The 288,358-nt window shown below is 40.2% G+C and overlaps 1 protein-coding gene across 1 annotated transcript; it reads left to right on the top strand.

Annotated features, from left to right (window-relative positions):
• Positions 1–157,328: 157,328 nt before the first annotated feature.
• LOC149258205 (pentatricopeptide repeat-containing protein At5g39350-like) lies at positions 157,329–286,463 on the top strand. Its single transcript, XM_089414908.1, has 2 exons — positions 157,329–159,264; positions 281,591–286,463. The coding sequence occupies exons 1-2, from the start codon at positions 157,727–157,729 to the stop codon at positions 283,221–283,223; spliced, it is 3,171 nt and encodes a 1,056-aa protein (XP_089271034.1). The 5' UTR covers positions 157,329–157,726; the 3' UTR covers positions 283,224–286,463.
• The last annotated feature ends 1,895 nt before the right edge of the window (positions 286,464–288,358 follow it).

The following is a 288,358-nucleotide window of genomic DNA, read 5'->3' as shown; positions in this document are numbered from 1 at the left end:
TGTATCCCAATCCATGCTATTTTTGTTCGATGAGATTTATTCCCAAGGTCTGATAACCATCTTGGAATACCATTTTCTTGTTCTTTTTATTCTTATTGCTTCTTATATTACGTGCTTGATTCATTGATTCCATTAAGTCTTATGTAATGCACTGATCATCAATCACCTATATTAATTCTTGGGTATCACAAGTTACATTAAATTTTGCCATTATTTAAAATGTATCACATATTGCATCAAAATTTTGGATTAGGTCTTCATTACAACTTGTTGCATCAATTTCCTCTAGTAGTTCCATTGTGTCACAACTTTCATCAACTTTCTTGATGAGTTCATCTATTTCATGAATTGTATTCATAGTTTGAGTGAGATATTTAGTGTCATGGATTGCGTCTATATTTTCTATAGATCTTGCATTAATCATTTCATCAAGTAGATCTTGCTTTTGACTCAATTTTATGTTGAGTGCATCAATCAATTTTTATTTCATATCTATTTCCTTTTGAAGATATTTTGCAACTGCTAGTGTGCCATCCATTTGATAAATTATGGTTTGATTTTGATTTAATTTCCACTCAAGTACTTTGATTTTATTGTGTAGTTCATGGTTTCACTGTTACAAATCTTTAATTTCTTGAGATGCAGTTTATAGATATTTTTCACCTTTACCATTTTTTTAATTCACTTGCTCATGTTGGGTGTGTTATATTCTTTACATGAGTAGCATCAAACGTTGTTACATTGTGCCCTACACAAGGTTCGGGGCAGCACCCTGATTTTTTTTTTAGGCGGATGCAAGGATGGTTGGGTGGACCCAAGGTTGGGGGGGGAGACCTAAGGATGGTGTGCGGACCTACCCATGGTTTGTGCATGGTTTTGGGCACAATGTTTTTTCCCATGGTATTTTGTAGATCTGGTCAAGAGAGCTATGGTTATGTTCTAACCCAAGGTTAATGGATTGGGGGTTTATGAATTCTTCAACATGTATATAATGTATTATAAAATTGAAAGGAATATAATGAAAAATCAATTTTAATATCAACAAAGAATAATTGACTTACCATTGTATGTATATATATATATATATATATATATGAATATATTTTAAGAAGTAGTTTGTAGTTAATTTCTATATAGGGTTACTAGACTTTTGATTATGGGGAGATCTGTCGGAAACAATTTTTGGAGATCTGTCGGAACAATTTTTGTTGTGAAAAGATGGTGAACAATGGAAAGATAGAGATCGAGAAATTCAATAGACAAAGTTTTAAGTTGTGGAAGCTCAAGATGGAGGATTTGTTGGTGGATAAAGATCAATTTTTCATTATGGATCCAAGTACTAAACCAACAACAATATTGACAAAGGACTAGACCAAGTTGGATCAAAAGGAAAAGAACCAATATGATTGTGTATCTCAGATTCAATATTATTGAATGTTTCAGGTGAAGCTACAATGAAGGCTTTGTGGGATAAGTTAGGGGCTTTGTATCAATCTAAGTCCCCGGTGAACAAATTGATATTGTGGAAAAAGTTGTATAACTTGAGGATGAGGGATGGAGACTCAGTGATAGAGCATCTGAATACATTCAATACTATGGTAAGTTAATTATTATTTGTTGATATTAAAATTTCAAATAAAGATAAGTGCATTAGTTTGTTGCCATATGTAGCAATAAAAATACCTTGAAATTTGATGAAATAGTCTCATCCTTTTTGTCAGAGCAGATGAGATAGAAAAATATGGAGAACCAGAATGGAGATGCTTTATTTGTAAGAGGGTGGTCCTAGAATATAAATAGAAATAAGTCCTCAAGTGGGAGATATAAATCTAGAGGGAGATATAAATACCTAGGAAAATTTGTAAAGGTATGTTGGAAATGTGAAAAATGAGGGCACTACAAGGAAGACTATAGATTTAAAACTCCTCAGAAAGTAAAATGATTTGATGAAGCTCCTTCTACAGAAATGAAAACCACCTTAGATGAAGGAATGAATGTGTACTTGGCTTCTTCTTTAAGTGCACATGTAGATCATGAGGCGTGGTTGATTGACTCAGGTGCATCCTTTCATACGACTCCCCATATGGAGTGGTTTTATGAATATGAGAAATATGAATGTGGTGATGTCTAAGGTGATGCCAAGAAGACCAAAATCATAGGATGAAGGAAGTTCAAGCTAAATCTAATAGGTAGAAGGATTAGAACACTACCCGGGGTTCTACACATTCCTAGATTGGTCAGAAATCTAATTTTTGTAAGCAAGATGGATGATGCAGGTGTAAGACAATGTTCGAGAAAGATACTTACAAGATGGTTTGAGGGTAAATGGTATTGATGAGGGGAGTTTAGATCAAAACTATGTACAATATTTTAGGTAGTATTGTTATCGATGGGTGCAATAGTTTCATTCTTGAAAGTGGAGCAAAAAAACTTGTAGTCTCTGGTGGAAATACTATGTTGTGAAATCAAAGGTTGGGACATATTGGAGAGAAGGTATGTCTAATTTCTCACTGTATTTTGATTTCTCTAAACATTCTGTATATGGGAAGCAGAATCGGGTGAGTTTTCTTTCGGGTGCTAAGAGGGCACATGGATGTGTTTGAACCTATGTTGGTTCCATCACTAGGTAAATATGTGTACTATGTCTAGTTTATAGATGACTTCTCAAGGAATAAATGGATATATCTCCTCAAGAAGAAATATGAAGTCTTTGATAGGTTTAAATAATTTAAGGCTCTGGTGGAAAATTAGACAGAGAAGAAGATTAAAGTGTTGAGGACAAATAATGGTGCAAAGTTCTGCAAGAAGGAATTTGAAGAGCTTTGTAAGAAGTGTGGTATGGCACGATAAAATACCACTCCATACACACCTTGGAAAATGGAGTTGTAGAAAGGATGAACAAGATGTTGATGGAAAAGGCGAAAAAATGCTTAGTGGCCCTAGATTAGGGCAGGAATTCTAGGTAGAGGAAGTGGATACTGCATGTTACCTATGTAACAAATCACCTTCATCAACGTTGGAGGATAAGACTCCATATGACATATGTATTGGTAAGAAACCCTCTCTCCCCCTTATCTACCTATTTGGTTGTGATGCATATGTACATGTTCCAAAGGAGAAAAGAACCAAGTTGGATAGTAAATATGAAAGGTGCATATTTATTAGGTATAAATATGGTTTAAAAGGTCGCAAGATTTGGAACCCATAAACAAAAAAGGTAGTGTATAGTCAAGATGTGGTATCTAGAGAAGTGAAAGGTGTCACGAAACAGGAAGTTTTACCAAGGGAAAAGGAACAAGAGAAGACCAAGTTTGATATGAAGGGTGAAGAATCATATTCCATAGAAGACTATAAGGAATAAGAAGAAGAAGAACCACACACTTCGGTTTTGAAGAGATCAATTCGGGAAAGAAGGCATCTAGAGAGGTATATTCCATCTTATTTTTATTCAAATTTTTCTTTATCTATTACTGATGATGATCCAAAAACTTTCAGGGAGGCAGTGGATTTAGAGGATGACAAATTCTGGAAAAAGGCCATGATTGAAGAAATAGTTACCTTGGATAAAAATGAGGCTTGGGATATGGTGTAGTTTCCAGTTGGAAGGAAACCCATTGGAACCAAATGGGTGTTTAACAAGAAGATGAATGCAAAAGGCAAAGTGGATAAATACAAAATTTGGTTAGTAGAGAAAGGTTATTCCTAGGTGCCGAAAATTTATTTTGGTGATATTTTTCTCCTCTTTCCAAGTTAGCTTCTATTATATTATTTTATCTGTTGCTACTGCTTTTGATTTTGAGGTAGAACATATGGATGTGATGACAAAATTCCTACATGGGGATTTGGAAGAAGAGATCTACATGAAGCACCTGAAAGTCTTTGCAGTGAAGGGTAAGAGAGAAATGGTATGTAGGTTAAAAAAATCTCGGTATGGGTTAAAACAATCACTAAGGATGTGGTATCACAAATTTGATACATATATGCAGGAACTTTGCTTCACAAGGAGAAAATTGGATCACTATGTGTACATCAAATTAATTGGTGATCGTATTATTTATTTAGTCTTGTATGTGGATGATATGCCCTTCATTGGAAATGACAGAGAAATTATCGAAGATGTGAAGACCTAATTGTCCTCTAAATTCGACATCAAGGATCTTGGTGCTGCAAACTTTATTTTGGGCATGGAAATTAAACAAGATTAGGCAATGAGGAAGCTCTTATTAAACCAAAGGAACTATGTCGAGACAATATCGCAGAGGTTCCTATTTAGGATAATAAATCCGTGAAGGTTCCTATTCCTGTAGGTGTAAAGTTATCTACAGAACAATGTCCCAAGACACAGGAAGAGGAAGAGAACATGTCCCATTTTCCATATGCAAGTGCAGTTGGTAGTTTGATGCATGAAGAAGTATGTATGAGACCAACAGATGCAGTGGGAGTATTGAGAAAGTTTATGTCAAAACTAGGGAAGGAGCATTGGACAACAATAAAGTGAGTTTTCAAGTATTTATGTGGCACTAGTGATTATGGTTTTTGCTACCAAGGAATACCAATATTGGACAGAGTGTTGGGCATACATGCTTTGTTGATGCAGACTGGGCTGGAGATCTGGATCAGAGAATATCTAGAAGTGGGTATGTGTTTAACCTATTTTGAGGAGGAGCTAGTTGGATGAGCAAGAGACAATTTATAGTGAAACTTTCAACTACAAAGGTTGAATACATGGCATCCACTCATGCAAGCAAGGAAGTAGTTTGGTTGCAGAGATTATGTTTAGGTACGGGGTTGGTACAATGAGCTATAAGGATAGATTGTGACAGCCAAAGTACAATTTTATTTGCAAAAAAACATACCTATCATTCAAAGACAAAGCGTATTGATGTTCAATATCACTTTGTGAGGGATATGGTTGAAGACATAAAGGTGTTGTTGGTAAAGGTTGACACTTAGAAAAATTTTGTAGATGCATTGAAAAAGTATGTGAGCACACAGAATTTTCTTGGCGTAGAGAAAAAATGGGTGTTGTAGCATTGGACCAATGATTGTATACTCTTGTGCCCCCCTATGTGCAAAGAAAACAAGTGGGAGAATGTTGGGTATGTGTTATATTCTTTGCATGAATAGTAGTAGGGGTTATTACATTATGTCAGGCACAACAGGGGGCGCAATGCCCAAAAAAAATAAAATTAGGTAGACCAAGGATGGTTGGGAAAAACGAAGGTTGGGGGGTAGAACTATCCATGGTTTTGCACATCGTTTTGGGCATGATGGTTTTTCCCATGGTATTTTGTAGATCTAGTCAAGGGAACTATGATTATTTTCTAATCCAGGGTTAATGGATTGGGGGTTTATGAAGGCTTTGGCATGTATGTAATGTATTGTAACATTGAAAGGAATATAATGAAAAATCAGTTTGGGTTTCATGGTTTTGGGTTCTAGTAGAAAAATCTTTGTGTAAATTTTTTGTTCTCATGATTGTATTTTTTTTGTTTTTTTTTAAGAATGTGTTTGCAAGTAATTTCTATAAAGGGTTAGAACCTTCATCTCGCCTACCATGCTTGCGTGATTTTATGCTTATTTTCCACATTTACTTGAATTTATGTCACCTTATGGTGTCTGGTACAACTGATCATGCACCCTGAAGTATTATTACAATAATTGACTTTGATGACTTAATCGACACCCTTATTCAATTTCAGGTAGGGAAACTTTCATAATACAATTCAATGATTAATTGATAAAGTAAATAAAATTTCAAGTAGACTTCTTGTTGCTTTTTTATGAGACACTTCTTTGGCTTCTAACTAGCAAATTGAGTGAAAAAATTATAAAATATTGTCCCACCAAAAAAATAAAACTTCTAAAGACCCTTATAACTCCAACCTTCTAATACTTAAATAATAAAAAAATACTTTTATATATCCCTTTTTCTTGTATAATTTAGAATAATTCAAAACCCAAAAATCAATATTAGGTTTCCACTACTTGAAATCAGGCTCTTTGTTTGATTTGAACATGAAGCAATACATTTGTGCAACATTGTCCTATGAACCCTAATCTCCCCCACTCGCATCCAGATCCCTAACTGCGTCTGTCAATCCTAGAAGAACATAGTGGCTCCTTTACATGGTATTGATTATATTATTTGAAATAATTGTCTTTCTAATGAGGTCTCACAAATGTAACATCCTCAAGTAACCCTTTTAAACAAAGTACCAATCCATAGAGAAAAAGCATGATGGAAATCAAATGAACGACATCTTCTACCTTAAACCTAGGTTGCTTATTTAGGTAATCATCTGTTGATTCCTTATGGAAAGTGAATCAATGGTTAGCATGCTATAACTATTTTGATAAAAGATCCTTTAAATGGAGATGACAACACAAATGTTGTTAGTGAAGCAATGGAGAATTCGTCCAATGATCAACTCACTATTGATTGAAGTAGCTTGGGAGGTGCTCCAAAACCATGGGTGTTGGGTTTGTGTGAGATGGCACAACAAACGAAATTTGTGGGAAAAGTACCGAAGTAGTGGGTTTTGCACCCAAAGTGGTGGGTGTGAAACCAAACATGCTTTCTGGAGGTTTGACCATTATTGCATGTGTGGCACCCTTAATGGATCAAGGGGAAACTAAAGAATCCATGGAAGATGTGATCAAATTAGAATTTTATTTATTTATTATATGAGTGGGGAAAATTAATAATATGACAAGTGGGATAGGTTTGTCGAGGTGCCCCTTAAGGACAAGTCATTGCACCCTTAGAAGCATATAAATAGAAGAGGATGGAGACCTCATTTGAATAACATCACAAGTGCAACACATCGAAGGAAAAGGAGATCTGAACTAGCTGCAACCTCAAGTAGTCTAGCCGAAGTGGAGAAGAAGTTTCTTTGGTCTCTCTTCTTGTAACAAGTATAGATCAAGTTGGGTAAAGGGCTGAAGGACGAAGTCTAGGTAGTTTTATCATATAATTCTCTGCCTAAATAGGTTGTAGGTTTTTGTGTCCCTTGGGAAGGAGGGTTGAGCTAATATATCTTAGATTTGAAGGGTCATAAGGCCTAAAATGGAGCTAGAAGAAAGGGGTGAGTAGTCTCAAAGGATAGTGTAGGAGGAGGGCTTGTTAGAAGAGGAAGAGCACAATTTTGGGAGTGGTTTGAGGCCAAGTAGTACCAGTCCTATAGTTGCCATAGTTAGCCCTAATCATGGCCAAAAATCACAGATCTGGTGCATGCACAGAGCCAAGGAATTGAGGACATAATTTGACATCCTAAGGTATGGTAAATATCCTTCCAAGTTTGATGTTTGAGAGGTTTATGTAGGTCCAATTGGACATATTTGGTTGGTAGCTTGATTATAGATTTGAGGTTTACTAGAAGTTGTCTTTTGTGCCCTAGGGATAATCACTTTTGAAGGATCAAGAGAGACTTTTAGTGGGTAGTTGGTTTGTCCCTAAGGATTGGCTCTTTGAAGGACTAAAGAAGCAGTCAAGTGGGATCTTTGTAAATCCCTAGTTCATTGATAGATAGAGGTTGTATCAAAGATAAGAGGGGAAATATCCAAGCCCTATGGTTTGTCTTCATTGGAGAAACAAAGAGGCAGAAGTGGGCAAAAATTTGAAGACCCTATATGTTGGAATCCTTGAAGGAAGAAGGAGAAGCTAAAGGGCATATTGTTTGGGCCTAAGTTTAGTGACCTAAAGGAGTTGTGATCATTGATAGCGATAGATTGTGGAGCTAAATATTGGAAGGTAAAGGACTACTAGAAGTGTGTGGGGTATGTGGAATAAAAGGATTGTGGATGCACACCAACAAAAGTAGGCAAGTTGTATGTTGTTTAGGGTAGATTGGTCATCATATTTATTGTTGATACAAAGCCCTAGTTGTCTTGTGTTAGGGATGATTGTAAGGGCCATGATCCCTAATACAAGAGCCCTAGACTATTGTACTAAATATTTGTAATATAATGAAGTTGGGTTGAAAAATTATGTCTTGTTTACTGGTTGATTCACTGTTGTGTTTATTCCGTTGTACAAAGTAGAAGTGTTGTGGCATTTGAATGTGTTGGTGTTTGATATTGTAAGACCCAAACTAGATTCTTGAGTGCCATGGAAAATCAACATGGTATTAGAGTACTTTGAAATGCCAACGAATCACAGTGTGCACACAACAACGTACAAATCAAGAGGGATTTGGTTCCATTGTTGTTGAAGTAATAATAGCAATGACGAAGTTTTCCATTGGTCTATGATATGAGAATACGTTGGATGGGTTGTATAACTATAGTCCGTGGAATTAAAGGATCGAGTTGGCCTTGATGGTCAACAAGATATATCATTTTTCCAACAAGGAGATCAAGAAACTAATTGACCCTAAGGATTTAGAAGTATATTAGGAGCTAGATATGAAGGTCAAGCTAATCATACAAGATGGTGTCAAGGATCATTTGATACCTCAGCTATTGGGAAAGAGTAGTGTCGATGAGATGTGGAAATCTCTTTAGGATATGTTCTAGAATAAGAGCTAGAATCAATTGTTGGTATTGAAGGAAAATTTGAAGAGCACCAAGATGTTGGATGGAGAATAAATGACATCGTATTTGATAATATTGTCTTAGGTTTGAGATGAGCTTGCTCCGTCGGTGGGACTATTACAAATTTTGAGATGGTGAGGATTGCTTTGAAAGGGTTCACCAAGGAATGGAAGCCCTTGATCAAAGGGATTATCGCTCAATAGAAGCTTCCATACTGGAACAAATTGTGGGGTGACTTCATTTAGGAGGAACTATGAGACAAGGAACTTCATATGAAGAAGAAGACTTCATCTGATAGCATGGATCTTGTAGGGAGAATGAAGGGAAAACCAAAGAAGGACTTGAGCAAGCTAAAGTGTTTCAGTTGTGATGAGTATGTTCATTATTTGACTAAGTGTTTGAAGAAGAATAAATGAGATAATGAGAAGAAGAAAGGGAAGGAGGTAGTAGGTGTCAACACTTTTTCTTAGCTGGAAGAACTCTCAAGAAGATTAGAGAGTGAATATTTTTCTTTGGTATCTCATTTCTCTAAGGGTACCATCAACAAGACTGCATGTTATGTGGACAGCGGTGCGTTGAAGCATATGACAAGGTTGCATGATGTGTTTGAGACTCTATCTAAGTGGGACTCGAAGTTTCACATGATGGTGAGCAAAAAGAGGTAGAAAGAGATCAGACGATATGGTGTCTTGCCATTCAGGAAGGAGTCCGGTCAAATGATGTGACTTTAGGAAATATTGTTTGTACGAGAGCTCAAATATAATGTATTGTCTATCTCAGGGATCAATCATAATGGGTTTAAGATCATTTTATAGGATGGGAAAGAAAGACTCATACCCAAAGGACATAACTTTATTGGAGTTGTCATCAGAGTTAGGGAGCATGGTCTATATCGGCTGACGGGAAAGCCCATAGATCATGAGTATAAGTAGGTGCAGGTTGCTGAGGCTCAGAGGGAGCCAAGTTCTAGTGAGAGTATGTAGCTTCAAAGGGAGAATGTTCAACCTAAGAAAAGTGCGTGGTCTATGGAGAGTAAGGGTACTTCTACATCTGACAAGAAGGGACCATGGCATGGCCTCAAAGCATCTTAGGAGAAGAAGATGTAGGAAAATTCTCGTGGCAAAGACACTACCAAGACAAGTGTGGTTCATTCTTTAGGGTGTGCAGGAGTGGTGAGAACCAGGAGTTAGGCTAGTGTCGAAAACAATGATAATGACGATGAGATACTTCCTAGTGGTGGAAGTACCTCCCTATCTAAGAGGTAGTGTTGATTTATGTATATTGGAAGGTACTCTGCAATCTTGGGCATTGGATATGTGTGAGTTGGCACCACAAAAGCACTTTGTGGGAAAAGTACTGAAGTAGTGGGTTTTGCACCCAAAGTGGTGGGCGCAAAACCAAGCATGTTTTCTAGAGGTTTGATAATTGTTGCATGTGTGGCACCCTTAATGGAGCAAGGGGAAACTAAGGAAACCAAGGAAGGTGTGATCGAATGAGAGAAAATATTTTTTATTTATATGAGTGGGGAAAATTGATAAGATGACAAGTTGGCTAGGCTTGTAGAGGTTCCCTTTGAGGACACGTCGTTGCACCCTTAGAAGCATATAAATAGAAGAGGATGGAGACCTCATTCAGACAACATCACAAGTGCTACACATCCAAGGAAAAGGATATTTGAACCAGACACAACCTCAAGGAGTTTATTCAAAGTGGAGAAGAAGTATGTTTGGTGTCTCTTCTTGTTACAAGTATAGGCTGAGTTGGGCAGAGGGTTGGAGGATAAAGTCTAGGCAGTTTTATGCATAGTTTTATGGTGTAATTATCTTCCTAGATAGGTCACAAGTTTTTGTGTCTCTTGGAAAGGAGGGTTGAGCTCCTGTAGCTCAGATTTGGAGGGTTGTAAGGCCTAAGAGGGAGATGGAAGTAGGGGCTGAGTAGTCTTAAAGGATAATGCAAGAGGAGGGCTTGTTAGAAGAGGAAGGAGAACACTTTTTGGGAGAAATTTGAGGCCAAGTAGGTGTTGGCATTATGATACAGGTTTTGTCCTTGATGGAAACTCACTCAGATGGAAGATCACACTACAGCATGTCAACAACAAAGAATTACATATCAAACTACAAAGAATGAAGAAAGAGAGGTATATGCAGGTTCACCTTGACCAAGCTGCGTATACATGCAGGTTCACTGTATACAAGTTGTGTATACGTACACACGCACTTTCGCAGAAGGAAAAGCGCGTATATGTTGGAAAACTAAACTTTTGGTCTATGGTATTTGGTCCAAGGTATTTTGATCCATGGTATTGGTCCAAGGTATTTGGACCGAGGTATTGATCCTATGTATTTGGTCCAAGGTATTGGTCCTAAGTGGTTTTGATCCATGGTATTGAGAAAAGGCCTAAAACTATATAAGGAGGAGAAGATCATTAGGCTAAGGTGTGCAAGTATCGAATATTTGATGAAGTGTGATATCTAGTATGCAGGTTATCGGCTTATGGTGCTTTGCTTGATCTGAACCAAGGATGAACCTTAGCGGTTGATGAGGGATAAGATCTAATGATGGATCGTGATCTTAAGGCTTGAAATGAGTTATCATTATATGATTTTATCATGGATAGTCTAGATCTGAATACTGGCGCATGTGTTATTCTGTAAATGTTATAATCTAGGTATAACTGAAGTATGGAATAGCTGGAAAATTATGAATTAATATTTGCAGATGTATACGTTGGTTAGCTTTGGTAAAAGCACGTATACACGCTGGTTCGGTTCATCAGAGTAGTGTATACATTATGAGATATGATATTTGAAGTTACAGTTGGATCTGGCTGTTGTTGCAGAATTCTGGGTTCTACTCTGTGTTCTGGTGACTGTGTTGATGACAGTATTCTAAATGTTCAGATTGATTGATTGTGATTTGCTTTAGTGACGATGGGTTTTCAGTGATTCAGTTGTGGGTGATTCAGAGATTTATGTTTGAGTTTCAATGATTGGTTAACGCATATGTATTTGATGGTTGTATTGTAGTGGTGATTAATTTTGAGCTTCAATGTTGTTGATGGGTCCAGTGTGAAAACTGGATGAAACGTGGCCTTCATATTATGGTATTGTGTTCCAGGAGTATCCAGTCTGAAAATTTATGAAACGTGGTCATTGGAGGAAGAGAGGAGATTGTAGCCTTCTGTAGGTCGGTGCCTACATATTAGTAAACATATCGGCTAGTACAAGAGCTAGGGAGTTGTAGCTCCCTTCCAATAGAAGCTGGAGAACGAGAGAAGGTTGTAGCCTTCTACAGGTGGGTGCCTGCATACTGGTATGAGTTTGCACAAGTACAAGATTGTAAATAGGTTTTTCTTATATTAAAAGAAGACAGCAATAGGTGATTTTTGTCCCGCATTGGGTTTCCACCTTAAATCTTGGTGTTCATGTGTGTTTCTCATGTGTGATGGTTTGTTCTGTTATTAGTGCTCCTGGTTACTGTTTATATGGTTAATTAAGTATTGATGCATTGATTAAAGATCAACATATGATGAATTAACTGAATCATAAGTTTGTTGGATATACGTTGGTTGCCTTAAATATAGTTGTGTATACACGCGAGTTACCTTCATTGAAGTAGCGTATATATTTTTGAGTATGAAAGGAAAAAGATTATTGATTTGACTAATACTGATTCACCCCCCCCAGTATTATTTCCAACAATTGGTATCAGAGCAGGTCCTTCAGAAGAAGCTTGATCGCTTGAAGGGAGATCCATCAACATGAATAATCAAGAAAGAATGGGATCCATCAGACCACCAATCTTCGATGAGAGCAATTTTGTTTAATGGAAAATAAGAACCACAACCTATCTACAATCGCTTGGAACGGATGTTTGGGATATTGTGGAAAGAGGATATACATTTCCAACAACGATTCCTATAGATACGGAAAGTAAAAATGATTATGAAACCAATACCAAAGTTGTCATTATTTTATTGGGAAGTTTGTGAAAATCAGAGTTTGTCAAAGTCATGCAGCTAAAATCAACCAAAGAAATATAGGACAAAATCGTTCTAAGCTACGAAGGAGACTCTCAGGTAAAGCATGCTAAGCTTCAAGCTCTCAGAATTCAGTATGAAACTCTTAAGATGCATAGTGATGAAAGCATAGCTAGTTACTTCCTACGTATAGATGAGGTTGTCAATTGTATGAAGAATCTAGGTGAAGAAATTAAGGAAGTTGCCTTAGTTGAGAAAGTTTTGAGATCCTTGTCTGCTAAATTTGAACCCAAAGTGTCTGCCATAGAAGAAAAACAGGATCTGCAGAATATCACTATGACACAGCTTCACAGAATCTTAACTGCCTTTGAGATGAGAAAAGGAGGACCATCAGATATGAGAGAAGCCACATTTAAAGCATCAACAAAGGGAAAAGAAAAACTCAATGAATCAGGACACATTTAAGAAGAAGAAGAAGATGAGGTAAATTTTTTCAAGAAGCTTCAATGGGGTTCTAGAAGGTTCAAACATAAGCTACCTTTCAAATGTTTTTCTTGTGGTAGAGTTGGTCATTACGCTGCTAGATGCCCTCATGACAAAGGAAAGATGTCTGAAGAAGGTAATAGAAGTTATTATACTCATGATGATAGTGATGGCTTGTCCAATAGTGATGAAGATGATCAAGAAATTAAACTACTCATGGCATATGAAAATAATGCCTTAGAAAAGGAAGATTTCCTTAAAGAAATCAGTCAACTTAAAATCAATTTGGCAGAAAAGGATACAGTCATAAACACAGTGACACATCAACTCACTGAAAAGGACAAACACAATGAAGTGTTAGAATGTGAAGTAGTAAGTCTAAGAAAAGAACTTGAAAAGACAAAGACTCTGAATCTTAGATTTGCTAAAGGATCAGAAACGTTAGATGAAATCCTCAAAGTTCAGTGTTCGCCCATTATAAAGACTAGTCTTGGTTTTCATGAAGGTGAATCTAGCTCATAAGGTAAGGTAAGAAACTCCAATGAAAAATTTGAGATGCTCAATAAGGAAATAAAAAGTCAACCCCATCAACAACCAAGGAAAGAAATTCTTCAAAGAAAATCTTTTACTCCTAACAGTGGAAGTGATAGTCGTTTATTTCCTTCGATGAATGATGTTGAATGTTTTATATGTCATAATTTTGGACATGTTGCAGCCAGATGCAAAAGTAGAATGGTTCAAGACCATCACACAGAAAGATCATCACGTTCCAGGTACTTTAAGGGATATTGTTTTGCTTGCAATATGTTTGGTCACAAAGCTATTGATTGCAATAAAAGGAATATGAAACATGTAAGATGTTATGCGTGTAACAAGTTTGTACATAAAGTAAAGGAATGCAGGAGAAAATTTCGGACACCAAACCAAAAGGAGCATACATCATTACAATCCAATGTATTGAAGAAGACATAATTATTGTCAGAAAGATGTGGCATAGCTCAGTTTGCAGACATAACAGACCCAGGGGAAGCTGAAGGTGTAAAACTTTAGTATTCCAATTTTCATACGCAACTATTATGAAGAAAAGTCACGTATATATGTGATTTAGAAGTTGCACAGTCGTGTATATGGTGTTTTGAGGAAAAAGCAGCAGGACAAACTCAGGAAAAGGAGTCTGATATGGTTCAGTCACTTATCTGCTCTGTTTGATATGGTTACAATTTGCTGATGATATGTAGAAATGTGTTGGTACTCATAAGTTTACACAAGTTCAGGGGGAGCATATGGTTCTAATAATGCATTATTGGCATTATCTTAGAAGATCTTGGTACATATCCACATAGTTGTTTTGATCCAGTTGACTCCTTTGATGGTGGAAATATACAGGCTGTTGTTCCTAATGCTGTTGATGGTGTAGATCATATGATATTTGCTGAAGACTATCATGGTCTTGTTTAGATATTTGGTCTCTGTTATAAATATCATGTATATCATTCGATGTAAAGGGCATATAAAGACCCATGATGTAATAATTTGTCTCTATCTGTCGTAATCCTTTTTGGTCATATGATGTAATTTGTATCCCCACTTTGCATGGGAAGGATGATGTAATAATTGCTACATTTCAGTCATGTATAAATTGGTATATCCCCACTTGGTTGGGAGGATGAGTCAAATTCGGTATATCCCCACTTGGTTGGGAGATGGATGTATGTATGAGTCATTTGTGATAGGAAAGTCATACTCACTTAGTTGAGTTATAGAGTCATGTTATTCTTTTAGAAAATATTTTTGCAGACTCTGCATATGCTCAGGGGGAGCATGGATGATATAGTGCATCTCAGCATGTACAAAGGGGGAGCTCAATCAAATAATTCAGCATGTACTCAGGGGGAGCATGGACAGCATAATGTATATCAAAAGGGGAGAATATCTTGGTCCACCCTTTGCCCTTGATGTCAAAGGGGGAGAGTGACTTGGTGTTGTTGTTGCCATCAAGTCCAAAGGGGGAGATTGTTGGCATTATGATACAGGTGTAGTCCATGATGGAAACTCACTTAGATGGAAGATCACGCCGCAACATGTCAACAACAAAGAATTACAGATCAGACTACAAAGAATGATGATCGAGATTTAAACAGGAACGCAACAAATTACAGAGATAATCATAAACACAAAGATGTAGCGGAAATAATACTTCATTTCATTAATGTAAAATACTGAGATATGCTTACAAACAAAAAATGGAAATACACAGCTAGGGCAATGGTAGCTTATCTTTGAGAAGAGATGTGGTGGCTACATGCCTCTGAACTGTGTTACAATGAGGCTCGAAGGCCTATTTATTGTTGAGAAACAATGGAAAACCCTTCACATCCCAAAACCTAACCCTAGAAGATGAAACGCCAAATTGTGGGCCTCGTTTGGGTAAATTGGTACATCAATTTCCTGGGGTCGTAACTTTGGCACCCGATCTCCGTTTGACGCGTACAGTAGCTCATTAGAAAGATCTAGCCGAGAACTATGACTTTGGTAATGGACCCATGTTGCCCCCAGATTTCCCAAAAAACGTCGTTTAGGGCTCCAGAAGTTCAGGACCCGAAAAACTGCTAAAAATAGTAAACTGTGCTACAATTTAGGAAACTAAAAAAAACCTGAAAGAGACAATTGTGGGGGTCCAAATGGGATAGGTGAGTGGCCACCAACATCCACCTGGATCATTCCTTCCCCCTTAGGAAGCAATGGTCCCCATTGCGTTGAGTTCCTCCCTGAGATGAGGAAGCTTCTGCTGAGCTTAGTCTCTGGTGAGTTGTTCTGCAATCTCTGATGTGTCTAGAAATGGTGGGAAGCATGGTCGACGACAGTCCACATTGAGCACTCGATGCAAGCAAAGGAATGGAGGAATGTTGTGATTCAAAGTATGGTTTCCCATAGCCTTGGTACTGGTGTAAATACCATGTCGGAGTGGTCTGAGTTTCTAATGGGCTATTGTAAGGCGTTCTTTCTGCATATGTAACCAAACCTTATTTCCCACCTGAAGCTTGTGTGCTACCCCTGTAGGTGAGGAGAAGTTGTTCCTGTGTTCTTTCATGACCGTATCCCTCTGTTGTTGCTGTTGCGTGGAGGAACCCTTCGCGGGGGTCATGGATGTGGTGACGATCTTCCCCTTACTTTGGGAGCGAACCAAACAGATGAATTTCCTAGTCTGGGAGATGAGCTTGCCGCCTTTCTTAGCAATGATCAAAGAGGTGGCGGTAGGTGGGGCTACCTCTGGTATCCTACATAATGAATCACCCAAAGAAATAATGACAGCACGAGGCCTTGACTCATACACAACATGTCGTCTCCACAGGTATGGCTAGCCTAATAGTAAATCACAAACATCCAGAGGTGTAACATCACACAATACCTCATCTGTGAAGGGCATGATGCTGTAGGGAAGGCGACACTGCTGGCGAATTTTGAGATCTCGTCCTTCATGAAGCCACCCGATACTATACGGTTGCGGGTGTGGTGTAGTTGGTAGGCCCAACTGCTTCACGGCCTCTGCTGAAACGAGGTTCTTTTGGCTACCACTATCGACAATGAATTGCAGTGGAAAACCCTTCACCCACATCTGTGAGTGGAAAAGACGTTCCCCCTCCTCTAGATCTTCGGGCTCATTTTTCTGGATCTTAGTGGTGGCAACAGTGGTGCTAGGATCCGCATCCTTGATCTGCGTCCCTTTGCTATTCCCCTTATCGGTTTCTGGCTCAAGGTCGGAACATGCATCTAATTCGAAAGCCTTCAACTCGGCCACCAGTGACTACTTGGTCCGACACTCACTTGTGTTGTGAGTGGGACTCTTGTGGAACTCACACCACTTTCCTGTGTCCTTCTTCGACTTCGTGGTGTTGTTCTTTTCTTGCGGCTTCGACGGGTTGTCTTGGGTCACCCTGCCTTGGCTTTGTCCTTTGGTCTTCGGATTTGCAGATCCAAAGTCTCGCTTCTTCTGTTTGAACTTCTGCTCGATTTTGACAGCGTATCGATACGCCGTGCCGAGCGAGGAGATGTTCAGGAACTCCATCTCTTCTTGCATGTATCTGTTTAGGCACCCACGGTATTTGAGTACCAGATGCAGATCAGAATCTTTGAAACCCAACTGTGTGCGAAGGGTATGAAAAATGATTGTGAACTCTGGCACATCTTGGTCTCGTCCCTGCCGCAGTGTCGTCCATTTGATGTATTTGTTCTCATAGCTTTTGACAGGGTAGTACTGCTCCTTGATGGCATCTTAAAAGTCATTCCAAGTGGATGCGGCTGAAAATAGTGAGCCTGTACTTTCATCCTTCTGCTCGCAGTAGGTTTCCCACCAGTCCTTGACGTGGGGCGCTGCTTTGAGAAGAGCGAAAACAATATTTTCCCGACTTGAAAATTCATGAATAGAAAAATACCCATCTAGTAGATTTAACCATTTATCTACGGCATCTGCATCTATTTGACCCTCAAATATGGGGATTTCAAAATTAACTTGTACCTTAAAGGGTGTGGCGTTTCCAAAGTAGCTGTTGGAAGCAGATGCGTCACCTCTGGGTAGCCGCTAAAGGATCTGTGCAAAGCTATCCATCATCACATTCCTTTGCCGCTCGAGCACTTCTTCGAGCAATATTTTGATAGGATCTCTTGCCCCCTCGTCTTTCTTCTCATCCGCCATGGGAGGTCGTCAGGATTTGCGAGGCTGGTCTTGCAAAGGTTCAACCAATTCAAGCCCTAACTCCTTATATCCCTACCTCATTGGGGACATGCAAACAAAAATAGAGAAAAAGCAGACCGCTCTGATTCCACTGATCCAGATTTAAACAGGAACGCAACAAATTACAAAGATAACCATAAACACAAAGATGCAGTGGAAATAATGCTTCATTTCATTAATGTAAAATACTGAGATATGCTTACAAACAGAAAATGGAAATACACAACTAGGGCGATGGTAGCTTATTTCTGAGAAGAGATGTGGTGGCTACATGCCTCTGAACTGTATTACAATGAGGCTCAAAGGCCTATTTATTGTTGAGAAATAATGGAAAACCCTTCACATCCCAAAACCTAACCCTAGAAGATGAAACGCCAAATTGTGGGCCCCGTTTGGGTAAATTGGTACATCAATTTCCCGGGGTCGTAACTTTGGCACCTGATCTCCGTTTGACCCGTATAATAGCTCCTTAGAAAGATCTATTCGAGAACTATAACTTTGGGAATGGAAACATAGGTCCATGGACCCATGTTGCCCCCAGATTTCCCCAAAAACGTCATTTATGGCCTCAAAACGGCTCCGGAAGTTCGGGACCCAAAAATTGTTAAAAATAGTAAACTGTGCTACAATTTAGGAAACTAAAAAAAAACTGAAAGAGACAGTTGTAGGGGTCCAAATGGGATAGGTGAGTGGCCACCAACATCCACCTGGATCAAATGAAGAAATAGAGGTATACGCAGTTTCACCTTAACCAAGCTGCGTATACACGCAGGTTCACTGTATACAAGTCGCATATATGTACACATGCACTTTCAAAGAAGGAAAATCGCGTATATGTTGGAAAACTAAGCTTTTGGTCTATGGTATTTGGTCCAAGGTATTTTGATCCATGGTATTGGTCCAAGGTATTGATCCTATGTATTTGTTCCAAGGTATTGGTCCTATGTGGTTTTGATCCATGGTATTGAGAAAAGGCCTAAAACTATATAAGAAGGAGAAGATCATTAGGCCAAGGTGTGCAAGCATCAAATATCTAATGAAGTGTGAGATCTAGTATGCAAGTTATCGGTTTATGGTGCTTTTCTTGATCTAAACCAAGGATGAACCTTAGCGGTTGATGAGGGATAAGATATAATGATGGATCATGATCTTAAGGCTTGAAATGAATTATCATTATATGATTTGATCATGGATAGTCTAGATCTAAATTCAGACGCATGTGTTATTTTGTAAATGTTATGATCTGGGTATAACTGAAGTCTGGAATAGCTGCAAAATTATGAATTAATATTTGCAGATGTATATGTTGGTTGGCTTTGGTAAAAGCGCATATACATGCTGGTTCGATTCATCAGGGTAGCATATACATTATGAGATATGATATTTGAAGTTGCAGTTGGATCTAGCTGTTGTTGTAGAATTTGGGTTCTGCTCTATGTTCTGGTGATTATGTTGATGACAGTATTCTGAATGTTCATTGATTGTGATTTGCTTCAGTGGCGATGGGTTTTCAATGATTCAGTTGTGGGTGATTCAGAGATTTATGTTTGAGTTTCAATGATTGGTTAATGCAGATGTATGCGATGGTTGTATTGCAGTGGTGATTGATTTTGAGCTTCAATGTTGTTGATGGGTCCAATATGAAAATTGGATGAAACATGGCCTTCATATTATGGTGTTGTGTTTTAGGAGTATCCAGTCTGAAAATTTATGAAATGTGGTCCCTGGAGGAAGAGAGAAGGTTGTAGCCTTTTGTAGGTCGGCGCCTACGTACTAGTAAACATATCAGCTAGTACAAGAGCTAGGGGGTTGTAGCTCCCTTCCAGTAGAAGCTGGAGAACGAGAGAAGGTTGTAGCCTTCTGCATGTGGGTGCCTGCATACTAGTATGAGTCTGCACCAGTACAAGATTGTAAACAGGTTTTTCTTATATTAAAAGAAGACAGCAGCAGGTGGTTTTTGTCCCACATTGGGTTTCCACCTTAAATCTTGATGTTCATGTGTGTTTCTCATGTCTGATGGTTTGTTCTGTTACTATTGCACCTGGTTAGTGTTTATATGGTTAATTAAGTACTGATGCACTGATTAAATATCAACATATGATGAATTCACTGAATCATAAGTTTGTTGGATATACGTTGGTTGCCTTAAATATAGTTGTGTATACACGCGAGTTACCTTCATTGAAGTAGCGTATATATTTTTGAGTATGAAAGGAAAAATATTATTGATTTGACTAATATTGATTCAACACCCCTACCCCCCCCGCCCACCCACCCCTTCTCAGTATTATTTCCAACAGTAGGATTTGTCTTGTAGTTTCCATAGTCAACCCTAGCTAGGGTTGAAAATTGAAAATATGGTGAATGCATAGGTCCAGGGAATTGAGGACAAAAATCTACGTCCCAAGGTATGGTAAATATCCTTTCAAGTTTGATGTTTGCTAGGTTGATCTAGGTCCTATTGGATGGATTTGGTTGGCAACTTAAGTACAAATTGGAGGGCTATTAGAAGTTGTCTTTTGTGCCTTAAGGACAATCAATTTTGAAGGATAAAGAGAGCTTTTTAGTGGGTAGTTGGTTTGTCCCTAAAGATTGAATCTTTGAAGGAGTAAAGAAGCAGTTAAGTGGGCTCCTTATCAAACTGTAGTTCACTGGTAGACAGATGGTTTTATAAGAGATAAGAGGGAAACCTCCAAGGCCTAAGGTATATCTTCATTGGAGTAGAAGAGAGGCAAAAGTGGGAAACAATGTGAAGACCCTATGTGTTGGAATCCTTGAAGGAAGAAGGAGCAACTAAAGAGAAGATTGTTTGGGCCTAAGTTCAGTGATCTAAAGGAGTTTTGATCATTAATAATGGCAGATTGTGGAGCTGGATATTGGAAGGCAAAGGACTACCAAAAGTGTTCGACGTGTAGAAATTTGATAGAAATTGCAATTGCTCAAGATTTTGAACTAAAAACAAGAGACATAAATTCTACTCTATTGATCTGCAGAATAGAAACATAATTTAGAAAAACATGCAACAAGCAAAAGTGCAAGTAAATAGTGACTTGTAGGGGAAACAACTAGGAAAACCCCTCAAGCCTCTTTGCATTAAACAATTGAATAGACAAACTATTACAATTACATGCCCCAGCTCTGAGCACAACCTACAAAGGCAAAGCTATTCTCTCTGCTGAATGAGAACCTTTAGCCAACACTTAGCCAATTTCTGCCTCCTATTTCCTTGCGCAAATATGAGAAAATTTGTGCTCCTAAACAATAGGGAAGTCCCTACTCCCTTGCGTAATTCCCAAGGAATTGATCTCCTAACTGCAAGCAACAATTGTACACTCAACTAGTATACAACTCATGTTACATTAGCCTTGTCTCCTCCACTCCAACTGAGAAATTCGAATTCCATGCATTCATGAGCTATTTTGGGCTGAATGATCAGTTAACTGATAGATCTCTGAGTAAGAATGTTGTCCCATTGTACAATTGACCTTCAACTGACACTATCAATAGTAAGAGGTCAATTAACTAAGTACAACTGAAAATAACTTAACTAGATTGCTAAAATTTATCAATCAACACATGCATGACTGAACTATAAGCCCAGTAACTCGAATTTACTGAGCTAACTGAGGGACAAGAGCCATGCCACACTAGTTAACTGCCTCCAAGTTTTCCTCCTGATGTGGAAATTCGATTTACTCGATTTGACTAAGGTTAAAGTCAAATTGAGCCTTTCTTGCTACATTTTCTAACACGACATATGTTGACCGAAAAATTAGGTTAATTGTATTTTTTCAAGGTAGATTGGTCATCATTGTTGTTGTTTATACTAAGATTTACTTTCCTTATATCAAGGTTGATTATAAGGGCCATGATCCCTGGTACGAGAGTTGTAGACTGTTGTATTAAAGATTTGTAATATAACGAAGTTGGGTTGAAAATTTGTATCTTGTGTACTAGTTGATTCACTATTATGTTTATTTTATTGTGCAAGTAGAAGCGTTATGTCATTTGAGTGTGTTTGTGTTTAAGATTGTAATACCCAAGCTAGACTTTGGAGTGTTGTGGCAAATAAACATTCACGTTACCATATCTATGGATTCCAAAACCCTATAATAAGTTCTCCTCCAAAAAAATTCAAAGAAAATTTAATACATCCTAATATCCTCTGCTCCAACTCACAAATGCAATGTATTTTAAGATTATTTCATACGCCAACAACCACAAATGTAGATCAATCCTCATATAAGCTACATCGGTCTTAGAATCAATTCGACTATACTAGTGCAGACATATCTATGACTCAAGTATACCTCAAATGTGTTGAGAAATCAACATATTGTAGATTAATATATATTTCTATATCATGATTATTACTTATGAATGGTTGTTGGTTTCTTTTTTAATTTATTATGTTCTTCTTCATCAAGCAATTACCAAAAATACAAAATATGAAGATCACAAGAGAGAAAAAACACAAAAAATTAGGCTTCAAGCTAGGGAAAAACCCCACAAGGGGGAAACCCAAACAACTTCTCTTCTTATAGAATCATATCAAAGTGAGATATAAAATACTCACAAACCAAGATCAAGACCGCCACAAAGATCCCAAGTCAATCATCCTTTATGCCCTCATAATAGGTCAGAGTCAACAAAAGTTAACGTTGGCTAAACTACTAAAATATGGTCAACTCTTGAAATTTCGGCTCCTACTTTTTTGGCCCCTTGAAATTTCGGAACTATAATACCTTAGAAAATTTCGCAGAACAACTACACCTGTTCCCCAACCTAAAACTCCTTAAACATCTTGCTCCGATCTGCATAAATTTTCTGTCTGTCCTGTGCTATCTTCATATTCTTCTTGATTACCTGCATTTCCTGTTCCATCTCTACCAACATATATGGTCCAATCAACACTCTATTAACTGGATCACTCCAACTGATGGGAGTATTGAAACTCCACCCGTAGAGTGCCTCAAATAGACTCATCCTCAAAGACTCTTGATAACCATTATTTTAAGAAAACTCGACCAACAGAAGATACACCTCCCATCTCCTTTGCTGGTGCATCACATACATCCTCAACAAGTCCTCCAGTATCTAATCAACCCTCTCTATTTGTCCATCTGTCTACGAACGATAAGTTGTGCTGAAGGCAAACTCTGTATCCGAACCTGCAAACAACTCTTTCCAAAGTCTAGAAGTGAGCTTAGCATCCTTGTCTGACACAATCCTCTTCGGAACACCATGCAATCTAACCACATCTCTGATGAAGATCTGTGTTACATCATTGGCTGAATAAGTGGACTTCACTGGAATGAAGTGTACTACCTTTGTCAACATGTCCACCACAACCATAATGGAATCATGATGTCTATATGTCCTAAGCAAACATGTGTTGAAATCCATGGAAATGACCTCCCATTTCCACTCTGGGATCGCAATTGGTTGTAGTAATCCACCTAGGTGCTTACACTCTGCCTTCACCTGTTGAAAATCCAAGCATCTAGCCACAAACTCTGCTACATCCTTCTTCAGATTTGGCCAATAATAGAACTTCTTCATTGCATTCAATGTCTTCTAATACCCCGGGTGACCTACATAAGATTTCGCATGAAACTCCCTCAAGATAATCTTCTTGATCTCACTACTATCTAGCACATATATCTTGTCCCTATATTTTGATCAAGCCATCTACTGAGAAATGATAGTACACATCCTGTGCACCTGTACCACTACATGTACCTATACATGTACACTGTTGTAACCTATGCATGAGTTCCGTGTCCCTGTTATCCTGCTAACCTGCTTGTAAGATCCGGTCATGTAAGTCTATCCCATAAGGACTCATAGCTACAATGTGATTTACCTATACCTGCCTGATAAGAGCATCTGCAACCTTGTTCTCTTTACCCTTGATGTACCTGATCTCAAAGTGAAACTCCCTAATCATGGCTAACCATCTAGCTTGCCTGGCATTCATATTTGGGTGGTCAAACAAATATTTCAACCCATTGTGATCACTCATCAATATTGATAGCGGGTAACCCCGCCAACCCAGAATCTCAGTCTTCATGCATATAAAAATGCAATCTCAGCATCTCCCCAAATCAAAATCTCAATGTCTGGTGAATTCCACACACTACCGTTTACATGCGGAAGCCTTTCAACATATGGTTCGAATCGTTCAACATTTATGTCTGAATTGACACAACGTATACAACCACTCCAAATCGCAACTGTAAAACACCTTTCTTCGGTATTTCAACGCATCCACATTGCCTCTGCACAACACACTGTCACACTACATAAATCTCAACTTTGAGAAAACCCAATAGCCCAATTCCATGAAGTTAGCACATAGTTCATATAATACCCAATCATGCTCTCATAAAGCCCCTTTATATGAATCAGAATCAAGACTTTTAATAATCCGGAAGATTTATATTCTCTTAGTTAGAAAAATGCAGATCTGACATAAAACCTTCAAAACAATGTTGAACACCGTTAATCAATAGATATTATATATATCGCTACCACAGGTCTGGTTCTGCCAACTAAATTTATTCACACCTGGAGATACAATATGCACCCAAGTTTATGTTTTTAACTATTCCAATGCAATATCACACAAACTCGATATACACTCCCTTCAATCTGTGTTGATATGGTGTCAATCATCGATTTTCCCAAATGGCTATTTCCAAAACATAACACTATGGGTAGTCACCAGATCTGGTTGTCCAATATCGAATCAACCATTTAACTCGATATGCCACAATAATTTGGCGTTTTCTATGCTCCAATGCGAAACTGCCCGAATTGCTAATCGCAAAACTAGTGAATATCCAATCTCATCTGTTACCACAGATCTGTTGTGTTCTCAACTGCAGTTGGAATCGCCTTATTGATATTACAACTGACAATTGACAATATCCAAAACTTTGATGCGAGATTTTAGGAATCAGAAATTTCCATAATTCGGTGTTGTCCCTAATAATCCGCGCAGTCTATCCTAAGTTGTTCTCTGTGGGAAGAGATTTCACTCACAAAATGTAACACGTACAATTTTTCATAACACAGATATTTTAACAATTTTAAATAAAAACCACAGTTCGAACCACTTCAGGCAATTGTCAACGCATTAAGTTTCATACAATTAACACATGCCACATCTATTCCATTAATTACACAGATCAACAAGATCGAATTGCCAGGTCTGTCCCTCGATTGTACACAAACCACAGTTGTAGATTTTTTTATTATATAAAATCATTAATAAAACCAAAATTCTTCATTAATAAAACCAAATGTAAGCAATTTCAAAACCTCTTAGTGCATGGCCAGATTTTCAAGATCTGTGGCCCCTTTACAATCGTCGAAGGCTCCCAAAAGAAAACCCTCTCACTACTCACACTCACACTCTCTCTGCGATTCTTCCAGTCTCTTTTTCCTCACAAAAACCACTCATATTTCTACACAAATAATACATTTAATTTACTCCAAAAGTCTCTCCACCCAATCCTCAACTAAATCTATATTTTAGGTGTGGACTCAACAAAGTCCCATACATAGTATTCCTAATCCCAAATTTGCCTCCTAATCTATTTCTCTCATATCCTTTTAATCAATAAAAGAATATTTACAAAATTCTCACTTATATAATTTATCTAACAATTTAATTAATAAAATAATAAAAATGTCACACCCCCTTTATTTACATCATTAAAATAAAAATTGGCCTTGATGCTTCTGCATCAGACTCCAAAGGTTGAAATTTAACATGATCGCCTGATCATGTGTTCGGATCTGTGTATGCCTGGATCCCATATTTTGTGCTACAACTTTCCACTTGTCGTTGCTTCTCTTTGTTGTGCTTCTCCAGGTTTCCTCACTTTATGTTGCATCGCTCCACTGACTAGGCTTTCAAAATCTTCTGTTGTCTTTCTTTTGTTGGTTCTCCTTTGTTTTACTGTTGTTGGCCTCTTCCAAGATACTTTCATCATCAGCCTTTTGATGCTTTCAATATCTCGGTCCAATAAAACTCCTGACTGTTGATTTCTTGCTATCTGCTGAGCTAAGACGGCTCGCTCATTTTTTACTCTCTCTATCTGTACTGTCACTAGCTGACTTCTTGCTTCTATGCTTATTTCTGACTTGACTGCCACTCGATCATCCATGCCCTCTTGTCTTTTGGAACAGAAAACTTCTTCTCCCTTCATTTGACTGCTCGACTGAGTCAAATATTCACCAGTACCTGCAACAATACCTGCATTCAAAAAACACTTGTTAGAATAAAAATCATAAGGCCTTAGTGCCTTACTTCCCACTGCCAGCACTTCAGTATGTTGATCCCAATCATTCTTGAGACTCTCAGTTAGTCTCTCCTCGACATCATCTTCTTCGAGAATACCTCTGTGTTCTGGAACCTCTTTATTTCCATTCATCTCTGTTTTTATACTCTGAACACTTATCCTCTGTGCTTCTAGTCTCTGCTCCAGAACCCTTAACTCATGCCATAAACCTGTCATCTCCTTTGAGAAACTTTATGTGCAATCTTCAATACTTTCACAAGCCAAGCTTTCTGTTGTCACCATCTCATCATCTGTTATCAGAACATAATTCTGATTCTCAACTCCTGCAATAAACTCAGTTATCTGTCCATCACTTAATAAAAACAATTGATCATCATCATGTATCATCCCTGCATTCATACACAACTTGTCAGTTTGAAAACTACAAGTTTCAACAACTTTAGCCGTCGGTTCATATACCAACTCTTCCAACTAAATCTCCTTTTCATTCATATGAACTTCCTCCTATACTGTAACAGTAAAAGCATCACTGATTTCTTCTTCAGAGTACTTATCTCCTGAAATACTCCTTTCCACACTTGTGACAGCTTCACAAGATTGCGCATCCTCTCAGCCCCTGTAACCACATCAAAATTATTAGCTATAAAAATACAAGAGTTCACATTATCCAGCTGGTCTAGATCTACCCAATAACTCAAGAAATCATCAATGATCTCCTCCTCCGTTTCATCAATGGAAACCTCCTCTTCCAACTCAGCTGCTCTGAGTTGCATACATCTCAACTGTACATCTATCATCTGCTCGAACTTTCTCTGGCAATACTTCACACAATTTTCCATAGCTTCACCAGCTCTTGACCAATCATCAGCTAGTCCTTCTCTTTCTTCACCAATATTTCGATTAGACTCCTCTGTCTTCATTTCCTCCTGAGATCTTGCTATCTCAGCTAAATCTTCTTGAAAAAGCTCTAAAGCTTGCTCATCTCCTTATATTGTACCTGCAAACATACACAACTCATTAGTTTTAGAACTACAAGACTTTCCAGTCTTGACTGCTCCCTCCAGCACTTCCCTTTGAACAAATCTGTGTGTGGAATTTTCAAATTCCAACTCTGGCTCAAGAACTCTAAGTCCTTTCTTTAATAAGGCAATCACACTTTGCCTCAACTTCACCTGCAATTGTCGCCAAATCACTCTCTTTCCCTTCAGTGGAAAGATCCATTTTCTATTCTGGTTTTCCTGCTCTTGCAGCCATTCTTCCAGTACCTGCAATTGTACCTTTATTACTGCAATCTCTCTTTCTCGGACCTCATCAGTCATCTCACCTCTGTGGCATTCCTCTGAACCTCTTCTCTGATCCTCCATGATCATCTTCTCCATGAGTTTCTCACTCACCATGAGTTGCACTAGCCTCTACGACAGCAATCTCCCTTGCTGCCCCTTACCTCACCAAGCTCTCCTCACTCAGTCTTTTGGTAAGTACTGGTTCACTGCCTCTGGAACCTCTTGAGCACTCCTCTGCTCTCTCTAGGCTATCTCTTCAACTCACTTCCTCTTCAGGAAACTGCAATTGTCCTCCTTATCCAGCCTTCAACTGAATCTCACGTTCACTGCCATCATCTTGTCTGCAACCATAAACTTCAATCATAAATTTCAAATCAGAAAATCATCTCACCTTTAAGATCTTGCACGATCTTGTCTCCATTCACTTCTGCCATCCTGTTCACTGCATTTGTGTAGCTTGCATATCAAATTTAAAACTCTGATCTTCCTTTCAATCATTCGTATACATGCTGTGGAGCACTGGAAAGGTATGTTTTTGACGAATAATTTAGTGACTTTTCAGTAACAATTGTCACCCTTTCTGCATAATGAGCTTAAAGAAATAAAGAATTCTAATAGAATGTGTGAGAATTAGTATGGAAAGCTTAATCGCTGATAATTGTTATTTTTCCATGCAGGAAAGGGTGGAAACGAAGGATCGACATTCGAAAGGAAAAGACAAAGAAGCAATAACTGCTGTCCCTTTAGGAGGGAACCGGATGCGAACAAGATCGGATAGATCGAAGCAAGACGACCCTGGAAAGAAAGAAGGATTATCGACTCGGCGGAGCAGGGGAAGAAAAGTAAAGGATTAACGGCTTGGCGAATCCCTCAGGATATTTGATCCTGAGGGATCGTTGTTTTGCTTATTTTTGTTACCTAAATACCTCCGTCGTTACTCTTATAAAAAGGGACAGCAGTGTTAAGCAAAAGGACTTTTTTTGTTCATATATGTAACTGGGATTCCAGATTCAACTTTGATCATCGACTCTCATTAAGACTTGTTTTGCTGTACATTTGTTGATGTATTAATACAAAAGACCTGGTGTTTATTTCATCTCTGCGTCTGGAGTAACTTAAGGCAGTGTGCCGTTGGAAGCTAAGGGCCCGGCTCCGAAGGACACTTGCTTTTGTATCATTATAATTTGGTTTCTGTGTGGTTTGTTATCTTTACAGTTCGGTAATCTGACATGTTTTTCATATGTTATTCCATGCTCTGTTACAATTAATTCATTAATGGTTTCTTTCGAGAAGATTTATACAGTCTAAGCCAACTGTTTCTGTTACAGAGCCTTCATACCAAATATTTTTGTATTGGATTCATTTGAAATCTCAGTTATTGGAATCCGGAAGTAATATTATTCTATTTGGAAACATAGTCATATTCTCTTTAATCATCAGATTGCTATAGTGAGCGTGTTGTGTATATATGTTTGATGATTGTTGTTCCATAATTCATTTGTGAATATTGTTCCATAAAGCATAATTCATTGAAGTTGCTTTAGAGAGAAGATTGCTATTTGATTGTAGGATGTGAGTTTAATTCAATAGAGCAAGCTTAGTCTGACTCGCGAGATTTAGTTTATTGGATTGCTGTTCCATTTATTGTTGTTCCATTTCAGAATTGTTGTTCCATTTTCTGTTTGTTGTTCCATTTTACTTTCTGTTGTTCCAGTTACTTGCATTTACTGTTTTGGTGTGAGAGAAGGTCTAAGGTTGTAGTGAGCCTCAGTAAGTCGCTGCTTAGCTCCCAGACCTGTGGTCCATGCTCTAATTTCCTTTCCATCAGTTTCTAGAGGGATGGGTTATCGCTTCCGTACCCTTGACTGATAAACCGCGTTGTGTGATTTTATTCTTTTTAAAAGCAATTTAGTCATAGGTTTAGCAGCCGTTTACTCTTGTATTTTCTAGACACTGTACTACTAAACATTACTCTGACGAATAGCCTCGGATTGAGTTACTCTTTGCAATAACAAAGCGTTCCCGGATTGACTTATTAATGTGGCATAACTAGAGGTGAAAGAGACCCTTGTTACAGCTCTACATTTTGGCGCCGTTGCCGGGGAAAGAGTATAGCCATTTGTCTTTTACAGAGTAGTGTACGAGTCTGCTAGGGGAGAGTTGGATTTTAAAAACGGAAGGTAAGAACTTGCGTACGGAGCATGTAAAAGCCCTGCTCCACCGTCCGCTTTCCTGGCAGAATTGTGGTTTGAATATAATTTGGTAAGTTTATAGAGTGCATGACTAAGCAGAAAAATCCAGAAAAAATTATCAAACCTCCGTTCAAACCCGAAAAAGCCAAAGGGACGGTGACCCTTGGCCGAACAACCTTCATAGACGAAATCTATAAGAAAACTGAATCTCAGCCATCAGTAGGGTTTAGGAAAACCAATTCTAAACAACCTACTATCTCCCTTCAGGCCGCAGGATCACCATCTGTAGCCTTCGCTGAGGTGCATAGTCAGACTGATGAACATGACTTTCAAGAAATTGAAAATTCTATTCCAGAACGACTGCAGGAAGGGAATCTAAGCAATCTTTGTGAAGGAGAAGGGGAAACAGGAAAAGTTGAGGAGCCAAGATCTCCTCCTAGGATAATTCATCCATTAAAAAGCCCAGATAAAGGAAGCGCTGTAAAAATCATTGTTGAAGGGATTCAATCTCCTCAAGCAACAGGGACTCTCGTTATTCCAGATAAAGGAAGTACTATTAAAACAATCCCTGTTAAGACCGTTCCTTCTCCGCCTAGGAATACCCTCTTAGAAATCCCAGAAGGTTACTGGCACATATTCGATCCCATGGCGCAGAATCAGCCAAACACTCAAACTTCTACATTACAATATCCTATAGTGGATTCTGCAGCAAATGCTCCTATGAAAGCAATTCCCCTTCAACACATTCCTACATTTCATGGACTCACATCAGAGGATCCTGATGCATTCTTATTTGAATTTGATGTATTATGCAGGGGATATGATTACACCACTGACCCCCAGAAATTAAAGTTGTTCCCCTCCACTTTGAAAGGAGCAACTTTAAGATGGTTTATGGGTTTAGGTGGTGGGGTTATAAATAACTGGGAGCAGATGAAAGAATCTTTCCTAAAGAAATATCAAGATTATTGTAGGTCTAGAGAACTGAAAGATGAAATATTTCAGATGACAGCTAGACCAAACAAAACACTAGAAGAATATGTAGAATGTTTTCAGTATAATTTGCAGAGATCTCCATATGCATCACTACCTCTGCCTGATAATGTGTTAAAAACAGCATTGATTAGAGGCATGAAAGAACAATGGATTGAAACATTAAATATCATGGGAAAATGGGATATTTATCAAGAAAATTTTGCTGACATCATTGATTTATGTATCAGGAGCTCGAGAGGTAGCACGAGAATAAAGCCAGCAGAATATGATCGATTTGTCAGAGATAACAAAATACCAATAGAAGGAGTAACACGCGTAGAACTTGGGAATTTATTAGAAAATTTTAAAACTGATATCCTGGGGACATTGACTACACAACTTGATATTGTGCAGGCTAAACAGAAGCAGATAGAGGTAGAACAGAATTTGGCGATCTTCTGCCCCCGATGTAGAAGAAAACATAGCCACAAGTAATGTCCGCTGGATGCAGTTCAAACATGTGCTATCTATACAAAAGATCATCTTACTGAAAGTTGCCCCTCACTTCCTGGATTGAAAGCAGTATATAAGGAAGCAGAAGAAGAGCCAGAATCAGCATACTTCGTTAACCAGCGTCGCCAATGGCAACCAAGGCAATCAGGTATGTTTTCAGATCCAACTTCTTCTTTTCAGCCTCCACAATATAACGCTCAGCAATATAGTATGTGGCAAAACCAATCTCAACCCCCATTTCCGAACTGGTCATCACAACCATTTCCTTCTCCAAATCCATGGATGAATCAGCCAAGCCAATTTGGTTGGCCGAATTTTCCTTACGCCCCACCATATTGGCAGAATAACTCATACCCTCCACAATGGACCCCCCCTACTTCACAAAGTTCACCCTGGCAGACAAATTGGCCAAGATCGACATATCAGCCAACAGGAACTATTCCGCTCCCTCAACCGACTCTGCCAGCTTTGCAACAAAATCCCCAGTCTAATCTGAGACCGCAACTCCCAGCCCAACCCAATCCTAATCCTAATAACAGGCCAGTCCAATCCCTCCAAATTATAGAATCAGCAGAAATTGGACCCGAACTGAGGGAGTGCAATGATCTTCAGTTAAGATCTGGACGTATAATAGAAACAGAGGGAGATAAAACAGTTCACATTGAAGATCAGTTACCAATAGAACAGTCGTTACAACAAGAGGGTACAAATAAGGAGCAGACTCATCATCAAGCAAATATGCCCTCTCCTCCCTTCCCAGAACAATTAGTCATACCACGACCTGTACAACATCCAGACTTTGACATTCTGGGAGAGCTACAAAACCTGTACATATGAATTCCTTTCCTCCAAGCCATTCAAGACATCCCTATATATGCAAAAACTATAAAAGCATTGTGCATAAAAAAACCAAGGAGGAATGTAACCACTAACCCAAGAGTCCAAGTAGTCGGTACTTTATCTGACCTGTTATCAGTAGCACCCATTAAATATGAAGATCCAGGAAATCCAATTGTAACTGTCCAAATCTATTGCCAGACCCTGACTAATGCTTTAGTTGATTTAGGAGCTGCAATCAATATTTTGACAACTTCTACTTGTCAAAAGCTCGGTATTACATCGGTAGAGCCCACCTCTACTTTGTTAGAATTTCCTGACCGATCTGTAGTTCGACCAGAAGGAACTCTATATGATGTCATGGTCTCTATAGATTCTTGGGAATACCCAACTGATTTCCTAGTAATTAATCCAAAAACCCGACTGGATGGACACCCGCTAATTTTAGGTAGACCTTGGCTTGCTACCGTCGATGCTTACATTGGTTGCCGGCAGGGGAATATGACCATAACCAGAGGACCAGATATTAAAAACCTAGTCCTATACCCTCCAGCACAGCCAAGTCTTACAATGATAAAAACTAACCAACACCCTGTATCATACCTTACTGACAATATCAGATCACCATTGACTATACAGAGGGCCCTAGACTTTAAAGACCAAACAGAAGATGATGCCATCAATAACTTTGTTAGTCAAACTGAATCTAGACCTCATGCACAGTGTTTTATGATAGAAGCTGCATTCGAGAACGAACTAGAAGAAGATCCCTTGAAAGATACACATGACCAAACGATACCTGTAACTTCTGTTGCCAATAGTAAAGTAGTGAAAATTGAACCGGGAAAAATGTTAAACATCAATGCCAACCTTACACCGGATCAAGAAATAAAACTCATCCACCTGTTACGGAAACATCAAGAAGCATTTGCGTGGGATTACCCCGATATGAAAGGGATTGACCCCCAATTGTGCACCCACCATATTTATATAGAAAAAGATGCAAGACCTGTCCGTCAACCGCAAAGAAGACTCAACCCTCACCTAAAAGATGTTGTAAAAGTAGAACTTCAGAAGCTTTTAGATGTTCATTTTATCTATCCTATTTCTGATAGTAAGTGGGTCTATCCACTTGTGGTTGTACCTAAGAAGAATGGGAAATAGAGGATTTGCGTGGATTATAGAGAGTTAAACAAAGCCACACAAAAAGACCATTTTCCCCTCCCATTCATAGACCAAGTATTGGACACGTTAGCAGGAAAGAAATTCTTTTCTTTCCTCGATGGCTTCAGTGGATACAATCAGATTCAGATTGCCCCTGAAGACCAGGATAAAACTACCTTTACTTGTCCTTGGGGAACGTTCGCCTATAGAGTTCTACCCTTTGGCCTATGTAATGCTCCTGCCACATTCCAAAGGGCCATTCTTAGCATCTTTGCAGATTTAATAAATGATGGGCTTGAAGTATACATGGATGACTTTACACCATACGGAGATGACTTTGATCCAGCTCTGGACACCTTAGAAAAAGTCCTACAGCGTTGCATTGATACCAGGCTTTGTTTAAGCCACGAAAAATGTTATATGATGATGACTGAAGGACTCATTCTCGGACATTTCGTCTCAGCAGCTGGAATTCAGGTAGATCCAGCCAAAATTCAAATTATGTTGCTTATTCCCACCCCCACTACTCAGACAGAGGTACGCAGCTTTCTTGGATTTTCTGGGTATTACAGACGATTTATAGAACATTATTCACACATTGCTGCACCTTTATATGCATTAACTGGTAATGTTGATTTCATGTGGACAGAAAAATGTGACCGCGCTTTCCAGGATTTAAAGAAGCTTGTATCAACAGCTCCAGTCCTTCGAGGACCAAACTGGAATTTACCGTTCCAAATCTCATCTGATGCCTCAGACACAGCAATCGGTGCAGTCCTAGGGCAGGAGGAGGATAAAAAACCATACGCTATTTATTATATCAGCAAAAATTTATCCCCTGCTGAATTAAATTACACTGTCAGTGAAAAGGAATTCCTTGTTGTAATACATGCTGTCAATAAATTTAGACATTATATTACAGGCTATCCCGTTGTTTTATATACAGATCATTCTGCTATCAAATATTTAGCAAATAAGCCTGTTACAAATGCTAGAATAACGAGATGGTTGATCTTATTGCAGGAGTTTGATATCACAATCAAAGATAGACCCGGCAAGGAAAACCTTGTAGCTGATTTTCTCTCACGAATACCAAAATTAATTGAGGCAGCAGCAGTGGAAGACCAATTTCCGGATGAGCACCTGTTTGTTGTTGCTGTTCAAACACCTTGGTATGCTGATGTTGCCAACTACCTTGCAGTAGGTAAGCTACCAAAACACTTAACCCCTAATGAACGTAAGCATATTTTTCAGAAGAGTACTCGGTTTTCGTGGATTGGGGGTTATTTGTTCCACACAGGGGCAGACATGCAAATTAGAAGGTGTATCCGAGAAGATGAAATTTTCGACATCTTAAAAGCCTGTCATAATGGACAATGTGGGGGACACTTTGCCGAGAAACGAACAGCACATAAAGTATTGCAGATGGGATACTACTAGCCTACAATCTTTAAGGATTCAAAGAAATTTGTTCAAGCCTGTGACAGCTGTCGGCGAGCTGGACGACCTGATCAAGCCGACGAAATGCCTCTGAGGCCACAATTAGTCATTGAACCATTTGAATGATGGGCTCTTGACTTCGTTGGACCCATCAACCCATCATCAAATCAGAGAACATATATTTTGGTAGCCACAGAATATGTTACCAAATGGGTTGAGGTCGAAGCGTTGCCTAGAGCTACAGAAGATTCGGTAATACAGTTCCTGTTCCATTTGTTTGTACGATATGGCCTTCCGAGAGAAATAATCACAAATGGAGGACCACAATTTGTCGGAAACAAATTAGCTGCAACACTTGACAATTATCACGTCCAGCACAAAATTACTACCCCATATCACCCGCAGGCGAATGGGCAAGTAGAAAGTAGCAATAAGGTAATAGAATCAATCTTAACAAAAACCATTGCTTCACATAGGCGTGATTGGGCCGCCCGACTACCTGAAGCACTCTGGGCCTATAGAACCACCTGGAGAAGCACCACTGGTTATTCACCCTATCAATTAGTGTTTGGGAAACAACCTATTTTCCCCATAGAATTCGAAATCCAAACACTACGAACTGCACAGGAAGTTGGCCTAGATTTAAGTGAGGCACAAATCAATCGACTACAGCAGATTAATGAACTGGACGAAATAAGGCTCTCTGCATTACAAAACACAGCACTTATTCAGCAGCAGCGAGCTAAATGGCATGATGCACTTATCAAAAATAAAGTCTTTCATGAAGGATACTGGGCTCTGTTATATGACTCTCGGTTTCAGGATTTCCCGGGAAAACTGCAGACTCGTTGGTTGGGGCCATACGAAATCCAGAAAGTACATGATAATGGGACCCTTACCCTCATCACAATCGATGGTTCTGGATATGCATTCAAGGTAAATGGCCACCGAGTTCGTCTCTATCGCAGGCCACTCACTCGGGAATCCTTCTGTGAACAGCTACGTCAAGACACTGACATGGAAATTTTAGGAGAGGAAGTAAAATCTTCCTCACCTATAGTTCAGTAAGGAACACATTTTTTTTTTACCTGTACATAAGTTCTTGTATATACGTTGATCTTTCTTTTTTTAAGATTGCTTTTTACAGTCAGCGTGTTTTTGCTGTTCCTTTTCCAAAAGGAACAGCAGCTGCTTGTTTCCGTATTTTTGCTGTTCCTTTTCCAAAAGGAACAGCAGTTGCTTGTTTTCGTGATTTTGTTGTTCCTTTTCAAAAGGAACAACACTTGAGAGTTTTTGCTGTTCCTTTTCCAAAAGGAATAGCAGTTGCTTGTTTCCGTGTTTTTGTTGTTCCTTTCTCAAAAGGAACAGCATTTCTGTGTTTTTGCTGTCCCTTTTTCAAAAGGAACAGCATTTCTGGGTTTTCGCTGTTCCTTTTCCAAAAGGAACAACAGTTGCTTCATTTCATGTTTTTGTTGTTCCTTTTTCAAAAAGGAACAGCAGGTGTTAGTTTTTGTTGTTCCTGTTCCAAAGGAACAACATTTTTGGGGTTTTGATGTTCCTTTTCAAAAGGAACAGCAGTTGAGAGTTATTGCTGTTCCTTTTCCAAAAGGAACAGCAGTTGCTTATTTTTCATGTTTTTGCTGTTCCTTTCTCAAAAGGAACAGCATTTCGTGTTTTTGTTGTTCCTTTTTCAAAAGGAACAACATTTCGTGTTTTTGTTGTTCCTTTTCAAAAGGAACAGCATTTGCGAGTTATTGTTGTTCCTTTTCAAAAGGAACAGCAGTGGAGAGCTTTGGCAGACAACACTCATGATCTTAGGCTGTTTCTCCTCAAAGAACGGCATCCCAACTATTTGTTTGCATGGATTCTTCTCTTTCAAAAGGAATACCATAGCTATATCTTTGCTCTCAGTGATGATTCATATTGAGGATCCTTCTCGCCCATGATCTCTCCAGTCTTTAAGATACAGTTATACACTTATGCAATGAACATCAAATTACAACATGCCGAAGTCAGCAGATCATAAAACCGCTATCTTTATGGAGCCTAGTATTGATAAGAGGACAAAAGGAGGGACATACTTACTTCTAATCACCGTTGTCATTGACTTATTCCCATTGTCCTGGTTGGTTATCTTTATCATGGCGATTTCCTTAAAAATCTTTCTCTGATTATTACATAGGAATAAGAACAGAGGATTTATATCTTCTTGTTGGGATGATAAGACTTCTTCCACCATTCCCACTCTTAAGGAGTGTTGAACCACCCTTATGTGTAAATAAATAAGAAAAAAAATGCTTTGAAAAGAAAGAAATGATAATGAATATGGATTATTAATTGTCAAATGCAGGATAGGGGGTCTCATCACGAGCCAGCCTACCATCATCATCAGGTTGGAAGCGAAGTGGCATTCCCAACATGGCCACCACACCAGGGATATGGTCCAAAAGGTACACTAAATAAACAGACCTTGGAACAGGGGGTCTCATCACGAGCCGGCCTGCCCACGATTCGCACCCTCCTTGTGAATGGCATTATGGCTACCTGGTTACCAAGCCAGCATAATGGCCTGCGTTTTGACAAAATACTTTTTATACACATACAGGATCATGGTTCCACGGGTGAAATAAACAACTCTGCCAAGGTTATGAACACCTGTCAGCAGCAGAGCTCTATTAATGGTATCGAAGTCATAATAGTTACACCAACAGGGATGATATTAATACCTCTTTGTCTCTTCTATCCTATGAATAATTCATATTTTATTTCCCGATGAACATATCGCACGAACACTCATTACTACCAATCATGGCAAGGGAACTGACAATGACTTCTGGGGATTTCGTACGATTGACAGACGTCCCATCCCCCGGCCTCGCATCATATTACGCAGGCTCTTATGTAAAACGCGATCCACCTTTTTGCCTCGATTTCGGTATTTCGTTGTCCATCTAAAACATGGCGTAATTCTATATGCTGTTCCTTTATGACTGGTTACACGATGGCTGCTGCTCCTCTATTTGACGGCTGAGGCAGCCTATCACATCGCGGGGGGGAAGGTAACCTCATTACTCCACGAGTTACGTGTCAGCACATCATTCGGGGTAGATAGTGTACAAAAGTATGGCATGGTTTAACGGTATGATAATTCTATTTTACGCAAAGTTGCCATCCACAATCCATTTTTGCTGCATACTCTGTTTTTTTTCCGCGACGATCATCTTCTCTGCATCCCAAAACAGCACAGGTAGTTTTTGTTCCATTGAAAATCCTTAGTAGAATCATGGGAGGAAAGGCAGTCCGAAGCGAACCGCAAGAATTGACAGTCTCTGCTGCTGCCCGGGAGATCCTGGAAAAGGCTGGATGGCTGAATTATTTCAGTCGCCTACAAGAATCAAACGAGACAGTGGCATTGGAATTTCTGCAAAACTTGCAGGAGGACCACTCCATAGTAAGAGAAAGGCGGATAGCGGTCACTGACGATGTAATTGCAGAAGTCTCAGGCCTACCAGCCACCGGATCTGTATGGACGCTGAAGAAAGAAATACTGCAGAAGATTATGGATATTTTTCAGGACGAAGGCCAAAGCTTGACAGTAAAAGGGAAGGGAGTTCTGTCAGCAATGTTAGGAGAACCTTGGACCGAACTAGCAAGGATAGTACAGAGCTACATTACGTGCGAAGGAAGGAGGGACGTGGTAAGACCACGCCATCTTAAACTTTTAGCTATTTTGAAAGAGAAATGTTCTGTAAATATGCCTGCACTTTTAAATTCACTATTGCATGATGCGGCCCGAAGCCTGAAAACGGCACAGCACGTAGAAGCAGTCGTTAGCCACCATAGACTGATTCGATTGATAGTGAGCCATAGTCTCACTCAACAGCAGAGCAGCTGGAAGGAGCTCGTTGCATTGATTGAAGGGAAATTGGCTGCACCATCCCCAAAACCTAAAACTTCCTCTAGCACACCGGAACGATCAGAGAAATGCAGAGAAGTGGCAGCAGGAAAACGTGTTGCTCCAAAATGAAAGCATTCTTCAAGTACACCGGAGCGACCAGAAAAACGCAGAGAAGTGATAGCAGAAAAACCTGTCGCTTGTACACCTGAACAACCAGAGAAACCAAGAAAATCAGTCCGGCTAGCTCGAATTCGAGGGAGGCTGGAAAAGATTCAAGAAAGCACCAGCCAACCAATTGAGATCATAGACGAACCTCCAGAACCAGAAGGAGTACCTTCCGAAGAAAATGTTGGGCAATCTGGGGGCGAAGCTGAGCAAGCCAGAGGAGGAGGTGAGGAGAGAGAAGTGCACTCTGAAACAGAAATGGAAGCTGAACGCTCTAAGGCAGTCACTGAACAGGACAATCGGGAGGAGGACGTAATACAGCCAGAAAGCAGCCCGCTGCGAGACCCTGTGGGCGAAGAAGAATTGGCCGCAATCCTGGCCAGTTTGGGGGAATATGGCCAACCCTCCAGCCCAGCAGGTCCTCCCGATGAACCTCCAGAGGAAGACATACCTGAGGGTTCACAAGCAGCAAAGGAAGGAGAAGAAAACCCGCCCATTCATGAGGAAGAAATAAGGGACACCAACCAAGAACAATCTGTTCCCAAGGCACCAGAAGAAACTCTAGATAGAGTAGGAGCAGATTTAAGGGCCAGTCGCAAACCCTCTGCTGAAGCAAGGGAAATCAAGAAATTAAGGACTAAACAGCAGAGGCTGCTGAACACTATAGCCTGGCTCCGACAGCAAATTCGGATTTTGAAAGCCAGTCTGAGGATACAAAGGACCACAAGGAAAAGAAAGAGGACCACTGCAGCAAACTCCAGCAGAACAAGAAGACGAAGGACTTACAGTCGCACTGTTGGTCGAAACCCGATTGGAAGATCTGCTGCTGTTCCAAATGACACTGAGGAACAAACTATTGTTCCAATTGTCACAGAAGAACAGACTGTTGTTCCAAATGACGCTGAGGGACAGACTGCTGTTCCAATTGACGATGAGGAACAGACTGCTGTTCCAATTGATAATGAAGAACAGACTGCCGTTCCATTTGGGGCAGAGGGACAGGATGATGTTCCATTAACAGAGGAACCACAGCAACCTTTCATTCGGGTTAAGAAAGAAAAGGAGAATAAGGAGATCCAAATAGAGGCACCACCCTCAGGGGTGATCCGGGTTCTGAACTCCAAACAGCATAATAAAAAGGTTCAGGTAAAACTCCCGGCCTCTACGGCCCTATGGAAAAAGGATCCAAAAACACGAACCTTGCACAAGATGATGAAGCAAGCTCAGCAAGAAGTTGAACAGTTGAAGGAACAAACAGTCCCCCAGGAGAAATATGAAGAGTTGCAACAACAACTTCGGGATATTAGTCAGTCCGAGAGCCAGGCCTTCGAAGGCTGGCAAAAGGAGCAAGAAAAGGTTGCAAAGGTAACTCGTCGATTAGATATTGTTGTTAGACAGATGGACACTGTGTGTTCTTTGTATAATGACGTTCTGGCCTGTAGGGCCCCTGCTAAAAACTATGCTTTATTTTTTCTTGAACGATATTTACGATTAAAGATAAAAGCTGTCAGGGCAGGTGCCCCTATACAAATCAATACTGTTAATGATTTCATAGATTGTTGCAAGCATTATGGAGTTAAGGTTCAAAGGTTATTATGTGAATTTTACTTGCATAACCTCGTGCTAGACCAAGAAACTGATTTAAATCCTGGCCCTTTTGTTGGGGACATCCAATTGCAAGCCTTCGTTTCCTTCGGGGTTAATCAGCTAAAATGGCTCAGGGCTTATAACACTTTTCAGAGACAGGAAAATAGCCTAGACTTGTGGGTAAGAGCCGAGCCTAGAGACCCAGTACTGTTATGGAGAGCACATAGGAACCTTATGAGAACCCCGGGTGTTATGGAGACATTAGGACCCATGCACGAGGACCTAATCCGACAAAATCTGGAATATTTTCTGACTATTAAAGACCTTGCCATCGATGCTGCAAAATTTCGATACCAGACTTTGAACCCAAACATCCAGCTAAGGGAACCATTCAGATATGAAAATTTTGAGCTAGCTGCCAGCCGATTGAACCTTTATGGTGAGCGTATTTTGCAAGCAGGGCCATCCTGGTTAGGGTATCGATTTCGTAGTCCAATTATTTGGCACCCTTCACCCGGATATCAGGCCTTGTATGAAATGCCTGAAGGTCAAACAAATCAATTCTTTGATGATCTAGTTGCTCATCACGGCTGTAGGCCTCCACACAAGGTTCCCTCTCTAGCCTATTCTCTTACCGCCTTGCATGTCAACTATAATGTTTTCATGAGGGCATGAAACAGGGTAAGCAGGGGGGTGTGTGGAGCACTGGAAAGGTATGTTTTTGACGAATAATTTAGTGACTTTTCAGTAACAATTGTCACCCTTTCTGCATAATGAGCTTAAAGAAATAAAGAATTCTAATAGAATGTGTGAGAATTAGTATGGAAAGCTTAATCGCTGATAATTGTTATTTTTCCATGCAGGAAAGGGTGGAAACGAAGGATCGCCATTCGAAAGGAAAAGACAAAGAAGCAATAACTGCTGTCCCTTTAGGAGGGAACCAGATGCGAACAAGATCGGATAGATCGAAGCAAGACGACCCTGGAAAGAAAGAAGGATTATCGACTCGGCGGAGCAGGGGAAGAAAAGTAAAGGATTAACGGCTTGGCGAATCCCTCAGGATCTTTGATCCTGAGGGATCGCTGTTTTGCTTATTTTTGTTATCTAAATACCTCCGCCGTTACTCTTATAAAAAGGGACAGCAGTGTTAAGCAAAAGGACTTTTTTTGTTCATATATGTAACTGGGATTCCAGATTCAACTTTGATCATCGACTCTCATTAAGACTTGTTTTGTTGTACATTTTTTGATGTATTAATACAAAAGACCTGGTGTTTATTTCGTCTCTGCGTCTGGAGTAACTTAAGGCAGTGTGCTGTTGGAAGCTAAGGGCCCTGCTCCGAAGGACACTTGCTTTTGTATCATTATAATTTGGTTTCTGTGTGGTTTGTTTATCTTTACAGTTCGGTAATCTGACATGTTTTTCATATGCTATTCCATGCTCTGTTACAATTAATTCATTAATGGTTTCTTTCGAGAAGATTTATACAGTCTAAGCCAACTGTTTCTGTTACAGAGTCTTCATACTGAATATTGCTATATTGGATTCATTTGAAATCTCAGTTATTGGAATCCGGAAGTAATATTATTCTATTTGGAAACATAGTCATATTCTCTTTAATCATCAGATTGCTATAGTGAGCGTGTTGTGTATATATGTTTGATGATTGTTGTTCCATAATTCATTTGTGAATACTGTTCCATAAAGCATAATTCATTGAAGTTGCTTTAGAGAGAAGATTGCTATTTGATTGCAGGATGTGAGTTTAATTCAATAGAGCAAGCTTAGTCTGACTCGCGAGATTTAGTTTATTGGATTGTTGTTCCATTTATTGCTGTTCCATTTTCTGTTTGTTGTTCCATTTTACTTTCTGCTGTTCCAGTTACTTGCATTTATTGTTTTGGTGTGAGAGAAGGTCTAAGGCTGTAGTGAGCCTCAGCAAGTCACTGCTTAGCTCTCAGACCTGTGGTCCATGCTCTAATTTCCTTTCCATCAGTTTCTAGAGGGATGGGTTATCGCTTCCGTACCCTTGACTGATAAACCGTGTTGTGTGATTTTATTCTTTTTAAAAGCAATTTAGTCATAGGTTTAGCAGCCGTTTACTCTTGTATTTTCTAGACACTGTACTACTAAACATTACTCTGACGAATAGCCTCGGATTGAGTTACTTTTTGCAATAACAAAGCGTTCCCGGATTGACTTATTAATGTGGCATAACTAGAGGTGAAAGAGACCCTTGTTACAGCTCTACACATGCAAAGAAACACACTTTAGTTTTCAGCAAAACGTTCTGTCTTCATTCAGAAAACAAACATTCTTCAATCTCAACAGAGCCAAGCTCTGATACCAAAAATGATAGCGGGTAACCCCGCCAACCCAGAATCTCAGTCTTCATGCATATAAAAATGCAATCTCAGCATCTCCCCAAATCAAAATCTCAATGTCTGGCGAATTCCACACACTACCGTTTACATGCGGAAGCCTTTCAACATATGGTTCGAATCATTCACCATTTATGTCTGAATTGATGCAACGTATACAACCACTCCAAATCGCAACTGTAAAACACCTTTCTTCGGCATTTCAACGCATCCACATCGCCTCTGCACAACACACTGTCACACTACATAAATCTCAACTTTGAGAAAACCCAATAGCCCAATTCCATGAAGTTAGCACATAGTCCATATAACACCCAATCATGCTCTCATAAAGCCCCTTTATATGAATCAGAATCAAGACTTTTAATAATCCGGGAAGATTTCTATTCTCTTAGTTAGAAAAAAGCAGATCTGACATAAAACCTTCAAAACAATGTTGAACACTGTTAATCAATAGATATTATATATATCGCTACCACAGGTATGGTTCTGCCAACTAAATTTATTCACACCTGGAGATACAGTATGCGCCTAAGTTTATGTTTTTAACTATTCCAATGCAATATCACACAAACTCGATATACACTCCCTTCAATCTGCGCTAATATGGTGTCAATCATCGATTTTCCCAAATTGCTATTTCCAAAACATAACACTATGGGTAGTCACCATATCTGGTTGTCCAATATCGAATCAACCATTTAACTCGATATGCCACAATAATTTGGCGTTTTCTATGCTCCAATGCGAAACTGCCGAAATTGCTAATCGCAAAACTAGTGAATATCCAATCTCATCTGTTACCACAGATCTGTTGTGTTCTCAACTACAGTTGGAATCGCCTTATTGATATTACAACTGACAATTGACAATATCCAAAACTTTGATGCGAGATTTTAGGAATCAGCAATTTCCATAATTCGGTGTTGTCCCTAATAATTCGCGCAGTCTATCCTAAGCTGTTCTCTGTGGGAAGATATTTCACTCACAAAATGTAACACGTACAATTTGTCATAACACGGATATTTTAACAATTTTAAATAAAAACCACAGTTCGAACCACTTTAGGTAATTGTCAACGCATTAAGTTGCATACAATTAACACAGGCCACATCTATTCCATTAATTACACAAATCAACCAGATCGAATTGCCAGGTCTGTCCCTCGATTGTACACAAACCACAGTTGTAGATTTTTTTTTATATAAAATCATTAATAAAACCAAAATTCTTCATTAATAAAACCAAATGTAAGCAATTTCAAAACATCTTAGTGCATGGCCATATTTTCAAGATCTGTGGCCCCTTTACAATCGCCGAAGGCTCCCAAAAGAAAACCCTCTCACTACTCACACTCACACTCTCTCTCCGATTCTTCCAGTCTCTTTTTCCTCAAAAAAACCACTCATATTTCTACACAAATAATACATTTAATTTACTCCAAAAGTCTCTCCACCCAATCCTCAACTAAATCTATATTTTAGGTGTGGACTCAACAAAGTCCCATACATAGTATTCCTAATCCCAAATTTGCCTCCTAATCTATTGCTCTCATATCCTTTTAATTAATAAAAGAATATTTAAAAAATCCTCACTTATATAATTTATCTAACAATTTAATTAATAAAATAATAAAAATGTCACACCCCCTTTATTTACATCATTAAAATAAAAATTGGCCTTGATGCTCATGCATCAAATATAAACCTCCTTCCAAGAATATTGTGCCTCCACATCTTCAACGCATGAATGATCGCTACAAACTATCATGAGTCAGATAGTTCTACTCGTTCTTATTCAGATTTCGTGACTTGTAACACACTACATGTCCCTCTTTCATAAGGACTCCACCAAGTCCTCTCTTCCAAGCATCTATACATACCAAAAACTCTTTTCCCATATATGCAATCTTTAACACTGGAGCATTTGTCAGTAACTGCTAAAAACTTACTGCACATTCCTCTGTCCATTCAAATTTCTTACCGTGCCTATGTAGTGACATAATAGGATATGCAATCTAGGATAAGTTCCTGATCGACCTCCTATAATAACGTACTCATCCTATAAATGATCTTACCTCTTCCACATTTCAAGGAGTTTTCCACTCCATGATAGCCCTTATCTTATCTGGATCCACTATTATGCCTTCCTTGGAAACAACATGTCCCAAGTAATGCACCTTTGTCTGAAATAAATTTCATTTATTGAGCTTAGCGTACAATTGATGCTATCTCAAGAATATCATTATTGTTGCTAAATGCTCGACATTTCTCTTCCTCATTCTTAGAATATATCAAGATGTCATCAATGAATACAATAACAAACTTGTCCAGATAAGGACGTAACACACTATTCATCAAACACATAAAGGTATATGGAGAATTAGTCAAACCAAATGGAACTAGAACAAACTCATAATGTCCATACCTGCTCCAAAAATTTGTTTTGTAAATGTCCTCTTCCTTGATGTGTACCTGATGATATTCTGATCTTAGATCATTCTTCGAGAACAATGGTGCTCCCTTCAACTGATCAAATAATTCATCAATCCTTAGCAATGTGTACTTATTCTTGATGGTCACCTTGTTCAACTAGTTGTAATCAATGCATAACCTAAGAGTACCATCTTCCTTTTTCACAAATAATATTGGTGCACCCCAAGGCAATACACTTGGCCTAATGTATCCCTTGTCAAGAATTTCCTTCAATTGCAAATTCAACTCTACTAACTTTGGAGTGCTCATCCTCTGAGGTGCCTTTGATGTTGGTACTGCACCTAGTACCAACTCAATAGAAAATTCCACATCTTTGTGAGGCAGAAACTCTGAAATCTCTGTTGGAAACACATCTTGAAACTATTGAAAAACCAGGTACCTGCTCAATACCTCTATGTCCTCATCCTCCTTACCTTTGTCACTAGAGATATGTACAACAAATAATACACACCCATTTTTATGATTGCCTTTGCCTGCATAGCTATCGCCATCCTAACTGTTGTTGCCTTCTTCTTACTCTGTAAGATTATTTGCTCTCTATTATCATCCAGGCACTCAATGGCTTTGTTGTAACAATCCACCTTGGTCCTATGTAGATACAACCAGTCCATACCCAACAATATATTATATGATCCCAATGATAATACATTCAAATGTGTTGATGTAGGCATACCATTAAGTTAAAATGCACAAGCTCTTACCCAATGATGAACTCTCTTCTTTGTTCTTGTAGCCAACTGTACTAACCAAGATTCTGCATCCACTTCTTTATTCAAACCACACTTATCCACCAATCCAGGACTAATATAACTATAATTAGATCCAGGTTCAATCAAAATAGAAACAACTTGATCACAAAGCTTACCATCCATCTCAATGATATATGCCTGGTGATTTTCCTACTTGTTATCCAATACTGCATAGATACAAGGAATGCTCTGTCTGAAATCCCCAATAGTCTGTGCCTCTTGTGCACTGTAGATCTAAGGCCTACCACCCTAATACTACGGACAATATTTCTTGAGATGCTCTTTACCACATATCCAACACTCCAACCATCCAGTACCATCACCTCTATTCTCCTGATATGACCCATGTCCCTGTATAGCTACGTTGAACTTCTTATATGGTGCAACATTCTCTTTTTCTTTTGAATTCTAAGGCCTTATTTTTTTCGGCTACCATTTACCTTTACTTTCATATTTCCCTTTCCATCTTTGCTGAGATTTTGTTTTATGCTTTGACTGTTCACAACAATGCTTCAATTTTCCAATAAATTCCTCCAATGACCGAGGCTCATCATACTCAATCTGATCCTTAAATTCTAATGGAAATTCACTGACAAATCTATGAATTTTAGCTTTTTCATCTTTAAGATATGGTACATGCCTCAATATTACACATCATTTTGTCACTATACCTGTACTCCCCGTTCCTTGATCCTGGAGGACCTCTATAGTGAACCCTACTGCTTTGCCTTCATGAAGAAACTCCCATTGTGTCCCTCTTCATGAGCAGAATAATTCCCTTTTGCACCATTTCCCAAAAATCTTCTGTTTTCCCAGTTTACAAGACTGGCGCTAATGACCCTGGTCCTCCTCATGCTGATACGCAAGGATTAAAGCTATCCCTAGTGACGACCGGATCGACTAGCTTTGTTTTAGTCGCGTCGATCAGCTTTTGGAAAGTTTTTAAATAAGGAGTCGAAGCTTCCATCTCTAGAAGCTTCGTAACGAAAGTCTGGTAAATGGTTGAGCTGGATGGAGTCGAGGATGCTAGTTTGGGCTCCTTTCCCCTATAAGGATGGAACTAACTCAAGAGATAAGACCTTCTCCCATGATAAGAGGAACCATCTCCCATCCATTCATGCTATATAAACCTCCATATTTCCCAAACACAAGCTAGTGTTGAAGTGTTAATGTTGATGTGCTAGTGCTAATCAAGTTTGGAGTAAATAGCAAGTTATGCATAGTTTCATCTCTCTAGTTGTGTGTGAGGGAGGAGTGTGAATTTGGTTTAGTGTGAAGCCTAAAGGGAAGACCTTAAAACTATCATTATTGAGGCCATCATGAAATGCTAACAGAAGTGTGTGGGAACCTGGTTTTGTCGGAGGAGAACAACAACGTCAAGACAATGGTTGTAATCTCTTCTTGATTTAATATATATGCAACTATCAATTGATTTCCTACATAATGTGTCATCTCACATGTTTATGCTTAATGTTTCTTGACTTGTTAAGTAGGTTGAATTACAATTTTTCTATTATCACGGTTGTTGTTTGTTGTTGTTTACTTGTTTCAGGTGTTCGAAGAAGGAAACTGGAAATAGCTGGAGCAAGCAAGCAAGGGCATCACGAAACAGGATAAGTGTACTAAGAGGTATGCCCTCTTAATTGGTTCTAACCTAAAGAAATCTTCCATAGAATGTCTTATTAGTGGCTAGACCCGCTATCAAGCTAGAGGAATTGTTTGTTTCCACACTTATAATTTTACTTCACCACACTCAGTAGCTCCATGAAGTTAGTCATATACTCCTCATCTGTCATCGATCCCATTTTGAGCTCATAAATTTCCTTGGCTTTGTTATCGTAGTACCTGTCCGATAAGTACTTCTTCCTGAAAAGACTCTTGAATTCATGCCAACTCAACTCTTATGTCCTGATGTCTCTAACCCACTTCACATCTTCCCATTATATGTCTGCTTTACCTTTCAAGTTGAAGATAGATACTTTGGCCTTCATATTATATGTGTAATTATTCAACTCAAAGAACTTCTTCATCCCAAGTATCAAGCCTCTGCATCCTCTAGATTCTTCAAATCTCCATCAAAAGTATGTGGCTCAAATTTCTTAAACTAATCTGGAAAATATCCCCTATCACTCCTCTTGTAAGGATGATAATGATGAAGATCATAATTTTTGTCGGAACTAGAACTAGAATAGTACATGTGTCCATCACTTCTCTGATCTGGATTACCCAAGAACCTGGCATATCTAACTGTGTCATCCCTATCTGACCTGTGTCCACCATGAGATCTACTTCCATATGCCCTCTTATTCCTATTCTCCTATCCATGGCTGATCCGAAGTAGTCCTTGTCTCTACAGGTCTAACAAACTCTGAAGGATTACTGCATTGACTTTTGTTTGTTTCTCCTATGACTACATGATTTTGTTATTATCTACCTTGCAAATCCTTAATTCTTAATTCAAGCTTCTCAATGTGTTTTTTATGTCAAAAGAGTGCCAAACACCACGTTGCCCTTCTGATCCATAGGGAGAACCTCATGAACTGTAGTCTACCATCTTGCTAGTCATATTGATCTCTTTCCTACAAAGCATACCATGTCATCTAAACCAAAATATAAATATAATCAACATACCTTTGTATAGTTCGGGGAGGATATCTCATCTTCAAGATTAACCAGATCAGCGTAATACATGTATAAACATACTCATAACAACATATAGATACCATCCTAACCATATCCAGTCATTAATTCATGACCATATCAACCACACATCATGACCTCATGCATGACAACTACACCCATATCAATGTATGCATAATCAACATATGGACAACATGCATGCACACATTATACCTACAAACATTTACATGCATAACCAGTGCATAATCGTCCTATACTCATGATAAACACATCTAACAACACACCATCCACTCTCACATGGCGACATCACTGCAACCATGACCGACACCATGCATATGCAACGAGTACATAGACCACAAGTATAAGTAACACATATGAACCTGACATGAATACATGACTAGCACACACCGCCCATCCAGTCCAAGGGGTGAACTATGCTATGATACCACTCTGTAACACCCTCCTCCCACATTTATCCAAGTTAAGTCATCCATTGGGGTAAACATGTGATGAGAAGCTACTACAATCTTATTCAACCTCGTAGGTCACCTTAAGGAAGTGGAACTGACACAACACAACCAGTCTGAACTTCTGCACACACCACAAAACCTACAGGAGCCAACCAGTCCTTCCAGATGATCAACCCCTGGAACAACTTGACATTTCAATGCCTTAGAGCCTCAGCCACTCCCATGACATGGGCATGCATGCAATTGGGGCACTCTAGTTGCTCTCATAAAATGGGCATGCAAGCGACAAGAGTCTTTTTCAGCTAGTTTTGAGCCTGCGACCCCAATTTTGTGCCACTTTTTCAGGGCCAGAACTCAGGCCACTGCCCAGAACACCTGAAACTTTCAGGAATGAGAAGTAACATCAAAATAATGATACAAATACAAATAGTTGAACAAGGACTTGACTGGACCCCTACTAGCCATGATATGTATTTCGTCAAACATGTCACAAATATGCATTCTACAGGTCATAACAACATATTTGAGCATAGGACTCTCATACTTATATGAAAATTGCTAAGAAAAATTGATGCCTTATCACATTAGCTGCATGATTATCTATTACATCATATATCCATTGTACATTCATTTACAAATCAAAACATGATGAGAGCCATACATTATCACTATCATAAAACATGCTCATAACCAACATAAATAACAAGGATACATCATCCATAAATGCCTCATATGAATCATTACATTTGCTCATAAAATACCAAGGAGAAATAGTTCTTATTAATGAATGTAAAAGCCAACCAGGTATGGGACTACCATGTTCCACTTGACCGTAGATTGGTTGAGCCAAGTCTCTCTTCTGCCAATCACCCCCATGCCATATTCCAAGCATGAATTTGGGACTTATAACCAAAACCAACCAAGGATTCCTGAGGCTACACCACCTCACCCTCAACAATAGAACTAGGCTTTACCACAATCCCCACTAGATCACTAGGTCATAAACAATAAACATACAATACCAGGCTTTACCATAATCCTCACTGGATCACTAGGCCAAAAACAAGCATGGATGTGACCGGATCTCTCCAGCTACACCATGAGGAATTTGTCCGTCCCAACCTCTTGGCTTTACCATGTATCCCACCATTACCAGTCAGGGATTCCTAAGCTCAATCAAGGTGTTCACATCTAGGCTTTACCATGTATCCCATCACAAGATTCCTAGGCCTTGTGAATAATCTTGTGACCACCCCATAGCTTCAAGTCCATTTGGCAATCCAGCTCAACCACATACAAAAGAACCCACACACCATGGCTATCCGGAAATGGCAAGGCTAGGCTGAAAAACATTATCACACCTGGCAAAACCCATGCCCGTGACAATAAGAGAACCAAGAACACACATGCATATCCATAAATGCCAAATCTAGCAAGGAAATCACACATACAAATCGATACCTGCAAAGAATCTTGTTGTAGCTACTTGAACCTAATCCTGCTCTTCCTTGCTTGATATTTGCTTCCTCTTGCCTTCTTTTCCTTTCTTAATCCAATGCGGAAGTGCTCTAAGAAAACTCTAAGTGTCCAAGAGTGAGAGAGAGTGAATAGAGAGAGAGCTCCAAATCTGAACTGGCCAAAACCCATGAACCGATCCTCAGAAGCCTTTTTATTAATGTGTCCTCTATTTTCTCCATTTTCCATTATTTTTCTTCATTTTCCTCCTCACATGCAACCTGTGACCTTTCACCTTTCTTTTCTCCTAATTTCCTTTATTTTCATAAATAAAATGCCATTTTTCCTTTCAAATCCTTTGCCATTGCCTTTGCCAATTTTCGTAGCCATATTAAACCAAATGAACACCCACACTAGGATGTATTGCCCAACATTCAACTTGGAATAAGTGTCCCATAACCATGGTTATTATTTTACCTTTACTAACTTTTATTACATGGAATTTTCACCAGGCTTGTTACAGGAAACATACTTCCATCCCGAAGGGACACTAAATCACCCAGGTGACTGACAACAACCATCGATGATCAATCCTTGAGCTGGAACTTTCATTTCTTAGACTTTATACCCCAACCACAGGCATGGCACATTGTGCATTCGGTTGGAAAGCTCCAACCTTACGCATAAGCCTTCTTGCATGTGGTTATGACTGAAATTATCCAGTTCAGAGGGTGCAGTGGCGAGATCAGTGCCACTTTTTCAGGGTTAGCCTATAGGCCACTACCCAGAAAAACCCCAAACTTTCTAGAATCATATTTAGGATAATCACAAATCTAATTAATCAACACTAAATCTAGACCAAGACATTCCTAATACATGATAGACATTTCATCAAATATATCGTAAACATAGTAGCTACAGGTCATGAATGCATATCTAATCATGATCTTCTTAACTCGATCAAAGAATCATCAAGAAGTCTCAAAGCCCTCTCAAGCTAGCTTCCACAACACTTTTTAGCCCTTACATACATTAGCCATTCAATAATTTCTCAACTCTTGAACAAGATCCATACTAAGAACACATCATTCAACCATGCTTATAGCCAACATATAACTAGAATAGAATCCATCACAAATCAGCCATAAGATCAACATAATAACAAATACATGTGTTCATCAATCACAATAATAAAATGGATCATATTAATCATATGTAAAAGCCAACCAAGTCAAGGACTTCCACGTACCACCCAACCATAGATTGGGCTGAACCAAATATCTCTATCAGCTAATCACCCCCTGCCATATCCCAAGATTGAATGTGGGTTCATATGGGTTAAACTAAAATACAACCAATCGAGGTGCCAACTTGGCACATGATACAATCCTTAAGGAGCTCCTTGAGGATTGATATGCAAGTACACATGCTCCCCAAACTAAAACTCCTTGAATGCTCTGTGTTGATCTGCATAACTCTTCTTCTTGTCCTATGATGCATTAAAATTCTTTTTAATAACCTGCACTTCCTACTCTATCTCAACCAACATATTTGGTCCAATCAGAACCTTTTTCATTGGATCACTCCAACTGATGGGAGTATTACAACTTTTCCCATAGAGAGCCTCAAAAGGACTCATCTTCAAGGATTCTTGATACTCATTTTTATAAGCGAACTCCACCAATGGAAGATAACCCTCCCACTTCCCGTGCTGATGCATGACATATATCCTCAACATGTCATAAACATATCCTCAAGAATGTTGTTAATCCTCTATGTCTATCCATTTTTCTGTAGATGATAAGATGTGTTAAAGGCTAACTCTGTCCCCAAGCCTACAAATGATTCCTTCCAAAACTTGGAAGTGAACTCGGCATATTTGTCTGATACAATCTTCTCAGGAACTCCATGTAATCTCACTATATCCCTGATGAAGATATGAGCTACCTAACTAGTTGAATTAATATACTTCACTGCAATGAAGTGAGCTACCTTGCTCAGCCTATCAACCACAACCATGTTGGAATCATGTTGTCTCAATGTCCCTAGTAATCATGTAATGAATTTCATGGAAATGACCTCCCATTTCCATTATGGAATCAGAACAATCTACGATAGACCAAGTGGATGCTTGCATTCAACTTTCACCTGCTCACAGTCCAAACACTTCACAACAAACTCAACCACCTCTTTCTTCAAATTCAGCCAATAGTAGAACTTCTTAATAGTTGTCAAAGTCTTTTGGTATCCGATCAAAGTCAATGTTATGAAACCAGCTCAAGAAAAGATAGAAAAGAAAGATCAACGCCTTAGAATTCAGCCTCTTCGAGGGGGCAACCTCCTTTACATTACATAAATGAACAATTCTTGGCTGATACAAATGACAAAACCTCCTTTCTATATATAGGAGTCTAAGGAGTCACAATATAATCCAGCCGACCTAACAATAATAATATAAAGCCACAAAAATAATAATAGAGGGATTCTATGGGGCACAGAAATAACAATATGTGGGTAATAGGGGCACAACAATATAAATAAGGGGTATAACTACAATAGTAATGGGGTAATCACCAGTATTATAGGGACCCAACATGCCCCTCTCCTTCAAAAAAGTGTTGTCCTCAACGCTTGAGCAGTTCTGGATACTTCTGCATAAAATTCTCATCCTCCCATGTGGAATCTTCAGCGGATAAGTTCTTCCACTTGATAAGATACTCTGAAATTGATCGATTTCGTAGCTGTCGAGTTCTTGTTTCTGTGACTGCTTCCGGTTCCAATATAATTTTTCTTTCCTCGTCAAGTTCTGGCAATATTGTTTGAACTGGGAGCTTGTCGCCTATAACCTTCTTTAAACATGAAACATGGAAAACTGGGTGCAATCGAGAAGCTGCAGGAAGCTCCAATTTGTATGCCATAGTACCAATCTTTTCCAACACCTTGTACGGACCATAATACTTTGGTGATAATTTATTATCCTTCTTAGCTTGCTTTAGGGACATTTGCTTATATGGTTGTAGCCGTAGGAATACCCAATCACCTACATCAAAACTTCTTTCACTGCGATGTTGATCTGCCTGTTGTTTCATTCTATTTTGTGCCAACACGAGGTTATCCTTTAAGAGTTGGAGGACTTGTTGTTGATGTTCGATGTGATGTTCCACTGCCTGAACCTTAGAATTTTCTCTTAAATATGATGTGATTGATGGTGGTTGGTACCCATAAAGTGCCATAAATGGGGTCATTTTTGTTGTTGTATGGAAGGAAGTGTTATACCACCATTCAGCCAGAGGCAACCATTTGACCCATTGTGTCTGTTTATCAGATACAAAGCAACGAAGATATCCTTCCAAACATTTGTTTACTATCTCAGTTTGCCCATCAGATTGAGGATGATAAGATGAGCTATGAGCTAACTGAGTACCAAGACAAGAAAATAATTCTGTCCAAAAATTTCCAGTGAAAATGGGATCTCTGTCACTTACAATAATCTTTGGGTTTCCATGTAGCTTTTGAACTGTTTCCATAAATGCAGTAGAAACTGTACTGGCTTTAAATGGATGTGATAATGCACAAAAGTGTGCATACTTGGTAAGTCTGTCAACTACCACCATGATGACACTCTTTCCCTCAGACTTGGGTAAACCTGTGATAAAATCCATTGAAACCTCCTCCCAACGTTGGCTTGGAATGGATAAAGGTTGTAATAGACCCGGTGTCTTAATTGTTTCAACTTTATTTTGTTGGCAAACCAAACATTCCGCCACAAACTTTTGAATATCTGATTTAAGGCCATCCCAAAAAAATTCCTTCTTAACCCTGTGGTAAGTTTTTAAAAATCCTGAGTGCCCTCCTAAGGGAGAAGTGTGCAATTCCATAAGAATCTTTTGTTTTAGCTGGGAATTCTTACAGAGGTATAAGCGATCTTTGTACCATAACGAATCATTTTGCCAGCTAAATGTATCAGAAGTACTGAATCTTGTTGTAGCTTTCGAATAAGTGCCCACACTTCTTCGTCATTCTTCCATTCCTCCTTGCTTCATTTATCCAATCTGGTTGGATAATAGAAATGGCACACAACAATGCTTCCACATCCTCATCCTTTCTTGAGAGTGCATCTGCCACCACATTTTGCTTCCCTTTTTTGTAGATGATTTCAAAGTCATAACCCAACATCTTTGTGACCCACTTTTGTTGCTCTTCAGAGGATAATCTTTGTTCTAAAAAGTATTTAAGGCTATCATGATCCGTTTTTACCTTGAAGTGTCTTCCCATTAGGTAGGGTCGCCATTTCTTAAGTGCATGGAGTATTGCCAACATTTCCTTCTCATAAATAGCTTTGCTTAAAAACTTTCCCTTGATTGGACGACTTTCAAAAGCAATGGGTCTTTCATCTTGCATTAGAACAGCACCAATTCCATTTCCTGAAGCATCACATTCCACAATAAAGGTTTTTGTGAAGTCCGGTGTAGCTAAGACTGGTGCTTGGCACATTGCCTCTTTAAGATGTTTAAAGGCCTTTGTTGCTTCCGGAGTCCATGAAAATGAATCTTTCTTCAATAATGTTGTTAGAGGTGCTGCTATTCTCCCATAATTCTTAACAAACTTGCGATAATACCCTGTCAACCCAAGAAATCCTCGCAGATGCTTTATGGATGTGGGGATTTTCCATTCCTTAATGGCTTTAATTTTGCTAGGGTCTACCTTAACTCCTTCATGAGATACAATATGACCCAAATATTCCACCTCCTGGACTCCAAAGAAACATTTGGATCTTTTTGCATATAATTGTTTCTCCTCCAATAGTTGTAGCACCTTGTCAACATGTTCAACATGATCCTTCCAAGACTTGCTGTAGATTAGTATATCATCAAAAAATACTAACACAAATTTTCTAAGGAATGGTTTGAAAATTGAATTCATCAAACCTTGAAATGTTGAAGGTGCATTGGTAAGGCCAAAAGGCATGACCAAAAATTCATAATGACCCTCATGAGTTCTAAATGTCGTTTTCGGAATGTCTTCAATCTTCATTCTGATTTGATGATATCCCGAACGAAGATCCAACTTGGTGAAGTAAATTGATCCATGCAATTCATCCAGTAATTCATCAATGACAGGAATGGGGAACTTATCTTTAATAGTGAGCTTGTTGAGCTCCCTATAATCTGGACACATGCGCCATGATCCATCCTTCTTGTGCACCAATACTACTGGAGCTGAGAAAGAACTTTGACTCGGTTGAATTATACCAGCCTCTAGCATTTCTGCAACCATACGTTCAATTTCACTTTTTTGGACATATGGATATCTGTACGGCCTGATGTTTGGAGGAACACTTCCTGGAATCAGATGAATAGCATGATCATGATCACGCATAGGTGGGAGACCTTTGGGAGTCTCAAATACCTTGGAATGATTGTCCAGGACTTTTTGGAGATCTGGAGAAATAGATGATTCCAATGTGGAAACATCTAGCGAACATAATTGTGCAATTACACCTCTTTGCTCCTTTTTTAGAAGCTTTGTCATGCCATTAGAGCTGATTATCTTTCCTGGTTTCCCTGCAATACCCCTTAATTCAACTTCCTTTCCTTCCACAGAAAATTTCATGAAAAGTTCTTGAAAATTAAAAGCTATTGTACCCAAGGATTGTAGCCATTGGACTCCTAGTACAACATCAGCACCTCCCATTGGAATGGAAAGCATTGGGCTAGTCAATACATATTCTCCCATGGATAGCTTGATATTATGGCACTTTCCAGAACAATTTATTGTTCCTCCATTTGCAATCATCACTTGACACTCTGGTGCTGGATATAGGAAGCAATTCAATTCTTTTGCTACCCTACAATGAATAAAATTGTGGGTGCTTCCTGAATCAATCAACACTATTACCTTTTTCTTCTTGATTTGTCCTTCTATCTTGATGGTTTGAGGAGTGGTAATTCCCGCCAATGCATTACAAGATATGGTCGGATTTATTTGTTCTTCATCTAGGCTTTGTTCCTGGAATATATCCTCTTCTTTTGACCTTTCTTGCTCCTTTTCTTCTTCCTCTTCACAATCTATGTAGAATAATTTCTTCTCAGCACACTTATGACCTTTTGTGTATTTGCTATCACAATTGTAACAAAGCCCTTTTGCTCTTTTTTCTTCCAATTGTTGTGGTGTCAACCTTGTAGGTTGTGGAAGACTATGGGCAACAACACTTCCGTCTTTATAGTTGTGAATGGTATGCTTCCTAGTTGCCATAATTTTGCTTTCCATTTTTCTTGCTAACCTGAATGCCTTCTCTAATGAATCAGGTTCCCAAAGGCGCACATCATGTTGGATATTATCCTTTAAAGACCCTATGAACACATCAATCCTATGCTCCTCTGGAATATCTTTTACCCTTATGTTCAATTTTTGGAACTCCTCAATGTGCTCCATTATTGAACCCTTTTGTTTGAGACTTATCAATTGGCTAAAAAAAGTGTTGCTTTTTGTATCCTCATAATGTGCTATCAATTCTTCCGTAAAAATTGCCCAAGTGATAAATTGTTTACGAGAACAAAGCCATTGATACCATACAAACTGATTTGGTTCCAAATATAAAGTTGCCATACGTACCTTTTGTGTGTTTTGCACATTATTGAGATCGAAGAATTGCTCCATCTGTAATATCCATGTGGCGGGATCCTTGCCATCAAACTTCCTCATATCGATTTTTGGAACATGGTGAGTCTTCGATCCAACATTAGAGTCTATGGAATCATGATTAACATTTCTTTTGTTCTCATCATGAGTTTCCTTTAGTACTCTTTCACCCTTAGTGACTATTTCTTGTAGCAACTTATCCATCTTATCATCCATGCCATCAATTTTAGCGTCCATGCCATTCACCTTAGCTTCCATGCCATCCATCTTAGCTTCTACACCTTTCTTTAAACCATCCATCTTAGCTTCTACATCTTTCCTTAAACCATCCATTTTAGATTCTGTTGCTTTTTGTGCAAGTGACACTTGTTGCACTTGTTCTTGTAATTTTGATATATCATGTAGCATTTCTTCTTCTTCTTCATGAGTCATGCTAGAGCTTTCAGGTTCCTTACTAGGTGTTTGCATTTTCTTTCCTCGGGGCATCAGTTACCGATAATAATTCTCTACTATGCCCTTTGAATTCCTTCAAAATAAATTTTCAAACCAAGCTTAAGCAAAAATTAAAGAAAATCTACACACCTTTTTTCACTTTGTAGGAGCTCGATATTGCCTCTGATGTATCTCTGTACTTTCTGATCATCTAGTTTTGAATTTGTGACCTGTAGTAGCCCTCTATGTCCTCTTTCCAATGCCACAAGTCTGACCCAAATTGGATTCTCCAAGGAAGAGTTATGCGAAATCTCCCACAGTGACTTGATTATAGACTAGTTCAGTAGAGTGAACTTGTACGACGTGCCACGTGTCACTGTTTCAACCATTGACTCTGAAAAATATATAAAATAAAACTACACTCCGTCCTCTTTCTGTACCTTCTTATGAAATTTCAATCCTATGCTCAGAAAGAAAGTTATGATGATTTTCCCCAGGTCACCTGTTTTGAGTGTAATTCAGGAGTCTGCAAAAAGACCAACTTCCTCAGATCATATCTCCGAAAATATCGCGCGAAAAATCTGAAATTCGGACCCAAGGTTCAGCGTGATTTCTTCTCAAATGGGTTTTTTTTGTGACTTCTGAAACGTCACAGAAAAAAAGTTATAGCGAAAATTCCACGATGACCTGTTTGGAGCAGCGAAACCCTAGAATCCAAAGCTCTGATACCAAATGTTATGAAACCAGCTCAAGAAAAGATAGAAAAGAAAGATCAACGCCTTAGAATTCAGCCTCTTCGAGGGGGAAACCTCCTTTACATTACATAAATGAACAATTCTTGGATGATACAAATGACAAAACCTCCTTTCTATATATAGGAGTCTAAGGAGTCACAATATAATCCAGCCGACCTAACAATAATAATATAAAGCCACAAAAATAATAATAGAGGGATTCTATGGGGCACAGAAATAACAATATGGGGTAATAGGGGCACAACAATATAAATAAGGGGTATAACTACAATAGTAATGGGGTAATCACTAGTATTATAGGGACCCAACAGTCAAAGTAAGAAACTATCTTAAGATAAGCTTCTATTCCTCACCACTGTTAGGAACATAGACCATCCTCTTAAATCTAACCAAGCCATCTTTTTTGAGGTGATACTCCTGATCCATATCACCTTCACCTTGTTGCTACAATCTCTGCTGCAACTACTAGTACTTCTCATCTTGCTGCCCTACATGCAAGATCTGCTCCTTCAAACCTATCCCATGAGAGCTCACAACTGAAATATGGTTCACCCGCACTCTCCTACTGAGAGCATCTGCAAATTTGTTCTCTTTACCCCTAATGTACTTGATCTCAAAGTCAAACTCACTAAGGGTAGCCAACCATCTAGATTTCCTAGCATTCATATTGGGTTGGTCAAATAGATACCTAAGTCCACTGTGATCAATCATTAGAAAAAACCTCCTGCTAAAGAGATAATGTCTCCAAATCTTCAATGTTATGAGACCAGCTCACAAAAAAGAGAGAAAAGAAAGATCAACGCCTTAGAAATCAGCCTCTTCAAGGGGGCAACCTCCTTTACATTACACAAATGAACAATTCTTGGATGATACAAATGACAAAACCTCCTTTCTATATATAGGAGTCTAAGAGGTCACAATATAATAAAATCCGACATAAAAAAGAATAATATAAGGGCACAAGACTAACAATAGTGGGCTTCTATGGGGGCACAATAATAACAAAATGGGGACAATAGGGGCACAACAATAACAATAAGGGATGAAATGACAATAGTAATGGGGGAATCATTAGTATTATAGGGACCTAACATGCCCCTCTCCTTCAAAAAATTGTTGTCCTCAACGCTTGAGTAGTTCTGGATGCTTCTATATAAAATTATCATCTTCCCATGTGGAATCTTTAGTGGGTAAGTTCTTCCAATTGCAAGATTCTCTGAAATTGATCGATTTTGTAGCTGTTGAGTTCTTGTTTCTGTGACTGCTTCAGGTTCCAATATGATTTTTCCTTCTTTTTCAAGTTCTGGAAATATTGTTTGAACTTGGAGCTTGTCACCAATAACCTTCTTAAGCATGAAACATAGAAAATTGGGTGCACTAAGGAAGTTGCAGGAATCTCCAATTTGTATGCCATAGTACCAATATTTTTCAACACCTTGTACGGACCATAATACTTTCGTGATAATTTATTATTTTTCTTAGCTTGCTTGAGGGACATTTGTTTTTATGGTTGTAGCCGTAGAAATACCTAGTCACCTATATCAAAACTTCTTTCGCTATGATTTTGTTTTGCCTGTTGTTTCATTCTATTCTATGCCGAAGTTAGGTTATCCTTTAAGAGTTGGAGAACTTGTTGTTGATGCTCGATGTGATCTTCCACTACTTGAACCATAGAATTTTCTCTTATATTGATGTGATGGACGGTGGGTTATATCCATAAAGTTCCATAAATGGGGTCATTTTTGCTGCAGTATGGAAGGAAGTGCTATACCACCATTCAACAAAAGGTGACCATTTTACCCATTGTGTATGTTTATCAGATACAAAGCAACAAAGATATCCTTCCAAAAATTTGTTTACTATCTCAGTTTGCCCATCATATTGAGGATGATAAGATGAGCTATGAGCTAACTGAGTTCCAAGACAAGAAAATAATTTTGTCCAAAAATTTCTAGTGAAAATGGGATCTCTGTCACTTACAATATTCTTTGGGTTTCCATGTAGCTTTTGAATTGTTTCCATAATTGCAATATAAACTGTACTAGATTTAAATGGATGAGATAAAGCACAAAAGTGTGCATACTTGGTAAGTTTGTCAACTACCACCATGATGACACTCTTTCCTTCGAACATGGGTGAACCTATGATAAAATCCATTGAAAATTCCTCCCAACGTTGACTTGGAATGGATAAAGGTTGTAATAGACCCGGGTCTTAATTGCTTCAACTTTATTTTGTTGGCAAACCAAACAGTCCACCACAAACTTTTGAATATCAGATTTAAGGCCATCCCGAAAAAATTCCTTCTTAACCCTGTGGTAAGTTTTTAAAAATCCTGAGTGCCCTCCTAAGGGAGAGGCATGCAATTCCATAAGAATCTTTTGTTTGAGTTGGGAATTTTGACATATGTATAAGCGGTCTTTGTACCATAACGAATCATTTTTCCAACTAAATGCATCATATCTACTGGGATCTTGTTGTACCTTTTGAATGAGTGCCCACACGTCTTCGTCATTCTTCCATTCATCCCTTAGTTCATTTATCCAATTTGGTTGGATAATAGAAATGGCACAAAGCAACGCTTCCACATCCTCATCCTTTCTTGAGAGTGCATCTGCCACAACATTTTGCTTCCCTTTTTTGTATATGATTTGAAAGTCATAACCCAACATCTTTGTGACCCATTTTTGCTGCTCTTCTGAAGATAATCTTTATTCTAAAAAGTATTTAAGACTATCATGATCCGTTTTTACCTTGAAGTGTCTTCCCATTTGGTAGGGTCGCCATTTCTTAAGTGCACGTAGTATTGCCAACATTTCCTTCTCATAAATATCATTGTGTAAATATTTTCCTTTGATTGGATGACTTTTGAAAGCAATGGGTCTATCTTCTTACATTAAAACATCACCAATTCCATTTCCTAAGGCATCACATTCCACAATAAAGGTTTCTATGAAGTCCGACGTAGCTAAGACTGGTGCTTGGAAAATTGCCTCTTTAAGATGTTCAAAGGTCTTCGTTGCTTCTGGAGTCCATAAAAATGCATCTTTCTTCAATAATGTTGTTAGAGGTGTTGTTATTCTCCAATAATTCTTGACAGACTTGTGATAATACCCTTTCAACCCGAGAAATCCTCGCAGATGCTTTATGGATGTGGGGATTTTCCATTCCTTAAAAGCTTTAATTTTTCTAGGGTCTACCTTAACACCTTCATGAGATACAATATAATCCAAATATTCCACCTCTTGTACTCCAAAGAAATATTTGGAGCTTTTTGCATATAATTGTTTCTCCTCCAATAGTTTGAGCACCTTGTCAACATGTTGAACATGATCATTCCAAGACTTGCTATAGATTAGTATATCATCAAAAAATACTAACAAAACTTTTCTAAGGAAGGGTTTGAAAATGGAATTCATCAAACCTTGAAATGTAGAAGGTGCATTGGTAGGGCCAAAAGGCATGACCAAAAATTCATAATGACCCTCATGAGTTCTAAATGTTGTTTTCAAAATGTCTTTTGTCTTCATTCTTATTTGATGATATCTTGAATGAAGATCCAACTTGGTGAAGTAATTTGATTCGTGAAATTCATCCAATAGTTCATCAATGACAACAATGGGAAATTTATCTTTTAGTGATCTTGTTGAGCTCCCTATAATCTGGACACATGCGCCATGATCCATCCTTATTGTGCACTAATACTACTGGAGCAGAGAAAGAACTTTGACTAGGTTGAATTATACTAACCTCTAGCATTTCTACAACCATACGTTCAATTTCACTATTTTGGGCTTAGGGATATCTGTAAGGCCTAATGTTTGGAGGAACACTTCCTGGAATCAAATGAATAGCATGATCATGATCACAAATAGGTGGGAGACCTTTGGGAGTCTCAAATACCTTGGAATGATTGTCTAATACTTTTTGGAGATATAGATAAATAGATGATTTCCATGTGGGAACCTCTAGCGAATATAATTGTGAAATTATGCCTCGTTGTTCTTTCTTTAGAAGAGTTGTCATGCCATTAGAGCTGATTATCTTTCCTGGTTTCCCTGTGATACCTCTTAATTCAACTTCCTTTCCTTCCAAAGAAAATTTCATGAAGAGTTCTTGAAAATTAAAAACTATTGTACCCAAGGATTGTAGCCATTAGACTCCTAGTACAACATCAACACCACCGATTGGAATGGAAAGCATTGGGCTATTCAATACATATTCTCCCATGGATAGCTTTATATTATGGAACTTTCCAGAGAAATTTATGTTTCCTTCACTTGCAACCATCACTTGACACTCTGGTGCTGGATATAGGAAGCAATTCAATTCCTTGGCTATCTTACAATGAATAAAATTATGGGTACTGCCTGAATCAATCAACACTATTACCTTTTTCTTCTTGATATGTCCTTCTATCTTAATAGCTTGAGGAGTGGTAATTCTGGCCAATGCATTACAAGATATGGTCGGATTCACTTCTTCTTTCTCTAGGGTTTGTTCCTGGTGTATATCTTTCTTTTTTTACGTTTCTTGTTCCTTTTATTCCTCCTCTTCACAATCTATGTAAAATAAATTCTTCTTAGCACACTTATGATCTTTAGTGTATTTTCTATCATAATTGTAACAAAGCCCTTTTGCTCTTTTTTCTTCCAATTGTTGGGGTGTCAACCTTGTAGGTTGTGGAAGGCTAGGGGAAACAACACTTCCATCCTTATAGTTGTGAGTGGTAGGCTTCCTTGTTGCCATAACTTTTCTTTCCATTTTTCTTGCCAACCTAAATGCCTTCTCCAATGAGTCAGGTTCCCAAAGGCAAACCTCATGTTAGATGTTATCCTTTAAAGTTCCTATGAACACATCAATCATATGCTCCTGTGGAATATATTTTACCCTTATATTCAATTTTTGGAATTCCTCAATGTGCTCCATCATTAAACCCTTTTGTTTGAGGTTTATCAATTGGCTAAAACAAGTCTTACTTTTTGTATCCTCGTAATGTGCTATCATTTCTTCTGTAAAATTTTCCCAAGAGAAAATTTGTTTACGAGAGCAAAGGCATCGATACCATACAAACTGATTTGGTTCCAAATATAAAGTTGCAATGTGTACCTTTTGTGTGTTTTGCACATTATGGAGATCAAAATATTGCTCCATCTGTAGTATCCATGTTACAGGATCCTTGCCATAAAACTTCCTCATATCGATCTTTGGAACATTGTGGGTCTTCAACCCAATGTTAGAGTCTATGAAATCATGATTAACATTTCTTTTGTTCTCATCATGAGTTTCCTTTACTACCCTTTCACCATTAGTAAGCATTTCTTGTAGCAACTTAGTAAATCTATCTTCAAAATCTTCCATGTCGCCTTTCAGTTTTCCTTTTGTACCATCCATCTTAGCATCCATGCCATTCATCTTAGCTTCCATGCCATCCATATTAACTTGCACGCCATTCATATTGGTTTCCACGCCATTCATCTTAGCTTCCACGCCTTTCTTTAAACCATCAATCTTAGCTTCTGTTACCTTTTGTGAGAGTGAAATTTGCTACACTTGGTCTCATAATTTTGATATATCATGTTGCATTTATTCCTCTTCTTCATGAGCCATGCTAGAGCTTTCAGGGTTCTTACTAGGTGTTTCCATTTTCTTTCTTCGGGGCATCAGCCAATGCTAATTATGTTTCACTATTCCCTTTGAACTTCAAACTAATATTTCAAACCCAACATATGAAAAATTTTAAAAAGACTACACACCTATTTTCTCTATGTAGAATCTTGATATTTAATTTGTTGTATCTTTATAAGATCTCCAAGGTCTGAAATTGCCTCCTACAGTAGCCCTCTGAGTCCTCTTTCCAATACCACCATTTTGATCAAAATTGGATTCTCCAAGAAAATGTTATGCCCAATCTCCCAAGATGACTTGATTATATAATTTTTCAGTAGTACGATGTGTCATGTGTCACTGTTTCGACCTTTAGATCTGAAAAATATACACAGAAAACTACAATTCGTCCTCTTTTTGTAACTTCTTATGAAATTTCAATCTAATGCTTAGAGAGAAAGTTATGACAATTTTCCCAAGGTCACCTGTTTGGAATGTAATTCGGGAGTCTACAAAAACCCTAACTTCCTCAAATCATATCTCTGAAAATATAGCAAGACAAGATCTGAAATTCAGACCCGAGGTTCAGAATGATTTTGGCTCAAATGGATTTTTGTTTTAGCTTCTGAAATGTAGTAGAAAAAAAGTTATAGCAAAAATTCCACGATAACCTATTTGGAGTAGCGAAACTCCAAAATCCAAAGCTCTGGTACCAAATGTTATGAAACCAGCTCACAAAAATATAGAAAAGAAATATCAATGCCTTAGAAATCAGCCTCTTCAAGGGGGAAACCTCCTTTACTTTACACAAATGAACAATTCTTGGATGATATAAATGACAAAACCTCCTTTCTATATATAGGAGTTTAAGGGGTCATAATATAATCAAAGTCGACATAACAAGAATAATATAAGGGCACAACAATAACAATAGTGGTCTTCTATGGGGCACAATAATAACAATATGGGGACAATAGGGGCACAATAATAACAATAAGGGAAACAATGAAAATAGTAATGGGGGGAGTCACTAGTATTATAGGGACCTAACATTCAATGCATGAATGATGGCTACGAACTCAAGATCATGAGTCACATAGTTCTGCTCATGCTCATTCAACTTCCTTGATTCATAGAAGCCCACCTGTCCTTCATACATCAAGACTCCACCAAGTCCTCCTTTGCAAGCATATGTACAAACCATAAACTCCTTATCAGGATCCACAATCTTCAAGGTTGGAGCATTTGTAAGCAAATGCTTCAATTTCTCAAAACTAGCTACACAATCAATAGTCCATTCAAACTTCCTCCCTTTCCTCTGCAAAGATGTGATAGGATAACCAATCTTAGAGAAGTTCTTGATGAACCTCCTATAATAAACTGCTAGTCCCATGAATGATATGACCTCATCCACATTCCTAGGAGTTGGCCACTCCATGATAGCTTTAATCTTTTCTGGATCCACTGCTATCCCTTCCTTGGAAACAACATGTCCCAAGTAATGAATCTAAGTCTAAAAGAAACTACAATTGTTAAGCTTCGGATGCAACTGATGATCTCTCAACAACCTCAACACTGCTTCCAGGTGCTTTTCATGCTCCTCCTTATTCTTGAATATACTAATATGTCATCAACAAAGACTATCACAAACTTATCCATATAAGGGCATAACACATTACGGTGGTTGGAGCATTGGTAAGACCAAAAGGAACCACCACAAACTCATAATGCCCATACCTTGTACGAAATTCAACCTTGTAGTTCTTCCTTGATGAACACCTAATGATATCCCGTTCTCAGATCAATCTTCGAAAATGTTGAAACTCCCTTCAACTAATAAAAAAAATCATCAGTATGCGTAAATGAATACTTGTTCTTGATAGTCACCTTGTTCAACTACCTGTAACCAATGCATAATCTAAGAGTACCACCATTCTTCTTTACAAACAACACTGGTATACCCCAAGGAGATACACTTGTCCTATTGTATCCCTTATGAAGTATTTATTTAAGTTGCAACTTCAATTCCACCAACTTCGAAGTACTCATCCTATACAATGTCTTAGATGCTAGTGTTTCTCCTGAGATCAACTCAATAGAAAATTCCACCTCTCTATGAGGAGGCAACTCTGGAATCTCTATAGGAAACACATCATGAAACTGTTGCAAGACATGATACCTCCTCAAGGCTTCATCATCCTCATCCTATTTCCCTTTGTCACTATAAATATGAATTGAAAATAATACAAATTCCTTCCTGCGACTACACTTTCCCTACATAATAGTAACCATTCTTACTAATGTAAGCTTCTTCTTTCCCCACAAGATTTTCCTTTCCCCATTATTATTCAGACACTCAATGGCCTTGATTATATTAGTCTACCTTAGTCTTGTGAATTAACATCCAATCCATGCCCAAAAGCATGTTATATATGAACCCAAAGGAAGCACATTTAGATGTGTTGATCTAGGCATACCATTAAGCTCAAATGCACAAGATCTCACCCAGTGATGGACTCTTATCTTGGTCCCTATAGCCAACTGCACAAACCAAGATTCTTCATGCACTTTTTATTCAACCAACACTGATCCACCAGGTCAGGACTAATATAATTATAATTAGAACGAGGATCAATTAAAGTAGAAACAACTTGATCACAAAGCTTCCCTTCCATCTTGATAATAGATACATGATGATCAACCATCCTATTATCCATTGCTGCATAAATCCAGGGAAATCTCTACCCTATATATCCAACTACCTGCACCTCTTGGGCACTGTAAATCTGAGTTCTATCACCCTAATGTGATGGACAATCCCTCCTGTGATGCTCTCCACCACAAGTCCAACACCTCAAAGGTTTCTTGCCATCACCTTTATTTTGTTTCTCCTCAGGCTAAGACCCATGTCCTCTCTCAGCTGCATTGAACTTCTTATGAGGTCCCACATTTTCCTTGTCACCTACATCCTAAGATCTTCCTTGCTTCTTAGGCCATTTTCCTTTAGTATTCTCATTACCTTTCCAATCATGATTGAACTTAGGCTTGTTCTTAGACTGCTCATAACAATGCTTCAACTTCCAATGACTTCCTCCAATGAACAAGGCTCGTCATACTCAATCCGATATTTGAATACTAATGGCAGTCCATTGATGAACCTTTGTACCTTTTTCTTCTCATCCTTGAGGTAGGGAACATACCTCAACAACTCCAGGAAGTTGGTCATGTACTCTTCATCTGTCATGGAACCCATCTTAGGTTCATAGAATTCCTTGTCCTTCCTGTCACAATATCTTTCAGATAGCTACTTATTCCTGAAGAGTATTTTAAATTCATGCCAACTCAGCTCCTCTTCCCTAATGCTTCTTACCCATTTAACAATTTCCCATCAAATATATGTTGTTCCCTTGAGTATGAAGAAAACTATCTTGGCTTTCATATTCTCTAAATAGTCATGCAATCTGAAGAACTTCTTCATCCCAAGCAACCATCCTTCTACATCTTTTGATTTCTTCACTTCTCCATCAAGAGTAGGAGGCTTGGCTTTCCTGAGCTCATCTGGAAAGTACCCTCACTCACTCCTCCTATAAGGATGTTGTCAGTAATGACGATGATGTCTCTCGGAACCAGGCTAGAATAAAATCCATGAGTGCTAGCCCTCCTGTCAAGTGTATCCAAGGATCTTCCACCTTTTACTGTATCATCTTTTCCATTGTGTGTCTTCTCTGAAACCAATTACCATATGACCTATTTGTCTTTTCTTCCTATTCCTAATTGATCCCTAGTTGTCCCTGCTTCTGTAAATCTGAAAGGCTTTGAAGAATCACTGCATTGACTTCTGCTTGCTTTTCCTGAGCCCTTGCAAGTATTTCCTATGCCTCAATCAACCTATGATTATATGCCTTGAAACTTCGAATATCTTCCCTCAAACTCCTTAATGTACCTGCTAGATCAGGAGAATACTGTTCTCCTCGCTGCTCAATTGAATTTTTCCATTCCACGGATTTCACATTAGGTCTGTAAGGGGAGTCATGTGAACTATAGTCCACCATTCTACTCTTCATCTATGATCTTATATTTCCTACAAACATAACATGTTAGATAAACCAAATAGAAGACATAATGAAAATCACACCTCAACATATTTCAAGGGAAGCTATCACATCCACACAACTCAATCCAGATTAGCACAATATATATATATATATAACAACAACACATATCAACATCATGATGCATGTATGATAATAATACAAAAGTGTAACAATAATTGATAACCATAACCATTTGCATGTACCCCAAGGTCCAGTGTTGCAACTTCACTCTGATGCCACCCTATACCACAAATACCCACTTTTACAAGCTCTCATGGGTAAACATGAGCTAAGTGTTACTATGGTGTGACCTAAATTCCAAGTTCTAGTTATGGAAGTGGGGTCTACTAACCGGAAACGTACTGCCATCCCTCAGGGACACAAGAAAACCCAGGTGGCCGACAACAATCACTGATGATCAATCCTTGAGTTGGAAATTTCATTTCTCATACTTTACACCCCAACCGCAAGCATGACAAACTGTGCATGCAATTAGAAGGCTCCAACCGCACTCATAAGCCTTCCTACATGCAGTTATGACAGAAATTATCCAGTTCAGAGGGTGCAGTTGCGAAACCAGTGCCACTTTTATAGGGCTGGCCTACAGGCCACTTTCCAGAATAATCCAAAACTTTCCAGAATCAGATTTAGGATAATCACAAGTCTAATCAATCAATATTAAATCTAGGTCTTGTCCAAGACATGCCTAATACATTACAAACATTTCATCAAATATATGGTAAATAGAGTAGCTACAAGTCATGAATGCATATATGATCATGATATTCTTAACTTCATCAGATAAACATCAAGAAGGCTCAGAGCCCTCTCAAGTTCACTACCACAACACTTTTTAGCCCTTACATACATTAAACATTCAATAACTTCTCAAATCATGAACAAAATCCATAGTAAGAACACATCATTCAACCATGCTTATAACCAACATATAACCATAATAGAATCCATGACAAATTATCCATAATATCAACATAATAACCTGTACATGTGCTCATCAATCACAATAATAAAATAGCTCATATTACCACCCAACCATAGATTGGGCTAAACCAAATCTCTCTTTCAGCCAATCATCCCCGTGCCAAATTCCAAGCGTGGATGTGGGATCATATGGGTTAAACCAAAATAGAATCAACCAGGGCTTCCAGAGGCAAAACCACCTCAACCCTCAACCACATCGATTTCACCTAAACAGGTCCATAAATCACTAACATCAAAACAAGCTTGGATGCATTCCACTTCCTTCACCAGCTTCAGTGGAATTTTCCTACCTCCACTCGTTCCTCAAGAGTTTCAGGAGAAATCCCATCTCCACCCTCTACCCTTGGGGAATTTTTTGGGACCAACTCAACTGGGATCTAAGCTTACCGACCATCCAAAGCTTAATGAAAATAGAGATCTCGCTACATCATGGCTATCTAGGAAAGGTAAAGGTAAGGCTGAAACCACTTTCTAGGCAAATCCCATGCTGATGATAACAAAATAATCGAAGAACCACATGCATGTACCGTGCATCCAAATACCAGCAAGGAAATCACACATGCAACATGTTACCTGGAATGTACACCTATTGTAGTTGTTGTTCCAAACTTTTCCTTACACTCCCTTGCTTTTCTTTGCTTTCTTTCTTGTCCAAGTGCTTCCTCTTCCTTCCCTTAGAGCTAGCTCTATTTCTGAAAGTGATCCCAAGCTAGAATTGACAAAAGTTGTGAACTGTTTCTCTGATTCCTTTTCATCATTGATGTCTAGTCTCTTCCTTTCCTTTTTCCTTTTTCTTTCATTTTCCTTCATTTTCTCTATAATTTCCATAGCGTGCATATATGTGTCTCTTCTCCTTTTTTTCTCCTATTTTCCTTTATTTCCTTAATTAAATGTCAATTATTGCCTCTTTGCTTTTGCCAATTTCCATAGCCATTAATAAACCGCAAGTGATGCCCACTACAATGTTTACCCACCATTCAACTTTGAATACATGTCCCATGACCTTGGTTTTTATTTTATTTACATGAAAAATCAACCTGGGGCTATTACACCAACCAGGGGTTGTTACACCAACAACTTGTGATCTTCTAGTTGCCTTCCCTTAACCTTAGCTCTAAAACCACATTAAGAAATCAGTGTATTGTAGATTAACATAGATTTCTCTATCATGATAATTAAATGTGAATGGTTGTTGGCCTTATATTTAATTTTTTATGTTCTTCTTCATCAAGTAGTTACATAAAAAACAAAATATGAAGATCGCAAGAGACAAACAATGCATAAAATCATGTTTCAAGCCAGAGAAAAACCCCACAAGGGGGAAAACCTAAACAACTTCTCTTCTTATAGAATCAGATCAAAGTGAGATATCCAAGACCCAAAAACCAAGACCAATATTTCCACAATGATCCCAAGTCAACCCTAATTTATGCATTCATAATATGTCAGAGTCAACAAAAGTCAACATTGGTCAAACAACTAAAATCTAGTCAACTCTTGAAATTTGGGCTCCTACTTTTTCGTCCCCTTGAAATTTCAAGCCAGCAATACCTAAGAAAAATTCGCAAAATTGGGGCATAAGTTTCTTCATATTCTCTCTCCTTTGACCTCCTTCTTTCTCTTTTAATTTCACTGGTTTTCCTTCTTATCTTTGCATAAAAATAGATGTACATGATGAGTGAATGAATGGTCTCCAAAATGGTCAAGTTTCTCTCTATATATACACATCCAAGAGGTCGAATAGGTGGCTCTTGGAGCCCAGGCTGACTTGTTCCTAAGGAGGGTGTTAAGAAACCAACTCACAAAAAGATAGAAAAGATAGATCAATGACTTCAGAATCAGCCTCTTCAAGGGGACAACCTCCTTTGTATTACACAAATGAACAATCTTGGATGATACAAATGACAAAACCTCCTTTCTATATATAGGAGTCTAAGGGGTCACAATATAATCAAAACCGACACAACAATAATAATATAAGGGCACAACAATAACAATAGTGGGCTTCTATGGGGCACAATAATAACAATATGGGGACAATAGGGGCACAACAATAACAATAAGGGCTACAATGACAATAGTAATGGGGGAATCACTAGTATTATAGGGACCTAACATGGCCCTCTCCTTCAAAAAATTGTTGTCCTCAACACTTGAGTTGTTTTGGATGCTTATGTATAAAATTCTCATCCTCCCATGTGGAATCTTTAGTGGATAAGTTCTTCCACTTGACGAGCTACTCCGAAATTGATCGATTTTGTAGTTGTCGAGTTCTTATTTCTGTGACTGCTTCAGGTTCCAATATGATTTTTCCTTCCTTGTCAAGTTCTAGAAATATTTTTTGAACTGGGAGCTTGTCACCAATAACCTTCTTTAAGCATAAAACAAGGAAAACTTGGTGCACTCGGGAAGTTGCAGGAAACTCCAATTTGTATGCCATAGTACCAATCTTTTGCAACACCTTGTATGAACAATAATACTTTGGTGATAATTTACTATCCTTCTTAGCTTGCTTGAGGGACATTTATTTATATGGTTGTAGCCGTAGAAATACCTAGTCACCTACATCAAAACTTCTTTCGTTGTGATGTTGATTTGCGTGTTGTTTCATCCTATTCTATGCCAAAATTAGGTTATCCTTTAAGAGTTGGAGAACTTGTTGTTGATGCTCGATATGATCTTCCACTGCTTGAACCTTAGAATTTTCTCTTAAATATGATGTGATGGGCGATGGGTGATATCCATAAAGTTCCATAAATGAGGTCATTTTTGTTGAGGTATGGAAGGAAGTGTTATACCACTATTCAGCTAGAGGCAACCATTTGACCTATTGTGTCTATTATTAGATACAAAGAAACGAAGATATCCTTCCAAACATTTGTTTACTATCTCATTTTTCCCATCAGATTGAGGATGATAAGATGAGGTATGAGCTAAATGAGTACCAAGACAAGAAAATAATTATGTCCAAAAATTTCCAATGAAAATGGGATCTCTGTCGCTTACAATAATCTTTGGGTTTCCATGTAGCTTTTGAATTGTTTCCATAATTGCAGTAGAAATTGTACTCTTTGTTGAAAATAGCAAAAAGAAATGCTAAAAATAGCACTGCTATAAATAGCAGTTCAGGTACCAGTGTTGGACATAGAAACAAGGAATGAAAAATGGAAGTGCTAAAAGTAGCATTGCTATAAATAGCATTTCGGGATGGATTCCAATTTTAGTTAGTCCTTGAACTAAAATTGAGAAGTAAAATTCGAATTTGATCTTAGCAGTTGTTTGTAAAATAATTAATTAATTCATCTTGAGTTAATTAGTTGTAGAAAATTAAACATGAAGTCTATGTGAAGACATGCAACAGTTTCTCCATTGATTGAGGAATTTATCCCTCAGTTAAAGAGATAAGGATGAGTTGTAATTAGTTGGCTCAATTAACTGAGTCAAGTCCAGTTAGATTAATTCAAACAGTTTGTTGAATTAATTGTGAGTTCAGTTAGTTAATAATTGCATGCATGTAACTGTTGCTCTCCAAATAACTGAATATTCTCTCATAAATAACTCATGCATGTCAATTCAGACAGAGACCTAGTTGAGATCAAATGGAGGGACAGTGTACTATTAGTTAGAGGATTTTTCCTATAAAGGAAACTCATCCATGTAGAAGGAATTATCTCCTTCAGGTTTGTGCAGTTATTTCTAAGCCAAGTGAGCAGTGTGAGGTGGGAATTCACACAATTGGAAGCACTGGACCCCAGGAAAAACTGCGCAAGGAAATAGGAGGCTTGGAGGGCAAAGGAGAAGGTTTGTGAGGAGTCTTTGACTGTCTATGAGTAGCAGTTGGATTGCAGAGAGATCGGGATAGCTTGAGAGCTGATTCTTTTTGTAATCTAAACATATTTCTACTTGTATGATAATAAAAAGATTGGGGTTTTAGGTTGAGGCTTTCCCAAGGTTATTTCTTCTGTGTTATGTGTGATTGATTTCTCATTCTCAGTTATATGTGTGCTCATTGATCTTGCTCAATTCGATTAAGCTTCCGCAAAGTTTGTTGTAGAAGTAGATCTTGTATTTTGCTTTAGTCTATTGCATAATCTATTGATCTACAGTGGGAATTTCTACATGGTATCAGAGCAAAGGTGATCAAAGGAGAAGAATAGTATACAAGAAGGGAGAAGTTCAAAGTTTGAGGTTCCTGAATATAGAAATCAAGTTCTTATCACATCTCAATTTCAGCAATGGTGTTCAATGGTTTAAGGCTCGAGTATGCCCTTGATGGCAGCTCGAATTATATAGTCTGGAAGGATTGCATGGAAGCAGTATTAGAGGATAACGGTCTAAAGGATTTCATTGATCAAGAAGTCCCCAAGCCGACTGATGCTACTCAATTGGCAGAATGAAAGAAATGTGTGGCTTGAGCAAGGAGAATCCTTCTGGAGGGAGTTCAAGACCACATATTCTCAAGTCTCCATGGGAAGGAGACATCATTTTCGATGTGGAAAATATTGAAAGATCTATATCAGAATAGTAGTGATCAGAGGAAGCTAGCGCTGAAAGACAAGCTTCTAAAAATCAAGTGTGAAAAGGGCGACGCGATCTCTACATATCTGAACAAGCTCACCACCTGCAAGGATGAGCTTGGAAGTGTAGGGATCATGACAGCTGATGATGACATGGTGAGTCTTGCTCTCCTCGATCTTTCTAAGAGTTGGCATAGCTACCAAGACTCGGTAAATGGAAGAGAGAAACTGCCAGATTGGGAACGAATTTGGTCGGATCTGATGTAGGAGGAGATAAGAAGAAGCACCAGAGATGGTTCTTCATCCAAGGAGGATGAGGAAAATTGCACCTTAGTGAGTAAGGTGAAGAAAGGGAAGGAGAAGGATTCTCATCCCAAATCGAGTCCTTCCTATGGTGGGAAGAAGTTTGACAAATCGAAAGTGCGATGCTTTCGTTGTCATGAGTTGGGCCATTTTGCTACAAATTGTCCACTAAAGAAATCCAAGAAGGGATCCTCGGAAGGATCAGAAGGTGAGGCACTGACCTTACAGTTCGAGTTGGATTTCACCCTCTTCACATGCATGGTTTCATCCATGGTGGGATGTGGTTGGTTTCTTGACAGTGGAGCTTCTTTCCACATGACCAGCGACAAGATTTTGTTCAGTACCTTGGAGGAGAAAGATCTCCAGATACTTATAACAATGGGTAATGATCAAAAGTATAGTGTCTCAGGTGTAGGCACAACGGTTTTTCAGAGGGAGCATGGAGCTCGCATTACCTTGACCGATATCAAGCATGTACCAGGACTGAAGAAAAATTTGGTTTCGATCACAATGCTTGAAGACAAAGGCTATGATGTAGTCTTCATTAAGGGAAAAATTTTCCTTCGACACATCACCACGAGACAGGTGAAGCAGACTGGTTCACGAGTCAAGAACCTATATGCTATTGAGGTTCAAGATGCATGCAAAGCCTTGAGGAGCAAGGAAACTGTTGGAGACTTGGTGGTTGAGAGGGAGAATACATTACCTCTCAACATGCAGCGCCAAAAGAAGTCTCAGACAATTATGGAGGAGCCACAATTTGTGAAGCAGCTTCAGGAGGTTGTGGAGTAGCCACAACTAGAGAAGTTGAGAGGAGATCAAATAGAGACATCTACTCATGTAGAGACCACCAGTAGGGGGAAATTTCGAGCCAAGTGGGCAGAGGGATCATATGCATCCATACCTCCAGGTCGGAGGTGGGGCAATGTGGAGTGACAATCCCAAGAAGGCTGGAATAGGGGCAGGATCATTGAGGTACCCAACCTCTTTGATTAGACCTTGCTACGGGAGCCCCGATGAGGAGTAGGAAGACTGGTTGAGTGGGTAGAGACAGATGCAGATGGAGCGGCAGAAAGAGCTACAATGTAGGAATCCCAAGACAATGCAGAGCTAGCAGGCTGCAACAATGCGAGAGGCATAGGAGTGTTGCACCAGTGCAGGATGGCACAGAGAGGTGTGCAATGGTGCATGGAGTGTTGTAGTAGTTCCGAGGTCATAGAGGGAGCACTTGTCAGCGGTAAAGGAAGCTTCAGCATCAAAGGATGTTTCTAGCCCAACAGGGGGGTCAGTTGGGAGTTTTTGTTTCTAGAGTTGCTGGAGCAATAACACTTGGGATAAGTGTTGCATGCAAAACATTCCAAAGGTTCAGGATCAGGTTAAAGTTGAATGTCTTTCTTGTTGAGAGGAAGTGTTGAAAATAGCAACAAGAAATGCTAAAAATAACACTGCTATAAATAACAGTTCAGGTTCCAGTGTTGGACATAGCAACAAGGAATGAAAAATGGAAGTGCTAAAAATAGCATTGCTATAATTAGCATTTCGGGATGGATTCCAATTTTAGTTAGGCCTTGAACTAAAATTGAGAAGTAAAATTCGAATTTGATCTTAGCAACTGTTTGTAAAATAATTAATTAATTCATCTTGAGTTAATTAGTTGTAGAAAATCAAACATGAAGTCTATGTGAAGACATGCAACAGTTTCTCCATTGATTGAGGAATTTATCCCTCAGTTAAAGAGATAAGGATGAGTTGTAATATTTGGTTGTAATTAGTTGGCTCAGTTAACTGAGTCAAGTCCAGTTAGATTAATTCAAACAGTTTGTTGAATTAATTGTGAGTTCAGTTAGTTAATGCTTGCATGCATGTAACTGCTGCTCTCCAGATAACTGAATATTCTCTCATAAATAACTCATGCATATCAGTTCAAACAGAGACCCAGTTGAGATCAGATGGAGGGACAGTGTACTATCAGTTTGAGGATTTTTCCTATAAATCAAATTCATCCATGCAGAAGGAATTATCTCCTTCAGGTTTGTGCAATTATTTCTGAGCCATGTGAATAGTGTGAGGTGGGAATTCAGACAAGTGGAAGCACTAGACCCCAGGAAAAATTGCGCAAGGAAATAGGAGGCTTGGAGGGCAGAAGAGAAGGTTTGTGAGAAGCCTTTGACTGTCTATGAGCAGCAGTTGGATTGCAGAGAGATCAGGATAGCTTGTGAGTTGATTCTTTTTGTAATCTAAACATATTTCCACTTGTATGATAATATAGAGATTGGAGTTTTAGGTTGAGGCTTTCCCTGGGTTATTTCTTTTGTGTTATGTGTGATTGATTTCTCATTTTCAGTTATATGTGTTCTCATTGATCTTGCTCAATTCGATTAAGCTTCCGCAAAGTTTGTTGTAGAAGTATATCTTGTATTTTTCCTTAGTCTATTGCATAATCTATTGATCTACAGTGGGAATTTCTACACTCGCTTTAAATGGATGAGATAATGCACAAAAGTGTGCATACTTGGTAAGTTTGTCAACTACCACCATGATGACATTCTTTCCTTGGACTTGGGTAAACCTGTGATAAAATCCATTGAAACCTCCTCCCAACGTTGACTTGGAATGGATAAAGGTTGTAATAGACCTGGGGTCCTAATTGTTTCAACTTTATTTTGTTGGCAAACCAAACATTCCACCACAAAATTTTGAATATCAGATTTAACTAGGATCTTGTTGTAACTTTTGAATGAGTGCCCACACATCTTCGTCATTATTACATTCATCCATTGCTTCGTTTATCGAATCTAGTTGGATAATAAAAATGGCACAAAGTAATGCTTCCACATCCTCATCCTTTCTTGAAAGTGCATCTGCCACAACATTTTGCTTCCCTTTTTTGTAGATGATTTCAAAGTCATAACCCAACATCTTTGTGACCCATTTTTGTTGCTCTTCTGAAGATAATATTTGTTCTAAAAAGTATTTAAGACTATCATGATCCATTTTTACCTTGAAGTGTGTTCCAATTAGGTAGGGTCGCCATTTCTTAAGTGCATGTAGTATTGCCAACATTTCCTTCTCATATATAGCTTTGTGTAAATACTTTCATTTGATTGGACGACTTTCGAAAGAAATGGGTCTCCATTTCTTGAGGCATCACATTCCACAATAAAGGTTTTTGTGAAGTCCGACGTAGCTAAGACTGGTGCTTGGCACATTGCCTCTTTAAGATGCTCAAAGGCCTTTGTTGCTTCTGGAGTCCATAAAAATGCATCTTTCTTCAATAATTTTGTTAGAGGTGCTGCTATTCTCCCATAATTCTTAACAAACTTGTGATAATACCCAGTCAACCTGAGAAATCCTCACATATGCTTTGTGGATGTGGGGATTTTCCATTCCTTAATGGTTTTAATTTTGCTAGGGTCTACCTTAACACCTTCATGAAATACAATATGACCCAGATATTCCACCTCTTGTACTTCAAAGAAACATTTGGAGCTTTTTGCATATAATTGTTTCTCCTCCAATAGTTTGAGCACCCTGGCAACATGTTGAACATGATCCTTCCACGACTTGCTATAGATTAGTATATCATCAAAAAATACTAACACATTTTTTCTAAGGAAGGGTTTGAAAATGGAATTCATCAAACCTTGAAATGTAGAAGGTGCATTGGTAAGGCCAAAAGGCATGACCAAAAATTCATAATGACCCTCGTGAGTTCTAAATGTTGTTTTCAAAATGTCTTCTGTCTTCATTCTGATTTGATGATATCCTGAATGAAGATCCAACTTGGTGAAGTAATTTGATCCGTGAAATTCATCCAATAGTTCATCAATGACAACAATGAGAACTTTATCTTTAATAGTGATCTTGTTGAGCTCCCTATAATATGGACACATGCACCATGATCCATCCTTATTGCACACTAATACTGTTGGAGTAGAGAAAGAACTTTGACTAGGTTGAATTATACCAACCTCGAGCATTTCTACAACCATACGTTCAATTTCACTATTTTGAGCTTAGGGATATCTGTAAGGCCTAATGTTTGGAGGAACACTTCCTGGAATCAAATGAATAGCATGATCATGATCACAAATAGGTGGGAGACCTTTGGGAGTCTCAGATACCTTGGAATGATTGTCTAATACTTTTTGGAGATATAGATAAATAGATGATTTCCATGTGGGAGCCTCTAGCGAATATAATTGTGAAATTATGCCTCATTGTTCTTTCTTTAGAAGAGTTGTCATGCCATTAGAGCTGATTATCTTTCCTGGTTTCCCTGTAATACCTCTTAATTCAACTTCCTTTCCTTCCAAAGAAAATTTCATGAAGAGTTCTTGAAAATTAAAAACTATTGTACCTAAGGATTGTAGCCATTAGACTCCTAGTACAACATCAACACCACCGATTGGAATGGAAAGCATTGGGCTATTCAATACATATTCTCCCATGGATAGCTTTATATTATGGAACTTTCCAGAGCAATTTATGTTTCCTTCACTTGCAACCATCACTTGACACTCTGGTGCTGGATATAGGAAGCAATTCAATTCCTTGGCTATCTTACAATGAATAAAATTATGGGTACTGCCTGAATCAATCAACACTATTACCTTTTTCTTCTTGATATGTCCTTCTATCTTAATAGCTTGAGGAGTGGTAATTCTGGCCAGTGCATTACAAGATATGGTCGGATTCACTTCTTCTTTCTCTAGGGTTTGTTCCTGGTGTATATCTTTCTTTTTTTACGTTTCTTGTTCCTTTTATTCCTCCTCTTCACAATCTATGTAAAATAAATTCTTCTTAGCACACTTATGATCTTTAGTGTATTTTCTATCACAATTGTAACAAAGCCCTTTTGCTCTTTTTTCTTCCAATTGTTGGGGTGTCAACCTTGTAGGTTGTGGAAGGCTAGGGGAAACAACACTTCCATCCTTATAGTTGTGAGTGGTAGGCTTCCTTGTTGCCATAATTCATCCAATAGTTCATCAATGACAGGAATGGGAAATTCATCTTTAATAGTGAGTGTTTGGTCAATTTACTATGAAAATTAACACAGGTATTTAATTATCAATCGGGGCTTGTAAGCTTGTAAGCATGTCCAAAGTATATGGATTTTAGTTGTAGTAAATTTTAGAAGATGAAATATAAATATTGGAGGAAATGCATATTACAAATATAAAATCTAATTAAGTAATTTTTTATTCACTTTATGTAATATGTGCGGGATGAGGCTCCTAACTTAGGAGAACCAGGTTGTCCTTCCCTACAATATTACTTCCATGAAGAGAAATCTCAAATGACTAATTAACAACAGTTTATGATATAGAAGATGTAAGAGAAGAGGCTCCTAACTAAGGATATCCAAGTTTTCCTTTTTCACACTTCTATTCTATCATTGTCACCATTGCTTTAAAACTAGAAATTTAGAAATAACTTTAAACAAGGAAAAGAGGATGAATTTCAATTATAGTTCCTAATCAAATAGAAGGAGAATTTAACTTAAATTCTTGTTTGTCCCTTCATATGCAGATTATAATTAAACCAATATTCATCCAACAATCATAATAAATCTTCACACATCTAAATACATTTGAAGCAAAAAATAGTTTATGAAAATTTATGCTAAATTAACCAAGAAGTGCACTTAGCTTGGTGTGGGGGGCCTCCACCCTTTCCTTGCACACTTGAAAAAATCTCAGCTATAACAACTTCAGTCAATCACCAAGCATGAACAACAAATGAAAATGAAATAGGTTCTTCAGTTAACTTTCAATCTTCAAAGAATCTCAATATCAGATTACACAAAGTCTCCCTTCTCAACCCTTCAATGGTCTTGGCTTAAATAGAGAAATAATAAACAAACTTGACCAAAATGTCTCTAATAGCCATATCTATTCTAATCCTATCTATCTTGGTCGAATCCATCCATTCAGTTACACAAATTCTGGAAAATCCAAAAAAATGCTAAATTTGACCTATTTCCTAGGGATTTCCTGAAAGACAGGACATGTTTGACCAATGTTGACTGGGCATGTTTTAGCTCGGTTTGACCAAACCAATAGGTACACGTCCATCCTTGGTTCCCAAAATTTCCATATCTATGCTCAACTCGTGCCCAGGTGTCCTGCAAGTATGACTTCAATGGAGCCATTACGAGAATTTTTGGTTCTGTCTAAAATTAATTTTAAAACCCAATTTTTACAAAAATTTATAAAAATTGAAAAACTTAATTTAATTACCTAAATATGAAAAATAAGGGTAAAATGGAGCATATGTGAGTGGAATAGGGTGGAATATGATGGTAAATAAGTGGGTTTATGATATAAAAAAAATGACCAAAATTGAGGGCCAACAGTGAACTTGTTGAGCTCCCTATAATCTGGACACATACGCCATGATCCATTTTTCTTGTGCACCAAAACTACTGGAGTAGAGAAAGAAATTTGACTAGGTTGAATTATACCAGCCTCTAGCATTTCTGCAACCATACGTTCAATTTCACTCTTTTGAGCATAGGGATATTTGTAAGGCTTGATGTTTGGAGGAACACTTCCTGGAATCAAATGAATAGCATGATCATGATCATGAATAGGTGGGAGAGCTTTGGGAGTCTCAAATACCTTGGAATGATTCTCCAAGACTTTTTGGGGATCTAGAGAAATAGATGATTTCGATGTGGGAACCTCTAGTGAACATAATTGTGCAATTACGCCTCGTTGATCTTTCTTTAGAAGCTTTGTCATGCCATTAAGTTGATTATCTTTCCAGGTTTCCCTGTGATACCTATTAATTCAACTTCCTTTCCTTCCGAAGAAAATTTCATGAAAATTTCTTGAAAATTAAAATCTATTGTACAGGATTGTAGGCATTGGACTCCTAGTACAACATCAACACCACCCATTGGAATGGAAAGCATTGGGCTATTCAATACATATTCTCCCATGTATAGCTTGATATTATGGCACTTTCCAGAGAAATTTATGGTTCCTCCACTTGCAACCATCACTTGACACTCTGGTGCTGGATATAGGAAGCAATGCAATTCCTTAGCTATCTTACAATGAATAAAATTATGGGCACTACCTGAATCAATCAACACTATTACCTTTTTCTTCTTGATATGTCCTTCTATCTTGATAGTTTGAGGAGTGATAATTCCCGCCAATGCATTACAAGATATGGTCGGATTTATTTTTTCTTTCTCTAGGGTTTGTTCCTGGTGTATATCTTCTTCTTTTGACGTTTCTTGTTCCTTTTATTCCTCCTCTTCATAATCTATGTAAAATAATTTCTTCTCAGCACACTTATGCCCTTTAGTGTATTTTCTATCATAACTATAACAAAGGCCTTTTGCTCTTTTTTCTTCCAATTGTTGGGGTGTGAACATTGTAGGTTGTGGAAGGCTAGGGGAAACAACACTTCCATCCTTATAGTTGTGAGTTGTAGGCTTTCTTGTAGCCATAATTTTGCTTTCCATTTTTCTTGCCAACTTGAATGCCTTCTCCAATGAGTTAGAGTCTGGTTCCTAAAGGCAAACCTTGTGTTGGATGTTATCCTTTAAAGTCCCTATGAACACATCAATCCTATGCTCATCAGGAATATCTTTTACCCTTATATTCAATTTTTGGAAGTCCTCAATGTGCTCCATCATTGAACCCTTATGCTTGATATTTATCAATTGGCTAAAAAAAAGTGTTGCTTTTTGTATCCTCGTAATGAGCCATCATTTCTTCCGTAAAAATTTCCCAAGTGACAATTTTTTTACAAGAGCAAAGCCATCGATACCATACAAACTGATTTGGTTCCAAATATAAAGTTGCAATGCGTACCTTTTGTGTGTTTTGCGCATTATGGAGATCGAAATATTGCTCCATCTGTAGTATTCATGTCATGGGATCCTTGCCATAAAACTTCCTCATATCAATCTTTGGAACATGGTGGGCCTTCAATCCAATGTTAGAGTCTATTAAATCATGATTAGCATTTCTTTTGTTCTCATCATGAGTTTCCTTTACTACCCTTTCACCATTAGTAAGCATTTCTTGTAGCAACTTAGTCAAATCTATCTTCAAATCTTCCATGTCACCTTTCAGTTTTTATTCTATACCATCCATCTTAGCGTCCATGCCATTCATCTTAGCTTCCATCCCATCCATCTTAGCTTCCACGCCATTCATCTTAGCTTCCATGCCTTTCTTTAAACCATCAATCTTAGCTTTTGTTACATTTTGTGAGAGTGAAATTTGTTGCACTTGGTCTCGTAATTTTGATATATCATGTTGCATTTCTTCCTCTTTGTCATGATTCATGCTAGATATTTCTAGTTGTTTACTAGGTGTTTCCATTTTCTTTCTTCGGGGCATCAATTAATGATAATTATACTTCAATATGCCCTTTGAAGTTCAAACTAATTTTTCAGCCTAAACTTATGCAAAATTTAACAAAGAATACACACCCTTTTTCACTTTGTAGAAGCTTAATATTTTATCTATTTTATCTCTGTAATTGTGGATCTTCAAGGTCTGAAATTGCTTCCTGCGATATCCCTATGAGTCCTCTTCCCAATGCCACCCGTCTAATCAAAATTGGATTCTCCAAGAAAGAGTTATGCCCAATCTCCTAAGATGGTCTAATTATATAATTTTTCAGTAGAGCGAACTTGTACGATATGCCACTTGTCATTGTTTCAACCTTAGGATCTGAAAACGTTGCGTAAAAAACTATAGTCCGTCCTCTTTCTGGAACTTCTTACGAAATTTTAATCTGATGCTCAGAGATAAAGTTATGATGATTTTCCGAAGGTCACCGATTTGGAATGTAATTCGGGAGTCTGCCAAAACCTTAACTTCCTCATATCATATCTCTAAAAATATAGCGACACAAGATCTGATATTCGGACCCATAGTTCAAAACGATTTTGGCTCAAATGGGTTTTTTTTTAGCTTCTGAAACTTCGTAGAGAAAAAATTATAGCGAAATGCACGATGAACTGTTTGGAGTAGCAAAACCCTAGAATCCAAAGCTCTGATACCAAATGTTAAGACACCAGCTCACAAAAAGATAGAAAAGATAGATCAACGACTTTAGAATTTTCCTCTTTGAGGGGACAACCTCTTTAGATTACACAAATGAACAATTCTTGGATGATACAAACGAAAAAACCTCCTTTCTATATAGGAGTCTAAGGGGTCACAATATAATCAAAGCCGACATAACAATAATAATATAAGAGCACAACAATAACAATAAGGGCTACAATGACAATAGTAATGGGGGAATCACTAGTATTATAGGGACCTAAAAAAGGGCAAACTTGGTCTTGTGGTTAAATTTTAGACTCTTTTGACAATTTTTTTTCCTTTTCTTACAACAAGTCTAAATGGGACTTTAACTCAAATACATTTGCTTGACTCATGATAATTTTTCTTTTGACTCAAATAACCCTACAAGCATGAAATACATGCTTTGACTAGTCAAAATAATTATAGTAATAAATTCATTTTCTTCTTTTTGCTTTTACATGATATACAAATTGATACAAGTAGAATGATACTTATGAAGACTGAACCTAGTTACTTTTCCAACAAGATTAATAATATATCACATACCTTGAATTAGATAAATCAATCATAATTCCCAACTAGCAGTTATAGACCTGCTTGGTTAAGTTGTTATCAACAATAACAAACAATGGAAATGTAGATTTTTTTGTAGATTCAACAACTTACGTGATTTGCTAAAACACAAGACAAGAATCTACTCTACTCTTCTCAGTGGAAAATAAAAATGAGAAAATAATAAGCAGAAAGAGGAAGAATATAAATCATACATAGCACAATATTTCTCTTGGGAAAGTAATTGCTAAAAACCTCCACTATCTATATTGCATTAACCAGGAAATCTGAGAAGAAAATACAATGCTTGTTCGTCCTGAACAATTCATGCCCTAGTACAATCTAAATCTCTGCCTCACAAGCTAGCTCAAGCCAACACTTAGCCAATTCTGTTGCCTGCCAAGCCCCTACTTCCTTACGCAATTCCTAGAGGAATCAACACATATTTAATTGGGAAATCCACTCTCCATAACTATGCAATCCAGACATAGGTCCTCAACTGATTGCATGCACCATTTGTACAACTCAAAAAATTATACAATTGATAGTACATTGTCCCTGGACTCTAATATCAACTGGGTCTTCATCTGAACTGGCATGCATGAATTATTTGTGAGTGAATCTTCAATTAACTGGTGTGGTACGAGTGATGCACTGGTGCACTACTCCACTATTAGAGCTCGACTAGTTCCTCCAACAGTTAGAACTAGTTTAACTGACTCTAACTCAGTTAGACTGAGTTATCTAATTACAAGTCCAAAGAACTCAATCTGGGGCCCTAAAATTTAGGGATTACTCTACATGACTCTAGATAGACTTCCAACTCGAATTTTTTAAGTCAATTAAGTCAATTTAACTTAATTAACTATTACAAGTTGCTATGAGAATATAATTACAATTTTAATTCACAATTTAATTCAAGGACAAATTAAATTGGAATTTCTTGTTGCTATTTTTAACACTCACTCTTAACAAGAAAGGGATTATTAGCTACCTCGATCCTGAATTTGTGAAACTTGAATTTTCATCTTGACAATGCCTTTGTCAAAATATTTGCATCATGCTCCTCTGTGGGAATGTAATCCAACAACATAATTCTCCTCCGCACACAACCTCGAAGATGATGATATCGGATATCAATATGCTTGGTGTTGGGTTGTGTTATATTCTTTCCACGACTAGCCCACGTAGTTAATCGGGGGTTAGATGGGGGGGGGGGGGGTCACATGGGGTTTGAGGTGTACCCATAACCCCACTTTATGGGGTTCGGGGCAGCACCCCAGAAAATTTTGGTTTTGGACCCTATGTTAGGTTGGGCGGACCCACCTATGGTTTTGTGCATGATTTTCGCACATGTTTTTTGGATGCGATGGTTTTCTATCCATGGTATTGGATGCTTTGGCATGTATAAATATGTATTATAACATTGAAAGGAACATAATTAAAAATCAAGCTGGTAGTCTCGGTTTTGGGATCCAGGGGAAAATCTTTGTGTATATGTGTTTTATGTGTTATGCTCTCGCATTATTTATTTTATGTGTTTTAGAATTCGTATGTAGGTAATTTCTGTATGGGGTTAAAACCTACGTTTGGTATAAGAGCTGTTTTGGCTTCAAGGGGACGCCTTTGTTGTTGAGGAGTTTCGCTCGGGCCTGTGGTAGACCCTGTTCAGTGGGAGATCTGCGAGATCGATTCTGGTGGTGAAAGAAGATGGCGAGCAGTGGAAAGATAGAGATCGAGAAATTTAATGGTCAAAGTTTTGAGTTATGGAAACTCAAGATGGAGGATCTGTTGGTGGATAAAGATCAGTGGATCGCGGTATCCAAGTACTAAACCAATGGGAGTGTCCATTGAAGAATGAAAGAAGTTGGATCAAAAGGCAAAGAGCACAATACGATTATGTGTCTCAGATTCAATATTGCTGAATGTATCAGGGAAAGCTATGACGAAGGCTTTGTGGGACAAGTTAGGGACTTTGTACCAATCTAAGTCTCTGGTGAATAAACTGTTCCTACGGAAAAAGCTGTATAAACTAAGGATGAAAGATGGAGACTCAGTGACAGAGCATCTGAACGCATTTAATACTGTGGTAAGTCAGTTAGCATCTGTTGATATTAAAATTTTAGATGAAGATAAGTGCATCAGTTTGTTGTGTTCTCTACCAGATTCGTGGGATAGTTTGGTTATTGCAATAGGTAGCAATGCAACTACCTTGCAGTTTGATGAAATAGTCTCATCCTTGCTGACGGAGGAGATGAGATAGAAAAATATGGAGAGCCAGAATGGTGATGCCTTGTCTGTACGAGGACGGTCCCAGAACAGAAACAAAAATAAGTCATCGAGTGGGAGATCTAAATCTCCAGGAAAACCTATAAAGGTGGTGTGCTGGAAATGCGGAAAGGAAGGGCACTACAAAAGGGACTGTAAATCTAAAGCTCCTGATAAAGGAAAGGGATATGATGATGCTCCTTCTGCAAAGGTGAAAACCACCTCAGATGAAGGTGGGGATGTGTACTTGGCTTCTTCAAGTACACATGTAGATCATGAGGCATGGTTGATTGACTCAGGTGCATCCTTTCACTTCATTCCCCATAGAGAGTGGTTCTATGAGTATGATAAATATGATGGTGGTGATGTCTTCTTAGGGTATGATAGGAAGGCTAGAATCATTGTCGCGGAAAAGTAAAGTTGAAGTTGCAAGGTGGAAGGGTTAGAACACTTCCGGGTGTTCTGCATATTCCTACATTAGCCAAAAATCTGATTTTTGTAAGAAAGTTGGATGATGCAAGTGTAAAAACAGTGTTCGAGAAGGATACCTACGAAATGGTTCAGGGAGCACTGGTATTGATGCAGGGAGTTCAAATTGGAACTTTGTACAAGCTACAAGGTAGCACTATTATTGATGGGTGCAACTGTTATGTGGTACCTGAAAGTGGAACAAAAAATCTAGTGGTCTCTGGAGAGAAGACCATGTTGTCGCATCAAAGGCTTGGACATATTGGAGAGAAGGGCCTTCGAATACTTCATGGTAAAGGTATGAGTAATAGTTCTCTGAATTTTGATTTCTATGAAAATTGTGTATATCGGAAGCAGAATCGGGTGAGTTTCCCCTCTGGTAGTAAGAGGGCAAAACAGATATTAGAACTTGTGCACAGTGATGTGTTTGGACCTGTGAAGGTTCCATCACTGGGTAAGTCGATGTACTATGTATCATTTATAGATGACTTCTCAAGGAATACATGGATATATTTCCTTAAGAAGAAATCTGAAGCCTTTGACAGGTTTAAAGAATTTAAGGCTCTCGTGGAAAATCAGACAAAGAAGAAGATAAAGGTGTTGAGGACAGATAATGGTGGAGAGTTTTGCAGAAGGAATTTGAAGAATTCTGTAAGAAGTGTGGTATAGCACGACAAAATACTACTCCATATACACCTCAGCAAAATGGAGTTGCAGAAAGAATGAATAAGACGTTGATGGAAAGAGCAAGAAGCATGCTCAGTGGGGCTGGGTTAGGACAGGAATTTTGGGCAGAGGCGGTGGATACTGCATGTTACCTGGTCAACAGGTCACCTTCATCAGCGTTGGAGGATAAGACTCCACAAGAGGTATGGACTGGTAAGAAACCCTCTCTTCCACATCTGAGGGTATTTGGATGTGATGCATATGTACATGTTCCAAAGGAGAAACAAACCAAGTTGGATAGTAAATCTGAAAAGTGCATCTTTATTGGGTATAAGGATGGTTTAAAGGGTTAGAAGCTTTGGAACCCAGTCACATGGAAGGTTGTGTACAACAAAGATGTGGTGTTCAGAAAGGTAAAGGATGTTATTAAACATGAAGTCCAACCAAAGGAACCTGAGAAGATAGAGTTTGAGCCTAAGGAGGAAGAATCAAACTCTACAGTAAAGGAGGAATTAGAAGATGAAGAGCCACAAACTCCGGGTGTGAGAAGGTCAGTTTGAGAAAGAAGGCAGCCAAAAAGGTATAGCCCATCTGCTTTCTGTTCAAATTTTTCTTTCTCTGTTACTAATGATGATCCCAGAACTATGAAGGAGGCCGTAGATTCATAGGATGGAAAACTCTGGAAAGAGGCCATGATTGATGAAATGGCATCTTTGCACAAAAATGAGGCTTGGGATCTAGTGGAGTTGCCGACCAGAAGGAAACCCATTGGTAGCAAATGGGTGTTCAAGAAGAAGACAAATGCAGAAGGAAAGGTGGATAAATACAAAGCTCGGTTGGTAGCAAAAGGCTATTCCCAGGTGCCGGGAATTGATTTTGGTGATATTTTTTCTCCTATTGCCAAGGTAACTTCTATTAGGTTACTTTTATCTGTTGCTACTACTTTTGATTTTGAGGTAGAACAGATGGATGTGAAGATATCATTTCTTCATGGGGATCTGGAAGAGGAGATCTACATGAAGCAACCTAAAGGCTTTGCAGTGAAGGGTAAGAAAGAACTAGTAGGCAAGTTAAAGAAGTCTATGTATGGGTTAAAACAGTCACCAAGGATGTGGTATCAAAAATTTGATACATTTATACGGGGACTTGGCTTCACCAGAAGCAAAGAAGATCACTGTGTGTATTTTAAATTAATTGATGACTGTGTTATTTATATGGTATTGTATGTGGATGATATGTTGTTGGTTGGAAATGACAAAGAAATTATCCAGGATTTGAAGACCCAATTGTCCTACAAATTCGACATGAAAGATCTTGGTGCTGCAAACTATATTTTGGGCATGGAAATTAAAAGAGATCGGGAAAAGAGGAAGCTCTGGTTAAACCAGAGGAAGTATGACGAGACAATACTGCAGAGGTTTAATATGTAGGATAGTAAACCAGTGAAGGTTCCTATTCTCGTAGGTGTAAAATTATCTGCTGAACAGTGTCCCAAGACACAAGAAGAGGAAGAGGATATGTCGCATGTTCCATATGCAAGTGCAGTCGATAGCCTAATGTATGTAGTGGTATGTACTAGACCATACATTGCACATGCAGTGGGAGTATTGAGTAGGTTTATGTCAAAACCAGGGAAGGAGCACTGGACAACAGTGAAGCGGGTTTTCAGGTATTTGCGTGGCACTAGTGATTATGGTTTGTGCTACCAAGGAAGACCAGGATTGGACAAAATGTTGGATATTCGTGGCTTTGTTGATGTAGATTGGGCTGGAGATCTGGATCAGAGAAGATCTACAAGTGGGTATGTGTTTAACCTATTTGGAGGTGTAGTTAGTTGGATGAGTAAGAAACAATCTATAGTGGCAGTATCAACTACAGAGGCAGAATACATGGCAGCCACTCATGCAAGAAAGGAAGCAGTTTGGTTGCAAAGATTGTGTTCAAGTATGGGGTTAGTACAGGGAACTATAAGGATAGACTGTGACAGCCAAAGTGCAATTTTCTTGGCAGAGAACCCCGCATATCATTCAAAGACATTGATGTTCAGTATCACTTTGTGAGGGATATGATAGAAGACAAAAAGATGTTGCTGGTAAAGGTGGACACTTTGAAGAATACTGCAGATGCATTGAAAAAATTTGTGAGCTCTGAGAATTTCTTTTGGTGTAGACAAACAATGGACATTTCAGGGCTGAAAAAATGACTAAGCTCTCTTGTGGCCCCTTGTGGAAAGAAAAAAACAAGTGGGAGAATGTTGAGTTGTGTTATATTCTTTCCATGACTAGCCCACGTAGTTAATCACGGGTTAGGAGGAGGGGGGGGGGTCACTTGGGGTTTGAGGTGTACCTGTAACCCCACTTTATGGGGTCAAAAAAATTTGGTTTTGGACCCTATGTTAGCTTGGGTGGACCCACCTATGGTTTGTGCATGATTTTTGCACATGTTTTTTGGACGCGATGGTTTTCAGTCCATGGTTTTGGATGCGATGGTTTTCGGTCCATGGTTTTGGACGTAATGGTTTTTGGTCCATGGTTTGGATGCGATGGTTTTCGGTCCATGGTTTTGGATGCGTCAGCATGTATAAATATGTATTGTAACATTGAAAGGAACATAATGAAAAATCAAGCTGGTAGTCCCCGTTTTGGGATCCAGGGGAAAATCTCTGCGTATATGTGTTTTATGTGTTATGCTCTTGCATTGTTTATTTTATGCATTTTAGAATTCATATGCAGGTAATTTCTATACGAGGTTAAAACCTACACTTGGACCGATCATGAAAAATTGGATTTTCAAAGAGTTTGATACAACTCTGATTGTCACAATGAATCACAGTTGGATCCATCTACCGACCAAAGAAACCAACCAGAAACTTCCTCATCCAGATAGCCTCACAAGCTACTTAACTAGCAACCATGTACTCTGCCTCTATTGAACAGAGTGCAACTAATCTTTGTTTCATGTTGTACCAAGAAACAACTATTGACCCAATCTTGAATATCCCTCTTGATGTGCTCTTCCTGTTGGATGGACTCCCTGCCCAATCTGCATTGGTGAAGCCTTGAAGCTTCTGTCCGTTTGTACCATAAACCATACTGAGCAATGTCAGTGAGATATCTCAACACATGCTTGGGTGCCTTCCAATACAACTTGGTAGGCTTAAACATTTCTTGACTAAGTTGGTTAACTGCATAGCACATGTCCGGTCGCGTGTTCATCAAATACATGAGTGAACCCACAAGCTGCCTGTAAATAGTAGCTTCCACTACTTCACCGGAAGTAGCATCCTCCTTCCTCCAGTTACCTGTTAGAGGAGTCTCCATGGGTTTACTACCCTCCATGTGGAACCTTTTCAGTATCTCGTTGGCATACTTTTCCTAAGAGACAAAAAGTTCCTCATCACCTTGCCATACTTCCATGCCCATAAAGTAGTGCATGAGCCCTAAGTCCTTCATTTCGAACTCTCTTGCAAGATCCTCTTTGAAAGACTTGATCAACTTATCATTACTTCTCAGAATCAAATTGTTGACATATAAAACAATAATCAACAATTTACCTTCAACGACAATATGGTAAACGTTCGCATTTGCTTCACTTTTGGTTAAGCCCAACACAGTGAAGTAGCTATCGATCCTGGTGTACCAAGCACAGGGCGATTGCTTCAGCCCATACAATGCTCGCTTAAGTCATCACCCATGCGACTCTCGATTGAAGGTCTCAAAACATTCAGGCTACTCAATATACACCTCTTCCTCAATCATGCCATTAAGGAAGGTCGACTTTACATCCATCTAATGTATCTTCCATCCCATTTGCGCTAATAGTGACAAAATTAATCTATTGATGAGTACCTTGCAACATGAGCAAAGGTCTCATCGTAATCAATCCCCTCCACCTGAGAAAATCCTCAGGCCACAAACTTGGCCTTATGTTTCTCCACACTACCATCCGCTACTTGCTTTACCTTGTAAATCCATCAGAAACTCACCACTGACTTGTCCGCTAGTCTTGGGACCACATCCCAAACACTGTTCCTGATAATGGAGTCATACTCCTCAACCATGGCATCAACCCAAACCAATTGCTGCACTACCTCCTCAAAAGAAGATGGCTCTGTCTCAACACATCCGCTCATAAGAGCCATGTATCCAATGTACCTCTCTAGTGACCTCCTCTACCTGTGTTATGATGTGGGTGCTCCCACATTCTCTCTCGCATCATGCAATAACCTGTCAGCATCTCTAGTACACTTTCTCCCATCTCCAGAAGACTCTACTTAAGTGGGTGTATCCACTCCCTGATCCCCTGCATGTGGATGCTCAACATCAACCCGAGGTTCCTCCTTAGGAGCTAAAAGCTCCTTAACTGCATGTAGTTGAAACTCCCTCTCAAGGGAACATCTCATGGCCTTCTCTTCTTCAAATTTTACATCCCCGCGAACCACTATCATCCTGTTGGTCGGCAGGTACACCAGATATTTGTGAGGTGTATCAGTGTACCCCAAAAATATCCCCAACTTTGTTGCTGGCTCAAGCTTCTTTCGTGCATCTTTGGTTACATGGAAGTAGACCGATGAACCAAAAATATTGAAGTGACCCACATCTGGTCTCTTCCCTGAGAAAGCCTTCTCCGACGTACTCATCCCAAGAATTTGATGAGGGCTTTTGTTATGAAAATAAACAATTGTGTTGCATGCCTCAATGCACAAGTGTAGTGGTAGGCCTTGATCATGCAACATCGCTCATGTTGCCCCTACTATGCTTCTATTCTTCCTTTCAGGCACCCCATTCTGTTGTGGTTTATGAGGTGTTGTCAACTCTTGTCGAGTTCCTTTTGCCACACATAAATTTTTAAACTCATTCGAAACATACTCACCACCGTTATCACTCCTGAGAGATTTAACCTTCCTGCAAGTATCTTTCTCAACCAATTCTTTAAATTCAAAAAACTTTGCAAAAGTATGATCTTTCTTTTGCATGAAGAAGATCGAACATTTATGAGGAAAATCATCAAAAAACATAACATAATACGTGTTCTTGGTCGTGGATGTTGTCAAGAACGGTCCACACACATCTGAATGGACTCGATCGAGGATCACTTGTGCTCGAATGTCTTTGTCATGAAAGGAAGCTTTGGTGTATTTTCCCAAAGTACATCCTTTTCATGTGTCAACTTGCTCTAGTGTACCTTTGTGAAGACCGTTAGAAATTTGCTGCATGATTTTCAAAGTGCCATGATGCAAGTGACCCAACTGCCTATACCATAACTCACTGATGTCTTGGCTCTACACCCTCTCTGCTTTCGTTCTCAAGGCAGCACAGTCTTCTACTTCCAACTTGTAGAGATTCTTCACCCGAACCCCTATTCTCTTTACTTGTCCCGTGGCTATGTGATGAAGGAATGCCTTTCCCTTACTAAATATCACATCATAACCTCTATCCTCCAACATGGCAATAGATACCAAGTTCTTCTTCAAACCAGGAGCATACATAACATCTCGCAAAGTGAGGGGAGCACTCGACTCCCTTTGAAAGGTAACTGTACGAAGCTCAGTAACACTATACCTCCCGTCATCACCCATCTCGACATGCATCTAGTGATCCTTCTCCTCCAAGTTATTGAAGAGCTCCTTGTTACCAGTCATGTGGAAAGAAGCTCCACTGTTTAGGTACTATACACTACCCATCATCTATGACACCATACATGCAATGAGGGTAAAGTCTAGTTCGAATTGTGAGGCAAGAGCCTCACCTATTGCTCCTCCCGAGGGCTTCTTACCGACCTTCTTGAGTGGACACTTTGTGGCAAAATGTCCAAGCTCATGACAATGAAATCACTTGACTTTCAAAATGTCCTTCTTCTTGCCTCCATGACAAGAATCTAAATTGAATGGGATGCATTCCCCTTCCCTTTATTTCCCTTACCCGTTGTGGCACAATTTTCCTCATCATTAGTCTTTGATTCTTTGATGAGGATCTGTCTCTAGAATTCCTCTAAATCTCTTCCTGTGCCAAATCCGACCATAGTCGTTCCCAATTTGGTAGCTTTTCCCTCCCATTGACAGAGTCTTGATAACTTTCCAACACTTGGGAAGTCCTAGAAGAGCTAGGATCACCATATCGTCCTCGACAATAGTGATCCTGACACTTCCAAGCTCATCCCGACAATGGGTGAACTTGGTAAAGTACTTCGGAATAGAGTCGCCCTTCTCCACTGTTATAGACATTTTTGTGCCTTACAGCTCTAAGCATGAAATGTCCATAAACCAAGGGCTCCTAAGTCCCTAAAAGTGTTGTTCTAACTCCTAAAGGAACAAGGTCAACAAATTACAGCTTCTCCCAGAAGTTCTCCACCAGAAACTGCTCAGAATAAGTCAAATCAGGATCATTTCAGCTGCTCCACTAGCCAAGTGCGTTGCATAGCACCTAAGTCCACTAGCTAGGTGCGTTGCAACGCACCTAAATGCACTACCAGGGTGCGTTGAGCGGGAAATGACAAGTGGCAGAGTCATTCCACGTGGAGAGACAATGGAAGCTTCCAGAATCTTCTCCAATGACACTTGCCTCACTGAATTCGACCAAGGATCCCTCATCCCAGAGATCCAGAGGCTGGAATTTTGCACATTGTAAGGAATTGCTGTTGGTTTTGAGATACATATCAGAGAATTGGGTGATCTATGCTTTGTTGGGGTTGAAGAAGGGATTTCTTTGCTGGGAGGTTGATGCTGGGTCAGGAATCATCGGTTGTAACTCCTCCTGGATCTTCTTGTATATCAATAAAACTATTTGAGTTTCTTCTCCATGCTTGTGTTTCATTGATGCTTGTTACATTTGTATGGTTAACTTAAATCTGATCCTAAGTTATTTATGAATATAAACCCATTTCTTTGTATAGTTTCCTTCTTCTGTGATCTTACAGGTACTTGGTGAAGCTGGGCAAGTGAGAGAGCAGGTAGCTGGGAGCTGTCAAAGAGAAGAGAGATTGGATCAAAGGACTAGCGCAAGACACAGGTTGGTTCATCCTATTCCTCTTCGTTTATAGTTCATAGAGAAGAATACAAAAGTAGTTTTCTCTGTTTGTTTCTAGGGTAGCTGTCACACCCTAGTGGGATAAAGCAGATCTAGATAGACACTTTTTCCTATAACAAAATGGCGACTCCGCTGGGGATCGTGTCTAGTTAGTTTGTTTGTGTTTCTCTTGTTGTTTGTTTCATAAACTTAGAAGTAGAAATCGAACTACATTTGCCATTAACAAATGCAAAGTAGACATCTGCTGCTTCAATCCACTCACTAGATCTGTTTATGATTTGAACAGCTGATTCATAGACCAACTGATTGCCCTTGTGATAGCTCTTAGAACCCCCCTTAGATCTACTTCTGATTGTGTATTACTGATTGCTTTTACTCGGCCAAAAACCATAGATTAAACTACAAACTGTGACCCAGAACCCGGATAGAATTCTCGTTTCTGCCCCAGCGCAGGCTCTGTGAAGAGGTTCTGCATTTCAACGCACTTCCCGAAAGGGCTACCTGCGCTGCAATGCAGTTTCTCTGTGTAACAGGTGTGCTGATCAGCCTAGCCTTGTGCAGCTAAGGTTCTTTGCTTCATTTTTTCCAGTTTTGTCTCTGATTTTTGCAGCCTGTGATCAGTATTTCACTGTTTCAAACCCCTTTTCCTTACTGATATTCCGCCTCAGTTGTACAAAAGAAACTGTAGATGTTTTTTATGTGTTTGTTACATCGTTTACAATTTTCCATTGCAAAAGTAGAATAGTCGTACTGTTGTCCTTTGATTTAGATCTGTCGCAAGTGTCGATTTTGATCATAGGAGAAAGTTTATTTGCTGTTGATAGTCGATTATGCTTTTACTTTTGCCTTTGGCTTGAATTTGTGACTTTCTAGTGTCGAAACGAGTATTTATTTCAAAATCATAAAGTGTCATAATCATCTCTACCTTTTGATTTCGAAAAGAAGCTTGTTTGTGTTTGTCACTTGAAAGCAAATTCAGATTTGTACAACAACTTTCTTTTTAGGCATCAATATTAAGAAAGTGAAAAACAAAACACATGCATGTGCATTTGCATATTGGCAGTCTGTTTGGCTTGATTTAGGAAAAGTGCATTTACAGTGTGCTCTTTCCTCTTTGCGAAAAGATTGTGTCTTTCTTTTCCCTTAGTAGCTAGGATTTTCATTGCTGAAAAGAGATAAAAGTTTGTTTATCATCTTTAGATTGCATTTTAGGAATTAAATCTACATCTCGTGGTGATCCCAAAAGGAAAACTTCATAAGAAATATCAACTTAAAATAAATTCAATGAACTTAACAATGCTTTGGAACTTAACGCACAACATTTAGAGGTCTAGGCTAGAGACGTATTCCGGCGTCGTAAAACCTGGTAACTGTTGTCCTCACTGATGGTTGGGTGATTCCTCCACTTTGAGACGATAAGTGCTAGTACGGACTTGTGCTCCCACGTACCGTCGTGTATATATTGGGAGACCCCTATAGGCTTAAATCCTTTATCCATAGGAAGCCGTGTCGGCCGCCCTACTGATCGCAATGCACCGAACACAGCATTCGGGAAGATCGATTGCCGTACCGTAAAAAGTATTCTGCAGTTTTGTGATTGGTTTGGTACTCCCTCTACCTAGACCTCTAGAGCAGTCCCTTTCGTTCCTTTTCAGACTCCTTAACGGAAAAGGTCCATCTGAGCACTTGTCACTTCAGGTTCATTAAAAATCGAAGGAGACTAGAGTCATCTTTTGTTTTTTCTCGACTCTTAAAAACTGAAAAAAAAAGTTGTGTCAAAGCGTGTTAAAATTTATTTTAAACGGAATATTCATACCCTTTTCCTACATTGATCTTAGGTTGAGAAAATGGAGCCTACCTACCTACCAAGCAACCTAGTTGTCTCCTTCGACTGGAATCAACTAGGCAGACCCCGTTTACCAGCAAGTATACCATTCCGAATTATCGTTCAAATATATAGAATGGTCATGGCTGGTACCATCATAGATGTGGGGGCTTCTGTGAGTATCCTTTCCTCTACTGCTTGGAAAGTGCTTGGTTCGCCATCGCTTTTGCCTGAGATGAGAAATCTGACAGGCTTTGATAAAGGAACCAGTCGACCTTTAGGGATCCTTCCCGATGTGCCCATAACATTGAGAGGGAAGACAGTTCGCATGAACGTCATGGTAGTTCAATGACCCTTGGATTATAACCTACTCCTTGGACGAGACTATATTTATTGCATGGGAGTCATTGTCTCCTCACTCTTTAGAGTAATGTGTTTTCCGCACGAAGGAAGAGTGGTCATGCTCGTGGACCAGCTTTCATTTCCCGGATCACGCATAGAAAATAGTCATATACCGTCCCTAAATGGTCTCTTCACGCAAGAAATGTCTCAATCCCCAGTCCGTCCTCCCGATGAGTTCGAGTAATTCGGAGGGATATGACTGAAACCCAGGGGGCATGCGTCATGGTCTGCTTCGACAGGAAAACTTCGGGTATAGGGTAGGTTTCCGCGGGAGAATATGACTAGTCTGTACCCCGTCCGTCCGTGGAAGAGGGATTATTCTAGAATAAGATTCTCTTGTCAAAGTTATGTGAGTTGGCGGGCATCGTCACTCACCTTTTTTTATTTCGAGCAACATCGCCGAAGAAGTGTTTTGTTTACACCGTAAATAGAACAATCTTTGGGTAACCTGTAAGAGGTAGGCCTCTCCTGATAGAAAAAATGTTTTGTCTGCAAATTGAGGGGTAACCTTGAAACTCTGTTTTATACCTGGGGGCATGCAAACCTTTTGGAATGCAAGCGAAGAGCGACTATTTATTTTTTAAATTTATAGGACCTCTAACCCTTTAAACTCGTAGGATTGGTCGTTTCCTAACTTCCATAAAGAAAGGATGTGGGGCAACACTCGAAAGTTACCGTTTTTATATGAGACATTCTTATCATATGACTGGATTAATCGAGCAGTTTTAGCACATAGTTCAAGCTCGTTAAAAAATAAACATAAGACATGAGCAAATGTTTCCACCCGCGTTTAAGCTCGTTAAAAAATGAAATATTCCCCGGTAAATAACCGCCGTGAATGTAGCATTTCAGCCATTAAAGCCTTGGTCGTGTTTGCACCGTCACCTCCAATTTTCCATTGGCCGATCATTCACCTCCATTTGATTGTTTACCCATTTTGAGGAACAGCTGCGAAGAGTGATTTCACTAGCCATCCTTGTGACACTGCCATGATTGGAAAATTCCAAACCTTACCTGGAATCAGCTGCTACCCATTTTATCACTCGTTCCTCAAAAGACGAGTCTTCTTTAAGCTCTTTTCAACTGACTCGTAAAATATGAAAAGATTGCCGAGTTTTGGCCTTCCAGCTCGTTAAAGCGACGGGAAGTGCTATCCCTCCTCTAGATTTTAATCTTTTTGGACCTGAGGGATTATTGCACAAAAAGATCGAGCGCTTGTCTTGTTCGACTCGTTAAAACGATCGAAAATTCATCCCTTCTGTATTGTTTTATACTTTTTCGGACTTAAGGGATTAGATGACGAAAAAGGAATTTTGGAGTTACCTTTACGTACCTTTTCAGACTCTCTAAAAATGAGAAGGACCGAGTTGTCTTTGTCGTTAGACTCGTTAAAAAGATTAACAGTGACAAACTTGTCTTTAGACGAGAACGAGTTTCACTATCGCTAGGCTCGTTAAAACATAGCGATGGGTTTGCCCGAAGGGCAAATTATAGAACAAGCATATGTTATCCTCCTCAAGCTTGACAAAAATAAAGAGGTACTGGTCAGCAATGACTGGGGAAAAATTGGGAAGAAAACTCAAAGAATCTTTATTGGTAGCAAGTCGCTCTTGAACATGACACTTCCACTCCGTGCCCGAGTCGGGTTGGGTTGTTTCATTCACCGGTCACATCGCCATGGTCTCGCCATACCATCCACATTTGGGGTTAATGCTACCAATCCATCACATAAGTGTCGCCTACATGTTCAAGAGAAGTCATCCAGAAAGGCCACCTGTGTCCCGCCCACTACCATACATTATACTCCATTCTTTCATGACCGCCACCCTGAACCATATATCATCATATCGTTTTCACCTCCATCAAAATCATTTGCCCCGTTTCGTGTCATTGATGTGGGATTCATTAAGGCCCTCCTATGACGGATCACTTCTTGTCGACATCAGCTCATTATCCAAGAAGTTGATCTAGGAACACCCCATTCAGTACTTTGAAGCTTGCATGCCTCAATGGCAAGTTTCTCACTTCCGGCGACAGGTATACATCAATGACCTTCGACCGAAAGATTTTGCGTGGTGTTCGACGCCAAGTCCTTTATTCACACCATGTGAATTGTACTGCAGTACCTTGAGGGTCATTATCATTATCGGTGATTCCTCTCGCGCTTGTTAACAGTTTACATCATTGACTGGTAATCAAGCGATGTCTTTCCATGTTCGACTTCAAAACATTTCTCACATGGATCGACTTGTACTTCGAGTGAAGATCGGACGAGATTGAAGACCCCGGATCTAGTTTCATCCATCCGGGCTGCGATATATATTCAGGAAAATAAAGACATTGAAATGTACAGCGTTGCAGCACAGATAATCATCCTACCAAAAGGATGATGGCTCTATCAGAATCATCAGTCTACCATCAGACGATTTTCTGTCCTATGTACATGAAAATGAATTTATAAAGCTGAGCATGGGAATGCCCGCCTCAGCTAGATCATGAAAACAGTATGAAGATAATGTATTGTATTTATTACAGGTCTCCTCCCAGCATTGAAAGAACTTCGGATCCTCCTAATAAATCATTTCACCCGATAAACGACCTCATACTTTAGGGGGCAACTGTTATAGAAATTTTTGTGCCTTACAGCTCTAAGCATGAAATGTCCATAAACCAAGGGCTCCTAAGTCCCTAAAAGTGTTGTTCTAACTCCTAAAAGAACAAGGTCAACAAATTACAGCTTCTCCCAGAATTTCTCCACCAGAAACTGCTCAGAATAAGTCAAATCAGGATCATTTCAGCTGCTCCACTAGCCAAGTGCGTTGCATAGCACCTAAGTCCACTAGCTAGGTGCGTTGCAATGCACCTAAATGCACTACCAGGGTGCATTGAGCGGGAAATGACAAGTGGCAGAGTCATTCCACGTGGAGAGACAATGGAAGCTTCCAGAATCTTCTCCAATGACACTTGCCTCACTGAATTCGACCAAGGATGAATAAGAGGCTCTCAGTCTCCAAGTGGAAGCAAGAACTGACAGAGAGAAGCCACTAATCAATTCATGAGCTGACTCATCCTACTTGCATACATCTATATATGGATCCCTCATCCCAGAGATCCAGAGGCTGGAATTTTGCACATTGTAAGGAATTGTTGTTGGTTTTGAGATACATATTAGAGAATTGGGTGATCTATGCTTTGTTGGGGTTGAAGAAGGGATTTCTTTGCTGGGAGGTTGATGCTGGGTCAGGAATCATCGGTTGTAACTCCTCCTGGATCTTCTTGTATATCAATAAAACTATTTGAGTTTCTTCTCCATGCTTGTGTTTCATTGATGCTTGTTACATTTGTATGGTTAACTTAAATCTGATCCTAAGTTATTTATGAATATAAACCCATGTCTTTGTATAGTTTCCTTCTTCTGTGATCTTACAGGTACTTGGTGAAGCTGGGCAAGTGAGAGAGCAGGTAGCTGGGAGCTGTCAAAGAGAAGAGAGATTGGATCAAAGGACTAGCGCAAGACACAGGTTGGTTCATCCTATTCCTCTTCGTTTATAGTTCATAAAGAAGAATACAAAAGTAGTTTTCTCTGTTTGTTTCTAGGGTAGCTGTCACACCCTAGTGGGATAGAGCAGATCTAGATAGACACTTTTCCCTATAACATCCACCTTGATATTTTTGAGTTTTTCCTTCAGTGCCAATTTCCTATGGTCAATGCTATTTTGAAACAGGTCTGTCAATGCCTTCCACATTGAGTATGGAGTATCCTTGCCATGGAGACTTGAGACAATGTGGACTCGAACTCCCTTTAGGATAAGCCTTCTCGTTTTGGCCACACACTTTCTCCATTCAGCCAGATCTTTAGCATCCGATGCTGTAGGATTAAGAATGTCATGATCTATGAATTCCTTGAGGCCATTGTCTTCCAACACTGCATCCATCCTATCCTTCCAAGTTATGTAATTCGAGCTGCCCTCCAAGGCATACTCAAGTTGTAACCTGTAGAAATACATATTGATGCTATGAAGTATGAACTTGCAAATTCAATTTTCACTTGCACACCAAAATTGAAATGTCCTCTTCTATACTATCTTAAGCTCCAATACCATGTAGATTTTTCTATCAATTCAACAACTTATGTGATTCACTAAAACACAAGACAAGAATCTACTCTACTCTTCTCAATGGAAACTAAAAATGATCGATGAAAACAATAAGCAGAAAGAGGAAGAGTATCAATTGCACATAACAAAATATTTCTCTGGGGAAAGAAACTACTAGAAACCCTGACTATCTATATTGCATTAACCAGAAGATCTCAGAGAAAATACAATGCTTGTTCATCCTGAAAAATTCATGCAGTAGTACATCTAACTCTCTACCTCACAAGCCAACTCAAGCCAACACTTAGCCAATTCTACTGCCTGCCAAGCCCCTACTTCCTTGCACAATTCCTAGAGGAATAAACCCATATTTAATTTGGAAATCAACTCTCCATAACTATGCAATACAGACATAGGTCCTTAACTGATTGCATGCACCATCTGTACAACTCAAAAAAATTATACAACTGATAGTACATTGTCCCTTAACTCTAATATCAACTCAGTCTTCATCCGAACTCACATGCATGAATCATTTGTGAGTGAATCTTTAGTTAACTGGTGTGGTACTCATGATGCGCTGGTGCACTACTCCACTACTAGACCTCTACTAGTTCCTCCAACAGTTAGAACTAGTTTAACTGATTATAACTCAATTAGACGAAATTATCTAATTACAACTCCAAAGAACTCAACCTGGGCCCCTAAAATTTAGGGATCACTCTACATGACTCTAGATAGACTTCCAACTTGAATTTCCTAAATCAAATAAGTCGATTTAACTTAATTAACTATTACAGGTTAAATTGGAATTTCTTGTTGCTATTTTTAACAGGAAATATATCTCGTTATCTTCAATGAATATGAGAAAAATATTACATTCATATGATCTGCTACTTATACAAAATAAAGCATAATGAATTCAAATAAAAAAGAAATATAATTAGTTATGACCTTGTATGCAACAATCTTCTCTTATCATGATTATTAATTCCTTGCCACTTCTTGTGGTTGCACAGATTTGTATTTGTAACTAGTTGAATCAATGAGAAATCTCGTTACACTTCACCTTCCATGGATCACTACCATTTTTTTCTTCTACCTTTAAGCTTTGATACCATGCTAAGAATTAACATGGGTGAGATGAGACAAGTAAGATGGCGGAAAAGGCTTAAAGCCCATGTGTTGTATTTTGTGTAGATCTGAAAATCTGAATTTTCAATACAACAATGATCATTCTAGATCTTCTAGATCTAGATCACACTGAATACTCATTAGTGGATCATCATGGCATGTCATTAAGATACAAATGATTATTGTATTCTCGGACTTTGTGATTATCTAGGGACTCACAATCTAACATGAGACAAGAGACCATTTCACTCAAATCCTTTGGTGACTCCCAAAAATGACAAGGGAACTTTTAACAAGATGTCATTTCGGAGGTTTGACACCCTTCAAGGTAAGATTTAATTTGCATTTCAAACTATTTGAAGTCAATATTAGGAAACAACTTTAAATAGATGGGTAAATAAGATGAAATGTCATTTTTTTGTTCACAACTTTTCCAAATATGAGTAGGTTAATTTTGCACTCTTAGAAGCCCTTCCCGTTGTCAAATATTAGTGGGATACAAATTGTGTTCAATATGTTGTAGAAGATTTTAATATAAATCTATATAACTTGTTTTAATGCCCCCAATTAGGATTATTTTCCTATTGGAAACTATGGAAACCCATACACAAGACAAACAACCTTAGGGAAAACATATAAACTAGTGTATTTTAGAGTGAACATATGCTTCTCCTACCCTATAGATAAATATACATCCAAATGGAATTGGAGTTTCTAGACATCTATTTAACTAGGAGATGCTCAATATTATATTGTCAAGATTGAGTAAAAAAATTGCAAAAGGGAAAGAAAGAGTTTGGGGTTAGAAATAAATTGTGACAAAAGAAGGTAAAGGAAACCCTAACTCTCATAACAAAGGATAGAGTTACAAAATAGCCAGTCTCAAGAAAATTTGTAAAAATCACATGCAAACAATCCAACAGGAAGTTAAAGCACATAGGAGAGTGGTGTGATCACCACAAAAATACTTAATGAAAATTGACAAATTTCACACCACATACTCATATTGGTCAAGTTGAAGGTTATAAACTCTAATTTAGTGCTAATGTCTAGATATTGCATGAATAAGGGAAAATGAATCATTGAATAAAACACAATGTTACCCTCACCTCCACAATGGTTAAGTTAGAGGAGCTTGATGAAGGTGAACACCCTTTCCACTCAAAATGCAGGGGAAGGGAGTACCACTACATTTCATTGTTAACAATGACAACTAAAATTCCTTGATCTCAATAGAGATCATCGAGAACATGAAGTTGCAAACACCATTGCTTGGTTGATTCAAAGACATGACATCCATAACAACCAACAACGTCCTCTAGAATATGATGCCAAGCCCTTCTAAGGTGAGACAATGTGTGGGATTAACACACTTGAAGTTTGTGATGTTGTTTTAGGAGAACCATATGAGTTGAAATGTCATGTTTCTTACTAGTCTATTCCCTTTAGTATCATTATCACCTTGAGAGACCAACTCTAAAATATACTAGAGGTAGCATTGACTACCATAGTCTCCATGATAATTATTAAGCAACATGGGAAGATAATTTCTCAAATTGGGAGATTTGTCCTCTTCATAGTGTGGTTAAAAGGAGGAAATAAAATCATCGTCGCCACTAAGGCTCCTATAAGGGGTCTCTCTATAGAACAAAGACAAGTAGATAAGTGGGTGTAAGGATATAAATACATCTTCTCCTCACCTACATGAGTATATTTGCATATTAAGTAAAGCATGCAATTGGTTTGACATCAGGTGCCCATTTTCTCGACAACCTTGTCTAAAAATGCTCTCTTCTAGAGAATGAGGAGATCAAACATCCAATTCAAGAGTTAATACAAAAGGCCACATTTTACCAAACTCCTCACTTTGTTGGGGCCTTATTATGTTGTTTCAAAAGAAGAACATAACATAGAAACTCTGTATAGACTCAAGCCTTGAACAAATCATAGAGAAAAATTGGCACACCATCCCCTTGAATGATGATTTCATCGATTAGATCAAAGGTGAAAAGTTTTTCAACAATATTGAGGCTTATGTCATACTGTCACCATGTTTCATTCATGCATTATTGGTATGTGGAAGATAACCTTAAAGTATAATGAAGCTCTTCGATGGTTGGTCATGCCCTTTAACTTGACTAATGTGCCAATGGAATCCATGAGGATGACCAATGATATAATGATACCATTCACCAATCCTTTCATGATAATATACCTAAAAAAAATCCCATCTTTAGAATTTCTACAAGATCATGTTAAGTTTTGACATTTTTTGAAAGAGCTCCAAGGCCTCATTTCCATGCCTAACTTACCCATAATTTGTGTTCATTACTATTGAAGAGACAACATTTCATTGGTGTAATTTGTCAAACATCTCATGGACATTCTTTAACCTTCCACATTTGGTGTACATGTCATAGAGGCACTACACAGCATCATGCATAAAACCACATTTAGTTATCTCTTTGTAAATATCCATACTGTTGTTCCAGTACCTCCAAAAATGCTTGAAGAATATTGGTAAATGTTTTCAAGTTAGACTTCACATACATCACCTTCTTTTACCAATTAAATTTGAGGGTTTCATCCCCATATCCATTTTTGGAAAATCCTACAATCATGGTGGTCCATGAAACTATGTCTCTCTCTAGGATTTTTGGAAAAATATAAAGGGCCTCATCAACACAACCAATTTGCATACATCATTCAATCATTGTATTAGTTAAAGGGAAGGAGTTTAACCCTTTTATTGATAATTTAAACTTTACATTAAGCCTCATATCTCTTTCTAATGTAAATATGTTCTTGTTCTCATTGAACTCTTCCCTCATTATTATTTTACTACGTTAGAAGTGATGTATAGTTTTCATGCCGAGGTATTAATCTAAATTGTACATAAAAGAAATTCAAAATTTTTGATTTTTTACATAGTTGAACTTTGGCTTTTGGTGGTTTCCTAGGCTGACGTCCCCCTGCTACCACCACCAGGGCTCTATAGCCCAACGCATGGTGCCAATGACGGGTAACTTACGGACATGTACCATGTACCATATTTGTAGCAAGTAGATGCCCAGTTGGGGATCCTCCTCAAACTATAGGGGGCGACAATTGACGGTGAAGAGATTACACGACCAACAATGAATTTTTCGGGGTGGTTTTTTAGCACTCGCTTGATGCTAACTGGTGCTAAAAACTCATCCAACTGAATGTTAAGGTGGACAATCCTAACAACGTAGGGACTTACCATGGTTGTCCTCTGGGAGAATGAAGCCATTGTTCCCATAATTCTTCTTCTTGTTACATGACCATACACACAATAACTTTCATAATAAAAGGTGCCTTCCCCAAACATAATACCAATCTCATAATATCAAATGGGATTTTAATCATTACCAGATGGACATTGTGCTTCACACTAGCTTTAGTTACGTTGTATTTATGGAAGTTGTTGAGCCTCCTAATTGCTTCTTTTTTACACCCTTTTTCACCTATTTTATTCTTCTTTGAGAATCATAATCACTCAATGGGCATCAAATCACAATATTTATGGCATGGCAGGTGTATAATTGTCTTGTATTTCATAAGTTGATAATGTTCTTTATTATTAGTCTAATATTTTCTTTAGCTACCTAATTGCGATGATTCTACAGCTAATGACTGAATCTGCAGCCAAGTCCATGGTTTAATAGGTTCCAAGGTGCCAACTGGAGAGAGAAATATATCAAAAGGTGGCGATCAATGCACTAAATGATTCCCTCCTACCTTCATGAACCAGACTGATAAAAGAATCTTCCAGTTACGTGGTCAAGGATAAAGTCAACTTTGTCAGCTATAACAAGCGAGCGAGGAATATGATATACGCCTCACGATTTGCTTTATTAATAACAAATAGTGAGTGAATTTTGTTATGTTATCTTTTCCTAGTTAATTTTAGCATTCTGTTAGCAAGGATAGGCATAGAGTTCTGAACATTTAATGATACGAGCCTTACAAAAGTCCTCACAACAGAGATAAACACAGTGATATTTTTATGCGACAATGAAGACTTAAAACTTTGTTTTTAATATACAGTTATGAAGAATATTTCCATTTCCATTAGTGGTTGAATGCTTGATTGATAACCTTACCTATTTCTCGTGGAGGGCCCCCTCGAGCAGTAAGTATTCTTGTTCGTTTTCAATAGATATAATTTATGTATAATTTCATAAGCTTTCTGTTCTGTTCAATCGAGTAGATTCATTTTTAATTTCTTTCAGATTCAATTTATGATTGTTTTACTAATCATCTCTTTTGTTTATAGATGCACATGAATTAAGCTCAACAACAGTGATAGCAACGATACAATTTATACTTAGGCAATACTTTATTTGCCTTATAGAACATAAGATTTGTTTGCAAGTTATATTTCAAGCATGAGTGATTTATAAGCAATGAGCAAATGTGAAAATATTTAAGCAGAGGTTCAATTTATTTTGGTTTTTCATGCAAGAGTTTTATTTTATTTTTTCGAAAAATCTGGGCAAATCAACCCCGAAGGGAATATTGAATCTTTTAGATCCCGTCAGCCAAACTACAGGGCCTAACCCCAAGGGCTTCAAGGAGAATTAACCTTGTGACCTCCTGATCGGCGAGGTACTTAGCAACAAGGACTCGACTAGTTGAGCTAACCCTTGGAGCTATGCAAGAGTATGTTATATTGATAAATGAATTGATTCTTACCAAGCATATTTTAGATATATAGCATAGTGTGTGTGTTTTATGAATTGAATTTCATTTTACAAGTGTGAGATTGATTTATAAGTCTAAGATTTTTATTGGTTGTGTGGATTTCATAATTAGATACAATTTTTATAAGAGTGCACTTAATTTTCATTTACAATAAGTGTGAGATTGATTTATTTATATGCAAAGTTGTGAGATTTTCTTTTAAAGCAGAGTGTGAAATTTTCCATAAGTAGCCTTCGGTAAAAGAGTGTGACTATTTTTATTTTCTATGAATAATTGCTTTGCTCATGTGCATTTCAATAACTTAATTTAGAATTTATATTTCGATAACTCAACTTAATTTAGAATTGGTGTGAATAACTAAAGACTTCTAGTATATACAGTACACTTACACTTCATCAGCTTACTAGCCCTGGATGATAATTTATGCAAGTAATTTAAGGTTAATTAAATGACCAAAAATTTTGGCGTTGTTGCTGGGGAAGTGTAAATAGGAGTCTTTTCTTTTTACTTTAAAAAAAAAAAAAAAAACAAAACAAAAAAACAAACAAACAAACAAAATGATACGCATAGGAAAAGAGTTTCTAGAGGTAGAATTGTAGGTAGAGGTAGAAGTTTAATTCCAACATAAACACTCACCCCACCACAACCTCATAGTACCACACCGCCCACTCAAACTCATATTCCATCATTTTCAAGCAAACATAAACTTCCTGAGGTACTTAGGTCCAAAATCCAACCTAGAGATTCACCAACCTCATCAACCGAAGCTGTAATAGAAGAAGAAGATAACTAAAGACTTCTACTATATACAGTACACTTACACTTCATCAGCTTACTAGCCCTGGATGATAATTTATGCAAGTAATTTAAGGTTAATTAAATGACCAAACATGTTTGGCGTTGTTGTTGGGGAAGTGTAAATAGGAGTCTTTTCTTTTTACTTAAAAAAAAAAAATGATACGCATAGGGAAAGAGTTTCTAGAGGTAGATTTGTAGGTAGAGGTAGAAGTTTAATTCCAACATCAACACTCACCCCACCACAACCTCGTAGTACCACACGCCCACTCAAACTCATATTCCATCATTTTCAAGCAAACATAAACTTCCTGAGGTACTTAGATCCGAAATCCAACCTAGAGATTCACCAACCTCATCAACCGAAGCTGTAATAGAAGAAGAAGATAACTAAAGACTTCTAGTATATACAGTGCACTTACACTTCATCAGCTTACTAGCCTTGGATGATAATTTATGCAAGTAATTTAAGGTTAATTAAATGACCAAACATTTTGGCACTGTTGCCGAGGAAGTGTAAATAGGAGTCTTTTCTTTTTACTTAAAAAAAACAAAATGATACGCATAGGGAAAGAGTTTCTAGAGGTAGATTTGTAGGTAGAGGTAGAATTTTAATTCCAACATCAACACTCACCCCACCACAACCTCGTAGTACCACACCGCTCACTCAAACTCATATTCCATCATTTTCAAGCAAACATAAACTTCCTGAGGTACTTAGATCTGAAATCCAACCTAGAGATTCACCAACCTCATCAACCGAAGCAGTAATAGAAGAAGAAGATCCTACATCCCCAATAGAAGTAGTAGTTTTCCTATCTTCAACTGGAGAAAGACTTCTACGACAAGAGCTAGAGATACCTAGTGAAGAAGAGGAAAAAACTTATTTTAACTTACCATTGATAGAAGAACCAAAACTAGAAGAGCTAGAAGAAGAATTAGAAAACCCAATTTTGGAACCCTATATTAGTTCTGAAGAATCTACAATGGCTGGAGAAGGGGAAGGAGAGGTACATAATGTTAATGGTGAACAACCTAGGATTGGAGGAGGAAGAGGAGGAAATAGAGGAGGAAGAGGTGGAAGAGGTGGAGGAAGAGGGAGAGGAGGAGGTAGAGGAGATCCAAAACCCTTTGGATTTCCTATCCTCGATGAAGATACAACAACTACAATGAAAAACATCTCACCCTCCATCCTTCCAAATTTTCATGGATTAAGAAGTGAGGATCCTAAAACATTTCTCTTTGAGTTTGAAGTTTTGTGTAGATCTTATGATTACTTGCTTGACACTCAAAAGTTGAAATTGTTTCCAGCAACTCTTAAGGATGCAACATTAAAATGGTTCATGGGCTTAGGAGTACATTCTATAAGAACATGGGAAGAAATGAAAACTACATTCTTAGAGAAATATAAGGATTATTGTATGCCCCATAATCTTAAGGATGAAGTCTTTAAAATGATGCAGAAAGAAGATGAAAATCTTGAATATTTCATTGAAATATTTGCTTATAATGTTTAAAGGGCTAAAATGCAAGAATTAAATGAAAAAAACTTTGAAAGCTCTCTTATTAAAATCCACCAGAGATGAGTGGATTGATCTTCTCAATTCGATGGGTAAGGGAGATATTTCTCCGTTATCATTTAGAGAAATTTGTGAGTTATGCATACACATTTCAAGAGGTAAGGCAAGAAATGGGGAAAATCCAAGAGATCCTCTCATGTCTAGGATTAATAAATTTGCAGCTGGGACTGTAAATAGGGTTGAATTAGGCAATTTGATTGACAATTTTAAAACAGACATTTTGGGAAGTATTAGTGAACAAATAGATACCCTTAAAGTGCAAAACAAGCAAAATGTTGCATTGTCAATATTTTGTCCCAAATGTAGAAAGAAACATGCTATGAGAGAATGCCCTCTTGACTTAAAAAGTGTAGAAACATGTGTTATATGTGAAAAAAATCATGATACAAAAGAATGTTCTTCAATACCAGGTTTTAAAGTTGTTTATCAAGAGGAAATAATACCAAGTCAAGTAGATCCTCTTTGTTTTATTGCTAAGAGACCATGGTAAAATTCACAACCAAATATGACTCAGGGATTTAACACTCAAGCATTTGCACAACCATCACAAAAAAATTGAACTGCACCCATGTCTTGGAAATCTTGGCCTCAACCTTGGGCACAAGGATGACAAAATCCTTAAGGCAGATATCCTCAATATCCTTAATATCAACAACCTTACCCTGTTTTTCCACCACAATATTTTCCTCAACATGTTCAACCCACTCAACCTCAGAATCTGAATCCACAACTTTCATTACCATTTCCCTAAAGATCAAATCAATGGCCTACTCAACCACTTCCAAATCCAAATAATAATAAAAATTCACAACCTTTTTACAATATGGAAGGACGAAATTTCCTAACCTACATGATAACTCCACTAGATCTAAACAATGTCCAACTTAGATCTGGTAGAGTATTGGAAAAGAAGTCTCAATTAGTTGTTATTCAAGAATTCGAAAAGGAGAATCTCTCTGTAAAAGAGAAGTATCTTAGTCAAGAAGAAAAATATCAAAAACAAACCACTCCTGTACATTATGATGATATTCCAATAAACTCAACTCCTATCATAGAACAACCTTCAGTATCTGTCCAAACACCACCTTTTCCTGAGAGATTAAAAATTGATAAAGGGGTAGAAAAATAATTTTCATTGCCTGATTATGATATGTTAGATGAACTAAAGGATGTTTGCATAAAAATCCCTTTGCTACAAGCCATTAAGGAAATACCAATATTTTTAAACACAATCAAGGAATTGAGTATTAAAAAGGCAAGAAGAAAAATAAAAGAAATCAAACGAATTCAGTTAGTTCGAAAAATGGCAAATATCATGATGGGTAAAACAACAATTTAGAAATATCTTGATCCAGGAAGTCTCATTGTGAAAACACACATCAATGGTATCGAAATACCAAATACATTGATTGATTTAGGAGCAGCTATAAGCATCATGAGTAAACAAACTATGAACCAATTGAAACTTCCTAATCTTTAATATACACCTACATTGTTGCAATTAGTAGATAGATTTGTTATTAAACCTGATGGTGTATTATAAGACATATTTGTAACCTTAGATTCTTGGGAGTATCCTGTTGCTTTTATGATTCTAACACCTAAGAGTAATTTAGGAGGACATCCATTGATTCTAGGAAGACCATGGTTAGCTACAGTTGATTCTTTTATAAGTTGTATATCTGGTGATATGTTTATTTCTGATGGAAGTTCAACAAAGAAATTCACATTATATCCTCCTATAAAAACAACAATAGAAGTAGAAAGTGAAGAATGGAGAGATGATGATATTGATATACGACCAATCTTCGTTACTTCACAAATAGATGAAGAAGATCAGATTTTGAATTTAATAGAAAATAACGAGTCTTCCTCATATTGTGGGTCTAATCAAAATTTTTAAGAACAATGCAATATTGAATATTTAACATCTCATCAATTATCTTCACATTCTATGGAAAAATTTTGCAATTCTCTAATAGAAATATTCCCAAAAAAACCTTGAATATCAATAATAATCTAGAATAATTTCAAAAGAAAGACTTGATAAAGATGTTACAAGAACATTCCTCTGCTTATGCATGGCAATACACTAGCATGAAAGGAATTGATCCTAATACTTGTATACATCATATTTACATTGAAGAAAATGCTAAACCAATCCACCAACCTCAGAGAAGAATGAATCCAAATTTGAGAGAAATAGTTAAAGAGGGATTACAAAAATTGTTAAATGTGAATTTCATTTATCCAATATCAAATAGCCAATGGGTTTCACCATTATTAATTGTTCCTAAAAAGAATGGAAAATGGAGAGTATGCATTGGCTATAGGGAATTTAATAAAGCTACCTTAAAAGATCATTTTCCACTTCCTTCATAGATCAAGTTTTAGACACATTGGCAGGAAAGAAATATTTCTCATTTCTAAATGGTTTTAGTGGATATAACCAGATCTAGATAGCTCTAGAAGATCAAGATAAAACCATTTTTACATGTCCATGGGGAACCTATGCCTACCGAGTACTTCCTTTTGGGTTGTGTAATGCACCTGCAACATTCCAAAGGGCAATCTTAGGATTTTTTCTTTTGATGATCTGATTCATGATTCTGTGGAAGTTTACATGGATGATTTTATGTTTTATGGTGATTCTTTTAAAGAAGCTCTTAAAAATTTGGAAAAAGTTCTCATTAGATGTAAGGAAGAAAATCTCTCATTAAGCCATGAAAAATGTTTTATGATGTTTACTAAGGGGATTGTTTTAGGACACCATATTTCAGGAAATGGAATTAGAGTGGACACATCTAAAGTAGAAGTTATTTCTAAATTATCAATTCCAACTTGTCAATGAGATGTTAGAAGTTTTCTTGGTTTTATTGGTTACTATAGAAGATTCATAGAAAACTTTACAAAAATTGCTTCTCCACTTTTCAAATTGCTCACAAAAGATTGTGAATTCAATTGGAATTCTGATTGCCAAAAAGATTTTGAAACATTGAAAGAAAAGATTTCTGAAGCACCCATTCTAAGAGGGCCAAACTAGAAATTACCTTTTCACATTTCAACCGATGCTTCAGATACAACATTAGGAGCTGTATTAGGACAAAAATATTTAACTCCTTAAGCCATTTACTATACCAGTAAAAATTTGACTCCCGCAGAGTTAGATTACAATGTAACAGAAAACGATTTTTTGGTTGTTGTCCATGCCATTAATAAATTCAAACATTACATCATTGGTTATGAAACCTTTGTACATACAGATCATTCTGCAATTAGGTACTTAATGAATAAACCAATTACTAATGGTAGAATTACAAGATGGTTATTGTTGTTACAAGAATTCAATATTACTATTTTGGATTGACCTGGGAAACAAAATACAGTTACTGACTTTCTATCTAGGATTCAAAATGATAATAATGATGTACATGTAGAAGATTATTTTCTTGATGAATATCTTTTTGCAATATCTATTAAATCTCCTTGGTTTACAAATATTTCTATTTATTTGGCTACAAGAAAGTTACCATTGTATTTGTCTCATCGAGAGAAAAGAAAGGTAATTCAAATTAGTGCATTTTACTCATGGATAAACGGAGAATTGTACAAAACTGGGTCATATATGATTATTCGAAAATGTGTCATAGAAGATGAAGTACCAGAGATATTAAAGGCTTATCATGATGAACCATGTGGAGGACACTTCGCTAATAAAATAATTGCTTACAAAATCCTTCTCTTAGGATATTATTGGCCTTCCATTTTCAAGGATGCCAAAGAATATGCAAAGAGATGTGATAGTTGTCCAAGAATGGGGAACCTGTTCCTTCAGATGAAATGCCTCTGCAACCTCAGGTACTCATTGAATCTTTTGAGAGATGGGCTCTGGATTTTGTTGGTCCAATTAATCCATCATCAAGACAAAAAAGGTACATTATTGTTTGCATTGATTATGTTACAAAATGGGTAGAAGCTAAAGCACTTTCTTTTGCTATTGAAAATGTTGTAGTTTCATTTCTTTTCAAGGATATTTTACTCGTTTTGGTGTCCCAAGGGAAATTGTGACAAATCAAGGTACTCAATTTAAATCCAAGTTGATACAAAATATAATGGAGGAATATAAAATCAAACACTGGAAGTCCACTCCATATCATCCATAGGCAAATGGACAGGTGGAATCCGTCAATAAAGTAATTGAAGCAATTCTTACCAAGACTGTACATCTGCATAGAAGAAACTGGGTAGAAAAAATTCCATAAGCTTTATGGGCATACCGTACCACATGGAGAAACACTACATGAAATACTCCCCATGAACTTGTTTATAGGAAGCAAATCTTGTTTCCTATTGAGTTTCAAATAAAGACTTTCAAGACAACAGTCAAATTGGGTCTTGATCTATCTGAAGCACAAAAACAAAGAATGGAGCCACTGAATGAACTAGATGAGATAAGACATGATGATATTCAAAGAATAAACATAGTTGAACAACAAATATTTAGGTGGCATGACAAGTACATAAAGGAATTAAAATTTCAGCTAGGAGATTGGGCATTACTTTTTGACTCAAAGTTTAAAGATTTTCAAGGAAAATTTCAAACTCATTGGCTTGGGCCTTATGAGATTGAAATTGTCTTTGATAATGGTGCAGTCAGGATCAGAACCATTGATGAAGAAAGAGTGACCTTCCTTGTAAATGGTCATCGATTGAGAATTTATCACAAGCCATTGACAAAGGAATAATTTATTAAAAACTTGCAAGACAATATTGATTTGAAGATTATTAGGAAGGATTTTCCTTCCTCTCCAACTTGATTTGTAAAGATTTTTGTTTTCTATATATATATATATATATATATATATAAAATAAAAATTGTATAAACATTAAAACCAACTCTATTGGCATGTTTATAAATAAAATTTATGATGAAAACCAGGAATTTTTGGCACCCTAGATTTTCTTTTTCAATCCTATTTTAATCCCCATTTTCTTTATATCCCTCTTTTTCTTTTCAAAATAAGTGGCTACAAAATTGTTGAGAATCTGCAGCTTTGACAAAATTCTGCAACTGATATTGACAGGAATCACTAACTGGGATAATCGAAGATTTTATCAGAAGGGAAAGATCAAGCCTATAATGAAAGCACCCAAGGAAAATTCAAAAAGAACAATGAAGTATTAGAATAAAAACTTGAAGGTATGTAAATATTGGATTTAATAACAAAGGTAAAAATATTAGATTATGAAATAATATAGACGTTGTACCGCCATTCGAAATAATGATTACTAACTTCGGACTGAGTTATAAATATCATGTCATATCAATGAAGTTAGTCGGAAAAGCCCATTTGCCATTCATCATTACACAAACACTTCATTTTTGAAACCTTGTTTCATTGATAATTCCACTCACTCATATCCATTCATACTCTGTTTTCTCAAGAGCCGTTTTACTCATTTCCATTTACCATTTCACTCTCGTCCATACTCATATTTCCAAAACTGATATCATTCCAAAACCCTGTCAAAGAAGCAATTGTGGAGTAAAACTTCACCAACATGGGAATCATTGTTAGAACATAGTTGAATGGAAAGAAGTTTATGGAAGGGTACCCACAGGTCAAGCAGATGCTACAACAAGCACAGTGGTTGGATTTTATAGAAAATTTCGATGGCTATGACAAAGAGGTAACCAAGTCTTTTTCCCGAGCCTTTGATGGAATTGAAGCAGAAATCGGGGACATCAAAATAGTGGTGACAAAATCCTTCATGGCCGAGGTAACTGGACTACCCAGGGTTGGCGAGAGGTGGTTCAAAAACAGGGGAATTGAAGGGAATGAATGGAAGGCATTTCTAAAGAACCCAGGTATGGATACTACTATCTTTAAAAAGGGTATTCCAAGCACAACTCTCAAAAGTAAATGGAGGAATTTACTGTTATTTATTCGGAAGTCCATTACTTGTGAGCGCAGATTCAGTAGCATGTTTTTCTACCATGTTCATTTAATGATGCACTTTCTTGAAGGAAATGAAATCAATTTACCCTATTTTATACTTAATAGCTTGAAGAAGATGCCTGGTAATACTCAAAGAAAATACAATCCATTGAAAATAATATGTATCATGATGGTCTTGTAAAAATTCTTATTGAAGCCCATCTTGGGAATTTAGGAGATAAATGGGAGAGTTTGCTAATTAGAAATCATTTTAAGGAAATAGAGCAAGAAGAACCTATTAGCAATAAGGTAAAGAGAAGCAGAAGAAAATTGTCTAAAAACCCTACTGATAACCCACTTCTACAACTAGAGCAGCATTCAGAAGATGAAATTCCCCTTGTAAATTTTTTAGAAAACATAAAGAAGAAAGGTGTTAGAAGAAATAAAGTTAGTGAAAAAGAAGAAAATACACCCAAAAAGAAATCAGAGGAAATGGAACAGGCAAAGACTGAACAAGAAAAAGTTCAAAAGAAAACTCCTCTTACTAAAACTTCATCTACTATTAGGAGAAGTGCCAGACTCAACAAATCAATAAAGGAATCATCTCAAAAATCTATAGAGTTTGTCAATTTGGAGGAAGATGAAGAACTGAAGATTCCATCGCCTATAGTTCCATCACCAGCTTTATCACCAGTTTCATCACCAATTGCTAATACAGTGAGAAGAACACTTGAAATTGACCCAGTTCAACAAGAGATATATGATTACATAGAGTCTTTGGAGAAGAAAGCTACAGACAAGGTTACTGCATCCTCAGTTCAAGGAATTCAGTCTAATAGTCTGCAAGAACCTCCAATTGTAAATACTCTCAAATAAGAAATTTTTGAATTGGAGACACTAAAGAGACACTTAAAACGGGGACATGAAACATTGAAAGTGTAGAATGAAATACAAAGGACTCAGAATGACAACATTCTCTTACATCTTTCTTTATGGTATGATAAGAATAAAATGTTAAAAATAAAAGAACAAGTCTCTCAAGGGGAAGGTCATAAGTTTGAAATAAAAAAATTTGATGAAGAAGCCCAAGATGGCAATTGCTATGAAGAAGGTAAAGAAAACAAAATTGGATGTTCTGGCTCAATTTCTGAAGGAGTGCAGTAACAGAGAAAGGCTATCAGTTTTGAATTGTTGACACCCTTTTTCACCTATTTTATTCTTCTTTGACCATCATAATCACTCAATGGGCATCAAATCACAAGATTTATGGCATGGCAGGTATATAATTGTCTTGTATTTCATAAGTTGATAATGTTCTTTATTATTAGTCTAATATTTGCTTTAGCTACCGAATTGGGATGATTCTATAGCTAATGTTTGAATCTGCAGCCAAGTCCATGGTTTGATAGGTTCCAAGGTGCCAGCTGGAGAGAGAAATATATGGAAAGGTGGCGATCAATGCACTCAATGATTCCCTCCTACCTTCATGAACCAGATTGATAAAAGAAGCTTCCAGTTACGTGGTCAAGGATAAAGTCAACTTTGTCATCTATAACAGGCGAGCGAGGAACGAGATATATGCCTCACGATTTGCTTTATTAATAGAAAATTGTGAGCGAATTTTGTTACGTTATCTTTCGTAGTTAATTTTAGCATTTTGTTAGCAAGGATACGCATAGAGCTCTGAACATTTAATGATACGAGCTTTATAAAGTCCTCGCAACAGACATAAACACAGTGATCTTTTGATGCGACAGTGAAGACTTAAACTTTGCTTTTAATATTTAGTTTATGAAGAATCTTTCCATTTCCATGCATGGTTGACTGTTTGATTGATAACGTGATGGCCAGTTTCTCATGGAGGACCCCCTCGAGAAGTAAGAATTCTTATGTAGAGATTTCACTATAGATTAAATTGATTATGCAATGTACTAAAGCAAAATACTTAATCTACTTCTACAATCAAACTTGTGGAAGCTTAATCGATTTTGAGCAAGATCAAATAGAACACATATAACAGAGAAGAAGATTCAATCACACATGAAACACAGAAGAATACTCTCGGGAAAGCCTTAGCTAAAAACCCCGCTATCTGTATTATCATACAAGTGGAAATATCTCAGGATTACACAAAGCTTTAGCTCACAAGCTATCCAACTCTCAGTACAATCCCTCACTGCTGCTTATAGACAGAATAGACAACACATATGCCTTCCTTCAGTCCTCCAAGCCTCCTATTTTCTTGCACAGTTTCTCCTGGGTCCTCCAGTTGCAACTTGTGTGATTCTCACCTCATACACAACACTGACCTTTGAAATAACTGCGCAATCCTGAAGGAGTTAATTCCTTCTGCATGGATGAGTTTCCTTTATAGGAAAATTCCTCCAGCTGATAGTATAATGTCCTTGTCTTTAATCTCAACAGGTTCTTTCTCTGAACTAACATGCATTGGTTATTTATGAGAGAATATTCAGTTATCTGGAGTACACTAGTTGCATGCATGCATGCATTAACTGACTGAACTCACAATTAATTCCTCCAACTGTTTGGAACTAATTTAACTGGACTTAACTCAGTTAACTGAGCTAACTAATTACAACTCAAATACAACTCATCCTTATCTCCTTAATTAAGGGATAACTTCCTCAATCAAAGGGATAACTGTTGCATATCTTCACATAGACTTCATGTTTGATTTTCTCCAACTAATTAACTCAAGTTGAATTAATTAATTATTTTTCAAACAGCGAGTGAGACTAAATTCGAATTTTAATTCAAGGACAAATTAAAATTGGAATATATCCTGAAATGCTATTTATAGCAATGTTATTTTTAGCATTTCTATTTTTTGCTATTTCCAACAGAGTTGGAGTATATCCTGGAATGATATTTATAGCAATGCTATTTTTAGCATTTCTTGTTGCTATTTTCAACACTCCCTCTCAACAACAAAGGCATTCAACTCGAACCTGATCCTGAACCTTTGGAATGTTTTGCATGCAACACTTCTCTCAAGTGTTGTTGCTCCAGCAACTCTAGAAACACAAAAAAATATCCAACCTGAATTAGAATGATGCCTCTATCATCAAAGTCTCTAACTGTTATTACCTCTGTCGACTGAAAACTCTACACCTTTGTGCTCTTAAGTATCTGACTCCTCTAGCCTCTGTCACTTTGATCTCTGAATGCATCAATCACACTGATTCCTCCTATTGCATCTGTGTTGTTGCTGGTCCTATCTCCCAACACTGCATCTGCACTGCACCTCCTCTCATCATGTTGCATCGTGCTACCCACTGCTGCACTGCAACTCAGTTACTGAGAAGTAAGTAACTGATCTCCCAATTGACCTCCTTGTTGGGCTAGAAACATCCTCTGATGCTTAAGCTTCCTCTACTACTCCATCTGCATCTGTCTCTACCCACTTAGCCAATCCTGCTACTCCTCGTCGGGGCTCCCGTAGCAAGGTCTAATCAAAGAGGTTGGGTACCTCAATGATCCTACCCCTCTTTCAGCCTTCTTGGGACTATCACTTCACATCGCCCCACCTCACACTTGGAGGTATGGCTGCATGTGATCCCTCTTCCCACTTGACTGAAATTTCCCCCTACTGGAGGTCTCTACATGAGTGGATGCCTCCACTCGGTCTCCTCTCGGCTTCTCCAGTTGTGGCTACTCCACAACTTCCTGAAGCTGCTTCACCAATTGTGGCTCCTCCATAATTGTCTGAGACTTCTTTTAGCGCTGCATGTTGAGAGGTAATGTACTCTCCCTCTCAACCACCAAGTCTCTAACAGTTGTCTTGCTCCTCAAGGCTTTTCATGCATCTTTAACCTCAAGAGCATACAAGTTCTTGACTCATGAACCGATCTGCTTCACTTGTCTCGGGGTGATGTGTTTAAGGAAAACCTTTCCCTTACTGAAGACTACATCATAGCCTTTGTCCTCCAACATCGCGATCGATACCAAGTTCTTCTTCAGTCCTGGCACATACTTCACATCTGTCAAGGTGATGCGAGCTCCATTCTCCCTCTGAAAAGTAACGTGCCCACTCCTAAAACACTGTACTTTTCTTCATTACCCATCTCTATGTGCATCTGGAGGTCTTTCTCCTCCAAGGTACTGAACAAACTCTTATCACCAGTCATGTGGAATGAGGCTCCACTGTCAAGAAAACAACCACAACCCATCATCGATGAAACCATGCATGCGATGAGGGTAAAATCCAATTCGAACTAAGAGGCCAATGCCTCACCTTCAGATCCTTTTGAGGATCCCTTCTTGGATTTCTTCAATGGAAAATTAGTTGCATAATGGCCCACCTCATGACAATTAAAGCATCTCACTTTAGATTTGTTAATCTTCTTCCCACCATGAGAAGAACTCGATTTGGGATGAGAATCCTTCTCCTTCCCTTTACTTGCCTTACTTACTAAGGCGAAATTTTCTTCATCCTCCTTAGATGAAGAACCATCTCTGGTGCTTCTCCTGATCTCCTCCTGCATTAGATCCAACCACAGTCGTTCCCAATCTGGCAGTTTCTCTCTTCCATTAACTGAGTCCTGGTAGCTATGCCAACTCTTAGGAAGACCGAGGAGAGCAAGACTCACCATATCATCATTGGCTATCGTGATTCCTACACTTCCAAGCTCATCTCTGTAGGTGGTGAGTTTGTTCAGATATGTAGAGATCGTGTCGCCCTTTTCACACTTGATTTTTCGAAGCTTGTCCTTCAGCGCCAGCTACCTTTTGGTCGCTATTGTTTTGATATAGATCCTTCAATGTCTTCCACATTGAAAATGGAGTCTCCTTCCCATGGAGACTCGAGAGAATATGGTCTCGAACTCCCTCCAGAAGAATCCTCCTCGCTCTCGCCACACATTTCTTCCATTCCACCAATCCTTGGGCATTAGTTGTTGCTGGCTTGGGGACTTCTTGATCAATGAAGTCCTTCAAACCATTGTCCTCTAATACCGCTTCCATGCGATCCTTCCATGCTATTTAATTCGAGCTGCCATCTAGGGCATACTCGAGTCTCAAGCCATTGCCCGCCATTGGTTAACTTTGAGATGTGATAAGAAATCGATTTTGTATCTACAATCAAGAACTTCAAACTTTGAACTTATCCCTTCTTTGTATATTGTTCACCGCTTTGATCACCTTTGCTTTGATACCATGTAGAAATTTCACCATATATTATACTGATTATGCAATGTACTAAAGCAAAATACTTAATCTACTTCTCCAATCAAACTTACGGAAGCTTAACCGATTTTGAGAAAGATTAAAATAGAACACATATAACAGAGAAGAAGATTCAATCACACATGAAACACAGAAGAATACTCTCGGGAAAGCCTTAGCTAAAAACCCTGCTATCTGTATTATCATACAAGTGGAAATATCTCAAGATTACACAAAGCTTTAGCTCGCGAGCTATCCAGCTCTCAGTACAACCCCTCACTGCTACTCATAGACAGAATAGACAACACATATGCCTTCCTTCAATCCTCCAAGCCTCCTATTTCCTTGTGCAGTTTCTCCTGGGTCCTCTAGCTGCAACCTGTGTGATTCTCACCTCACAGACAACGCTGACCTCTGAAATAACTACGCAATCCTTAAGGAGTTAATTCCTTCTACATGGATGAGTTTCCTTTATAGGAAAATTTCTCCAACTGATAGTACAATGTCCCTGTCTTTAATCTCAACTAGGTCTTTCTCTGAACTAACATGCATTGGTTAATTATGAGAGAATATTCAGTTATCTGGAGTACACTAGTTGCATGCATGCATGCATTAACTGACTAAACTCACAATTAGTTCCTCAAACTGTTTGAAACTAATTTAATTGGACTTAACTAAGTTAACTGAGCTAACTAATTACAACTCATCCTTATCTCCTTAATTAAGGGATAACTTCCTCAATCAAAGGGATAATTGTTGCATGTCTTCACATAGACTTCATGTTTGATTCTCTCAAACTAATTAACTCAAGATGAATTAATTAATTATTTTTCAAACAACTAGTGAGGCTAAATTCGAATTTTAATTCAAGAACAAATTAAAATTGGAATATATCCCGAAATGTTATTTATAGCAATGCTATTTTTAGAATTTCTATTTTTTTGCTATTTCCAACAAAGTTGGAGTATATCCTAAAAGGCTATTTATAGCAATGCTATTTTTATCATTTCTTGTTGCTATTTTCAACATCTTGTTTGTTTTCTTTTTTTTTTTGCTTAAGCAAGTGTCGGTCCTTCTATTTCATTAAGCCAAAATTAGTTTACAATATTTACACACGTCAATCCGACGCCGAAGAAACAGGAGATAGATAAAAGAGCTAACTCCCAAAGGTTAAATATCTGACCTTATAAGGAAAACCTCATAACTCCAGGACAACAAACCCTATTTTTATCCTGATTTTGGAGGGAAAAGAAAACCCTTGGGATCTTTCGCCCCCCGGTCCCACAAAAAACCCCAAGAATTTGCGTCGTCCATCTCTGCACCTAATCCAATGACCAAGGAGTAGATCATCCAGCAAAGTTGACCAGTGTATAACGTTCCCGCCCTACAAAACAGCTCAAACAGTCATGACCGTTGATCCTCGCTGCGAGATCCAGCGGATGATAATGATTTCGCATCGACCAAGAGGACCGAATGATAGACTGCGATGGAGGACGGTATACGAAACCACATCCCTACCAAGTGTTGAACACCGTATGGGATCGCTCCAAAATCACAGAAACCAGTTTTCTTTTGAGGGCAGTGCGATCAGCCAAAAACTGCCCAAGAAGCGGTTTTACTTCCCGGAGCCCAAAGTTCTGTGTAAACCTGCTACCGAAAAATTTGTAGTCATGTTCCATATTCATTTTGCCTTTGCCTGAACCTGGAACCCCCCTAATTGACCATCCGAGAACCATCCGATAACCAGTGATGTCCATTCCACTTATCGTTGGATTTTGCTCGACCCACAGTGGTTTGTCCCCCACCCAGAAACAGTTTGCTTGAAACCTTAGATGCATACAGAGGATAAACGCTTCGAGCTCGCGTCCATGGCTTTGTTTTTAAACACAACCCTGTCTTCTTCCACTTGCTCAAAACAAAGTGCTCTCAGTTTGCTCTGTCTCAGCTCCTGCCACTCCATCAAAACCCTGTCTTCAGTGCAGTTGACACCTTGATTGGCAAGAAGATCTGCCAGCTTGTTGGCCTATCTTCAAACATGGTAGAAGCTGATAGTGCGAAGACTTTGGAGGTGACCCTGAATTCTTTGGAAAACTCGGATGAGTTTCCAGTGTTTGGAGACTTTATACAGAGTTGTTCCACTACTAATTCTTTTCACTGAGTTGATGGTAAATTCAGAGTCCACTTCTATTATTACATTCTGGCAGTTTTGTTGACTCACCAATTCTAAGCAATGCTCCAAAGCCATTAGCTTTGCCATATTATTGGTAGCTGTACCTAAGTGACAGTGGAAGATGCAGATGATACTTCCCTCTGCATCCCTTAAAACTCCTCCATACCCAGCAGTTCCCAGGTTTCCTTTTGAAGCCCCATCAATGTTGTACTTCAAATATCCTTCCGGGGGAGGATGCCAGAAGTCCTTCTCCTTGTCCTTTGAGATAACCTTTTTGTCTATGCCTTGAAGAGTGAGTCCCTGCATACCCAACTGCCTGAGGATTTTTATATCTGTATCTAAGGGAGGATTTTTAGGGTAGTTGTGAACAGAGGAACTCATTGTCTCCCTCAACTGTTTCAGGATCAGCTCCAACAGTCGTTGTGGAGGATCCTTTTCATCCTTAAAGATCCTTTTGTTCCTTTCTTTCCAAACATTCCATATGATGAAGCTTAGTGTCAGGGCCCAAGCTGAATTGAGAAAATCATGATTCAAAAAATTTCTCCTCCAATTATTGAGGGTATTACTGATACTCCCTCTGTCCCTGTCGATTTGTTGAAAGATGGAAGAAAATATGTCCCATAACCAGGAGGTAAACATGCAGCTATTAAGTATATGCTCAATTGTTTCCTCTTGAGCTTCACATAGCTAGCATCTTGAAGGCCCCAGAACCCCCCTTTTCTTGATATTATCCCAAATTAAGATTTTCTTGTGGTGCACCAACCACATGAAGAGTTTGATTTTCATCCACCCTTGATGTCTCCAAAGATTCTGCCATTTTTTGTCTTGAACCTGGGGGTCCCTCGCTTGGAGAATACCTTTAGCTTCCTTAAGATTGAAGGTTCCCTCTTTATTATTGCCCCATCTTAGTTGGTCTTGCCCCCCTGAAACTAAGATCTTCCTTTGTTCCACCATTTTCATGAGTTCCTCTGCTTTTGTTTTCAGGGGATTATTATTTCTGCAATCAATGTGTCTCCAGATTCTCCATTTTTCTGTATGATGAGTATGATCCCAGTAGTCCTTTACCTTAATTAATTCTTGGGTATCTGTCTCTTGCTTAAGGTCAAGGAAGCTCTCTTTTAATAGAATTGGTTCTTGTTGCCACTTGTCTTCCTAGAAAAGAGCTAGATCTCCTTCTCTGAGTTCCCAGAAACTATTTTCTTGAACTAGACTTCTATTCTCCCAAGATTTGTTCCAGATATGTGAGCCCTTTATAATTCCTGACATTCTTATGAGATAACTGTTTTTCTAGGAGCTGGCATATTTTTCTTTCCATATATTTTCCCATTGGGCCTTTGGATTCTGAACCCAACGCCACCAAAGTTTGGCCCCTAAAACGTTGCTGAGAATTTCCTGATCATCCAAGCCTAGCCCTCCGTGGTTTTTGTGTTTACAAATTTTCTCCCCAGAAACTAAGGCCCATTTTTTTCCTATTCTCCTCCTTTCCCAAAGAAAGTTTCTTTGGATATTTCTGAATTGCTATAAGATTCCTTTTGGAGTTGGGAGGGTTGATAGCATAAATATAGGGATTGCTTATAGAACTGATTTTGTAAGCACCAACCTGCCAGCGATCTGTTGGTCCATTTACTAACCTTATCCTGCAACTTATTGATCAAAGGTTCCCAAATGATCTTGAGCATTAGTTTAGCAGTGAGAGGGACCCCTAAATATTTAGATGGCAGAAAATCCCTTTGAAAACCTAGAATTCTGGAAATATTTTTCTAAATAGCAATATTGGTATTGAACAAAAAGATTTTTGATTTGGAGAGATTAACTTCCATACCTGAAGCCAAGGCAAAGAGATTCAGGATTTTTTTGTAGGCTGAAGCTTCTTTGACTGTTGGAATACCCTGTAACATGGTGTCATCTACAAATTGTTGGTGGGTCAGAGCCTGACCATTATCAGTTAGTTGCAGGCCCTTGATCTTTCCTGTAACTTTGGCATGCCTGATTGACCGTCCTAGTCCTTCCATCATGAGGATGAAGAGAAAGGGAGAGATCGGGTCTCCTTGTCTGAGTCCTCTTGAAGGATTTAAAATCTTAGAGGGAGAGCCATTTACCAAAATTGAAAAGATGGGAGAAGTCACTGGAGCCATTACCCATTTGACCCAGTTATGATCAAATCCAAAAGCAATAAGAATTCTTTTGATATAGAGCCAGTTCACTTTATCATAAGCTTTGGCTATATCCAATTGCATAATCATGCCCGCCTGCTTCTTGCTTGATAAAGAGTGAACCACCTCATGAGCTTGAATGATGTTGTCAAGAATTTGTCTGCCTTCCACATAACTGGATTGTTCCCCTGAAACCAGAACAAGGAGCAGAGGTTTGGGTCTATTGGCCACTACCTTGGATATTATCTTATAAACCACATTGCATAAAGCTATGGGTCTATACTTCTCCGGTGTTTGAGCGTTATCCTGTTTAGGTATCAGGGTGATGAAGGAGGTATTGAGCGCTCTCAAAATGGTTCTATTCGCCCTGGAATCCTCCACAACCTGCAAAATATCCTGTTTAACTATACTCCAACAAGCTTTAAAAAAATCCACATTGAAGCCATCCGGGCTTGGTGCTTTGCCATTCTGCATATCTTTGAGGACTTCACTGATCTCTTCTTCCGTTACTGGCCTGTTAAGGTTGAAATTATCCTCTCTGGATACCAGCTTCGGTATATGACAGGTTACCTCCCTGATGAAATGCTCTCTGTCTGAACTGTTCTCCTGCAGTATGTCTTGGAAGTGCTCGACTAACACCGCTTCTATGGCCAGATGGGATTTCTGAAGCTCCCCCTCCTCATTCTTTATCGAAAAGATTTTGTTGTAAGCTCTATTGGCAATGGTGGATTTGTGAAAAAAAATTATGTTACGTTCTCCTTCTTTTAGCCATTGAACTCTAGACTTTTGTCTCCAGAAAATTTCCTCTTGTTTACATAGATTTTCCCAATCTTGATGATGCTTATCAACTTGCTCACTTTTGACTTTATCAAAGCCTTCCGTGATCAGAGCTTGGTTGAGAACCTGCATTTTGTCTTCCATAGTTTTTTTTTTCCTCAAAAATATTACCAAAATCCTTCTTGTTCCACTCTTTGAGCTGTAGCTTGATGTGATTAAGTCTTTTATGAAGTAGGAACATGCTTGTCCCCTGGATCTGCAAATCTTCTAACCACCATTTTTCAATATTGCTTATGAAATCTGGGTGGGTCAGCTAGATGTTTTCAAATCTGAAAGGTCTATTCCTGGGAATACCAATGCCCTTGATCTCCAATTGAACCAGCCAGTGATCTGAGCCTCCAAATGGAAGAACTCTCGCTATAACTTCTTGATCTGTTAGCATAAGGTCCTCTGAGATAATAAATCTATCTAACTTGGATGCTACGTGGGCTTCTCCTCCTCTTTTGTTGTTCCAGGTAAAGAGGCCCTTATTCATATCTGTATCTACTAGTTTCATATTATTTATGAAGGTACGAAACTGTAAGGAGTCTTTGCTAAGAGTTATGGTTCCCCGCTTTTTCTCCGAAAGTGAGTGGATCATGTTGAAGTCCCCTCCCATGATCCAGGGAATTCTTATGTGTCTCTCCCTGAGGTCCACAAGAGAATCTAGGAACCTGAATTTGTCATCCATTTTTTGAGGGCCATACACATTCGTGACTAGATAGGTATTCCTCTCTCCTACAGGTTGAATAACTACTGATAAATAATTCCTTGATGCCTCCACATCTATTATGTCAATTTTAAGGGGATTCCAAAGGGTGAGAATGCCCCCCGTTTTGTGCTCTGCTTTAACTTCTAAAAACTCAAATCTACTGAGCCATTTGCTATGGAGTTGTCTTAATTTCTAAATGGAACACTTCGTTTCTTGGATGAAGATAATATCCGGCATTGCTTGTTTCATTCTATTACTAAGCAATCTTTGCTTTCTTTTACTTCCTAGACCCCTAATATTCCAAGATGTGAACTTCATAATTAAATATTTGTGAAGGAATAACTGGCTAGGTCTTTCATCTTACCTAAGTCTATCATTAGCTTTCCGCACTCCATCAAGAGTTCATTCTGCTTTTTTCTACCTCTTTTTTTTCCTGGGTTTCTAGTAGCTAGACCAGGAGTTGTTTTCATCGTTTTCACACCTCTGTTGTCCTGCTTGTCAATGTTTTCCCCTTCTCCAGACCTTTGGCCTGAGTTTTCCATAAGAACAGTTGTTGTATTCTATTGAGCTCTTCTTGTGGCAACGAGTCTACCCCTCCCGTGGTTCCCTGAAATAAGAAACCTTCTAGATCTAGGTGTTCTTTATCAAGAATCTCCTGAAGATCACGATCCTCCTGCTCCATTTCACTCTGGGTCATTTCCTGATCCATCTCCAGTTTTGTATCACTAATCATGGTTGCTTTCTGAAACTCAATATCCTCCATATGTTCGCCCTTTTCTTCTACCTTCTTTTCCTCAAGACTTCCTTCCATTACTGGATCTTATTTTATGGTCTCTTCTTCTTCTTCGAGAATGTGGAATTTGTTCTAACTGACCTATTGCCCTTCATTTTGATGTACCTTTGTCCCTCTCTTGCCACTTTTTCCTCTATTAGTCACATCGATTAGTCACTTTGTGAAAGCTTTCCGTATCCTTCATTGTGCTAGCTTTTCTTTTGTTTACTGCTTTACTAAGAGGGTGTTGGAAATAATACTGAGAGGGGGGTGAATCAGTATTATCAAATTCTTTTCAATATTCCCTCTAGATTTATAATTTAATTTATTCTTCAGATGTTGACCATTAATTTGAATGTCGGTACCATATAATAATGAACAGGAACAAGAAAAACAAACAGTCACACCAAAGAAGACCAGATATAAGGTGGAAACCCAATGTGGGTGAAAACCGCCTGCTGCAATGTGTCTCTATCTTCTTTCAATTAGAAACTTCTTTTACAATGATTCTGTATTGGTGCAGTCCTTTACCAGTACACAAGCTACAACTTGCAGAGAGCTACAACCCTCTCTCGTTTTCAGACTCTCATGGAAGGGAGCTACAACCCCCTTAGCTCTTGTACTAGCTGAGCTACTAGTACGTAGGAGCTGACCTACTTCTTTTCTTCCAGGGACCACGTTTCATCAATTTTCAGACTGGATCTATGAACATCAAATAATCATCAAGTACATGTGAATCAACCAATCTCCTTTTACAATCAACTAATAAATCAACCAATAGCCTCTCATAATGCAATAACTAGACAAGCAATACCAGTAATCTAAACCCAGAACTCTGCAACAATAGACAAAAGGCAGCCAACAAATATTTCAAGAAAAGTCTGCAACTTCACCAATAGAAACCTGCGAATATCCGCACTTCTGCTGTGTCTAGCCTGCGCAGCTCCGCACCTGATCTGTCTACTTGACAGCGCACCTCCACACCTGATCCGTCTACTGGACTGCGCACCTCCACCCTTGATCTGTCTACTGGACTGTGCACCTCCACACCTGATCCGTCTACTGGACTGCGCACCTCCGCACCTGATCCATCTACTGGACTGCGCACCTCCGCACCTGCGCCGTCTACTGGACTGCGGACCTCCGCACCTGCACCGTCTACTGGATTGCGGACCTCCACACCTGCGCCGTCTACTGGACTGCGGACCTCCGCACCTGCGTCGTATCTCGCCTGCGGACCTCCGGATATAAACACTTTATCAGTCCTCAATTGTACCCTAGTCTATCGAATTCACAGATCTGAACATGCGCCAAAGAGACCTCGACTTATCAGTAGATCCATCTTATAATTCACGGTTTTCTCCTTGATTCAGATCTAGCTTCACAAACTGATCACCAAAATTTCACGTCTTAAGATATTCAATATTCACAAGTGTCTGGGCCAAATGATCTCCTTCCTTTTTTATAGTTTAGGCCTTTCTCAAACCATGGACCAAAACCATTGAGAAACAATACCAAGGACTCAATACTTGGGTTCAACTCTTTTGAATGCAATACCACAGACCAAAACCATAGGATCAAAAACTGCGGACTAAATACCATGGATCAATCATAAAATTTCCCACGTGTGTGTGCTTTTCTACATTGAAGTGAGTGAATTTGACGTTCGCACCTTTTGTTCGAAGAACCTGCGGGTATGTCCGCACTTCTTGTTCGGGGCACTTGCGGGTCCGCAGCTTTTGTTAGGCGCACCTGCAGGTATCTCATTTTCTATTATTTTGAGAGCCTGAACAGTGATTTGCCACTTGAGTGAGTTGCCATCAAGGACAACACCTGTGCCATAGCGCCAAACCTGAGTCATAATGCCAACAATCTCCCCCTTTGGACTTGATGGCAACCCCAAGATCCTCAAAGTCATTCTCCCCCTTTGTCATCAAGGGCAAAGGGTTATGCTCCCCCTGAGAACATGTTGAAAACTCTGCTCTGTTGTGCTGATCGTGCTCCCCCTGACTATAGGCCAGATCTGCAAAAGAAATTTTCTTCAAGAAGAACCATAATCCACCATACACCATAAATGACCTTCCTATCACCAAAAGACTCTATACATACATTCATCACCCAACCAAGTGGGGATCATCCTCCCAACCAAGTGGGGTTACATCATAAATTTACATATGACAACCAAGTACATTATATCATTCATCCCAGACATAGGCCGTTACATGACCTTGACAAAAGAAATATAAGACATAGAGACAAAACATTAGCAGCAATATTCAGATCAACATCCATGTTCTCCTTCTGTACTTGCTCCTCCAAGATCTTCTACAATAATGCCAACAATGCATTATTAGAAGAATATATGCTCCCCCTGAACCTGTGCCATTTGGTCTTTGACCAATCCATAAACCAGCGAATGTACACGTATACCCTATATGAAACTCGCGTACAACCAAAAATCTCTGAAACATACAAGATTCAACAACAAGATTATGCATCAACTACCCCCAGCTTTTGCCTGAGGTATTCAAAGGTCTCCCTGGATAGTGGTTTGGTGAGTATATTAGCAACTTGTTCCTTAGAGGGAACATACTCCAACTTGACCTTTTGTTCTAGCACTTGTTCCCGAAGAAAATGATATTTGATAGGTATATGCTTGGTCTTTGAGTGCATGACTGGGTTCTTTGAAATACTGATTGCACTTGTATTATCACAGAAGATGGAGATAGGTGGAGTACAAGTGATTTGCATGTCTTGCAATGTTTGCATCATCCAAAGGAGTTGTGTGCAGCAAGATGCAGCAGCTACATATTCTGCTTCAGCTGTAGATAATGCAATAGAGCTTTGTTTCTTGCTGAACCAAGATACTAATCTAGGACCCATGAAGAATGCACCACCACTAGTGCTTTTCCTGTCATCCACGCTCCCTGCCCAATCCGCATCTGTGTATGCATGAAGTGTGAGGTATGTACCATTAGGATACCATAAGCCATAGTTTTGAGTTCCTTGAAGATACTTGAAGATTCTCTTAACTGCCTGAAGATGAGTTTCCTTTGGATTTGCCTGAAACCTTCCAACTATTCCCACTGCATGCATAATGTCTGGTCGGGTACCTGTTAGATAGAGAAGACTACCAATCATGGATCTATAGGTTGGTTGATGTATTGCTGCCGACTCATCATTCGCGTTGAGGCTGCATCCTGTCACCATAGGGGTACATACTGGTTTCGAATCCTCCATCCCATATTTCTTCAAGATCTGCTTGAGATACTTGGTTTGTGATAGAAAAATACCGTCTTTGTTTTGTTGGACTTGCAAACCAAGGAAATATGTGAGCTCACCAAGCATGGACATTTCAAACTCCTTTTGCATCACCAAGGCAAACTTTTGACTCATGTCTTCTTCATTGCTGCCAAAGATGATATCATCTACATACACAACAAGTATTAGCAACTTTTCATTATCAACCTTTATATATAGATTGTTGTCAGTTGATCCTTTTATAGAACCTTGTTGATGAAGATATTTATCCAACCGATAATACCACGCCCTAGGATCCTGTTTAAGACCATAGAGAGCCTTTTCGAGCCTGCATACAAGATTTGGATCATTTCCAAGGATGAACCCATCTGGTTGTTCAATGTACACTTCTTCATTCAAGTCTCCCTTCAGAAAGGCAGATTTTACATCCATTTGAAATACTTTGAACTTCTGAAAGCTAGAGAGAGCAAGGAACATTCTTATAGCCTCAAGTCTAGCAACTAGTGCAAAGGTTTCTTCAAAGTTTATGCCATCTTGTTGCGCATATCCTTTACAAACAAGTCTTGCCTTGTTTCTAACCACACCTCCATTTTCATTTAGTTTATTTTTGAATACCCACTTTGTCCCTATGACATTCTTATCTTTTGGTCTAGGAACCAATTCCCAAGTGTTATTCCTTTCAATCTGTTCAAGTTCTTCATCCATTGCCTTGACCCAACATTCATCTTTGCATGCCTCTCTTACATTTTGTGGTTCAGTGGAGGAAAGTAATGCCAAATAGCTTGAAGCTTCTGCAATTGTTCTTCTTGTTTGTATGCCTGCCTCCTTTTGCCCCAAAATTTGAGATTCTGGATGATTCTTTTGAACATACCTGGATGGAGACTTTTCTTCTATCCTTATCTTTTCCTTTGGTGCCTCATGGGTTTCTTCTTCATCATGAATCTGATTTGATGTTGATGGATAGTCCTCATCATCTTCGAAGTCTTCAGATCTTACCTGCCTGGGAGTGTTTTCTTTTTCATCCACCACTACATCAATGCTGTCGACAATTCTTCCAAGCCTTTTATTGTAACATTTGTATGCTTTGCTGTGAGGAGAATAACCAAGGAGAATGCCTTCATCTGCTCTAGGTTCAAAGTTGCCAAGATTTTCATCATTGTTTTTAATATAGCATTTGCTTCCAAAAATTTTGAAATGTTTTACCGAAGGAGTCTCACCATACCAGAGCTCATGAGGAGTTTGAGTGCTGTTCACCCGGATATTTGTCTTGTTGAGAATAACAACTGCAGAAAATGCGGCTTCACCCCAGAAGGTTGCGGGAGTTCTAGACTCATCAAGCATAGTACGAGCCATTTGTTGAACCGTTCTGTTCATCCTTTCCACTACTCCATTTTGCTGAGGAGTCCTAGCTGTAGAGAATTCCCTTCTTATTCCATGTTCTTCACAAAAGTCGAAAAATTCATTCAAGGTAAACTCCCCACCTCTATCAGACCTGAGGCATTTGATTTTGTGATCTGATTCTTTCTCCAACAAGGCTTTGAATGATTTGAACTTTTCAAAGGCTTCGTCTTTGTGCTTCATAAGTCCTATCCAACACATCTTGGAAAAGTCGTCAATGAATAATATGAAATATTCTTCTCCTCAAGGTGACCTTTTCCTAGATGGGCCACATACATCAGTATGGACAAGTTCAAGTGGCCTGCTAGCTGATCCTTCCTTCTCAGGGAAGTTAGTTCTGGTTTGCTTACCAAACTGACACGATTTGCAAATTGTATTGTCTGGAATTCTGATGTCTGGAAGACCACGAAATGCCTGGTATTTACATGCTTTCCTTATCTGTGAGAAGCTAAGATGCCCCAATCTTCTGTGCCATAACCAGTGTTCATCGTTCTTGCTTAGATAGCATTGATGTTGTCCTTCTTTGAATATGTATAAATTATTTGGAGTCCTTATGCCTTTGATCACTGTTTTTCCTGTATCAATATCACGAACACTACATCCATTTGATCGAAATATTACCTCCATTCCTTGATCACACATCTGACTGACACTCAATAAATTATGCTTTAACCCATCAACATACATAACATTTCCAGCTTTGACCTTTTCTTTCAACTGAACAGAACCTTTACCTTTTATGAGCGCAGGGGTGTCATTTCCAAAAGAGACCTTCTTCTCCTTCTCTAAGGCACTATATGACTGAAGTTTTTCCTTATCACCCGTCATGTGTTTCAAACAGCCATTGTCGATGTACCATTGATTTTCTTGCCCTTTCGCATATAAATCTATACCACATCTTTCTGGTTGTGGTTCCTTCATTCTCCATGTTTTGACACTTAAGGCTTGCTCCTTCTAAGTTGTCTGCCGAAACCTTCTCCTGCATTCAGAATCTTCATGACCGAAGTAGTTACAAATAGAGCATTCTATTTCATTTTCAAGAGCAGAAAAGTTATTGTAGGTTCTTTTCACGATCCCAAGCATACTCCTTTGTTTTTTAGCTTCTCTAGTCATGATTGTCTTATAGGCAACACATTGAGCTGCTTTGTGGCCAAAGTTATGACAAGAGAAACATTGGCCATTGAAGAAACTCCTGTGATTATCAAATCTACCAGCCAAATGATTGTAGTTTCTATTGACATCCATTCTTGAGGCAAATTGAGAAGGTTTTACCTGAGGCTGGTTGTAGCTTATGTTTGTCCTTAAAGTAGATTGCCCCCGATTTACCTCATAGTCTTTGTTCATTCTTGAGGTAAATTGTCCCTGATTTACCTGATGATTTCTATTAGGCCTTTGCTCACTCCTCCTTGCTACATCAAGATAACTTTTGGAGGTGGATGCTTGAGATGCTTCTTCATTATACCCCAGACCTGTCTTGATTAGTGGAGAATGCTACACATTGATAATCTCATCCAGAGTTTCAGATCCTTTAACAAATATAAGATTAAGAGCTTTTGTTTTCTCAATCTCTTTTCTAAGACCAACAATTTCACATTCTAACTTTTCATGAAGTTTTTCCTTTTCAGCCAGTTGGAATTGCAGAGTATCAATAATCATATTTTTCCCTTCTAAACCAATTTTGAGTTTAGAAATCTCTTCATACAGACCTTCTTTATCTATAGCATCCATGAAATCATCATCTTCAAAATCCATTAAAAGTCTATAATTGTTACCTTGTTCATCTTCATCACTATTTGAAAGTCCATCACTGTCTTCATGAGTGTAATAGCTTTTCTTATTTACATTCTGTTTCTTGTTCCATCTGACAGGTTCCTTACCTTTATCAAGCTTATCTTTATGAGGACACTTTGCAGCATAGTGACCGACTCTTCCACAAGCAAAGCATTTGAAAGGTAACTTACCTCTGAATCTTCCAGCACCTCGTTGAAGGTTCTTGACAAAATTTGATTCTTCTTCTTCTTCTGATAGATGTCCTGACTCATAGTAATCTCCTTTGCCTGAAGCCTTGAATGTAGCTTCTCTCCTGTCTGATGGTCCTCCTTTCCTCATTTTGTAAGCAGTTAGAATTCCGTGCAGCTGTGACATGGTAAGGTTCCATAGATTCTCCTTTTCTTCTATTGCAGAAACTTTTGATTCAAACTTAGGGGACAAAGATCTTAGAACTTTTTCAACCACAACAACCTCTTTTATTTCTTCACCCAAGTTTTTCATACAATTAACAATCTCATCTACACGAAGGAAATAGTTAGCCACACTTTCATCATTGTGCATTCTGAGATTTTCATACTGAATTCTGAGGGTTTGAAGTTTTGCTCATTTTACCTGTTCATCTCCTTCATAGCTCAAAACAATCTTGTCCCATATTTCTTTTGCGGATTTATACTACATAACCTTGACGAATTCTAATTGAGATAGACATCTTAATATAGTATTGACAGCCTTTGCATTTGTTTCATATTGCTTCTTACCAGCCGGATCTGTAGGTGTTGCTGACAGAAAAGTGTACCCTGTATCAATGATATCCCAAACTTCTGTACCAAGAGATTGAAGATAGGCAGTGACTCTTACCTTCCAATATACGAAGTTTGTCCCATCAAAAATTGGTGGCCTGATCGATGCCTCTCTCTCGTAGTTGCTCATGATGATAGATCTTCCTTCAAGCGATCAAGCTTCTTCTGAAGGACCTGCTCTTATACCAATTGTTGGAAATAATACTGAGAGGGGGGGTGAATCAGTGTTATCAAATTCTTTTCAATATTCCCTCTAGATTTATAGTTTAATTTATTCTTCAGATGTTGACCATTAATTTGAATGTCAGTACCATATAATAATGAACAGGAACAATAAAAACAGACAATCACACCAAAGAACACCAGATATAAGGTGGAAACCCAATGTGGGTGAAAACCACCTGCTGCAATGTGTCTCTATCTTCTTTCAATTAGAAACTTCTTTTACAATGATTCTGTACTGGTGCAGTCCTTTACCAGTACGCAGGCTGCAACCTGCAGAGAGCTACAAACCTCTCTCGTTTTCAGACTCTCCTGGAAGGGAGCTACAACCCCCTTAGCTCTTGTGTTAGCTGAGCTACTAGTACGTAGGTGCTGACCTACTTCTTTTCTTCCAGGGACCACGTTTCATCAATTTTCAGACTGGATCCATGAACATCAAATAATCATCAAGTACATGTGAATCAACCAATCTCATTTTACAATAAACTAATGAATCAACCAATAGCCTCTCAGAATGCAGTAACCAAACAAGCAATACCAGTAATATAAACCCATAACTCTGCAGCAATAGACAAAAGGCAGCCAACAAATATTTCAAGAAAAGTCTGCAACTTCACCAATAGAAACCTGCAAATATCCGCACTTCTGTTGTGTCTAGCCTGCGCAGCTCCGCACCTGATCTGTTTACTCGACAACGCACCTCCGCACCTGATCCGTCTACTGGACTGCGCACCTCCACACCTGATCCGTCTACTGGACTGCGCACCTCCGCACCTGATCCATCCACTGTACTGCGCACCTCCGCACATGCGCCGTCTACTGGATTGCGGACCTCTGCACCTGTGCCATCTACTGGACTGCGGACCTTTGCACCTGCGCCATCTACTGGACTGCGGAACTTCGCACCTGTGCTGTATCTCGCCTGCGGACCTCTGGATATAAACACTTTATCAGTCCTCAATTGTACCCCAGTCTGTTGAATTCACAGATTTGAACATGCGCCAAAGAGACCTCGACTTATCAGTAGATCCGTCTTATAATTCACGGTTTTCTCCTTGATTCAGATCTAGCTTCACAAACCGATCACCAAAATTTTAGGTCTTAAGATATTCAATATTCACAAGTGTCTGGGCCAAATGATCTCCTTCCCTTTTTATAGTTTAGGCCTTTCTCAAACCATGGACCAAAACCATTGAGAAACAATACTAAGGACTCAATACTTGGGTTCAACTCTTTTGAATGCAATACCACGGGCCAAAACCATAGGATCAAAAAATGCGGACTAAATACCATGGATCAATCATAAAATTTCCCACATGTGTGCGCTTTTCTGCATTGAAGTGAGTGAATTTGATGTCCGCACCTTTTGTTCGGAGAACCTGTGGGTATGTCCGCACTTCTTGTTCGGGGCACCTGTGGGTCCGCAGCTTTTGTTAGGCGCACCTGCGGGTATCTCATTTTCTATTATTTTGAGAGCATGAATAGTGATTTGCCACTTGAGTGAGTTGCCATCAAGGACAACACCTGTGCCATAGCGCCAAACCTGAGTCATAATGCCAACAGAGGGCAGTCTCTGATTAGATGCCCATGTTCATGACATCTGCGGCATCTGAATGGAATATGCTCATAGTCTATTGTTTGTATCCATTCTTCATCATAAACTTCCAGGATCACCTCATCCGGAAGAGCTCCTGATAGGTCCATTTCCACACAAATCCTAGCAAAGGACGTATATTTTCCTCTTCTGGTAGCTTCGGAAGCTTTGACAAAACATCCTAATTTATTGCCTATGGCAGCTAGCGATTCATTTTGCCAATAATCAAGAGGTAGAGAGTAGAGCCTTACCCATACCAGTACCGAAGTGAAAGTCTCCCATTCTGGGACAAAATTCATCATCCAAGGCCACATATAGAGGCCTGCTGCAGCATAAAAGTAGGGCCCTCCTTCAAACACTATGTCTTTGTCTTCAATATTTGTAAACACCACCGTGAAGAAACCCTTTGACCCAAGATGTAGGTCTATGCTCCCTTTAGGTTTCCAGTGGTATTTGATCCATGTCTGTAAAGCTTTTTCAGTGGGCCATACTCCCATGAACTTGCAGATGATAGCATAAGTCCTCATGTGCTCTCTGTGTGCCTGCAGAGCTGGATCATTTAAGACTACTCTAGGTGTGAACTCAGCTTTGGGTTTGCAGGGTCCCTTTTGTTTTTTATCTTGAGATCCTTGTTTTTTGTCTTCTTCCTCCTTGTCTTTAGTATTGACCTTTTCCTTATTTTTGGTTCCTGTTGTCTCTTCTTCCACATTCCTTTTCCCTTTCGCATCAGTACCTCTGGCATTCTCAAGAGGTTTCTTGCCTCTGCTTGCTACTACCTCCTTATAGGAAGGAGTGGGGCTACCTCCTTATAGGAGGGAGTGGGGCTCCCTCCTCCGCAGCTCTCCATGGAGTTTGATCTCTGAAACTTATCTGAAACCCTTGTTTATCTCCTTGCGTTTCGCTTTGTCGGCTCCTCCTTCATATATTCAGATGAACTTTGAATAACCATCAATAACTCTCTTGTTTGTTTTCAATAGATATAATTTATGTATAATTTCATAAGCTTTATGTTATGTTCAATTGAGTAAATGCATTTTAATTTCTTTCAGATTCAATTTACGATTGTTTTACTAATCATCTCTTTTGTTTATAGATGCACATGAATTAAGCTCAACAACGGTGATAGCAATGATACAATTTATACTTAGACAATACTTTATTTGCCTTATAGAACATAAGATTTGTTTGCAGGCTATATCTCAAGCATGAGTGATTTATAAGTAATGAGCAAGTGTGGACATATTTAAATAGAGATTCAATTTATTTTGGTTTTTCATGCAAGAGTATGTTATATTGATAAATGAATTGATTCTTACAAAGCATATTTTAAGATATATAGCAGAGTGTGTGTGTTTTATGAATTGAATTTCATTTTACAAGTGTGAGATTGATTTATAAGTCTGAGATTTTTACTAGTTGTGTGGATTTCATAATTAGATGCGATTTTTATAAGAGTGCAATTAATTTTCATTTACAATAAGTGTGGGATTGATTTATTTATATGCAGAGTTGTGAGATTTTCTTTTAAAGCAGAGTGTGAAATTTTCCATAAGTAGCCTTTGGTAAAAAAGTGTGATCATTTTTATTTTCTATGAATAATTGCTTTTCTCATATGCATTTCAATAACTTAATTTAGAATTTATATTTCGATAACTCAACTTAATTTAGAATTGGTGTGAATAACTAAAGGCTTCTAGTATATACAGTACACTTACACTTCATCAACTTACTAGCCTTGGACGATAATTTATGCAAGTAATTTAAGGTTAATTAAACTACCAAACAGAAGCCAACTCTAATTTGACACCTATCCACGATATGACCCCTCCAAATGTGAGGACATACAACTTGGAATTGGGATGTGGGGAACACACAAGCTTCAACTTTAATGTGGCACATATATCCAATGATGTCCCTAAGAATGTAACACGTCATCTCCCTATCATGACAACTTGCAAGTTGCGCCTAGGGACAACGTTGAGTGCGGTACCGGAAATGGATATGGCTCATAATCAACTTAAAAGAAATGACATGCCCTTCTCTAAGGGGTTTTTTTTCTTTTTTGAAGATTATATATATATATATATATATAATGATTTGTGAATAATAAACATAAATTTTTAAAAGTAAAGTTATATCATTAAAATGGAATTATGATTTTTAACAAGTTTTTATTAAATTTAAGAAGACTTTTTAATTTTTATTTTTATAAAGAGACACTATAATTGTCCTATGTCAATGGCTATGCTCCATCCATGAGGTATACCATCCCATCCCTTATTCAAAATCATATGATAATTTAAAGATAAAGAGATATGATATTAATAAGTCGCTAATATCATAAGGTATGTTCTATCCATGAGGTATATCGTCCCATTCCTTACTAGAAGCCATATGAGAATTTAAAGATAAGGGGATAAGATATTAATAGGTTACTAATATCATAGTTTAAAAATAAGAGTGTTTTTTTGGGAACATAATATTATTAAGTCATTTTCATGGAAATTAAACCTTTTATGATATAAAAGATAGGAAACAATACAATTAATAACCAATTTATATAATTTTATATCAGATGAAATAATTGAAATAATTAAAAAAGATTAAACCAAATATGTAGAAATTAAATAGTAAAATTTAAATAACACTTTCTCCTTATTACACAACATGCTCACCAATAATAAAAATGTAAAATTAATACATTGAATATAAAAAATTAACATTTAAAAAAAAAACAATAAAAATTACAATAAAATTAGTTGAAAAAAATTATATCAACAAAACATAAATCATAAAGATTAAAACCAATGAAATAATAAATCTTTATGAGTAATTAAATGCAATAAATCAATTTAAATATTTAAATATTACCTTTATATTATCAATTTAATTAATATAATTATTCATTTTATCTTTTAAATAATATTATTTTAAGTTTAAATTATAATTTTATATAATTATTTAATATTTTAAATATACTTAATTAATTTATAATAACCAATACAAAACAATTTTGAATTTAATTTATTTATAATAAACCATACAAAACAATTTTTATATTCAAAATTATGATTTCTCGAATTGCTTTGAGGGTCGAAGACGGAGCGATGGTCGAGCGATGCTCCTGCTAGGGTTCCTGCGTAAACCCTACCGCCCTTCTCCGCTGTGCACACTACATCCTTGAATCCGCTTCATTGCTGACTCTTTCTCCATGAAACCGCCCTCCGGAGGGGTGGGCACGGCCCCCCTCCCCCCATCAGTACCTCTCCTGACAACTCTGCAAGCGCAAATATGAATGCCAGTCCTGGCTCCACCCATGCTACCGATCCTGCCATTGACAACGCTGGTAACTCTGCTACAGGCTCCACAGCCGCTAAAGACAAGGGCATAGACTAGACTGCCTCAACGTCACAGCCAAAGGCGTCCTTAGCTACATGCATCCCCAAAGCTTCAGAAAGAACCAAAATAGATCTCCCCAGTCAACGAATCAACAACCAAATCCAATATATGAGGGATCATGCACTCATAGGCAAGTTCTTAGGACTCTGGCCTACTTAAAAGGCCTTGCAAGGATGGGTCGCTTCCAAATGGAAGCCCAAAGTACAAGTTACCTTGCAGCTTGGTCCCAAAGGCTTCTTCACTACTATTTTCAACTGTTTGGAGGACAGAACTCGTATCTTTGAGGGAGGCCCGTACTTCTTCAACTCTGCAGGCATGTACCTTTGTGGCTGGATAGAGCGATTCAATCCAGACAAAGAATATTTCAACTGGGATCCAGTATGGATCCGAATGTACTCTCTTCCCCTGGAATACTGGGACGAGGAGACCCTAAAGTACATAGGCAATGGCCTAGGGGTTTTTATCAAGGTCGCTAAGGAAACTAAACATCGAAGATACACCTCCTATGCTAGGATATGTGTACACATGCATCTGGCCAAAGCATTCACGGACTCGGTAAGTCTATTTCATGACGATTTTGAATGGGTTCAAATAATAGACTATGAGCATGTTCCTTTTCGTTGCAGGAACTGCCATGAACATGGCCACCTTTTCAGGGATTACCCACTGAATCTTCAGCCTAAAGCCCTTGTCACTGAGACTAGTAAAGATGCTGAGGGATTCACAAAGGTCACCAGTCGAAGAAAGCATGCCAAGAAATCTCCAGTCGCCCTAGATAATCTCAAGAAACCTGAAACACGGAACAAATTCAAAATCCTGACCTCTCAAAATATCTTGGAGGATCACCTTTCTATCCCTCCTTCTTCAGATCCACCTCCTACTTCACCCCCTCCTCTTCCAAAATCTTCAGCTCTGCTCTCAGCCTCCGATCTCACCATCATCCCCGTCTCTACCTCCTCTGATAATAAAGATCAAGATACAACCCTTCAAACTTCCAACATGGAGATAGATGCAGCTCTAGCTCTCAGTATCCATCAAAAGCCAAACAAGGAAGAATAGAACATACCGATACACATGGATGAGGAACCATAGAGTGTAGATTTGGGAGGTCTGGACATTCTCAGCCTGGAAACAGCGTGTCGATAAAAAGAATTCAGTGTTATACCCTCCCGGCAAATCGAAAGACTTGAAGTAGTTTTAGCCAGAGCACAACATAACAAATGTCTTGGTATTCAGGCAGGCAGTCCTTGGGATGGAAAAAAAATACTGAAAGACATGAAGAAACACAGGTGTAAAACGGATCTACAAAGGACCATTATTATTGGAGAAATGCTGGTGGAGTCTGGTAGATTCCCTAAGCTGAACGAGTTTTTCAAATCTCTTCCCCACTTTTCCTCATGAAGCTCATCTCATGGAACGTGAGAGGGCTTAACAGCCTTGCAAAACACAGAATGTTAAAAAATATGTGTCTAGTCAATTTAATGTCTTAAATTGCTCTACATAAATTATCAATCCGGGTATCGTAAACTGATGAAGTGTGGTGCACTATATGTGTTTAGTTAACCTTTCTCTTACTTCGTTGTTTTATAGTTTATGTTGTTTTTGGGGTTTTGTTCTTGTTGGTTTTCTAAAGTGTTTAATGCAAATGGAAATCCTATTCTAAGGTCTTAAGAATAATTTTAAAGGACAAGTATGGATAAAGATTTCAAGACAAGGCCTATGTCCCTAATGGTAACTTCCAAAACTTAGCACTTCAAAAGAACTTAAAACATGTTATTGATGGAGTTAGTATTTAAACAAAAGTGTAAATATACAACTAGTTCAATCAAAATAAAATGCAATAACCAAACAATGAGCTAATGACTGTGAGACCCAGTATCCTTGCTGCTTCAGCAAAGGACAAGATGATTCTATCATGTCATTAGTTCAATCAAAATAAAATGCAATAACCAAACAATGAGCTAGTGACTATGAGACCCAGTGTCCTTGCTGCTTCAGAAAAAGGACAAGATGATTCTATCATGTCATTAGTCATTAAAAGGCTATGTGCATCACTAATCTACAATCAACTTGAAAGCAATTTATGTACAGCTAATATACATAAGCACAACAAAATTAAATGCAAAATTAAATGACAACTATACAAGGCAGGGGCCCTCTGCCACCTATGAAATCAAAGCAAAATTGAACACACTTGCATGAATGAAAAATCTAATCTATCAAACTTGAAAGCAATCAAATCAAATCAAAGCAATATTTACAAAATGAAATCTACTCTACCTTACATCCTAATATGTTCCATGACATCTACTTCACATCTCCTTCCATGTTGAGAACATCAAAGCTTTATTCAAATTCTTCAAAAGTACAAAGTACAACAAAGTTCTCCAAAGCTTTCAAAAGCCATCAAGGAAGAACTACAAACTTAAGAACTAGGGACTAAAGACTAACAAATGAAGGAGAGAGATCTCCTATTTATACAAAAAGATGAGAGCCATCTCATTAATAAGAATCCATGAATCTCTCCCTCTACCTCTAGAGTCCTAATCAAAATAGGAACTGATAAGACACATGTCTTCTTAGAGTTACAATACAATTAGGAGATGTGACACATATCCTCATGATACCATGATTCTTTCCACTCAAATTCGAATTTGGCCTTGGGGTGCCACATAAGGGTCTTCTAGAAGTCTCCTTTCAACCTACACATGTCAACAACCTCAACCCATTTGTTAGGTATAAGCATATGCACATTATTTTCTAATGTTTAACCACAAATTCACTTAAAAGGCTTAGAAATAATAAAGATTGGAAAAACATAAAGGTGGCCCAATGATAATGAAAGTGGGATGAATGTGGTGACATAGTAGTGAAATGGAGGTGAAATGGAGGTGAAATGGAGGTGATATAATGGACATAATAGTGAAAGTGTAATGGAAATGAATGACATTTTCAAGACTCAACAATATGATCCAGCAAGATAAGCCTTCATTAGTCTTTCTACAAGAAACAAAATGCAATAGCACTGCACTGGAAAATATTATAAATAAAGCTTGGTCGAGATGTCGTTCAGTCTCAATGGATGCTTCAGGGGCTTCAGGAGGGCTAGCAATCATGTGGAACCCTCAAGTTCTATCCCTTCATGATTTTCACGCCTCACACTACTTTATTCAGACAACTTTCCACCTAATCGGGACCAATATCCATGGTCATCTCTCTAATGTGTATTTCCCACAAGATTTACAAAAAAAGTTGGATCTGCTGGACACTCTCACAGCTCTCAACTCTGTCAGGAGCTTTCCCCTTTGGATCTGTGGTGGTGACTTCAACATCATCACAGCTTTGGAGGAAAAATCAAGAGGAAGATCGAGGCTGGAAGGTGACAGCATCGGCTTCAAAGACTTCATCCACAGAAATCAGTTAATGGACCTATAGACTTCTAATGGTATGTATACATGGACCAATAAAAGAAGGGGACCACAGCATATAGCTTCCAGGCTGGATCGATTCCTTATGTCGCATAATGCCATTCACCTGGGTGGGGACTTTCATGCCTCCATCATGCCTCAAGTGGGCTCTGATCATTGGCCCATAATGTTATAGTGGTCGCGTCCGGGCTCTAAGTGCAATATACCTTTCCACTTCGAATCATTTTGGTTTTCTCATCCTAACTTCAAAGAAGTAGTTAACGATGCCTGGAAATCCTTCACTCCCCCTGAAGGAGCCAAGATGTTCCAGTTTCAACAAAAGTTAAAACACCTCAAACAAGTTCTCAAATCATGGAATCACACTCAGTTTGGTAACATTTTTGACCATCGGAAAGTGCTGGAGCAGCAAATGAACACAATGCAACAGTGTATTATCTCTAAGGGAAGAACGGAAGACTATGCGCAACAGGAGCAGGCCCTCTTGACCAAGATTGAAGCACGAAGGAAACAAGAAGAGACCCTGTGGCATCAAAAATCCAGGATCAGATGGCTTAAGGATGGGGAGAAAAATACCAAATTCTTTCACAGGTCTACCATTCAAAGGAAAATGCACAATAACATCACCTTCATTAATAATCGGCAAGGGGAGCGTCTGGAGGTGCATGAAGAAGTGGAACAGGAATTCATAGAATACTTTCAGGACATTCTTCGGGAGCCCCCAGGTTGCAGAAATCAAGCTATTCGATCTATTATGCAGCACATTCCTAAAATCATCACCGCGGACCACAACAATATGCTTCTCCAGCCTATCTCTATGCAGGAAGTGGAGGACGCAATGGCCCAACTCAAGGATGGCAAAGCGCCTGGCCCTGATGGCTTCACAGCCAACTTCTTTCATGCTTTCTGGGAGCATATCAAAACAGAGGTCTGGGAGCTCGTGGAAGAATCACGATCGATGCATTGGATCCTTCCTTCCCTAAACACGACCTTCATAGCGCTCGTTCCTAAAGTGGAAGAATCCAATACACCTGATAAATATAGGCCTATCACACTCTGCAATGTAATCTACAAACTCATATCTAAAGTCTTGGCGAACAGGCTCAAACCTCTTCTCCCTCTCCTCATTTCGTCAGAGCAAACAAGCTATGTAGAAGGGTGCCAGATTCTGGACGGTATCATTCTCTCACATGAAGTGATCCACTCACTCAAGATTCTAAAAAAGCCAGGTATGATTCTCAAATTAGATCTTTCTAAAGCTTTCGATAAACTCAGCTGGACCTATATTAATCATATGTTACTTGCATTCGGCTTCAATGCTACCTGGACTCGTTGGATTATGAATCTTATTTCCTCCCCTTGTTTCTCCATCCTTCTTAATGGTTCTCCTTCCTCGCCCTTTCATCCCTCCCGGGGTATTTGTTAAGGCGATCCTCTCTCCCCGTTCCTTTTTGTTCTCATGGCCGAAGGACTTAGTCGCCTTCTTCATTCTGCTATCAATTCACACTCCTTAAAGGGCATTTCTCTGCATGGTCAACCCCCCATCTCTCACCAACAGTTTGTCGATGATAATATGCTTTTCGGCCATCCGTCAGTCCAAGAGGCCTCTGCCTTCAAGTCCCTACTCAATCTCTTCTCAGAAGCTTTTGGCACCACTATCAATGCCTCCAAATCCCAACTCTTCTTCTTCCATACTCCTATTCTCACTCAGAGAAATATAGCCATGATTTTGGGCTTCCTGATAGCTATGCTTCCTTCGAAATACCTTGGAGCTCCCCTGTTTGATTCAGCCATCAAACATGCTTCCTGGAGAACGCTCCTTGACAATTTAGAAACCAGGCTCTCCTCTTGGACCTACCGCTCGCTCAATATTGCTAGCAGGCTTATCCTAATCAAATCAGTTCTCCAAGCCATGCATCTGCACTTATTTTCTGTATTGGCAGCCCCTAAATGGGTTCTTTAAAAATCTTCCATCTTCAAAGAAACTTTCTTTGGGGTTCCTCTAGCCACAACAGAAAATGGGCTCTGGTCAAATGGACTGAGGTTTGTCTTCCAAAGTCAGCTGGCGGGCTTGGTCTAAGGGATCCCCTCGACAGTAATAACACCATGGGCACCTACATCTGGTGGAACTGGATCTCCAAACCGCACATTCCCTGGGCACGTCTCTGGCAGGCCAAATATGCTCCAGGTAGTCCAATGGAGGATCTCATCTGCATCAACACGACCACCCCTGGCTCGCTGATTTGGAATGTGGCCAAGCAACATAGTGCCTTTAGTCAAGCACACAGCTTCTAGGAAATCCACTCGGGTACCACAACAAGATTTTGGGAGGACTCTTGGCAACAACTTCCCAAACTCACCTCTCTCTTCCACAAACCTAAGTGGCAAGCAACTATGCAGCACAATGATCAAATCCATGTCCATCAATTTTGGCAGCAGCAATCCCCTCAAGGTTTTCAACTTTGGAGAACAACTAACACCTGGCAGGCTAACTGGCAGGAGGAAACTTATGAAGAGATCGATCAAGAGCTCAAACTCAGGAAAATTAAACTCTCTGATCAGAAGGACAAAGTGCGATGGGGATATACACCCAAAGGTATGTTCACTACCAAGGAAGCATACCAACTTCTCTATCAACCCACACAGATCATAAAGGATCAGCTATGGGATCAGGTTTGGCAACCAAGTATTTGGCCTAAGGTCTCTACTTTCCTTTGGCTACTAAGAAAACAACGGATCCTCACTTGGGAAAATCTACAAAAGCGAGGATTTACTGGGCCTTCTAGATGTCCCAATTGCAATCTTCACACAGAGACCATCTTGCATCTCTTGGACACCTGCCCATTAGCAGCTCAACTTTGGGAGAGAACAACACAGTGCAACAGAAGAACGGGCAGACGTGTGGGAGATATTTTAAACGCCATCAGGAATTGGCCTCGACATCCTTTCCAAAGTCTACTACTCAATTCCATGTGGAACCTCTTACCGGGCTTTATCTATTGGATCATCTGGAAGGAAAGGATCTTTAAAAATCACAGCACGCCCCTTGACACACTTTGGCTACTTCTCAAACAAAACCTTCAAGAAAATCTAGCTCTAAGACAGTGGCAAGACTCAGATTTTCCAGCTTCACCCCAGGAATGCCTCATTCTGGACAATTGGAACCTGGACCTCACTTTTTTAGCTCAAATCAAGCCCAGCTCCTCCATCCACACTAAGTCTCCCCAATTCTGGTCTCCTCCTGCCATCCACTCTTACAAACTGAACTTTGACGGAGCTGCTAAGGGAAATCTTGGGCTTGCTGGATATGGTGGTATCTTCAGAGATGCTGAAGGCTCTGTTCTGCACATATATCATCGTTCGCTTGGAAGAGACACCAACAACGCTGTCGAACTTGAAGGCTTATGGAAGGGCATTTGTATAGCATAAATAGAAATTTTTTTCCCTCTAGAGGTAGAAGGGGATTCTCAAATCTTAATAGAGGCTGCTATTCAGATTCACTCAGGAACTTCAGCAGCAAAGATCACTTCGAGCTGGCGGCTCCTAAGCAGATTGGAACAAATTGAAGAATGGCTCAGGGCACCACGCAGCATCACCTTCAAGCACATTTGGCAAACAGCTAATAAGGTAGCCGATAGACTGGCTAATCAAGGCGCTGATCAGCAGCTCCCATTCTTCTCTGGTCCATTGAGCAGTTCTAATGACATACAACTCAAACAAGACTGCACTCTTCTGGTGCAACAAGATCTATCTCTCCCGGATCTGGGTGTTTAACAATGTGATCGGTACGTGGGCAGCTTGGTGGGTTGGCGCGTGGCTTATTACCACCGCCACTCGGCCTCGCGCAATGACAATCATTAATTCCTCTGCTTTCAATTTCAATGTTGCGTTAATGCAGCTCGTCCCTCCACACCAACCTGTTAATTCTTCGATCATGGCGCCCCTCCCTGGACTCATTCACGCTCCTCCCCTGCGCTCGCGTTATTCCCTTGCTGTCGCAGAGCCGCGCTCTCGGACCAGCCCAGGGAAACGTTGGGCTCTGGATCGCTGTGTGGATTTATCGCTAGGCCTTCATGTTTCTCACAGCCCTTTCTGCAATTTCAATAGTAGCTCGTCCTCTGTCCTTCCCAGTGCCCCTCTGTGTGCTGAAGCTAAGCCCCTTTCAGTCCCCCTCTACCTCCACAGTATTGCAGCCCGTTCAAAACCTCCTGTTCTTCTCACTATGCCCAGATTGCGCCAGAGAATGAGTTGCAGGAGGGGAAGCTCCCGGGGGCGAGTTATCCACCAACCCTCCTCCTCCACAATGGACTCCTCGTCATACTCCTCGGACTTCTGCTCTGACCGCTATCCTGTTACCAGAAGTGGTCGTGGACGGGGTCGTGGGCAGCTTAATTCAGCAGCGCGCTCTCTCAATTCTCCATCTCATACCGCTCGTTTTCAGTTCCCCTGTACTCTCAGTAATTTCTCCTTCTTAGCTTCAGTCACCATTGAGCTTCGAGAGGTTACTTCTGGTCAGGTTGTTGTGACCCCTGGGGTGACTCTGGAGACGAGGGCGGAAGATAGGCATGGCACTTCTCAGATTGACAACAAGCAGAGTAAGGATCCTGGTCCGAGTAAGGGCACTGCAACCCAGGTCATGAATAATCAAGCTGGTCCGAGCGTCCCTACTGGTGGCGGTTCTTCAGGCAAAGAGGGCCATCCCTCTGAGGACGAAGACCCCTACAATTATGGGTGCTGCATCATTGAAGAGCAACCTTCCACCTCTCATGAAGCTTAATCAGGTCTGCGTTCAATGGTTTTTGTTTCTCCGTTGCTCGAAGGTGCTCAATTCCCTCCTATTTTATCGCCATTATATGCTATACAGTTCTCACACTCAGTCCTTTGTTCCAAAGTCAAATTTTTGGTTTCCACTACATGGGCGGCATTCTTCTGGCTGTGTATTTAGGTCTCGATTTCGGTTACAGTTGTTTTTGGGGTCTGATTTCAGTTTTGATTTGGGTAGCGCTTCTCTGTTTTCTTGCTTGGGCCCAGGTATCCTGTTTTGGTTGTTGAATTACCTCTGGTCAGTCTTCAGTTTCGATATTGGAGTTTTCTATTTCTATGAACTAGTCATGGTCATGATCCTAGAAGCCCTTCTGGACGGTCTTCAACAGGTCTTTTTGGTCAGTGTTCAGCTGTGCAATGTGAGCATGCCACATCTCTGGGCTAAACTTCTAGAGGCCGAGGCCTCTTTGTAAAATTATTTTGTATCAATATAGGAGTAGACAAATTCAAAATAAATAAATAAATAATAAAAAAAAATTATGATTTCTCAAAATTTTAAAACCAAAAGATAATAATAACATTATATATTTTTCAAATATTGAAATATATCATATTATTAATTTTATATCATGTTTTTGAAAGAAACAACTAGCCTCATTAACAATATGACTTTAAAACAAAATAATATGGTACTCATTCATATAATTGACTTTATTAATAACAATGTAAATCTTTATCATATTTTTCAAAAAAACAACTAGTCTTATTAACAATATGATCTTAGAATGAAATAATATGGTGAGGAGTGGGCATGCAAGTGAATACTAGCGAGACCAAAATAATGATTTTTTCCAATAATAGAAAGCAGAGCCAACATACTTTCTTCTTTGAAGACAACATTCTTGAAGAAGTAAATGAGTACAAGTACCTTGAGATTGATTTCAACAACAAACTCAATTGGGAGGATTGCAGAAAGAAGAGAATTTTAGGAGGGTGGAAAGCATTATATGCTCTTCAAAGAGAGGCAAAGTTATGGGATTGGAAAACGATTAAAGTGCTTTTTGGACTTCTAGTTTGTCAAGTAATGCTATATGGGTGTGAATTGTGGGCTAGCAGCACTCTCGTCTCAAAATGGAAACAAATTGAGAAAATCCAAAAATGCTTGATCATGAGCAATTTCAAAATAAAAAGTTCAGTACCTTATGAGATAATGTTGAGTGAAACAAGAGCAACTCCCATTGAAGTAATTGCTATGGTGTGGCTCATAAGATATCTAAAAGAAATTGAGCAAATGAGAGTAGGTAGATGGCCAAATGTTATCTTCAATGAAGGCATGAGTGAAAGAAAAAAAAGGGAAGAACGGATGTGTACATTTTGCAAGTATGGGCTGTGGAATCGGAAAAAATATTTCATTTTGGAATGTGATGCATTCAAAGACATTAGAGATAGTTATGAGAACATGTTAGCATAAGTTTCTTGGCATTGTCTTTTTAGTGAGGGGATTGTTAGAAGGTTGGGCCAGCTCATCATCAATTTGAATCGGAAAAAATTGAATTACAAAAACCAAAAAATAGGAAACTAATGATCTCATTGACTATTTTTAATCATTTCATTTCATATAATTGAATTTCTTAATAAAAATATATGAAATCATACTTAATAAATAAGAATGTATGAAATCATACTTACTCAATAAAAAAATAAAAACAATAAATATAAAAATAAAAAATAAAAAATAAAAACAAATAATAACATTACAACCACGTGGCTCTGGTCTAAATGTATAGGGGAGGGCCTCCATTACATGTGCGCCCTCCCTGCCACGTCGCAAAACCACGTGTCAAAGCGCATGGATCTGGTACGACACCTGTCCACCGTGGAGCTCCACGTGTTGGGCATCGTGTCATCACATAAAATTTTGTGTCCGCGCCATTTCCTCCGTTTGTTTGGGGTCATTGCTGCGATGTTCCATTTTCCCTTTGTCTTTCTGCTCGGGGCCGGTTGTTGGGCGAAGCCCCCTGCCGAAGATGGCGTGGGACGGCCCCAGAACCTGCGCGCTTTGTCTGGTATGCAGGTGTTGTTGCAAGCATTTGTTCGAGGTTTAGGGTTTGTGGACCTGTGCGCTTCGTCTGGTATGCAAGTGTTGATGCAAATGTTTGTTCGAGGTTTAGGGTTTGTGGTTGGAACATCACTTCTGCTTTTCTTGTGGTTTTCCGCCTGGATTTCTTGGTTGTTCTGGACTTCCGGTTGTTTAGGGTTTCTTTGGTGGTGGTCTTATTCGCAATTTTTGTTGTTTGGGGAGGAGTCGGTTTCAATTTTACCGAGCTCAAGGTAATTGCTTAATTTGTTGTTTTGTGCTGGATTTTTTGGTGGTTTTCTATTGCCTAATGGATTTTTCTTCTCGTTGCAGGTGTGGAGAAGGTCTGGTGAGCTCCGGGGAAGGTCGGCGACCATCCATGGCCTGTATCCGGTAGGATTTTAATCCTACCAACAATTTCTCTGTGTTTTTCAACACAATCAACTCTATTTGGATATTTTGTAAACTTTCTATGGCAGGTTTTGAGGGTTTAGGTTTTGTGGATATTTTGATGTTGTTTGTGGCTTTTCATGATGGTATTTGTGAATTTTCGCTGTTATTTTCACCGTCCCATGCCATCCTCGGTTGTCCTGTGCTATCCTCGGCCGTCCCGTGCCATCCTCGGTGGAGGGCTTCGCCCAACAACTAGCCCCGAGCAGAAAGACAAAGGGAAAATGGAACATCGCAGCAATGACCCACAACAAACCCTCGAAACCCTCTTGAGTTTTGGTATGACTTAATTTCTGATATGTCTGATAGATTCCTTGTTTTCGCTGTTATTTTTGTCGTCCCGTGCCATCCTCGGCGGAGGGCTTCGCCCAACAACCGGCTAGGCCAGCAATTCCCTCTCCTCTTGGCATCAAGGACAGAGCAGAGGCTCTGTCTGTCAACAGATAAAATGTGTTCAGGTTCTTTGATGTTAACAAGCCTTCAGAATTGTCTCTGTATATAACATTTCTGTTTGTTTATTTGTCCCCTTCTTTATTAGTTTACAGGAAAATTTTGTTCACGATGATGGGCTGCCATAGCTGGGCTTCATGCCTTGGCTATCTTGATGTACAGTTCTATATATACATGATTAAATGATACAAGTTTTACTTAACTGTTGCAGTTTGTAGCCACCACAATTGAAATTTTTGTGTCCTGTTTATTTTTGGGGATGAGAAGATCATTAAATGATGCCAGTTTTACTTGACTGTTGCAGTTTGTAGCCACCTCAATTGAAATTTTTGTGTCCTGTTTTTTTGGGGGTTGAGAAGATGATTAAATGATGCCAGTTTTACTCAACTGTTGCAGTTTGTAGCCACCTCAATTGAAATTTTTGTGTCCTGTTTTTTGTGGGGTTGAGAAGAGATTTGGGTTTAGGTATGGTTATTGGTCAGAAATGCATAGGAGGATGATTAAACTTCATTTGCTTAAGGATTTAGGTTATTCTCATATTTACAGCAATTATATTGGATGTGACTCTCTGGTCATGTGGTGGTGAAGATCTAGACATGGGGTGTGTTGCTATATTAGTGATCTATGTTTGGACCTGGAACCTGAATTTGAATTTGAAGGTTTTCATATTAGTGATCTAGGACCTGGAACCTGAATTTGAATTCGAAGGTTTTCATATGGAAAAAAATATAGAGATGGGGTGTTGTTATTTTAGTGATCTATGTTTGGACATGGAACTAGGATTTTGAATATCTGAATTTAAATTTGAAGGTTTTTTCCTACTCTACTTAATAATGAGTGCTCTCAAAAACTTATTATGAGATAAGTCTGTCTGGTCATTTGATTTCTGTATTTAGCCTTCTTCCTATACCTTTGGCCATTATCTCTTGTCTCTTGTTCATATCCAGTGTTGCCACTTCTACAATGTTTATTTCATTTATTGGTCTGTAATAGTATTCTGAATTAGAAGATTGGTTTTCTCGTTCATCGAACAACAACAAATCATCATGTAGCTTTGCTGGCATATTCCTCTTGTTAATGAGAAATTTTCTTCTTCCCAGACAATTTTTGGTCAGTTTACAATTATTTAATTGTTGGTTTTGTCTCTTGCATAGAGTCTCTACGCCTGCTTGCAACTTTGAATCTACCCTATCGAATCTGAAAAATGATTGAAATAATAATCCTAACGCCCTCAGAATCCTATAATACAAATTTCATTATTTTTTTTCCTTTTTATAAATAGATGTCAACTATATTTTAAAGATAAAGATAATTCTAGGCCAACAATTCCCTCTCCTCTTGGCATCAAGGACAGAGCACAGGCTTTGTCTGTCAACAAATAAAATGTGTTCAGGTTCTCTGATGTTAACAAGCCTTCAGAATTGTCTCTGTATATAACATTTCTATTTGTTTGTTTGTCCCCTTCTCTATTAGTTTACAGGAAAATTTTGTTCACGATGATGGGCTGCCACAGCTGGGCTTCATGCCCTGGCTATCTTGATGTACAATTCTATATATACATGATTAAATGATACGAGTTTTACTTATCTGTTACAGTTTGTAGCCACCACAATTGAAATTTTTGTGTCCTGTTTATTTTTGGAGATGAGAAGATCATTAAATGATGCCAGTTTTACTTAACTGTTGCAATTTTTAGCCACCTCAATTGGAATTTTTGTGTCCTGTTTTTTTGGGGGTTGAGAAGATAATTAAATTATGCCAGTTTTACTCAACTGTTGCAGTGTGTAGCCACCTCAATTGAAATTTTTGTGTCCTGTTTTTTGTGGGGTTGAGAAGAGATTTGGGTTTAGGTATGGTTATTGGTCAGAAATGCATAGGAGGATGATTAAACTTCATTTGCTTAAGGATTTAGGTTATTCTCATATTTACAATGATTATATTGAGATGGGGTGTTGTTATTTTAGTGATCTATGTTTGGACATGGAACTAGGATTTTGAATATCTGAATTTAAATTTGAAGGTTTTTTCCTACTCTACTTAATAATGAGTGCTCTCAAAAACTTATTATGAGATAAGACTGTCTGGTCATTTGATTTTTGTATTTAGCTTTTTTCATATGCAACTTGCTAATGAGTGCTCTTAATTTCTCAAGTGTCCTCTCAATGAATAAAATTATCAGTGGCTTTTTGACATTTAATAAAACTTATTATGAGGTAGATTGCCTCCACATTTGAGACTGTTTGGTCATTTGATTTTTGTATTTAGCCATTTTCCTAAGCCCTTGGCCATTATCTCTTGTCCAGAGTTGGAATGGAATGTTATTATTGAATTCCCAAACATCGCAGCAATGACTCTAAACAAACGGAGGAAATGGCGCGGACACAGAATTTTATGTGATGACACGATGCCCAACACGTGGACCTCCACGGTGGACAAGTGTCGTACTGGATCCATGCACTTTGACACGTGGTTTTGCGACGTGGCGGGGAGGGCGCACATAATAACTTATAGAAATAGTTTTATCATAATTAATATTTTACAGAAAGACATATTCCATTGAAAATTTCTTTTCAACACACAGTTAGGTTGCCACAAGAAATCACTACTAGGTTGTAAGCCAAAATGTTTTTGTGACAAGAAAAAGATACAATCTAGTGTTGTAAGCCAAAATGTCTCTGTGACAAGAAAAAGATACAATCTAGTGTTGTAAGCCAAAATGTTTCTGTGCCAAGAGAAAGATACAATCCATCCAAAATCCACATCATAATGTGGTTAGAACCAAAAACATATGATGCCCCTATTCTCTATGGACCTGAGAATCTTGAGTGCCAAAACTCCCCGAGTTACCTTCTTGAGCTAGGTAGGTTGGCCTACCAGTCAAGGGCTGATTAGGAAATGGTTGATTGCTACCATATGATTGATTCCAATTTGCAGCTTCCAACCATGGAGGCACTGAGTACCCATACCTCACATTTGCACTACTAACCCCCGCATTACGTGGAGGTGTGTAATGAGCATACAGAGAATTGACACCAACTCTGGTAGGAATAAGGCAAGTGGGTAAACCCTCAGTTTGATAGTGGGGCACTTGAATGTTTATGAGATCTTGGAATAATGGTGTATTATTTGTAATGGAGTCCAATGAGTTTGAAATAATCCAGCTATTCTTGTATCGTTGATCATCCCTTGTTCCTTTTCAAGCATTTGTTGCGCCTTTCGTTTTTCCTTTTCGTGTCTTGCGATTTGATTTTGTTGGTCCTTAACTTGCCTTGCTTTATCTCTTTCAATCCTTTCATCTGCTCGATGTTGTGCTGCAACAATCCTTGCTGCCTTCTTCTCCTTGACTAGATCCTTCTTTTTCTGTTTTAATTCTTGCATTTCAAATTTCTTTTCTTTAGACTCAACTAACAGGTTTATATAGTTCTCTGAGGTGAGTAACTGTGAGCTTCAGCCCAGACGAAGACTACCCGGTGCACCTTGCTTTTTTCATTGATACTCTCTCTACTGGTAGCTTTAGGAATCGTCCAAGTGTCTTCTCCACCCCTCCCACCTGCATGTCATTGCTTAGTACTTCCCTTTCAGTATCTGTTGGAACTGATTGAACTATATCATTATCTTCATTTGATGCCTCATTATGTCCTTCATCTTCTTCCATTGATCTATTATCCACAAAAAATGAACAATTTCACTATTCAATTCTGTTGGTTGTGAGGGCATGTTCATGCTTTCTTCATTGGTTGCTGAGACACTATGTGCATTCATATTGATCATTGCTTCTGCTAGCCATGAATGTGGGGTTACTTGGCTTGGCAATGTCAATTGGTCATTGTCAACTGCATGTTCAACAATATCATTAACAATATCAACAACAGGAATTTCATGTTCTTGAGTTGGTGGAACGATCTCCATGTTACTGCGAATTTGTTCATTGTTATATTGTGTTTCACATACAGTTTCATCATCTTCAACATCTAAGTGTCCTTGAGATAGGGAAATCATATTACCAGCTGCAACAACATCATCTTGGTCATCTACTTCTTGCACTTCAACACTTATTTGGGCATTCCCTTCTTCCTGACCATCCACATGAAACGCTTGGCTACAACCAGTATCATGCATAAGAGCATCATAGTTCAGTGGCCAGATTCCTGTCCTCCTAAAGCCAACCTTGATATTTGATGGTGTCAAAGCCCTTTTACAAGCTTTACTTGCAAGCTCTGCTAGCTCAAACCTTTTCACTTCAACCCCTAGATTCTTTGCCATCCATGCAGCGCGCTCTGACCTGAAATAGTTCTTGAAAGGGCCAAACACATTAACAACAAGGGGTTGCAGTCTGTGAGTGGTATGAGTGGGCAATGTCAACAGGTCGATGCCTAAATTGTTTGCTTCCTCAATTGTTTGTACAGCCATGTGGCTCCCATGGCCATCTAATATCAGAAGGTGTCTGTTATTAGGCGAGATGCCACCTGGTACCGATGCAGCAAAGTGAAAAAGCCAACTTAGAAACAGTTCTTTAGTCATCCATGCATGGGGATGTGCAGCCATGCATGCACCTGGTTCACAGTTCTGTATATAATTTTTCAGTTGATTTTTACCTTTGAATAGATAAAATCTTGGGATTGAAGTACCAATTTCATTGACACAACATAAAATAGTTATCCACTCCCTGCTCTTGGGCAAAATCTTTGGCACATTTCGACTCCCTCTCTTGGCAATTACCCGCATTTCACAATTCCTCCCTGCCTGTAAACCTGTTTCATCACAGTTCCATATATGGTCTGCTTCATAAGAATGTTTATCGTAAACACTAGAAAGTGTGTCATAGAACTTTTGCACAACTGCAGGGAGCAAATTTAATGCTCTCTCTCTGTCAAGGGCCTCAGCAGTACGCAATACAAGTTCTGGATGCCTTTTTTTAAACCCAAACCACCATGATTTATCAGGAAACCGATCTTTGAATGGGTTTGGCCTCCCTTGACAGATTTGAGCAACTGTTGATTTGAGTTGTATCAACTCTAGCCCATGTCCCAGTTGGGCCATCTCTTTACACCACTGAACCACCTCGGCCTCCTCCTCCTCAGTCATAACTGTAAGAGGCCCTCTACGTTTTGTATGAATCAGTCCATTTATCCAATAATGTATTGATGAGGGAGGAATACCATGTTTTTTTGCAGATGCCCGAACTGAGTATCCATTAAACTTTATGTCGTCAATTGCAACTAACATTTTTTCTTTTGTCCATCCTCTTATAGCACTAATATTTTTAGTTGAGCTTGCCCCTTGGACTGTTGTTGATGGTGGTTCTGTGGCTGATGGCGTGTTAACATCCGCTGCTGTCACATGGTCATCCTCAACAATGTTCCCTGGTGCATTGTTGGCATTGACATCAGTTGTCCTGTCCTCATCAGACGATGTGCATCGCAGTGGCGCACCCTTGTCACTTTCTTGCCACTTCTCCTTGTATGAGCAGAGTAACTTCCTTTTGCCATAGATGTAACAACCTGTAAAATTATTGCATGCATTTAGACATTAGAATATTTGTAAATTATGCTTTATTACTTCTGCAAAAATACTTTTCCTTTATTACAGGAAATTATCAACATGTATGTTACAGGAAATCGAATTGCATTACTTTGTAGTCTCTCATTGCAAATTACTTCGTAGTCTCTCAATTGCCCGCTTGTTCATCAGCTTAGCAACTTTTATATGGATTCAAGTAGGATTCTATGATAGTTGTTTCAAATATCATTTTCCATTTTTTTGCTGTTTGGCATTGCCGAAAATGTCTCAGTACTGCAACTTCTCCATTGCAGTCCATGGCCACCATTCCAGGCATAAATTCTATGTTGGGAACAACTCGCAACTGTGATCAGCCTTGTGGTCTCTCAATTGCCTGCCTGTTCATCAGTTTAGCAACTTTTATATGGATTCAAGTAGGATTCTATGATAGTTGTTTCAAATATCATTTTCCATTTTTTTTGCTGTTTGGCATTGCCAAAAATGTCTCAGTACTGCAACTTCTCCATTGCAATCCATGGCCACCAATCCAGACATAAATTCTATGTTGAGAACAACTCGCAGCTGTGATCAGCCTTGTGGTCTGTCAATTACCTTCCTGTTCATCAGTTTAGCAACTTTTATATGGATTCAAGTAGGATTCTATGATAGTTGTTTCAAATATCATTTTCCATTTTTTTTGCTGTTTGGCATTGCCAAAAATGTCTCAGTACTGCAACTTCTCCATCGCAGTCCATGGCCACCATTCCAGACATAAATTCTATGTTGGGAACAACTTGCAGCTGTGATCAGCTTTGGAATGGACTTATCAGTCATAAAAGTTTTAGAAAATTGAACTGAAAAAAATAAGTATGTTGAAGGCATTCATTTTTTTATTTTATTTTAAGGAATGGTTTTAACTTTTCTAAATAGCTGTATTTAGAACCTACTTTTTATTCAATGGCTGTTTGTGAAACCATCCAGGGATCCTTTTAGCAGTTATGCCCAGACAGATCATGTAAGAACTCTGATAAATGAAAACAATGAAAACAGAACTGTAAGAACAATGACTTTCAATGGTTGTTTGTGAAACCATCCAGGTATTCTTTTAGCAGTTATGGCCAGACAGATCATGTAAGAACTCTGATAAATGAAAACAATGAAAACAGAACTGTAAGAACAATGACTTTCAATGGCTGTTTGTGAAACCATCCAAGTATCCTTTTAGCAGTTATGGCCAGACGGATCATGTAAGAAATCTGATAAATGAAAACAATGAAAATAGAACTGTAAGAAGAATGAGTTGTAATTGATATCAACTAACTTGGATATATTCGCAACTGTTTTGTGATGTTGTCTTCAAGTTTGCGGAATAGTTTGAAAGCATAAGATGCAACTTCAACAATGGGTGGACTTCTTTTATAGTTTTTGGCACTTGAATTTAATTGGTGGACATGGATGCACATGGATTGCAATGGCTTCATTTTGAATGTGTGGTCTAGATTTAATTTGATGTGATCTAATGGTTGGGAATTGGTTATTTGTTGATCCATGTGCTTTGATCTGTTTTAATGAGAAATAGAGTGAGTTGGGTGTCATTTATTGTAGTTATTGGGCCTGGGTGTCATTTATTGAACAAAGTGGGTTTAAATGTTATTGGGTTGGGTGTCATTTATTGAACATAGGGTGTTTAGTTGTTGAACAACACAACAATTATCGCTGACATACATTTCCTTTTGTTATGTGCAGGTAGGCATATTTATTTGGGATGCAAAGCTGCAGTTCTGATGAGTGGGGGTTGAAGTGACTGCTACTTTGTACTTCTCGAAGCCTTTATGGTTTTAGTTGTTTTCTAGTTGGGTCAATATGGTTTGCAGTCTTAAGTAGTAAAATACTATTTATGGATAGTTGTGGGCCCAGTCAATGTATGGGGAAATTTTGGACATAAATTAATATTTATTTATACTCAATGTTATTTATTTTTATTTAAATATTGGTTTCAAAAGTCTCAATCTATAGTGGTTTGTGGGACCAATACTATATCAATCACTAGTCCTACACAACATTATGAATCTCTCCCCTAAGTGCAATCCTTTTACCTTCATTATCTTAATCAATCCACTTTGAAATATGCCACACTCGCAAAGCCAACTATCCTTACGTGCCCTTCCCATGATTCATACACAACGACACGTTGTTTGCACCCGCTCTTAGATTTTGCCTTTGCTTTGGAAGTAAACAGTAGCTCCATAGCATTTCACATGCTACTTAAACGCATTATTATAGAGCGATCTCTCCGCACATTGACAAGATGCAGGTTGATTTGAGCTCTCAATGCATGGCATGGTCAGTGCTCTCTGTAACTGGAGCAGTGAACACGATTCAAAGATGGACCGCTATATAGTTATTTCATAACACTCTTTTGCAATAAATGCTAGACATCTTTAATAACATTGAGTGACTATTCATTCTTTGGGTTTGTCATAACAACGCAGTCCTCAATGCATGAATCTTTATAAATAATGATGTCAGTTTTGTAGAATCAAATCATCAGTTGGTTGCTTTCAATGCCCGGTTCAGGCCTACGAGCATTTTACAAGCAATTGGGCGTTGAATTTAAGATGTTGAAACTATGGGAAGGGTGACATCAAACCAAAATAGATATAGATTGAGGTATGCCATTGAACTTATGATGAGCAGATTGCAATATAATAGTATGTTACCCTCTGCTCAACCAGCACATGGGTTTCAAAATCTAGCGAAAACGATAGGCAATGCTGCTGGTAATGCCAATGACAATAACAATGAAAATACCTCTGTATCTGTGAGAATGCTGTGTAAGCACGGCCAATTGAAAGAAGCATTGCAAATTTTGCATTACATGGATTATCCCCTCGATTCCTTTACATATGATTCTCTCTTGCACGGCTGCCTTAAGAATACAAAATGTTCCCTCCCAGAAGCCAAGGTAGTCCATGCCCACATGATTCAAACTCAATTCGAATCCCAAGACATCTCTTTGTGGAATAAACTCCTCACGATGTATTCCAAGCATGGGACTCTGGCCGAAACTCGCAGAGTTTTTGATCAAATGCCCGAGAGAGACGTTATCTCTTGGACTCTGATGATTTCGGGTTACTCTCGATATGACGAACATGCCCGGGAGGCCATCAATCTTTTTAACAAAATGGATGTGCAACCTAACCGTTTCACCTTTGTCAAAGCTCTCTCTGCCTGTGCCAGATTAAAGTCTCCGGAACAGGGCAGGGATATCCATGAACAAATAATTGGATGCGGGGTTCTGTCTGATCCCCACGTGGGGAATGCTCTTGTAGACATGTATGCAAAATGCAGGTGTATAGAAGATGCACACCAAGTATTTGACAAAATGCCTCAATGGAATTTAGTTTCATGGAACACAATGATTGCGGGATATGTGCAGAATGGATTTGTTGATAAGGCCCTGGAACTTTTCCAGAAAATGCCTGAGAGAGACGTGGTTTCGTGGACTGCCATGATTGCGGGATTTGCCCAGAATGGCCAATGCGGCGAAGCCCTGAATTTTTATCGCCAAATGAAGGTGTCGGGTATGAAACCCAACCTGAAAACGTTTGCCAGTGTTCTTCCTGCATGTGCCAACTTGGAGGCTCTGGAGCAGGGCATGGAGATTCATGAAGAGATAATTCAATGTGGTTTTCAGTCTGATGTATTTGTGGGAAGTGCCCTTGTAGACATGTATGCCAAATGTGGAAGGATAGAGAATGCCCGTGAGGTGTTTGACAAATTAAGCCAACAAAATGTTGTCTCCTGGACAGCTATGATCGCAGGTTATGCACAAGCTGGGCAGGTTGATGAGGCCCTGGAGCTCTTTCAGAAAATGCCGAAACCAAATGTGGTATCCTGGACAGCAATGATTGCGGGATATGCACAGAATAGGCAAGGTGAGAAGGCCTTGAAGCTTTTTAGGCAGATGCAAGTGGCGGGGCCTAAGCCAAATTCAAACACCTTTGCCAGTATCCTCTCTGCATGCGCTGACTTGGCCGCTCTTGAACAGGGAAAGGAGATTCATGAAGAAATAATTAGAAGTGGATTTCAGTCACAGGTTTTTGCAGGGAATGCCCTTGTTGACATGTATGCTAAATGTGGGAGTGTAGAGGACGCCCTTAGTGTGTTTGAAAATATGCCTCAGCGAGATGTAGTCACCTGGTCAGTAATGATTTCTGGATATGCAATTCATGGCTCTGGCAAGGAGGCCCTCAAACTCTTTGAACAAATGCAACATTCCGGCATGAAACCGGATCGTGTTACCTTTCTTGGTGTATTGTCCGCATGCAGCCATGCCGGCCTTGTGGATGAGGGGCAGCAGTACTTTGATTGGATGAGTGAACGCTATCACATAAAACCTACAATGGAACATTATGGTTGCATGGCTGATCTTCTTGGTCGTGCAGGGCGCTTGAATGAAGCACATGATTTTATCAACAAAATGCCTATTAAAGCTGACGCCAGTGTGTGGGGATGTTTGCTTGCTGCCTGTAGAATCCATCACAATATAGAGCTAGGAGAACGTATTGCAGCACACCTTTTTGAGATGGACTCTAAAAATGCTTCACCATATGTGCTGCTGTCAAACATCTACGCTGCAGCTGGTTGGCATGATGGTATTGAAAGGGTACGTAAAATGATGAAAGACAATGTTGTAAAAAAAAAGGCTGGATACAGTTGGATTGAGGTCAATAAACAGGTGTCTATTTTCGTTGTGGGAGATAGGTCACACCCACAAACAGCGAAAATTTATGCAGAGTTAGAGAAGTTGTCTGGGCAAATGAATATAGCGGGGTATACGCCTGACACAACATGTGTACTGAATGATGCGGAGGAATAATAAAAGGAACATATGATTTGCTTTTATAGCATGAAGCTGGCAATCGCAATTTGGCTTATCGATACGTTCACGGGACAATCAATCAATAACTTTCAAGTAAGTGGGTGATTGCCACATTGCCACCAAGTTCACTTCCAGGATTATTACATGAAAAATTGGTATAAGGGGTGCTAAGCAGTTTCATCATTTCAAGAACAGTGGTCTTGTGGAGATTATGCGTGATACTAAGTGAAACAAGGTATATGAACATGAGCTTGCTCTATAACGAGCTTATTTGTAACCTCAACAATACAATGGGACTGAGCAACCAAGTAATATGCTTTGTTACCACAGCGAAGTGTTGGCAATTGCATTTGTGCTTATCAACACATTCCCTGGACAATTCAGGTTATCAAGAACCTTTGAGTACGTGGTGATTGCCACTCTACCACCAAGTTCATTTCAAAAATTGTTACATCAGAAATTGTTGCGAGGGGTGCTAAACCTTTTCAGCATTTCAAGAATGAATAATGTGCTCGTGGGGATTATTGGTGATGCTATGTGAAACAGTGTGAATACATACTTGTAGAGTAACAAGCTTATTTGTATCCTCAACCTTACATTGGTAGTGGGCAACTACGTAATGTGCTTTGTTACCACAGTGAAATGCTGGCAATTGCATCTGGATTTGTCAATACAATCCCTGGGACAATCATTTGGTTCATCAAGAGCCTTCAAATATGTGGGTCATTGCCAGTTTCCTATCAAATTCATTTCCACAATTATTGCACGAGAACTTGTTGCAAGGGGTGCTGAGCATTTTCACCATTTCGAGAGCGAACAATAAAACAAGGTACGGGGGGATATGAGCTTGCACAATAATCTGCTTAGTCATATCCTCAACTACACATTGGGAGCAAGCAACTCAGTAATATTTTTAGCTTCAAGGAAGCACAAATATTGAAGATCTACTGTAGACATCTGATTTATACTTGAATATTCCATGTCTGAATTGATGATAGTTGACATGAAGGATAGGTTGTTGGTGAGCCATGACACCTCATAAGTTTTCCAGTGGGATAGTCAGTTGAATAAGACAAAATTATGCCAATTTCTGTGATCCAAATCAAGCACTTCTAAAGGTAAGGGTTTTACTTATGCATATTGACAGGTTCACTATTCCTGCTTAAATTGATTTTATGAACTAGATGGAATTGTTAATTATCTAAATGCATGAGATTCGTGTATTGTTGCATTTAATGCTCAATACATATATATCGTCATTTGTCTACCATGGCAACTGGAGTTATATATTAAAATCTGTCTATAAAAAGATAAATTAGATACTAACTGGGTTCTATAATATGTATGGTTTTGTAATGTCCTCTTCTAATTACTTGCCCAAGGAAGGACGAAGTAGCCTATAGTCAATTACAAAGGGGGAAACCCATTATTCAATGTTTTTGGGGCAACATTGGGTAATTGGAGGAAAACTTGTGAAGGAAGCCAAAATTGGGGCTCACTAGAGGGAAACTTGTTATAGCCCCTCAAATTAAAATCAGGAGAGAAGACCCTGTGATATCCTCTGGTTAACCATTCTCCTTGGGCTAGACGAAATTCTGTAGCTGCAAGGTTGAAGCTGTGAAGTTGCTTCTAGGTCAAAGCTGTGAAGTTGCTTCTTTGTCGAAGCTATGAAGCTTCTAGGTTGAAGCTGTGAAGCTGCAAGGTCGAAGCTGTGAAATTGCATCAAGGTCGAAGCTGTGAATCTACTAGGTTGAAGTTGTAGAAATTGTTGCTAGGGGTCAAAGTTGCTAAAGAATTTGTTGAAAGGTCGAAGTTTGTTGCTGGAAGCTGTGCAAATCGAGAAGGAAAGTTGACTTGGTCTTGGAGGAGTCTTGGTCTGTTAAAATTGGCAACTAGGGCCAAACTCCATGTGAGTCATCTTATTTATGGCAGCTGATATTTTTCCTTGATTCCTCTCGTCGAGAGGTGTAGGATTGATCTAACGATCATCCAATTCCGACAAGTATTTATGGAGATATGAATTTATTTGTATTTACTTGACAAATTGTCAAGGTCGGCCAGTAGCGAAATGTGTGGCACACATGCCCAGCATATCATATAAATACAAGTGAGGTTGAGTCATTATTCTCTCACACATCTCCTCTCCTTGGCTGATTGGATTTACACACAAGGAAGAGAAGCTCACACGTGGGAAGAAGGAGGACGTAGAAGGGCAAGGAAGGAGGATGCAGAAGTTGCAACAAGACATTTTGGACAACATTGACCAAGCGTTGACTTTTCAGGGGTGCAGTTTTGGTGTGGCAACCTCTCCTAGGCATGCCACAATTTTTGGCACGCAAATCGAGGCAATCTAACCTTTGGTTTGACCAGCGTTGACTGCCCTAGTTTGGTTCAAGGGGTTGACTTCAGTTGACTGCAGTTTGAATGTGTTTTTGGGGTTGTTTATGGGCTGCTTCTTGTTGTTGTTGGAGGACTAGATGATCGGGAAATTGACCAAACATATTTAAGGTCAATTTCAACTTTTTTGACCATATTTGGCTTTGCTGGTTAGGGTTTGCTGCAGCTGTCATAAAATTACAGATTTCTGAATTTGTACTATTTCTCTCTACTGAACTATTGAAGATTAAAGAAGAATTGATCAGAAGGTTTGCCCGCATTAGGGTTTGTCCTTGGCTAGCCGCCACATCTTGTGTCTCTTGTCTTGGCTTGTTTTCTGTCGTTCTATTAATGCTCTATCAGCATTTTATTTTATGTTTATGTGATTGCTAAATAATGGCTAATAAGTAGAAATCGAAGTAAACTGCACTAAGCATAGAACATACCATAAATTAACATGGGATTAGAGGTAAGGTGAAGATAAAGTCCAAGCAAGAGCAAGAGCAAGAGCAATCACTGAATGCTGTTGAAGCAATCTCAAAGACTTCATAGGGTCCTCATCACACTTCACTGCTGAAGACAAGCTCCGTGAGAAGTCTGACTATCACGGATGGAAGATGTCTCTCGTTCTGACATTAGAAGAGCAGGAACTGTTGGACCATGTGAGAGGCAGAATCGTTGAGCCTCCATCAAATGCATTTGTTGCTGCTAGGAACAAGTGGACCAGGGGAGAAGTCAAAGCAAAGAAGATCATCCGGGACTTTATCGACAAATGCCTAGTGGCCTATGTTTCCGAGCTGACCACCTCCAAGGAAATCTACGATAGACTGGTAAGCTTATTTAAAGTTAATGATGCAAATCAAGTTTGTTCCTTAGAAATAAGCTGAAGGAAATTAAGAAGGGCAAAGATGAGAGTATGCAAGCATACTTCTTAAGGATCACTGAGATCAAGAATGATCTCCTATTGATTGGGGAAGTCGTTCCTGACAGGGAACTGACCATCGCAACTCTCGGAGGGCTCCCACTGAATGGTGTATATTCAGAACCACTCTTCTTAACAATAATGTAATCCCAGGATTTGAGGAACTGATGGCAAGATGCATTCAAGAAGAAACAAGGATGGAAGAGCAGGGAATGCCTGCATTTAGAGGCAGTCCCGCTGCATTCTCCTCTCATGCTAAAAGGAGAAATAATTTCAGGGCAAGATCTAAGGGAAAGGCCGGACCAAAAGGTGGAAGGAAAGGTAGATGTTACATTTGCAACAAAATTGACCACTATGCGAGCGAGTGCCCTGATAGAAAGGACACATCTCATGACAATGATCAAAATCACTCTCGAGGCAATTCCAACAACAATCAAAGGAAGGGCAGGTTCAATGGCAAAGGAAAAAGGAATGGCAGAAATCAGGGAAATGGTCAACCCTCCAAGAAGGCAAGAAACTCTAGGTATGAATCTAATGTTGTTAACAATACGCAAGATGAATATTATCTACCAGCGGCCATCTCTACTACTACTCCCCCGGACTCGCTGGGAAATTGGCTTATTGATAGTGGTGCCTCAAGGCACTTCACTGGTTACAAAGAAGCTCTCTCTAATTTGATAGAGAAGGAGACCAACCTGAAAATTGTTCTTGGGGAAAACTCCAAATATCCCATGAAAGGCATGGGGAATGTCTCTCTACAATTGAATCAGGGTAATACAATTCATTTGCAAGAAATCCTATATGTACCTGATCTCAAAAAGAACCTGGTGTCCCTTTCGGTAATGGAAGACAAAGGCTACAAAGTGGCCTTCAACGATGGCAAGGTACGTGTATGGAAAAAGAATTTCAAAGATACTTTCACTCTTGGGTTTAGGGTTGACTCTTTATATCATGTCAGAGGAAATCCGTTGGGTGTCATGACTTGTGACACATCTCTTCAGTCCGAACTATGGCATCGGAGGTTTGCCCACCTTCATTATAAAGGTCTACCAGATGTGAGACAAATAGTGACAGGGATGCCCGAGTTCAAATTAGAGCAAGAAGGTGTATGTCCTAGATGTGCTGAAGGAAAGCTCGAAAGGGGACCATTCCCCTCAAGCCATAGCAAGACCTCCAGTATGATGCCTGTGAATTCCTTGGGAGGATACTTATATTACCTCACTTTTACTGATGATTATTCTCGCAAGACTTGGATATATTTCTTGAAAAAGAAGGATGAAGTGTTCTCCTGGTTTCGTCACTTCAAAGCCTTGATCGAGAATCAAACCGAAAAGAAGATCAAAATCTTAAGGATTGATAATGGGACTGAGTATGAATCCGATGAGTTCCATGAATTTTGCAAAAAGGCTGGCATTAAGAGGGAGACTACAACACCATATACTCCTGAGTAGAATGGTGTGGCGGAAAGGAAGAATCGTACGATTGTGGAAGTTGTCCATGTTATGCTCCATGATCAAAGGCTTCCAAAGTTTCTATGGGTCGAAGCTGCAAATACCGCCGTATATGTGCAAAACCAATGCCCTCATCAAGCATTGGGTTCCAAGACTCATGAAGAAATGTTCACTGGTAAGAAACCTGACGTATCTCATTTTAGAATTTTTGGAAGTCCTGTATATTTTCATGTGCCGAAAGAGAAAAGGAATAAATTGGGTGCATCTGGAAAGAAAGGAATCTTCGTGGGCTATAACGAAAATACTAAGGGCTATAGAATCTATGTGGCTGGTCAAAGGGATTTCGAGATTAGCCATGATGTCACCTTTGACGAAGATATGGCTCTTAGCAAAGTTGACAATCTTCTTATATTGAGGAAATCTAGAGAAGCTGTCACCAGGAAACTAGAGGAAAAGGAAGATGAGACGATGCCCGATGTAGAAGAACCTATGGATCCTATTGATCCCCCTCTGCAAGAACCTTCCTCTTCTTGGAAGAGGCCTTCATGGTTCAGGGGGACACTTGATGATGTCGAAGGATACATTGCACCCAGAGGGACTTTCTGTGAAAGTAAGAAGCCGACCAGGTATCAAGGATACTTGACCATCATGAGCACGATCCTTCAAAATGAGCCTTCATCATTCGCAGAAGTTGTCAAGCATCAAGTATGGAAGGATGCTATGACTGAGGAATATGAGTCCTCCATCATGAAGAACGATGTCTGGGATGTGGTCCCCAGACCTTAGGACAAAGCAGTTGTCACTTCGAAATGACTTTACAAGATAAAGCATGGAGCTGATGGAAGTGCTGAAGTATAAGGCTTGTTTTGTCGCTTGTGGCTTCTCTCAAAAGGAAGGTATAGACTATGACGAGATATTTGCACCTGTTATCCGATATACCGCCATCCGCTCAATCATAGCCGTTGCTGCTTCGCAAGGATGGAACCTACATCAGATGGATGTCAAGACTGCATTCTTGCATGGTTCGATTAAAGAGGAAGTTTATGTGGAACAACCCGAAGGATTTGAGATTCATGATCGGGAATCTCACATGTGCAGGTTGAAGAAAGCCCTCTATGGGCTAAAGCAAGCACCTTGAGTGTGGTATGAGAGGATTGATAGCTACTTGATGAAGCTGAGATTCACTAGGAGTAAAGCCGACCCTAACCTTTACTTTAAGGTTGAAGATGACAAACCTCTCATACAGGTGTTGTATGTTGACAACCTCTTTTTGACAGGTGCAGACTCTCTCATTCACAAATGTAAGAGGGAGTCGGCTTCTGAGTTTGAGATGAAGGACATGGGACTGATGCACTATTTCCTAGGACTAGAAGTTTGGCAGAGGCCAAGGGAGATTTTCCTTTCTCAAGGAAAATATGTGGTGAAGATATTAGAGAGATTCGGTATGGTGGATTGCAAGCTTGTGACTACCCCGATGGAGCTTGACTTCAAGAAGTTAAGAGGTAGTGCTGCCGGACCTGTTCTACAAAATGTTACCGAGCATTGTCAACTCATAGGAGCATTGATGTTCTTGGTGAACTCCTGTCCAGAGATATGTTTTGCAGTCAACACGTTGAGTCAACATATGGTTGAGCCTCACCGCACACATTGGATTGGTGCCAAGAATATGTTGAGATACCTTCGTGGCACAATCACTCATGGGTTGAAATACATTGCCGGAGATGTGAGACTACATGGATATACCGATGCTAATTGGGTAGGCAGTGTGGTGGACGAAAAGAGCACTTTCGGGCGCTGTTTCTCTTTGGTATCTGCCTCGATATCCTAGATGAGCAGGAAGTAGAAGTCGGTGGCTTTGAGCACCACTGAGGCAAAGTACATTGCTGCGAGTATGGCCTCTTATGAGGCAGTCTGGTTGCGGAAGCTCTTCAGTGAGCTGTTTGGATTTACATTGGATACTACCGTGATCTTGTGTGACAACTAGAGCGAGATTCGTTTATCAGATGATCCCGTATTTCATGATCGCTCTAAGCATATCGATATCAGGTACCACTATATCTGGGATATGGTGCAGAGGGGAGCAATAAGGCTCCAATATATCAGTACAAATGAGCAGGTAGCCGACATTTTGAAGAAGCCCCTGGGAAAGGTCAAATTCTTGACTTTCCGAGAACGACTTGGTGTTGTTGAGAGACCCTCTTATGAGGGTCGTGTATGATGCATACATTGAGCTCTAGGAGCTCCGGGGGGCTTGGGGTACTTCTTGGAGTGACATGCGACCACAGGGCGACTCACCCTTCCCTAGTAGTGTGCTATGTACAGGGTGAAAGGTTCAACCTTCCCCTCTGATACCCCATGGCGACTTAGGGACAGGATGATTAGTTCTCCTGTCGAGGCATCCTACCCATGCAATTTGGGACTCATGGGAAGTACCTCTCATCTGATCAACGAGCAGGGAAATGGGGTTAGGGACCATAGTAGTACTATTGATGGACGTATCGTTGTATCTACCATACTCCCTATGCTAGGATGACCTCCATTGATCTGGGATCAATGAAACTGATTTGGGATCAATGAGAGTGGTATGACACACTCTCTAGGACTGACTTCGGGTCATTGGAGGATGGTATGATACATCCTCGATCATTTCTTCTTCTTCATAGTTCAGCAGAGCAGAGCAGAGCAGTGCATTTAATGGCAGAGATAGTACTGATGATCAGACGGATTAGCAGATGGAGTTCTCCCTAGTTGAGAGGGAGTGTTAAAATTGGCAACTAGGGCCAAACTCCATGTGGGTCATCTTATTTATGGCAGCTGATATTTTTCCTTGATTCCTCTCGTCGAGAGGTGTAGGATTGATCTAACGATCATCCGATTCCGACAAGTATTTATGGAGATATGAATTTATTTGTATTTACTTGACAAATTGTCAAGGTCAGCCAGCAGCTAAATGTGTGGCACACATGCCTAGCATATCATATAAATACAAGTGAGGTTGATTCATTATTCACTCCTCATCTCTCACACATCTCTTCTCGCCTTGAAAATTGGGTTTACACACAAGGAAGAGAAGCTCACACGTGGGAAGAAGGAGGACACAGAAGGGCAAGGAAGGAGGACGCAGAAGCTGCAGCAAGACATTTTGGACAACGTTGACCAAGCGTTGACTTTTCAAGGGTGTAGTTTTGGTGTGGCAGCCTCTCCTAGGCAGGCCACAATTTTTGGCATGCAAATTGAGGCAATCTAACCTTTGGTTTGACCAGCGTTGACTGTCCTAGTTTGGGGCAGCAGGTTGACTTCAGTTGACTGCAGTTTGACTATTTTTTTGGGGCTGTTTATGGGTTGCTTCTTGCTGTTGGAGGACTAGATGACCAGAAAATTGGCCAAACATATTTAAGGTCAATTTCAACTTGTTTGACCATATTTGACTTTGCTGGTTAAGGTTTGCTGCTGCTATCATAAAATTACAGATTTTTGAATTTGTACTATTTCTCTGCTGAACTATTGAAGATTAAAGAAGAATTGATCAAAGGGTTTCCCTGCATTGGGGTTTGTCCCCGGCTAGTCGCCACATCTTGTGTCTCTTGTCTTGGCTTGTTTTTTGTCGATCTATTAATGTTCTATCAGCATTTTACTTTATGTTTATGTGATTGCTAAACAATGGTTACTAAGTAGAAATCGAAGTAAACTGCAGTAAGCATAGAACATACCATAAATTAACATGGTCAAGGGTCATAGGTCTTGGAATTCTGCAATTGAAGTTCTATAAGAAGAGAAGAATTCTTGTGGGTTTTCCTCTTAGTTGGAGAGGTTTTGGCCTTGGCTGATCGCCTATATTTGGTGTTCTTTGTCTTATTGTTCTTTATGGTTTGGTAGTTGTTTGATGAAAAAAACACAGTAATAATTAAGGTGAAAAAGAATCTAATCAAGACAAGTAAAAATATATCACAAGCAGTTATCAAAGTAAGAGAAATTATCTACTCTAGCTACCCCTAGATTTCTCAAAAACAAGGTCAAGGGTTTTAGGTGAAACTTCGAACAAAAGATCTTGACCAAGCAAGGGAGGAGAAAAGGATCACGAAAATTAGATGTGACTTGAGTTTTCAACACAATGATCCTTAATGAAGCCTCTAACCAATGAAACCTTGGTTTAATAGTGGAATTGGAGCTAGGGGTTGGGATAATTCCAAATCTAGCCACGGAAGTTTCTTGAGATTTGTGAGGGCCTAGAGGACACCCCAACGTAGTTGTAGTCCAACTCACTCACCAAATAGATGGCTGCAATAAATTTTGTGTGATGCCCTAGGAGACACTAGGGTTAAGGCTTAAAAAAAGAGAGAGAGGAAGGTGACAAGATTGTTCGTTGGAGTGATCACCAAGGATTAGACCAGAGCCTAGTATATTAGGAGAATGGAGTCAATGAGATTTCAACCTCTGTGGTATCTTTTACCCAATCAAGAAGTTCCCCAGCAACTTCGTATAGCCCTAAACGCAACAACTAGGTTACCAAAGAAATTTATACCTCCTCTGCTACAATTTAATGACTTATTAACACAATTTATTAAGATAATGTACCCCTAGGAATATTCATTCACTATACCCAATCATGTAACATATGCAATACCCTCACAAAATTAGGGTTTGACAAATTCACATTTCATTAGGGCAAAAACTTAGAGTTCATGAGCGAAAATTCCATATATACATGAGCACATAAAGTAGATAAATTGTTAAATTTGGCAACTAGGGCAAAACTTCACATTGGATAGCTCATATGAGGCAGCTCATATTTTTCTTGGATTCCTCTCTCCGAGAGGTGTAGGATTGATCTAAAGATCATCCCATTCTGACATGTACAAATGGAATTATGAATTTATTTTGATTATAGACAAATTGTCAAGGTTAGCTAGCAAACTCATGTAGGCTCAGAAGTCCAATAGTGATGTCTATTCATCCTCAATGTTTGCATATAAATACATGGTGCTTCATCCTCATTTGGACACACTTCACTCACTCTCATCTTCTCTCTCCTTCATTGATTGGGTACAAAAATAAGAAGTTGCTCTCCACATGTGCGAAGGGAAGGAAGGGTTTTTTGTTCCATGCGTTGACCAGATTTGACCGAAAACTTCAGAGGTTGTTTTGACCAACGTTGACCAAGCGTTGACCCGTTTTGGTGTGGTTTTGGGTGGAGAAATTTTGTCTTAGCAAGCCACAGACCTGGGGACAAGAACAGAGGCAATCTGACCTCCTGTTTGACCAACGTTCACTGTATTAGGGCTGGCCGTAAGGTTGACTTTTGTTGACTAGTTTTGACTGGACTTTTTCGAATTGCTTTGGGCTGATTAGACTTGTTGGAGGCCGAAGTTGACTGGGTTTGACGAGCTGAATTAAGGAAGAAATTTGCCCTGTTGACCAATGTTGACTTTCTGGTTAGGGATTTCTGTTACTATTGTTTGACTGATCAGATTTCACTTTGATTGGGCAAGTGAAAATTGTATCTTGTACTCTTTCTCTCTCTGTTGAACTTTTGAAGAATTATAAAAAGAATTGATCAAGGGTTTCCCCACATTGGGGATTGTACATGGCTGGTGCCATATCTTGTGTCCTCTTGTCTTGGCTTGTCTTCTACTGTTAATGTTTATTTTCTATCTGCTTTTTACTATCATGTTGATGTGATTGCTAAACTGGATATTGATATTGGGCTAATAAGAAATTTGAAGTAAAATTGCTCTTAAGCATAGAACATACCATTGTTATCTAAAATTAACATGGTATTAGAGCTGAGGTGAAGACAAAGCCCAAGTAAGAGTGAGAAGAACAATTACCAAGAGGAGCAATCATTGATCAAAGACAAGATTCAATGGCTTCCACATCCTACTTCAAGTATGATAACAAGCTTCATGATAAGTCTGATTATCATGCATGGAAGATGTCTCTTGATTTGACATTAGAAGAGTAAGATGTGATAGATTATGTGCAGGGAAAGATTTCAGAACCTCCTTCTAATGCTCTGGTTGTTGCTAAGGCCAAATACAAGAAGGTTGAAGTCAAAGCCAAAAAGATCATCAGGGATGTTATTCATAAGCATTTAGTTGCTTACATTTCCGATTTGAACACTTCAAAGGAGATATATGACAGGTTGGTTGGCATGTTCAAATCTAACAATGCAAATCAAATTCTTTTCCTCAAGGACAAGTTGAAGGATATAAAGAATGGAAGAAATGAAGATATTCAATCCTACTAAATGAGGATTACTGAGATTAAAAATGATCTTCTTTTGATTGGAGAAGCTATTGCTGATAGGGAGTTTACCCTCATTGCCCTTGGAGGACTCCCTTGTGAATGGCACGTGTTCAACACTACTATTCTTAATAACGACAGGATTCCAGGTTTTGAAGAATTGCTGACTAGATGCTCTCAAGAAGAAACAAGGATGTTAGAACTAGATATGCCTTCAAATAGGAATGATCCTACTGCATTCTCTACTTATGCTAAAAAGAAGAACAATGCAAGTTCAAAAAAACAATGTCAAGGAAGGTTGAGTTTCAAAAATGGAAGGAAGGGAAGATGCTACATTTGCAACAAGTTTGGTCACTATGCTAGGGAGTGTCCTAATAGAAGGGATACACCACATGATGATGACAACCACAACAACAACAATTTCAGGGGCAACAACAATCAAAGGAATGGAAGATTCAACAACCAAGGAAAAAGGAATGCTCCCGCTTCTCATCAAGGAAATGGTCACCCTCCCAAGAGATCAAAAAACACCAGGTATGATGAATCTAATGTTATTGATAACAAGCAAAAAGAATTCTATCTTATATTATACTGCATCTCCTCTAGATACTTTGGGAAATTAGTTGATTGATAGTGGTGCCTCAAGGCACTTCACCGGGTATAAGGAAGCTCTTTCAAATCTGATTGAAAGGGATACAAATTTAGAAATTATCCTTGGAGACAATGCCACCTATCCCGTGAAGGGAGTTGGGAATGTTACTCTTCAATTGAATCAGGGTAACACCATTCATCTACAAGAAGTACTATATGTACCCGATCTAAAGAAGAATTTGGTATCTATCTCGACGATGGAGGACAAAGGATTCAAGGTGGCTTTTATCGATGGAAAGGTATGTGTGTGGAATAAAAATTTCAAAGATGCATTTACACTTTGGCTTCAAGGTTGATAGCTTATATCAAGTTGGAGGAAGCCCATTGGAAGCTATGTCTTGTGACACATCACTTCAATCTGAATTATGGCACCGGAGGTTTGATCATCTACATTATAAGGCTCTACCCGATGCAAGGAGGATGGTGACAGGTATGCCCAAATTTAAAGTAGAACATGAAGGTGTTTGTCAGGGGTGTGCCGAAGGAAAACATACAAGGGGACCATTCCCCTCAAGTGATAGCAAGAATACTGACATATTGCAATTGATTCATTCCGATCTATTTGGTGCAATGCCCGTGAACTCATTGGGAGGATACTTATATTATGCAACCTTTATAGATGATTTCTTTCACAAGACTTGGATATATTTCTTGAAGAAGAAGGACGAAGTATTCTCATGGTTCCGTTCTTTCAAAACTTTGGTTGAAAATCAAATCGGGAAGAAGATCAAAATATTGAGGACCGATAATGGAACCCAATACGAATCAAATGAGTTCAAAGATTATTGTAGAGAAGCTGGCATTAAGAGGGAGACTACTACCACATATACCCCTGAGAAAAATGGTGTTGCCGAAAGGAAGAACCGTTCTATCGTAGAAGCCACCAGTGCCATGCTTCATGATCAAGGCCTTCCAAGTTCTTATGTGCTGAAGCTACAAACACTACCGTGTATGTTCAAAATAGATGCCCTCATCAAACGTTGGACTCCAAGTCTCCTGAAGAAGTTTTCACTGGTAAGAAACCTAATGTTTCTCACTTTAGAATTTTTGGTAGCCCCGTATATTTTCATGTGCCAAAGAAAAGAGAAGCAAATTGGATGCTTTTGGGAAGAAGGGAGCATTTATGGGCTATAGTGAAACTTCTAAGGCATATAGAATCTATGAGACTAGTCAAAGAGAAGTGGAGATAAGTCATGATGTCACTTTCGATGAGGATGCTATTCTTGGGAAGATTAGTAACCTTCCTCTTCCAAGGAAGGACGAAGAAGTATATTCCGGAAAGCATGGAGAACTGCAAGATGAGCATATGCCCAATGTTGAAGGACCAATGGATCCCATTGATCCACCCCCTCATGAGCCCTCCTCGAAAAGGAGACTCTCATGGCTTAGGGGGACTCTTGAAGATGTTGAGAGACATGTTGCACCTTGGGGGACATTTCGTGAAAGCAAGATTCCGAATAGGTACCAAGGTTACTTAACCGCAATGAGAACCATTGTTCAATCTGAGCCTTGCACATTCGAAGAAGCTGCCAAACACCAGGTTTGGAAGGATGCAATGAACAAAGAGTATGAGTTGATTATGAAGAATGATGTCTGGGATGTGGTCCCTAGACCCAAGGACAAATCCGTTGTCACCTCAAAATGGCTTTTCAAGATCAAGCACGGAGCTGATGGAAGTGCTGAAAAGTTCAAGGCCAAATTCGTTGCTCGAGGCTTCTCTCAAAAGGAAGGTGTAGATTATGATGAGATATTTGCACTAGTTGCCCGCTACACCACTATCCATTCAGTTATACCCCTTGCTGCCTCGCAAGGATGGATTCTTCACCAGATGGATGTCAAGACTGCCTTCTTGCATGGTTCACTTAAGGAGGAAGTCTATGTAGAACAACTCGAGGGGTTCAAAGTTCAAGATCGTCAAACACATGTATGCAGGTTCAAGAAAGCCCTTTATTAGTTTTAGCAAGCACCACGGGCTTGGTATGAGAGGATCGATAGCTATCTAATGAAGCTGAGATTTACAAGAAGTGACGCTGATTTGAACCTTTACTTTAAGGTTGAGAACGTAGACCTCTCATCTTGGTATTCTATGTGGACGATCTCCTTCTGACAGGTGCAGACCCTCTTATTCATCAATGTAAGAGGGAGTTGGCTTCCGAATTTGAGATGAAGGACCTAGGACTGATGCATTACTTCCTAGGGTTGGAGGTCTAGCAAAAGGCATGCGAGATTTTCCTTTCTCAACGAAAATATATTGTGAAGATACTTGAAAGATTTGGGATGGTGGACTGCAAGTCCGTGACTACTCTGATGGAACTTAACTTCAAGAAGTTATGTGGAAGTGTTGTTGGGCCCGATTTGGTAAATTCTTCTGATTATCGTCAACTTGTGGGGGCCCTGATGTTCTTGGTGAACTCCTATCCGGACATATGTTTTGCAATGAATACATTAAGTCAGTTTATGATCGAGCCTCATCACATACATTGGATTGCTGCCAAGAATCTCTTGAGAGATCTTTGGGGCACAATCATTTATGGACTGAGATACACTGCCGGGAATGTGAGGCTTTATGGTTACTCTGACGTAGACTGAGTTGGTATTGTGGTGGATCGTAAGAGCACATCTGGAAGTTGCTTCTCTCTAGGTTCTGCTTCGATATCATGGATGAGAAGGAAGTAGAAGTCGGTTGCCTTGAGCACTGTTGAGGCTGAATACATTGCTAGTAGTTTGGCCTCCTATGAAGCTGTTTGGTTGAGGAAGCTCTTTAGTAAGATGTTTGGACATGTGCTGGACACCATCGTGATCTTCTGCGACAACCAGAGTGGGATTCGTCTTTCGGAGAATCCTGTGTTTCATGACCGCTACAAGCATATTGATATTAGGTACCACTTTATCCGAGATATGGTACAACAGGGAGCAATAAGGCTCCAACACATTGGAACTAATAATCAAGTCGCTGATACTCTTACAAAGCCCCTGGGGAAGGTCAAATTCTTAACCTTCCGTGAACGACTTGGAGTCGTGGAGAGACCCTCTTATGAGAGTCCTGTATGAGATGGATGTTGAGCTTTGGGAGCTCCTAGGGGCTTGGGGTACTTCTTGGAGCGATGAGCGACCATAGGGTGAGTGGTTCACCTTCCCCTAATGGTGCGCAATGTACAAGGTGAATGGTTAACCTTCCCCTGTGATACCCCATGGTGGCATATGCATGGGATGAGTGGTTCACCTTCTCCTATGGCATATGAACAGGATGAGTGGTTCATCTTCTCTTGCCGGCACATCCTACCCATGCAGTCCGAGACTCATGGGATGTACCTCTCATCAGGCCAATGAGTAAGGAAATGAGGATAGGGACCATAGTACTACCGATGGATGCATCGTGTACTACCATACTCATGCTAGGATGTTGATATTGATCTGAGATCAATGGAAACTGCCTTCGAGTCGGTTAAAAGTGGTATGACACACTCTCTTTTATTGGAGACTGACTTCAGGTCAGTGGAGAATGGTATGATACATTCTCGATCATTTCTTCTTTGTTCATAGTTCAACAGAGCAGAGACAATGATGGTATAGATTGTCATACAATTTTGCAAGTGAAGTTCTCCCTAGTTGAGAGGGAATGTTAAATTTGGCAACTAGGGCAAAACTTCACATTGGACAGCTCATATGAGGCAACTCATACTTTTCTTGGATTCCTCTCTTCGAGAAGTGTAGGATTGATCTAAAGATCATCCCATTCTGACATGTACAAATGGAATTATGAATTTATTTGGATTATGGACAAATTGTCAAGGTTGGCCAGCAAACTCATGTAGGCTTAGAAGCCCAACAATCACATCTATTCATCCTCAACGTTTGCATATAAATACATGGTGCCTCATCCTCATTTGGACACACTTCACTCACTCTCATCTTCTCTCTCCTTCATTGATTAGGTATGAAAATCAGAAGTTGCTCTCCACATGTGTGAAGGGAAGGAAGGGTTTTATGTTCCATGCGTTGGCCATATTTGATTTAAAATTTCAGAGGTTGTTTTGACCTGCGTTGACCAAGTGTTGACCTATTTTGGTGCGGTTTTGGGTGGAGAAATTCTATCTTAGCAAGCCGTAGATTTGGGCACAAGAACCAAGGCAATCTGACCTCTTGTTTGACTAACGTTGACTGTACTAGGGCTGGCCGCAGGGTTGAATTCTGTTGACTAGTTTTGACTAGACTTTTTCGAACTGTTTTGGGTTGATTAGACTTGTTGTTGGAGGCCGAAGTTGACTAGGTTTGATCGAGTTGAATTGAGGAAGAAATTTGCCCTGTTGATCACATTGACTTTCTAGTTAGGGCTTTCTGTTACTACTGTTTGACTAATCAGATTTCACTTTGGTTGGGCAAGTGAAAATTGTATATTGTACTCTCTCTCTCTGTGCTGGACTTTTGAAGAATTATAAGAAGCATTGATCAAGGGTTTGCCCACATTGGGGTTTGTCCCTGGCTAGTGCCATATCTTGTGTCCTCTTGTCTTGGCTTGTCTTCTACAATTATTGTTTATGTTCTATCTGCATTTTACTATCATGTTGATGTGATTGTTAAACTGGATATTCATATTGGGCTAATAAGAAGTTTGAAGTAAAATTGCTCTTAAGCATAGAAAATACCATTGTTATCTAAAATTAACATAAATAGACCATGAAAAGCACTTACAAGTATAGTGAGTATATCCAATCATCAAAGAGAGAGAAAATCGAAGCTCCAAGACCAAGACAAGATTTCCAAATATCAAAATGCATCAAAGATCATCCAATTCGTCCTCCAATAGCTATAGCGAAATTCTCAAGAAGAGATAAAGATCCAAATCCAAGTGATGATGAGAATCAAATGATCCTCTCATCAATGTATATCATCCTCTAAGGGTTCAATTTGCCTAATTAGGCCTAATGATGCCCCAACTAATAAAATAATGTACAAAATAACATTACTTGGTGACCAAGATAGCTCCATAACATGAAAATAAGCCTCTCAAGCGTGCTAAAATGATAGATACAATGGGTCGAAGGGCCATCAAAAGGCCAAATGGAGTCCAACATGTGCTAAAGTGAGTGGAATTGCTCCAAATATAGTGATAAAGGGGGTGGCCCGTTGATCTCCAAGAAAATGACTTGTGGTGCTCCCAAGTGGGTTTAGGGGCACAAAAACATCCTCATGGGTCTCCAAGAGGATCGAACAAGCCTATATCCCATCTGCAAGGGCTGAAACAATATTGCAAGCCCTACCTTTGTCTCCTATGTTGAGGCACAACTTCATCTGAGCCCTGGATCATCTGCCAAGTGTATCGTGCAAGTGTTTAACCGACTGGGCAAGGTGGTCCAGGTACCTCATCATCATCAAATAGGTGGAACATGATCGAGCAATGGATAGAACTGAAGGATCCCATGGTATGGCTATCTTCTCTCTGCTATAATGGAGGCCCATGACTCTCAACGCATACCCTACAAATGCCAATATAACTCTATGGAGGGCTTGGACCCCATATAGGGAGACCAAACTCCAAGATGAAGACCCACCTGCAATCCTATATAAGATCCAATGCATCTCCTCGCCTTCTAGTACAACAAATCGTTAGTGTAATTATGAAAATGAGTTTACAATTCATGGAACCAAGTGGACACTTCATGGTGGCATGCCCTTCCATAATGGGCTTTAGAGTGTATAGATGTCTCCAAGTTCAAGAAGGAGGTTAGTCAAGGACCCTATTAGGTGGTTTCAACCCCTAAGGGAGTGATAGGTCCATGCTGCATCCTTCAAGTGGTAGGTGTCGTGATATAATGGTGGAATAGAGTGGGGGGTATTGGGGGGGAGGTTCCAAGCCACATGCCACAGTAGAAGGGTAGCTATGATAAGGGAAGCCCACACTTGGTTATATAGATGTAGGAGGGAGCAATCGTGGTACATGAGTTACCTCGACCTTTGTTTTTCTACCCTTATTCATATGCTGTTTTCCTTTTATTGAATTTTCTTCTTATAACCACTCGAGGCTCTAGGGAATGAGAGCATGATGTGATTGATATAGCAGTAAATACTAAATATCCCCTTAAGGTTGGGCAGTTCATCGCCCACTAGGGGTTGGGACAATCATGGGTTCCTTAATAATGCATGGGGCTCATATAGGGGCCTTCAGAACTAGGGTGTTGGCCATGATAATGGTTAGCGATCATGTTTGGTTTTTGCCACGTGCTAAATTTTTATGTCCCGACCATCTTTTGCATTTTATGGTACATTTCCTGTTGTAGGTGGCCAAATTATATTTTTAGCTGCGTCAACCTCCGGGGCATCATTCTAGGCCCGACCTAAAGTGTGTACAAGGGGAGGGGGGAGCTAACTCCTTGTGGACCCAATGGTCAAATGTGGAACTGGATGGGAAATATATGAAATGGGGTTATAATGAGCGGAGGGGAGTGATGTACATTGTATATGGTGTCAGGCAACGAGACCACAAAACCAAAATCAAGATTTTCCATGTAATGACATTTCTAAAGCTAAGAGCCAATAAATAAGATTCCACGGGACTAGGATACAAGTTTAACCACCAAGTTGGACAAAGGGGACAAGAGTACAAATCAATACCATTCTTTCCACCGAATCGCCCCACCAATCCATGTCCAAAAGTGTCCATGATAAGTAAACAAAAGTACCAACTACATGATGAAAAGCCATACCTTCGTGTTTGGAAGACTCACCTTCAAACATACGATCATAACAAATGGACAAGGAATCATAATGGCTGGCTCAGGTGGTGGAGATGGTGGCACATCGAATTAGCTGGTGGTTGCAAGGGGTTGCTGGTTGCCAATTGAGGACCATCTAGGAGAAAAACATTGTCCTATGGGTGTCACCCATGGGTGGTGGGTAACAAGACACATTTTATTTCTGGTGGGTAACGAGACCTGTTTTATTTTTGCTGGGCTGTTGGTCAGTGATATATCGTTACCGTTTTGCGAGAAAATATCAAGATATTTTCCGTTTTGAAAATATCGCCGATATATCGCCAAAAATTCGCATGGCGATGGAAAATATCACTGAGCGTGCGGGGGTAGAGCTTCAAAAGTGATTTTTGTTGTTTTTTGTCATTTTGCTTTGTTGGTCTTGGAGAAGGAAGGGGAAGATCTTTGTGGTGGTTTTCAAGGAGCGATTGAGGATCAAACAACCATTATCATTATCAACCAAAAAAATTTTGTGGATCAAATATTCAAGAACAGTGAGACAAACTTCATTTCTTCCATTAACATGTATGTTCTTAAAAACCTCTATGTTAAAGATTTTTTCATAGATTTAGGGTTATGCTTGCTTTCCTCTTTGCCTAACATCATTTTGGCTCTTTGTTTTTTTTTTTTTCCATTTGCTATGATTTTCATGCCCTTGAGCCAATGCAAGGGTTTTCTCCATATTTGGACAATATGCTTCATTTTTGTTATTCACCCTCTTATTGCCATTTTTCATTGCAAATAATGTAGTAAAAAAAATATTTTAGGTGGTTGTTAGTTTTTGTATATGGGGGTTTAATGGCATTTTTTTTTTTGGTGCCCTAGGTTTGAATTAAACCACTACAAATGCCAAAGTTGTTGGACCCATTTTGGGAGTATGGGGACCCTGATGGTGGGACAAATTGGGCACATCTAACATGCAATTTGTGTGGGGACAAGATGACAGGGTGGGTTATGCGATTGAAATACCCTTTGGCTAGACTCCCTGGACATGAAGTGTGAAAATTCCTATACTCGAAGTGACCCCTACTGCAACAAATCTGAATCTACTTCACCTACTTGATTTTTAATATACATTAGCCAAGTTATTCTTCTGAATACTGAAGCAAATTACTTCTGCAACCTACACTAATTAAATATTTGATCTCATGAAACAAAAAATAGAGCGAATAACAAGATACATAGGACTATTTTTGGACACAATAGTTCCCAGAAAAACCCAATGCGGGAAAACTGGTGCGACAACTCTGAAGATTTTATTATTATGTAGGAGAAATATCTGAATACAAAGCAAGGATGTTCATCTAGCAATCATTCATAGAGAAAATACTAGCGGAAAATCTGAGTGAGTTTTACCTCACTTCACCTGGTAGAATCCCGGCTGATTCGGCACAAGACTGGCTAACCCTGACTATTTCTCCGCTGGCTCTGCGTTAGCCTTGCATCACCTTCTCTGCCCTTTGCGTCAGCTCTCTTGGTTGTTCCCGACAGTTCTTGGCAGTTTCGGTTGTTCCTGGTAGTTTTGGCGATTCCGACAGTTCTAGATTCTGCCGACATGCAACTTTTCTGCGTCAGCTTTCCCAGCTACTGCGCTACCTCTGCGTCAGCTCTCCTGGCTGTTCCGGCAGTTCCCGTTAGTTTTGGTTGTTCAGACAGTTTTGGATTTTGCATGACAGGGAACTTTTTTGCGTCAGCTCTCCTGGCTACTGCGCTGCCTCTCTGCAAGCTCTCTCCGCCTCTCTGTTCTATATTTTCCGGAAATTCCTTCTCCCATATTCTCTCTGCCCCTCAACTACAAGATCTCTCTAATCAATTTTCCTCCTAAGAACTTCTCACCTCAGAAAATCGATTTCCTCAATCTCTTTGTGTGTCTTTCCAAATGAACCCCAAGCCTCTGTTTTATACTTTTCTTGTTGAGTCTTCAGTGGTCGAGATTAAGTCTCGAATCAACGGCTAAGATTAAAACATGACTTGATCCGCCTTCTAGATCATTCTCATCCATATTTTGATTAATGCCCATTAATATTTTAATTTCCCTAAGTTTAGACTTAAGAACTCCATTAAAAATATTAATTATTTTAATCAAATACAATCTGGGTGGAATTTCACCAAACGGTTTCTGGGTTCTTTAGAACTCATGTGCCTTAGCCTCTCCACCAATTTTCAAGGCTAGAGCACTTTCGATGCTACTAAAAACTAACACTCCCTCTTAGTGAGGAAATTGCTCTAGCAACAATGTCCACCTGCACGCTGCTCTGTTTTTGAAGCACCTCCTTTCTGCATTGTTGCTGCCACCAACACGGTGTTTTTGCTGCTACTGTACTGCTACCCATGACACTGCCACTGCCATTGCTGCATCTGTACTATAGCTCCCTCTCAAACGTTGCATCTGCTATGCTACTAGCATTGCCACTGCTAACACTGCATTCGTACTGCAACTTAGTTGCTGAGAGAAGCAACTGAAAAACATCCCAAATTAGCTAAACTTAACTTTGTTCAACATAATATAATGAATGTTGGAATCTGACTATTGCTGATTCTGACCCTTTGAATCTTTTGCGCTGCTGCTGACTCCTGCATTGTGCCAACTGCACTGCTGCCAACCTTGCTCTGCGTTGATCAGTTTCTAGTCCCAAGCTACTGCATCTGTCCTCCAAACACTTCACTGCATCATCTGACACTAAGTCCATCTTGCTACTGCTGAATCTTGGGCTCCCATAGCAAGGAATTGATCCAAGAGGTGGACTCCTCAAGGATCCTGCCCACATGTAGTCCTCTTGACGACAGCTCAATATCGCCCCATCTCCCTCCTAGAGATGCTTGGACACTCATGGCAAACTCATCCTCGTCAATCTTTGTTGAAGCAGCCTTAGGATCATGTTTCTCATCTTTGTCATTTTTCTTCAAAGGACACTAGGATGCATAGTGACCCATCTCACCACAACTGAAACATTTCACCTTTGAAATCTCCTCCTTTTGCTTCAGCTTCTGCTGTCCCTTCGATGCTAGAGCTGTGTTCTCCTCCTCCTCCTTCGTTTTTGAGCCAATCCCAGTACTGTCACTAAGGTTGACCTTACTAGGTCCCTCCTTAACTCCTCCTGTTGAAGAGCCACCCACATCTCCTCCCATGATGGTAGTTTCTCTTTGTCCAATATGCTTTGGACAAAAACTTGCCATTCATTTGAGACTCCATTCAGTGCTATCCTCACCATCGCGGCTGGCTGAGGAGTGGACCCCACTGCAGTAAGCTAGTCTCTAGTGTCTTGAAGACGCTAAAGATAGAGGTTCACCCCTTCTCCTTTCTGCATCAAGGTCCGCTGCAACTTTTGCTCTAGGTACATCTTCCGTTGTTTGGAAGAGCCTTCATACAGAGAAGACAAGGCTTCCCTTATCTCCTAGGCTGTATCCTTGCCCTGCAAGTGTGAGACCACATGATCTCGAACTCCATTGAGAATGAACCTCTTTGCCTTCCCTTGCTTAGCCTTGTACTTCTTTTGATCGTTGTCGGCAAGAACAACTACAACACTTTTGACGTAGGTCTCGAGATCATGTTCCTCTAGAACAACTAAGATTCTTGTCTTCCATATGACATAGTTGGAAGCTCCTTCCAACTTATCCTGATCTCTGACCCCATACGATGCCATCGCACCCAATTGTCGAACTAACTCCTCTACTCATTGCTTAGCATTACTTAGCTACTCAACAAGTGAGAAATTTGAACTTTCTGGCGGAAAGTTCTATGAGGAGAAAATTTCCCTTCTACATGTCTTCGTTTTTTTCTAGCGGATTTATGCCCTAGTAGAAATTGCGCCCTTCAAGCACTGCGTTGAGGCTCTGCGTCACTCCCTTTTCCTCTGCAAACTCACGAGCTGGAAATCGTACCTCTCTGTCGTCTCACTCAGAGAGAGTTTTCGTTGGATCTGCTTCCCGGTAAGGACTGCGCAATCCCTTCAAGGGGATTCGAACTGCTACCAAGTGCAGCGTTCGGCCTCACTGCTCAACATTGGATCTACTCTTTTTGTTTCACTCAAAGGAACCCCTACTACAACAAATTTGAATTTACTTCACCTACTTGATTTTTAATATACATTAACCAAGTTATTCCTCTGAATACTGAAGAAAATTACTTTTGCAGCCTACACTAATTAAATATTTGATCTTATGAAACAGAAAACGGAGCAAAGAAGAAGATACATAGTACACACTTATTTTTGGATACAATAGTCCCTGGAAAAACGCAATGTGGGAAAATCGGTGCAGCAGCTTTCCCGAAAAAATGCAATGTGGGAAAATCGGTGCAGCAGCTCTGAGGGTTTTATTATTATGCAAGAGAAATATCTGAATACAAATCTAGGATGCTCATCTAGGAATCATTTACAGAGAAAATTCTGACAAAAAATCTGAGTGAGTTTTACCTCACTTCACCCGACAGAGTTCCCCCTGATCTGGCAGAACACTGGCTAACCCGAACTATTTCGGTGTTGGCTCTGCATCAGCCCTATGTCACCTTCTTTGCCCTTTACATCAGCTCTCTCGGCTGTTCTGACATTTCTCAACAGTTCCGACAGTTTCGGTTGTTCTGGCAATTTTGGATTCTACGTGACAGACAACTTTTCTGCGTTAGCTCTCTCGGCTACTGCACTGCCTCTGTGTCAACTCTCTTGGCTGTTCTGACAGTTCCTGACAGTTCCAGCAGTTCTCGGTAGTTTCTGCTGTTCCGACAATTCTGGATTCTGTGTGACAAACAACTTTTTTGCGTCAGCTCTCCCGGCTACTGCGCTGCCTCTCTGCAAGCTCTCTCTGCCTCTCTGTTCTACATTTTCTGGAAAGTCCTCCCAGATTCTCTCTGCCCTTTAGCTGCAAGATCCCCCCAATCAATTTTCCTCTTGAGAACTTCTCACTTTAGAAAATCGATTTCCTCAATCTCTCTGTGTGTGTTTCCAAATGAACCCCAAGCCTCCATTTTATACTTTTCCTGTTGAGTCTTCAACGACTAAGATTAAGTCTCTAATCAATGAATAAGATTAAAACATGACATGATCTGCCTTCTAGATCATTCTCACCCATATTTTGATTAATACCCATTAATATTTTAATTTCCCTAAGTTTAGACTTAGGAATTCCATTAAAAATATTAATTATTTTAATAAAATAAAATACAATCCAGGTGGAGTTTCACCAAACGGTTTATGGGTTCTTTAGAACTCATGTGCCTTAGCCTCTCCACCAATTTTCAAGGCTAGAGCACTTCTGATGCTACCAAAAACTAATATGAAGTTGGGCTTTGTAAGGAATCTAGTGCAGAGCTTATACAAAAAGCTCTTCAAGCAATGGAGGAAAAAGACAGAAAGAAAGAAGAGACAAAAAGAAACAATGATGAACGTGCAGGTAAATCTTTTGGGATATCTTCTTCCGATTTTGAGGACGAGGATAGTGGGAGGGGTTCCATAGTGTCACCTGCTACTGCTAATGTTACTAGGAGTGGGAGGTCATCCTTTTTTGTTCCACGAACCAGACATGGAGTACAACCTTCCATAAAATCAGTGGTTAAAAAAAGAAGAAGCAAGAAGCAGAGAGTTATGGAGAGGTGTCTTTTCTGGAGCGACTTACCTCTTAGCATCACCAAAACCAATCCATGTTGGCTGCCAATGTGTGATGCTATTTCTATTGTGAGCCCAGGGTACAAAAGTGCTACATATGAGGAGTTGTGGGGGGAAATCATTCAAGCAGAAAAGTAGGACATCAACTCTAGATTGGCGGAGTTGAAACAAACATGGGAGGTGTCTGGATGCACAGTGATATCTTGAGTGGGCTACCAGATCCTATAAAGACCAAAGTGGAAAAATGTTCATCAACAAAAGATATGTGGGACAAACTTCAAGATCTTCACTCAAAAGGAGCATTGACTATGACCTCTAGTCAAGAAGATGACGGAAGAAGAAATTAATCTCCTAAGAAAAGAAGTTGATCATCTAAACAAGAGTCTAAAGAGCTCTCAAACCCTAGATGACATTTTAAGTCATCAAAGATATCCTCTTGATAAATCAGGTCTTGGTTATGCAAGTGAACCCTCAAGCAGAAATGATGCAAACCCTAATGCTTCAAACAACAAGGATGTGGAGAAGCTTGGAAGAAATATTGATGCCCCTAGTTCCAGCGAAAGCAAGGAGAAAAATCAAGATGACATTGGAAGAAACCCTACTCCAAGAAGATATGCAGATGGTGTCAAGAATGCAAGAGGCAATAAATTTGATCAAAGAATCCCAAGACAGAATGACTTTGGAAGTACATCAAGGCAATCTCCATCCTTCAGGTTTGTAGGGCATACCACATGGCAAAGGTTTGTAGGGCATACCAAAAGGACAAACATTATGGTCCCCATCAGCTCCCTAGAAGAAACTTTACAAGAAGAAGTCATGATTCCTCATTCATGTGTTGATTTCAGGTAGCGTTGAATGTTGTGCTCTGAGCCTCAAAATTTGCAAGGAGGCTAGGACACATGTATTCTAGAATACCCAGAAATCGTTTTGGGAAATTCCACTCATAGACAGTTTTATTAAAATAATTAATTATTTTTAATGGATGCCTGAGTCTAAACTTGGGAAACTAAAATAATTAAAGAGTATTAATAAAACTAGTTGTGAATCTTCTAAAAAAGACGGAGATCGAGTCAATATGATCTGAGCCATTTATTAGAATTTAATCTGGGCTGTTGATTATTCAATGAGAAGATTATAAGGACTTCGATGGACATTTGGAAAATACACCAGAGGCAGATACTCAATTGCCCAAGTAGATCGATTTTCTCACTGGTTGAAGTTTGACAAGAGGAAATCGAATCAGAGGGTGAGTTGCAGGTGAGAGAAGAGTGGGTATCAACAATAGTCGAGAGTGCAGGAAACAACAAGAAGAGGCAGCGCAGAGGAAGGACGCAAATCACCAACGTAGAGGCAGTGACGCAGGGACAACGTAATCATTGCGCAGAGGGTGATGTAGTGTGGCTAGCGTGAAGGCAACAGGTCCTCTCAACTGTTAGAAATTCACTGTGGAGTGGAGAAAATTGTTTGTAAAATTTCTCTCTGTGATTCTTCTTCTATTCTGCTATCCGTAGATTGTACATGATATTTTGCTGGAGAATAATAAAAGAAGCCCTCATCTGTTGCACCGGTTTTCCCACATTGGGTTTTTCCGGGGACAATTGTCCAAAAATAACTATGTTAATGTGCTATTGTTGTGCTAGTATTTTCCTTACATTTATTTCCGCAGTAATTAATTTGTGAAGACTGCAGTGTACGTATTTCGATATTTGCCGTAGACAACTGCAAATAATTTGTTTCAGTAAATTAACAAATAGAAGAAATATTATCAGTTGTTGCAGTAGGATTTGGAATTTCTGGATTTTCATATGGTATCAGAGCATAGACAGAAGGCAGGAGAGATCTAGTGCAGAAGAAAATGGAGCAGCGTAGCACTGCATAAGCAGCTGCTTGAAGTCCCTAGAAGGCTGCACAATCCTTGGGCCAGGTAGGTAAGATTTCGAGGGAGATTTAATTCTTTGAGTATGTCGGTAGAGAATCAATCTCCAGATCGAAGGGTTGTTAGAGGCAGAGGGAGCAGCTGCGGTTCTTTTGTAGAGCAGATCTCCAACTAAAACGTAGTGTCTTGTAGCAGTAAGTACAATGTTGAGAAGGAGAATAACACGGAACAACATGGATAGTCAAGATGAATTATCTTCCAGATTGGAAGAATAATTCACATGTTTGTCAAGTTCAACATCAATAGGTGTTTGGTATATTGATAGCGGGGCTTCAACTCACATGACTGGAGTACGAGAGTACTTATCTAGCTATCAAGAAGAGCAGATGGACTTCCAAATCACTATGGGAAACAGAACGAAGTGAACTCCAGTAGGGAGAGGCACCATAGCGTTTCAGACGGAAGCAAGAACTAGAATAAGAGCCACTAATGTGCTGCACGTGTTGGGTTTAGGAATGAATCTGATTGCAGTGTCCCAATTATAGGACAAGGGGTACGATATATACTTCATTGGAAGAAAGGTGTATGTCAAACATCCCAGCTAGAAGAAGATGAGACAAATTGGAGCTTGAAGCAACAGGTTGTATAGATTGCAACTCGAATCTCCAATGGCATTGATTGGTAGTAATCATAATGGTGAAAAGGAACTGAATGAACTATGGCACAGGCGAATGGGACACTTACACCATGGAGCACTGAGGATGCTCAGAGAGACTGTTACAGGAGTTCCAGCCCTCAGTACTGAGCATGATGATGTATGCAGAGGATGCGTACTAGGGAAATACGCTAAGGCAACTTTTCCCAAATGTGACAACATAGCAAGAGGCGTGTTTGGATTGATACACTCAGATATTTGTGGCCCGATGTTCACGAAAGCTCTTAGCGGTGGCGAGTACTTTGTCACCTTTATTGATGATCACTCTAGAAAAACCTGGATCTATTTCTTAAAGACCAAGGATGAGGTCTTTGATCGATTTAGAGAGTTTAAGGCTCTCGTAGAAAACATGACAGGGAAAAAGATAAAAGTATTGCATTCAGATAATGGTGGAGAATATACGGATAAAAACTTCACAGATTTTTGTGCAAAGGAGGGCATCAAAAGAGAGCAAACAACTCCATACAATCCACAACATAATGGAGTAGCAGAGCGGAAGAATAGAACAATCGTCGAGGCAACAAAGGCTATGTTATATGACCAGGACTTGCCTAGATTCTTATGGGCAGAGGCATGCAACACAACGATGTATATCCAGAATAGAACTCCTCATAGAGCATTGGGGAAGAAAACGCCTAAAGGAGTCTTCACAGGGAAAAAGTCGGAGGTGAGTCATCTCAGGATATTCGGAAGTGTGGCATATTGTCACATTCCAGACGAGAAGCATAGTAAGTTGGATCAGAGTACAGAAAAGGGGTACCTTGTAGGGTATAGCGAGACCTCAAAAGCATACAAAATCTACATTCCAAGCAATAGGAAAATTGTAGTAAGACGAGATGCAAAGTTCATGGAAGATAGAGCTTTCAGGAAATCTTGAGAGATGCCAGCAAAAGATCAGTCAGCAGATGTTCCATTAGTCCAACAACAGCAAGGACAAGCAGGAGGACAGATATTGGGATCGAGTACCGTAACCAACACTAGTATTTCCTCAGGAGTAGGAGATCCAGGTAGTTCTCAGCAAATGGAACAATAGGAACAGGAGGAGGATTTGATTGAGCCTCCCACCACCAGTGGTAGAACTAGCAGAGAAGTACGACAGACGCTGAGGGACGCAAAGTTGTTTACCGGAGCTCCTAGAACCAACAAGAGGCAATGTAGACAACCTAACAGGTACCAAGCCTTGGTAGCACAGGTTGAAGAACCCACCAATTTTCAGGAAGTCGTACAACACCAAGTTTGGGTGGATGCCATGGTAGAGGAGTACAGTTCTATCATGACGAATGATGTCTGGGAAGTGGTACCTAGACCAGAAGATAGATTAGTTGTAGGATCAAGTGGATCTACATGATCAAGCACGCTGTAGATCGCAGTATAGAGAAGTATAAGGCTAGGTTTGTGGCAAAGGGGTACGCACAAAAGGAATGAATAAACTATGAGGAGACCTTCACCCCATTAGCTAGATATACCTCTATCAGATCTGTTATATCCCTAGCAACTCAAATGGGATGGGAGATTCACCAGATGGATGTCAAGACAACATTCTTAAACAGGGTCATAGAAGAAGATGTGTATATAGAACAACCCGAACGCTGTGAGACTCATGAAAAGAGAACTCATGTATGCAGGTTAAAGAAAGCCCTGTATGAGCTCAAGTAGGCACATAGAGCATGGTATGGTCAGATTGATAGTTATTTGCAGCTATTGGGATTCATCAAGAGTGATGCTGATCCCAATCTCTACTATTTGATGGTGGAGAATGAGCCACTTATTTTGGTATTATATGTAGATGACTTATTTCTAATAGGGTCATCTGGGCTCATAAAGGATTGCAAGAAGAATCTTGAAGCAGAATTTGACATGAAGGATATGGGGTTGATGCATTATTTTCTAGGGTTGGAAGTTTGGATGAAGAATGGGGAGATCTTCCTTGGGCAAGGAAGATATGCTACAAAGGTTATGAAGAGATTCAGAATGCAAGATTGTCGGCCCATGGCTATGCCTATGATCACCAATTGGAAGAAAATAGATGCATCAGGAGACAAGGAAGTGGACCCCACCTTGTACAGACAGCTCATTGGGTCACTCATGTATCTGGTCAACACTAGGCCAGACATTTGTTTTGCTATCAACACCCTTAGTCAGTTCATGGTGGAACCAAAAAGGGTACATTAGGTAACAGCTAGGCACATTCTTAGATATGTGTGTGGAACAGTCGGATATGGGTTGAAATACACCTGAGGAGATGACGTTAGATTGAGTAGGTAGTTCAATAGACAAGAAAAGTACCTTTGGGTATTGCTTCAACGTTGGATCAGGAATGATCTCTTGGTGCAGCACAAAGTAGAAGTCGATAGCTCTAAGCTTAGCAGAAGTAGAATATATGGTGGCCAACACAACTATGTGCGAAGCTATATGGCTTAGAAAACTGCTTGTGAGTTTGTTTAGGAAGAGGATGGAAGCGACCAATGTTTACTGCGATAATTAGAGTTGTATCAAACTCTCTAAGAATCTAGTATTTCATGATCGATCAAAACACATTGATATTAGATGTCACTTTATCAGACACACAACTGCAGTATGTCCCCACAGGAGATCAGGTAGCAGATGTACTCACAAAGGCTCTAGGAAGAGCTAAGTTCATCTAGTTCCGGGAGCAGATGGGTATGGTAGAGAAACTGTTTCAATAGCAGAAACAAATGGTTTCTCAGTTGTAGCAGCAACAAATGAGAGGGAGTTGTAGTGCAGATGCAATAGTTGGCAACAATATGTAGGGACAACAGCAACACAGATGCAACATTTGCGCAGTAGTTGGTGGACAATGATGTCAGACATCAGTAGCACAGAGGGAGATGATACAGTGTCAGGCTGATGCTTCAGCCGGTTGCATTACTAGAGCACATTCCTCGCTAAGAGGAAGTGTTGATTTTTGGTAGCATCGGATGTGCTCTAAGCCTCAAAATTTGCAAGGAAGCTAGGACACATGTATTCCAGAATACCCAGAAATCGTTTTGGGAAATTCCACCCAGAGACACTTTTATTAAAATAATTAATTATTTTTAATGGGTGCCTACATCTAAACTTAGGAAATTAAAATAATTAAAGGGCATTAATAAAACTGGGTGTGAATCTTATAGAAAAAGACGAAGATAGAGTCAATATGATCTGAGCCATTGATTAGAATTTAATCTGGGTCGTTGATTATTCAATGAGAAGATTATAAGGACGACTTCGATGGGCATTTGGAAAATACACTAGAGGCAGATACTCAGTTGCCCAAGTAGATCGATTTTCTCATTGGTTGAAGTTCGGCAAGAGGAAATCAAATTAGAGGGTGAGTTGCGGGTGAGAGAGAGAGGGTATCAACAATAGTCGAGAGTGCAGGAAATGACAAGAAGAGGCAGCACAAAAGAGGGACACAAATCACCAGCACAGAGGCAGTGACGTAGGGACAACGCAGAGGGTGATGCAGTGTGGCTAGCATGAGGGCAGCAGGTCCTCTCAGGTGTTAGAAATTCACCGAGTGGAGAAATTTGTTTGTAAAATTTCTCTGTGATTCTTCTTATATTATGCTATCTGTTGATTGTACATGAGATTTTGCTAAAAAATAATAAAAGAAACCCTCATCTGCTGCACCGGTTTTCCCACATTGGGTTTTTCCGGGGACAATTGTCCAAAAATAACTATGTTAATGTGCTATTGTTGTGCTAGTATTTTCCTTACATTTATTTTCCGCAGTAATTAATTTGTGAACACTGTAGTGTATGTATTTCGATATTTGCCATAAACAACTGCAAATAATTTGTTTCAGTAAATTAACAAATAGAAGAAATATTATCAGTTGTTGCAGTAGGATTTGGAATTTCCAGATTTTCACATCATGAACAAGATGGAGTGCTTCAAATGCCATAACATTGGACATATGGCTCATAATTGTAACTTAACTTGGGTCCCTAAACAAGCTAAAACCATGACTACTAAGCCATCTCTTGAACAATCAAGCCAACAACACATGTTGTTGATTTGATGAAGACATCTTTGGCAGATATGATATTCCAAGTTTTGATGATGAGACTTTGCCAAACAGGAGACCACACATACAGTTAAGGGGAACTTGTGATTCTTAAATATTCTTGCAAAAGCTATCTGAGAAGAGCCCTATGAAACCCTTGATGAGTCATACATGGACAATCTTGATAGATCATCTCTCGGGAGTAACTCCATTGAAGAAAATCATGAAATTGTGAAAATGTCTTCCACTTGATCACAAGGCAGCAATCTTTCTTGTTTAAAGCAAAAAGAAGAGCTAGAGGAATTTATGCAGGCAGGGGGAGTTGGTTGATCATCTACGTCATCCATTTCCATGAAGGCATGCAAAGGCTTAAGGGGAGCAAGTTCATTAAAGAAGAGCACCATGATCGGGGGAACACCATATCTATCATGGAAAACTATCATTAATGAAGAAAATACGATGGAGCAGCATGTCAAGAAGCAACTTGATAGGGGGAGTACTTGGGCACCCCATTTGCCATCAAGGGCAAGAATATTGCCATCAATGACAAAGGGGGAGAAATTGTTGAAAGGGCAAGAATATTGCCATCAATGACAAAGGGGGAGACTGTTGGTCAAAGTTGTCATTGATGTCAATATGGCATTGTTGGAGATGGAAAATATTCTTGTGATGCATGAATAACCCTTTGCCCTAGCCTTATGCAAACCTTGGGAGAAAACCCTAAGCATGAAGATGATGCACATTTCTTAGCTACATGAAACCTTAGATGGTTTGCCCTAGAATGATGCATGCATAAATCAATGAAAGTCCTACTCCTAATGAAGAAGCCCCAATCCTTTATACCTTGACTCATGATGATGGAGGCCTAATGTCTATGAAGAAGGAGCCCTAGACAAAATATTAAGAGCTGCCATGAATAAAATTAGAATGACAGTCTCACAAATTTACGTTTCTTGATGGTAAAATGACCTGACTTAAGGATGGGACTGCTATAGACTTATAGAGGGCAATTTTCCCTTTCTAACGAGCTATCACTCGCCCTCTAACTTCTAGTTTGAGAGAAGATGATTTTTAAGATAAAATATTATATTATTTATCCTAGCTGACTTGTGTAGGCTCAAGTTCCACCACCAAGAGACGTGTCCCTTCGTTCATGGTCGAATTCAGTATAAATATAAGTCAAAACCTTCATTTCAAATCATCAATTCAGTGACGATAATTCAGAATACGTCGCAGCAAGTGTAGTTCACACCTCATGAACTAAAGGAGGCCGAGGAAGGATTGTTTAAGGGTTAAAACTATTTGATCATTCTGAAACCGCAGAACTGAAGCACAAGAACTCGAATTATTGAACCTTAGACCTGTGTTGTAGCCTGTATTAAGGCTCGGATCGGCTGAACCAACCCTCAGACCTGTAAGAGGAGCTGAACCTTAACCTGTGACAAGGATCTGTGACTTGGACTTGTTGGCTCGGACTGGAGGACAAATACCTCAGACCTGTTGGGAGAAGCATCCATACTTCGGATCTGTTGATTGCTGCATTTACAGTCCTGGTATATTCTCTGTGTTGGATACCTTCAGGATCTTAGACTGTCCCTTATAAACTGGAGCTCGGTGCTAAGATACTAGATAGTGATCAATCTCGGTTTGCAGTCTAGTTTTAGGGCACAAACCTGTGGTGTTAAGGCTCAGAGCAGTTACCTCGGATTGGTTGGGAGCCTCCATACCTCGGACTTAACCACAGTTTCTGGATTGCAGAAATTACAGTTTCAGGTTTATAGCAACAGATTTTGGTGGTGATTATCTTTCAAGTTCTTGAACAACTACCTATGAATTGAAGCTCGAACTTGTAATCATTTTGAAACAGTGAGTGTGAACAGTGAAGCATTTGGACCCTTGGACAGTCACGCATTTGGAGCCTTGAACAGTCAAGCATTTGGAACCTTGGACAGAGAAGCATTTGGTGTTTTTAACAGTGAGTATTGGACCGTGAAGAATATTCATTGGAGATACTCTTGGAAGCATCTTGGTCAGTTATCTTGTGAAGCAAATCTATAGACACCTCCGAGCAAGCATTCTTGAAGAGAATCCTTGGAGCCCTCCGTGCCTATTTGGAGTCAAACCTTGAAGTAGTTATTGAAGAATAAGTGCAGAACTTGAAGGTCTTGGAGCTGTTTTGGAGACCATGATGCATTGCTGAAGTCATCAGGAGGTGACCTTGGAGATCTTTGTTTGGGTACCATGAAGAGTTGTGTAGACACCTTCATGAGAAGACAAAGTTGCAATTGATGAGCTAAGTGCTTTGGAGATCGTTTGAGGGCAGTGTTGAAGGTGAAGATATTGTCTCAGCTCGTTGCAGAAGATGTTGGGAGCTGTGAAGAATTATTAATCCTATCTTGAAGAATCGAAGCAAAGGGTTGGAGCCCTAGAGGACAGGAGTCCTCAGGAGACCAGGTTGGAGCTTGTACTAGAGATAGGGTTGGAGCCATAGAGGTTGGTGCCTCATAGTGACAAGGTTGGAGCCTTGGAAGATAGGGGTGGAACCTCGTGAAGTCCAAGTCGGTGCTTGGCAAAGTACAGGTTGGAGCCTGGTGGATTGGAGATTGGTGTCTTCATCTAGGGTTGGAGCCCTACAATATATTGTACTTATTTGTAAAGAAGAGGATTGAAGTCCTCGTTATTCCTAATTAATAAAAGTATCTATTCTTATTGTTCATTTTGTGTTCTAATAATAAGTGATCTAACTGGTAAAAATAACAATTGAAAAGAAATATTGATTCACCGCCCCCCTCCAATATTTCCAACATTATGGTTGGACAGATAGGAAGGGTAAGACCCTTCTAAATTCTTGGTACATTGCCCTAAAGGTACCATGTTTATTAAATTAGTGGATGCATCTGCACATATAAAAGATGCAACATTGATATTTGAGTTGTTAGATGGGTTCATCTGGGAGATTGGTGTGCAGAATGTCTGCAACTTGATCATCTATTGAACAATATTGCACTTCAAGAACATGGTCGTGAATGAGCTTTCTGATGAAGTGCATGTGCAGTTCAATGTGTTTGCTACGCTGATGTTGGACTGGATCTTTGCATAGCTGAATGGCACTTTGATTATCACACCAAAGTGTAGTCGAATGCTGCTGCTGAAAGCCAAACTCTGACAGGATCTGACGAAGCCACAAGGCTTCCTTACTAGCTTCTACGGCACCACGATACTCTGCTTCTGCTGATGAAAGAGAAATGGCACCTTGTTTCTTGCAAGCCCACGTAATAGGTCCTGAACCAAGAGTGAACACATAACCGACAGTAGACTTCCGATCATCAGGGTCACCAGCCCAATCAGAATCAGTGAAACCAACCAATAGAGGAGCTGCTTCGGCATTGTAATGAATCCCAAACTGAACTGTACCTCGAACATAACGAAGTATTCTTTTAGCTGCTTTCCAATGACTTTCACGTGGGTTTTGCATAAACCGAGCAACAAGGCCAACAACAAAGGAGAGGTCAGGATGAGTATGGGTTAGATACAACAGTTTTCCTACAAGTTGACGGTATAAGGTAGCATCAACTTCAGGAGAAGTACAAGTGACTGAAAGTTTGACTCCAGACTGAAAGGGAGAAGGGGCTGGCTTACAGTCTTCCATGTGAAAGTGGCGTAGAATATCACAGGCATACTTGGACTGAGAAAGGGAAATACCTTCCTTGGATTGCAAGACTTGAAGACCGAGAAAATAATGTAAGTGTCCTAAGTCTGTCATTTCAAACTTCCTTTTAAGGCTAGACTTCACATGGTTTAAAAGGTTGGGATCACTACCAGTCAGGATAAGATCATCAACATAAAGAACAAGAATGATAAGAGACTTGCCCACTTTCTTGGTGTAGACAGTATTGTCAGAATGACACCTAGAAAAGCCAGATTCTAAAAGAAAGTTATCCATTTTGGCATACCAAGCTCGAGGAGCTTGCTTGAGACCATAAAGGGATTTCTTAAGCCAACATACAAGGCTGGAGTCTGTTTGTATAAAGCCAATAGGTTGTTCCATATAGATTTCTTCATGCAAGTCCCCATGCAAGAAGGCAGATTTAACATCCATCTGATGGACTTCCCATTTGAACGAGGCAGCAAGGGAAAGAACAAGGCGGATAGAGTTCATTTTGGCAACAGGGGAGAAGGTTTCCGTGTAGTCAATGCCTTCAACTTGTGAAAAACCTTTAGCAACATGACGAGTTTTATGTTTATCAACTTTCCCATCTGGTCCATACTTGGTTCTGTAAACCCATTTGCATCTAACAAGTTTTCGTCTCTTTGGTAGAGGAACAAGATCCCATGTATCATTTGCCAATAATGAATGATATTCTTCATTCATAACTGCTTTCCAATCTGGATGGCCTGAAGCTTCTGCAAAGGTGTCAGGATCATAATTTACTGGAGCTTGAGCCAGTAAAGAAGAGGCTCTGTCAAACTGAGAACGTGTGCGTCGCTGATCTGTAGGATCACCGGCAAGATCACGTGCTGCATCTCGAGTAGCACGAACCCAGTTAGGAAGCTGAGGAGTTGAAGGAGGATCCTGAGATGGCGGGGGAGGATTGTCATCCTCACTTTCATCATCTGAAGAAGAAATGTTTTCAAAAGTAGAAGAGATAGGGAGAGGTGGCACATCCGCCGGACTAGGCTCGCAGGCCGATATATTTTCATCAAATTTTACATCTCTTCTAATGATAACATTTTTGGACTTAAATGGAATAAGTCTATAGCCTTTGACATCTTCAAAATATCCAACAAAAGTACAATTTTCACTCTTAGGTTGTAAAGCTTTATGCTTTTCATCTGGAATATGGGCCCACGCTTCACTTCCAAAAACACGAAAGTGACTTACATCTGGTTTGATTGAGCTCCATGCCTCTTCTGGAGTGATATTCTTTAAAGCCTTAGTAGGAGTGCGATTTATTATGTAATTTGCACAGTTAATTGCTTCTGCCCAAAAACTAACACCAAGTCCTTTAGATTGTAGCATACAATTAGCCATTTCCTTTAAGGTGCGATTCTTCCTTTCAGCTACACCATTTTGTTGTGGAGTATATGGAACAATATGTTGCATTTGAATTCCATTCTCAGTGCAAAAGTTGATGAATGTGTTTTTAACATATTCTCCGCCATTCTCAGATCTTAGCTTAAGAATTTGATGTCCAGATTGTTTTTCAACAAAGGCCTTGAAGGCCAAAAATGTGTTAAATACTTCACTCTTGAGTTTTAAGAAGTATACCCAAGTGCGTCTGGAGAAATCATCAATGAAAGTTAAGAAATACTTGCAGCCAGAGAATGAAACAACTGGAAGTGGACCACATAAATCTCTATGCACAAGCTGTAAAGGGGCTGAGGCGTGCCAAGAGGCACGTTTTTCAAAACTGTCCCGATGATGTTTTCCGAGTACACATCCGGAACAAACACCATCTTTGCAAGATACCATAGGAAGACCTGTCACCATATTTTCTTTACATAGATGCTGAAGGGAGCGATAGTTTAAGTGACCAAATCGCTCATGCCAAAGTTTGCTCACTTCATCGTTATGAGCAACAAATACTGAGGGAAGATTTGATGACCCAAAGTTGTGAAACTTATACAACCTTGTAGAATCATCAGCAATGCCAGTAGCTAAAATCTGTTTAGGATCTCTTAGGTCCTTGATTACAAGATCATGAGGTGAAAATTCAACGATTTTACCTTCACCTGAATGAGTTATCTGATATACAGATAGAAGGTTGCAGGATAAGGTTGGAACACATAATACATCATTAAACTGACCATTGTCTAGATGAACAGTTCCAGTCCCTACAACACTAAGAGATCTATCATCACCAACATATATATTTTTGGTGTTACAATCATTTAAAGAAGAAAACATGGCTTTGTTTTGGCCATGTGATAAGAAGCTCCAGAATCAATGAGCCACTCATGAGAATGAGAAGAAGAAGATACATTTAATGCATAACCAGACCGAGATGATTGACAACCACATGTAGAAAGTGCCATTCCTGAAGATGAAGTTGAAGGTGAAGAATGCTCCAAATTGATGTTATGTTTCTTCATCGCTGCTTCCAAGGCTTACATCTTCTTAAAGCATTTGGATTCTAAGTGGCCATCTCGATTACAACCATTTGTTTTTATTTGTCTTATCATTTTGTTGAAATGATTTTTCATTTTGAGGCTGAGATTGCTTAGGACCCTTGTTTGTTTTAGGACCATTCTTTTTAGGATATGAATTCTTAGGATTCTTTGAATTTGGTTGCTGCTGGGCAGCTAACGCTTTCTTGGAAGAGTTTCCAAGATTAAGAAGACCAAGGTGTAAGAGTTTTTCTTGTTCTCTTATTAAAGAATCACAAAAAGAGTCAAAGGAAGGGGACCTGTAGTCTGTTCCTTGAGAAATGAAGGCTTCTCTTGTAGAATGGAAGGTGGAAACAAACACAGAGTAGGCTGGTCCCAACTTAGTAAGAATGGAATAGATAAGGTTACTATCTTCTTTCTTAACCTTAACACCTTCCAAGAGATATCTAAGGGTGTTGAACTTGGACAAGAAATCTTCAATGCAAGAAAAGTTATTAGGGTCCAATGTAAGCAACTCATTTTCAAGTTGATGGGCTCTAAGTTCATTTTTAATCCCAAAAACTTTATTGATTTGTTTCATTGCTTCATCAGGAGTATCAAGTTCTGCAATATGGAATCTAAGATCTGGAGAAATAGACATCCCTATCAATCCACGTGCTTGATCTTGCCTATTTTCCCATTTAGCAGCCTTATCTTCATCCTTCGGTTTCTTTTCTTGGCCTAAGGCTATTCTGTAGAGACCTTTACTTCTAAGTAAATCCTCAATGTAGGACAACCGTTGGAAGTAGTTGGTGCTGTCAAGGGTAACTTGGTATTGACTTTCCATTTCAACGGAAACTGAAGCTAAAGATGCTGAAACTAAGTATTCCAATGGATAGATCTCGAAAAATTAGGCTGGTTTAAAAAAAAAGGCTCTGAAAACGGCTTACGGATAAAGAAGTTATGGCTTTTTGAAAAAAAGTTGATGAAGTCGCCGACGAAGTGCGGGAATGTGCAGAAATGAAAAAAATCCGCCCCCAAAAAATGGAGACTTGAACCCAAGACCTCTACTCTTTTAAAATAGCTTTGAACCAATTGAGCTATACAAAAAATTTGAGAGAGAGAGAGAGAGAGACAGAGGGGGGGTTGATGCTTTGGGTTGCGTGCTTGCTTTGAGAAGGCTCTCTCTCCCTACAAAACAAAAAACACAAAACCCAACACGGACATACAAAAAAAAACGAACCTTGCGGCTCGAAGTTAGCTTTAGCCGAAAAACTAAATATTTTCAAAAATGAACCTTGCGGCTCAAAGTTAGCTTTAGCCGGAAACTAAATATTTTCCTCAATGTTTTTGATTTTCCAAGATCACACTAAGGCGCAGGGAAAAGAGCATACGCATGAGAAAAATCCTTCCTTTCTGTTTCTGATTTGCCCAGATCGCACAGAGTCGTAGGGCAAAGAACATACGCAGAAATGAAAGGTATAGATCCGGTAATAAAAAAGGCTAAATAAACCGAAACCGAAATAAACAGAGAAAATAATTGTAAACTGCAAATAAACACTGTATACCTCCAGATCTTAAAAATGATGCAGCTAGGGCTACCAGAAACCTTTTCGCGTGAAACGAAAGGGGTTCCTCACTGGAACAGATGCTCCCAACACAACAGAGCAGTCCTCTCGGCCCGAAAGCAGTCAGAAACAATAGATCTAGGAAACGGCAGTCAGATGCAGTTCTACCGGCTTCAGATTTTGATCACCAACAGACGCGGCCCTCAAATAGCTCTGATACCATGTAGGAATTTACAGGGTAAGTTCCTCAGACAGAATACCAAAGGACACCGCTCACAACCAGATGGCAAATCAATACACCAGTATTTTTGACGTGGTTAAAACCCGCAAAAAGGGAAACAGTCCACGGCCTGAGCCAATGCGGCCACTTCAGACAATTTATTAATAAAAGAATGAAAATTTACATAAGCTTCTCTCATAGACGGATTACCCTACAAATGACCCTCCATGCGCTTTAAATAGAAATCATGGACCAATCGGGTGTCAAGCCACGGATCAAGTGTCGGTAATACCGAGAGAATGAACCGTCGGATCACTACATATCGTGATCGTCGGATTGTAAGTTACAAAATGTACAAGGTAAAGAAACACACTTTACCTAACTCTATACTAGACCAAGATGTACTTAACTATTTCCTATGTGTCAGAATATCCTAACAAGTCAGAACAGATAATGCAACTAATTATGTTTCTACCGGCAGGATGCTTATGGAAAGGCACCAGACATTGTTTTGGGCTCCATGTGCAACACATTGTATCGATTTGTTGCTTGAGGATATGGGTAAAATCTCTTTCGTAAAGGAGGTGATTGATATGGCTAGGAGCATCCCCAAGTTTATATATAACCATGTTTTTGTTCTTAGCCTCATGAGGAGATACACTAGAAACAAGGAGTTGCGGCGTCCTGCAATCACACGTTTTGCCACCAACTTTATTACTCTTCAGTCTTTGCTTCGATGCTAGTTTGAGTTGAAGCAAATGTTTGTTTCTGATGAGTGGCATGATTGTAGATACAACAGGAGACAAGATGGGAGAGCCATTGCAAAAATGGTGTACATTGACACATTTTGGGAGGGAGTAGAAGAAGTGTGCTCAGTTAGTGAACCTATAGTAAAGGTTCTAATATTGGTAAATGGGCAGAAGCTTATAATGACTTATTTGTATGACACCATGGATAGGGCCAAGGAGGCCATTCGTACTTATTATGTGGACAAGGGTTATGCTAGGCTTAATAGACAGATGATGTTATGGGATGCGATTGATAGTCGGTGGACAAGGATGCTTCATTGACCCATTCATGCAACAACACTCTTCCTCAACCCTTCATTTTCATACAAATGCGGCTTTGATTTTGATGGTGAGGTGATGGAAGGGCTCCATTCTTGTATTCATAGGATGGGACCTGATTCTGAACTTCGTAGCAAAATCAATTGCGAGATACAGTTTTATCGGGATTGTGTTGGCCTATTTGGCTTTGATGATGCTATTAGGGAAAAACTGTCTTCATGCCACGTAAGTGACAAGTCACGACTCATTAGAATTTTCGATTTAGAATTTACTTATTTATAATTTCGGATTTTTAAAATTCAATTATGTTTTATTTGAAAGTTCAATTATGTTTTAAGTTTTTTATTTTTTTATTTCTTTATTTTGTTGTGGATATTTGGTGGCGAAGGTATGGTGCAAGGGTAACAAATTTACAGAAATTGGCCATAAGAATACTGAGTCAAACATGTAGCTCTTCAGGGTGTGAGCGCAATTGGAGTCTACTTGAGAAAATACTCTCAAAAAAGCACAAGTATAACTTTGAGCTTCAACCTTCAGTTGAGCAATTACATTTATTGTAATTTTAATTTATGACCCTCAAGTGTCAAGAGTCAAGACTCATTAGTTTTTTTGACACTCTTATAGGTTGGAGTTCTCACGCCTCAATGATTTAGTGTATGTGCATTACAATCTCCGACTTCGAGTGAAGCAAATAGAAACACCAATGGATCCAGATGCCATTTCCTTAGACAATATTGATGTATTGTCTCAGTGGAGGGTGGAGTTTGAGGTGCCCATCTTGGAGGAGTCACCTGCATGGTTAGAGCCAGAGGAACCATTAGAACAAGGGCAGCAAGAGGAGGAGGACTCGGGGGAGGAAGAGGAAGAGGAGGAGGAGGAGGAGGAGGAGGAGGAGACTATGGGAGCATCAGCGTCAACACCATCTGCTATAGATATAGGAGAGCACAACTCCATACCCAACAATCATTATTTGACATTAGGTGCAGGGTCAGGGCCTTCTATTGCTAGGGTAGGCTTGGCAAACAACCCATCATGTTTTCCTATAAAAGGGGGAGAGGGCACTGATTTCAGATAGCTAACTACTAGTTTTATTTGTTTTGCTACATATAACTCATTATGATGAGATACTTTTATATATGTGATGTTATTTTGTATTGGTTCTCCACATTTGAGTCCTTGATTGGACAATTATCAGGGATCAGCAGGATTTGGTATCGCCTTTGATGTATCATTTTTATTTTACATCCACTACATCATATATCAGTGCTTTCTTCATATTTATATGTCAATGTGTTTATTTCATGTTGTTATTGCTTTATATGTTTCAAAATTTGGGAAAAAAATAAAAAATGAATATATTATGCATTTGTTATGTTTGCCGATATTGCCAATAATATTTTTTCAGGACTCTCACAGATATTTTGCCGATATCGATGTTTCCAACACTGGGTGAAAGATCCCACCCTAGTCAATCCCTCTTTCTAATCTGTTTGGCATAATTTTATAAGGTAGCTTTCATCTACATTAACACAAGCAAGGGGGGATTCCTGTAGTTATCTAGCTTGAGGAGTATCTCTGTGGCGTCTACCATCTATTCTGTGACTAAAATTTGGGACAATAAGGTTGTCTAAGGCAATTGTGGCAGCATCGATTTAGTACCAGGTCTCTTCCTGAGGCCACGAAATGACTCTAGGGCTTTTATTGCGGCAACACAGGACTATTGAAGACTATTATGACAACGGAGCATTATGTGATAGCACAGGTTCCTTAGGCCCAATTAGGTTTGCAAATCAATTTCAAGAAGCAACCATTCACCTCTTAAGTATTTGATGGGGCAACAACGTCTTCTTGAGAACCAGACAATAACTTTGGTCCAACGCAGTGACTAATCTCGAATAGCGAGGTGTTGTGGGCATTATTGGTTTAGAAAAGATTTGTTTCCTCTGGCAATGAGGTACAGTGGAGTGGAGTTTGGTGGTAGCGGAGGCCCAGGTTGGCACCAACAACAACCTCGAGACAATTTCAAGTAGCGGCAAGGGTTTGCAACAATGTAGACTTGCAACAATGGGAAACAACAAAGAACACCATAGCATCCATGGACCACAAAGAGTCTGTAAGGACATTACCATGGCAACGGAATGAGTCTATGGCGTCAAAGGCAGTAGGAGGCACAAGTACCGAAGATAGAAGTAAGGTCAGATGGGTATTAGAGTAGTAGATTTTTGTTGATGAGATAGCCATTGTTGTGCATTTCAATTGTATTGGGAGGACTGTGGATCTAAACTACTTATTGTGCTGCTGAATTGGTTTCATGGGAATGAATTGTTGAATACATGATCATTCTAGCTTATTGCATTTCGATATTGCCCCTAATTGTCAAATTGAAGTATATTGTGATGCTTTTTAGAATACAAAACTTGTCAAGTGCTCTTTTCTAACTCAAAGGTCAATTTACCCTAAGGGACATTATAGTGGTATCAGAGTTGTGCATCCTACCATCCTACGAGCATATGTGTTTTGTATGTTTCCAACAGATAGAGAAAACGTTACAATCAGGAGGAAGAGGGTTACCTACAAGTCAGCCATGGGAGATAGGGAAGAACAAGAAGACCCCTTTGGCATTTTGAATGAAATATATAAGGGGCAAGTTGCAACAACAAATAATCTAAGGGCAGTAGAAAATAACCCAACTGTTAGCACAAGGGAAACAACAAAGAACGCATGAACAATAGCAAGTGTCCTAGTTTTTTGTACAAGTCATGGGAAACCTATATATCATAGGTAACAATGCTGCTAATGGACCTAATGGTGGTAACATGAATTTTACAAAAGGGAGCAACAACCATAACGCTGGCTCTTTCAACATCTTTCCACAAGCAAACACTGGGGCAACTAGTAGAAGGAACTTAGGCCTCTACAACCCCAGTTTCTAATTGGTCCGGGGGCAACGACCCAAGGAGCAACAAAATAGAACGAAAACTTTACTGAATACTTTTGGGAGTATGCAACACTAGGGGAAGATGTACGGTAGCCGTGTCATTTCACGAGTTTAGTAGCATCAAGTACAAAAAAACGCCCAAGGCATAACATAATCATGATCTAATGCGCAAGGTGGGGAAACTATCCATTCCCTCTTTCGATGGATCATCCAAGTGCTTAGTAAGGGCTTGGGTACAAAAGCTGGACACCTACTTCCAACTTAATCTAATGTTGGAAGCAAATGCTATCAAATTTGCCACGTTACATTTGGAAGGGGAAGCACATGAATGGTGGTACCATGGATTGGTCACTTTGGGACATTCCAACATCACCTCTTACGTGGAATTCACTCAAAGATTGATAGATTGTTTCGACTGGAAGGATCCTGATATACACTTCAAAGATCTTGCACAACTCAAGCATACCGGGACACTGAAGTCCTACATTTCAGAATTCTAGCAGTTTGCGGTCATGCTGATAGACGCTTTGGGGTAGAGGTTAGTCATGCTCTTCATGGAAGGTTTAGTTGAGCCACTGCACGGTTGGGTCAAGGCTTTCAAACCTACCACATTGCATGATGCCATTGTCAAGACACGTGATTTGGGAGATGCAACACCAAAGGTGAAATTTCCATCCAAACCACTAATCCCTCCAAAGGACAAAGATAAGAAGCCATTTCAGAAAGATGGGACCAGGAAGGACAAATTGGATGAGGAGACTTGGAGCAAGTTGAGGAGGAAGAAACTTTGTTTCACTTGTAAAGGAACCATGGGAACCCAATCATAGATGTTTGGGAAAGGGGAAGATCCACTATATTGAAGTAGTCTCCTATAATGACGTTGAAGGTGATACAATGCCAAGTCCAAGTAAGGGGCCTAGCAGTCCCGGAGAAGAACAATCTCGTGAGGAGGCTAAAGGAGATGAGAATCCTCGTATGGGAATCAAAGGTGGTACTATCACCTCTCTCTTTGGAGTCCCTGTATATTACACCTCCGAGATTAAGGGTGTCATACAAGGGCAACGAATCACAACTTTGGTCAATGGTGGAGCTACACACAATTTCATAATGCAGTCGTGGTGCAAAGAAGGGGTATTCCCATAGAGGGATTTGAGGGCTTCGATGTGAGGTTGGCTGATGGGTGCAACATGACATGCACAAAAGTGGTCCCACATTTGAGTGTGACACTGGGTAATTACACGTTCATCGATGATTTTTATGTAATAGAACTCACAGATACCAATGTTGTGTTAGGAGTACAGTGGTTGTACTCGATAGGAAAATTCTCAATGAACTACCAGGTGATGGAAATGGAATTCCAGGCCTCGAATGGTAGCAAGGTAGTGTTGAGAGGTATGTCCAATGGTGGTCCTTGAACTATATCAGCTAAGCAAATGGAGGTAGTATATAATAAGCATGGAGATGCAGCGTGCATAATAAAATATTTAATAACGAATTAGAAATCAGCAGGTAGCAGCCAATATTATTTTGGTATTAAGTACAAGAAGAACATGGAGGCTGATGTACTTTCCAGGAGACTAGCCGCGTGCTCACTCAGGGAAATCACCAAAGATTGGAAAGCCCACCTCCTGGTAGAATATTCCAAAAATAAGTTTGCTTGCGAATTGATGGATGGTCTCATCCAGGATGACAGGTATGGAATAGAGGATGAGGTCATTTTCTATAAGGATGGGATATATCTAATTCTTGAGTCTACACTCAAGCTGGAGATCTTGAAGGCCTATGACCCACAGTTAGCAAGACACCAAGGACTCTTCGAAACATACATGAAGATCAAAGAAAGGTTTTCTTGGGAGGGCCTTAAGGATGATGTGCTGAGGCATGCAAAGGGATGCATAACTTGTCAACAGGACAAGCCTAGGCACACTCCTATAGGACTGCTACAGCTTGGTGAGAATACCAAAAAGGGAAGGCAACACTTGGATTATCTAGGAGTGAGGAAAAGTGAGTTTGCAACAGACAACTATCATGGGGTGCTTGCAAATGATCTTTACAGACAACTGGGAGATCATGGGAGGTCTTCTCCTACTCCTAGATATCTGTCCAGGACAACAAGCTGCACTGCTATCGACGACAAAGTTGATCCCATTATCGCTGCTGAGGGACAGGTTGAAAACATGCGTCATGAAATGACTGGTGTCAAAACCTTGCGATCTAGCTCAACAATACCATTGGCAAGAGTACAAAGTCTTGTTATCCAGTCTTCCTATGCTTTTGCATAAGCTCTAGGTACTTCTTTATAAAGAAACCAAATTCCAAATCCTCAACACGTGATGACAAGGTCTCCTAGCCCCTGCCTTGCTAGAATGGGATGAAGATTTGGTGTGGCTGGTAAACAAAACATTGTTTGTTCCAACTCATTCAATGAGGTTTCTTCAAATTTGAGTGAAACTACAGAAAATGTTGTTGCTTTGTCGGGCATGAACCTATCATCCCATGGAGTAATGGAAGAAGAAAGACGTAGAATGGCAATTGCAACAAGAGATTTCAGGACATCGCAATTATCTTTCCCATCTCCAAAGTAATCAGAACCAAAATATGCATCATTCACAACTTGGAAAGTCTCAAGTTAAATCTATATGGGCACCCAATTTGACACAATCAGTGCAACAGTCATGTGGTGTCCTTAATCAAGCAACAAGTCGTCGATAGATTCTAACACGTCTGTTGTCAATTCTCAAGTGCAACATGACAGTATTCAATTTGCACAACAATCTGGATCTCTTACTCGTGATTTATCCTCAACAACAACAGAATCAACAACTGCTGATGGTATCCTCTAATATTGAAGGAGCAAGTGGACACTACCGCAACACAAATGTTTTTAATATGTGTGCTCCAAATTATGATACGAATGGTTAACCAGTTAGTACAATGATACCACCCATAATGTTTGGATACCTTGCTCCAAATAGTCTACATCCTATATTTGATAATGGTGTTGCTGGCATGGACTCAAGAAATAAGCCGATGGTCTACTTGGAGGACCATCCTGAGGCACTGGAGAATTGTAGAGTCTCTATAGATTAGGTGGGCAAGTGGGGACTGGACTTCAAATGCCAGTTGACCTGTTGTATCTTCAGTATTTGCAGAGGATAGCAGTTGAATATGCTACACAAATGGCAGCAGGCTTGAGTAATCATTACATGGAAGGGACCTTATGTTGATATGCACTTCAGAAAGTGTATTTGGGGTCATTAATTGCTCAACAGGAGTCACAGCATGCCCTACCCTATTTAGGAAAAAATGGCACTCTTAATACAACACTATTATATGGTTATGGGGGCTTTAACATCATCATCACCCCAAACTTTAGTGTTGGTCACTTGGTCATTTCAAGGCATTTAGGGGCAACTTTTGCGGTTGCAAATATTCATGATGGCGGTGAATATGGAGAAGAGCCAAGGACTATTACATCACTTGTTTTGGATGAAGATGGATGGTTTGGCAGTGATCAGAGGAAGGAATATGGATCGTTTGAGAGGTTTTCAATGTTCATTCTTGAAAATAGGAGAACAAATTTTGCAGTGCCCAAACTTGCAATTGCTGTAAGATACCCCCTTGGATTATCTCGAGATTTCCACTAAAATTTCTGAGTTTTGTTTCAGTTTTGTCTCTGAAGTTTTTCGTCAAACAGTTTGCATGCGAATTTCGTGGGCACAATTTTTTTTTTTTTTTTTTTGTAAAAGGTAATGGAAAACTTCTAAAACAATAATACTTGGAAACGACAACACTTTATTATGATAATATTCAGAGAAAGATACCAGGTCTTAGAGTATACTTGCTACAACAAACAGATGCAAATCAGTGATGAAGTTGATAGCAGACTTTTAACAAGCACTTGGCTGTAGGTGTCCACATACAAACAGAGGATTTCCCCACTGATAGATTGCTGAAATTGTACACCAAATCCCACATTCCCTTATGCCAGAAATCCACCCACCAACAGACAAGAAATATGTTGTATAAAAGTAAGGTTTGTGGCTCAATTTTGATGTGTATTAATGCTGCTACAGGATGACTCGATTTGCTGAGTAGACACACAGTGAATGCATCTCATTTATCCCTCTGTTTGCTGCCCAGAACTTACACTAAACACATGATTTAGCCTCTGATATCTCCAGCGAATGCTAAGGGGTTCCTTCTCCTCAAAACTGTTGCCCGAATTACATATACTTGGCCTGTATAGAATGGTTCTTTGCTGCCATAGGAGCAACTCAATCTTGTGACTAGAATAACAGAGAATGAGAGATGCCATGAGAAGCTTGATAAAATCAACTAATAACACCTTCAATGGCTCTAATCTTCTGCAAACACTTTCCTTCCCTAAATCTTTGAAGCGCAATGTCCAAATCTGAGTGATTTCGATCCCAAGAATGGTTAGGGTGTATGATTGCAACAATGAAACCAATAATCAGATGAAGGGTTTCCAAAACCCTAGCCTCTCTTTTGAAGGGCTCTTCGAATTCTTTTCTCAAGTAAGCAAATGCAAGAATGAGGAGAGACTCTTCATTCCCCCTTTCTTGTAACTCGCTTGACCATTTTGTTATCCTTTTACCTTTTATTTTAATAAAGTCACTTTAGTGCGTTCTCTCACTTTATAATTTAAAAGTGACTTTTCGTTAGCCTAGAACCCATGCCCTTTTTTTCTCCATTTAGATTTTATAATGTTTTCTCTTAGGCAAATTGTGTTCCCTTGATTAATTTTCCCCATGCTAGCTTACGAGAACTTAATTAGGTTAGCAGAATCTTCTAAGCAGATGGGGACATTACAATTGCTTCATGGCAAGCAATGTCGGGAAGAGAGAATTGTAATGTCCTCTTCTAATTAATTGTCCAAGGGAGGATGAAGTAGCCTAACCAACCCCCTGTAGGTTATAGCCAATTATAAAGGGGGAACCCATTATTCAATGTTTTTCAGGAAACATTGGGTAAATTGGGGTAATTGGAGGAAAACTTGTGAAGGAATCCAGAATTGGGGCTAAGTGGAGGGAAACTTGTTAGCCCCTCAAATTAAAATTAGGAGAAGAGAACCCAGAGGGAGTATAAATAAGAAAGAGGAGAATCATTTTTCTCATCATGGTTAAATATTTCTGTTTTGTAAGCTGAGGCTTCTGAGGGCTTTATGACCCCTTTTATTTCTGATTGGTTTCGGTGGTGAAAGATCCCACCCTAGCCAATCCCTCTCTCTAATCTGCGTGGCATAATTTTCTGAGGAAGTTTTCATTTGGTTTTGGGCAAGCAAGGGAGGATTTTTGTGGTTATTTGGCTTGAGGAGAATCTCTGTGGCATCCTCCATCTATCTGTGACTAAAATCTGGGACAGCGAGGCAATTTGAGGCAATTGTGAGAACAATGAGTTAGTACCAGGTCTCATCCTGAGGCAACAGAACCCCTCTAGGGCTTTGACTGTGATAGCGCAGGAAACTTGAAGAATAATATGACAGCAAAGCATTTCTGTGATAGCACGGGTTCCTGAGGTCCAATTAGGGCTGCAGATCAATTTCAATAAACAACGATTCACCTCCTAAGTCCTTGCTTGGGCAGCGCATCTTCTTGAGAACCAAATAGTAACTTTGGACCAGCGCAGTGACTAACCATGGATAGCGAGGTGTTGTGGGCATTACTGGGTTAGTGAAGATCTGTTTCCTCTAGCAACCAGGTACAGTGGAGTGCGAATTGGTGGCAGTGGAGGCCCAGGTTGGCACCAGCAACAGGCTCAAGACAATTTCAGGTAGCAGCAAGGGTCTGGAACAGCGTAGACTTGCAGCAGTGGGCAACAACAAGGACCAACGTAGCATCCATAGACCATGGAGGGTCTGTAAGGATGTTACCAGGGCAACAAAATGAGTCTCTGGCATCAAGGGCAGTAGGAGCCACAAGTAATGAACAGTGAAGATAGAGGCAAAGTCAGATTTAGGGTATTAGAGCAGTAGTGTTTGGTTGATGTGATAGCCATTGTTGTGCATTTCAATTGTATTGGGAGGACTGTGCATCTGAACTACTTATTGTAGTGTTGAATTGGTTTCATGGGAATGAACTGTTGAATACATGATCATTCTATCTTATTGCATTTCGATATTGCCTCTGATTGTCAAATTGAAGTATATTGTGATGCTAGTTAGAATGCAAAATTTGTCAAGTGCTCTTTTCTAATCCTAAGGGCAATTTTACCATAAGGGACATTGCAGGCTTGACAGAGGCACCACGAAACTACATTGACAACTGGGTCCAGTGGAAATCTGATCTTGTGATATGTGAAAAAAATTGCTAATGCCACTAAATTAATCAATAAACAGTCTCCCAGTTTTTGAGATATGGAAGTCTTGTATTTAGGATCAATTCAACCCCACAGCCAGTGGTAATTCATACTGCTGTGGAGTTTTGGTAAATTCCATCCATTTTTTAGAATAGAATAATTGATATAAAGGTTCAAATTTTCAAATGCATTATAGAACAAAAGTTGCTAATTATAACTTCCTCACCATTTCATATGGGTTCTATCAACTCTAACCATCATTATCAGCATTACACTGTCATGGTTGAATTTCAACTGCTGTCATATTAGAATTTTGTTCTTACAGCATCACTGAAGAGCTGTGCCTACCTTTCATTTTTGGCCTTTCCAATATTACAAAATCAATTTCCGAGTCAGATAAGAAACTGTCTATGAGCAGAGATATAGATATAGATTACTTCAGTCCACTTCATTCAGTTTTTATCCCTTATCAATCTTGTTTCATTTGCTAATTTATAGATTCATGGCCATTCTCAAATTTTTGTCTCTAGGCATGGCATACATCCTGATTACAAAACCTATTGTCGTCTTTAGAGATGAATGCCTATACATGTAATGAACTCTGTTAAATAGGCTAAGGATATTGTGCTGTACCTTGATTTAACCAATTAATGGTGTTTGAGGTCAAATGGCCTAACAAAAACCATGATAGAAATAGATTGATGAAGCATAGTGAATTTATGATGAACAGATTTCCATTTGCCACTTTAATTTGGATTCTTTCAGTTGGAATCAATCCAGAGGGATAATGAACTTGGATTGAAGAAATGACAATGTCACAGGCTTTCATTCCTCTTGAGAACGTTAAGATATTTTTCTCTCTAGTACCAACACATTGTTGGAAAATCCAAAGGAATGGCAGTTAAATGATTTTCCTCTTAATGACATTAACTTGTGATGTTTTCATTATTAGTATTAGATCTCTTAATTATTTTTTCTTATCATCAAGATTAATGCCAAGCAACAAATGGAAGAGAACACAAGAGATAGGCACGCTGCTAGGGCAAAACCCTCCTCAAGGGGAAAACGCAGTCACAAATTCTTCCTTCAGTAGATTGAAGATGAGATGACCAAGACCCTTACAACTCAGGCTTGAGACTACCTCCATCAAGTCATCCTTCTTTCACTGTATTTGCATCCATGTCACTGAATGCTTGTCACTGAGTTTTTCATCGAATACTTGCCACTGAATTTGCACCTAGACATCATCACTTCTTACTGTGAAGACACCGAATCGTTCTCACTGTAGTCAACTCTCATCACTGTAATTACATGGAGACACAGATCTTCCCTGTTGTAACACCGAGCCTTTATCACTGTAGTTATACCCTTAGACCGAACCTTTATCACTGTAATTACACCCTTAACGTTGACTCTCCTTACTGCTGTGGTACCGAATAATGTTATAGTAGTAGCACTGAACATCAGGTAATCTGAGCTTTATTTTCTGAGATATTCAAACTTCCTTTTAGAGAAAAGCCGAGCCTTATTTCTGAGATGTCCGAACTTGTTTTTCTGAGATTTTATGCGAGTTCTTTCTGAACAGTGGAGCGAGGTATAGCCTTGTATATATAGTTGTTTCTCCTTGAAAATAAGCCGACATGACTTCATGATTAGTTGTGTCACTGTATAAGGTCGACATGAATATATTGACTTGAAGATAAATTATTGGAGGTTGACTTGAAGAGACTTGACTTGAAGACTTTGATGAAGAGGTCGAGTTGATGACTTGATGACTTGATGGAGGTGTCTTTGACCAAACAATGAATGACTTTACCAACCTAAAGCCTACAATGGAGGCTTGGCCTAATGATTGACCCAAGCATGAAACCCATGCTTTATAATAACAATTCTTTTTCAATTTCTTTTGACAAATATATTACATTTGACTCACATACAATAATGAAGACCGAACCTAGTTACATTTTCCAACACACATGAGCTTCATACTCCAAGGAAGAGACACAAGGTGACAATAACAATAACCATGCCTTTGCCTATTGTATGAGAATGTTCTGTAAGCAAGGCACATTGAAAGAAGCGTTTCTAAAATTGAATTAGAGGGACCAAAAGTCTCACACCATGGACATCACCTTCATCAAGATCAAATCTTTTCAAACACAACCAAACCAGAACAAGTATTTCAAAAGAAGCATTGGCAATCAAGATACGATTGGGGAGTGAAATTCCTTACCTCTAACTCCATCTATAAGTTATGCACAAAATATCTCCATAACCATGTCTTCACTCCAATAAGGACATGCAACAAATTAGCAAAGAATAATCAATCCAAACAAATAGAAACAAAACTTACACGAGATTTAATGGTGGAGTCCATACTTTAAGATCTAAAAAGACCCAAAATAACACTTCTACGCCATAACATCCACGTGTAAAGTGTTTTCATATATTTGTATGTGTTGTTTTTTGTGTTTCACATACTCAAAATGAGGTAAACAAACCCTCTATTTATACAAAATTAACCTTCTAGAGGCATTCACTATAATATAATCAATATTATACACTGACATTATTATCTTGTTAAAGTACTACTGTGGTGGTGAGATCATAAATAGATAATGGATATATGATGAACTCTCCAACAAACCCTAATCCAATCAAGGAAAACACAACATAAGCATAATAGTAATGCTCAAGATGAATGCATGCGTTTGAAGGAAAAATCAAACATAATAAAGAGAGCTTGTTGTAATATCCAAACATATGAACAAGAGAATTTCACTATAGAAGAATTACCTTAGGCCTTTAGACAAGAATAATTGAATGAATGATTTACATAAGGAGGGTGCTTTATTTATGCACCTGTTTAGGTTCTAGGGTGTCAACCCCAAGAGGGTGACTACGTCAACTTAGTCAAATATAGAAAGATATAATAAAGTTGGTTAATTACACATATGTAGGTCCAATAAAGCCATCACTACATAAAATATAGGGTTTAACCATGGCCAATAATGAAGACTAAACATACTATCAATATCCCACTATGTTAAATGATGGGCCACAGGGAAAGCATTATATCTACAATCATAATGTCAAGGTAGGGGTCATCAAAATTCATACTGCTTGCTAAGAAAACCTTCATAATCTTCATTGGGATTCATCATGCCACAAAGAGGTTTTAGCAAAATAAATTGTTATTTGCTAGGAAGAAGGGTACCTTTTGAAATAAGGGTCCCTAGTAGGGGTGACTCTAATTGCTACGTGGAAGGACCTGCAAGAAAATCAATAACACCAAAGAGTGCAACAACCCACTTTGACAGAGATGGGAACAATGAAAGAGTAGCATCATTATCATCATTGTCATTCAATAACCAATCATCCATATGGAAAGTGTCATCACTAAGCAACACATCATCAAATGGAGAAGCATCGCTAGGCTACACATCTAGGGTGCTAGTAACCTCATTTGAAGCTAAGGGCTAGAAGATACATATGAGAGAGAGGAGGGATTGGAGGAAGGGATGTCCATACACTATCTCACAATTGTAGATGAAGTACTTGGAGTACTTATAGGTGGACAAACATTAGATGACGATGAGGAAAGGTCCACTACAATTCACTAGGAATCATCAACAAGTGAGTCAACAAGAGGAGAAGAGACATGATCCAAGGATACATGTGGAGGACCATCATGGAATCATCATGGGAAAAAAGTGATACTAGAGACATTGTTGAACAATGAGGAAATGGTTCATCAAAGCCTTGACATCACAATATCAATCACTTATTGAGAGGTGAGATCATAGAGATAATAGCCCTAAAAAGTCTCCTTGTAGCCAACTAGAGTCCTATAAGGAGTATAATGGATAGTTGACATATCTCACCTTTGATGAGACAAGTGGACTTGGCCATCTAATTTAAAGATATGAAAGTGTGAGATAGAAGGCTTCTTCTTGTGGAACCACTCATAAGGAATCATACAATGGCCCATTTCCATGATACCCTATCCTTATGTTCAACAACTCCACTTTGCTTAGGAGTATAAGGGACAATCTTTCACAAGGAATACCATGAGAATAAGGAAACAATCAAACAACATTACCAATATACTTGTCTCCCCCATAAGTATGGAGACACTTGATCTTTTGTTTTGAGTTTTAGGAAGAGCCAAAATTTTCCAAATGCTCAATCCATGGTTTTAATGGTGCAAACCCATAGAAATAAAAAATAATCATCGATAAAATTGAGGAAGTACTTGGCTTATCAAGAGAAGAAGTGGTCATGCGACCACAAATATCATTGTTAGCTAATTCAAGGGGATTAGAACACCTTCAATTGTCCTTCAAAAAAGACTCTCAATGATGTTTACCCATATCACATCCCTTGCAAACACCATTAAGAGGGTTATGGAAGACCCTCAACAAGGTGAAGATTCATGTCTCGAGTATCCATACCTAGTGTGATGCTAACAAAAGTGCCATAGTTGACTATCATCATCCACATTGGCCACCAATGCAATGAATTAATTTGAAGTTGTAGGTGAAGAAGGCTTTCCAACTTGTACATGCATTCAAAATTTTCACTATTTCTAGAAGCAACAGCCTTGAACTTGTCATTTATGTCTTTAACAACCCATCTATCTAGTCATAATTCCACCCTTTTATTGGTGCATATGATGTGACAAATAGATAGGGTCTCCCTCTTGCTACATGGTTCCACAACTATAAATTGGGAGAGTTGAATCATCACTAATAGATACCTACTTACCTTTGTGTTTATCATTGTATTCAAAGAGAAAGTGCTTGCAAATTCATCATATCTCTACTTTTCCTAGAATCTATTATTCATGCTTGTGAAGAAGTTGAAGATCATAGAGTAAAGTGCACAATAGATGTGCAATATACAAAGTAACAACATTGTCTTCAAAAAGGTCATTTTTGCTAGTTGTTTGCTTGGTAATATCTTCAAATTTTTGAAGATAATGTAGACAAATTTTGAAGGAATGTCACTTGTTATTGTTGATTTTTTGTAGCATCGGGAGGCATTCCTGCATGCCAAAGAGCTCTCCAAGTCGGCCTAAGAAAATTAAAAATAAAATTATTATTTTTGGAGCGCAAGTCGGCCCAAGAAAGGGAAGGGATGTGTCCCTTGGCTTATTTTAGCCCATTTGATGAGTATAAATACATGATGTGACATTTCATTTTGATCACCAAGCAAGTGAGCTTTTATTCATCTTTTTGAGGGCAACAAGGAGTTGCAGCCAAAAGAAGTCAAGTTAGAGGATAGGGGCCACAACAAGAGAGAAGGCCGTAGGCCACATACTACAGGTCCAAGCTTGACCAAACCGATTTGACCGCAAACTTTAACAGTTTGACCAACATTGACTTATGGATATTTTGGGCAATTTGACTAGTGTTTATTTGTTGGAGTTTGACTGGTATTTGGGCTTGTCTGTTTGGCACAAATTTCTAGACAAATTGATTATTTGTAAACCTTGCTAAAGACTAAATTTATCCAAAAAAAAGTTGTTGATTTTTCTTCCAAGGTTGGGTTTCCCAAGGTGAAATTTTTGTGTCTACTATGCATGGCTGTCTTTCTATGATATTTACTATTTCCGCTTTTTTGAAGTGTAATTGGTTAATGATATCAATGGCATAAGAATAGTGTGAAAAATGATTAGGAATTAATTATCTTGGAAAATATAGAATTCTACTGTTTATCTTGTAGAAAATTGAACATCGAATATGAGCCTTCTGTTGAAAGAGCGACCATTGAAGTCAGCCTAAGAGACAAGTGTTCAACCGCTTGATTGGTTTTTAGATCTTTTACAAAATAATGCCAAGTCTCAAAATGAAAGACAGGTTGAGTAGATTAGGGTTGATTCCTCTTACTTGATAATTACTTGTGAATATTTGTGGCTTTTATTTATTTTCTTATGTCTTCTTCATAAAAAAAACTACCAAAACATACAGTACATGAAGATCACAAAAGACAAAGAACACAAAGATGTAGGCTCCAAGTAAGGGAAAAACCCCACAAGGGGGAAAACCCAAACAAATCCTCTTATAGAATTAAATCAAAGTGAGATATCCAAGACCAAAACCAAGACTGCCACAAAGACCCATGTCAACCCTCCTTTAAATCTCCTCCAACCACGTCAAAGTCAACGAAATTCAACGCTAGTCAATCCTTGTCAAATCTAATCAAAACACATAATTTCGAACCTGCAATTTCGCATAATTGCCCCAACACCTTTGCACGTGTGAAAAAAAACAAGCCAAGAAATGCAAGTTTTCTCTCTCCTTTGTTTTCTCCTCTCTCCTTTGACTTTGCTATCTTCTTCTATTTGGCATAGAAATCGATGTGTGAGTTGAGTGAATGAATGAGGTCAAAAGTGTCTTCTATTTATAGCTGTCCAAGAGGTTGAATAATGTTGAAAATTCACAACTCAGGGATGCACTTTTAAAAATAGAAAGTTTAAAAATAAAAAGTCTAAAAGTAAAGTCTAAATATAGAACTGATAAAAATAGAAAATCTATAAATAGAAAGTCTAAAATTAGAAAGTCTCATGATAGTAAATCACCTTGCATCAATTGGTAATCAAGTATTGTTGATAAGAAGTCACTTCTTATCATTAATCAATCCAAATAGTTCAATCTCGACTTAATATTCTATCATCAATATTATTATTATCCTCTTTATGATATTATTATTATTATTAAAAGGAATTTCAAGACACTCAATCATGGCTCTCAATAATATTCTCTTACACTCTCATTATTGGCATGTCATATTCCTCTTACACTCTCATTAATGCTCTTACACTCATTATAGCATGTCATAAAAGATTCTCTTACACTCTCTTACACTCAATAAAAACATGTCACAAAAGATTCCTCTTACGCGAGTCTTTTTAATGCATATGTTACACTCTGTTATGAAACCAGCTCGCAAGAAGATAGAAAAGATAGTTGAACGCCTTAGAATTCAGCCTCTTCAAGGGGGCAACCTCCTTTACATTGCACAAAAGAACAATTCTTGGATGATTCAAATGACAAAACCCCCTTTCTATATATAGGAGTCTAAGGGGTCACAATATAACCAAGCCGACCTAACAATAATAATATAAAGGCACAAAAATAACAATAGAGGGATTCTATGGGGCACAATAATAACAATATGGGGACAATAAGGGCACAAAAATATTAATAAGGGATACAACTACAATATTAATGGGGGCATCACTAGTATTATAGGGACCTAACATGCCCCTCTCCTTCAAAAAAGTGTTGTCCTCAACGCTTGAGTAGTTTTGGATGCTTCTGTATAAAATTATCATCCTCCCATGTGAAATCTTCAACGGATAAGTTCTTCCACTTGATGAAATACTCTGAAATGGATCGATTTTGTAGTTATCGTGTTCTTGTTTCTATGACTACTTCCGGTTCCAATATAATCTTTCCTTTCTCGTCAAGTTCTGGCAATATTGTTTGAACTGGGAGCTTGTCGCCTATAACCTTCTTTAAACATGAAACATGGAATACTGGGTGCACTCAAGAAGCTGCAGGAAGCTCCAATTGGTATGCCATAGTATCAATCTTTTGCAACACCTTGTACGGACCATAATACTTTGGTGACAATTTGTTATCCTTCTTAGCTTGCTTGAGGGACATTTGTTTATATGGTTGTAGCCGTAGGAATACCCAATCACCTACATCAAAACTTCTTTCACTACGATGTTGATCTGCCTGTTGTTTCATTCTATTCTGCGCCAACACGAGGTTATCCTTTAAGAGTTGGAGAACTTGTTGTTGATGCTCGATGTGATGTTCCACTGCTTGAACCTTAGAATTTTCTCTTAAATATGATGTGATGGATGGTGGCTGATATCCATAAAGTGCCATAAATGGGGTCATTTTTGTTGTAGTATGGAAGGAAGTGTTATACCACCATTCAGCCAGAGGCAACCATTTGACCCATTGTGTTTGTTTATCAGATACAAAGCAATGAAGATATCCTTCCAAACATTTGTTTACTATCTCTGTTTGCCCATCAGATTGAGGATGATAAGATGAGCTATGAACTAACTAAGTACCAAGACAAGAAAATAATTCTGTCCAAAAATTTCCTGTAAAAATGGGATCTCTCTCACTTACAATAATCTTTCGGTTTCCATGTAGCTTTTGAATTGTTTCCATAAATGTCGTAGAAACTGTACTGGATTTAAATGGATGTGATAATGCACAAAAGTGTGCATACTTGGTAAGTTTGTCAACTACCACCATGATGACACTCTTTCCCTCAGACTTGGGTAAACCTGTGATAAAATCCATTGAAACCTCCTCCCAACGTTGGCTTGGAATGGATAAAGGTTGTAATAAACCTGGTGTCTTAATTGTTTTAGCTTTATTTTGTTGGCATACTAAACATTCTGCCACAAACTTTTGAATATCTGATTTAAGGCCATCCCAAAAAAATTCCTTCTTAACCCTGTGGTAAGTTTTTAAAAATCCCGAGTGCCCTCTTAAGGGAGAAGCGTGCAATTCCAGAAAAATATTTTGTTTGAGTTGGGAATTCTTACAGAGGTATAAGCGATCTCTTTAACATAACGAATCATTTTTCCAACTAAATGTATCAGATTTACTGGAATCTTGTTGTAACTTTCGAATAAGTTCCCACACTTCTTCGTCATTCTTCCACTCCTCCCTTGCTTCGTTTATCCAATCTGGTTGGATAATAGAAATGGTGCACAACAATGCTTCCACATCTTCAACCTTTCTTGAGAGTGCATCTGCCACAACATTTTGCTTCCCTTTTTTGTATATGATTTCAAAGTCATAACCCAACATCTTTGTGACCCATTTTTGTTGTTCTTCAGAGGATAATCTTTGTTCTAAAAAGTATTTAAGGCTATCATGATCCATTTTTACCTTGAAGTGTCTTCCCATTAGGTAGGGTCACCATTTCTTAAGTGCATGTAGTATTGCCAACATTTCTTTCTCATAAATAGCTTTGTGTAAATACTTTCCCTTGATTGGACGACTTTCGAAAGCAATGGGTCTTTCATCTTGCATTAAAACAACACCAATTCCATTTCTGGAAGCATCACATTCCACAATAAAGGTTTTTGTGAAGTCTGGTGTAGCTAAGATCGGTGCTTGGCACATTTCCTCTTTAAGATATTCGAAGGCCTTTGTTGCTTCTGGAGTCCATGAAAATGCATCTTTCTTCAACAATGTTGTTAGAGGTGCTGCTATTTTCCCATAATTCTTAACAAACTTGCGATAATACCCTGTCAACCCGAGAAATCCTCGCAAATGCTTTATGGATGTGGGGATTTCCCATTCCTTAATGGCTTTAATTTTGCTAGGGTCTACCTTAACTCCTTCATGAGATACAATATGACCCAGATATTCCACCTCTTGTACTCCAAAGAAACATTTGGATCTTTTTGCATATAATTGTTTCTCCTCCAATAGTTGTAGCACCTTGTCAACATGTTCAACATGATCCTTCCAAGACTTGCTATAGATTAGTATATCATAAAAAAATACTAACACAAATTTTCTAAGGAAGGGTTTGAAAATGGAATTCATCAAACTTTGAAATGTAGAAGGCGCATTGGTAAGGCCAAAAGGCATGACCAAAACTCATAGTGACCCTCATGGTTTCTAAACGCTGTTTTCGGAATGTCTTGAGTCTTCATTCTGATTTGATGATATCCTGAATGAAGATCTAACTTAGTGAAGTAAACTGATCCATGCAATTCATCCACTAATTCATCAATGACAAGAATGGGAAACTTATCTTTAATAGTGAGCTGTTGAGCTCCCTATAATCCGGACACATGCACCATGATCCATCCTTCTTGTGCACCAATACTACTGGAGCAGAGAAAGAACTTTGGCTAGGTTGAATTATACCAACCTCAAGCATTTCTACAACCATACGTTCAATTTCACTCTTTTGGGCATAGGGATATTTGTACGGCCTGATGTTTGGAGGAACACTTCCTGGAATCAAATGAATAGCATGATCATGATCACGAATAGGTGGGAGACCTTTGGGAGTCTCAAATACCTTGGAATTATTGTTCAAGACTTTTTGGAGATCTATAGAAATAGATGATTTCGATGTGGAAACATTTAGCAAACATAATTGTGCAATTACACCTCGTTGTTCCTTTTTTAGAAGATTTGTCATACCGTTAGAGCTTATTATCTTTCCCGGTTTCCCTGCAATACCCCTTAATTCAACTTTCTTTCCTTCCGCATAAAATTTCATGAAAAGTTCTTGAAAGTTAAAAGCTATTGTACCCAAGGATTGTAGCCATTGGACTCCTAGTACAACATCAACACCTCCCATTTGAATGGAAAGCATTGGGATTTTCAATACATATTCTCCCATGGATAGCTTGATATTATGGCACTTTCCATAGCAATCTATCGTTCCTCCATTTGCAACCATCACTTGACACTCTAGTGCTGGATATAGGAAGCAATTCAATTCTTTTGCTATCTTACAATGAATAAAATTGTGGGTACTTCCTGAATCAATCAACACTATTACCTTTTTCTTTTTTATTTGTCCTTCTATCTTGATGGTTTAAGGAGTGGTAATGCCAACCAATGCATTACAAGATATGGCCGGATTCATTTCTTTTTTATCTAGGCTTTGTTCTTGGAGTATATCCTCTTCTTTTGACATTTATTGCTCCTTTTCTTCTTCCTCTTCACAATCTATGTAGAATAATTTCTTCTCAGCACACTTATGACCTTTAGTGTATTTGCTATCACAACTGTAACAAAGCCCTTTTGCTCTTTTTTCTTCCAATTGTTGTGGTGTCAACCTTATAGTTGTGGAAGGTTAGGGGCAACAACACTTCCATCTTTATAGTTGTGAGTGGTATGCTTCCTGGTTGCCATAATTTTGCTTTCCATTTTTCTCGCTAACCTGAATGCCTTCTCTAATGAATCAGGTTCTCAAAGGCGAACATCATGTTGGATATTATCCTTTAAATTCCCTATGAACACATCAATTCTATGCTCCTCTGGAATATTTTTTACCCTTATGTTCAATTTTTGGAACTCCTAAATGTGCTCCATTATTGAACCCTTTTGTTTGAGACTTATCAATTGGCTCAAAAAAGTGTTGCTTTTTGTATCCTCATAATGTGATGTTAATTCTTCCGTAAAAATTGCCCAAGTGATAATTTGTTTACGAGAGCAATGTCATTGATACCATACAAACTGATTTGGTTCCAAATATAAAGTTGCAATACATACCTTTTGTGTGTTTTGCACATTATTGAGATCAAAAAATTGCTCCATCTGTAATATCCATGTTGCGGGATCCTTGCCATCAAACTTCCTCATATCAATTTTTGGAATATGGTGGGTCTTCGATCCAACATTAGAGTCCATGGAATCATGATTAACATTTCTTTTGTTCTCATCATGAGTTTCATTTACTACCCTTTCACCATTAGTGACCATTTCTTGTAGCAACTTATTGAAATTTATCTTCAATTCTTCCATTTTATCATCCATGCCATCCATTTTAGCGTCCATACCATTCATCTTAGCTTCTATGCCTTTCTTTAAACAATCCATCTTAGCTTCTACACCTTTCTTTAAACCATCCATCTTAGCTTCTATATCTTTCTTTAAACCATCCATCTTAGATTTTGTTACTTTTTGTGCAAGTGACACTTGTTGCACTTGGTCTCATAATTTTGATATATCATGTTGCATTTCTTCCTCTTCTTCATGAGTCATACAAGAGCTTTCAAGTTGCTTACTAGGTGTTTGCATTTTATTTCCTCGGGGCATCAATTACCGATAATAATGCTTTACTATGCCCTTTGCATTCCTTCAAACTAATTTTTCAAACCAAGCTTATGCAAAAAAAAAAAAAAAAACTACACACCTTTTTTCACTTTGTAGGAGCTTGATATTGAATATGATGTATCTCTGTAATTTCGGATCATCCAGTTCTGAAATTGCGACCTGTAGTAGCCCTCTGCGTCCTCTTTCCAATGCCACCAGTCTGATCCAAATTGGATTCTCCAAAGAAGAGTTATGCACAATCTCCCAAGATGACCTGATTATAGACCTTTCCAGAAGAGAGAACTTGTATGAAGTGCCACGTGTCACTATTTTGACCTTTGGCTCTGAAAAATATATACAAGAAACTACAGTCCGTCCAATTTTTGTAACTTCTTACAAAATTTCAATCCGATGCTCAGAGAGAAAGTTATGACGATTTTCCCCAGGTCACCTGTTTGGAATGTAATTCAAGAGTTTGCAAAAGACCACCTTCCTCAGATCATATCTCCGCAAATATAGCGCGAAAAGCTCTAAAATTTGGACCCGAGGTTCAGTGTGACTTCGCCTCAAATGGGTTTTTTTTTTCGCTTCTGAAACATCGCAGAAAAAAAGTTGTAGCGAAAATTCCACGATGACCTATTTGGAGCAGTGAAACCCTAGAATCCAAAGCTCCAATACCAAATGTTATGAAACCAACTCACAAGAAGATAGAAAAGATAGTTGAACGCCTTAGAATTCAGCCTCTTCGAAGAGGCAACCTCCTTTTCATTGCACAAAAGAACAATTCTTGGATGATTCAAATGACAAAACCTCCTTCCTATATATAGGAGTCTAAGGGGTCACAATATAACCAAACCGACCTAATAATAATAATATAAAGGCACAGAAATAACAATAGAGGGATTTTGTGGAGCACAATAATAACAATATGGGGACAATAGGGGCACAACAATATTAATAAGGGATACAAATACAATATTAATGGGGGCATCACTAGTATTATAGGGACCTAACACTCTCTCTTAAACGCATAAGTTACAAAGGCATGCGTACATCCTTAATGACATGAGTTACATTTCCTAAATGGGCACGATTTACACTCCTCTTGGCATGTGAGTTACTCCTCCTCTATGGCATGGATTCGTTGCTCCTCCTATCTATATTGCCTCATTCTTTCTCCCCTCAGTACTTGTGTATTGTGAAAGAAGAATTCAAACTTGAGAGGGAGTTGGAGAGAATTGAAGAAGATTTTGTGAGAGAGACTTGGAGAGTAAGAGCAAAACTTGGTGAGCCAAGGTTGATTCAGTGTTTCAGTATTTCAATGTTGATTCGGTTGAGGGGAAGGTTGATTCAGTGTGTGTATCTGCTACTACTACCAATTATCTTCATGCTACAACTTGCTCAAATTTGGGTGAGCTTACTCATTCTGTTGATCTCTCATTATACTTTGTATCTCTACTAAACAATTGATTTCTGATAGAAGAAGAATATAGTTCGGTTTTCCCCTTGTGGTTTTTGCCCTGATTTTTGTACCTAAATTCTTTGTCTCATTTTGTTCTTGTTTGTCTTCTATTGTGCATTTGATTTATGTTCTATCTATATTTGCTTATCTAATATTGCAACATAAAGAAGTTTTGTAATAAGTGATTGTTACAACATAGAGCATCAAAATTTCAACAAATAGGTGCCTCTTCTTGATTGACTTATCTAGGAAGGGCCTACTTGGTCTTATGGATGACAAATTGACTTTTTGACTCAAAATAAAACAACTTTATTTTGACTCAATAAACCCTAAAAACATGAATAACATGCTTTGCCTAGAAAATAAAAATAATAATAATGATCATAATAAATTAATATAATGATTACATCAATAGTGCATTTGAATTTCATTATGAATTCCAACACTAGTTACCTTTTTCAACACTCCCTCTTAATTAGGGAGGTATTCATAATGAAACAACAAGATAATCTCAAATTGAAATATTCTCACAAGAAGGGATTCAGATTGATAAACATCATCATAACATTATAACCAACATTGTCAAACATAACAAGGCCTTAACTAACAAGATCTATCTCTTCATTAGATCAGATCACAATGATGAAAGGCATACATTTGGACACCACCACCATATTTCAAGGCACATACCACATCTGTATGTTCACCAGGTATGTCCTTATAGGACTAATCTTATCATGGATATCACCCTTCCTCAAAGAATATTTATCCTTAGGACTACTCTTATCTTGGATACCCCATCCTCAAAGAGTATTTGTCCTCGGAACTACTCCTATCTTGGATACATTTCCTCAAGAAGTATCAGTCCCAGATGCTTATCCAATCCGCCATTCTCCCCACCAGTGCCTTCACTAGGCTAGCCACTGTTAGTCCTGGACAAAGTGCATGACACATGGAGAATACGGTGCCCACCCTCACTCCCTCTCAATTAGGGAGGAAATATCCACAAGCCCAAGTTTGTCTCTGAAATACTCAAGCTTCCTATTAGGAAGAGACTTTTTCAATATGTCAACTACATGTTTGTCAGTGGAGATGTATTGTAGCTTCACGACCCCATCCTATACCAAACTTTGAATGTAGTGATACTTGATATTGATGTGCTTCATCCTAGCATGGAAAATTGGGTCCTCTGTCAACCTTATGCAACTTTGGTTGTCACAACATATGATGGTGGGATCCAAAGGTCCTTCAAACAAATTTGCAAGCAATTTCTGGAGCAAAACTTCTTCTCATCCAACTTCACTGGTTTCTATATATTCGGCTTCAGCACTACTCAAGGCGACTGAGTTTTGTTTCCTGATCATCCATGAAATCATATAGGATCCCAAATGAAAACATCCACTTGTAGTACTCTTTCCATCTGCATCATTGTCTTCCCAATCTGTATCTGTGTAGCCCAATAATTGTATCTCATTACCTGCAACATATCTCAGACAATGATGTATGGTCCCACAAATATATCTCAAAATGTGTTTGGTTGCTATCCAATGATCATGGCTTGGATCCATCTAAAACTGTCTAAAAATGTTTACTAAAAAACATATATCCGACAGGGTATTCACTTGATACATCGAGGAGCGAATCAATTGTCAGTGGGATGTAGGATCAACGAAACTTAAATAAGAATTCGTTAACTTCTTCAAATTAGTGATCATCAAAGTTGTCATAGGTTTACTATCCATCATATCAAATTTCTACAAGATCTTGATCATATATTTTCGTTGACCAAGATAGATCTCACCAGGTCTTTTCCATACTTCAAGTCCCAAATAATAGTGCATTAATCCAAGATCCTTCATATCAAACTCAACTACTAGTTTCTTCTTGCATTCATGAACACGATGTTCCACACATGTTAGTAGTAAGTCATCTACATTAGAGTAGTATAATCACAAGTTCATTCTTTACCACATTGATTTAGAGATCATGATTTGTAGAGCTTTTGACAAAACCAAGTCTTAGTAAATAGGCATCCATTCTGGCATACCATGCTCTAAGGGCTTGTTTCAAGCCATATAGGGCCTTCTTCAACCCGCAAACATGTGTTTCCTTGTCATGAACTTGGAATACTTGGGGTTTTTCATTAGAAATTTCTTCATCAATTGTCCCATTCAAAAAGGTTGTCTTTACATCCATTTGATGAGTGTTCCATTCCATAGTAGATGCAATAGAAATGAGTGATCTAATGGTTGTGTATCTGGCCATTGGAGCAAAAGTTTATTCATAGTCTATTCCTTGAGAGAATCCTCTTGCCACAAATATTGCTTTATATTTGTCAATACTTCCATCAACTGCAAGCTTGATTTTGTACACCCATTTGGAAGTCACAACTGATTTGTTTTTAGGTCTAGGAACAATTTCCCAAGCATTATTCTTCATTATAGATTGGTATTCTTCTAACATTGCATTCTTCCATACCTTCCTTTTTGTAAGTGGTAGGTTCTGCTTCAATAAGTTTAGTCATGTAAGCCGCGTAACTTGAATATCTCTTGGGTTTCTTGCTTTCTTTGAATGTTCCTTTTGTTGTTGCATGCCCTTTGGATTCTTGTAGGGTTGATCTTAACCACATTGGTCTTTTTCAATTTTCTGGAATGATGACTGGCTACACAGGTTCATTTGGTCCTTCAGGTTCTTCATGATTAGTTGTAGGTTCTAGAGGATTGTCTCGCCTTCAAATTTCTTCATTTGTAAAAATAGGTTCTTCTTCTTCATCAAAATCAATGGGAATATCCTTGGACTTTGAAAATGACATGTTTTATTACTTCAATATGATGTTCTTCCTTGATGCAGATTGTATATTCTTTTGATGAGGTGCCATATCTAGCAAAAATACCTTTCATACATGTCGGGTCCAACTTCTTCCTTTTGTCCTTGGGAATGTGAATGCATACAGGACATCCAAACATTATGAGGTGATCAACATTCAACTTCTTTCCTTATGAATGCTTCTTCCAAGGTCATGTCATCAAGAATTTTGTGAGGATTTCTATTTTGTATGTAGACTGTTGTCACAAAAGATTCTCCCCATATGAACTTGGGAATGTTTTAGTCATGTAGCATAGCTCTTACACATTCTTCAATAGATCATTTCTTCCTTTTAGCCACACCATTATGTTGAGGATTATAGGGAACTATATCTCCCTCTTAATTCCCACTTCTTTGCAAAAGGCCACAAGTTCTCTAGAAGTATATTCTCCACCGTTATTTGATCTTTAGGGTTTTGATATTCTTTTCTGTCAAAGTTTATACTTTTGCCTTAAATTCTTGAACTTCTTGAATACTTCATCCTTAGACTTCAAGAGGTATATCCAAGTCTTTTTGGAGTGATCATCAATAAATGTTACATAGTATTGATGACCATCAAGTGACTTCTGTGACATGGGTCCACAAACAACAATGTAAACTATGAAACGGGAACTATAAACTCAAAACGGGAACTCTGGCCAAAAAACCCCAAAAAAACATCAAAAACAGTGCTAAAAACGAAAAGTGTGTATACTAGAACGATGTTTTTATTTTTTAGGCGTTAATTTTGAACATGTTTTAAAAATGGCAGTAACTACGAACTTTACTATGAAATTTTCGTGCAAAATATAGCTTCAAAATGAAAGTGATGATACTGGAATAATGATTTATTTTTTTTAGGGTCAATTTTCAACATTTTTAAAAAATGCTAATAAAACCAAATTTTTATGTGTCAAACAAAGTTGTTTATGAGGAAAAAAAACACATTAATGTTTTTGGTAGAATATCATTTTTCTTTCATAAGTATAAATTTAACATGTTTTCAACCATAACATGCTAGGGTGGGCGCCACAGCGCGACTCGTCCCCTACCTCTAACCCCCCTCTCGACACCCTTACTACCTTCACCCACAACCCACACCCCTGGCCCCTTTAATCCCTACCAACCCAACCCAACGCCTGCCCGAGTGCCCTCACCCTTCCCCCTGCCCGGCCCGGCGCCCTCTCAACCCCCGCCCCCCAACCCTCCCAACCCCCCCCCCCCGCCGGCCGGGGCGCCTTGCAACCCTCCCGCCCGGGCGCCCACACAACCCCCCGTGCCCAAACCCTCTCAACGCCCCCCTCCCCTGGCCCGGGCGCCCTCACCCGCCCCCAGAACCGACCCCCCACCCGGCCCGGCGCCCTCACCCGCCCCCCGGACCTGGTGCCCTCACCCACCCTCACCCGCCGACCCACCCGGCCCGGGCACCCTGCCAACCCCCCCCCCGCCCGGGCGCCCACACAACCGCCCGCGCCCCAACCCTCTCAACCCCCCCTCCCACCAGCCCGGGCGCCCACAACCGCCCCCCACCCGGCCCCGGCGCCCTCAACCACCCCCGGGCCTGGGCCCGCGCCCTCACCCACCTTCACCCGCCTGCCCGCCCGCCCCGGGCACCCTCACCCGCCCGCCCGCCAGGCCCGGGTAACCTCACCCCCCCCCTCGCCCGGCGCCCTCACCCGCCCCCCCACCCGGGCGCCCTCACCGACCCGAGCGCCCTCACCCACTGGGCCCGGGCGCCACCACCTGCTTGGCGCCCTCACCCGCCCGCCCCCCCCCCCCTACGTGCCCTCACCCGCCTACCAGCCTGGGCGCCCTGACCCACCCTGCCTCGGCCGCGCCCCCGCCTGGCAGGTGGCAGGGCGATTCCCGGAATCGCCCTGTCACCTGTCGGGGGGCGGAGCGAGCCGCCCGACAGGCGGCAGGGCGATTCCGGGAATCGCCCTGCCACCTGCCGGGCGGGGGCGCGGGCTGCCCGGGTGACGCCTGGCTTTGCCGCGCAGCGGCGCGACCCGGGCGACCTGCGCCCCCGCCAGGCAGGCGGCAGGGCGATTCCGGGAATCGCCCTGCCGACTGTCGGGCGCGGGCTGCCCGGGTGGCGCCTGCCTCGGTCGCGCCACCAGGGCGGCCCGCGGCCCCTCCCGGCAAGCGACAGGGCGATTCCGGGAATCGCCCGGACGAGCGGGGAGGGCGCCTGGGCGGGCGGGTGAGCGCGCCGGGCGGGTGGGCGGGCGAGCGCGCCAGGGCGGGTGAGGCGGTTGAGGGCGCCGGGCGGGCGAGCGGGAGAGGGCGCCCAGGCGAGTGAGCGAGCCGGGCGGGCAGGCGAGGGTGTCGGGCAGGCGAGGGCGCCCGGGCGGGTGAGGCGGGTGAGGGAGCCGGGCGGGCGAGGGCGCGGGCGGGCGGGGGGGTGAGGGCGCCCGGGCGATTCCCGGAATCGCCCTGTGCCGGGCGGCAAGGGCGCCCAGGTGGGTGAGGTAAGTGAGGGTGTCGGGCGGGCGGGCGAGGGCGGGCGGGCGAAGGCGCCCGGGCGGGTGAGCCGGGTGAGGGCGCCGGGCGGGCGAGGGCACGGGCAGGCGGGCGGGTGAGGGCACCCGGGCGGGTGAGGGCATTCCGGGAATCGCCCGGGCCACTCACCCGCCCGCCCGCCCGCCCGCCTGGTGAGCGGGTGAGGGCGCCGGGCGGGCGAGGGCAGGGGCGGGCGGGCGGGTGAGGGCGCCCGGGCGGGTGAGGGCGATTCCGGGAATCGTCCGGGTGCCCTCACCTGTCCGCTCGCCCGGCGCCCTCGCCCGCCCGCGCCCTCACCCGCCCGCCCGCACGGCGCCCTCACCCGCCTCACCCGCCCGGGCGCCCTCGCCCGCCCGCCCGGCACCCTCACCCACCTCACCCGCCCGGCGCCGTCACCCGCCTCACCCGCCCGGGCGCCCTCGCGCGCCCGCCCGGCACCCTCACCCACCTCACCCGCCCTCACCCGCCCGCCCGCGCCCGGCGCCCTCGCCCGCCCGGCGCCCTCACCCGTCTCACCTGCCGGGCGGGTGAGGGCGCCGGGCGGGCGGGCGGGAGAGGACGCCCGGGCGATTCCCGGAATCGCCCGGGCGGCAAGGCGATTCCGGGAATCACCCGGGCGCCCTCACCCGCCCGCCCGCCCAGCGCCCTCACGGGCGGGTGGGCGGGCGGGCGGGTGAGGGCGATGGGAGGGTGGGGCGGGTCAGGGCCCCCGGGCGATTCCCGGAATCGGCCCGGGCTCCCTCACCCGCCCGCCCACGGCCCTGCCCTTTGCCCGCCCCGCGCCCTCACCCGCCCGGCCGGGCAGGCGGGTAAGGGCGCCGGACGGGTGGGCGGGTGAGGCGCCGGACGGGCGGGCGGGTGAGGGCGCCGGACGGGCGGGCGGGTGAGGGCGCCCGGGCGATTCCCGGAATCGCCCGGTCGCCCTCACCCGCACGCCCGCCCGTGCCCTCGCCCGCCCGGCGCCCTCACCCGCCTCACCCGCCCGTGCCCTCGCCCGCCCGGCGGGTGAGGCGGGTGAGGGCGCCGGGCGGACGAGCGGGTGAGGCGGGTGAGGGCGCCAGGCGGACGAGGGCACGGGCGGGCGGGCGGGTGAGGGCACCCGGGCATTCCCGGCGGGTGAGGCGGGTGAGGGCGCCGGGCGGACGAGGGCACGGGCGGGCGGGCGGGTGAGGGCGCCCGGGCGATTCCCGGAATCGCCCGGGCGCCCTCACCCGCCCGCTCGCCTGTGCCCTCGCCCGCCCGGCGCCCTCACCCGCCTCACCCGCCCGTGCCCTTGCCCGCCCGGCGGGTGAGGCGGGTGAGGGCGTCGGGCGGACGGGCGGGTGAGGGCGCCCGGGCGATTCCGGGAATCGCCCGGGCGCCCTCACCCGCCCGCCCGCCCGTGCCCTCGTCCGCCCGGCGCCCTCACCCGCCTCACCCGCCGGGAATCGCCCGGGTGCCCTCACCGGCCCGCCCGCCCGTGCCCTCGTCCGCCCGGCGCCCTCACCCGCCTCACCCCCCGGCGGGCGGCGGGTGAGGGCGAGGGTCCCGGGCGGGCGGGCGGGTGAGGGCGCCCGGGCGACTCCCGGAATCGCCCGGGCGCCCTCACCCGCCCGTCCGCCGGCGCCCTCACCCGCCTCACCCGTAGGGCGGGCGAGGGCACGGGCGGGTGAGGGGGGTGAGGGCGCCGGGCGGGCGAGGGCACGGGCGGGCGTGCGGGTGAGGGCGACCGGGCGATTCCGGGAATCGCCCGGGCGCCCTCACCCGCACGCCCGTCCGGCGCCCTCACCCGCCCGCCCGCCGGCGCCCTCACCCGCGGGTGCCGGGCGCCGGGAGGCGGGCGAGGGCACGGGCGGGCGGGCGGGTGAGGGAGCCCAGGCGATTCCGGGAATCGCCCGGGGGCCCTCACCCGCCCGCCCGCCCCGTGAGGGCGCCGGGCCGGGCGGGCGGGTGAGGGCGCCCGGGTGATTCCCGGAATCGCATTGCGGCCCGGGCGATTCCCGGAATCACCCGGGCGGCAGGGCGATTCCGGGAATCGCCCGGGCGTCCTCACCCGCCCGCCCACCCGGCGCCCTCACCCGCCCGACGGGTGAGGCGGGTGAGGGCGCCGGGCGGGCGGGCGGGTGAGGGCGGGTGAAGGTGGGTGAGGATGCCGGGCGGGCGCGCGAGGGCGCCCGGGCGGGTGACGCGGGTGAGGGCGCCGGGCGGGTGAGGTGGGTGAGGGTGCCAGTCGGGCGGGCGAGGGCGCCCGGGAGGGTGAGGCGGGTGAGGGCGCCGTGCGGGCGGGCGGGAGAGGGCGCCGGGCGGGCGAGGGCGCCGGGCGAGCGGACGGGTGAGGGCACCCGGGCGATTTCCCGAATCACCCTCACCCGCCAGGGCGCCCTCACCCTTCCGCCCGCCCCTGCCCTCTCCCGCCCGACGCCCCTCACCCGCCTCACCAGCCCGGCGGGCGGGCAGGTGAGGGCGCCCGGCGGGCGAGGGCGCCGGTCTGGCGGGCGGGTGAGTGCGCCCGGGCGATTCCCGGAATCGCCCTCACCCGTCCGGGTGCTCTCACCCGCCCGCCTGCCCGTGCCCTCGCCCGCCCGGCGCCCTCACCCGCCTCACCCGCCCGGGCGCGTTCGCCCGCCCGCCCTTCCGCGCCCTTGCCCGCCGCCCGACACCCTCACCCGGCTCACCCACCTGGGCGCCCTTACCCGCCCGGCGCAGGGCGATTCCGGGAATCGCCCGGGCGCCCTCACCCGCCCGCCCGCCCGCGCCCTCCCCCGCCCGCCCGCGCCCTCACCCGCCTCACCCACGCGGGCGCCCTCGCGCGCCCGCCCTGCACCCTCGCCCACCTCACCCGCCCTCACCCGCCCGCCCGCCGCCGCGCGCTGACCCCTCACCCGCCTCACCCGCTGGGCGGGCGGGCGGTGAGGATGCCGGGCGATTCCCGGAATCGCCCTGCCGCCCGGGCGATTCCCGGAATCGCCCTGCCGGAAATTCCCGGGAATCGCCCGGGCAAGGCGATTCCGGGAATCACCCGGGCGCCCTCACCCGCCCGCCCGCCCGACGCCCTCACGGGCGGGCGGGCGGGTGAGGGCGATGGGCGGGCGGGCGAGTGAGGGCCCCCGGGCGATTCCCGGAATCGCCCGGGCTCCCTCACCCGCCCGCCCGCCCGTGCCCTCGCCCGCTCGCGGGCGGGCGGGTGAGGGCGCCCGGGCGATTCCCAGAATCGCCCTGCTGCCCGGGGATTCCCGGAATCGCCCGGTCGCCCTCACCCGCACGCCCGCCCGTGCCCTCGCCCGCCCGGCGCCCTCACCCGCCTCACCCGCCCGTGCCCTCCCCCGCCCTCACCCGCCCACCCGCCCGTGCCCTCGTCCGCCCGGCGCACTCACCTGCTTCACCCGCCCGGCGGTCTGGCGGGTGAGGGCGCCGGGCGGGCGAGGGCGCCGGGCGGGCGGGCGGGTGAGGGCGCCCGGGCGATTCCCGGAATCGCCGGGCGCCCTCACCCGCCCGCCCGCCCGTGCCCTCGCCCCCCCGGAGCCCTGACCGGAATCGTCCGGGCGCCCTCACCCGCCCGCCCGCCCGTGCCCTCGCCCGCCCGGAGCCCTGACCCGCCTCACCCGCCCGTGCCCTCGAGCCTCCCGCGCTCGCCGGGCGGGTGAGGCGGGTGAGGGCGCCGGGCTGACGAGGGACGGGCGGGCTGGCGGGAGGGCGCCCGGGCGATTCCAGGAATCGCCCGGCCCTCTCCCTCACCTGCCCGCCGCCCGGCGGCGCCGGGCGGGTGAGGGCGCCGGGAGGGCGGGTGGGTGAGGGCGCTCGGGTGGCAGGGCGATTCCCGGAATCGCCAGGGCGCCCTCACCCGCCCGCCCGCCCGGCGCCCTCGCTCGCCCGAGCCCTCACCCGCCCGCCCGCCCGCGCCCTCGCCCGCCGGCGCCCTCACCCGCCCGCCCGCACGGCACCCTCGCCCGCCCGGCGCCCTCACCCCCCACCCGCACGGGCGCCCTCGCCCCGCCCGGCGCCCTCACCCACCTCACCCAGCCGGGCGCCCTCGCCCCCGCCCGCCCGGCACCCTCACCCACCTCACCCGCCCGACCCCCGCCCACCCTCGCCCTCACCCGTCCGCCCACCCTCGCCCTCACCCACCTCACCCGCCCGTGCCCTCGCCCGCCCGGGCGGGCGGGTGAGGGCGCCGGGCGGCGAGGGCGCCGGGCGGGCGGGGGGGTGAGGGCGCCCGGGCGATTGCCGGAATCGCCCGGGCGCCCTCACCCGCCCGCCCGCCCGTGCCCTCGCCCGCCGGCGCCCTCACCCGCCTCACCCGCCCATGCCCCCGCCCGCCCGGCGGGTGAGGCAGGTGAGGGCGCCGGGCGGACGGGAGGGTGAGGGCGCCCGGCGGGTGAGGCTGAGGGCGCCGGGCGGACGGGCGGGTGAGGGCGCCCGGGCGGGTGAGGCGGGTGAGGGCCTGGGCGGACGAGGGCACGTGCGGGCTGGGCGGGTGAGGGCGCCCGGGCGATTCGATTCCCGGAATCGCCCGGGCGCCCTCACCCGCCCGCCCGCCCACGCCCTCGTCGCCCGGCGCCCTCACCCGCCTCACCCGCGGGCGGGCGGGTGAGGGCGCCGGGCGCGTGCCCTCGCCCCCCCGGCGCCCTCACCCGCCTCACCCGCCCGTTCCCTCGCCCGCCCGGCGGGTGAGGGCGTGAGGGTGCGGGCGAGAGGGCGGTTGAGGGCGCCCGGGCGATTCCGGGAATCGCCCGGGCGGCAGGGCGATTCCGGGAATTGTCCCGGCGGCAGGGCGATTCCGGGAATCGCCCAGGCACTCTCACCCGCCCGCCCGCCCGGCGCCCTCGCCCGCCCGCCCGCTCGGTTTCCCTCAACCGCCCGCCTGCCCGTGCCCTCGTCCGCCCGGTCGGTCGTGCGGGTGAGGGCGCCGGGCGGTCGGGCGGGTGAGGGCGCCGGGCGGGCGAGGGCGCCGGGCGGGCAGGCGGCGGGCGGGCGGGCGGGTGAGGGCGCCCGGGCGATTCCGCCCTCACCCGCCCACCCGCCCGTGCCCTCGCCCCCCCGCGCCCTCACCCGGCTCACCCGCCCGTGCCCTCGCCCGCCCGGTGAGGCGGGTGAGGGCGCCAGGCTGGCGAGGGCGCCGGGCGGGCGGGCGGGTGAGGGCGCCCCGGCGATTCCCGGAATCGCCGGCGCCCTCACCCGCCCTTCCCCCGGCGCGGAATCGCCCGGGCGCCCTCACCCGCCCGCCCGCCCGGCGCCCTCACCCGCCCGCCCGCCCGGGCGGGTGAGGCGGGTGAGGGTGCCGGGCGGGCGAGGGCGCCGGGCGGGCGGGCGGGTGAGGGCGCCCGGGCGGCCCGCGCCCTCACCCGCCCGCCCGCCCGGCGCCCTCGCCCTCACCCGCCCGGGCGCCCTCGCCCCCCGCCGCCCTCGCCCGCCCGCCTCGCCCGCCCGCCCTCACCCACCCTCCCCCGCCCGCGCCCGCCCGCCCTCGCCTGCCCTCCCGCCGCCGTTACTCGCCACACCCGCCCGCCCGCGCCCTCACCAGCCTCGCCCGCCCGCCCGCCCCGACGCCCTCACCCTCCCCCGCCCGGCGCCCTCGCCCGCTTGCCCGCCAGGTGCCCTGACCCGCCCGCCCCCCCCGCACGGCCGCCCTGACCCGCCGGCCACCCTCACCCACCCTGCCTCGGTCGCACCCCCCCTGCCTCGGCCGCACCCCCCCCCCCGGCAGGCGGCAGGGCGATTCCGGAAATCGCCCAGGTGGCCCTCACCCGCCCGCCCGCCCGGCGCCCTCACCCGCCTTGCCCCCCCAGGCGCCCTCGTCCGCCCGCCCGTCCGGCGCCCTTGCACGCCCGACACCCTCACCCGCCTCACCCGCCCGGGCGCCCTCGCCCGCCCGCCGCCCGCACCGCCCCGCACCCTCACCCGCCTCACCTGCCCACGCCGCCCTCGCTCGCCCGCGCCGCTCGGCGCTCACCCGCCGCCTCTCCCGCCCCCCGCCCTCACCCGCCTCACCCGCCCCGCGCCCCCGCCCGCCCGCCCCGGTGCCCGCCCGCCCGCCCCGGCGCCCTCACCCGGCTGCCGCCGGCGGCCTCACCCACCTCACCCGCTCGGCGCCCTGACCCGCCCGCCCCCCTGCCCGGGCTCCCTGACCCACCCTCCCCCCCCCCCGGGGCGCCCTCACCCACCCTGCCTCGTCCGCGCCACCCGGGCGGCCCCCGCCCCGGCCCGGCAAGCGGCAGGGCGATTCTGGTAATCGCCCTGCCGCCTGTCGGGCGGGGGCGCGGGCCGCCCGAGTGGCGCCTGCCTCGGCCGCGCCACCCGGGTAGCCCGCGCCCGCGCCTGGTGAATCACGTGTGGCAAAAAAGGCAAAGGAACCCCAACCACCATTACATGGAATGTTTGGAAAGACATACATTGGGAGTTTCGCAGACATCAAAGACCTATTAGAAGAGGAAAATGAGCAAAATGAAACAGAAAATATTGTGGAAGAGGACAATGATGAAACTCTAGAGGACGAAGAGTTTGGATTACGTGACATTGTTGATTAAATTTAAGTTATGCTTGTAAATCAAGCTTTGCAATGTTTTGACTTTGACATTTTATGAGAAGAATAAACACTCAATTATGGTTGTTATACGTTCAATATTGGTAATATGTGATTTTTGCATTGATTTTTAAGTTAATCATTATTTTTTGAAAAAAAAAAGTGATTTTTATTATTTTTTTGACATGAAATTCATAGAAAAAACTATTATTTAACCATTTTTAGTTAAAATTATCGTATAAAAATTGTGATTTTGACATGTCAATTCTAACAAAAAATTATCAAAACGTGTAGTTTTTTAGTTATATCTATGTTAAAAATGGTTATTTTTATGTCCATTGTTAAAAAATATTGTTTTTTAGAAACAATTATTTCATGTCGATTGAAAAATTAATTAAGGATGTATAAATATGTAGAATATCGAAAAGTCTAAATATCGACCTTCTAATTTAAAAATGCAAAACAGTAAAAACCTCACGAATTTTTTTTTTTAAATTATAATAAAAAACAAGGAAATGTGAAGAAAACGACCACTTCAAAAATTATCAAATTTACTAAATAATTATTTACATTTTATACATTAAAAAATTTAAAGCCAAAAAACAGGGCTTTTAAGAAAGGAGTGTGATGCAGAATGCTCACTTTTTAAAATCAGCATGAAAATCACTACCATTCTAAAACGTGATGTACATAAAAAAAACTAAAGTGCCAAAAACTATGCTCTAGAAAAAACATGTGCGTTCTGCATCACCCATTTTCAAAATCAGGTCATTTTTTAGCTATCTCTACGAAACGGGTAACAGTATCAGTTCCCGTTTCATAGTTTACATTGTTAAACATCGAAGTGTATGAGGTCCAACATTCCTTGGATCTTGTATCATTGCTAGTAAATGGTTTCTTCATATTATTTCCAAGGGCACATCCCTTACAAACTCCTTCATGCTATTCTTTTAATTGGGGTATACCAGTAACCATTTGATTCAAAGATCTAGAAATATCTTGTAATGGAGGTGTCCATACCTTCTATGCCATAATTCACAAGGGTTGATGTCTAAATGTATTAGGGATTGAGGAGGAGGAGTTAGAAGTCTATATAACCTCCCCTCATGAATCCCAATGGTCCTTTCATTTTCAATGCTAGATCCCTTTGCCCAAACAATAACTTTGTTGTCAAAAAATGCCGCCTTATCACCTTTGTCTTCTAAGTAAGTTCTTTTTCAAAATTGGAACATAGAGGATATTGTTGAGATGAGTACTTCCACCAAATTTATGCTCCAAGGAGCTAGATCCAATCCATTTGACTGAGTATCTATTCTTGTCTCCAAGTTCCACTGAGTGAAAAGAGTTTCCTTTTGATAGAGTTTCGGGTTGACCATGTTCCCATGTCATGTGCCTTAAAGATCCATTGTCATTTACCCATGTATTATCATCTTCAAATGAACCTGTAAGAGAATAATAAAGATTTCCACACATGAATTCTTTAGATGGCTTGGAGATGAACTTGATAATGCAACCTTTGATAGAATCAAGGAGACTCCTAAGAGTCTTGAGACCTTCCTTCATGTATCTTTCCATTGAAAAGGGGGAGAGAAGAGATATGCTTCAAGAATGTCTTCAAACAAGAGTGCCAACAAGATGTGATCTTTTTGCTTCCTTCCTTCACCTTAGCTCTGATACCATGTTGAGAAATCAACATGCTAGAAGATTAGGGTTGTTTTGTCTTACTTGATAATTACTTGTGAATGTTTGTTAGCTTTTATTTATTTTTTATTTTGTCTTCTTCATCAAGCAATTACCAAAACATATTGTACATGAATATCACAAAAGAAAAACAACACAAAGTTGTAGGCTCAAAGCCAGGGAAAAACCCTACAAGGGGGAAATCCAAACATTCCTCTTCTTATAGAATCATATCAAAGTGAGAACCCAAGACCCAAGACCAAGACCAAAAATACCACAAAGACCCAAGTTAGCCCTCCTTTAAATCTCCTCCAACCAAGTCAAAGTCAATGTCGGTCAAACCTTATAAAATTTGATCAAAAAATAGAAATCTGGACCTGGAATTCAAACCTACAATTTCGCAAAGTTTCCCCAGCAGCTTCACATATGTGAACAAAAACAAGCCAAGAAATGTAAGTTTTCTCTCTCTTTTGACTTCGCTATCTTTCTTCTTCTATTTGGCATAGAAATCGATGTGTGAGTTTAGTGAATGAATGAGGTTGAAATGTCTTCTATTTATAGGTGTCTAGGAGGTCAAATATGTGCCTCTTCAAGACCGACTTGTCCCAATAGGGCTGACTTGATCTTGTGGATGATAAATTGACTTATTGACTTAAAATAAAATAATTTTCTTTTGACTCAATAAATCCTAAAGCATGAAGAACATGCTTTGACTAGAAAATAAAAATAATAATAATGATCACAATAAATTAATATAATGATTACATCAATAGTACATTTGAATTTCATTATGAACGCCGACACTAGTTACATTTTTCAACTAAATTATGTTACAAATCTTAAAAGGAAGTTATTCTAGAGTCAAAGGGAGCTCAAGAGAAAGTCCATGTTTCTGTTCCTTCATATTCCATTACAGATAGTGAACAGTGGTGCTTCTAGACACATGATAGGTTTTCAAGATTCTCTCAACTATCTGACTTAAAGAGAGGACTATACAGATTATTAGGAGAACCAACCTAGGCATTGATGCCAAAAAATAAAAAAAGGAAGGATGTGTCAAAGGTTAAGTGCTTCATTTGTCAAAATTTTGGACACTATGCTTCCCAATGTCCTAAGAAGAAACGGAAGCACAAGCAACATGCATCAACAACCATTGTCGATGATGATGATGATGAGCATCCACCTGAGAAGAAGTCAAAGGAATCCTTCCTTTAAGATCTATTTATAGTAATGTTTGTGGACAAGGCATATGGCATGTTTCTGAGACTCTCTTATAGATTTGTCATAAATTTGACAATTATCTACAATCCTCAAATCAAGAGATAAGTACTTTATATTTTTTCTCCTTTGATTATTATCATTTTTTATTTTTTTTTTAAGTTAGCCACTTGTCCTTGTGTTTTTGGCTTAGTTATAAATTTTCTTCCATGGCCTCCTGAGCGGATTTCTGCAAAAAGGAATAATTGTGGAGATTGTCAATGCAATTCTTCATGAAATAGATGGCAACACCGAGAAGTACAAAACAAAGTTTGTGGTAAGAGGGTTCTCCCAGAAAGAGGGAGTGGACTTTAGAGACAAGCTTTGTGTGATGCAAAAGGAAGCATGTTAGCTCTAATACATATCCACAAATGAGCAAATTGCGGACATTCTCACCAACCCTGTATCTAGAGAAAAAATTTTATACTTCAGAGACAAGCTTTGCGTGATGCAGAATGTCTCCCTCGTTGAGAGGGAGTGTCGATATCTTTACAAAATCGGGCAAACCATGTCCTAAAAATCCATAAGGGCTTAGCCGGGTCATGTTGATTCGGCTAAGGGGAGATGGATACATTCACCTGAGAAGCTATAAGGACTTGGTTGGGTCATTTAACTAGGGGTGAATGGCCCAAGGCAATTGCAGGATTGAACAAATCTTCTTCTGAAAGGCTAGAATGAATTAGCTAGGTCATGCTCATTTGATTAAAGGAGATAGACAAAATTCACCTGAGAATCCATAAAAGACTTTGGATGGGGCATGTTGATTTGGCTAGGGGTGACTGGTCCAAGGGAATATTCTCTCCTAAGTAGCTAGATAGACTTGGTTGGGTCATGTTGATTTTACTAAAGGAGATTGATATATTTACCTTAGAAGCCATGACGGACTTTGGCTAGGTCATTCTTATTTGGCCAGGGGTAAATGGCCGGGGATACTCACATCGCCTACTCCAAGATGGAGTGATCTATAGATGTGCATGTGACGATTTACATTGCCTACCTTAGAATGGAGTGATCTTTTGACCTACATACATCAACATAGCAAGCTCATGAACTTTTCTGAAGGAAGGAGAAATTTCAACTAAGGAGAAATCTGTTTGCAGCTAAGGAAAATACCTCCCTTGCTAATAGAGAGTGTTGATTTTTTATACCATCAAGAGGTATTCCCGCATACCAAAGAGGTATCCTTGTCGGCTTAAGAAAATTAAAAATATTTTTTATTTTATCTTTGGAGTGCAAGTCGACGAAGGAAATCAAGTCATCCCAACCAAGTGAAGGGGTTTTTCCATTGGCTTATTTTAGCTTAATGGATGAGTATAAATATATGATTTGACATTTCATTTTGACACTAAGTAAGTGAATTTTTCTTCATCTTTTTTAGAGTAGCAAGGAGTTGCAGCCAAAGGTGGATGAGTTAGAGGACAAGGGCCACAACAAGAGAGAAGGTCACAGACTACAGGTCCGAGCTTGATCAAATTGGTTTGATAATAGAATTTGACAATTTGAACAACATTGACTTTTTATTATTTTGGGCAATTTGACTAGTGTTGAACTGCTAGAGTTTGACCAAGTTTAACTGGTATTTGGACTTATATATTTCTCACAAGTTTCTATAAAAATTTGTTGATTTGTAAACCTTGTTGAAGAATAAATTTCTCCCAAAAAAAGTTTGTTGTATTTTCTGCCAATGTTGGGTTTCCTAGGGTAAAATTTTTGTGCCTACTATGAATGGTTGACTTTTTATGATCTTTACTATATTCGCTACATTTACTGTTGATATTTTTTGAAGTGTAATTTCTCAATGATATCACTGGCATAAGAATACTGTGTGAAAAAAACATTAGGAAGTATTTATTTGGCAGAAAATGGAATTCTATTGTGTATCTTGTAGAGAATTCAACACTATGCTAATAAAAACATACCATCCTCTTTTTCTTGAAGGTTTTAGGAGTGTCCCTTGTAGACTCACATGTACATGAAGATGAGGTAGTGTTAGAATCACTTGGTCACAAGGGATAGGTCATTTAAATGTTGCAATATAAATTGATGCGGGTGAAGTTTTGAAAACACATGATCTAAAGAAGGAGAAATAAGTCCCTTGATAAAGACAGGAACATCGAAGAAATTAATAGCAATAGTTTTGAATGCAACAAAAAATATATTCAAAAGAAGCTTACATATTTTGAATTAGATTTGTCCATGTGACTAGATGTGATAGTATCATCTTTCAGGTTGTTTAGCCTTGCAATGTATTCTTCAACACTAACAAGGTTAACCTTCTTGATATTGGAGAGCTTAGTTTCAGGTCGATCGACATTAAGTAGTGATCATTATGCCAAAAAGGTGTGAGAAGTATCCAAACGTTTCTTTGCACTTTCATATTATTGCTATGATGAACAAGGTCCAATTCCATATAAAGACAAATCAATCCCAAGATTCCATCCTCTCTCAAGCAAACTAGGTCATAACTATGCTCATCGAGTGTAGGAAAGGTTTTTTCGAAATACATCCATAATCCTTTGCTATAAGGAAGAGATGTTATTTTGTTTACTATAACTATAGTAATGGTTGCATTAAGATGGAAAAAACTCCATTTTTCGTAAATGCATAAGATACTAATGCAACCCTAATATATTTGCAGTGTTTTAGCTAAAAAGGGAGAAAGGGGAGTGCATTGCCTCATAAAAGGGATAAATATGTCAAAAAAATCCCCTTAAATCCATTTAAAGCCCAATAATTTCCTAAAACGAAGGGCAATGGTAAAAGAAAGGGTAAAAACCTCTAGAAATATGTTCATGTCAAAAAAGTGTTGAAAAACTCTACTTTTATACCTAAAACAATGTTGGATAAAGAGATCACATTGGCTCTGATACCATGTTGAAATCATAAGTAGAGAGTGGACCTATAGTGAACTTTCCAACAAACCCTAATCCAATCAAGGAAAAAATAAAAATATAATAGCAACACTCAAGATAAATGAATATGCTCGAAAGAGGAATGAAACATAACCAAGAAAGATAGTTGCACTATCCAAACATTTAAACAAGATAAATGCATTCTAGAAGAATTATGCCCAAGCCATTATTAATAAATAACTTGAATGTATTACGAATTAGGTGTGTGCTTTAGTTGTATACTTCCCTTACTATTTAGGGCACTAGCTCCAAGAGGGAAACTAAGGTAACCTATTTGAATATAGAAAAATACAATAAAATTGGTTAATTACCTATTCTAGTCTCAATAAATCCACAAATACATCAAATAGAGAGTTGGTACGTGACATGAAGTGAAGATTAACCATAATCTAAACACATGAAGCCACGTAAATGAAGCGCTATAGAGCAATAATGAATCAAACAACTCTATACAGACACCTTTAAAAATTACATCCAAGATAACTTTAAATAATTGATTACTAGGCATTAATACACATCCTAACATACATATACACATATTTATACCTAATATAAATTAAATTTTAGCTAATACTAGCCTAGATTCATCCTAACTCCAGATCTATCAAGCATTGAGAGGGGTCAAATCTCTCATGGTGCAAACGCCTTTTTTGAGTGCAAAACTGAAGGAAAGGTTTGCACCTCAATGAACTTGATGATGCAACCTTTGATAGAGAGATGATTCAGGAATGTCTTCAAACAAGAGTGCTAACAAGATTGTAGGTTTTAACCCCGTACAAAAATTACCTAGATACGAATTCTAAGAACAGAAAATAAACAAATGCGAGAGCATAACACATAAAACACATACACAGAGATTTTCCCCTGGATCCCAAAACCGGGACTACCATCTTGATTTTTCATTATGTTCCTTTCAATGTTAGAATACATATTTATACATGTCGAAGCATCCAATACCATGGACTGGAAACCATCGCATCCAAAACCATGGACCGAAAACCATCGTGTCCAAAACCATGTGCAAAAATTATGCACAAAACCATAGGTGGGTCCGCCCAACCTAACATAGGGTCCAAAACCAAAATTTTTCAGGGGCGCTGCCCCGGACCCCATAGAGTGGGGTTACCTGCACCCCTCAAACCCCCTGTGATCCTCCCCGCTACGCAATCGACGCAACAAAAGGGGGGCTTCGCCCCCCTTCTAACCCCCCGTTAACTACGTGGGCTAGTCGTGGAAAGAATATAACACAACCCAACAAAGATGCGATATTTATGCTTCCTTCCTTTACCTTGGTTCTCATACCATGTTTAGAAATAAATGCGGCTCGAAGATTAGAGTTGATTCCTCTAACTTGATAATTACTTATGAATGTTTGTTGGATTTTATTTCTTTTATTATGTCTTCTTCATCAATAAATTACCAAAACATATTGTACATGAAGATCACAAAAGACAAAGAACACAAAGACGTAGTCTCAAATCTAGGGAAAAACACCACAAGGGGGAGAACCCAAACAAATACTCTTCTTATAGAATCATATCAAAGTGATATATCCAAGACCCAATACCAAGACCAAGACTGCCACAAAGACCCAAGTCAACTCTCCCTTAAATCTCCTACAACCAAGTCAAAGTCAATGAAATTCAACACTAGTCAAACCTTGTCAAATATGATCAAAACACAAAAATTTGGACCTGAAATTTCGTAGAGTTTCCCCAGCACCTTTGCATGTGTGAACAAAAACAAGCCAAGAAATGCTAGTTTTCTCTCTCCTTTGACTTCACTATCTTTCTTCTTCTATTTGGCATAGAAATTGACATGTGAGTTGAGTGGATGAATGAGCTCGAAGTGTCTTTTATTTATAGCTATCCAAGGTGTCAAATAGGTGCCTATTCAAGATCAACTTATCCAGGAAGGGCCAACTTGGTCTTGTGGATGACAAATTGACTTTTGACTCTTTTTGACTCAAGATAAAATAATTTCCTTTTGACTCAAGAAACCCTAAAAGCATGAAGAACATGCTTTGACTAGAAAATAATAATAATAATAATGATCATGATAAATGAATATAATGATTAGATCAATAGTACATTTGGATTTTATTATGAAGGCTGACACTAGTAACATTTTTCAACATGAATGTGTTACAAATCTTCAGAAGGAAGTTATTCTAGATTCAAAGGGATCTCATGAGAAATTCCATGTTTCTGCTCCTTCATATTCCATTAAAAATAGTGATATTTTCTTGGTGGATAGTGGTGCTTCTAGACACATGATAGGTTTTCAAGATTCTCTCACCTATTTCACTGAAAGTGAGGACTATACAAATTATTAGGAGAACCAACAAAAGCTTTGTGTGATGCAAAAGGAAGCATGTTAGCTCTAATACATATCCACAAATGAGCAAATTGCGAACATTCTCACCAAGCCTGTAGCTAGAGAAAAAATTTTATACTTCAGAGACAAGCTTTGTGTGATGCAGAATGTCTCCCTCGTTGAGAGAGAGTGTCGATATCTTTACAAAATCGGGCAAACCATGTCCTAAAAATCCATAAGGGCTTAGCCGGGTCATGTTGATTCGGCTAAGGGGAGATGGATACATTCACCTGAGAAGCTATAAGGACTTGGTTGGGTGATTTAACTAGGGGTGAATGGCCCAAGGCAATTGCAGGATTGAACAAATCTTCTTCTGAAAGGCTAGAACGACTTAGCTAGGTCATGCTCATTTGACCAGAGGAGATAGACAAAATTCACCTGAGAATCCATAAAAGACTTTGGATGGGGCATGTTGATTTGGCTAGGGGTGACTGGTCCAAGGGAATATTCTCTCCTAAGTAGCTAGATAGACTTGGTTGGGTCATGTTGATTTGACTAAAGGAGATTGATATATTTACCTTAGAAGCCATGACGGACTTTGGCTAGGTCATTCTTATTTGGCCAGGGGTAAATGGTCGGGGATACTCACATCGCCTATTCCAAGATGGAGTGATCTATAGATGTGCATGTGACGATTTACATTGCCTACCTTAGAATGGAGTGATCTATAGACCTACATACATCAACATAGCAAGCTCATGAACTTTTCTGAAGGAAGGAGAAATTTCAACTAAGGAGAAATCTGTTTGCAGCTAAGGAAAATACCTCCCTTGCTAATAGAGAGTGTTGATTTTTTATACCATCAAGAGGTATTCCCGCATACCAAAGAGGTATCCTTGTCGGCTTAAGAAAATTAAAAATATTTTTTATTTTATTTTTGGAGTGCAAGTCGACGAAGGAAATCAAGTCATCCCAACCAAGTGAAGGGGTTTTTCCATTGGCTTATTTTAGCTTTAATGGATGAGTATAATTATATGATTTGACATTTCATTTTGATCACTAAGTAAGTGAATTTTTCTTCATCTTTTTTAGAGTAGCAAGGAGTTGCAGCCAAAGGTGGATGAGTTAGAGGACAAGGGCCACAACAAGAGAGAAGGTCACAGACTACAGGTCCGAGCTTGATCAAATTGGTTTGATAATAGAATTTGATAATTTGAACAACATTGACTTTTTATTATTTTGGGCAATTTGACTAGTGTTGAACTACTAGAGTTTGACTAAGTTTAACTGGTATTTGGACTTATATATTTTTCACAAGTTTCTATAAAAATTTGTTGATTTGTAAGCCTTGTTGAAGAATAAATTTCTCCCAAAAAAAGTTTGTTGTATTTTCTGCCAATGTTGGGTTTCCTAGGGTAAAATTTTTGTGCCTACTATGAATGGTTGACTTTTTATGATCTTTACTATATTCGCTACATTTATTGTTGATATTTTTTGAAGTGTAATTTCTCAATGATATCACTGGCATAAGAATACTGTGTGAAAAAAAAATTAGGAAGTATTTATTTGGCAGAAAATGGAATTCTATTGTGTATCTTGTAGAGAATTCAACACTATGATAATAAAAACATACCATCCTCTTTTTCTTGAAGGTTTTAGGAGTGTCTGTTGGAGAGGCAAATCCCCTCTACGGATAGAGGCGATCCCTACTAGCCCAGAATGGGACTAGCAACAATCAATCAATGCTACTGTGCAAGTTCCTAATTGCAATTAAACAAGAGGCAAAGAACACCTACTTGGATTCCAACGCTATTATTTGATGAAGAGATGCCGCTCTTGCTCCTCCGCTCCAGCCGATCACAATCTACCACGATCTCCGTGAATAGATACCTTCACACACGAAGAGACAAACAAACACAAGCGTGAAATCTAATAAAAGCAACTATACATCAGTCAGAAAAGATGTAATTCACATTAACCATTGCAAGACAAATGAGAATGGAACCATAACAGTAGTCATCTATTATTAAATCAATAATAGAGAAAGGTACAACCAATGTTCTGACGCTGAGTCCTTCTCTTGAGGGTCCAGTCAGCAAGTCTCATAAGCATTCACCTTTGGAAATGGATTCTCCCAACACACAAGCTCTCTCTCACACAAGCAACACTCACAACCTTCCTTAAGCTTCCTCTAGCAAAACCACACTTGTCACACCAATACCTACTAACAGCAGCAATCCAAGCACTATGAATTCCACACTATCCAAACTATTCCAAACTAGCTGCTCATGGTAATGGTAGAGGTTTATATAGGAGAAGGAGTCCCCTTGAATGGTGGAAGGATGAGCTTATCTTCAAGGGAAGTAGTTGCAAAGGGTCGAACAGACATGCCATAGAAGGGAGGCGATACTCACAAGGCCAACAACCAAGTCTGGAGTTATCTGGAAGGCTGGCTGTTGGAACAAATTCGCCCAAACTGGATCAGCGCGGGTGCATAACTGATCTGGCGCGCTGACGTCGCAAAGACATAATGGAAAGGGCCATGTCAGCGCGGGTCAATACAAACAGAGGTTGCGCTGGTCATGAATTTCGATCAGCGCGGGAAAGTCGTGTGCTTCCGCGCTGGCAGCGCACGCGGCCTGTTATGAAGCGCCAGTCAGCGCGGGTATTTTGGAAACAGACGCGCTGATGAGGAAAACTTTAGAAAAGTGGGTTTTTGGCCAGTTCAAAAGGCATGAACTTGATTATTGTGAACTCCTGACACAATGGGGTGACTGACAGGGAGACAGTGACAAATTACTGTGTAACAGATGCCCCCTAAAGCATGAAGACCGAGAGAGTGGGAGGGGTGAAATGCTTTACAAAACTTGCTGAACTGGAACACCACCAAGAAGGACCGAATATCTCTGATAATCAAGTACATGCAGTCTAGGCATGGGCGCAGCCATCCGAAAGACATGCGAAAAGGTCTGTGGAATGGACGCAGCCACCCAGCTAAAGAGACCAGAATAATGATAAGGTATGGTCGCAGCCATCCATGAAGACTCAGGTATGGGCGCAGCCATCCATCAATGAGTCATGTAATGATCATACACAAAATCGCAGCCTGGACCATAACAGACAGAGATCCAGGGTCTTGCGCTCCGTCCCGACCCGAACAAAAGTACAAGTCCAAGCATGTGAATACTTGAGCTGAAGTCGAACATGCATGAACATCGCCTGATTACCAGTCAATGATGAGAACTGTTAACAGACGCGAGAGGTACCACCAATAATGACAATGGTCCTCAAGGTACTATAGGTACAATCTGTGGCGTGTGAATCAATGAGCTGGTGTCGAACACCCGCAGAATCATCCGATCGGAGGCCAATGATGAAAACCTCGCGTCGAACACGAAGAACCTGCCATTGAGGCATGCAGGCTCTAAGGCACCTGAAGGGAGTCTCTAAGTCGCCTTCCCGGATAATGAGTTGAAGTCGACAGGAAGTGACCTTGATCGAAGGTGGGCCATAATGTTTCCCACATCATCGACACGAGACAGAGGAAAAAATGATTTGTGTGAGATAGCAGATGAGGTTGTATTATTGCAGAGGTCAACTTCTCTTGAACATATCGGCGGCACGACAGTGGACTTGGCAGTATCTAACGTCAAATGAGCAGAGGTCATGGTGACAAGGCAATGAGCAGATGAGAGGTCAAATAGGATAACCCAAACCCATGGAGGCTAGTGTAAAACAAGATGAGAAATCCCCACCCAGACACGAATGCAGACTAGTGCCATGTTCAAGAGCGACATACTGCCGACACGACAATTATTACAGTTCCATTTTCCCCACCATTTCTGGCAGGTAACCCGATTATTTTTGGGTGACAAGCTTGACGGGGATAGCATATGCTTGGAAAGCATCATTTCGACGGCGTCCGATGTCATTAAGTTTTAACGAGTCTGACAAAGGAAGAACTCGGCGTCTTTTCCCGTTTAGAGAGTCTGAAAAGACAACGGAAAAGAAAACTCCAGGGGGTTCCTTTTTCGTAAAGTTGTGTCTCTTGAGCCCGAAAAGTATAAAACAATGCTCGAAAGAACCGCCCGACCATTATGATCGAGGAGTACTTTTCGTAAGTAGTGACTTCGACCCGAAAAAGTAAAAAAGCGGTCAGAAGTACGTCGTTTTGGAGCCAATAACGAGTTGGAAACGACAAAAACCCGGCAATCTTTTTGAGTTTAAATGGTCGAAAAAAGAGCTTTAAAGGCAACCGCCTCTCATTTTTTTAACGAGTCGAGAGGGGGAATCGGCAATCTTTTCATCTTTAAACGGTCAGAAAAGAGCTGAAAGCAGACCTCCATTTTTATTCTCTTTAACGAGTCAAAAAGGGAAAAATACTCGGCAATCTTTTCACATTTTACGAGTCAGAAAAGAGCTTAAAGGAGACTCGTCCTAGAGGAACGAGTGGTATAAAGGGTAGCAACTGGTTCCGGTAATGGTGGAACTGTTCAAAACATGTAATGGTTAAGAGTCTGGCTAATAAAACCACTCATCGCTGTGGTTCCTCAGGAAAGGATAAACAACCAAGTGAGAGCATATGATCGGCCAAAGAGATGGTAGCAATGGAATGAAACAACCAAGGCTCATCTAGCAGAATTCAGCGGATAAAAATGGCAATCACGAGATGTAAATCGGGTATGGGTTCATTTTTACACAAGCTTGAACCGTGGAGAACTTTGCTTGGATTCGGTTTCATGTTTACACAAGCTTGAAACGAAAAACTATGCTTGTTATAAGTTCGCATGCCCCCAGCATAATAATGCAAATCGAGGTACATGCCCCCCAAGCTTCATTGCATTTGACAAAGTGGATGGAATGAAGGTTCACTCTCGAGATCGATGAAAGACTCGACTTGTATTTTACGAGATCTTAATCAAAAGACTCGATTTGGAAAGGGAGGTGTTTCATTTTTTAATGAGGTTGACACAGTAAAAGAACTATCCTCATAACCCTTGTTTCATTTTTTAATGAGCTTGACACAAGATCAGGAACTATGCTCGTCTCCTTGTTTCGTCTTTTAACGAGGTCGACACAAGATCAGAACTATCCTCGGAACGCCTTGTTTCATTTTTTATCGAGCTTGACACAAGACGAGGAACGGTGCTCCATCCAGACTTCATCATAATTAACGGGAAGTGGAGGCCTCCAAGACATCTTGGAAATCAGGACCTAATGCCCCCAGGACACTATGCACGATGGTGTCATCACTGGGTACGGGCACGGGGTGGGTGGCCACGTAGTTGATTTGCGGCGAGGCAGATGCAACTTGTGGGTGAAAGCCAGGAGGGAAGGACGAGTGCGCCGGAGGGGCTTGTGGACGAATGAACGATAATTGATCGAACGTCACGATTCTTCCATCGTGTGGAAAGAAAACTACACGGAAAAGTGAAGAAACAAGGGCTCCCATGGCATACACATAATCACGACCAAGGAGAAGACTGAAGTCTAAAGAACCTTGGGTAACTGAGACGTCTATATAGACAGTCTTACCCCCCAAAGTAATAGGAAACTTCGGGAGGATACCTAAAGGCTGACTCGTTCCTCCATCAAACGCGGTGAGATGCGGTGCGACAGGTACAAGCGATGGGGAACCCAAGGCTCGCCAAGTAGTAACGGGCATGAGACTAACCGATGCTCCTTCGTCTAACACAGTGCCGGGCAGTGCCTTATTGCAAGCATAGGCGGTGACCCAGAAAGGCACATGGGACGGAAGGGGAGGGGCAGTCAAACAGCTCCAATCAAAGGAGATGACCGAATTACTTGGTGGGGGAACCATATGGTTGCCCCCCTGCTCGGGAAGAACCGAATCTGTATTCTCCGGAGAGGTTGCAGGAGAACCTTTATCAAGCTCAGGAGAATCTGAGGAGACGAGAAGAACATGAGAATTTTGCTCTTCCGGAACAGAGTGAGCGAGTGGCGAACTCGAGTCAACACTCTGTCCGACCGATGACTGGTCTGGGACAGGCTGGGAACAGCCGGTTTCGGGAAGAGGGGGCTGGACAAGAGAAGAATCTAAAGCAATCTCTCGGTCAGCAGGGATGCGATCTGCAGTCGCAGAAAGACGTTGATAACCAGTGGGAAATGGATTCGGAGGAGCAGCAAGACTTTCCAACACAGCAGAGGCTTTATCCATGAGTGGACAAAGGTGAAGGGGATGTTTGCCTTCACAAAGTCGACAGGGGATTCGAAGCTTCCCTTTCTCCTTACCATTCCCAACTGATGAGGTAGCATCGCCATGATCATCAGTGGATCATGAAGGGCGGGCCGGATCGTGAGACCAAACTTCTAATACCCTGGGAATGCCAGGACAATCATGAAGCAGATGGTCCTCCTTGCATAATCGACAAGGAAACTTGACCTTCCACGGAGGAGCAGAAGGTGACCCGACTTCAAGTATACTGGAGCGGATAGTTGGACTTGCAGGGGGACTGTGTGTGTAGGCTCTCCCTTAGGGGACTTCTTCTTCTTGGTCTTCCTCTTCTTCTTCTTAGCCACCTGGTTACTCACGTCGAGAATTTCACCAGGCGAAGTACAAGAGGATGACGTGGAAGTAGGCGTCGAAGGGGAGAGATCCACCTTAGGATCAACATGATGTTGTTCAGGTGGAGGGACTGATGGACTAACAGCCGATACGGTAGGGACCAAAGAGGTTGAAAACAACCACACAGGCAACCCGACAGTTAACCCTGGTAGGGATAACGTCGCCATATACGGAGCACCAACATTCCCAAGAGGAGGGAATTGTCCTAGATTCCCATCAGAGGGGGAACCTGGGTTAGTGAATCCCGGAAAAGTTGCCATAGCAAACGAAAACGAAACCTACTCAAGCTAACGCACACAAGATCTAACCAGGTGATGTTATCGCGGCCGAATAAATTTTTAAGACACAGGAACCAAACTTGACCTTTTCATGTTTCAAGAGTCGAGAAAAGGATGAAAAGATGACTCCAGTCTCCTTCGAATGTTTAATGAGCACGAAGTGACAAGACGCTCACAGGCACCTTTTCTTTTAGGGAGTCCGAAAAGGATCAAAAGTGACTGCTCTGGAGACTCTAGGTAAAGGGTTTACCAAGCGATCTGTAAAACTGCTTATACACCTTAGCAATCGTATGAGAGCCAAGGACTTTCCGTACTGCAGTCAATCTTCCCGAATGCTGTGTTCGGTGCGTTACGGTTCACAAGGCGGCAAACTCGGCTTCCTATGGATCAAGGATAAAAGCCTAGTGGGGTCTCCCTATATACGCGACGGTACGTGGGAGCACAGTCCGTGTTAGACCACTATCGAGTCACAGAAGGAGGAATCACCCAACCGTAATGTGAAACAATAGTGACTATGTTTAAAGACGCCGGAACACGTCTCTAACCTAGACCTCTAGATGTTTGCGTTTAGTTCCAATGCGTTTTTAGGTTGATTCAGTTCATTTTATGGTTGATCTTGAAATTAAGTTTCGATTTCAGGCCCTATCGTGTGATCTCTCACAATTTCCTAGATGCAAGCTATATGCCAAAGAACATCATTTCGTTCGATGAATTCTAACTATGAGAAGGTCAAGAGCTTTTCAATCAAACAAAACGAACTCAATCGATCAAACAATCTAATGCAGCTAATGACAAAGAAATGAGGCTTTTCTTTTGAGAGTGCAAATCAACAAAATGCTCTTTCCTTTGATTAACTATTGAATGCAAAAAATATTAGTTCGATTTTCTTTTCAATGACATAATGCACTTACAATGAATTTTGAGAGACAGCAACACTGAGTAAAGAAAACAAAAATCACTCAATGGAACACACAACAAGCGTGAAAAGAGCTGGTTGAACCCAAGCAATTGTAATCTATGTCTGGGTGGCGAAGAGTAGTCGAAACAACCGAAAGACTGGTTCGAGGACAATCACCTAAACAACCAAGCAAAGAAAGCAAAAAGAAGGTTTACGCAGTAGCAAAGGCAAGCAGCAACGAACTTTTGCGAACAAGTGAACAAGCGAACAAAACAAGGTTGGTCCAGTGAGAACTGGATGATGGCACTAGGTCACGGGGCGCAAAAATGAAATTCGTTCGACAAGGCTTTGCAAGCAAGTGTGCAACAGTTCAAACAATGAATATCAAGTCACAAACCAAGTAGAAAGAGCTGGAGATAGCCAAACCAACAGGTTCAGGAGGTAAAACTGAGACAATTTCAATTTTACAGGATCAGCGCGGGTAGACTTCAGCAACTGTGCGCTGAAACTAGGTCACGCGTAGCAACTTGGCGCTATCAGCGCGGAAGGACACGGATAAAGCGCGCTGGTTCGATTTCAGAACCGTCGCGACTGTTTTACGTACAAGCGCGATGACAACAGGTTTAAAGAAACAGCTATGCGCTGTCAGCGCAACTGTTTTGATATAAACCGCGCTGAGTTTAAAAAAGAGGCAAAAACAAGCCAAAAACTCCCAAACCAAGGCCAGAACTCTTTAAACAATTAAGACACTTCCCAGATTGAACCAGGAGGACTAAAAACAGAGAACTAATCCCCAATTTCGAAAAGAGAGAAAAATCAAGTTCAAACACAAAAATGGAGACAAGAGACAAAAGGCTGATTTCCCAGCGGAGTCGCCAAATTGTTGGAGAGGCAAATCCCCCCTACGGATAGAGGCGATCCCTACTAGCCCAGAATGGGACTAGCAACAATCAATCAATGCTACTGTGCAAGTTCCTAATTGCAATTAAACAAGAGGCAAAGAACACCTACTTGGATTCCAACGCTATTGTTTGATGAAGAGATGCCGCTCTCGCTCCTCCACTCCAGCCGGTCACGATCTACCACGATCTCCGTGAATAGATACCTGCACACACGAAGAGACAGACAAACACAAGCGTGAAATCTAATAAAAGCAACTATACATCAGTCAGAAAAGATGTAATTCACATTAACCATTGCAAGACAAATGAGAATGGAACCATAACAGTAGTCATCTATTATTAAATCAATAACAGAGAAAGGTACAACCAATGTTCTGACGCTGAGTCCTTCTCTTGAGGGTCCAGTCAGCAAGTCTCATAAGCATTCACCTTTGGAAATGGATTCTCCCAAACACACAAGCTCTCTCTCACACAAGCAACACTCACAACCTTCCTTAAGCTTCCTCTAGCAAAACCACACTTGTCACACCAATACCTACTAACAGCAGCAATCCAAGCACTATGAATTCCACACTATCCAAACTATCCAAAAACTAGCTGCTCATGGTAATGGTGGAGGTTCATATAGGAGAAGGAGTCCCCTTGAATGGTGGAAGGATGAGCTTATCTTCAAGGGAAGTAGTTGCAAAGGGTCGAACAGACATGCCATAGAAGGGAGGCGATACTCACAAGGCCAACAACCAAGTCTGGAGTTATCTGGAAGGCTGGCTGTTGGAACAAATTCACCCAAACTAGATCAGTGCGGGTGCATAACTGATCTGGCGCGCTGACGTCGCAAATACATAATGGAAAGGGCCATGTCAGCGCGGGTCAATACAAACAGAGGCTGCGCTGGTCATGAATTTCGATCAGCGCGGGAAAGTCGTGTGCTTCCGCGCTGGCAGCGCACGCGGCCTGTTATGAAGCGCCAGTCAGCGCGGGTATTTTGGAAACAGACGCGCTGATGAGGAAAACTTTAGAAAAGTGGGTTTTTGGACAGTTCAGAAGGCATGAACTTGATTATTGTGAACTCCTGACACAGTGGGGTGACTGACAGGGAGACAGTGACAAATTACTGTGCAACAGTGTCCCTTGTAGACTCACATGTACATGAAGATGAGGTAGTGTTAGAATCACTTGGTCACAAGGGATAGGTCTTTTAAATGTTGCAATATAAATTGATGCGGGTGAAGTTTTGAAAACACATGATCTAAAGAAGGAGAAATAAGTCCCTTGATAAAGACAGGAACATCGAAGAAATTAATAGCAATAGTTTTGAATGCAACAAAAAAATATTCAAAAGAAGCTTACATATTTTGAATTAGATTTTTCCATGTGACTAGATGTGATAGTATCATCTTTTAGGTTGTTTAGCCTTGCAATGTATTCTTCAACACTAACAAGGTTAACCTTCTTGATATTAGAGAGCTTAGTTTTAGGTCGATCGACATTAAGTAGTGCTCATTATGCCAAAAAGGTGTGAGAAGTATCCAAACGTTTCTTTGCACTTTCATATTATTGCTATGATGAACAAGGTCCAATTCCATATAAAGACAAATCAATCCCAAGATTCCATCCTCTCTCAAGCAAACTGGGTCATAACTATGCTCATCGAGTGTAGGAAAGGTTTTTTCGAAATACATCCATAATCCTTTGCTATAAGGAAGAGATGTTATTTTGTTTACTATAACTATAGTAATGGTTGCATTAAGATGGCAAAAACTCCATTTTTCGTAAATGCATAAGATACTAATGCAACCCTAATAGATTTGCAGTGTTTTAGCTAAAAAGGGAGAAAGGGGAGTGCATTGCCTCATAAAAGGGATAAATATGTCAAAAAAATCCCCTTAAATCCATTTAAAGCCCAATAATTTCCTAAAACGAAGGGCAATGGTAAAAGAAAGGGTAAAAACCTCTAGAAATATGTTCATGTCAAAAAATTGTTGAAAAACTCTACTTTTATACCTAAAACAATGTTGGATAAAGAGATCACATTGGCTCTGATACCATGTTGAAATCATAAGTAGAGAGTGGACCTATAGTGAACTTTCCAACAAACCCTAATCCAATCAAGGAAAAAATAAAAATATAATAGCAACACTCAAGATAAATGAATATGCTCGAAACAAGAATGAAACATAACCAAGAAAGATAGTTGCACTATCCAAACATTTAAACAAGATAAATGCATTCTAGAAGAATTATGCCCAAGCCATTATTAATAAATAACTTGAATGTATTACAAATTAGGTGTGTGCTTTAGTTGTATACTTCCCTTACTATTTAGGGCACTAGCTCCAAGAGGGAAACTAAGGTAACCTATTTGAATATAGAAAAATACAATAAAATTGGTTAATTACCTATTCTAGTCTCAATAAATCCACAAATACATCAAATAGAGAGTTGGTACGTGACATGAAGTGAAGATTAACCATAATCTAAACACATGAAGCCACGTAAATGAAGTGCTATAGAGCAATAATGAATCAAACAACTCTATACAGACACCTTTAAAAATTACATCCAAGATAACTTTAAATAATTGATTACTAGGCATTAATACACATCCTAACATACATATACACATATTTATACCTAATATAAATTAAATTTTAACTAATACTAGCCTAGATTCATCCTAACTCCAGATCTATCAAGCACTGAGAGCGGTCAAATCTCTCATGGTGCAAACGCCTTTTTTGAGTGCAAAACTGAAGGAAAGGTTTGCACCTCAATGAACTTGATGATGCAACCTTTGATAGATTCAAGGAGACTCCTAAGAGTATTTAGGCCTTTCTTCATGTATCTTGCCATCAGAGATGGGGAGAGAAGAGAGATGATTCAAGAATGTCTTCAAACAAGAGTGCTAACAAGATTGTAGGTTTTAACCCCGTACAAAAATTACCTACATACGAATTCTAAGAACAGAAAATAAACAAATGCGAGAGCATAACACATAAAACACATACACAGAGATTTTCCCCTGGATCCCAAAACCGGGACTACCATCTTGATTTTTCATTATGTTCCTTTCAATGTTACAATACATATTTATACATGCTGAAGCATCCAATACCATGGATTGGAAACCATCGCATCCAAAACCATGGACCGAAAACCATCGCGTCCAAAACCATGTGCAAAAATTATGCACAAAACCATAGGTGGGTCCGCCCAACCTAACATAGGGTCCAAAACCAAAATTTTTCAGGGGCGCTGCCCCAGACCCCATAGAGTGGGGTTACCTGCACCCCTCAAACCCCCTGTGATCCTCCCCACTACGCAATCGACGCAACAAAAGGGGGGCTTCGCCCCCCTTCTAACCCCCTGTTAACAACGTGGGCTAGTCGTGGAAAGAATATAACACAACCCAACAAAGATGCGATATTTATGCTTCCTTCCTTTACCTTGGTTCTCATACCATGTTTAGAAATAAATGCGGCTGGAAGATTAGAGTTGATTCCTCTTACTTGATAATTACTTATGAATGTTTGTTGGATTTTATTTCTTTTATTATGTCTTCTTCATCAATAAATTACCAAAACATATTGTACATGAAGATCACAAAAGACAAAGAACACAAAGATGTAGTCTCAAATCTAGGGAAAAACACCACAAGGGGGAGAACCCAAACAAATACTCTTCTTATATAATCATATCAAAGTGATATATCCAAGACCCAATACCAAGACCAAGACTGCCACAAAGACCCAAGTCAACGCTCCCTTAAATCTCCTCCAACCAAGTCAAAGTCAATGAAATTCAACACTAGTCGAACCTTGTCAAATATGATCAAAACACAAAAATTTGGACCTGAAATTTCGTAGAGTTTCCCCGGCACCTTTGCACGTGTGAACAAAAACAAGCCAAGAAATGCTAGTTTTCTCTCTCCTTTGACTTCACTATCTTTCTTCTTCTATTTGGCATAGAAATTGACATGTGAGTTGAGTGAATGAATGAGCTCGAAGTGTCTTTTATTTATAACTATCCAAGGTGTCAAATAGGTGCCTATTCAAGATCAACTTATCCAGGAAGGGCCAACTTGGTCTTGTGGATGACAAATTGACTTTTGACTCTTTTTGACTCAAGATAAAATAATTTCCTTTTGACTCAAGAAACCCTAAAAGCATGAAGAACATGCTTTGACTAGAAAATAATAATAATAATAATAATGATCATGATAAATGAATATAATGATTAGATCAATAGTACATTTGGATTTTATTATGAAGGCTGACACTAGTAACATTTTCCAACATGAATGTATTACAAATCTTCAGAAGGAAGTTATTCTAGATTCAAAGGGATCTCATGAGAAATTCCATGTTTCTTCTCCTTCATATTCCATTACAAATAGTGATATTTTCTTGGTGGATAGTGGTGCTTCTAGACACATGATAGGTTTTCAAGATTCTCTCACCTATTTCACTGAAAGGGAGGACTATACAAATTATTAGGAGAACCAACCTAGGAATTTGTGCCCAAGAAGAAAAATAGGAAGGATATGCTAAAGGTTAAGTGATTCATTTGTCAAAATTTTTGACACTATGACTTCTAGTGTCTTGAGAATAAAAGGAAGGAAAAGCAACATGCATCAACAACCAATGTCGATGATGATGATGATGAGCATCCACCTAAGAAGAAGTCAAAGGAATCCTTCCATTGGTATTTACTTCTATTAATGTTTGTGGACAAGGCATATATCAGGTTTATGAGACTCTCTTACATATTTTTCAGAAAGTTGAAAATTCTCTACAATCCCCAGATCAAGAGATAAGTAATTTATATTTTTTCTCCTTTTATTATTATCATTATTTTTATTTTGTAAGTCAACCTATTGTCCTTGTATTTTTTGCTTGGTTATAATTTTTCTTCCATGGCCTCTCGAGTGGAGTTCTACAAAAAGGAAGAATTGTGGAGATTGTCAATGCAATGATTCATGCAATGATGGCAACATCGAGAAGTACAAAACAAAGTTTGTGGCAAGAGGGTTTTCTCAAAAAGGGGGAGTGGACTACGTGGAGTTATTTGCTCCAGTCACTAGATGGTCAAGTTCTTGTATGGCCTAAGGGATCAAGCATAAGCATAACATGAGTGATTGATGTTTGAGAGGGGGGATTATGTAGACATCTAGACCGTGCTAGATGAATGGAAGATCTTCCAGTTCCAAGGAAGTATACATCCAGACAGAGTGAAAGGAGTAATCTTACAAGAGGATGTTATGGGTTGAGATTGTCAGACCATATGCTTAGAGATGGGAGGTCTCTAGGAGTAGTATGCCTGCTATGAGGGGACCATGCTAGACATCTAGATATGATTAAGTGACAAATGCGGCAACAATGGCAGAGGGGTAAACTAAGATTACCATAGGAGGAACTACTTCAGTGTTAGAGGGAGCACCTAGTCAGGGTGACCAGAAAGAAATTGTGGTGATGGATCCAGTAAAGGAAGCTAGATAGTTTATGGTTGAGGCAAGGCATGCAATATATCATGTGTTGAGGTACCTGCATGGTACAATTGGATTTGGTTTGAGATATGTCTCAGGTGGTGAAGTGAGGTTGCATGGGTTAGGCTAGGAGTGCAAAGGACAAAAAGAGCACCTTGGGATTGACTATAATTTCCTTGTTTAGTAGGAATCAAAATCATATCACACTCAGTACAGTGGAGGCAGATTATATTGTATCCAGTTGCATAAAACAGGAAGCAATGTGGCTTCAAAATTTACTTGCGGGGCTATCTGATAATGTTGAAGCATATTGAGATCGAATATTGCTTCGTTCGATACATGGGGAAAAATGGAGCATGTTATCTCTAATACACATACACAGAAGAGGATATTGCAAACATTCTCACCAAGCGTATGTCTAGAGAAAATATTGTATACTTCATAGACAAGCTTGGCATGATCTAGAGTGTCTCCCTCGTTGAGAGAGAGTGTTGATGTCTGTGAAAGATCAGGCAAACCATCTCCTGAGAATCCATAAGGAATTAGTTGGGTCATGCAGATTTTACTAGGGGAGATGAATGCATTCACATGAGAAGCCAGAATCACTTGGCTGGGTCATTTAACTAGGGGTGAATGGCCCAAGGAAATTGTAGGATTGGACATATCTTCTTTTCAAACGCCAAAATGACTTGGCTAGGTCATCCTGATTTGACTAGAGGAGATAGATGAAATTCACTTGAGAATCCATAAAGGACTTTAGATAGGGCATGCTAATTTGGCCAGGGGTGACTGATCCAAGGGAATATTGTCCCCTAAGAAGCTAGACATACTTGGCTGAGTCATGTTGATTTGGCTAGAGGAGATTGATATATTTACCTAAGAAGCCATGAAGGACTTTAGCTGGGTCATGCTGATTTGGCCAGGTGTTTTAGACATATTTGGGCACTGCAACTCCAATCTTATATGTCCATAAACCAAGGGCTTTTAAGCCCCTAAAAGTGTTGTTACACACCCTAAAGGAACAAGGTCAGCTGATTACATCATCTCCCAGAAGTTCTCCATGAAAAACTACTCAGAACTAGTCAAAAATGGACCATACAGACTGCTCAGTGCTAAGGGTGCGATGCATCTCACCTACTACATGCAGAAAGTACGATGCATACTGAAAAGCCCTTCTGTAGGGTGCGATGAGTGAAAGCAGACAAATGGCAGAGGCAGTTGGCTAGGTGGAAACCCAGAGAATCTTCTAGAAACTACCCATTTGACACTTGCCTCTCTGAAGTCACCCAGGGATGAGTAAGAGATCATGAAATATCCAAGTGGAACCAAGAACTATCAAAGAAATGACACTAATAAAAAACCCAGAAGCTGACTCACCCACTTGCAAATATCTATATGGATCCCTCATCCTAGAGATCCGGAGGCTGGAATTTTGTATCTTGTAAGGAAGTGTTGTTGGTTTCTCTGTGGAACATCATAGTGTTGGGTGATCTAGCTTTTCATGAGGTGAAGAGGGCTTTCATGCTGGGAGGATGGCGCTGGGTCAGATCAATGGGTTGTAATCCTCTCTTCTACTACTTCTATCAATAAAGCTATTTGAGTTTTCCTCCATATTCTTGTATATCTCTGAATCTTGTGTTGATATATGCATTTGTATGGTTAATATATATCTGATCCTATATTGTTTATGGTTATAGATCTCTATGCTTTGATGGTATTATGCTGCTTTGACTCTACAGGTGTTCTTTGAAGCGGGACAAGTAAGGAAGGAGTGGCAAAGATTTGTCAAAGGGGAGAGGAAACAAGCAAGGAGTCAAGCGAAAGGTACTCTCTGCTTCTCTCTCATCTATTTCTCATAAAGGAAAACACAAGTGACTTTAGTTTGTTTGTTTCTAAGATAGCTACCCGTCTTAGTGGGACTAGCAGCTCTGAATGGACACTAGTTTTCCCGATAACAAAATGGCGACTCCGCTGGGGAGCGAATAGCTTGTTTTCTTGTTTCTATTTGTTTGCTTTATAAACTACAGATGAAGCCTGAAGTTAAGCCAGCTAGCCTTCGAACTGCTTTTGCTATGCAACTGCAAAGTAGATCAATGCTGCTTCAGTCAATCTCCAGGTTAGTTTATGAACTGAACATCTAACTTGCAAACATCCTAAGTGCCCTGGTGGTAGCTCAAGTAACCTCATTAGATCAGCCCCTATGCTTTGTGTTTACTGCCTATCATTAGCTCAACCTAAATCCCTTAACTAAGCTACAAACTGTGAGAAAAAACCAAGCCCAGTCTCATCCCCGGACCATCATACTGTCTCTCATTGGCAGTCTGGAGGCATCGCACCTCTTGTGTGCTACAGGTGAGATGCATCCCTGTTTCCCTGTGTTACAGGTGCGATGATTAGGTAAGATTGTTTCTGCCTCTTTCTCTTCATTGTCTTCAGCTTTATTCAATAGTTTTGCTATCTGTGATCAGTATATCACTGTTGAAACTCCCTTCCTTTGCATTATTCAGCCTCCATTGTATAAAGAATTGTGAATGTTTTTATGTATTTTTCGTCATTTACAATTCTCCTTTGCAAACAGTGGCTTAATCAAACTGTCGTCTTTTGATTTGAAAGTGTTGCAAGTGTCGTTTTTAGTCAAAGAAAAGAATCCTCCTCTTTTTGATAGTTGATTACACTTTTGCCCTTGTATTTGATTTGAATTAATAGTGTTTCAAGTGTCAAAAGCAGTTTTCAATTCAAAATCACAAAGTTTCGTCTTAGTCTTCCTTTCATTTTTTGAAAAGAAAATTGTTAGTACTGTCTCTTTGAAAGAAAGATAGTTCAGATCTGTACTTAGCATTCTTTTTGTCATTCACACATTAAGAAAGTGGAAAACAAATACATGCATGTGCATTTGCATTTAGACTGCTTGTGGAGATTGATTTAGGACAGTGCATCTTAGTGTGTGCTCTCTGCTCTATGTTGAAAGAATTTCACTTCTCTTTCCTTAGTAGCTAGGATTTTCATTGCAAAAAAGAAAATAAACGATTGTTTATCATCTTAGATTGCATATTTAGGAATTGTATATCTACATCACGCGGTGAACCTTAAAGGCAAACTTCTTAAGAAAGGTCAACTGTAAAGTAAATTTCAATGAACATAAAAATGCTTTGGAACCTAAAGCACAACATTTAGAAGTCTAGGCTAGAGACGTATTCCAGCGTCGTAAATCCTAGTAACTATCGCTTTCATCGTAGGTTGGGTGATTCCTCCTCTTTGAGACGACAAGTGCCAGTACGGACTTGTGCTCCCATGTACCGTCGAGTATATATTGGGAGACCACAATAGGCTATATACTTTATCCTTAGGAAGCTGTGTCTGCCGCCCTATCGATCGCAATGCACTGAACATAGCATTTGGGAAGATTGACTATCGTATCGTAAAAAGTATTCTGCAGTTTTGCGATTGGTTTGGTAATCCCTCTGTCTAGATTTCCAGAGTAGTCCCTTTCGTTCATTTTCAAACTCCTTAAAAGAAAAGGTCCATTTGAGCAGTTGTCACTTCAGGCTCATTAAAAATCGAAGGCGACTAGAGTCATCTTTAGCTTTTTCTCGACTCTTAAAAATTGAAAAAGCAAGTTGTGTCAAAGCGTCATAAAATTTATTTTAATTGGAATAACATCACTATTCCCTCATTGGTCTTAGGTTGAGAAAATGGAGTCCACCAACCAAGGATTTCCCCTTGGGGGAATCCTAGTCCCTTCTCCTCTTGGGGAGATGTTGGTGCACCTCATATGGCCACATCGTCCCTTCCAGGACTAACAATTGGTCTGCTAGTATGGCTTTTCTATCTGTCGTTCAAAACACCGTGATTCCTGAGCAATCAAATCAGCAACCGGATGATACTATAGTTACCCCCCAACCTTCTACTTCGTTTGTTTCTCCCCCTCCTTCTTCCTCTTTGCTTGGTGAAGCTAGTAAAACTAAAAACCAAGTAACTAAGAAGAAAAAGAAAGGGAAGGAGAAGAAGAAGAAGAAGCCAACGACAAAAGGGGGCAACCATGCATCGTCCAGCGAAAATCCACACACTACACCATCCAAACCTAAATCTCCATGTGTCATTTGCAAGGGAGACCACTATCATCGAGATTGTCCTTGCATCCTGCGAATCTTAAGGGACTAGTCTCCCCGCTTGCACAATCCGGTGTCCTCAACCTCTGACGATCATGTTGAAAGTACACCGTCAACTAGTGAAAACGAAGTCAATGGACAAAAAGGAAGATCTAAAATTCCTTGTAGACTATGTGAAGGAAATCATGCCATCCACCTTTGTCCCTTCCTAGACGAAGCCAAAAGAGTCTTGGATAACTGTCCCGCTTCACCGCTACGGCTTCCTCCTGGATACAAGAAACTCTTGCCGAGTCCATCACTAGTTGAAAATCCGACTGACACACCATTGTGGTCGGTCGAAGCATCTATCATTGAAGATAAACCCTTTGAGTCCACACAAGACCAAAGTCAACGGGTCGAGATGGCAGTCGGCCCTTCAGAAGGTCTACCTTCAGATGACACAGTCACCAAAGAGAATGAGAACGACACCGTTCAAATTCTTTTTGTCAACATGGAATCTGATGAACACAGGGACAATCCACCCGTTCCTTTACTGTAGGAAGGAAGTTCGTCAGAGATTTACCCGGTCGTTTATTCGGTCCCTACTCCAAGCAATCTAGTCGTTTCCTTCTATTGGAATCTACTAGGCAGACCCCGTCTACCATCTAATGTACCATTCTGAATCATAGTACAAGCTTACAGAATGGTCATGGTTGGTACTATCATAGATGAAGGGGCTTTTGTGAGTATCCTTTCCTCAACTTCTTGGAAAGCGCTTGGTTCGCCATCGCTTCTACTTGAGATTCGAAATCTGACAGGCTTCAACAAAGGAACCAGTCGACCGTTAAGGATCCTTCCAAGTTTGCCTATAACTTTGAGAAGGAAAACCGTTTATCTGAACGTAAGGGTATTCCAAGGACCTTTAGATTACAATCTACTCCTTGGGCATGACTACATTTATAGCATGGGAGCCATTGTTTCCTCACTCTTTCGAGTGATGTGTTTTCCGCATGAAGGCAGAGTGGTCCAGCTCATAGACTAGCTTTCATTCCCCGGTTCAAACATAGCTAATAGTCAAGTGCCATCCATAACTGGTCTTTTTGCACAAGGAATGTCTCATCAATCTCCAATCAATCCACCTGATGAACGCGAGTGATTCAATGAATGTGGCTAAACCCAGGGGGCATGCACCCTGGTCTGCTTCGGCAAGAAAACTTTAGGTATAGGTTAGGTTTCCGTGGAGGATATATGACTAGTCTGACACACCCGTCCATTTAGGAAAATGGGATTAGACTAGAATAGGATTCCCTCGTCAAAGGTTAGGTGATTGGAACTGGAATCACCTTCGTCCATTTCGATGGACAAAGCCAAGGAAGTGTTTTTGTCTACTATGCAGGTGGAACCATCTTACTGATGGAAGAACTTATGTATGGTAACCTGTAAACTCTACTTCTCTATACCTGGGGGCATGTAAACCTTTTTTCATGCAAGTGAAAAGCGACCAGCGTAACTCTAACCCGGTATTTTTTACTAACTTCAATTGCTTGAGTTAGGCGATTGGTCTAATCAACCATTCACCTTTGCCGGGACCAACAGAAACGACAAAGTAAAGGAGATGTTTCCCCCGAGAAGCTATCCTACCTAACCTTAGTAGTTCTTTAACCCCTAGGACAGTAGTTGGCCATTCCTAGCTTACATACAAAAGGCTTCGGAGAAAATTTTTGAATGGGGCAAGCTCCCTAAAAAATGAACCTATCGATGAGACATCCTTATTATACGAATGGCACGAGTAGGTTTACGCGAAGTTCAAGCTCGTTAAAAAATAAACCTAGCCATGAGCATATGTTCCCCTAGAGTTTAAGCTCATTAAAAAATGAACCCATCAGTTAGTAAATAACCATTGCGATCACATAATCATAAGCTTTTGAGCCTTGGTCGTGTTCTTACCATCACCTCCACTTTTTTTTAGCAGATCATACGCCTCCATTTGATTTTTTACCCCTTTTGAGGAACAGCTGCGACGAGTGATTCTATTAGCCATCTTCTTTACACTTTCGTGATTGAAAAGTTCCAAACCTTACCTGGAACCAGCTGCTATCCGAAAACATCACTCATTCCTCAAAAAACAAGTCTCCTTTAAGCTCTTTTCATCTGACTCGTAAAATATGAAAATATTGCCAAGCAATTGGCCTCTCCAGCTTGTTAAAGTGATTGGAAGTGCCATCCCTCTTCTAGATTTTAATCTTTTTGGACCTGAGGGATCATTACACAAAAATATTGAGCGCTTGTCTGTTCAGCTCGTTAAAACTATCGAAAAGTCATCCCTTTCGTATTATTTTATACTTTTTTGGACTTTAGGGATTATACTACGAAAAAGGATTACTGGAATTTCCTTTCCGTCTCTTTTCAAACTCTCTAAAATTGAAAAGGACTGAGTTATCTTTGTCGTTAAACTTGTTAAAACAATAGCGACAAACTTGTCCATGCACACAAGAGCGAGTTTCATTGTCGCTAGGCTCGTTAAAACATAGCGACGGGTTTGCCTGAAGGGAAAATTATAGAACAAGCATATGTTATCCTCCTCAAGCTTGACAAAAATAAAGAGGTACTGGTCAGCAATGACTAGGGAAAAATTGGGAAGAAAACTTGAAGAAACTTTATTGGTAGCAAGTCGCTCTTGAACATGACACTTTCACTCCATTACCATGATTGAGTTGGGTTGGGTTATTCCGTTCACCGGTCATATCACCATTGGTCCTCCGTACCATCCATTTTTGGGGTTAACTCTACCAATCCATTTCAGTGTCACCGATATGTTCAAGAGAAGTTTCTCAGAGAATTCACCAACCCAGCTTACATCTCATTTGCTGCAATACCTTCACGCTTCATTCTTTCAAGACCGCCACCATAACCTTGTATCATCAGATCGTTTTCACCTCCACAAAATCATTTGCTTCGTTTCATGTTGTAGATGTGGGATTCATTAAGGGCCTCCTATGACGGGTCACTTCTTGTCGACATCAGCTCATTATCCAAGAAGTTGACTTAGGAACAACCCTTTCAGTACTTTGAAGCTTGCATGCCTCAATGACAAGTTTCTCACTTCCGATGACAGGTTTATATCAATGGACTTTGACCAGAAGATTTTGTGTGGTGTTCGACATCGACTCATGTATTCGCACCATATGAATTGTACTGTCGTAGCTTGAGGGTCATCATCATTATCGATGATTCCTCTCGCGCCTGTTAACAACTTACATCATTGGTTGGTAATGAGGCGATGTCTTTCCATGTTCAACGTCAGAACATCCTTTCACATGGATCGACTTGTACTTCGGGCGAAGATTGAACGAGTTTGAAGACCCCGGATCTAGTTTCATCCATCCGGGCTGCGATATATTCAGGAAAATAAAGACATCAAATGTACATCATAGCTGCACATATAATCATCCAAGATAAGGGATGATGGCTCTACCAGAATCATCAGTATGCCATACAGATGATTCTCTGTCCAATGTACATGAAAATGAATTTATAAAGCTGAGCATGAGAATGCCCGCCTCAGCTAGATCATGAAAATGTTATGAAGATAATGTATTGTATTGTATCTTATTATAGGTCACCTTCTAGTTCGAAAAACCTCGGATCCTCATGATAAAGCATTTCACTCGACATCAAGAAATTTACGACCTCATGCTTTAGGGGGCAACTGTTATAGACATATTTGGGTGCTACAACCCCAATCTTATATGTCCATAAACCAAGGGCTTCTAAGCCCCTAAAAGTGTTGTTACACACCCTAAAGGAACAAGGTCAGATGATTACATCATCTCCCAGAAGTTCTCCCTGAAAACTACTCAGAACTAGTCAAAACTGGACCATACAGACTGCTTAGTGCTAAGGGTGCGATGCATCTCACCTACTACACGCAGAAAGTGTGATTCATACTGAAAAGCCCTTCTGTAGGGTGCGATGAGTGAGGGCAGACAAATGGCAAAGGCAGTTGGCTAGGTGGAAACCCAGAGAATCTTCTAGAAACTGCCCATTTGACACTTGCCTCTCTGAATTCGCCCAGGGATGAGTAAGAGATCATGAAATCTCCAAGTGGAACCAAGAACTATCAGAGAAATGACACTAATCAAAAACCCAAAAGCTGACTCACCACCTACAAATATCTATATATGGATCCCTCATCCTAGAGATTCGAAGGCTGGAATTTTGTATCTTGTAAGGAAGTGTTGTTGGTTTCTATGTGGAACATCATAGTGTTGGGTGATCTAGATTTTCATGAGGTGAAGAGGACTTTCATGCTGGGAGGATGGCGCTGGGTCAAATCAATGGGTTGTAATCCTCTCTTCTACTACTTCTATCAATAAAGCTATTTGAGTTTTCCTCCATATTCTTGTATATATCTGAATCTTGTGTTGATATATACATTTGTATGGTTAATATATATCTGATCCTATATTATTTATGGTTATAGATCTCTATGCTTTGATGGTATTATGTTGCTTTGACTCTACAGGTGTCCTTTGAAGCGGGACAAGTAAGGAAGGAGTGGCAAAGATCTGTCAAAGGGGAGAGGAAACAAGCAAGGATCCAAGTGAAAGGTACTCTGTGCTTCTCTCTCATATATTTCTCATAAAGGAAAACACAAGTGACTTTAGTTTGTTTGTTTCTAGAATTGCTACCTGTCTTAGTGGGACTAGCAGCTCTGAATGGACACTAGTTTTCCCGATAACACCAGGGGTAAATGACTCAGGTTACTCACATTGCCTACCCTAGGATGGAGTGAAATCTAGATGTGCATGTGAGGAGTCATATTGCCCACTCCATAATGGAGTGATCTATAGACATGCATACATGAATCTTGTATGGATGTACCTATGTTATTTTGTGCAATGAATCGAAAAGATTGTGAAATACACAGACACTGAAGCAGTCAAAGAAAACATAACAGGAAACACATATAAACAAAACAAGTTTAATAAGGAGTTCACCCAATACTCTTGGGCTATGTCTCCTGGTCCAGCCTTCAGTGGTGGCCTCTCTATTATGTTTTCAAGCAGAGTTTTTACAACAGTGAGCTCAATTTGAGTCTCACACAACAGATATAAATCAGTAAGACCGTACTTGGATTCCCCAAGTCTCTGGAGTACACAGACTCTCCCTACTGAATCTCGACCTCTATTGGTCACAATGGTATGAGTCCAATCTGAGACTCAATACATGACAAGCATATACAGAGGAGTTCGCTTGAACCTCTCAAGCCTTCTTTGGAGTACACAAACTCTCTGACTCTCTCTAGCTCTGTCTTAACTCTGGCTCGATGTTGCCTTTTCTTCTACAGGTCAGCTCGGCTTCTTCTCTCTGCTCTTAGCTTTCTGCTCTAACTTACTGCTTGCTTCTCTCTCTGTTAGTTTGTGGCTTTAAAGCCAATCTGCTTCTTGACTGTTCATTTCCACTTCCCGGCTTTCCGGTTCCCCTGCCTCTGTCCGTTTGAATCCCTCTATCCTGCGTCATCAATCACTGCATAATGCCTCACAGGGAGGTGGTCACCTATTTCGTAACAAATGAGTGTTAGTTCTCTTGGTCATACTCGAAACGACCGTTTTTACCGTTAGCTACAAGAATGCCCACGAAACATGACCTTCTGCCAACGCATCGTCCATATCGAACTTCAAATCTTATACAACTCTGCCTATTAACCTCGTCAAATCCGGTCATCCATTAGAACGCATCTCTGCCGTTGATATGGGGGCCCCAGATCTACGATCATTGTTCATATCGGGTGGCTAAGTTGCATGACGTTTACTCGTCCGATGTGAGGGTTTTCTCTATCTTACGCCGGATGCGTGGCAGCCATTGTGTGGCATCGGGCGGGACTCGGTTGAAACCGCTTACCACTCGAAGCCCCTTTGATATTCTGCCAGCTTTTGTGGGACCCCGCTTATGACGGAATCGGAACGATATCCGTTGCATTTTATGATTTTTCAGGTTCGGGTGCTTGTGGCCTTTCCTTCTTTAAGGGGTTTTCCCTGTGATATGCGATTAGTGACTTGTCGTTAATTACATATCATAAACTACCCCCGTTTCTCGAAATGGCCTCTGGATTCGCTAATTCGCGATAGCGCGCATTACCATGGGCCGACAGTCCTCGTTGCTCCACACTGATCACCAATTGCAACTGTTACGAGGATACTTCCGATAAGCTTGATCTTTATAAGACCTTGAAACTTTGGCATGATTTTTAAAGAGTTCATGAAACTTAGAGAGTGTTCTAGCATCCAATTTGGATCACGACCTTCCCACTGAAAAAAGCTTTTGGACCACCAAAAGTTGGTTTTCAAGCATCAATCAAGTGAGGATATAGATTCCTCGCTTGCCCAATTTCTATCCATCTTTCACTGCTTGGTTTTGAACCTTTGAGTCCAATCCTGAGGTACTCGACATCCCCTCTGTGCGTAGTTCTCACATTCTTGTCCAGAACTGTATCTTCCTGCAATTCATTGAGATATTCAGGAAACAGATCATCAATAGAAGGCAACTGACTCTGCTCTTTGGGATCTTCAATCAATGAAGGTTCAAATAGTCTCAAGCTTTTTGCATTAACTACTGAATAGATGTGCATGTAAGCTGGCAAATCAAGGCGAAAAGCATTCTCATCAATTTTCTCAAGTATCTTGAAGGGTCCATACCTTATTGGCTTCAGCTTCTTACCTTCACCTTTCATTCTGTCTTTGCTGATATACAGCTAGACTTGATCACCAACTTGGAAACTATGCTCAATCTGATGCTTATCATGCCTTTCCTTGTACTTCGCTTGGCCCTTTTCCAGCTATTCCTGTACTGCCTGGTGTATCTCTTGGATTTGTTCAATGAACTTGGTTGCCTTGTCCACATCACTGTGTCCATCAACTACTATGTCTTTACCAAGGACAAAATCCAAGGGAGACCTTGGTGTGAAACCAATACAGGTCTCAAAAGAAGATCTCTGTGTAGAAGAATGTTTAGCACGGTTGTAAGCATGTTGCACATAACATAAATGTTCATCCCAAAAATTGGGATGCTTGCTGCAATAGCCTCTGAGCAACTGGATCACTATCCTGTTGACCACTTCTGTTTGGCCATCTGTTTGTGGATGAAAGGTTGTGCTCTTCTTCAATCTGGTGTCCATCAATTCCCACAGACTCGACCAAAATTTCCCAACAAATCGGGAATCTCGATCAGATACAATGGAAGTGGGTAATCCAAAATGAACCCATACATGCTGAAAGAATAACTTTGTTGTTTGTTCAGTTGTAATATGTTTGTTACAGGGTATTAAAATACACATTTTGCTAAACCTATCCACAATAACATATAAATAGTCATGACCTTTTCTAGATTTAGGCAGTCCCCCAACAAAGTCCATGGAAAGACTTTCCCAAGGATGAGAAGGAACTGGTAGTGGAGTGTACAAGCCTAGTTTTCTATTGTTGGGCTTGCTTTTAGCACACATGGTGCACCATCTTACATATCTAGAAATTGTTTCATTCATTTTTGGCCAATAGCAAAATCTTTGCAGTTGTGCAACTGTTTTACTTACACCAAAGTGACCTGATATTAGAGAAGTGTGTGCTTCTCATATTATCTTTACTCTTTCAGTTTGAGGAATGCATAACTTTCCAAAATGATACAAAAGTTGGTCCTTAACATGATAATCCAATTCTTCTACTTGTTTGCCATGACTTAAAGTTGCATATACATCTTTAAAATCTATATCTTGGGCATACTGTTCAATGTAGCTTTCATGCAATACTGAATTATGCTTAAGTGTAGTAGATGCATTTATGATTGGTCTGGATGACATATCTGCAACTTTATTGTGTATGGCCTTTTTATATATGATGACAAGATGAAACTGTTGTAGAAAACCCATCCACCTATAGTGTCTCGATTGCTGCAACTTAGTTTGTGAGTGTAAATATTGAAGTGGTTGATGATCAATATGTATAACTCTCTTTGCCCATTAAATAATGTTTCCACTTTTTCACACTCTGTACTAATGCATACAATTCCTTATCATATGTGGGATAATTAACTACCACAGAATTAAATGTCTCAGAATGATAACATATGGGTTTATCGTGCTGCATCAACACTGCTCCCATGGCATAGTCACTCGCATCCGTTTCAATCTCAAAGGGTCTTTGAAGATCGGGCAGTGCTAGTACTAGTGTTGTACTAATCTTTTCTTTTAAGGTGTCGAAGGCTTTTGGCTGCTTGCCTCCCCACTGAAACACCTTGTTCAATCCTGTTAAATCATGTAAGGGAGTTGCAATCAAGGAAAAGTTAGCAATAAACTTTCTCCAATATTGTGCTGCTCCTAGGAAGCTTCTAACTTCTGTAGCAGATTTGGGTTTAGGCCAGTTTACAATGACTACAACCTTAGAGGGATTTATCTTCAATTCACCACCCCCTACAATATGACCCAAATAATTCAAAGATGTTTTGCCAAATTCACATTTTGATAGCTTAACATAGAGATTTTCTCTTTTCAAAACATCTAGAGTCTGCTTTACATGCTTCAAATGTTCTTCCCATGTTTTACTAAATATAAGAATGTCATCTAAATATACAATGACAAAATCATCAATAAAAGGCCTACGTACATCATTCATTACTCTCATGAATGTAGTAGGAGCATTAGTTAAGCCAAAAGGCATAACTAACCACTCATAGGATCCCTGCTTTGTTTTGAAAGCAGTCTTCCATGCATCTTGCTCTGCAACTCTGACCTGATGGTAGCCACTATGCAAGTCCAACTTGGAAAAATAAACAGCTTCTTTCAACTGATCTAGTAGATCATCTATGCGAGGAAGGGGATAACGATTTTTTATCGTTATCTTATTTAGCGCTTGGTAATCAATACACATTCTCCATGAGCCATCTTTCTTTCTCACCAAGACAATTGAAGACCCACATGGTGATGTGCTAGGTCTTATGAACGCTTTCTCGAGCAACTCTTGTACCTGCTTTTTGATTTTCGCATTCTCTAAAGCGGACAACCTGTACATTCTGATGTTAGCCAATGGAGCATCTTGCTGCAAATTAATATCATGTACTATTTCCTTTTTGGGTGGCAGACTTTTAGGTTCTTGAAATAGTATATCATATTCTGAAACAACTTTTTCTAAATCAGCTTACTATTTAGCATTACAGCCTTCAAATACATTGGTTTTATCAGGTTTCTTTTCCTTTACAACCATCAGTAAAAATTGTCTGCATGAATTTACAATTCTTTTCATCTGCCCTAAGTTTATGAGAGTACAATTATTCTTGAGTTTATGAGCTCTTACAATATATTCGATCCCATCTTTAACGAGTTGATACTTGTTTTCAGCTCTATAGAAAATGGCTTTTCTATCATACAAGTAAGGACTTCCTAAAATAATTCCAAATATATCTGAAGGAATTATATCTAACTCAACCTCATCTACAAATGTTGACCCAAAAGAAAACCTAAGTTTACATTGTCTAGTCACTTGTAGCTTTGCTTTATCACATAACAAACCTAATGGATATGGCTTCTTATGAGGTGTGGTTAGTAATCGCAGCTTCTTTACAATTGCTTCAGAAATTAAGTGTAGTTATGAGCCACTATCAAACAAAGTATCAATCTTTTGATGCTTGGAAATAACTCTAATATGAAAAAGCTCATGTCTTTTCCTCTCATTTTCTTCATTATCAGTAGATTGTGCAGAATTACTAGTAGATGCTTCAGAATTTTTACCTTTTATACCTGTGGCTGCAATTGTTGTTTCATCCCCTGAGTCTGACCCCAAATCTTTTTGAATAGTTGCAGCAGTCTTCTTCTTTTTGCCATCGAAATTCTTGGGCCTCAGCTCCGGATGCAGAATCCAACAGTGTTCATCATCATGCCCATCCTTCTTGCAGTGAGTGCATGAAGGTTTGGTCTTTTGTACAGCATTTGTTTTCCTCTCTTTCCATTTCTGCTTTCTCTTTTCCTTGTTCTTGCTTGCAATGGGTTTTGATGATCCCTCAACTTTTGGGTTCACATTCTTGCCTCTAGCCTCTAGATGTGTAGCCTGAATAGATACCTCATCTATGCTAGTGGGATTAAACATGAGAATGGTGTGCTTTAAATAACTGTGTAGACCACCTATATACTTCAGCAGAGTTTCAGGTGAGTCTAATGAAATTCCTAGAATCAAAGCTCTTTTTCTAAATTCTTGGGTGCAGCCTTGTACACTTTGCCCTTTTGATTGGCGAAGATTTTGCCAACTCATCATAGCTTGCGGCATATAAGCTAGTGGATAGCACTGCTTTTTAATTGTAGAAACAAATTCACTCCAGACAGAAAGAATTTTACCATGCTTCTTCATGTCAGCTTGTGTCCTACCTTCCCACCATACCAAGGCAGTCCTTCCAAGGCGTAGGCTGGCCAGCTGAATCTTACTTTTGTCTGAATCAATGCTCTGCACCCTACGATATATATCAATCTGTCTAATCCAATTATCCAGTTTCTCTGCATTCAACTCTCCATCATATATCGGAAAATCAAATTTAACATCTAATTTAATCAAAGATGTTTTCTTTTTATTTTCAGGGCTATTAGGAGGTGCGGGAAGCTTTTCTTCTTTCCCTTTGCCTTTAGAATGGTCATGGAGGAGAGATTCTTTTGCTCCTTTATCTTGTTTGGAGTTTGATGAATCTTCATCTCTACCTTTCTTAAATTCTCTATACATTTCCTCTACCATGGCTCTCATGGTCATGAAACTATCCATGAACTAGGAGTCTGATTCCAAGGGACTTTCTTCTACCATTTTCCTCTTAGGATAGGCTCTTCCAATTTCTGGATTAGCTTCAACCAATTCTCCTTCTCCTAATTTGAGCTTTGTCCTAGTTAATATTCAACAACAAAATCCAGCGCAAGCTTGTCTAACCTTAGCAACCTAGAGCTCTGATACCACTTGATATGAAATTGATCTAAGACAATTAATAAGGTATTACAGACTCATGTGCATGGATGTGCCTATGTTATTTTGTGCAACGTATCGATAAGATTGTGAAATACACAGACACTGAAGCAGTCAAAGAAAACATAACATGCAACACATATAAACACAACAAGTTTAATAAGGAGTTCACCCAATAGTCCTGGGCTACGTCTCCTGGTCCAGCCTTCAGTGGTGGCTTCTCTATTATGTTTTCAAGCAGAGTTTTTACAATAGTGAGCTCAATTTGAGTCTCACACAACAGATATAAATCAGTAAGACCATACTTGGATTCCCCAAGTCTCTAGAATACACAAACTCTCCCTACTGAATCTCGACCTCTATTGGTCACAATGGTATGAGTCCAATCTGAGACTCAATACATGACATGCATATACAAAGGAGTTCGCTTGAACCTCTCAAACCTTCTCTGGAGTACACAGACTCTCTAACTCTCTCTGGCTCTGTCTTAACTCTGGCTCGATGCTGCCTTTACTTCTGCAGGTCAGCTTGGCTTCTTCTCTCTGCTCTTAGCTTTCTGCTCTAACTTACTGCTTACTTCTCTCTTTGTCAGTTTGTGGCTTTAAAGCCAATCTGCTTCTTGACTGTTTGTTCCACTTAGCGGCTTTCTGGTTCCCCTGCCTCTGTCCATTTGAATCCCTCTGTCCTGTGTCATCAGTCACTACATAATGCCTCACAGGGAGGTGGCCACCTATTTTGTAACGGATGAGTGTCAATTCTCTTGGACATACTCGAAACGACCATTTTTACTGTTAGCTCCAAGAATGCCCACGAAACACGACCTTCTGCCAACGCATCTTCCATATCAAACTTCAAATCTTATACAAATCTGCCTGTTAACCTCGTCAAATCTGGTCATCCATCAGAATGCATCTCTGTCGTTGATCTGGGGGCCCAAGATCTATAGTCATCGTTCATATCGGGCAGCTAAGTCACATGACGTTTACCCGTCCGATGTGAGCGGTTTTCTCTCTCTTCCGCCGAACGCGTGGCAACCATTGTGTGGCATCGGGCGGGACTCGGTTGAAACCGCTTACTGCTCGAAGCCCCTCCGATATTCTGCCGGTTTTTGTGGGACCCCGCTTCTGACGAAATCAGAACGATATCCGTTACATTTTATGACTTTTTAGGTCCGGGTGCTTGCAGCCTTTCCTTCTTTGAGGGGTTTGCCCTACGATATGCGATTAGTGACCTGTCGCTAATCGCATATCAAAAACTACCCCGTTTCTCGAAATGGCCTCTGGATTTGCTAATTCATGATAGTGCGCGTTACCATGGGCCGACAGTCTGCGTGCTTGACCGACGGTCCTCATTGCTCCGCGCTGATCACCAATTGCAACTGTTACGAGGATACCTCCGATAAGCTTAATCTTTATAAGACTTTGAAACTTTGTCATGATTTTTAAAGCGTTCATGAAAACTTAGAGAGTGTTCTAGGATCCAATTTGGATCATTTAACTTTTAAGAGAAAAATCACTACAATCAAGGGCGAACCTTATTTGCACTATAGATATTCAACGGGAGGTGCCTCGGCCCACGTGAGAAGTCTATGTGGCGCATAACTATTGCCACAACCAGACGCCAATACATTCAACCATTTACCACGACATCCTCCAGAGGCTAATGTACCGGCCTCCAAGCCTCTTCGTGTTCTTGCAAGGAAGAAGGGATATGAAATAAAAATGAAATGAAATGATATTTTAAGGTCCACGAGACTAAAAATAGTCTATGAGACCATTAGTTCCTTGTTTTTAAATTTTTTGAAATTCAATCCCTTTCCAATTCAAATTGGTGATGAGATGGCCCAACCTTCCAACAATCCCCTTGCTAAAAAGACAATGCCAAGAAATTGATGCTAACATGTTCTCATAACTTTCTCTGATGTATTTGAATTCATCACATTCCAAAATGAAATGTTTTTCTGATTTCATAGCCCCAAGCGTGCGAAATGTACAGACTTGTTCTTCCCAAGCTTCTTTAGGCTTTTTCCACCGTCCTGTTTCACACCAAAGTTGATGTGAGTTGGTCCTTAATTGAGCAATAAGAACCTTTTCCCTCCACGAAATGCTAGCTCCAATGAACTCTTTTTGTTGTAGATCACACATAGGGTTGAATTCCTCAATGTAATATTTCTTCTTTCTACCCATCTCTTTTTCGCATACCTTTTTACGAAACTTCTCCATCACAAAATCCTTTAGCTCCTTGCTATTTGTGGGATAGGCATTAAGGTAGATATTCCATTTTTGCATCCATGTGTAGTTTTGTTTCATCCATGTTTTCTTTCTTTCACTCACGCCTTCATTGAATATAACATTAGGTCATCTACCCACTCTCATTTGCTCAATTCTTTTTAGATATCTTAAGAGTCGCACCATAGCAATTGCTTCAATGGGAGTTGCTCCTGTTTCACTCATCATTATCTCATAAGGTACTGAACTTTTTATTTTGAACTTTCTCGTGATCAAGTGTTTTTGGATTTTCTCAATTTGTTTCCATTTTGAGATAGGAGTGTTGATAGCCCACAATTCACACCCATATAGCATCATTGGACAAACTAGGAGTCCAAAAAGCACTTTAATCGTTTTCCAATCCCATAAATTTGCCTCTCTACATCTGTTTTGAAGAGCATATAATGCTTTCCACCCTCCTAAAATTCTCTTCTTTATGAAATCCTCCCAATTGAATTTGTTGTTGAAATCAATCCCAAGGTACTTGTACTCATTTACTTCTTCAAGAATGTTGTCTTCAAAGAAGAAAGTATGATGGCTCTGCTTCCTTTTATTAGAGAAAAACATTATTTTGGTCTTGCTAGTATTGAATTGCATCCCCACTGCTCTAAAAAAATGCTCAAGGGCATATAAGTGCATTTTCAATCCATGGGCCAATTTAGAAATCAATACAATATCATCAGCATATAAAAGAAGCTTTATCACAAACTCCCCCAACTGAACACCATCTCCACCTTGCAGATTTAGCCACTCTTCCAATTTATCAATATATAGACCAAAAAGAGTAGGGGATAGAGGGCAACCTTACTTGACTCCAATGTCACTTCTAAAGCTTTATGAAATACCTGCTGAGGTTCTAATTTTGACTTTGACTTCTTCATAAAGTCTATGGACAGCGACTCTATAATGCACAGGAATTTCAAGTTCTTCCATTCTACGCCACAACTTATCCCTAGGGATTGTGTCAAATGCTTTTTTGAAGTCACCAAAGCAGCAAAATACTTCTTCTTTGTCCTCCCAAACCTTTTCAACGATGTGTCTCAACGTGATACCATGATCCATTGTAGAATGTTTTGGCCTAAAACCCGCTTGTCCTCATCCCCTCTTTTCTTTTACTTCCGCCCACTTACTAATTATGTCTTCTACCTTGCTGTCGAAAATCTTTGCAAACAAAGGATTGATCATAATTGTTCTATAGTTGGATGGATTATTAATGTCTCCACTTTTAAAATGGGGTATTGCTAGGCTAGTTGTCCAGTCTCTTGGAAATCCTTGTTGAATGATGTTTTTGAATATTTCCATGATGTGCGATGCAAGAGCGTTCATTCCCCATTTTAGATACTCTGCTTGAAGTTCAACCAAGTCCTTTTCCTTTCCTGTTTTCAGCTTCTTAATTCTATTCTCCACCTCCTGTAACATGAAGATCTTTGAATTTGTGTTGATCCTAGGGGTGGCTTCGCCTTATATTCTTTCTCATAGAGTTGCCTTGCATATTCAAACCATTGATTGGCTGTAATATTATTTTCAATTTGCTTCTTCCTTAGTTGCAGTTCCTACCAGAAAAGCTTTGGATTATTCTTGCTTAAATATATTAACTCTTCTCTCCTTGTTTGCATGAACTCATCTTTTTTCCTTTTTAGTATCTACTTATATAACTTTACATTTATCTTCTCCTTTCCTTCCTTTTTCAAGGTTCTCCTTGTCATTTTGCATTCCTCATCAAACCAAGCATTTACAAGAAAAAAAATTTGATTATGATTTCCTATTTTTTGCTCTTTTGCACTTCTCAAGTGCACTTTGAATTATATTTGTTAAGTCATGATTGTTGAAGCTTTTGAAACTAGTGTTCTCCTTCCGAATTAATCTCTCTAACATTGTCTTGAAGATAGTACAATTTTCTTGTGTTAGAAGAATTTTGCCCCTTGATAGTGATTGTCGAGAGCATTGGGTTTTCCTCCTATGCTACCTTTCTTCTAACCATGATAACCTTATATAAATTGGGTTATGGTCTAATTTTAAGTCCCAAATATGCTCTCCAATACTAACTTCGTCTATCTTTTCTATCAAGCTTTGTGAACACATCACATAGTCAACGACACTTGCCCCATTGTATGTGTTGCAAGTGAAATTCCCAGACCTTTTCCATCTATCTAGACCATTGCAAATAATTAAGTTGAAAGCCCCACACAGTGTAAACAACCCCTCTCCAAAATGATTGCTAACTTTGTCATCTTCTGACCACCTCACCCATTGGGGATTCTCCTCTTCAGTGAGCCAAATATGATTATTATCCTCTTTGCAACAAAGAATGCTAGCTTTATTATTTGTTGTTCTAGCATTGAAATCTCCCACTAAAAGAACTTATCCTTCCTAAGAGTACACGGCAATATCTTGTTTTAAAGCTGCATACGGATCCTTACTATCAAGCCCCTTATTTTTGTAAGTTTTTGAGACTTGAGGGGCAAAATAGCATGTTGCAATTCTTATGTGATTATCTTTCTCTGATATTTTCAACCATAAATATTGTTTATTTGCATCTTCTTTAATTAACTAAATGTGATGACCTTATTTTTCTTTCACTAAACTAGTATTCCCTATTTCTAGGAAAACTAGTATTCCTAAAGAATGCTAGCCCTCTAGGTTTGGCAGCTACCCTAGAAACAACAGTTTAAAGAAATTCAATGGTTTCTTCTATGTGTAACAGATAAGAGAAAGATAATGGAACCAACCTGGAACTTCCGCTTAATCCCTTGCTTGATCTTTCTCTCCTTTAACAGATCCTGCAACTCCTCCCCGTACTTAACACGCTTGGAGAGTACTTGCACAAGTACAACAACAAAGAACCGTCAAAGCATCGTGATCTATTACAACATAAACATTACAGAATCATATATATAATTCACAAATGATAACATTCACAATTGCACAATCATATGGGAGAAAACTTGAAGAGTTTTATTAATAGAAAGGAGAATTACAACCCAGTTGTCTGATCCAGCATCATCCTCCCAACTTCAGTCCTTCTTCACCTCATGAAATAGCAAGATCACTCCAACAAGAATACAATGCTCTCTCCTCAATTACAAATTATCAACACTTACTTGCAATTCACAACATTTTAGCCTCTTGATCTCTTGGATTGGAGATCCATTTATAGATGTTTGCAAGGGTGTGAGTCATCCATGGGGTTTGATTAGTGTCATTCCACTTGCTATAATTGGCTCCACAAGAGAAGGGATAGAAAATGGTTTTAGATCCCTTATTAATCCTTGGGTGAATTCAGAGAGACAAGTGGCATAGGAGGAGTTTCTAGAAGATTCCAAGAACAACCACCTAGCAAACTGTCCCAGACATTTGTCCATCCTCGACCATCGCACCCTATAGAAGGCCTAAACAGTATGCATCGCACCCTGGCAGTGCACCACTCAGTATGCATCGCACTTTGCCAGTGGAGTAGTTAATATTGTTCAATTTAGGCAATTTATGGATGGTTTCTCAGATGGAACTTTTGGGGAATGATGTAATAAGATGACTATGTTCCTTTAGGGTATGAAACAACTCTTTTAGGGGTTTATGAGCCCTAATACATCGACATATAAGTTTGGGTTTGATGTGCCCAAATATGTCTATAACATTCCCCCATACCCTTTTCCATTGTATGCTACCTTGTTCCGAACTGCCAACTTCAAATAACTGTCAAACTTAGGTAGACCTGGGTAGGATTTGACTGCTACGCATTTTGGCACATATGACTCAAATTTGAGCCTTCACCCCTTTTCGTCCATGCTACTCTTGTTGTTTTCGTCCCTATTATTGAATTCTTTGTTTTTTCTTTACTGCCAGCTTGCTACCCTGTTTTTCCCGAAGGCCCAAACACTGCAATAACAGCTTTACCATTGTACAACCATGCCCTTTTCCCTTCATTTCTTGTTGTTCTAATTTTCTCCACTTCATCCCTTCTCTCCTCTTGTTGTTTTTTGGTTAAATCTTCAACGAGGAAGAAGTGTGAGCCTTTCAAGGGTTTCTTTTTGCCCAAAAGCTGGTGTTTGTCTTGTACGCTTGCCATGGTGACTTCTATGGGTCGAGGCCTCTCTTCACATATCCTCCCAACCCTCCTTACTAGGAAAATTTTCCCTTTCCAATGTAGTTTCTCTTTCAGAAAGTCTCTTGTGAAATTGAGAGTACTTTCATTCTTCCCATAATCTCTTATTCCCCTGATAATAAAGTTTGTTTTCCTGTCCTGTCTTTCCTTGTGTTCTATTTTATGTGCTCTACAAGCACTTGCATCATCTTCTTCTTTGTCCTTATGTAACCATTAGTGTCTTCAGCTCTAGCTTTGAATTCTTTTGGACTATCTTTCCCATGGTTAGTTTTTGCCTTCTCTTTGGAAATGTTTGTTTGCTAAGATACTTGTGTATCTACCTAAGTTTGTTTAGAAATTATCACATCCCTGTTTGTTGCTATTAATTATTTCATGCTTTGCCATTCTTGTTTTCCTGTCTCTAGAGCCTCTTGTAACATTGTTACTTGTTCTTTTAAAATTTTATTACCTTCCATTAGAGATCGGTTTGCAATTGTGATCTCTGAAATTTTGCGGTCCCTTTCCTGTTCTTTGGCTTCCAAAATCTCCAACCTTGTCCTGGCCTTCAGCAGTTCTTGGACATATAGATCTGATGACCAAGTAAAAGGTGTAGATGTGGGAATGTAAATGATTGATTCTTCTTTATTTTTGTTTCTCTTATTTATTTTCTTCTTTAGTGAGCATGACAATACCCTTTTTCTTAATGCAAAGCGTTTTTAGATCCTTGTTCGTAATGCAAAGTGTTTTCTCTTCCTTTCTCACTGGTGAAGGTGACAAAGAGAAGTGATCGGAAACAGGTCTGGACATTGGCTACCTGCACAGGTAAAATTGAGCATGCCCATTTAATTTTCCTCTTGGGGAACAGGCATGATCATGGGTTCCATAAGAGGTGGGATCCAAAATCTGTTTTGAATGAGTTTTGGAGGGAGAAAGAGGTTCGTGAGCAGCTTGTGATCATGAATTTTTATGAAACTCAGAAGTCGCTATTCGCTATCATGGCTAAAGTTAAAATTTATTTAAAATTAGCTTAGATATATAAATTAAAAGTGCAATTTAATTAGGAGATGAAATGACCTTTTTCACCAGAATCAGGGGATACAATTTCAAATAAAAATGTGATTAAGTCTAGTCTAAGTAGTGGACAAAATTATTTTACAAAGATTATGAATTTTTGTTGTTTAAAATGTCCCTTTGAAGGCATAAAATCTATTCAACTATGGCACTTTAATTTTGCAAATTAAACAACTTAAACTTATGATTTTTAAAAATATCTAGTGGATTTTGGGAAAAAAATGTCCAAAAAAATGTCATTTCATCTATTAATTAGACTTAGCTACATTTAAATACTTATAATAATAATAATAATTTAGAAATTAATTTCAAAATATGATGAAGTTAAACATATATGAATATATAAAATTAAGTTGATATTTAAAAACTTAGTTTAATAATAATAATTTAGAAATTAATTTCAAAATATGATGAAGTTAAATATAGATATGGAGTATGTTCAAAAAAATGTTTATTATTGACTAAGATCTTTAAATACTTAGTTTAATAATAATAATTTAGAAATTAATTTCAAAATATGATGAAGTTAAATATAGGTATGGAGTATGTTAAAAAATTGTTTGTGATTGACTAAGATCTCGTCATCCCATAACATAAGGAAACGTGTTGCAAAGCAGTGTAGTTCTTCTTATTCAAGTTAGAAATTATTCTTGGGAAAAATTGCATTAAAAAATATAATTTACATTGGTCAATGCTAAATTAATATTGGTCAACAGACAAATTGAGTCTTATAGTTTTACTTTGACTAGAGCTAATAAACTGAAATGTGAAGCGGATAAATTAATTTACAATTTTATTACTACATAAGAGTTTAGGAAAACATAATAATGGTGGGAAGTAAATGTTTGCTTAAATTATGATGGTAAATATGTTATTTTCAAGGATTATATATAAATTGAGATGTGCATTGGATAAATTAATTACTTTTTTAGGCAAAAGGATTTGCATAAATTTTGGTGGGTACTAACCACTAGTTAGTCTACACATTTATTTTTTTACTCGTGCACAAGTGATAACAAAAACACAAATAATGGTAGGAACTAACATCTAGTAAGCATACTTATTTACATCTAATTCTCATCCATTTTTTATTAGAAGACTTGTTTAAATTATGGTGGAAGGTAACGATGGTAAATATGTTATTTACCTTAGTATGAACTATTTTTCAGGTATTATATTTTTAGATGGTTATCCTGCACAACTTACAAAAAAAAATTACTCCAGAAAGACCTAAAAATCATGCATGAATGTCGCAACCATATCCATAAATTTTGGCATTAAATATGTGACAGGGTTATCCACATAGCACTATATTGTGAAAAGACTACAATAAAACCTTCAAGTTATGGTGTAATCAAATGTTGTGAAAAAAATAATTTTAATATTTTTGAAAAATAAATATATATTTTTCAAAGTAAAACATTATATATTTAGAAATTCGAAATTCATAAGTGGTTATTGAGTGGATTTCGAGGAAATCTTTCTTCGATCCTCCTTTGTTGACCAATTAATTGGTCTACAAAGGATTCCGTCAATGACTAATTTATTCTGGCTATTGAACGACATGATGGATATTTCTTCCAAAATCAATATCAATAAAAAATTTTTTGGGTGAAATACATTTTTTCTACATATATTAATTTTAATCTCCAAACTTCTGCATTGATTCCATACACTTAATATTCTACTTTTTGGGTATGTTATATTGTTATTTGAGGTCTCCAGAAGAAATATGTCTTCCACCTAGTGCTGCAAATACTTAGTGCTATCTCTCGACTAGCATCTCAGTTATCAATGTTTTTTTATATATTCCTTTGAACTTATTTCTACATATTAAAGAAGGATACTGATTTTATTTTAAATTAATAAATATAATGAACCATAATTATTAATTGGAAATTCACAAATATATTATCATGCTGATTTTATTTTAAATTAATAAATATAATGAACCATAATTATTAATTGGAAATTCACAAATATATTATCATGTGATATTATCATGTGATTTATGCAGGAAAAATATTAATGTTTTCACTTAACTATGAATTAACAAAAAAAACTTTTTAGTCCGTAAATTACATGATAATATATTTGTGAATGGGTTTCCAATCAATGATTATGGTTCATTATATTTATTAATTTAAAATAAAATCAGCATCCTTCGTTAATATGTAGAAATAAGTCCAATCCTATAAAAGAAAGGAACATATAAAAAAGCATTGATAACTGAGATGCTAGTCGAGAGATAGCACGTATTTGTAGGTGGAAGACATATTTCTTCTGGACACCTCAAATAACAATAGAAGATACCCAAAAAGTAGAATATTAAGTGTATTATTTTATCCAATCGCTCCGGCAAGTCCGACACAGAGGTGCCTATTTGCTGAAGGGTTTCTGCTGAGATTTCAGTAACTTAGCTGCAAATTGAGTAACAGTATGAAGAGAATTCAACGCAAAAGCAGTGGCAACGACGATGGCCAAGTCACTGAGATATCAGGAGGTAAAAATGGCACTGCTTTCTATGCCAATGTTTCGAATCCAAGGCGTTACCAGAACAACGTCAAGTGCTCCCGAAACACAAGGTGACGATACCGATATTGCCATCACAACTGTTTTGAGCAGAGAGGGTCGATTTGAAGAAACCCAACATGTTTTCAATATCATGTACCCGCCTCAAAACTCATCTGTTGCTGCTGCTGCTGCTGCTTATCATTCTCTCTTGCAGAGCTGCCTTAATAATGCTAAATCTTCCCTGCCAGAAGCTAAGCTAGTCCATGCCCACATGATTCAAATGCATTTTCAATGCCAAGACATCTCCTTAACGAACAAACTGGTCACTGTGTATGCTAAGTTTGGCTGTTTGGCAGACGCTCGCAGGGTTTTCGATCAAATGCCGGACAGAGATGTGGTTTCATGGACTGCCATGATTTCAGCTTATGCTAGAGACGGGTATGCCGATAAAGCTCTGAAAATGTTCGATGAAATGAAACATACTGGTGTCCAACCCAATCACTTCACATTTTCTAGCGTTCTCCCCGCTTGTGCGACCTTGGCATCTCTGGAACAGGGTAGGGAGATCCATGAAGAAATAAACACAAGTGGATTTCTGTCTGAGGTGTTTGTAGGGAATGCCCTTGTGGATATGTATGCAAAATGTGGGAGTATAGAGGAAGCACGCCATGTGTTTGACAAAATGCCTCAGAGGGATGTGGTATCGTGGAATGCAATGATTTCAGGGTATGCGCTAAATGGGCAAATTGAGAAAGCCCTGGAGCTGTTTCAGAATATCCCCAATAGAAATGTAGTTTCTTGGACATCGGTGATTACGGGGTATGCACAAAATGGGCTCGCAGTAGAGGCTTTGAAGCTTTTTCAACAAATGCAACGGGCTGGTGTTAAACCCATCTCTAATACTTTTGCCAGTGTCCTCTCAGCATGTGCTGACTTGGCAGCTCTTGATCAGGGTATGGAGGTTCATGAAGACATAATCAGAAGTCAATTTAATTTCCATGCGTCTGTAGGAAATTCCCTAGTAGACATGTATTCAAAATGTGGGCAGATTAAATATGCACACACTGTATTTGAGAAAATGTCTGAACGAAATGTGGTTTCATGGACAGCCATGATTGGAGGGTATGTGCAGAACGGGCTTTGTGAACAGGCCCTGACACTTTTTCGGCAGATGCAAAGGCTAAGTATCAGGGCAAACTTGAGAACTTTTGTTGGTCTTCTCCCTGCTTGTGCTGATTTGGCAGCCCTAGAACAGGGTATGGAAATCCATGGTGACATAATTAGAAGTGGATTTCAGTTTGATGTTTTTGTAGGCAATGCCCTTGTTGACATGTATGCGAAATGTGGAAGTATAGACAGTGCAAGAAATCTGTTTGACAAAATGTCTCTGCGAGATGTGGTATCCTGGACTGTAATCATTGCAGGATATGCGTTACATGGTCAGGCTCATGAAGCACTCAAATTATTTGAAAAAATGCAACAATCTGGCACAAATCCAAACCATGTCACCTTTGTGGCAGTGTTATGTGCCTGCTGCCATGCAGGCCTGGTAGATGAGGGCCAGCGATATTTTGATGACATGACCAAACATTATCACATCGCACCTGTAATGGAGCATTATGGCTGCATTGTTGACCTTCTTGGCCGTGCAGGGTGTCTTACCGACGCTGAAGATTTTATAAACCAAATGCCAATAAAACCTGATGTAACTGTGTGGGGATGTTTACTTGGTGCCTGTAGTTTCCATAACAACATAGAAGTAGGAGAAAGGGTTGCGGAACGATTTTTTGAGTTGGATCCTAACAATTCGGCACCCTATGTTGTGCTCTCTAACCTCTATGCCACAGCTGGCAGGTGGGGTGACATTGAAAAAATACGTAGATTGATGAAGGGCAAGAAGGTAAAAAAGAAACCCGGGTGTAGTTGGATTGAGATCAATAAAAGGGTGCATTCTTTCCTCATAGGAGACAAACCACACAAGGAGACGGAAAATTCGTGAATGGTCGGAAAGATTATAAGGGGGAGATGTATGTGGCAGGGTATGTGCCTGACATGAACTGTCTTCTGAATGGCACTGTAGAATTGTAAAATTGTAAACAATTATTTGGATTAAAAACCTGATTGTTTTCATCAAATTTTTTATTAAAATCGATTAACTTTCTTTCTATTTTCTGTTGAAAAGAGGTCCTATAAACCAGATTGGTCTCTGTAGAAGTTAAAAGAAAAATAAGCACAGAGTTAGTGGTTGCACTCAGGTTTAACAGCATGTATGTAACCGTGACAGACAAAGTTATTGCAGGTTATGTTGGTAATGCTAACTAAATCATATCTTTTATTTTCCCAGGAAAACTTTGTGGGTGGATGCTTGCCCACAGTCATGGATAGCATCCTTAGTAAACTCATCATTGTAGGATAGTGCACCTCAACCCAATGGATTTGAAACCTGTTAACACAGAACTAGCTAACTGTACAAGAACATTGGCAACAACCAATTGAGCTTAGCCAAATCAACTATTGACATAGGCTCGTGTAACAAGATCTTCGCAAAAATTGTCTTGGACTAGGCAATACATTTTTCAGCAATTGAAGGTCCAGTTTATATTCCTAGCCCGCACTAGGAAAATTAGGTTCAATTCACAAAAACAGGTATAATTAGGATAGACACTGAATCAAGGTTTATATATGGAAAATTACCTTAATTAGTGTTGTTGAGGTTATAGTCAATCAAGATTGACCCAAGCTGCAATTTAAAAACAATACGTATAAGATTGGCTTGACGCTTAGTGCTCTCTTTGAATGGCTCTTGTGGTATTTTCAGAAATTTATCGTCTTTAATTTTCTGCTAAAATATTCCATACTATTCTTATTCATAAATAGTATTAATCTGTACAATTGGCCTGTGCTCTGCCAAAACATTTTTTAATGGCTTTTTTTCTTTATTGGAGTCTACAATTTAATGGAATATAAGTCCCATCTGCGTGTCACTTCTAATTTGTAATCCCTCCGGAGATTCCTTTGTCACTCGTGGAAGGTGTTCATAGCATAAGAAAGGCTTTCACCTAAAAAAGGCATCCCATTCTTTCCAGTTTTGCAATTGCACGTTCTTTTCAAGTATACATGAAAATACTCTTGTGCTCTCATGAACAAGACATTGTGTTTTTGGCATGAAACTCGGGATTTAAGTGTAATTATCTTCATCTTATACTAACTTTGGTCTGTTATCACATAAAGTCACACTTCTTGATATAAAGTCCGAAAGCTCAAGTGCAATCCAAAGGATGCTATGACAGGCAATCACAATGGACAATCATTTTGTCAGATCCATCTGCCTCAGCCAATTCACTGGAATTTTTTTCTATGCTGGACACCCTCATTATCGGTTGTCTGACCATATCATGGGAACATGCCAACTGTCTTCCTTGAAATATGAATTTGCTGTAGTTCTTTTAGAAGGTTGTGCAAGGATGGTTCTAACCATTCCTCTAAAATGGGACGATCGCAAAAATTAGCAAAGAAATGGCAGCTTTCTTAAATTAGGCTGTCTCATGCAACAAAAGGTATAGGAGTAATGCAGAGTATTCTCTTCAATGCTTTTGATTTTCTTAAAGTGTTTCACCTTCATTATTTGTTTGGCCTTCTGAAATGACTTTGCCTGTATTGCGAATCTCGTAGTAAAAGGTAGACATGATCACTGTAAAACACTACTGAATGTTGGAACTTAGAGTTGGAATATACTTGGGAGCTTTTCCACCACAAATATACATTTCCAATCACTGTGCAATGATGAAAAAAAGCTGTAATCTTGCCGGTGAACCACTGATCAACCAATCTGTAGTTAATTCTGTCATGAATGTGCCTTCCTTTACTGCTGTAGCTACAAAACACCCCTGGAAAATGCACCCCGGCTGATGGCTGTTCAACATCCTGTAGTAAGTCTGTAATGGTGTAACAGTCTAAAACAGTGATAGATCAAAGCAGGAAAAGTCCCAATTTCTTTCCTTGGTTGCTTAAGTGCATCTGGAGGAAAAAAAACAACAACAAAATGCCCCAATTTGTCCAATTCATGCTACAGAAAATAAATGATGTACCCACAATTTATAAGGTGAATGCTGTTAATGAATGTTGAAAGAAGTTGTTATTGATGTCAAAGGCTGTCCAAATGAAAGAGAAAGTTACATATTTACATAGCATATTTTGAAATATTGTTTTTGGAGTTTTGATGTCCCATTTGGATACCTTATCTTTGAATGCATTTTTACTCCATTTACCTAGCTCAAATGGAAGCGGAAAGCTTATTCCGAGACCTATCCAACAGTATATGGCACTCACTCTAACTCCTCATGGTTGAGGAGAAATGATTTTTTCGAATATTCACTATACATTCTGCCATTTGCACAAGCCAGTGCAACCAGTGGACAAGTCGGCTCAGTTAGTGGACGAGTCGGCCCAATCTAAATCCCAGATGCACTATAAATAGGCACAAGGAGGAGCATTTCAAATCATTCACTGAAGCAAATTCAAATATGTTAAAACAAGTGAAGAGAAGGAGTTTTGAGGTTCATACCTCATGAACCAGAAGTGAAGAGGAGTTGATTTGGAGAGATTTTGGCACGTTTTGAATGGTTTTTGGCACACTTTGGAAATGTTTTTTTGGCTTATTTTAAAGGATTTTTGGCACACCTTTTAAGGTTTTTGCCCTTGGTTAGAAGGCTGATTGCAGACTTGTTCTCGAGGGCCAAATTTTGCCCCCTTTGAAAGCCGAATTTTAGATCTGTGTAGAGATGTGGAAGGTCGAATTTCAGGTCTATCTTCAGTGCAGTGACCTGTCCCTATTGAGGCTGAATTTCAGGACTGAAGTTCTGGTACAAAGAAGGGCGAACTCAGGCCTTTTTGAGGGCAAAATCTTGGTGTGTTTGAAGACGAGTTTCAGGGCAATTTTGAAGATCTAACACTGTCCTCTATTGAGGAGGTTGAACCCTGTGGAAGAGGCAGAGTTCTAGAGGCCGAGTTCTGCTGATAAGGAGGCTGTGTTCAAGGATCATTTGTTGAGGGAAGTTCAATCACTAAAAAAGCCATGTTTAGGAAGCCGAGTGCCTGTGTGAAGGGCAGAGGAGTAGCTGTCAGAAGGGCAGAGTTTCTTTGACTAATAATGACTCTTATACAAACTTTGGTACTTGTAAATCAAAGAGTTGGTGCTTCCTTTCAATTGGTGCTAATAAACCAGGGAGTTGGCGCTGATAAATTTGAATGTACTCTTTATATATATTAAGAAAAGCATTTTGTGGTTTTGACATAAAAGTCTCTGTGTTTTGTGCATTTATGTGCTTTGCTTTATACCTGTGGTTGCATTTACAAGTTTTTGAAGTTAAAAGTTGTTAACACTGATTCACCCTCCCTCTCAGTATTGCTGATTTAAGAGCACATTCAAGCCTTTGGTCCTTGTTAATGCTATGATGTGCTTTAAGTAATTCATTACTTGCAGGCCTATTGACAGCATGAAATCCTGTACAGGTTACTTCACCAGCTACATATTGACCTTTTATAGGTGTCTTTCCATGAAGTCTAGCTTGAACACCACCACATATGACGTGCAACTGGAAGTGGAAATTAACGGTATAGGACCGTTAGTTATGTCAAGGCCATACATTTGACACTTTGCAGCAATATCTAGGAAAAGACACTATATTTGCTCATTGAGTTTGTGGCAGTAGGATAATAAAGAAAATCAAAACACTCTCCCTTCACACACCTTTTCCTGTCTAATCGTATAAGTTCTGCCCGCCATCTTGTCATTCCCTTGCAGGGTATTATTCTTACCAGAGAGGTGGTCACCAGCACTATAACAATGCACTCTAGAGTCTACAGGGGTTTCTTGTTTGTGATGGCACATCATCGAAAGTGAAATGCTGAAAATCATGAGATTATAATTGCTGAAGATATTCATCAAAATATGGCTGCTAACATGAGGACTTCCCTCATCTTCAGATTCTGGAATACGTGTGCAAATCCCTGTATGAGTAATAGATCGCACATGTGGTTGCTTTTAATCGTCCCAAAGAGAAAAAGGGACTGTAAGGCTTCGATAGATGAGGTCTGCTTACAAAGTAAAAACCTTCGTCAAAATTTCCTTTCAAGCTATAAAATACCAACCCAAGTGTTTTGGAAAATATCCCTCAACCATTGCCACATCCTTCGACCATTTTGTGGATTCGATCTGATTTAGATGTCCTTCTGAACCTGAGCCATAATCATCAACATGATAGATTTCTTACACGACAAATTGTTTGCAGTATACAATCTCCAATCAGTTCTTTCCATTATCTGAGCGCCCTGGTTAAGATTCAGGTCCCTCAAGATTCAAAAAATAGCCCCCCTTTTGAAACTACTCTATCACCGTCCCTGTCATTGTCAAACTGACTTTATCATCCAATTCTGTAATTAAACGCTCCAACTCCTGTATATGGAACTTAACACATTCTAATTGAACCCGGAACTCACAAAAGCAAGCATTAGACCGCCCTTTCCCAATTCTTTCCTTATTAAGCAGCTTTTTGTCACCTCTTACAGGCCGTATATGTGTCTAAACAAAGAAAGTTGATACGTGCTATTTCATGAAAAACATTAGCAGTTGCCCTTGAACATCTTGAACACTTGTATCGAAGCAATTTGGAACAGAAGAAACATAGCTGCCAAGCGTATGACTTCCTGGTACAGCTGAAAAGATAATGAAGGAGAGACGGAAGGTTACTGCTGAGAACCCTACAATGCAGCCCGCTTTTCAGTAACCCTTAGTCTATCAAGGGCCTGTTGATCAGCTGCACTTGACTCTTCGTAAAGAGATGCATGAACCTTGTGTTTCTTCTTTTGAAGTTTAGTGACACAAACTTGATGACTTCACCTAATGAAATTTGGATTAAGGTTTCCGATAGTTTTTTTTTTTTTTTTGGCTATATGTGGAGTCTGAATTCCAACGTGCAACGTGATCCACTCCTCTTTATGCTTCATAACTGTGATGCCTTATTCTCCCTCACCATTGAAATTCTTCTCCTGGATCTCTGGCTTTGCATGCAAAGGCTTTGTGCATCATGAATTCCTGATAGGCTTTTGTTCATCAAACAGAACCTGAACAGCGAA

Source organism: Pinus tabuliformis, chromosome 6 (genome assembly GCF_031772625.1).
Source record: "Pinus tabuliformis cultivar Carrire ecotype Pingquan chromosome 6, CPIR1, whole genome shotgun sequence".
Lineage (NCBI taxonomy): Eukaryota > Viridiplantae > Streptophyta > Pinopsida > Pinales > Pinaceae > Pinus > Pinus tabuliformis.
The sequence above is the reverse complement of the archived record's forward strand: the minus strand, read 5'-3'. Positions and strand labels throughout refer to the sequence as shown.

What these genes read in the sequence shown, in the direction of transcription:
- LOC149258205 (XM_089414908.1), top strand. Translation starts at nt 157,727, where the DNA reads ATGGGAAGGGTGACATCAAACCAAAATAGATATAGATTGAGGTATGCC. An exon ending in GTAGAGGACGCCCTTAGTGT is followed by an intron (nt 159,265 to 281,590) that starts GTTTGAAAATAT and finishes AGACGCTCGCAG; the next exon opens with GGTTTTCGATCAAATGCCGG.